Raw genomic sequence first — 287,245 nt, 5'->3', positions numbered from 1 at the left:
TTGAAGGAGATTCTATAACTCCCACATTTGTTCAACTCGTTTAATAAGCAGTCTATTAAGTCATGACCATTAGGGCAAAGGCTGTGAGTTGCTGGGGTATGGATTGGGCTAAGCTGAACTGATTTTCTTTAAATGAACAAGCAGAAAAGAACCTTTTGAAATTAATGGCTTATGATTCACTGCTGAAAATAAAACTATTAGCAAATATAGAACTACAATGATTTGAAACTGAGATGCTACCCAGACACGAATAGGTGCACAGGGAAGGGTTCATCCTTCCTCTCTGCTCCATTAGAAAGAAGCTACATGAGAGGTCTATACTATGGGAACTTGTTGTTAATAGTTACGGAGTATGATTTTTTAATCATCTTCTGAAGAGCAACATGGAAGTCCATGCTAGTGATCTACAGTCTACTTTTGGTTTTTATCACTTTTGAGAGAGACTTGGGCCAGATAATCATAGTTAATTATACTACTTTATTAAGTTGTGATCAATATTTGGGTGCAACTGTGCAGCCTGCAAGGCCTAGTGCTAATGAAGAAAATCTAATTAAATATTTCACATCTACTTTGTTATTTTTCTTTTGATTATCTTGTTTGAGTTGTTTCACATTTTTATTGCTCATTTAGGCATTTGCTTTGCAAACCAGTTTAAACTTGATTCTAGTGACATCACACTATTGGTTTGCAGGAAAAGGTTGGGACACCTAGTGAAAAGGGTGAAAAGACTGAGGCGAACAGAAGGCACAGTACACCAAAGGATAACATTTGCTTGTCTGAGCTCTTAGATCTGAAAATAAGATTATTCAGTGTGCAGCAGTCAGAGATTAATGATGCAAGCAAGGAGACACAACAGGGCAATAGTTCTTTGAATTATACTGGGATTGACCTTGACAATTTTTTTTGTAGACCAAAGTGTGATAATACTTCTTGTAAACAGCCTGCTACATCATACCCAGTTGAAAGTGAAATAGCTAAAACTGTTGCTACTCCTGATTATAGTTTGTTTCAGAGTGTTCAGTCCTTCCAACCAGCTGTCACCACATCTCAAAACAACAAAACTGATGATTTTTCCGGATGGGAGGCAGATTTTAGGTCTGCTGATTCTGGAACTCAGAGTGTTTCTAAGACATCTGGCCCTGTATTTGGTTCTACAGTTGATTCTGAAAGTCAAGTTGGGAATTCCAATTCATCTAATGCTTTTGTAAGTTCTGCAGTTGATCTTTCTGCAGAAATGGATTCCATCTTTGGAAGTAGCAAAGACTTGAGTGAAAGTAAAACGAGGGATGAGTCAGCAGCATTTGATGAAGTGAGTAATGGGAGTTTTGATGACTTGGGGAATAATGCAACTACTGAAGCTTTCGAGCAAAAAGGGACATTTGACCGAAAGGTTGAAGTGAATGATTCTCAACAACAAAATAGTGTGAACACTCCAATAATTGATGACTGGTTTCAAGATAACCAGTGGCCAACCAATGTTGTCAGTGCACCCAATCCCAATGCAACAAACATAGATGAAGATTCCTTTGATGACTGGAATGATTTTACCAGTTCAAGTACTGTCAAAGATCCCCTGGGTAAGGCAATCACACAAAATGATGTTTCTACAGACATGGATTCCATCTTTGGAAGTGGCAAAGACTTGAATGAAAGTAAAAAGGGGGATGAGTCAGTAGCATTTCATGAAGTGAGTAAGTGGAATAATGCAAATACTGAAGCTTTCGAGCAAAAAGGGTCATTTGACCCAATGGTTGGAGTGAATGATTCTCAACAACAAAATAATTTGAACGCTCCAATAACTGTTGACTGGTTTCAAGATAACCAGTGGCCAACCAATGTTGCCAGTGCACCTAATCCTGATGCAACAAACATAGATGAAGATTCCTTTGATGACTGGAATGATTTTACCAGCTCAAGTACTGTCAAAGATCCTCTGGGAAAGGGAATCACACAAAATGATAATCAGGCTGATGTTCCTTTTGACATTTTGGTATCTGATAATGCCACTGCACCTAATTATGATGCAATGAATGTGGGTGGGGGTATTTTTGATGATTGGAATGATTTTACGGCTTCAACAGCCATAAACGATTCTCAGGCAAAGGCAGGGACACAAAATGATAATCACGTTGTTGATGCTTTGGAGAACACTTCAGAATTAAACTTGTTTTGCCCTAGCAAGTTTGATGATATGGATTTTAGCAGCTTTTCACATTCAAATCTCTTTTCCAGTTCGCACCATACGGAAAGCATTTCTGAAGCAGGGGCTAAGACTATTTGGCAAGGTCACCCGTTGGACAGGTTCGTAGATGTTCTCAGATTAAATTTTTGAATCATCACTGATTTTGAAGTTGTGCATAAGTGCTCTTCATTTAAAATTTCTCACATGCTACTTACTAAAATAAAAGTTCCTGCCATGAGGTATAATTGCAATATTCAAACTTCTAGGTGGTAGAGTTTTTACCTTGATCAGTATTCATTTGGTCACTATCATAATATATTCATTCTATTCTTATCAAGTCATGAATTAGATTTCTTTTGGATGGTTCACGTCAAGAACTCATTTGTTTCTGATGTTTATACTTAAAGGTATTATCACATGTCTATGTTACGTCAATGGGTCTAACAGATCATGGAATTAACCTCACATTACCAAGTCTTATGATATTTTATGGTAATTTTGGTTAGATAAATCTCTTTGGTTATAACTTTTTGTGTTACTTTCCCTAAATTTATAACATTCGCTGTGTTCAATAGATCTTGGAATGACTTTTTCAGTTTCAAGCTTTACCTCTGAGAGCTGCATAGATATAGCTCTAAATGCATAAAGCCATAAGATATATATTAAATGAAAACATGTGTTCAGAAACTTAAAGGACCACTCTGTTAGGTTTGAATCATGAATACATGACAGGAGATGCAATGTTGAACATGCTTACTAAATCACAAAAAATATTGATCCATTGTTATGATGCTATGGAGATATTTAAAGAATGATTCATTTGTAACACTTCAAGAGTTTTGGGGTTTGGTATGAAGGGGAACATACTGATAATAAGCAGCATTCAAGTGCAACTCCTTGGTTCTTTTATCCTTTGAGGCTTAATGATAAAGGACATTCACTCATTTTATTCTACAGTGAGGCTTGGCGTCATTCTTTTTAGCTTTATGGATCACAATAATTAATCTGTTTGGAAAGCAGGAAAATGACTTCTAGACATTTTCCTTTCCCGTATTTGGTTGCATTCCAGAAAACTGTCTTGGTGTGTTTGGTTCATTTTTCTGGAAAATAAGCATAATTATTTTTAATTTTAAATATTTCAAATATACAATGGTGGTGGTGGGTGGTGGTGGCGGTGGCGGCGGCATCGGGTGATTGGCTGCTCCACTGCTGCAAATGGAAAATGACTTCCCCCCAAAAAAGGGGAAGTAATTTTCCGGAAAATCCCCTCTATTTTCCATTGACCACTCCCCTTTTTCCATTGACTTCCATTTTCCCCCTCTAGCCAAACACTGGAAACCAGGAAAATGATTTCCATAAATCATTTTCCGGGTTTCCAAACGCACCCTAAAAAGAAATGATGTTATTGGTTCATGAAATTGTTTAGAAAAACAATCAAATTCTTCAATATGTGCAATTGTGCACTCTGGATTGAATCGTTTTTGGCTTATGATGCTTCTCATGAAGCTCAGATCTGTGATCGTTCTTTATCTGCAATATATATTTCTGCGTGTGAATTAAAATTTTGCAGTTTGTGTTTTCATAGTGTAACTTTAAAAAAAATGCTCTTTGTAATTTCTTTGATCTGAGGTTCTAGACTGAGTTATGATTTTTTGGTTCTAATTTCTCTTGAAATATTCTATTAAACTTGAAAGATCCTCTCTGAGAGGCTACCACTGTTTGCTGTGATAAATGGCTGTAGTTGAGGATATTTCAATGATTGTCTGTTTCCTGTACCCTTAATGTTCGATCACCCTTCTTAATTCATCTCTTACTTCTTCAGCATAGCAGATGCTAAAAGCAATCTCAGTGACGGTGCTGGAAAAGCTGTAGTGGACGAAGACACTTTCAATACATCTGTGATGGGTGGAGTCACTTTCAATACACCAATCCAGTCAAACACTGATATAGAAAGTCTGTTCTCACGGATGCATGATCTCTCTTTCATGCTAGAGAGCAATCTCTCTATTCCCCCAAAATCAGATGTTCACAGATCTCCACAGGATTGAGTTCTTGATTCTGTGAGTCTGAATTTACTGCAATATGGATTCTCATTCAGTGTATTCCATCTAGCACTTAAACAGGGTTGTTTTGTTCTGTAGTTGTACCATAGTGGCTCCATTGGTTGCTTTATTTTGTATGCAGTCATGGAGAAACTCACATTTTACTTTTGTATGGAGAGACAGGCAGAAAGGGGGAGAGAAAGAGAGATCAAATGAGTTGTTTCGATGCGTTTTGGAAATCTTTATTGATTCGAGGATGTGGCATTTTAAATATCTTTTTAGTTTTTGATTATCAATTTTTTTTTTTTTTTTCATTATTAGTCCCATTGATTTTAAATATCTTTTTTGTTTTATTCATTCTGTCGAGTTTTCTGGCAAAACATTATTTGAAATTAGAATGTGCTCGATAATGAAAAGATGATTGATAGTTGAGAATTATACGTAGAAATGTCACCAAAGCTGAATAATTAGAAGTGAATAAAAATGTAAAATGATTTCTAGATTAATGCCTTGGCCTAATCTCATGATTGAAAATGGTTGTGTCCAATCTTAATATAGAGGATGGAGTATACAAAGGGAGAAATATAATTTTTAATTTAATTTTTTGTTTAAAAAGTAGATATAATACAAATGATAGGACTGACAAAGAACTAGAAATTATATAAAATCAGATCACGTGACTTTTACATATTCAGTTAAATGAGGCCGAGAGTACAGTGATGTGGTGGTTCAAAGAATTCATGAAACCCAAACTCTAAACTTTGACAGTTTGACCAAACAAAGCCATTCATTTCAGTCCACAGTTCTGTTTAATAGAACTTATTTTTATTTTTTTTTTTTTGAATGCAATAGAACTTATTATTTATTTTAGAGAAAATTATAATTTATACCCTTTTATAATATGTCAATTATCAATGTCATTTCTGAATTGTTAGGAGTGTAAATATTGCCTTTCAATTTTTAAACTGGTACATATATTATACTTCTCGTAGTGTAAATGATGTACTCAATTTTCCTCTCGTACAGTATAGAAGGGGCTATATATGTACCGTTTTAAAAATTGAGAGGCAACATTTATACCATTAATAATTTATGAGTGACATTAATAATTAATATATTATAAAATAACATAAATTATAATTGTTTCCTTTATTTTAAACTACAAATAAACAATAAACTCTATTTTTTTTTAAAAAATAATAATTTATTTTAAAACGCTATCTAATTAACGTTTCAAAATCATATTAATGATTCTAATATTTGATTCAAAGATACGGGGACATATTACATATACATATGGTCGCATGCCTAGACGAATACATATGTATAGATTTTAATAATCTATACATTATTCTTGACTCATCATCAGATTTCACTTTCCATTTTTCGTGCATTTCTTTTTCCAAGAAAAACAATTAAAGTCACCTTTAAAAAAAATGTTTAACGCTAACATTTTTGGCTGATTTTTGTTCGTGAGGATTTTCAAAATCTGAATTAATAAAATCTTAACGTTAATCGCCCATTAATGTTCATTAACGATTGAGAATTTTAATAAAAATGAGTCAATTTTATAATTATTGTAAAATTTTAAACTCACAATATTTATAAAATTGACCTTACATTTTTTTTCCATTTTTAACAACCATTAATTGTTATTTATCCAAACAAATGGATCATATAAGTTCTCACTTTTTACATGAGAGCATAGAATGAGGGAGAGAGAGGGGGTTTCAAATGAGAACATGATCTTCATACAAAAAGTAAAGACGGGTCACATCCTCAAATCAAGGTTCCTCAATGATTTAATGTTTTAGTAAAAAAAAAAAAATACGAGGTTAATCTTAAAATTATTGTAATTTTTTTTTTAATTTTGTAATATTTATAAAATTAACTACGCTCATTTTTTCTCTTATTTTTTAACAACCCTCAACTTTTGATATATTCAAATAAATGGATCAACTATAATGTTTTGTTGTGGATAACAACATTATATTAACAAGACACGTAATCAAGAATTTGAATTGAATTTAAAACTTTTGTTTTATTTAGTGTACGAGATTACTGCATGGATTACATTTGTTAATTCTAAACATAATTCGGTGAACATTTGTCCCATGAAAAGTCCCTACCAACCCCATCATATCCCTGCCCCCACTCCCATTAACCGTTCACTGAATGTCTGTATTATAAATATACTATTATTTTCATTTTCCAAGTCTCTTCTCTCTGTGTAAATATAAAGTAATCTTAGTTTGAGGCGTTGAGCTAGTTTCTTTTCATCGTAATTTTTTTTTTTTTTTCTCATTGAAAAACCTACGTCGAATTTAAATGGATAAGATCAATTTGCCAGAAACGCTTGATGTGGACCCCACAACATGGGGGTTACCACGGACAACTCTGACTCCCACTACCACCGTTGACCCATCTGAACCCTCACCGGAAGAATTAGTGCATTTGCTTCACTCCCCTTCTTACCGTGAATATGCTCTGTCACAACTTGCTAAGGTATTAACTATTTATTGTAATTTAAGCATTAACGCAGTCAGTAGTCTTATATATATAGAAAATTATTATATATACATATATAGTTCATAATCTTGATTTGAATTTTATATAAAAATTCAGATCAATGATTTATTTTATTTTATTTTTTTATATAAATTTAGAGAGGTTATATTATATATAAAAACACAAATCTACGAATACATATGCATATGTACAGATCGATTGATATAGTATTTTCTAATTGGTATAAACTTTAATTTTAACATAAATGGTCAAAATCTATACAACAAATTTTGACTTGTCACAAGGATCCATTTCCGCTTTACATAAATTTCTTTTTTTTTTTTCCCAATAAAAAACAAGTAAAATGACTTTTTTTTTTTGGTTGTTGTTGTTGTTGTTTTGAATGTTTAATTTTCCGTTCGTGAGGATTTTTAAAATCTTTATTAGTACCCTCCGAAATTAGTAGTGCATTGTTTTATTATCATTTATCATTTATTAAATAATAATATAATAAAACTGTTTTTGTTTTTGGACAATTTCATTAATTAGAAGCGCGAGACATGCGAGGATCTAGCTTTGTTGCTATGGAATTCATTCAACATAGTCTTTATACTTCTACAGGTATTGCCTCTATCACTTCTTGTTGATTTGTTTATATTTATATATATCTATTGGGATGGTTCACGTATGAAGGGTTTCTCAGGTTAAAAGGTGGAGTGAGATTTGAGCCGTTGATCTAATCTAGATCAATGGTTCAAAATGAAAGAAAATAAAATAAAAAAACGTGCTTCCTGGCAACATGAATGCGGATGATCTTAAGTGTCAAACTTATGGACCTTAAGCTCTAAACTGATGCACCTTAAGTCTTGAACTGATGCACCTTATTCTTCGAACTTATGCACCTTAAGTTGGAAAATAATGTACCTTAAACTTTAAATTTATGCACCTAGAGTATGGAAGTCTATATTCCTAAATAACCAAAGTTATGCACCTTAAGAGTTAAATTCATGCACCTTAAGCTGGAAACTGATGCACCTTAGAATCTGTAAGTCGTGCACCTTAAGAGTTAAATTGATACACCTTAAACTAGAAATTGATGCACCTTAATTAAGTTTTAAACATACGTACCTTAATATATAAACTTGCGCACCTTAAGCTATAAACTTAGGCACTAAGTTTTTAACTTAACCACCTTAAGCTTTAAACTTAGGCACCTAAAGCTATAAACTTACGCACCTTAAGTTTTGAACTTACGTAAAATTATAATAGTACCGCCATATTTAAAAAAAAAAAAATCCTTCATTCTGAGCTATTAATTTTGGCTAGATCCATGGCTGAGATTTCACACCATTTTTTATCTGAGAATTCCTTCGCATTTGATCTCGTGTGTGTGTGAGAGACTAGATGCAATGTTAACTTGTTAATTGTATTCTCTCTTGTACACATAATCCTTTTCAATTTTGCCCTTATTATTTTTTTTTTCCTCCTAAGTTGTTATTGCTTTTAAATATAACTAGTAATTCACCCGCGCGATGCACGGAAAAAATTATGTTATTATAAATATAAATAAAAAATAAAAAAACTAAAATATTTTAAATTATTTAATATAATAATATTTTTGAGCTTCCATTAGTCAAGTATTTATTATTTTTATAGAATACAAAATTACAATTAAAATTAAAATTATAATTATAATTATAATTTTGTATGGTTAATATAATCTCTAATTATGTGCATATTCAAATAAACTTATAGAGATAATTTACATAATTACATTGATTTATTCTTAATTGTATTTCATCTATATCATAATTTTCACAATACAAATAATAACTAAGATAATTACATTTGGAAAGCAAATTTTAAATTTTGTATGTGTAAATTTGAACTCTAATTGAACACATTTTTTATATGATTATATAATATATAGCTATTTTATTTTTCAAAAGTATATTTTTTATATGATCATATAATATATAGCTATTTTATTTTTCAAAAGTATATTTTTTATATGATTATATAATATATAGCTATTTTATTTTTTAAATGTTGTGTTTTTTTTTTTTTTTTTTTTTATAATAAAGGATGTTGTGGCATAATTGTAACATTAATTATTTCCCAAACCATATAGCTTTATTATATAAAGGATAAGTTGTGCTTCTCTCTTGTACACTTTCAATTTCTTTTCAATTTTATATATTTCTTATTTAAATGTAATACATAAATTATTTATATTGTCTTGAATAAATTTTCTCTTACAATAGTTATAAGATTATATAATGAAAAATTCTCAAAATGGTCCTCCGACGATGGTCGTTTCTCAAATTGGTCCTATGACTTTTAATTGAACCAAACTGTTCCTCCAACTATTAGATTTTAAGTCAAATTGATCCTCCGTTAGTTAGGCGTGAACTTGATCGTCAAATTAGAGGGTAAAACAAAAAATTTACATTGTATAATGTTTAGACTACCAACGCCTTTAATTTTTCTCCCAAATTAGCGAACGAATTGTTGAAGGCTGAAGAACCCTAATCCAATTGAAGCTAAGCAAAGGTAGCAAAATGACTTAGGGTTCTTGGGGCTTCAACAAAAACAATTCTCCCTTTGCCTGACACCATACTACACCTAGGAACCTGGATGTCCTACCTGCTGGGTCCTTCTAATTATAATGTGGGTGTGGTAATGTTTTAGGGAAAATATAATAACTCATAGAGTTATAGTGTCTGTATTACAAATATATTTGTATGAATTTTTTTAATTAAATTAAAATATTTTTCTTATATTTCATCCCAACATTTTTTAATGTTTTCATTCTCCTTGCCTGGTGTCTCATTCCCCATTTTTCATACTACCTAGGAAGTAATGTCAGTATACAGACAATTACCTCCTTCAGACAGAAGGGTAACTGCCAGGGAATCCACTCGTACTTGCAATGCCATTGCACTATTTCAGGTTCTTCTAATTTTCTCTACTTTTCTTTCTGGACAATCATTTTTATTATGATGAGTTTTTCAATATTTTCTATGAATTTTATTATGTATATATATATGCATTGTCTTCACTGATGATAATTGGTTGTGTGTTTGTTCTGATCCCTAGTGCATGGCTGCTCACCCACTGACAAGAATGGAGCTCATAAGAGGTATCTGCAAAAGAATCAAGAAAATGCAAAAAATATAAATATTTGATCATCATAGATTAAATTATTATTGTTTTGTAAATATTTTGTATCCAATTTTGAATATTGCAGCTAGGATAACATCTTACCTTCACCCGTTTCTGGGAATTACTACTACTACTATTACTGCAACTGATGACGATAAGCCTTTAGAGGCTCTGAGGCTTACCAGCTTGGGTGTAATTGCTGCGCTTCTCAAGGTGAATATTATTAATGTATTATGTATATACACTCTCTAACAACATGTTTGAATATCCAATCAATATTATTCAGGCCGTGATTGGTAAAATAGTTATTCTATCAGTCAATCTTGACTTATTTAACCACTATGAACTGTTTGACTTTGTTAGACAATCAATATAATTCCTCTTTGGTAAAAAAATTGGCCAATAAGCCAATTTTGACTTATTTGACCATTATTAATTGTTTGATTTAGTTAAAATATCAATATAAATGTTTGGTTAATTAACTTTTTGCAACTCCAAAATGCTAAAATTCAAAAAGCTACTCCAAACAACTTTTTTAATTAGCTTTTTGAGAAAAGAAATTATACCAAACAGCTATCAGCTAACTGCTAATTTACCAAACAATTTTCTACAATCCGCTAATGTTATCAACTATTTATATCCTCTAATTAACACAATCAGCTAACAGCTAACCGCTATCAGCTAACAGTCATTTTACCAATCATAGCCTAATGTTTGATTAATTAGTTTTTTTTAACAACTTATTGCACAAATACTGCACATATGTTTTAATTTGTTGCATTCTTATTTTATTTTTTGGGTTTGGTGCAGTCTGATAATCCAGATGGGCAAGAAATAGTCCATTATCTTCTTGAATCAGAGGTTTTCCCTCTGTTTCTCAGTTGCATGGATAACGGTGATGAACCCACGCAAACTGTAAGTTACAACTTATCTTCTGATCTGCTCAGATAATCAATTCAAACCATTTAGATATATATATATATATATATATATATATATATATATACATACATTGCAGGTATCGGCACTGATAATAGCGAAGATACTGTTGCAAGTAGAAGGGTTGAAATACTGCAGTGGCTATGGTGAACGCTTCTTCTCAGTGGTGTGGACTTTGGGAAGAGTGGTGGACAGACACCCTGAAAGGCCTAGTTTAGGGTTACTAAGATCTGTCATTGCTTGTTACCTTAGGCTTTCCGAAGTTCCAAGGTTAGTAATCTATAATATAATCCATAATTCTTAGCTTAATTAGCTTGTAAACTCTGTCTGTCTGTCTCTCTTGTAAGCCATGCATTCTTAACATCCAATTAATTCTTACTTGGAATATAATTGCAGGGCAAAAGATGCATTTAGAAACTGTATTCCTGCAAGAATGACCCAACACAACTTCATCGCCCTCATTCGTGTGAGTTCCACTGCCAGTGTGATAAAGTTTAATTTAATTGTGATTATGGTTTTTTAAGTATATGAACTTTGTGATGAAGGCTTCTTATATGTGTTTCCACTCCAAATATTGTGTTTGCAGGAAGATCCACACAGTGTAAGGATGTTACAACAACTATTTACCAACATTACAAGCCGCCACTGGACTTAGGAATTCTGGGTTTTAATTTCCTTATTCCATCTACAGTACAGTTTGTTAAAAATTACTGTTATAAATTTGGATTTATGGTATTTTTTCGTGCTTCAGTAGGTTGAGAAAAAGTAGTTATGAACAAATACTATATTGTAACAGAGTCAGTAATACTAAAAAAAAAATGAATTTATGACAAACGTGATGTTGAAGGTATATAGTTATAATGGATGGATTTATGGTATTTTTATATGATTTTAGTTATGGCCGGATTTATGATATGATGTTGTTGAATGTATATAGTTATTTTGGATGAATTTATGATATTTTTATCATATGGTTTTAGTTATGGCCTTGGTATGCTATTGTTGAATGTATATAGTTATTATGGATGGATTTATGGTATTTCATCATATGATTTTAGTTATGGTCGAACTTATGGTATGATGCTATTGAATTTAATTTTCTAGTAAAATAAGTACTTTGTTGCATTGGCAAATGTAGTTGGAGTTGAAGTTCTCCAAGACTTCAAGATAATACATACTAATGAACAAGTGGATGTATTAATGATGAGTATTTTTTACATACTTTTGATAATTGGATTTGATGTCATTTTTACCTATAATCTTCAACTAATATTATTTATTTCACTATTAGTCTATTGATTTTGAATTATTATCACTTTTAGTTCTTTCAATTTTTTGGGAAAACATTATCTGAAATTAGCATGTATGCACCAATTAGTTCTTGTAATATTATTTCAAAAAAACTCACTAGATGGATTAGATTTGGGGTTCTGGAAAAAAAACTCTCTTTTCTCATTCTATCGTCACTCTTCTTAAAATTTAAGAGTGTTTTTCATTTGTGTTAGTATATTTGAACGCTCGAATATACTATTGTATATGTTGCTACATGGACTATATATAATGAAATTTGCCGTTTACCATTAATAATGAAAAATTTTTAAACGGCACCGTTTTGATCATGATACACGAGAGCCACGGCTCACAGTAAAATTAGTCCCTTAAAAATAAATAATTTGAATATTAATTTAAATCATGATCCACAATACAATATGATCATTGGTCCATGATATAAGAATTGCGTTGAAGGAGGGAGGAAGAGGCTGGACAGGCAGACAGCCTGGTTTAGCCGTTTAGGAGCAAATTCTTGTGGGGGCCATGCAGTTTTCGGTGCAACAATGAAATTTTCAAAATTATCGCAGATTTTAACAATTGATAGATGACAAAATAATAAATAAATACAAAAACAATTAAAAATATCAAGAAAACTATAGTACTCTGTTGGGGATGACAAAATTACAGTAATAAGAAACGTAATCAAGAAATTGGATTGAATTGAATGAATTCAAATTTTTATCTTTATTTTTATAATGCGTGAGATTACATTATATAAATTACATTTTTCAACCATAAACAAAATTTGGCATATATCTGTCCCACGAAATCTTACTACCAATTGCCACCTAATTTTTTTGTTTTTTTTTTTTTTTCCATAGTGCAAAAAATTACATTGCATGAATTATTTTTGTCAATCATAGACAAAATTCAGCATACATCTGACTCGGCCCACTGGAACCCACACTGGAAGAATTGCAATAGTTATGCTGTGCAACCGAATGTACCATGCGCATGGTGCATACGGTTCAAAACGACGTCGTTTTGATTAAAAACGCGCGTCCCACTTAAAAAAAAAAATCAGGTTCGACTCTCAGCAATAGCATTATTGTGGATATATAGTTATGAAATTCTGGATATATAGTTATGAAATTGTGGTTATATAGTTATGAATTTATGGATATTTAGTTCATTCATTGTGGATATTTAGTTCAATCATATATTGTGGCTATTTAGTTCATTCATTGTGGATTTTTACTTCATTCATTCATTCATTGTGGATTTTTACTTCATTCATTCATTCATTGTGGATTTTTACTTCATTCATTCACTGTGGATATATAGTTATGAAATTGTGGATATATAGTTATGAAATTGTGGTTATATAGTTATGAATTTATGGATATTTAGTTCATTCATTGTGGATATTTAGTTCAATCATATATTGTGGATATTTAGTTCATTCATTGTGGATTTTTACTTCATTCATTCATTCATTGTGGATTTTTACTTCATTCATTCATTCATTCATTGTGGATTTTTACTTCATTCATTCACTGTGGATATATAGTTATGAAATTATGGATATATAGTTATGAAATTGTGGATATATAAAAATGCTATTGCCGGGAATCGAACCTGATTTCTTCTTTAAGTGGGACGCGCGTTTTTTTAACCAAAACGGCGCCGTTTTGCAACCGTATGCACCTTGCAAGGTGCATTCGGTTGCACAGCATAATTTGCGGGAAGAATTGATGCGTTGCTTCATGTCCCTTTTCTTCATGAAGATGCCTTATCACATATTAGTTATTTATAATTAAGCTTATTAAGGTATTAGCTATTTATAATTCAACTTGAATTTAAATAGTTAATATCCTAATAAACAGTAATAAGGTATTTTCATGATGAGAAGGGAAGTGAAGCATATGCATTAATTCTTTCAATGTGGGTTCCGGTAGATCAGATTAGTAGCGACAACAATAAAAGTATGTAGAAATTGTCAATTGGGGTACCCCTCTCTCAAAAGGGCTGACTATGAAATTTTAGTGCATTTTTTCAAAGAAAACTAGAGTACGTTTTGCCCGTTTCATATGTTGTCATATATTAATAATTTTGTTGAAATTTAATGAGCATTTAATAATAACATAGATATTATTGGAAATATATTATAAAGATAGCACAAATGTCTTTTTAGGCCATCAATTGTGCCACAAGGGTAAACTCAATCCCTTAATTATAAGAATGATCATATTTAGTCCTGAATTATTCATATAGTGACAATAATTTTTGTCTCTCACTTCAAGTATTTGTAAATGTAATGACAAATGCTTATTTTGGTGAAAATGTCTTTCAAGACTTTTACTTAAGACACATTTTTTGGATTCGTCTCCCACACTTAGTTATCTCTTCATAGGCTGTGTCAAATAGGCGACTTGACCCGTTATATGTATAGTTATTGTTTCAATTGGGCACTAGGCTAAGACGGTTAAATATGGATCAAGTTAATTAGGCCAAGACAAACAATAAAAAATATGAGCATGACTCGACCCACAACCTAAAAGCTAGATTAAAATATTTTCTTCAATTTCTTTAGTTTAGAGTTAATACATTTATCAATGTCCGATTAAATTTTGAGTAATTCTATATTATACCAAATAATAAAAACCTTGATCCGGCCCAGAATTCAAAAATTACTAAAAAAAAATTTCTTCAATTCCTTTAGTTCAAAGTTATTAAAATTTATCAATGTCTGATTATCAAAATTATTAAATTACTTGCAATCTAGCTATCACTCAAGAACTAACTGAGCTATCCGTACAACCATATCATGTTAACCTAGCTTGTTTAGTAAGGTGGTTTACTTATGTTATTCGAGACGCAAACATACGTTCAATTGATCCTATAACTAACATACATGTTTTTAAAAAGAAAATAACAAGTAATTAAGCATATAGAGCTATTGAATTTATTTAGTCTTAACTACTTGCATTACACAAATTAAAACTCATCCAGAGAGTCAATATTGGAGTTCTTTGCAGATTACATCTCAGGCTAATAGATAATTTTGTGTTCGAATTTATCGAAATTAATAATTTCACTAACAGATCAGATAATAGATGAATTAAGGAAAACACATAATTCCTAAATGTTGTGGCGGCTTGTAATATTCATAAATAATTGTTGTAGCATCCTCACACTTTGTGGGTCTTCCTGCAAAGCCATTTTGAGTGGAAACATATATAAGAAACATTACAATTGGTTTATCATAAAAACCCATACTTATAAACCATAATCAAAATTCAAATATATATATTTACAGAGTATAAACTTATCAATAGATTGTGACAGTGTCACAAGTAATGTGAAACTCACACGAAGGGAGGTGATGAAGTTCTGTTGGGTCATTCTGGCAGGAATACAGTTTTTGAATGCATCCATTGCCCTGCAATTCCAAGTAATTTTACTGAAAAGTGAAAAGGACTCATAATTAATTGGATGTTAAGAATGACTTACAAAAATATAAGCTAAGAATAGGGTAAATTTTACTGACCATGGTCGATGTAGCAGTGTGGACCATGATATGAATTCTATTTTAGTTTTAATTTTTTGGGCAAACTACTTTTATTATAGTAAAGATGAAATATTGTTTTATTTACATTTTATGTATCTGCTATCTGATTTCATTTTATATACACAATAAATACATTATAATAACAGCAAAATATCATTTTGATTCTATTACAAGTTGATTTGATAATATACATATTTGTGGGTATAATAATTGCTGAGAATGGATTGTAGGTTTGAGATTATTACTGACCTTGGAACTTCGGAAAGCCTAAGGTAACAACCAATGACAAACCTTAATAGGCGCAAACTTGGCCTTTCAGGCTGTCTGTCCACCACTCTTCCCAACGCTCGAACCAGTGTGAAGAAGCGTTCACCATTTGCACTGCAGTATTTCAACCCTTCTTCTTGCGACACTATCTTCACTATTATCAGTGCTGATACCTGCAATGTATATACATGTAAGTGGTGCGATTTGATTATATCAAATATATAGAAATGGGTGCTTTATTTGCGTACTTAAAGTGTGCAATTTTAAAACTTTAGGTGCGTGGTTTATGTTCTTAATGTGCTTTGTTTGTGTATTTAAGGTGCGTGGTTTGTGTACTTAAGTGCGCAATTTTCAAATTTTAGGTGCCTGATTTGTGATCTTAATGTGCTTTGTTTCTGTGTTTAATGTGCGTCATTTGTGTACTTAAGGTGTAACATTTGAATGCTTAAGGGGGTGTCTTTTTGAATTAACCACACCTGATTAGAAGTTATATCCGCACATGAATCCTTCCATATATATATATATATATATATATATATATATATATATATATATATATATATATTGATCGTGGAGCAGAAGGTAACTTGTAACTTACGATTTGTGTAGTTTCATCACCGTAATTCATGCACATGATGAACAGAGGGAAAATCTCTGATTGAAGAAGATAATGGACAATTTCTTGCCCATTTGGATCATCAAACTGCACCCAAAAAAAATAGCAAGAAAAATGGTAGGCAGGTTACTAAGTTCGTCAAACTATTGACTTATAACCACAAAATTATATGTTTAACTGAGTAATTCAATGCATAACTCTCGGATAGTGGTTACAAATTTTTATTTTCACTTACAAATGAATTATCAAATTTATGTGAATGTGTGCATGTGTATATGTATGTATATTTACCTTGGCTAGGGCACCAATTACACCCAAGCTGGTAAGCCGAAAAGACACTAAAGGCGTATCGTTAGTTGCAGTAATTTCCAGAAACGGGTGAAGATAATGTGTTATTTTAGCTGCACAAATGGATAGAAAAATCAATATTGGTGATCAAATATTTATATATATTTGCATTTTCTTGATTTTTTTTTTTTTTTTTTTTGGCTACCTCTGATGAGTTCCATCCTTGCCAGTGGGTGCACTTTGGAACAAAAACACAAGCAAGTATCATCAATGAAGACGATGCATATATATATATATATATATATATATATATATATATATATATATATATATATATATATATATATATATATATATATATTCTTTTTGTAAGATTTTCCCTAATAATATATATTATATATTATATATTAGGGCCTTAATTAAGTGGTGCAAGTTGACTAGGCTTATTAAGTGGTCTGGTTGGACTTAATAACTAGTAGTTGTTAGTCAACCAAACTCTGTGCCTAATATAACCTGGATTGATGGGATACAGGATTATGGATTAGATAGCACATTCAGTTACGGTACTCGGTCCGCTCAGTAGACACCAATACACCATCTAAGGTTCTGAGTCAGGTCTGAGGCAAAACATGGCTGACGGTCTACCGTTAAAAGGCAACACAACAGGAACATCAACTATGGCTGGAGATCTACATGGCTACGCTTCCGCTATCATACGAGGTCAGGTTTCTCGTATACTGTTATTCATTATAGTTAGACTATTGTATATCTAACATTTGGTTTCAGAGCCTTCATAATCTCTGTCTGGTTGATTGTATTGCCTAAAAAAAAAAAAAAAAAAAATCAACATTAATTCCATATACATTGAATTTTTGTATATGTTCTAATTCTTTAAAATATTCACGCAAAAAAATATATATCTATTCAGTTAGATATAATGATGTAATTTGACGTGTATGTTAGGTGAATTGGAGTGAATTAAATGGATTCATTACGGTTGTTGGTGGAGGAGCATGCTGCACTGCTTCTTTCTTCTTTAGTCGACAACTAGTAGGTTTCTTTGGCTGATTAGAGAAAAGATGATGGAGTATATTTGTTTGGGCCGGGTTAAGCCCATTCGTGGCAGATCTTGTCTTATTTAAACAAAAAAATTGGGGGCCTATTTTGGTTTGTTTGGGCCTGCTTGTTTTTTGCTCTCATCATCATCTCTTTATTTCATTTGAATATTTAGTTTATTTATCAAATGAATTTTTTTTTTTCTCTAACTCATCCATTATTAAATTATCATTCAATATGGGGCAAATATTAAGTTTTAATTTGCCATTTGAATTTTAATTTAATGTTAAAGATGCATATTAAATTGCTTCAAGTATTGCAATTTATTTAGTATATATGAATTAATAATATATTAATATGCAAATTCAAGCATGCTACGTATATTTATAAATTATTTTTATAATTATGCATTTAGAAAATCATGTTTTAAGAATGGATTTTGCATATTATTAACTCATATTATTTAAATTCATTATTAATTATCACTCAATTTTGGATCCTTAGGTCAATTTAGATATTATGACCTATTAAGGTAGCTTGTTTTGGTTTCCCTTTAATTTGAGCACATTTTAGTTTTATGTGTCTCTGGGACTTTAGAACCTATTTTGAACAAGCTATTCAGACCTATCTTCGGTCAATAAAGTATGGATCCCACTATTTTGATTGATATTTTAATAATAATTATAGCCCCTTATAACATGTTTATTAAGTTTTAATTATTACTAACTACCATATTTTGGTATTCATTGTTGGTAATAATATTAAATTTTGGGTCTATTTCAGTACTTAGACCAGTTTTTATTCATGTTATAATTCACTTGGGTCATTGAGGTTTATGAGCCCAATTTGAATGATTAAATGCTATAGTTATTGTCTCGGCATGTTTAGAGACATTAAGGATTTAAGGATTTAATTGTTATTTTGGCCATTAAGAACTATAACTATTGTTTAAGTTGGTTAAATTTTTAATCTATCAATAGTTTTTCAGGGCCTTAATAATAATAGCAAGTCTTTAATTTCATGGCAAAAGCAATATAGTTGGTATATTGTCTGTATAATGGTAATTTGGTTATTACCTTAACTTCAGTCTCCCTAATAGTCATGATTAATTATTATGTGGTAAATTGAGATTAGTATTTGGCATCCCTTAATTACAGTTTTGCCATTTATTAAGTTAAAATTCGGCATTATTAATTACTGTTATTAAGTTTAGGGACTAATCTCATTTTATTACTTTTCATAATAATTATCATTTCATGGTAATATGCTATATTTGGTACATTGGCATGATTACCACTTCATTTTACATGACTATTATATTAATGTTGGTAATTAAATCCTACCAATAAATTTTTAAATGTACCATTGGACGCTGCATCGAGGCTAGCGACACCGACAGTGAAGATGGGAGAATTCTGGATCGTTGTTAGCGCAATGGGCAGATGCGGTTTGCATCATTAAGGTTAGCCAGTAATTATCTTTTATGGTTATTATTGATAATTAGTGCTACAGTTATGGTTAACCGCTAATTTGGACTGGTCACATATTTTATCTTTAGAAAATGGAAACATTTAAAGGTGCATTACCATACTTTGATTTGTCATTATTATTAATGTTAATAGTGATTATAATGTTACGTTATTAATAATTAATTAATGATATCATTAATATTGTTATGGTATTTAGATATGCATCTTAAACTGTTTCCAAATAAATATATGTGACAATACTCCAGTTCAGAAAATAATTTTCTGGACATTAATATTTTTCGGACTTCAAATTTTATTAAGTTTTCAAAATTTTATCCGAAAACATTTATAAGTGTTAGTGGTTTTAACCGTTGTTTTTTCATATTTAGTCTCCTACATAATGTGATAATATTATTATGGCTATTTATTGCTATTTTGATTATTTGCAATTTTGCCATTCATAAAAATAATATTATTATCTGGGTTATGGAGAGTGATTTTGAATCAATTTAGTAATTTTGGAAAAACATGTTTGCTAGGCAATTGACTATTGCCCTTAATTTCATAATTCATTTAGTTTTTTTGAATTATGACTGCCCATATTTGGTTAAGTATGAATAAATGAATATTTTGTTTAAATTCATATTCTTTAGTTGGTTCATACTCTTTAGATTGTTTTATGCATTCGATCACATTAAGTGCATAATATTAAGTTTAATTATGCAATTAGGGTTTGTGAGATTTTGATTTACAAATTATAGCATATCCTTTTGGTTTGATGTTGTTTGAATTTGTAAATTCAGTTATTTCTCATAAATTTGATCTAACATATATATAAATATAATTCATCAAAAATATTGAAAAGAAATTTAAAATGTTTGTCCAGAAAGAAAAGAGGGAAATGGAAATTTATAAATAAAGAACCTGAAATAGTGCAATTGCATGGCAAGCACGAGTAGATTCTCTGGCAGTTATCTTTCTGTTTGAGGGAGGTAACTGCCTGTATACAGACATAACTTCCTATACATGGAGAGAAAATAATTGTATACATTAAACTTTTGTATAACTTTCTAAAAAATAAAGAGTAAAATCATTTGGTGTGTACATATACACAAGCATAATCTTTTTTTTTTTAAAGGAAAAAGCTTAATTAAATCATTGTGTAACAAATTCATAATGAAACTAGCTTAGAATGATTGACATGACAATCTTCGCAACCTGACATAGAAACGGCCTCTCCAATAATAGTGTATGTAGGTGACACAATTCGCATATAGCTTAGTAAAACAGAAGCAAATATTATCAAAAAGGCTAGTAGCTTACTGGCCCTATTACATTGTAATATAGGTTCATATACTTTCTCAACCTACTGAAACACAAAGAACCAATAACACCTCCACTGAGGCTTGAACTCATAACCTTCCAAATGAAAGTCCAACCCGGGCACCATTAGACCACATAGTCTTGGTAGCTTCCTTAATATTACTAATAATTAAATCAAATGGGAATTGAACTTTTAATTTGTTTTGGCAAATAATTAAATAAGAGTTTTAAATAATTTTAAATTTATAAATACTATTCCTATAAGGTTTTTTTTTTGTTTTTTTTTTTTTTTGTTTTTTCTTTTTTGAATCTCAAACTTCATTTTTTTCCCTTGCAAATAAAAGCTTTAAAAACCCCACAATTCCTTGTGTCTCTTTATTTTATTTTATTTTAATTATATATATCAATTTACTCACAGGTTAATTATTTTACTAAACAACTTGTATATAAACAAATCAACAAGTGATAGAGGTAATACCTGTAGAAGTATAAAGACTATGTTGAATGAATTCCATAGCAACAAAGCTAGATCCTCGCATGTCTCGCGCTTCTAATTAATGAAATTGACCAAAAACAAACAGAGTTTTATTATATTATTTAATAAATGATAATTAAATAATGCATTACTTTTTTGAAGATAAATAATGCATTACTAATTACCGAGGGCATCACAAACAGACAGAGAAATCATTCAAAACGTTATTGGAAAAAATAAATGTATGTAAAGGGGAAATTGAGTCTTGTGATGAATCATCAATCGTTGTATAGATTTTGTCTAACTATGTTAAAATTAAAATTCGTTCCATATTAAGGAATACTATATATTGATAGATCGACACATATACATGTATTCAACAAGGTATATGCTTATGTGTAACATGCCTTTTCAAATCCGAAATAAGAAATCGCGAATTCAAGTTTGATATAAAATTAAAATCGAGATTGTGAGGCGTGCGTATACTGTGCTACTATCTAATTTTAGGCTTTCTCAACGCCACTCGTAAGCGACTACGGTTTACCGGTCCACGTGTTAGTTGGAATCCACCGTACACGTGAGGGGGCGTGTGAGCATATATCCATTAATGTGTATCCAACTATCAGCTTAGGCTTTTAGTTCAATTGAGGCTAGGAAATGGGCTATGCCGGGGCGGGGGAGGGGAAAAGAAACGGCTCAAAAAAAAAAATTGGGGTTCCCAATGCTTCTCCACGCTCAACGAGATGCGGGGGTGGCGTATTTATAATCCGGTCAATCGGTCATTGAGTGAAAGGTGAAAGGGAGTGGGGGTTATTATGAGGTTTTCGTGGAACAAATGTACATGGGATTTTATTTATGATTGATAAATGCAATTCATGCAGTCTAATATAGTGCATGAGATTACACTGCAAAAAAGGTAAAATATTTAAATTTAGATCAATTCAATCCAATTTATTGATCGCGTGCTGTGTTCGTGTAGTATAATGTTGTCATACACATCTAGACTTAGAAATTTGTGTACTAATGGGGTGTTAGGTAGGCTGGAATTGTAATTCTACGGCACCAACCATGGAATTGCAATTTCTGTTGGAATTCCACAGTAAATTATTATTTAGTCATTATTATTATTATTATTATTATTATTATACAAGTGCATTTTTTAATCTTTATTCACTTATTCCCTTTCAAGTCCCAACAATTCTATTTCTGTTTATCAAAATATGAAATTATTAAGGATATTTGTGTCTTTTTTGAATTAAGATCACAATTTAAACATGAATAAAGAGATTTAAACCCTAATCGATCCCAAATCACAATTCTCTTCTTTAAATTAAGGTAGGATAATGAGGAGAACTGTGAATTGGGATCGATATTAGGGCTTAAATCCCTTAATTAATGCTCGACCGAATTGGGATCTTAAGTTGAAAAAGACAAAAATACCCTTGAAATTTTTAAATTTCGACATGTCTTAAACGGATGGGTTACCAGCGTGATGAATTTTGGCACTAAAATAATAGTCGTGGATGAAAATTGGTACTAAAATAATAGTCGTTGATGAAAATTGGTACTAAAATAATAGTTGTTGATGAAAATTGGTACTAAAATAATAGTCGTGGATGAAAATTGGTAGGAATTAAACATGTGAACAAAAACTGTCATTTTATTAATACTCGTGAGACTAAAATTGGTATTGCTCCTTAATTTAGAGGTTTTAACTATCTTATAATAACTTAAAAAATGCTTCAATGTGCTAATAATATATAAAATTACAATTTCACCATCGAAAAATGATGGCCAGCCAATCAATTTAGTAATTGATGTTTGAACCTGACAAATTTCCATACTAGATATGCATGACCGATTTTGAAATCAATAATAATTAAATATGATATTAAAAAAAAACTAATTAAATAGTCAGAGCTTATACTTATAAGGATATATATATCTTTATACTCGTTATTTCTTACAATTTAAAATTCAATCAAACAATTAAATCAATATTCTCAGTAATTTTTTTCATCAACCAAACAATGAAATTCTTCTTCCGTAAATGGAGTAATTAATTTTCCATGAAATTTCAATTTCATTTTCCTAAAATATTTTTCATAACCAAATAGACCCTTAGTGAAATTAATTTTTTTTAAATACTTATGATTCTATACAAATTAATCTACAAATATTTCAAACATTACATTGTTTTGGTGGAAAACTTAATTATAATTAATGTTCGATATGTTGACCATAATACAATATATGTAACGGTTCCAATAATTAATCTTTGTGATTTCACAAATCTTAGCATATTATAATAGTTTATATATATATATATATATATATATATATATATATATATATATATATACTTTTCTCATGGATTTTTTTAATCTCTGTTCTTCATTTTAATACGTGAAATTGATCTACAAATATTTGTAACTTTACATTGATTTGGTGGAAAACTTTATTATAATTAATATACGATATGTTGACTGTAATACAATATAACGGTTACACAATAACAAATCTTTGTGATTTCACAATAGTATATTATAATAGTTTTTCTTTCTTTTACTTTTCTCATGCATTTTTATTTTTATTTTCTTCTTTTTAATACGTGAGATTAATCTACAAATATTTATAACATTGTATTGATTTTGTGGAAAACTTAATTATAATTAACATACGATCGATATGTTGACTGTAATACAATATATGTAACGGTACGATTACACAATAATTAATCTTTGTAATTTCAAAAATCTTAGTATATTTAATAGTTTTTTTACTTTATTTTCTCATGTATTTTTCTTCATTTTAATACGTGAAATTAATCTACAAATATTTGTAACATTACACTGATTTGGTGAAAAACTTAATTATAATTAATGTACGATATGTTGACCTTAATATTATATATGTAACGGTTACATGCACAATAATCAATCTTTGTGATTTCGTAAATCTTAGCATATATATATATATATATATATATATATATATATATATATATATATATATATATATATATATATATATATATATATATATATATATATATATATATATATATATATACATGATGGGGTAAGGACCCCGGCCCAAGATATAGGGGCCCAAAGAAAATAGAAGTGGGCCAGCATCGAGAGAAGCCCAAAGAGTAGTCAGGTCGAGTCCAGGAGTCGGCCGAGGCCCAAGCCCAGGAAAGGACCCGACTCGAGGAGCCGTTGAGGGCATTAAAGAGGTTCCTTTAAAGAGAGCCGTTGCAGCATTGAAGGCAGGACCCGGTCGGGCCGTTACAGGCCTAGGAGAGCCGTTGGTTGGCCGAGTAATGGCGTCCAACGGCTCCATACCTTGATTAGCCTTGAAGTCGGCCATTAAGGGCCTTCAAGTCGACAGAGGAGGAGCCACTATATAAGGGCTCCTCCATTCCTGTAAAAGGTAGACATTTTCCGGACACCCGGAGAGGGAAATGGAAAGCACTATTGAGCACCATACTTCATTAAAAATCTAGACTTTTTGTGAAAGGTGTATCCTCCAGCTTAAGGTTGTGTTGGACCTCCTTGGGCCCGAAAACCCAAAAACCATCAATACACTAGTCTTTTCTATGCGCGATGCGCAAAACTAAGTGCCCAACATTAGTATTCAATGTTAAAAATTATGATTATAATTTTTTATAAAAAATTCATAAAATTTATAATTGTAGAGAATTCATATTATATATTAAAAAGTATATTAATAATTATGGTATGATTAATAATTTATTTATTACATATTTTAATATAATATCTACATATATTATTACAATTAAAACAATTAAAGAATGTCCTTTTCAAAAAAAAAATTAAAGAATGTAATAAAATATATGGTGAATGCAAGTGCATGGTAACAACAATGGAAATAGATAATAGAAGTTATAGCAGTAGGGGCATTATTGTCCAAAAAATTATATAGTACAACATTTATAGCTTAATGTATCAAAAAAGATAGGACATAAATGAAGGGTACCAACCTTCATTCACACTTATTAGATTCTTAGATATATATATATATATATATATATATATATATATATATATATATATATATATACTTTTCTTGCACATTTAAAAAAAAAACAATTCTTCATTTTAATACGTGTGTGATAGAGGTGGTCATAGAATAATTTAGAATAATAATAGTCTTAAATTGATTCGGTATTAAAAAAAAAAGTTTGGCATGCATGATATATATTTCTCTTGTTCTAATTCAATCGTTATACCATAGAGTATAGTTTACATTGTAAGGTGAATCGCTGACATATGTTTTCATTTTTTTTAAACCAATAACATAATTGTATTAAATCAAAAAAGCGTTCAAGAACGGAGAAGGTACATCACACAACTCCGAGAAGACAAATAAAGCCAGCACCCTCGGCCTTAGTCATTGCATGGGCAGCTTGGTTAACATCCCTACGAATAAACTTGACTTTGCATATATTCTCATTTTTAATATATTAAAAGTTCATCTTTATGTACTACATGTTTATTTTTAGTATACTATACGTTTATTTTTAGTGTACTACCAAAACATGAACATGTACTAAAAAAACATGTAGTAATAATCCACCTTACAATATGACCATGATGTACAATATAATTTGCCAATCATTATACCATGTACTATGGTTCACCTTACAAGGTGAACTAATTGCATAAGATTCATTTTTAGTATATTGCGTGCTCATTTTTAGTAGATTGAATGTTCATTTTTTGAAAGTTTATTTTTAGTACGTTGAAGGTTCATTTTTTGTATACTTAAAAGTGAACCTTCATTATACTAAAAATGAATATGCTTTCAAAAAAAAAAATATTGTAATATGGACCATGGTCCACATAGCATTGTGTGGATCATGGTCAAATACAGTTTTTTTTTTTTTTTTGGATCAATAGTATATCACGTTAAAAATATGTATATTGTCAAATGAAACTATATTAGAATTAAAATGATATTTTAATGTTGTTATAATTAAATTAGTGTGTGTGGAAAATTAATGAAACTAAAAAAGAGAGCTCATGCAATAACTTATAATGTCAAATGAACTTAAGTGTAATATAATTAAATGATATTTCAGGGTTACTACAACGAAACTAGTGTGTGTGGATGGAACTAAAAAACATAGCCAATACAATAACATATATTGTTAAATGAACATGAAGTATAAGAATAAATATCACTTTTGGTCCCTTGATTATCATAAGTGAAGCACTTTTGGTCCTTGACTATTGCATTTTTCAAATTAGGTGCATGACTTTCTAACTAGTATCATTTTTGGTTATCCGATCCAATTTTCCGGTCACATATTACCAGAATTCCAACAGAAAAAATATTGTGTTATAATTAGAAGGGTATTTTGATAATTTTAAATTTATTTCATTTTCCTCTTTTATTTGTTTTCTTCTTCCCACTTTCTTCCTCCGTTTCTTAGAATTTCTAATATATCAATCTGGTTCTTTACCTGTTGTCTGTAGTTTAGTATTTTGTTTCTTAGAATTTCTAATTATATTCTCAGAAAATAAAGGACTGCACTGAAGAGTAGTATAATCCCAATGACGGGAACTACAACGGAGAGCTGAGGAAGAAAGTATCAAAATATCTTTCCAAGTTTCTAATTACAACACAATATTTTTCTGGTTGAAATTTCAGTAATATGTAGCCAGAAAATTGGATCGGAAGATCAAAAGTGATACTAATTAAAAAGTCATGCACATAATTTGGAAAAAAAACAATAGTCAAGGACCAAAAATGCTTCAGCTATGATAGTCAAGGAATCAAAAGTGATATTTAAAGTATAATTAAAATGATACTTCAACGTTACTATAATGAAACTAGTATGCGTGGAAAATGAAAAAGCTAGAAAAAAAAAAAAACTGAGCTCATGTAATAATACATTTTGTCAAATGAACATGACATGGAATTAAAATAATCGTTCAACATTATTATAATGAAATTAGTGTTTATGAAAAATAAACTCATATAATATCATATATTGTCAAATAAAATTGAACTGAAATGATAAAATGTCATTTTTACTTCATGGTCCAAAGTAAAATTTGCCTATTATATAACGCACCACATCAACGGCAAATTATGCTGTGAAAACGTGCCCACCTTGCAATGTGGGCACAGTTCCACTTGAAAACGACGCTGTTCTATTTTTTTTAATTGTTTTTCACTTGCCTTTAATGGCATTTCTCTTTTCGCAATCGCACAGTTTAGAAATTATGAATCTACTGTATTTAAATTATGAATCTACAGTATAAAAATTATGAATCTACAATATTAGGTTTATGAACATGTGATAGAGCTATATGTTCAAAATTTTATAAATATATGTTCATAATTTTCGATGTTCATATTCCCAATTGTTGAACTCTGTATTCACAAATCACATAACTATATACTCATAATTTGATAACTATACAATTTAGAAATTATAAATCTATAGTACAGAAATTATGAATCTACAGTACAGATATTATGAATATGCAGTATAGAAATTATAAATCTACTCTATAGAAATTATGAATCTACTGTATTTAAATTATGAATCTACGATTTAGAAATTATGAATCTACAGTATAAAAATTATGAATTTACAGTATAAAAATTATGGAGGATAACGATGCCACTAACGGCACTGTTACTCAACCACATGAAAACGACGTCGTTTAGAATCGTGCATACCTTGCGGTTCCAACAACAACTCATTCAACAGTCGTTATATCGTGCACCGCAATGCATAATCGATTATGCACCGCGCGTCAAAACGGCGCCGTTTCTGCAGTTATAACGGAGTGACACTACAGTGTGTCTAAACCGACACTGTCTCACATATTATTTTTATATTATCAAATGAAACTGCAGTTATATCAAAATGATACTGTAGTTGTGGTGAAATGAAACTACAGTATATATAAAATGAAATTGAGTAACATTTCACATATTTGTGTGTATATAGTACAATGAAACCGTAATTATATTGAAATGATCATGTAGTTGTATTTTAATGAAACTATAATGTATATAAAATAAAATTAAATAACATGTTCACATATTTGAGTGTATAAATATTTCAGCCCACCCAAATATACCCTTTAGATGGCCCAAGCCCAATAAAAATCGAAAGGAATCGAAAAGGAGAATGCATACCAAAACGGTGCCGTATTTCGAGTAACGCAGTGTCACACTGTCACTGCCACAGTGCTATCATCACATCATGGTAAATTGAGAAAGAAAAAGAACGAAACTCGGCGTCGGCAGGGTGGGACCGGGGGGTATTATGTTTGAAGTGGGTGGGGTGTGGGGGGCCTTGGTTGGGGAATGGGGATGGAGAAGAGAAAGAAAAAAGAAAAAAGAAAAAGTAAATAAAAACCTGTATAAAACTCCCTGTAGAAGCCATGATTAGTACTTGTTCTAGATTCTTCGCCGGCATCAGAGCAGCTCCGACCATCTCGCTTGTACGGAAAGTCTCTCCTCTCCCCGTCTCCGGTTAACGCAATGGCTGACTCATCTGCTCCCTTCAAGAAAGTTCAGATTCAGAGAGACGACACTGTATGTATCCGTTACTCTCCCGTATTTTTTTTTAAATTTTTAATTCTTTTTAATAATCATTTCCATACCGGTTAAACGTGTTTTCCTGTTCTTCCATTGTAAATGCAGCGCGGTTGAATTCTTTCTGGTTGTATACTCCATTTTCTGTATTAAGAAATGCTTGAATCAACTAGAAAAATTATTGCGTTTTTTTTTTTCCCCAAACAGGAGAGATAAGAATCCGTTTGAAGTCGATAATCACACTATAAAGTTGTATAAGATTTTTCTAATTTTTAGGTGTATATTCCGTTTACCTTATGATGCCTTAAGAAAAATGTAAAAAGAATGCCCTGAAAATTTTCCATTATTAAAAACAAGGTAAATGGGAAAATCATAAGCATGTAATGAGATTCATCCTATCAAGATCTGGTGAGTTTAATAAGAGTGCGTAGTTGCTTATATAGTTATAGTACTAGTTGATCTTGGGTTCTTATTACTAGTTGTAGCTATTTATATTTTTGATCACCTAGTTCATAGTCAACTTCAATCGGATGAGTTCCTCTTGTTCTCTACCCACTTGAGCAGCAAATTTGTCAGTTTTCATTCAACTTAGGTTTGCAGTTGCTTAATATGAAACATTAGGTACTTAATTTGATACTTTGAGGATTTAAGTGCTTGTCTAGAGTCTAGCTGTCTAGAGTAACTTTGGGGTGTCCTACTTCAATAAACTTTGAGCTACTATTTGTAAGTGCTCTCCATTTGATTTCTTTCTATGGGAATCTGAGAAGATATTCTCTGTTCTCGTTACTTTATACTGAAAAATTGACTGTAATTCTCTGTGAACTTATTTTTTACATCTGCTTTTTCATTTGATGTTGCTTCACTTCATGGCAACTAAATCCCTATTCTCTTCATTTCTTCGGTCTAAAAATATCAAACAGACATTTGATGCATATGTAATTGGAAAAGAAGATGCTCCTGGAATTGTTGTGCTTCAGGAATGGTGGGGCGTGGACTTTGAGATTAAAAACCATGCTCAGAAGATCTCTCAATTTGACTCTGGCTACAAGGCACTTATTCCTGAGTAAGACCCCTAGTGCATTAGTTTAGTTCAATTGGTCACTTCTCTGAGAGAAATCAAAGAGTATAACTTGTTATTTTTCTTTTAATTTCAGTCTGTACCGTGGAAAGGTTGGGTTAGATGTTGCAGAAGCACAACATTTGATGGATGGTCTTGACTGGCAGGGAGCCGTCAAAGATATTCAGGCTTCAGTGAACTGGCTCAAGGCAAATGGATCAAAGAAGGTTGGTTCTTTTTGCTTTGTATTGTTGATCTAATGATCACAATTCTCAAATGAAACTTTTAAGTAAAATAACTTGTAATGTATCATGACGTAATATGATGAGAATTGCAATTATCTTTGGAGTTTGCATATTCTTTCTTCTTTTCCAAAACATTAAAAAGTAAAAAAGAAAAGAAAAGAAAAACAACTCTTTAATATGCTCCAAAGAAATGGTTCCAGAGTAGTAGATATTCAGCTTTCTTAAAATCTGCACATATGTACTATCACTCTGTCCACTGTTTAATGGAAATTTTAGTGTTTTTGATTATTGGGCCAGGAGATCTCCTTGGAGAAGTGCTTGATTTCTTAAATTTGCATACTTTTGCACGTTTTTTGTTTCCAGGCATAATTCTAAAATTTTTGAGAACCATATTTGTTTGAGTGCCACCTTCAGTACAGTCGTACACTAATTACACACTCATATAAACACCATTTTGATGTTTAAAAGTAGGTGAATCATTAATGGTAGTTATTTTGTCTACCTCTTGCAATGATTGATAAAATTTCCTGTACATGTCTTATTACTCCCAAAAATTGTGTAGTTGGTACTTCTCATGATTGAATGTCATCTATGAAATTATATAATCACCAAATTTTATGGCATAGGTTGGAGTTACTGGATATTGCATGGGTGGTGCTCTTTCCATTGCAAGTTCTGTTTTAGTTCCGGGTGTTGATGCTGTTGTAGCATTCTATGGAGTACCTCCTGCTGAGCTTGCAGACCCTGCCAAGGCTAAGGCACCTGTGCAGGCTCATTTTGGTGAGGAGGATGTGTTGGTCACAAAAGAGGTAAGATAAAAGTCTAGAGGGGGGTGAATAGACTTGTATACCGATTTTGCGAAATACAACAATTTCTAAGACAATAGAGAAACCAAAACTCTTAACCATATCTCACAACTCCGTGTGACAATCTTCTTCCTACACTCCCGTAGGGACTTCACTTGTTTGTAGAAAAACAAGTTTTTCTCTTGTTTTTGAATACTAGTAGACTTTAAAGACTATAAAAGTTTGAATTGAATACCTGTATACTTTTAAAGACTAAGTATGAATCGAAAACCAGTAGAGTTTTAAAGAGTTTAAAAGTCTGATCAAATACCACATTACCACCAAACTTTTAAAGTCGTTAAAAGTTTATAAAAGTCTTGATTGAATACACCCCCTAGGCTAAATTACTCACCAGGTTTACTTGTCTAACATGTCTTTTAAGGGGGCGTTTGTTTTAGGTAATCTTAGATTACCTAGGTAATACCTTGTTTGGTTCAAGTTATGAGATTTCCGCAAAAATGCCTACATTTTCCCCCGTCAACGGAAAATGTTTTCCGTTGATTGGATTTTCCTACTGCATCCAAACACTGAAAACTCAGAAAACATTTTCTAGAAGTCATTTTCCGGGTTTCCAAACGGACCCTTAAAAAAAAAAAAAAAAAAAAACGGACCCTTAATGAAATAAGAATACCTTCTGCCTCCTGGAACTGAGTTTTGAGTGTCCAATCAGAGTCCTGAAAACATATTGTAGCTTTCATAATTATCTACATCTTAGAGGGATGAATGTTTAAGGGGATAAAAAGAAAATGTTCACACCTTTTTTACATGCAATTAAAAGACGTGTAAAATGCTGATTATTGTCATTCTGTAACTGTTCTTTTCAGTGCATGGTTATTTTACTTTTAATCTGAACTGAAGTTTCATCTTTGTTCCTTGTTGCATATTGTTGAGTGGAATTAGTTTTCAAATATATATACAATCATTGATGCTGCATTTACTATGACACGGGTTGAACATTTTTGTTGTGCCTGAGAGAAATGTGTGTCTGAAACTTGTGATAAACCATAATGGAGTATGAAATATGTTTTCCAGTCTGGGCAAGCTTTGGAGGAGAAGCTGAAGGCATGTGGAGTTCCACATGAAGTGTACTTCTATCCAAAGGCTGGGCACACGTTTATGAACACCTCCCCTGATGGTGTGCAGAGGAGGAGAACCATGGGAGATTCTGATGTTGAAATTGCTACGGTGGAGCTGGCATGGTCACGTTTCCGGTCATGGATGAGCCGCTTCTTGTCTGCCTAAACAAAAGCTAGTTGCTGATCCTACTACCAATAAGGTATGTTTGTTCGTTCGCGGTCTGGCATTGTATATTACACTAAAGTACTGCACTTTGACATTTTATCACATCTTGTGTTTATTGGCAAATGGTGTATATTTGAGATTCAAATTAGCTCGTTCGTGTAATAGGCAAATGGTCAACCAATGAGTTTGTTCGTTCGTGGATCATGTTCAAATACGGTATCGTTTTGTTTTGTTTTGTTTTTTATTTTTTGTTTTTGCTATTACCATAAACCAATGGTGTATCACGTTACAAATATGTATATTGTCAAATGAAATTGTATTAGATTATTAAAATGATACTTTAATGTTGTTATAATTAACTAGTGTGTGGAAAATGAAACTAAAAAACGAAACCCATGCAATAACTTATATTATCAAATGAACTTAAGGGGGCGTTTGGTTCAGGTCATTTTTGATTACCTAGGTAATCTGAGTCTGGTAATATTATATTACCTTGTTTGGTTCAAGTTATGAGATTACCTGGTAATGTTATATTACCTGAAAGTTGATGTGGCGGTAATGTTTCAAGGTAATGTGATTACCCCCATTTTTTTTAGGTAATCTTAGATTATCTTGAATTATTTCAACTTTGCCCTTGTTAACTAATCCTTATCCTTATAATAATAATAATAATAATAATAATAATAATAATATTATTATTATTATTATTATTATTATTATTATTATTATTATACTATAAAATATACACGTGTATATTTATATATTTAGTTTTTTAATATTTGAACATTGATATACATTCATACACATGTTCAAACGCCCCCTAAGTGTAATATAATTAAAATGATAGTTCAGAGTTACTACAATAAAACTAGTGTGTATGGATGAAACTAAAAAACATAGTCCATACGATAATACGATAACATATATTGTCAAATGAATATGAAATATAATTAAAATGATACTTAAACATTCCTATAATGAAACTAGTATGTGTGGAAAATGAAAAAAAAAAAAAAAAAAAACAGAGCTCATGCAATACTACATTTTATCAAATGAATATGACGTGTAATTAAAATGATACTTCAACATTACTATAATAAAATTAGTATTTATGAAAAATAAAACTTATATAATAACGTATATTATCAAATAAAACGACAATTTATATCGTGCACCATGACGCACATAGCAATGTGCGCCTAGACACAAAACGCGCATGTTTCAATTGCTGACATCACTCCGCTCGTCCAAACAGTCCAAATCCTATTATGTGTATTCAGTTAAAAGTTTATGTGTATTGTGTTATGAGTTTCTGTGTATTTAGTTAAGAGTTTCTGTGTATTCAGTTAAGAGTTTATGTATATTCAGTTAACAGTTTCTGTGTATTCAATTAAGAGTTTCTGTGTATTCAATTAAGAGTTTTTGTGTATTTAGTTAAGAGTTTCTGTGTATTCAGTTAAGAGTTTCTGTATATTCAGTTAAGAGTTTCTATGTATTCAGTTAAGAGTTTCTGTGTATTATGTGTATTCAGTTATGAATTTATGTGTATTTGAAAAAGAGAATTTTTTTAATTTTTTAAATTTTTTTTTAACAATGCACCAAAACGACGTCGTTTTGGGTAGGGCTGGGCGCACAATATAGCACAATATATTGTGCGCCCTGGTGCACGATATAACGACTGAAATAAAACTGAACTGTAATTGAAATGATAGAATGCCATTTTTACTTCATGGTCCAAAGGGCTAATTATGTTGTGCATCCCGTATGCACCATGCATGGTGCATACGGATGCAAAAACGACGTCGTTTTATTAAAAACGCACCAAAACAACGTCGTTTTGGGTAGGGCTGGGCGCACAATATATTGTTCGCCCTGGTGCACGATATAATGAATGAAATAAAACTTAACTGTAATTGAAATGATAGAATGTCATTTTTACTTCATGGTCCAAAGGGCAAATTATGTTGTGCATCCGTATGCACCATGCATGGTGCATACGGATGCAAAAACGACACTGTTTTATTAAAAACGCGCGTCTCCCCTTAAAAAAAAAAATTCAGGTTCAATTCCCAACAACAACATATGAACTAAAATTCCAGAATCGATGAACTATAATTCCAGAATCGATTAACTATAATTCCATAATCTATGAACTAAAATTCCATAATCTAATCTATGAACTAAAAATTCCAGAATGAATGAACTAAAATTCCAGAATCTATGAACTAAAATTTCAGAATCGATGAACTACAATTCCAGAATCGATGATATATAATTCCAGAATCAATGAACTAAAATTCCATAATCTATGAACTAAAATTTCAGAATGAATGAACAACATAATGTTGTTGCTGGGAATCGGACCTGAATTTTTTTTAAGTGGAGACACGCGTTTTTAATAAAACGACGTCGTTTTTGCATCCGTATGCACCATGCAAGGTGCATACGGATGCACAGAATAACTACTCGGTCCAAAGTAAATTTTGTGTATTGTATAACGCACCACAATAACTCATTCAATGAGTAACATTATTTTTAGGCAATTTATATCTTACACCACGGCGTGCGTTGCACTGTGTCCCCGGATGCAAAACGACGTCGTTTTAATTTTTTTTTTTTTTAATTTTTCGCCCCAGTGAATGGCAGTAATTTTTTCTTTAAAAAAAAAAAACCCGCTGTTCAAAAATATACATAATGTTATACTAGAATACACATAATTGTATACATGAATGTACATAATTATATAACAAAATGTACATACTCTTTTTAAAAGATAATACACATAATCTAACATAATACATAATAAACATAAATTTTTAACATAATACACATCAACTCTTAACATAATACACACAAATTTTCTGATTCGAATGTACATAATTGTATAAAAAGAATGTACATAATTGTATAAAAAATGTACATAACTGTATGAACAAATACACATAATTGTGTAAATAAATACACATAATTGTGTGAACAAATACACATAATCACAGCAACTTCCTACCGCGCTTCCCAAAACGATCAAATACACATAATTGTGTGAACAAATACACATAATCATAGCAACTTCCTACCGCGCTTCTCAAAACGGGAGGTGCGCAGCGCATAGTGCTACGCGTGCCGTGGTGTCGGGTATAACGATTGTTATGTTATTTTTAACAAACCATTTTCTGCTCACCCAGTTTTACCCTTTAGATGGCCCAAGCCCAATAAAAATCGAAAGGAATCGAAAAGGAGAAGGTCATACCCAAAACGGCGCCGTATTGCGAGTAACGCAGTGTCACACTGTCACTGCAATAGTGCCATCACATCATGGTAAATTCAGAAAGAAAAAAAAAAAGGTAAACAAAAACCTACATAAAACTCCCTGTAGAAGCCATGATTAGTACTTGTTCTAGATTCTTCGCCGGCATCAGAGCAGCTCCGACCATCTCGCTTGTACGGAAAGTCTCTCCTCTCTCCGTCTCCGGTTATCGGCTTCAGGTTCGCGCCATGGCTGACTCATCTGCTCCCTTCAAGAAAGTTCAGATTCAGAGAGACGACACTGTATGTATCCGTTACTCTCCCGTATCTTTTTTTTTTTCTTTTTTTTTCTTTTTAAATATATTTTTTAAAAAATTGTTAAATTCTTTTTAAGAATCATTTCCATACCGGTTAAACGTGTTTTCATGTTCTTCCATTGTAAATGCAGCACAGTTGAATTCTTTCTGGTTGTATACTCCATTTTCTGTATTAAGAAATGCTCGAAACAACTAGCAAAATTAGTGCGTTTTTTTTTTTTTTTCAAACAGGAGAAATAAGAATCCGTTTGAAGTCGATAATCTCATAATCACACTATAAAGTTTTATAAGATTTTTCTAATTTTTAGCTGTATAGTCCATTTACCTTATGATGGCTTAAGAAAAATGTAAAAAGAAGCCCAGAAAATTTCCATTAGTAAAAACAAGGTGAATGGGAAAATCATAAGCATGTAATGAGATTCATCCGATCAAGATCTGGTTGAGTTTAATAAGAGTGCGCAGTTGCTTATATTTTTTTTGAACACTATTGCCTCTATTACAATGTAGTATTGTTCATAACTACTTTCTCAACCAAATGAAGCACAAAGAGCCAATATCGCCTCCACCGAGGCTCGAACCCACAACCTCCCCTATGGGGAGCAACTTGGTGTCATTGGACCGCAGTTGCTTACTTGCGTATATAGTTATATTACTAGTTGATCTTGGGTTCTTATTACTAGTTGTAGCTATTTATATTTTTAACCACCTAGTTCATAGTCAACTTCAACCACCTCGTTCGTAGTCAACTTCAATCGGATGAGTTCCTCTTGTTCTCTACCCACTTGAGCAGCAAATTTGTCAGTTTTCATGCAACTTAGGTTTGCAGTTTGCAGTTGCTTAATATGAAACATTAGGTACGTAATTTGAAACTTTGAGGATTTAAGTGCTTGTCTAGAGTCTAGCTGTCTAGAGTATCTTTGGGGTGTCCTACTTCAATATTTGATTAAAAAGATGAGAAAATTTTCTTTTTGTGCATTGGTTCACAAGAAGTGGAAGAAACTATTGAGTATCAATGTATTAGGGCACCCTAGGTATTCTCTTTTTATCTACAAAGTGTTGATTTTGATGATAATGTCATTTTTTTTTTTGAAATATTTTATATTTTTAATTCGTTTTTTTTTTTTTTTTTTTTTTTTTTTTTCAAATGAAATACAGAAAGAAATGAAATATTAGGTTTGAGCTACTATTTGTAAGTGCTCTCCATTTGATTTCTTTCTATGGGAATCTGAGAAGATATTCTCTGTTCTCGTTACTTTATACTGAAAAATTGACTGTAATTCTCTGTGAACTTATTTTTTACATCTGCTTTTTCATTTGATGTTGCTTCACTTCATGGCAACTAAATCCCTATTCTCTTCATTTCTTCGGTCTAAAAATATCAAACAGACATTTGATGCATATGTAATTGGAAAAGAAGATGCTCCTGGAATTGTTGTGCTTCAGGAATGGTGGGGCGTGGACTTTGAGATTAAAAACCATGCTCAGAAGATCTCTCAATTTGACTCTGGCTACAAGGCACTTATTCCTGAGTAAGACCCCTAGTGCATTAGTTTAGTTCAATTGGTCACTTCTCTGAGAGAAATCAAAGAGTATAACTTGTTATTTTTCTTTTAATTTCAGTCTGTACCGTGGAAAGGTTGGGTTAGATGTTGCAGAAGCACAACATTTGATGGATGGTCTTGACTGGCAGGGAGCCGTCAAAGATATTCAGGCTTCAGTGAACTGGCTCAAGGCAAATGGATCAAAGAAGGTTGGTTCTTTTTGCTTTGTATTGTTGATCTAATGATCACAATTCTCAAATGAAACTTTTAAGTAAAATAACTTGTAATGTATCATGACGTAATATGATGAGAATTGCAATTATCTTTGGAGTTTGCATATTCTTTCTTCTTTTCCAAAACATTAAAAAGTAAAAAAGAAAAGAAAAGAAAAACAACTCTTTAATATGCTCCAAAGAAATGGTTCCAGAGTAGTAGATATTCAGCTTTCTTAAAATCTGCACATATGTACTATCACTCTGTCCACTGTTTAATGGAAATTTTAGTGTTTTTGATTGTTGGGCCAGGAGATCTCCTTGGAGAAGTGCTTGATTTCTTAAATTTGCATACTTTTGCACGTTTTTTGTTTCCAGGCATAATTCTAAAATTTTTGAGAACCATATTTGTTTGAGTGCCACCTTCAGTACAGTCGTACACTAATTACACACTCATATAAACACCATTTTGATGTTTAAAAGTAGGTGAATCATTAATGGTAGTTATTTTGTCTACCTCTTGCAATGATTGATAAAATTTCCTGTACATGTCTTATTACTCCCAAAAATTGTGTAGTTGGTACTTCTCATGATTGAATGTCATCTATGAAATTATATAATCACCAAATTTTATGGCATAGGTTGGAGTTACTGGATATTGCATGGGTGGTGCTCTTTCCATTGCAAGTTCTGTTTTAGTTCCGGGTGTTGATGCTGTTGTAGCATTCTATGGAGTACCTTCTGCTGAGCTTGCAGACCCTGCCAAGGCTAAGGCACCTGTGCAGGCTCATTTTGGTGAGGAGGATGGTATTGTTGGATTTTCAGATATAAAGGTATACTGCCTTGTTCTTGGTTAATTTTATATAGATTATGCTTTATTTGCACCCTTCTATTAGTCTATAGCATCATCAGCTGATGAGGGGAATTATTCAAGAATATCCAAACATTGTTTTAAAAAGTGATTGTTTGGGTATGATTTGCTATTCCAAAAGAAATATTTCCTGAGCAGAACCTCAAAATGCATTTGTTTACAACAATTTATTGTATGCATTGTAGTTTGCTTTAATAGTCAATGGATGTGATTGTGTGGGTTTGATGTGCCTTTCAAATATATATATATATATATATATATATATATATATATATATATATATAATCATTGATGCTGCATTTACTATGGCACGGTTGAACATTTTTGTTGTGCCTGAGAGAAATGTGTGTCTGAAACTTGTGATAAACCATAATGGAGTATGAAATATGTTTTCCAGTCTGGGCAAGCTTTGGAGGAGAAGCTGAAGGCATCTGGAATTCCACATGAAGTGTACTTCTATCCAAAGGCTGGGCACGCGTTTATGAACACCTCCCCTGATGGTGTGCAGAGGAGGAGAACCATGGGAGAGTCCGATGTTGAAAATGCTACGGTAGAGCTGGCATGGTCACGTTTCCGGTCATGGATGAGCCGCTTCTTGTCTGCCTAAACAAAAGCTAGTTGGTGATCCTACTACCAATAAGGTATGTTTGTTCGTTCGCGGTCTGGCATTGTATATTACAATAAAGTTCTGCACTTTCTTGTGTTTATTGGCAAATGGACCTATAAATAGTATTCTGTTTTCCAGTCGACCTGAGTTTGCACATTTATGAAGCATTGTGTTTGAATGGGTAGTTACCACCATTTTTCTTCACTGACTCGTTACCACTTTCCTCTCTGCTAATCACTATTGTCACCACCATATTCACTTCATAATCACTGGATACATACTACACAAACCCAATCAGGTTCAACAAGGATTGGATAAACATTTTGGCCTGGCCATGATAGGAGTAGAAAAAGCAGCCACCAAGTTGCCAGCTTCATATCTCAACATGACTAAAATGTTTAATGTTATAAGCAACCTATGATTTACGTAGGAGTAGTTTGATTTTCGGTTCGATTAAGTGGGACTTGAGATTCCAACAAAACTTTAATTGAAGTTTGCCAATATTGCGAGACTACAACGGTAATTTCGGTGTATGTTTTTTTTTTTTTTTTAAATGTATATTAGCTTGGTCAAATATTAAATTAATTTTCAACATCCAACCACTTTAATTTTCAGCTAAATGGGTCAAACAGAGCCAAAAATAATAATCCTTGTCGAAAATCAAGCAAGTAACTGAAGCAAGGTTATAAAAATGAGGTCAAATATGATGTTTCGTTGACATCGAATCATTGGGTTTTCACACTAAGTAGACTGATTAATTGATTTTTTTTTAAACAGTATTATCAATAATTCACAAAGAAAAAATAATTTTAGGGATGAAAGACATAATATGGCCCAAAAAAAAAGAGTTTGAACTTATCCTATTAATAAAGAGAAAAATAAATAAATATTACTCTAAGTTCAAAAATAGTGACAGAGTAATTAAAACATGATTCTCGTATTTAATTGTTATGAGTTTTTTTTTTTTTTTTTTTGATAACTTAGTTTTTTTGACTTTGCAGTACTTAAATGTCCTGTCTTTCTCCCCATTTCCTTCGGAGACAGAGTTGTTTTCTGAGGATATTCTTCTCTCCCCTCCCACCATTTTTCTCCTCCCATTTTTTTTTTTCATTTAATCTCCACCATTGGAGATACTCCAAGTGAGACTTTTCATCGAGTTAATACCCAAAATAGTCCCTCGACTATGTCGTAATTACCAATTTGGTCCTCGACTATCATTCTTACCCAATTAAGTCCTCAACTATATAATTTTTACCCAATTTAGTCCTTTGTCAATTTGACTGTTTGTTGACTGTCAAAAGTGGAAATAAAGTTGTAATTTTACAAGTTTTCTCCTTCCTCTTCATTTAGCAGCGCCAAACCATGTAGCAATAAGCTCCGGTTGGGTTCTAAACCTGTCAGTATCGAAGTAGTGGTTATGCATCGGATAGCCCATGAATTTGATTTCCAACGATTTTTTGACGATCGAAATCTGATCGGAGTGTATTGCTGCATGGTTTGGCGCAGCTAAATGGAGAGGAAGGAGAAATCTTGTAAAATTATAATTTTATCCCGACTTTTGACAGTCAACAAACAGTCAAATTAATACAGAAGACTAAATTGGGTAAGAATTGTATAGTTGAGGACTAAATTGGGTAAGAATTGTATAGTTGAGGACTTAATTGAGTAAAAGTTACATAGTTGAGGACTTAATTGGGTAAGAATGGTAGTTGAGGACTAAATTGGTAATTATGGCATAGTCGATGGACCATTTTGGGTATTAACTCCTTTTCATCTATTAGACCAATGTCTACATCTTTTAGAAATACGAGTTTAGTTTTTGCCTACATCTTTTCCATCAAACTTGTTGCAAAAGGTCAGATCTTCTTAATATTGTTGAGTTTATCCGAACACATCCTCACTAACAAAATTATTATTAGTACCTCGGTACACCTCAATACTCAAAAGACTTAGTTAATACTAAAAGAAATTTAATACCATCTTTAATATGGGAAAAGAAATAATCAATAGAAGTGATTAAAATATGAAATGCTGAAAACGATGCATCAACTTGTTGGTGTGAAGCAGTGGAAATACACACGTTGATGCCACATTTAGAATACCCAAATAATTAATCAGAATCCGACAATTATGGATTCCCACCTTATCAAAAATTTATTGATACATATTTTATTTTGAAAAAAAAAATATTTTTTCACTACTGAAAATTCTGAAATTTCCGACCACTTGAAAGTGATCTTAAATCAAGTCGAAAGTCTTGTTCCGATCATTTTTGGTATCCGAAAAAATCCTTGTAGCTATTTCCGACCACTTTTTACTTTCAACTTGATTTAAGATCACTTTCAGGTGGTCGGAAATTCAATAATTTCCAGTAGTGTTTATATATAACACATCGTCATCATGTATCTTCATTACTAAAAGACTAATTTACTACCAATTTTACTCTTGACAAACCAGTTTGGTCTAATGAACTACCAATGTATCTTCATTATTGTACGATTAATTCAAATTTATTCGAGTCTACATATTAATAATTGTTCTTACCGACTTAAATATCATATCCCATCCTTGATTTATGGCGGTCTGCAACACTCTTCTTCTATACTGATTCATGAAGTCAACGTCTTTGGGACTTTTGTTAGTGTGTAATCTTATTTCTTGATTTTTGAATTGATTAATGCAGTCCACTTTGCATGAAAACAGTTCAATATACACCGTATCAAGTTGATCCTTTAGCAGTACATAGTCATTACCTTTCTGTCTAATGTAATTTTAGTGTGAATTAAGTTGAGAATAATTATAAAATAATAAATGTGTATTATTAAAAATAGTCTTTTTTTTTTGAATGCTACTAGCTCTATTACATTGTAGTATCTGTTCATATACTTTCTCAACCTACTGAAACACCTTGTGCTCAATTGGCACATCTTCATGGTGAAGTATTAACTCTTTGGGCTACAACTGATAGAGAAAGTATATTGAACAGATACTACATTGTAATAGAGTCGATAGTACTAAAAAAATAGTCTAGTTAAAGTGAAAATAAAATGTCTGATCTTTATATATCAATAACATGTCAGGTGTAAGAAATTTAATTCCGCTCAAATTAAGATGCCCAATCACATTGTAGGAAAAATCTCTAAACATATATTGACACTGTTTGGTAACATAATTAGCTTATCGATCAATTTTAACTTATTTGACTATTATTAGCTCTTTTAATTGGTTAAAAAATTATTATAAGTGTAATTAATTAGCCTTTTGTAACAACTTATTGTTTAAAAATGCTAAAATTAAAAATAAAAAAAAAAAAAAAAAAACTCAAAGTAGCTTGTATTTTCGATAAGCTTTTTGAGAAAGTCATTTTTGCATATAATCAACTATCAGCTAACAACTAATTTACCAAATATCTTTCTCCATTCAGCTAATGTTATCAACTAATTAGTCAAACTCACTAACACAATCAGCTAACAGTTAACTGCTATTTACCAAACACCCCATTAATTTAATTACTTGAATTGAAAAATAAAATGAAAACTGGAGAGAGATAACAAGGAGTGCAGTGAGGGGAAAGAAATGATATGATATGATGGTGGCCATGGATGAAAAAGGAAATAAGAAATGAAAATGTGATGAATTGTATACAGCTGGAAAATTATGAAAGACCTAATAATTATAGAGAAAAATGCAATGATGAATTAAAGAGAAAAGAAAAAAAAAAAAGAAAAGAAAAAAGAAGGAGAATTAAATGAATGTGGCTGCCGCCATTAATATAATGCTTTGGACCCAAGATTAATTAGGTAAAACATGCATCCATGTTACAATATAATATCATAGAATATTTACATGATTTTGACTTTGTCAAAAGCTTTTTACAATACTTCAAAAAGTTGGAATGAAAATTGAAGGGGACGGATCCCATTCAGAGGATCAAAGAATTTATGAAGGGATTGGTTTAATTATCGATCATGCATGCATCTTATAAACGAGGTAGTAATTTAATCATTAAATATTTTATATATATATATATATATATATATATATATTCTACAATACTGATTAAAAAACACTATAGATTAATTTGTGATTTTGTAAAGAGTACAATAGTTTATTTTCACTATTTATATTTAAAAAAATGTCACTATTAATTAGTAGTAAATTAATTACACATAGTGTGAGGTCGACATTGTTGAATTTTTCTTAATATATAATATTGTAAATGAGTTTATACTCAATTTACTCCCTAGCTCGACTATTAGGATTTTATCAATTTAGTTCATTGATTACCAAAGTTGTTTAATTTAGTCCTTAATTATGTAATTTTTATCTAAAACGGTCCCTCGACTAATCGGTTATTAGGATTTCACCACTTTAGTCCCCAACTACCAAAGTTGCTTAATTTAGTCATTAACTATGCAATTTTTACCAAAAATGACCCCTCGACTATTAGGATTTCACCACTTTAATTCTCGACTACCAAAATTGCTCAATTTAGTCTCTAACTATTATTATTACACCCTCATTTCTTACTCTCTTATCCCAATCTAATTTATGCAATTAGTAATTAATATTTGTTACTTTTTAAAATAATTACTGCTCATTACAAAACCAATTCAATCAAGTTTATTATGACGTTGAAAGGGAGAAACAAATAAACAAAAACGTGAATGCACTAACTTATAAAAAATTATTTAACAATTTATACTTCTAACTTTAGGCCTAATCTAATAATATAAAGTTTACATTAAAGATGATACATACCACATTTAGCATGTCTAAAGTTTGGAAAGTGTGATAATTAGAGAGGCGATGAGCAGAAATGGTCGAGTAGGTAGAACATGATTCTCGTACTTAATTAATGGTCATGAGTTTAATTTTTGTCAACATTCTTTTGATTGAGCCCACCGCACAGGGTCAATCTTCCTAGTATAATTTACTTTTCCTTTGTGATTTGTGAAATATTACACAAAAATATAATTTATCTAATACACATCTTTAAATAGTGTAGCATTAATTGAATCACGTTTTAGTGTCGTGTTTGTTTGATTTTGCAGTGTAAGCATAATATGAGTGCAATATCTGATCTTTGAAATTATATCTCACATTTTTGGGGGTCAAATCTTGGCCCTACATGTTGGGATTGGTTCCTTCTCCCTTTCCTCATTTGTCTAAAGCTCTTAATTTTTTTGTTGTTAAAATCATCCTCCCTTCAACAAACCATGACACTAGATGACAAAACACTAACACACAAATAAAATATATAATTAAACAAAAACAAAGAACATAAAATTTTATAAACAAAAATTAAAGTTCGGTGCATCCTCCGCCGATCGATCTAATGTTTTACACGATTGTAAATTAAAAAATAAAAATAAAAATAATTGGCCTAAAAGTGGACGAAAATCAAGATTTTGTTAATAGAAATACAATTTTTGTCCACCTTTAATCGACTTTGTGAATTTGTGAAATCGCAGGTCCCTAATGTGTGTCCACTCAAGAGATGGGTAGTAAAGTAGACCATAGACACTCATAAGCTTATTTAGATACATTCATTATTCATTTGTGATTTATTCATTGATAGTTCAAAATTTCTACGACTAGTGAACAAAAAACTTTAGAAAATAATAACTTAATTTTTATGTTTTCTTTCAATTTTTTTTTTTTTATTGTGATGTGACTTTCATTGATTAAAAAATTATGAATTGACTGATCTCACCATTATTTAAAATGAATTTAGTTACCAGTCAAATGATACCAGAAAGTTTGTTAGAAAATATTCTTAGAACATTTCCTCCTGAAATACAGCTAAAATAGGTGTCTATATTTTAGTGACATCCAATAATATATAACACGCCACCTGGCCCGGCCCCATACTCTTAAGCCAAAATTTTTTTCCATTTTCCACCTGAAATGCACAAAACATTTTGTTGTTTACTTTATATTATATTATGCATTGATGAAATGTCTTCTCCTAAAGAACAAAGTCTATGTCCAACTCTACAAGTCTAAGGAAGCCACTACCGATCGACATCTCTATCTGGACAAACTAAGTACGTGTGGAAAGTTTTGGAAGCTGCTTCAACTAACGTTAAGATCAGATGAATGAATGTGTTGAATTTATGAGAGGTCACATGATTCATGGTCTACGGATAAAACCGACTGCCACTGCATGCAAACAAATATATATATAGAAAATGATAGTTGGGAAAAACCCAATCAAGTTATTCAGGTTAGATAAGCACAAGATTCTAAGTTTCACATTTAATGAGAGGGCATATTTGTCTTTTTTTTTTATTTAAGTCAGTCGGCTATGAACAACCTAAACTGGTTTATCTTTTTGTGATTATCTGCTGACTGAGGTTACAAAGTGGATTTAATTTACTCATAAATTTTCAAACAGTGATTGTAAATTTTTCTTGTCACTAGAAAATGAATGGTAGCTAGCTAGCTAGCATGATTAAATCGATCAACTATGAACAACTTAAATTGATTTATCTCCTTATAAATTTTTTGTCGAATAAGATTACAAAACGAGATTTACTTTAAAATGCTTAAACAGTAATCGTAGATTTTTCTGGTCATTAAAAAAATGGTAGCGAGCATGATAACAATGCAAAGACAGCTACTCGATCCATCCATGATCCGTGTATTTATATGCCCTTTTTGACTGGTTTCTCCCTAATCAGTGCACGGATCCACACGGGAGATTGTTTTCTGCGTCACTGTTGACTCCAAAGAGAATTTGGCTGGTTCGTAGATGGTGAAGTCTATGCCAAGTTTAAAGAATTGTTTTACTTGCAACTCGGATCAATTGGATTACCATAATTCAATTCATTCACTTTAATCCAATCTAAAGATAATATAATTTAAAATTAGGATTTGATTGGAACACTTTGGGTTAGTTCACAAGTAACAACCAATGAAAAATAAAAATGTAATCCTAATAAATAAATTGAAAATGAATGTTATGTGTGGTTACGTTGAAAATGGTATAAGTCAGGATGCCATGAGATACGTTTCATTAATGGATGATCATAATAATTGTGTCTTGATAATGAACGGATGTGTGTCTTAATTAGTTGTGAACATGATGCGTGTTGAAGATGGTTTAAGTACGTAGACCAATATCACTATTCTTCTTATGATTAATTAATTAATTATCATTACAAATATTAAATATCTTATATATATGTTTTAGTTCGACCTCTAATTCAATTCATAATCAAATTGATAATGAAATCAAATATATAAAATCAAACTCTAAAACAGTACAACTAGAAACTAATTACAAATCAAATATTAAACTAGCTACCTTGTTTATATATGTTGTTAGCTTCAAAACCCTAATATGACATGAATTTGTCAATTTTTTTTTTTTTTTAGTATTGGTTATGATTAATATGCTTAATACCTCTATGTTTATTATTATAATTTGTATTATTTTTGTTTTGTTTCTCGCATTGTTTTAGGTGTTCTATTGACATTTGAAGATTTTAAGGTTACTTTATTTTAATTTATATATTTTTCATTCTTATATAAACTCAAAACAAATAAAAATGAAATAAAATCTAAGTTAGTTTGATTTGTTAAAGTAGGAAATTAAATCAAAGTGATTAGTTTGGCCTTCGGACCAAATCAAATGCCTCATATTCCTACCCATAACCACTACGTACTAAAAAGTTCGTTTTTTTTTTTTTTTTTTTTTTTTTTTAAATGGAGGAAATAATGCCTGCTCTATTTTGGCAGATTTCTACAAGGTTTTTTTTTTTTTTTTTTTTTTTTTTTTTTGTATTTATTATAGATTTAATTGCATGGAAAGTTATATTATACATAATAAGAATTAATTACTGAAATGATCCCTTGACTATAACGAAATTATCAATTTGGTCATTGATTTTTTTAACAAATTAAGTCCCTCAACTTTAAAAATCTTAACCAATTTGGTTCTCCGTTTGTTTTGCCGTTAGAGATCTGTTACTTAGGACCAAATTGATAATTTCGTTATAGAACGGACTATTTAATTAACTTTTTGAAGAAAATGATACATGGGATCAAGGTCAAACGTTTGAATCCCGTGTGGGTATTGACTCTTTGTACTTCAATACTACATTGTAATAGAATCAGTAATATTAAAAAATTAAAAATAATAATAATAATATAGGCACCCCACCAGTCACCCACCCTAGCAATTAGCACAGGCTTGTGAAATTAGTCTTCTCAGAATTCTCAAGTCTCACAACCTCCCATTATTATTGCCGAGTCCATTGCTCCGTTCTCCATTTCTCGATCTCTTTCCATTTTCTCTCTCCCTCCTATATCTACTATACTATTCACTTCCTTAACTAACTCTCTCATCTATCTTCTTCATTTCATTTATGGCCAAAGCTCGTGGTGGACTCCCCTTTCATCCAGATCCCATCTCTGCAGATAACCACCATTCTTTCCGTCAACCACACCCACTCCCCTCGCCAATGGACTCTCCGGTCAACAACTCGCCCCCCACTCTCCACTTCCCCGTCGACGTTCCCTGCACCGCCGATCATCACAATGATCATCGCAAGAGAACTCATGTATTGGGTGAAGTGGACTTCTTTGCTGACAAGGACGACGACCGAGCCTCCGGTGCCGCCGTGCCTACTGCCGCCGCCGCCGCCGACTTGGATTTTAATGTGAACGTAAGCCACCGGAATCTCCATTTTCCTGATTCAATTGTATAACAAAATTAACGTACGCGGACTTGCTCGTTCGTTATGAATTATAAACTCGTTTTTGGATGGACAGATTGGTTTGCATCTTCATACGACAAATGCTACCGGTGGCCGGTCAATAGTTGAGGATGGCCTATCACCTAACTCTCAAGACAATAGAGCTAAGAATGAGGTTAGTTTTTATTTTACACATTAAATTTTTTCAATTTAAAAAAAAAAAAAAATCACTAAATCTTTACATCCTCTCACCGGCCTGCTTTAATTTGTAATGTCTGGTTGAGGACTCAACATTTTGAGAAAAGAGTTTACTGTTAACTACAGTACTATGTAGTGTGATAATACCTCTATTACCCTAACATATATTATCCTATATATATAGAATCATAAGTGTTTTTAAAAAAATGAGACAGAATTTACTAATAAAAATATTTGTAATATGTTATGATATAATATTACAATTTATAAGATTTTAAGATTAATTATTTCAATGTTTCATGGTACTATTTGTATAGTATAAGGTGATATATATACTAAAGTGTGAGCCACAACAACTACTATTTGCTGGTTGTTTTTCAGGTAGGAGTTATTAAAGCTGAATTGGACAGAATGAACGCAGAAAATCAACATTTAAGGGACATGCTAAATCAAGTCACCAACAACTATAGTGCTCTCCAAACACATTTGACTTCTCTAATGCAACAACAAAAGCCTCTGAGGCCGTTTATGGGTCTCGGGGCCGAGGCGGCGGAGGATGCGTCGCAGTCGTCCTCTGAGGGGAGGAGCGGTGGCGGCGAACCGCCACGGTCTCCGGTGAATAATAATGTGGAAAGCATGTCGGGAGAGAATATATATAGCTTGGAAAAAGGGTCAAGTAGTAGTAATGTAAAGGTTGCTAAGACTACAGGTCAGGGTTCAAAAAGTAGTAGTGGTAATGTTGATCAAGCTACTGAGGCTACTATCAGAAAGGCTCGTGTCTCCGTCAGGGCTCGATCCGAGGCTGCAATGGTGTGCACGTACATATACAAATTAAATTAAATATTCAATTTATTTGTTTCTAATATTCTTCTGTTCAATTCGTTGCGAATTAATTAATTAATGACGTATGTATGTATGTAGTTTTGGTTTAATTTGATCCTCTTTTTCATTTTAGATCACAGATGGGTGTCAATGGCGGAAGTATGGGCAGAAAATGGCGAAGGGAAACCCGTGTCCCCGCGGCTACTACCGGTGCACCATGGTAGCTGGCTGCCCAGTTCGGAAGCAAGTACGTATATCATATATCTCCGGACATATATAAAATGAGACAAACAAAATTGAAATTAAAACAACCCCACCCAAGTTGGCCAGAAGGTTAACTTGTTGGTAATTACAAAGTTACAAGTTTTAATTCTTGAGGGAGCCTATTATTGGCCTTCTTGATTTGAAATGGACAATAATTGACAACTAAGACTAGTTTACTTCATTTCATTGTATTAAGTCGGTTGATTTTACGGCCACCGGATAGTCGGACGGCGGGTCAATACAATTGTAAAATAATAAGAAAAACTAAGAGAGAAAGTTGACAGAACTAGATCGAATTGAATTCAGAACGCTTTACAATGTGGCCCAATTGGTATTTATACAAGATTCATGAGCTTCGGACAGGAAAGAGGGAAGAAACTAACAAATTTGAACTTAGTAAAGCTTTAAAATCCTATGTTTCCTCCCTACTATTAAAAAAGGAAACCCCACACCAAATCCCTCCAACCGCCTCTGAGTGCTACACTCGGCCAAGAACCCCCACTGCTTGCCTGCCCTGGTCACCTAGCCAATTCAAGCCGGCCAAGTGGACCACACGAGTGAATCGGGGGCAGGCTACTGAGGCCCACCTGTCCTCCAAGAACATAGTTGAACTATGAATCTTGACTACCAAGGTGTTGTCTTGACTGCAGGGTACCCTACATTATAACTTCATTGCATTGTAGTACTATATGTCTTTTGTAGCTAGGATCACAAGACTCGATTTACTTATAGTGCAACCAATTTCCTAGTCACTCACAAGGCGAATTTCTCGGATATACACACTCGAATAATGGCTATAAATTTTCTGATCACTCACAATACAAAATTTACCTAATGTTTACTACTACTGATTTTTCTGGTCACTAAAAAAACACACACAAGAAAGAGTTTCTTTTTCTTACAGTTAGAATATTCTATTGATAGGTCCAAAGATGTGCAGAAGATAGGACTATTTTGATCACAACCTACGAAGGCAATCATAGCCACCCGCTGCCGCCGGCAGCTATGGCGATGGCGTCCACGACCTCCTCCGCCGCGAGAATGCTCCTTTCAGGGTCGATGCCAAGCGCTGACGGGGCATCCGTGGCGGCGCTAATGAACAACTCGAACTTCCTTGCCAGAGCCTTCCTCCCGGCGGGCATGGCTACAATCTCAGCCTCAGCACCTTTCCCTACCGTTACATTAGACCTAACCCAAACCCAAACCCAAACCCCCACCCCCAACCCCCTCCACTTTCCAAGAATACCCCCCAACCATTCCCACAATAATCAAGCTGCCTTGTTGCCTCTTTTTGGGCAGCCTTTGTCCAACCAAACCAAATTCTCCGGCCTTCATCTCTCACACGGCTTGGAAAATCAAGCAATGCATCAGCAGAACCCGGCCGAGTTGGCCGTCACCGTGAACGCCCTGACGTCGGATCCTAACTTTCCGGCAGCCCTTGCGGCGGCCATCGCTTCCATTCTCGGTGGTTCGGACAACACTGCTGCTAGCAACGCCGCCACCCTCGGGAACGACAATGCCGGCAGCGTTACCATGGAAACTACCAAGTAACCTGTTACGTTCCATGCATATTTCCAGTTTAATATATAGTCCCACTTCATTATATTTATTTATCTTTTATCAATTTTCATTTTTCGAACAATTTAAACAATACTTATTATACTTTTTTTTAAAAAATGTACTGTATGTTATTCATATGATTTTTTTGTTGGAGTGCTGTAATTTAAATCACGGTATGTAGTCAACATAGAAGAAGAGCTATAAATTAATGAAGTTTTTTTTTTATTTTTTTGAAAGTTACTGGCTCTATTACATTGTAGTATCTGTTCATATACTTTCCAATGGCTCTATTACATTGTAGTATCTGTTCATATACTTTCTCAACCTACTGAAACACAAAGAACCAATGGCTCTATTACATTGTAGTATCTGTTCATATACTTTCTCAACCTACTGAAACACAAAGAACCAATGGCTCTATTACATTGTAGTATCTGTTCATATACTTTCCAATGGCTCTATTACATTGTAGTATCTGTTCATATACTTTCTCAACCTACTGAAACACAAAGAACCAATAACGCCTCCACTGAGGCTCGAACTCATAATCTTCCAAATGGAAGTCCAACCCGGGTACCATTAGACCACATAGTCCTGGTAATGAAGTTAATTATATATATATTGCTTTGAACTCAATTCTATGGTGGTAGCTAGAGTACGTCTTGCTTATTGTCTTGCTTGATGTACCATCGCAACAAGGTGGTGGTTGAAGAGGAATTTTATGGTTTATTTTATTCATATGTTAGCTTGTAATGCATGGCGGCACTGAGGTTGGGTCGTGATAATATTATTTGCATCAGTCGTACACAATTTGCTTACACTATATTACCAATGATTTTGATGGTTAAATTTGAAATTGAGTGGTTAGATAATATGTTGTCTTAGAGATCACTGATTACTTTACTTCGTGTTTAAGAGTCATTTGGAAACTTAAAAATGTTGTATGGAAAATTATTTTCAGAAAGTGACTCATTTTTTTTAAACATTTTAATTTTTTAGTGGTTAACTGAAGGTTAGAGAGTTGGCTGGGAGTTATAAAGTTGTATTTTGCTGTTTTGATTCATTTTCATGAAAATTAATATATTATTTGGTGGCAATGGGGTGGTCGTGGTGTTAGTTGCGGTGGTATTGGTGGTGTGTTTTTTTTGTTTTTGTTTTTTTTTTTTTTTTTTTTTTTCAAATACAAAAGAAGGGTGGAACTCCGAAAACAAAACAAGCTAAGTCAGTCACCATGAACATAAAGAACACCTAAACGATCCTTGCGGATACATTCTGCGAGTTCGGCATATATTGGTGGTGTTGGTTGCGGTGATAGTGGTGGTGTTGGTGGCGATGGTGATTGTGTGGTGCATGTGTTGGTTGTAATAATAATAATAATAATAATAATCTATAAACTAGCTTGAAGAGAGATAAGAGAAAATAGAAACATAAAAATAAAGAATTCAGAAAATATTTTTTCACTAAAAATTAAGAAGATATTTTACACTAAATTGGACTTTTTTTTTTTGTTTTTTGTTTTTTGTTTTTTTTTTTTTTGTTTTTTGTTTTTTTTTGTTTTTTTTTTTTTTTTCAGTTGATCATAATGAATATTTTTCTTTTACTCTATTTTATTTGAAACATCCAAACACATAAAATTCAAAAAATTATTTTCAGAAGTTAATTTTTTTGAGTTTTCAATCAGACACTAACTTACCCAATTTGCTTATACTTGAATTAATATATTTTGACCCAGATGTTAACAATTTACATACTACAAACGCACAATGTTAACATATATTCCGAATGTAATTGATTACCTTGTTTTGTATTCACAAGTTCCTTTCAAATTTGATGACATTGTATTGTATTCATCAATTCCCTTCTACTGTACAACTGATATGTGTTTTGACTTAAAAACACAATTTATATTCTAGAAGTTCAAAATTGCAATACTAAAAATACATAATTTATACGTCGTTTAGGACCAATGTCTACCTTACAAAGTGGACCTTGGTCCATGGTATAACAACTCAGTGGTTAACTACACTTGAAATTATCTTCAAGTGGCAAGGTGCGTGAGTGTACGAATCCTAGTTAAAATATCTATTGATGAACTCCATCAATTTGATATGAGATTGAAATTAGTCTCATTATGCGTCTAAATACATATTTATAAAGTTTAAGATATAATTCAGCTGTCAATAATAAATTCACTCCATTAAATATTCAAATTAAATCAAACAAAGAATTCACTTGACAAAATCAATTTTTTTTTTATTTAAAATGTTAGTGAATCTATTACAATGTAGTACATAACAAAATTAACTTAAATTTAAGTAGTCCCAACATTTTTACCCAACAAGTGGGAATGATATTTAAGCATGATACTCCGTACTCCGTAGTAAGAGATTAAATCGACTACTCGCTAATAATTAAGGAAAAAATGCTTTTTACCTAAATTTTATAGTTTATCAGGATACCAATTTTTGCTTAGAGAAGCAAAAACGAACATTCTGTTAAACCGGGCTGTAAAAATAGTTTGTGAATTGTGAGTTTGGACATGATGCAATGGCAATATAAAGTTTTAGGGAGCACACTCCCGGGTCCCCGCGGCCACCCGTGCAAGGATTTTGCAGCAGCATTTTTCCGCAATAAACGCTACATGATACGGTAACAAAAATCCTTTATTTTGAGCATTTGAGATGAAAGTTATGTGGGATTCTGTCTTCGCAATCAAATTTAGGGTTCTGACAGTTCGATATGCTGGTTTCTTACGGTATTAAGGCTCTTGATTGACTTGAAAAATTGGTTTACTGAATCATTTATGTGCTGGTTGGCATTCTCTTTCAATGGGGAGTTGTTTCATTGATTTTGAGGTGTGGGGTTTTGTTTGAAGGGTTGTTTAAGGTTATACTTTTTGGGTTTTTCTATAGGTTAGGATCATAAATGCTTTGTACTTTAGGGTGTGTTTGGAATCCAGTAAAATGACTTCATAGAGAAGATTCTAATTTCATAAAAAAAAAATAATTCTTTTTAGTGTTCTGTTGAAATTATGTTTACTATTAAACATTGTTAGCATTCATATTTTGCACATTGGGTAAAGCTTATGTAATTAGACTATTGACATTATGTATTAAAAACTAGCTTTCTACATGTTCGGTTAAGTTAATGGATTGTGGGTTGTACCATATGTTTTTGATCTTTTTCTAAATTTCTCTATTTCTGTATTTCCTGTATGGTTGACTAGCATTTGTTGATCAAAGAATAATGTACTGCTTGTTTGGATGGTCGTTTTTACAGTTCTACTGAAGTTTCCATTTGCTGTAAGTTTGTTTCTAGTTGGTCATTCTTGATGCTTGTATTTCTAGTATTCAATTTGAAGTCTACAGATGATAACCATTTTATCTTCTTCTTCTTCTTCTTCTTTTATTTTTATTTTTTATTTTAATTGCAGTGATCAAACCTATTTCTTTATGGAATTTTTGAGTTCTAACTCTGGAAAAGAAGAAGAGTATCAGCCCAGAGATCTCTTATCTTGTGTCAGAACACAGAAAGTATACAGACAAGATGGTAGGCGTCAAAGCTGCTATAATGGAGATTCTAATAAAGGAAGTTTTGAAAAATCACTTCAGAATGAAAAGAAGGCTGATATACAGAACAATAAAATCCTAGATAGGATCACTGTATCACTCCATAAATCCTTATCCTTCATAGACCTTCTATCTTTATTAAGGTTGATCCAGGACTAGTATTCAATTGAAACTATTAAAAGTGGCTCTCGACTTATGTTGGTTACTGAGGATTTTCATATATAAGCAAGTATGCATGGGGTAAGAACGTCACAGAATTTTTTTCATTGACAATGCACTAGTGCTATACTGCTATGTAGTTGGCCATAGGTAAGAAGAAATAGCCCTCAGGCATATTGCAAGTTTGCAATTGTTTTCTTGAATCTGAAATCAGTAAGTGCCATTGTTATTTGGTGAGAAGGACCCAAAATATTTACCTAAGTTTGATGAATCCACAGTTTTCATTTTCATATGATAAATTGTGGATTGCTTTCTCCTTACAATCAGTGTTTGTAAGGAGAAAGCTAGTGTAAAGCTGAAATTTGGAAAATTGTGGGAGTCTCAAACCACTATGAATTGGGAGTTGCTGAGGAGTTTACATTTGAGCAGTTTTTTGTTTGACTATGATGTTGATGGATACTGTGGTTGTCAAATTCTTGAACGTATGGAACTGAATAGATGCTATTATTTTGATCAATTCCATATTACTTCTCCTAAAAGTAGGAAATTGAAATATAGTGATGGTTCATACAAATGGATTACAGATGCAATACCCCTGATGGAAATGCATTCTACAACATATCTTCAAGAATTGGAGGTTTTGGGGTATGGTCTTGCTTCTCTGCTGCCAATTCTTCTTGTTTAATCTATAGTCAGCTAGCTTTCTCCTTTCAATCAGTGTTTTGGGGTATTGAGAAGGTTACAGATGTCTCAGGAAATGCCTCAAAAAGGGTTTTTCAAAGAAGAAGCAATTGCAGTGTGATCTTTGAACTTGTAAAATATCTGCTTGAGAATGCGAGGGTTATGGGGTAACTGATTATGACATCAGACATTAGGGAGTGAAACATTATTCTGCTAACTTGTTTCAGTTCCTTCGGATGATCGCTGAGATTGGATTGCATTCCTTCGTAATTAAGTTAATGTTCTATGGTAATACAACTTATCTGATGTATATACCCCTCCAGTCCTTCAGAGCCAGGAATATGGAACTACGGAATCTTTTTAAATTAAACATTTTTTTTTTTTTTGTAACGGAAACAGTAAAATTTTGGTGTGTATTGTCAACGTGTAGTCTCTTTGTGGCGCGTGGCATTACCTTATTTGTTACGGAGTATTTTGACAAGTGGATTTATCACGCATAACATGCTTAGCAAATGTGAACGGATGAAATAAACCCATAGTCCGTTCACATTTGCAAAGCTTGTTATGTTTGATAAATCCACTTATCAAAATAATAATACGGATTACGGAGAGGAATTCTCGGGCTCTTCTTCTTCTCTGTTTACACCGACGAAATCGTTTCCCTTTCCTTCTGTACTTTGCATACATTCTCAGTTTCAAGCGTAAATATATACATCTGTCCACATGTGCGTCTTGCGAGTTGCGATAAGTAAGAGCTAAAAGAGGAATTAACTCAGTTTGGTAAGGCAAATTAACACATTCTGTTTTGATGCTGTTAACCATTGACTGTTTGAGATCATTAAATTTGAGATTTTTGTTTGAAGTTTGGAATTTAATTTTCGTAATTGCTTGATTTTGACTTTAGGAATTCATTTCTGTGATTTGTGGGCTTGATCTATTTTTGGTGGATTTTAAAAATTTGAGTACTGGGTGCTATCTATTTTACTATGCGTGTTCTAACATCATCGAGAGTACAATCTTTAGGAAAGTCTTGATCTTCATTTTGTAAATTAGGAAAGTCTTGATCTTGTTGCTAAAACTCTGAAATGAGTGTGCTGTGTACTAACTTGATGTTGACTTGATATACATTTTGCTACCTTTGTTGATATCTCTGTTTCTTTTAGTCAATCACATCTTGCTTCTCTTGGTCATATAGCATACCGATCTACTGAATTTTGCTTTTGCTTTACTTTCTTGTTTAGGATTGTGCTCCATGATTCAATTCATTATATCTGTACTTTATGTTTCTTCTTTTGATGTCAAATTTACATTTTCTATTCATAAATCATTTCTCCCTGTCATAACTTTGTGCTTAAATTTCTTAGGCATATTTGGTGTTCATTTTTGGTTTATCTTGGTGGATGGAATTTGCAAAGGAAAGGAAGGATAAGGGTTTTCTATATTGTGCATGCCTATAATAGTGGAAGCTTTTTATTATTCATCATCTGAGAGGTGTATAAAGATAGTTTCAAACTGCCTTAGGGGTTACAGAAACTGAGCTGTTCTTTTCTTGCTTGTTTACAAAATGAAGTAGAAAATTATGGGATGTTTTACTGGTAGATATTGAAGCATAAGGGTGAAAAGTTGATTCAAGGTATTGCTGAACAACCACTTCACATAAGGAAGGGCAATGTCAGAAAGTGAGAAAGATCGTGACCACATAAGTGGATTACCAGATGAACTTATTGTTCAGATACTCAGTCTTGTGCCCATCGAAGATGCTGTGAGAACAAGTGTTCTTTCAAGACGGTGGCAATATCTCTGGACTTCCCTCCATAATTTGGTTTTCTTGTTTAGTGATGAAAAATGGGACGGGAGGTTACAGCAATATGTTTGCTTCATTGATAACACACTGAGGAGAAATACTTGTTCCAAGATTAGTAAATTTTGGCTCCAGGGCAATTATTGTCATTTTCTTGGAATGAGAATATATGAGTGGCTCAGAGGTGCTGTGGAGAAGGAAGTGGAAGATCTCTACCTAAATCTGAGAATGCCAATGAGGTTGAATATATTCTGCTTGCCTCAATTTCTATGCACATGTCCTTCACTTGTTATATTGAAGCTGTTGAATTGTCGATTTGAGGCAAATTGCATTGTAAATTGGAAATCGCTAAAGAGTATATACATGGAAAATGTTGATTTTGATGATGAGTTAATGCAGAGAATAATATTAGGCTGTCCACTGGTTGAAACTATGGAGCTGCATGAATTTTGTAGTTTGAGTTGCCTCTGTATATCTTCTACCAAATTAAGGAAACTGAAACTGAGGAAAGCATACAATTGGCCTGGAGGTCAACTTAAGCCCATGGAAATATATGCCCCATACCTTGAGGAACTGGAAATTTCAGGACAAGGAGTGTATTATCGGTTAACCAATGTTTCTTCCTTGAGAAACACTAAACTTGCCTTTTACATTGACCGTGGAATGTGGAATTACAGTGAGCGCAAATGTCATTTTATGGTTAAAGAGCTCTTAACAAGTGTGCATCATGTGAACAGAGTGACACTCGGAGAATGGATGATTCGGGTTAGTTTCTTTCCTTTTTTTTTTTTTTGGGTTGTATCGTGTTTGTTTATTCATAATTTAATGAAATATCCATATAGCCTGCTTTGTTTGAATTGTGAAATTAAGGAACTTGAGTGAAACAGATGATTCTAAAGGCAATCAATGCTGCCATTAAATTATCATGGATTTTTTTTCAATATAAATTATTGAGTAGCTTTTAACATTTGTTATCAAATTTATGCAAATTTTAAATAAGTAAATAAATAAATAAAAATGAAAGCCTATTGCTGCTACAAAATATAGTTGTAAAAGTTCATAATTGAGTGAATAGATAGGCTGTTGCTGCTAGAAAGGATCTCCCTTGTAGCCATCTGGTATTCAAGTATAGCAATTTTATTGCATTACCCACCCCCTCCTTGATGACTTGGAATTATTGAAATAACTATTTGCATCCATTCTTTGCTAAAGATGCATTGCACACTACCAAAAAGTGAAAATCACTTGAAATTTGATGATGTCACCACTGTGAGGCTTTTATTCAGGTTCTGTCAATGCTTGAGCGGCAAAGCCAGTATACTCCTCGGTTACAATGCAAGCATCTAATACTGGAGTCTTGTGTTACAAAATATGATCTCCCTGGCATAGCAAGCATTTTAGAGAGCTCGACCAAACTGGAGACCTTTGTCATACGCATGGAACCTCTCGAGGTGTGTTTTTCTAAGAAATATTTTTTCTTTACTGTTTGATTTTCATCATCATTTTAAAGTATTTTCAGGAAAGGTTTTGGAGAAAAAATATTTGCCATTCTTATCATATGTAGTTATTTTTAACTTCCCTGTTGATTATGTTTTTTAATTGACTTGGTTCATCAAAATTATAACTCGACTGTCTCCTTCATTCATCAAGAACATCACAACTTAAATCTATTCCAATTCTAGGTTTATTCTGAGAATTTTGATCCAAGATCATTCAGGAGAACAGACGATTTCAGTGGAGACTTCAACCTGTGTTTTGAAAACAGGAATATCACATGTCTGTCCCAGAACCTCAAACTCGTGAAGGTTGTAGACTTCTCGAAGCCATGTCTCCATGTAAAATTATTGGGAAAGAACTATGAGTATGCTCTCGTTGAATACCTACTTAAGAATGCAAGGGTGCTCGGAACTGTTATAATCACATTTGGACAAAAGGAATGCAACATCTGTTGCACTAACTGCATTTCACAGTTTTTGCCCCTCTTGGCTGGAAGGTTGGTAGATGCTCCTAAAGCTTCTCCTGCTGCAACTGTCATGCTTTACCCTCCACCTGTGTAGGTAAATTTGGAAATAGCAGTTGTTTCCAAAAGCATTCTTTCCCTAGATTTGTGCTAGTGTGCTGTCATTTATTTTGAACTTCTTCATGACCTGTGTTCTGTATAACTTAATGCTCTGAATTTCCCTTCCTTGGGTACTGAATTGGCTGTGTTTTTTTACTTGAATTTCAACTAGCAGTGTTACTAAAAGCTGCTTTAAACTGAGTTGCACTGTGCTAAAATCTATGTTGCTTTGTACTCCGTTACTTTTTCTTTGTGCACATATGAAGGGAATTAGAATTTTGAGTTTAGTTTCGAGTCTTAAGAGCATCCACAGTGGTGAAGGATATTTCCTTTCCACATCATCACTTAATATCCATTTATCAATACACTATCACCACTAATTATTTATATTATTGATTTTTAACTTTTTCTTTGGCACCTCTGAAGGGAATGGGAGTTTTGTGTTTAGTTTCTCTTGATTTACTCTTAAGAACATTTTCAATGATGAAGTGATATTTTCTCTCTATATTTACAAAAAAGAAAGAAAGAAAAAAAATATGAAGAGTAAAGTTGTGTCCAGTAAGCACGTGCATAGCACGCACCCAGCCATCTAGTCACTAGGTGTAGAATACACGGCCTCTAGCTTGTTATTGTGTGAATTTGTTATTATTATAATATTATTATTATTTTTTGTGTGTGTGGATACATTAGGTTTCCCAGCCAAAAGAAAGATTAAAGTTTTGCATAATTAGCACATGTATAGCACTCACCCTGCCTACTAGCCACTAGGTGCAAAGTACATGGCCTCTACTCTCTAGCTTTCTATTTGTGTGAATTTGTTCATATTTCTTGTCAATAAAAGATTGAAACCTTCACATGTTGTAGTGAGCTAATAACTATTCTTTTTTTTTTTCTTTTTCTTTTTTATGGGAAAATGGAATTACAAAATCTTTCTAAAGTAAACATTTATTGCCTTTTAATACATGTTTGGTAATTGAACCAGTAAGATCTTAGGATGTATGTTATAATGTGTAGTATATTTTATGACGCATGACATTACTTTAGGAGTTTAGGTAAATAGATTCGTAAAATATGATATGCTTTGCAAATATGAATGGAGAGGATTTTACTAGCTCATCTTCTTTTTTGTTTACCCTTATAAATCATTTTTCCTTTCTTTCACATTACCACCAATAATTATTTATACTATATATTATATATTAAAAAAAATTAAATAGAGTAAAGTTGTGTCTAGTGGAACATGTACAACATGCACGCACGCAGCCCGCTACGTGCACCGAGTGCATTCCCTTAGCTTTCTCTTCGTGTGAAGTTTATTTCATATTTCTTGTTAACAAAGAATTGAAAAGTAAGGTTGAAATTAAATTCGAAACCTCCACATACTATAGTGAGCTAATAACTATTAGCATAACAATTCTTTTTTTATGGGATAGCTAATATAAGTATATAACTATTCTTTTTTAAAGTAAACATGATCTCCCTGCATAGCTAGCATTTTAGAGAGCTCGAACAAACTGGAGACCTTTGTCATACACTCATACACATGGAGCCTCTCGAGGTGTGCTTTTCAAGAAATATTTTTTCTTTACTTTACTGTTTGATTTTCATCATCATTTTACAGTATTTTCGGGAAAGGTTTTGGAGAAAAAATGTTTGCCATTCTTATCATATGTAGTTATTTTTAACTACCCGGTTGATTATGTTTTTTAATTGACTTGGTTCATCACAACTATAATTCAACTGTCTCGTTCATTCATCAAGAACATCACAACTTAAATCTATTCCAATTTCAGGTTTATTCTGAGGATTTTGATCAAAGATCATTCAGGAGAACACATGGTTTCAGTGGAGACTCAATCTGTGTTTCGAAAACAGGAATATCACATGTCTGTCCCAGAACCTCAAACTTGTGAAGGTTGTAGACTTCTCGAAGACATGTCTCCGTGCAGAATTACTGGGAAAGAACTATGAGTATGCTCTCGTTGAATACCTTCTTAAGAATGCAAGGGTGCTCGAAACTGTTATAATCACATTTGGACAAAAGGAGTGCAACATCTGTTGGGCTAACTGCATGTCACAGTTTTGCCCCTCTTGGCTGGAATGTAGGTAGATGCTCCTAAAGCTTCTCCTGCTGCAACTATCATGCTTTCCCCTCTACCTGTGTAGGTAAATTTGGAAATAGCAGTTGTTTCCAAAATCAGTCTTTCCCTAGATTTGTGTTACTGTACTGTGTTCTGAACTTCTTTTATTTCCAAAAAAAAAAATTAAAAAGAGTGAAGTTGTGCCTAGTGAGAACATGTACAACACGCACGCTCGCAGCCCGCTAGGTGCACAAAGTAAAATATTATCTCCCTGGCAAACTGGAGACTTTGTCATATATATGGAACCTCTCGAGGTGTGTTTTTCAAGAAATCTGTTTTCTATACTGTTTGATTTTATCATTTTAAATTATTTTCGCGAAATTTTTTGGAGAAACAGTCGAACTTTGGCTTGTATTGTCAACGTGTAGTCTGCTTTGTGGCACGTGGCATTACCTTATTTATTATTTTGACAAGTGGATTTATCACGCATAACATGCTTTGCAAATGTGAACGGACGAAATAAATCCATAGTCTGTTCACATTTGCAAAGCATGTTATGCATGATAAATCCACTTGTCAAAAGGAGAGGAATTCTCGGGCTCTTCTTCTTCTCTGTTTACACCGACGAAATCGTTTCCTTTTCCTTCTGTACTTTGCATACATTCTCAGTTTCAAGCGTAAATATATACATCTGTCCACATGTGCGTCTTGCGATAAGTAAGAGCTAAAAGAGGAATTAACTCAGTTTGGTAAGGCAAATTAACACATTCTGTTTTGATGCTGTTAACCATTGACTGTTTGAGATCGTTAAATTTGAGATTTTTGTTTGAAGTTTGGAATTTAATTTTCGTAATTGCTTGATTTTGACTTTAGGAATTCATTTCTGTGATTTGTGGGCTTGATATATTTTTGGTAGATTTTAAAAATTTGAGTACTGGGTGCTTCCCTAGATTTGTGTTACTGTACTGTGTTCTGAACTTCTTTTATTTCCAAAATCAGTCTTTCCCTAGATTTGTGTTACTGTACTGTGTTCTGAACTTCTTTTATTTCCAAAAAAAATAAATAAAAATTTAAAAGAGTGAAGTTGTGCCTAGTGAGAACATGTACAACACGCACGCTCGCAGCCCGCTAGGTGCACAAAGTAAAATATGATCTCCCTGGCATAGCTAGCATTTTAGAGAGCTCGACCAAACTGGAGACCTTTGTCATATACATGGACGAAATAAATCCATAGTCCGTTCACATTTGCAAAGCATGTTATGCATGATAAATCCACTTGTCAAAAGGAGAGGAATTCTCGGGCTCATCGTCTTCTCTGTTTACACCAACAAAATCTTTTCTCTTACCTTCTGTACTTTGCAGTTTATATACATTCTCAGTTCGAAGAGTAAATATATATATATGCCCACATGTGCGTCTTGCGATAAGAAAGAGCTCAAAGAGAAATTAACTCAGTTTTGGTAAGGCAATTAACACATTCTGTTTTGATGCTGTTAACCATTGACTGTTTGAGATCATTAAATTTGAGATTTTTGTTTGAAGTTTGGAATTTAATTTTCGTAATTGCTTGATTTTGTCTTTAGGAATTCTTTTCTGTGATTTGTGGGTGCATGACTATAATAGTGGAAGCTTTTTATTATTCATCATCTCAGAGGTGTATAAAGGTAGTTTCAAACTGCCTTAGGGGTTTCAGAAACTGAGCTGTTCTTTTCTTGCTTGTTTACAAAATGAAGTAGAAAATTATGGGATTTTTTACTTGTAGATATTGAAGCAGTGGGGTGAAAAGTTGATTCAAGGTATTGCTGAACAACCCCCTCACATAAGGAAGGGCAATGTCAGAAAGTGAGAAAGATCGTGAGCACATAAGTGGATTACCAGATGCACTTATTGTTCAGATACTCAGTCTTGTGCCCATCGAAGATGCTGTGAGAACAAGTTTTCTTTCAAGACGGTGGCAATATAGTGAGAACATGCTGCATGTCACAGTTTTTGCCCCTCTTGGCTGGAAGGTTGGCAAGACGGTGAAGTTTATTTCATATTTCTTGTTAACAAAGAATTGAAAAGTAAGGTTGAAATTAAATTCGAAACCTCCACATACTATAGTGAGCTAATAACTATTAGCGTAACAATTCTTTTTTTATGGGATAGCTAATATAAGTATATAACTATTCTTTTTTAAAGTAAACATGATCTCCCTGCATAGCTAGCATTTTAGAGAGCTCGAACAAACTGGAGACCTTTGTCATACACTCATACACATGGAGCCTCTCGAGGTGTGCTTTTCAAGAAATATTTTTTCTTTACTTTACGGTTTGATTTTCATCATCATTTTAAAGTATTTTCGGGAAAGGTTTTGGAGAAAAAATGTTTGCCATTCTTATCATATGTAGTTATTTTTAACTTCCCGGTTGATTATGTTTTTTAATTGACTTGGTTCATCACAACTATAATTCAACTGTCTCGTTCATTCATCAAGAACATCACAACTTAAATCTATTCCAATTTCAGGTTTATTCTGAGGATTTTGATCCAAGATCATTCAGGAGAACACACGATTTCAGTGGAGACTTCAACCTGTGTTTCGAAAACAGGAATATCACATGTCTGTCCCAAAACCTCAAACTTGTGAAGGTTGTAGACTTCTCGAAGACGTGTCTCCGTGCAGAATTACTGGGAAAGAACTATGAGTATGCTCTCGTTGAATACCTACTTAAGAATGCAAGGGTGCTCGAAACTGTTATAATCACATTTGGACAAAAGGAGTGCAACATCTGTTGGGCTAACTGCATGTCACAGTTTTTGCCCCTCTTGGCTGGAAGGTTGGTAGATGCTCCTAAAGCTTCTCCTGCTGCATCTATCATGCTTTCCCCTCTACCTGTGTAGGTAAATTTGGAAATAGCTGTTGTTTCCAAAGTCAGTCTTTCCCTAGATTTGTGTTCTGAACTTCTTTTATTTCCAAAAAAAAAATAAATTAAAAAGAGTGAAGTTGTGCCTAGTGAGAACATGTACAACACGCACGCTCGCAGCCCGCTATGTGCACAAAGTAAAATATGATCTCCCTGGCAAACTGGAGACCTTTGTCATATACATGGAACCTCTCGAGGTGTGTTTTTCAAGAAATGTGTTTTCTATACTGTTTGGTTTTATCATTTTTAAGTATTTTCGGGAAAATTTTTGGAGAAACAGTCGAACTTTGGCATGTATTGTCAACGTGTAGTCTGCTTTGTGGCACATGGCATTACCTTATTTATTATTTTGACAAGTGGATTTATTATCACGCATAACATGCTTTGCAAATGTGAACAGACTATAAATACGTAGTCCGTTCACATTTGCAAAGTATGTTATGCATGATAAATCCACTTGTCAAAAGGAGAGGAATTCTAGGGCTCATCTTCTCTGTTTACACTGACGAAATCTTTTCCCTTTCCTTCTGTACTTTGCATACATTCTCAGTTTGAAGCGTGAATATATACATCTGTCCACATGTGCGTCTTGCGATATGTAAGAGCTAAAAGAGGAATTAACTCAGTTTTGGTAAGGCAAATTAACACATTCTGTTTTGATGCTGTTAACCATTGATTGTTTGAGATCATTAAATTTGAGATTTTTGTTTGAGGTTTGGAATTTAATTTTCGTAATTGCTTGATTTTGTCTTTAGGAATTCTTTCTGTGATTTGTGGGTGCATGACTATAATAGTGGGAGCTTTGTATTATTCATCATCTCAGAGGTGTATAAAGATAGTTTCAAACTGCCTTAGGGGTTTCAGAAACTGAGCTGTTCTTTTCTTGCTTGTTTACAAAATGAAGTAGAAAATAATGGGATGTTTTACTTGTAGATATTGAAACAGTGGGGTGAAAAGTTGATTCAAGGTATTGCTGAACAACCACCTCACATAAGGAAGGGCAATGTCGGAAAGTGAGAAAGATCGTGACCACATAAATGGATTACCAGATGAACTTATTGTTCGGATACTCAGTCTCGTGACCACATAAGTGGATTACCAGATGAACTTATTGTTCGGATACCCCATCGGAGATGTTGTGAGAACAAGTGTTCTTTCAATACGGTGGCAATAATATCTCTGGACTTCTCTCCATAATTTGGTTTTCTTGTTTAGTGATGAAAAATGGAGAAGGAAGTGGAAGATCTCTACCTAAATCTAAGAATGCCAATGAGGTTGGTTATATTCTGCTAGCTTGCCTCAATTTCTATGCACATGAATGTCCTTCAATTCACTTGTTATATTGAAGCTGTTGAATTGTCGATTTGGGGCAAATTGCAGTGTAAATTGGAAATCGGTAAAGAGTTTATACATGGAAATTGTGGATTTTGATGATGATAGATGCAATGCAGAGAATACTATGAAGCTGCATGAATTTGGTAGTTTGAGTTGCCTCTGTATGTATATCTTCTACCAAATTAAGGAAACTGAAACTGAGGGAAGCATACAATTGGCCTGGAAATTTATGTCTCATACCTTGAGGAACTGGAAATTTTAGGACGTGGAGTGTATTATAGGTTAACCAATGATGAAGATATGTTTTCTCTCCACATGTCACTTAATATTCATATATCATCAATAATGATATCTATATTAAACTAAATATTTTACAAAAAAAAAAAAAAAAAAGTAAAATTGCGCTGTGAGCACGTGCATTGCACGCACCCTGCCCACTAGCTCATCTTCATTTTTCGTTTACTTCTATGATAAAATCTTTTTTCTTTTTCTTTCCCATTACCGCCAATAATTATTTATATTACATATTAGAAATAATGTTTTTTTTTTCTTAAAGAAGTGAAGTTGTGGTTAGTGGGCGCGTGCACCGCACGCACGCTGCCCACTAGGTGCAACATGCAATGCATTGACTGTATTAGCTTTAGTTTTTTTTTTTTTTTTTTTTTTTTTTTTTTAAGTTTAGATTTCTTGTCAATAAAAGATTGAAAAGTCAATCAGATTGATCCTCATGTATGACTTTTGGGGTTTTGCTTCCCATCATTCTATTCGTTGCCAATAAAAGTTTCGTTTTTTTATTAAAAAATATAGCGAACTAATGACTATTATTTTTTATAGGGAAAATGAAACTATAAAATTTCATTAAAGTAAATATTTATTGACTTTTAATACATATTTGGTAATTAAATCAGTAAAATCTTAACATGTATTGTCATGACGTGTAATTCATACTTTTAGATATTGTTTGACTATAATGAACAAGTTTTCTTTTCTCTTGAATTGATTTTTTTTTAATTATTTCTAGAAAGGTAAATTATTATTATTATTATTATAGCAAAATAATAGGGCGCCAAAAAAGATGCTGAATATTCCAAGCAATTAAATGAGTGCACATGCATTACGTGCACGCAGCCCACTAGGTACAATGCGCAATGCACGGAGTGCGCTTGCTTAGCCCCTCTCTCTCTCTCTCTCTCTTTCTTTGCAAGGAGAATAAAATCATTCACTTCAATTTGACTTCTCTAACAAAAAGATGGGCAGTGAAGTAATTTTATATCATCTATGGAATGGTCAAGTCAGATCAAAGGAAGAAACCTATATTAATTCTGAACACCAATATGGACTATGGAGTCCCTAGCATGATTGAGAGTTTGAGACTTTGCCTGGGCAGACTTATTTGACATATAAGAATTAATCCACTATCCACTATTGCATGCAGATTGGTTTGATAAATATTGTTAGCTGATTGAGTTGGTGAATTTAATTACTTGATAGAAAATTAACTGATTATAGAAGATGTTTGGTATATTAGTGGTTAGTTGATAAGTTTTTTTTTTTTTGAAAATATGATTAGTTGATAGTTGATTACATGTAAAATAATTTCTCAAAAAGCTTATCAAAAAAGCTGTTTTGAACAGCTTTTTTAATTTTAGCATTTTGGAGGAGTAAATTGTTACAAAAACCTAATTAATCAAACACTAATATTAGCTGTTTAACTAAGCCAAACTGCTAATTAATAATGGTCAAACAAGTCAAAATTTACTCATAAGTTAACTATGTTACCAAACATGACCAATAACATTTTTAGCCACGTACATGAGTATCTACTTGACTGGGGCGATTAGTACATAAGTACAAACATACAGGTTTTTAGGATACTAATTTTTACTTTTAGTACTGAATTGGCTATAGTAACATTTGAACATTTAATTCATTAAATATTAATACCGTAAAACATAACTCAAAGACTTAACTCTTCGATGTTAAAACTTGCTAGGTTTATGTGGTCAAACATTACCCACCAATTTGGTCCGTAATAGAAAAGTTACATAAGTTTTTTCCATTATTGAATAACATCGGTCCATTACATATTACAATAATCAAAGTTTTAATAGGAACTATATAAAGTCAACTAATAAAACACTGGGATTTGGTCTAATAGTGTTGAACGGTGGCGTTAAATTGAATAACAGCCAGGTGATTCTCGAAGTTGAAGTGGACCGTCTCGAAGGTGGCGTATCCTCGGGCGAACCGGAATATCCCGGTGCCGCCGACGACCGACACCTCCCTCACCTTCTCCAGCTGAGGACTAGCGCCTTGTATTTGCAAAGTGCTGCCGGAGTACTCGCCGCCGGTAAACACAACTGATATTACCACGTGCGCTATTTTGCCGTCCAGCGCTGACGTTACGTACAGGCCTTGGCCCCTGGCCACCTCGGCGGAGCCGCTGTCAAATTCCTCCGTTATCGGATCGTCCGTGACGAAGAGGGACCCGAACTCGAAGAATTTGAGGGCCCCGTCGTCGGAGACGCCGCCGCGGTTGACCTGCATGACGGTGGCGTTAGGGCCGCCGGAATAGTCTTGGAAATAGAGAGAAATGGTTGTTTCTTTGAGCTGGTCATGGGCGGCTGATGACGAGCACGTGACAGTGGCTAGAATGAATATTACTGTGAGCTTAAATGAATATGATGCCATGGAGAGATGGATATAGTGACTCAATATGCCACAAGAGATCGAAGAGGCTGAAGAGTAATGACTTTTCTTCATTTCGTGGAAACATATATATATAGAGGGTAATAGAGCTACAAATTTTTAAAAAATTTATTTTAACCATTTAATACATTATATTCGTATATCATTTACGCAACTTATATATATATAATATTAAGGCAAATTAAGAAGAAGAAAAAATCAGATCTGGCAAATTAAAATTCTATTTTTTGGACGGGCATTATAAAATTTATCATATATTAACATTTTTTTCTGTTATAGTTGTGTTATGAATTTGACTCTTTCATGTTATTTGTTATGAAAGTCAAAATATTTGGAAATGGACGTTTTATCCTAATTTTTGGATTATTTTTTATGAAAATCAAAATATTTTGAAATGGACGTTCTATTCTAATTTTTGGAAGAACAGGGTTGGGACAAAAATTTTGAAGTAAAATAAGATAAGAGTGCCAAACACTCCATATATAATTAATAGTCTTTTATTCATAATAACTAGATAAGACACATGGAAAAATATTTTATATATATACTCATTTTTTGTTTTTTTTTTTTTTTCTTAACTTAATTCCCCAAGATATGCTCATTTTTGAATTTTTGATAACATATAATTAAACCATTAAATTGAACGGAAAACAAAATTAAATAGACATTTTAATTCGGGTGAATCAACGATTTGTTTGGTCCCTCAGTTATTTGCGACTTGTCAATGTAGCCCATCAATTGCGTATTCATCGATTTGGTCCCCGAAAATAATTATTTTTCGTCAATTTAGTCCCTATGGCCGTATTCCGTCAAGACTTGGGCGAGAGCTCCGATTTGCCCTGGGTATTTTGGTCTTTTCATGTATTTAGTCTCTTAGTCTCTTAGCCTCTTCTTACCAGCATCAGGAACCACCGCCAACGCTCCGACTGCCGATGATTATGGTGCGCCTCAATCCATCGCCAACAAGCACGATGTTCTTCGTCTTCCTCCCAATCTCAAACCTTTTCCCAAAAAACGCCGCGCTTTATATGGATGACAAACCGTCCACTGCCACGCTGCTGTCTCATAGCAGCAGTAACAAGAACGGCCTTGACGGTCTTGAAGTCGCCGGAGCCGTCCCGAGCTACCACTAGGTTTGTCCTGACGGTGGAGCCATCCTGGAGCAATTTCCGGTCACTGGGCGAAACCCACGTCGGAAAACCATCCTCGTAGGTAGTTTCCCTGGGAGCAGAGGCGTTGTTAATGAGAGCCAAAGTGTTAGAAATCAAGTGCGTGTCATTATCGTCGGAAATGGCAGGGAAAACAGCACCATCTATTCATCTAACACGCCTAGCTCCGCGAACCCGGTTTGACAAGTCTTGAGGTTTGTCACGGCGGCGCTCAGGCAAGGTGGTCTCGAGGTGGAGTTCCGACAACTGTAAACGCAGTGGCTCCGGGAATGTCGTGAACTCTTTTTGCCCGAATTGCGTGGCGCTAGGTTATGTTGTGACTAACCGCCGATTTCTCGGAATGGGGAGCGCAAACGAGGACGTTGAAGTGATTAGTGAAGACGAGGACGCTAACTAGAGCTCTCAACCCAGGAGCATCCACTCCGTTGTCGTTGGTCACCATCACAGTCGGCAGATTTTGGGAGTAGTAAACGCCATTGTTCTCCATGGCAGCTGGGAAAACAATATGATCTTCAAAGTATTGTGGAATTCAGAGTGTAATATCAGTTCTTGGGTGGTTATGTCCTTCATAGGCGGCCACGTTTTTGGTTCATCAAGCGACGGCGCCGAATTGGTGGGCACGGTGGGTTGTGGTCGACGAAGTTGTGCGATCGTCGGAGTTGAACGCTCGCGCGGAGGATATACGGCAGTGAGCTCATTTCGACGAGCAGAGAAGAGATGGAGCTCCCTCTAGCAAGCTTGAGCTTCTCCGGCGAAGCTTGGTCAGAGTTAATGAAGAAGAAGACGTGAAAAAACCAAAATGCCCAAGGCAAATCGGAGCTCTCGCCTGAGTCTTGACGAAATACGGCCATATGAACTAAATTGACGAAAAAAAATTATTCTCGGGGACCAAATCGATAAATACGCGATTAAAGGGCTACATTGACAAATCACAAATAACTGAGGGACCAAATCGTTGATTCACCCATTTAATTCAAAAGAAAATTGCAACGAGCTCAAACCTTTAGTAAACGCAATCAAAGCTAATTTGTATGCTTATTTTCAAACTAAGAGACCCAGACCCTGCAAACCCGTAGCCGTACTTTGTGGAGTAGTTATGCTGTGCATCCGTATGCACCATGCATGGTGCATACGGATGCAAAAACGACGTCGTTTTATTAAAAATGCGCGTCTCTCCTTAAAAAAATTCAGGTTTGATTCCCAGCAACAGCATTATATTGTTCATTCATTCTGGAATTTTAGTTAATAGATTATGGAATTTTAGTTCATCGATTCTGGAATTATAGTTCATCGATTCTGGAATTGTAGTTCATCGATTCTGAAATTTTAGTTCATAGATTCTGGAATTTTAGTTCATTCATTCTGGAATTTTTAGTTCATAGATTAGATTATGGAATTATAGTTCATCGATTCTGAAATTTTAGTTCATATGTTGTTGCTGGGAATCGAACCTGAATTATTTTTTAAAGGAGAGACGCGCGTTTTTAATAAAACGACGTTGTTTTTGCATCCGTGTGCACCATGCATGGTGCATACAGATGCACAACATAATTTGCCTACTTTGTGGACTTGAACTCCCGTCAATTAATAACCAACAAATTTAACAGACTTTTGACAGGGTTCTATTTAAATATCTGAAAAACATTTTTCAAAACTAATTTTTAAAAACCGAGTCAAATTTTGAAAAATATTTTAATTTTTTAATGTTTAGTTAAAGGTTAGAAAACTATGTTTGCGATTTGGCTAAAGAGTTGAAAAAATTGCTTTTTTTTGTTCATTTTCTTGAATGTTAACACATTATTTGTCAAATAATAATAATAATAATAATTAGTGGTGATAGTGTATATAATAATAATAATAATAATAATAATAATAATAATAATAATAATTAGTGGTGATAGTGTATATAATAATAATAATAATAATAATAAGTGGTGATAGTGGTGTCAGTGTGGAGCTAGCTGGTGGTGGTGGCTACTACTACTAATAATAATTGGTGGTGATAGTAGTGTCGGAGTGGAGGACTGGAGGTGGTGGTGGTGGCAACAGTAGTAGTGAATAGTAGGGGTGGAAATAGGTCAGACCCCTTCGTAGGGGCTTAAGGCCCGACCTATTTAAGATCTACATAGGCCTGACTTGTTTAGTAAAAAGGTCAGACTTGGACCCATTTTGAAGCCTATTAAACTAAACAGGCCAAGCCTATTTATACCAAGCTCGGCCTTCAGGCCTACATGCCTAGCCTATGTACACACATATATATAATTTATTTGTGATATTAAGTTCCAAGTATATATAATTATCAAACCCTAACCGTCCACCTCCAAAATCGCATTCTAAATTCTGATTCAAATATAAACATTGTTGTAAATCTTATTATAAGTGTTCTTATTGTTTAATTGTTCTTACTATTAAATATTTAATTAAGTGTCACGGTTTAATTATGTAAGTTGATTGTTAACTATTTATGAGATTATATAGGATCACAATCAATAATACAATTGAATTCATTCCTAAACAAGTTAACAAGCATGTTGAAGTTGTGATTTGTTTTATTTTATTTTATATATGTTTTAATACTATTATGTGTTTGGTTGGTGGGTTTTGCCCATAGGAATGGGTATGAAAGTGATTGTTGTTGTTTGGTTGATAGGTTTTTAGAACACCACTATGGGTTTCGAATACCCCATCAATTGAAAAACCCATACCCAAATAGAATAAGGGTTTCATTCCCTTATTCATTTTCAAGCACTACTATTAGTAACCATTCTCATTCCACCATACTACCAAACATGTTAAATACTTTCACCAAAACCCATTACCATTACCAAGTATTTGATACCCATCCGATTCCGATTCCGATTCCGATTCCTATGTGCGAACCAAACACACCCTATGTTTGTATTGTGGCGATATACTTATGTAGTTATATATTACATTCGTATTAGCTAGGTATTAAAGTTAAAAAAAAAAAAAAAAAAAAAAAAAAAAAAAAAAAAAAAAAACTTAATAAGTAGGTTTTAAATAAGCTCAAAGCAAAACTTACTTTAAAACATTTTTAATGGTCTACATATTAAACAGGCTTTTAAAAAAGTTTCAGGCCAGCCCAGACTAATTGTAGGATCAAGCGAGCCTAACAAAAAGCCTACATACAGGCTCAGGCCCAAACCTTAGATTTTCGTAACTTGAAGAGATACAAGTCATTTTCCAAAACTCCAAAAGGCCCAAATATGTATTTGGATAGAAAAAGAAATGAACAAATTATTGACTGTATGTACAGGAATTGAATGCATAACAAATTTGATAAATAAAATTTTTTTGAGTTAATTATTGAAATGGTCCCTCAGACTATAGCGAAATTACTAATTTAGTTCTTGACTATTTTTTTTGACCAATTAAGTCCCTCAACTTTAAAAATCTTAACCAATTTGGTCCCGTTTGTTTGACCGTTAGTCAACCGTTAACTTGGGACCAAATTGGTAATTTGCTATAGTCAAGGGACTATTTTGGTAATTAACTTTAAGGGTGTGCAATTCGATTCAGTTTTCTCGAATCGAACCGTACCAAACTAGTTAGATTCGGTAATATAACGAACAACCGAACGGTAATAGGTTCTTGTATACCGAATGATTCGATAAAAACTCGAACCAAACTGAACCGAATAACGTTTGAACTTTGAATTGTTATTTTGATATATATTAGACTTTGAATATGAACTATGTAAACACTATAACACATAATATATAACTTTTGATAACAAACCATAAAGAAATCAAATAAAACATTTACGAGAGATACCCGTGAAAATATGAGCTGAATGGCAGAGCAAGCAATATGAGACTTTGATTATTTATTTATTTATTATTATTATTATTATATTTTTTCAAAAAAATCAAACGGTATTCGGTTCAGTTCAATTTTTTACCGAAAAATTCGGATCGATTTTTTATTAAACCGTTCGATATACAAGAATCCAATACCGTTCGGTTGTTCGATATATTACCGAACCAAATTAGTTCAGTTCAATTTGATACGGTTCAGTGAGAAAAAACTAAACTGAATTGCCCACCCCTAAAGATAATTACCAAAATAATCCCTTGACTATAACGAAATTACTAATTTGGTCCCAAGTTAACAGTTGACTAACAGTCAAACAAACAGAGGACCAAATTGGTTAAGATTTTTAAAGTTGAGGGACTTAATTGGTTAAAAAAAAATATTCAAGGACCAAATTAATAATTTCACTATAGTCAAAGGACCATTTCGGTAATTAACTCAAATTTTTTTAAAAAAAGTTATTTAGAGAAGTAACAAGTAAGATTTCATTTGAAAAATAAGAGTAGAGACAACAGGACAATTATATTTGTATCAAGATGAGTTAGGATTACTGATAGAAATGATATGCTTGAGACAGATGGCAAAAAAGATATGATATGCTCCAGATGTAAGGGAAAAACACATTTTACAACATTACATATGCATGCATGCTTCAAGTGACAAAAAGGAATTTCAAGTCTCCCTCCGTTAGCTTTCCAAGTGCGTCTAAGGATCCACCAACCGTCCTGCCAAACCAAAAAAACAACCTTATTATTCATCCCATTCATTCATTTAATAAACAGGCACCACATCTACTGTAAACAAAATTTCAACTCAACTCAACTTACCCTTCAAAAACTAATTCCTTCTTCTCTTGCAGCTTCAAGATTCTCTCTTCAATGGTGTTGTCAATCACAAATCTCACAATCCTAAAAATTACAAAACAAAGATTAAACCTGCCGCTTTTCTTTAAAACAACATAAAAAACACGTAACTACGTACCTTATAGGTTTATATTGTCCTATCCGATGGATTCTATCTTGTGCTTGCCTCTCCACCGCTGGATTCCACCAAGGATCCATCAAGAAAACCTGCCACCACCAAAATTACAAATATGCCCATCAAAGTTCAGATTTAAGTAGCAACTCAACTTTTAAACAACTTATTTGCAAGGATAGATAAAATCATTACATGCGATGCTACTGTCAGATTTAAAGCAACACCTCCAGCTTTCAAACTCATAAGAAATATTCTGCATTCTGGATCGTCGGTGAATTTAGTAATAGCAGATTCTCTAGCGGCCATACTCATTGATCCCATTAACATAACACAATTAACGCCCGACTGGAGAGGAGAAGACGCAAGAAATTAGCTTTACTAACACCAGAGAAGACTTAAGAGTCAAAGATGGAATGGTGCCAGGTACAAATCTAACCTTGATAAGAGAATAGTGTATCAAATCCAAAAATTCTGTGAATTGGCTGAAAACTATTCCTTTAGCAGAACCATCTCTTTCAACCATAAATCTAATTTCTTCCCTCTAGAACCAACAAGACAAATAGTGAACCTCGAGAAAAATTTAAAAACAAAAAAATCCCAGAGGAATAAGGAGACAGAAAAACATAGAATATAGCTAGAAAGAGTAAAAGAACGGTTTGTAACATACCAAGGCATCTATTTTAGTACTAGTCTGGAATTCAGCGAGCAGAATTCTGTTCAGTATACTCGAGGCCCTAAATCCTTTGATTGTTGTTCTGTTTTTTGAATCTCTATTACCACTACTATTTAATAGTTCTGCTGTGAGTGGCTTGGAGCACGTAGGGCATGAAACTTTTGGCATACTAGAAGAGAACTCCATCAAACAAGATTTGCAAAAGGTGTGTGCACATGATGTAACCTGTAACCACAGACAAACAAGTCCCTTGCTCATGTTAATTTATGGCAATGCCAACTAAAATTGCATGCTAAATCAACCATTGTCACAGGTTAATGTATGAAAGATCCAGTTCAAGTTAGCCCGGAACTTGGTAAAAGGAGGGGAGGGGAAAGAGAAAGAAAAACAAAATGAGAAATTACCACAGGTTCTTCTACTGAGCCATGACATATGCCACAAGGTTGTTCAACATTGCTAGCATCATTTTCACTTCTTGCCAAAGAGTATTCGACAAGGTAAGGGTGATCAACCGCCTGGACACATAACCGGTAATCCAAAAATCAGGAGAAACCATTTCTAGAACTAAAAAACATCACAAGGTAGAACCAGGCAACCAGCTTATCATAACATTCCATGCATTTTTAGCAGAGTAGATTGATGCTTTAACAGAAGAAAACTGAATGATGTGAGCTTTTCACAAAGTATAACTAGCTTATCTAAAATTCCATACATATATGGTAATGGCAAAAATCATGTTGGTTTATCATGTAGCCTCTGGTCATTACTACATTCAATTCCACTGTCAACATTAACATGTTAATGTGTTTTATGACTTAAAACTCCACCATGAATAAAGAAATCAATTCATAAAACTAACTATTAACTATCATTGTTTATTAAACTATGCTACATGCTATCCACAAACCTGTCGCAAGCGTGTGAGGAGATCAAAAATGTGGGCGTAGTTATTCGTCACAGTTCCTTCCCGAACATATCTGCAAATAATGAAGCATTACAACCTGAAGTTACTAGTCACTAATCCTCTTTATTTTAGTTGCTTAAGCTATACTAGTAATACCCCATCTCAGACATATACTTTAAAATTTTAATATCCAAGAAATGGATCTAAGCAAGCCCCAGTTTGTCAAGATCTTCCTCAAAACATTCAGTCTCCCCTTCTGTCATTATATTTGAATAATGGATTCAATAGTCATGCTATGAGATTTTCAGGTGTAGAGGATATTCAAAATCCAGAATCAAGAAGGTAAATTCTTTGCTGAGCTTGGAGGTTGGGACTATATCTAAGTCAGGAGAATAGTTGGTATTGGGTACACAACAAAGACCATTTTTTAAGTAACATTTAAGTATGGGTGAAGAATAAAATTTGGTAGGGGTCTGCTCCCTGCACATAAATGAAGTGCTTTTGGAAAGATATAACAAGAACCAAACTCCTTATTCAGGTTGATACAATAACAGTATCTAACAGGAAGAGTAAAATTAAATGACAACTATTTGTCAGCTCCTTGATTAGAAAAAAAAAAAAGTGCCATGCTTTTAAGAAAGATAGGACAAGAGATAACAATCCAAAATTCAGGGTGTCACACTAAAACTAACTAATCTCTGGTCTAATTGGATTGCAATGACACCAATAGCAGAAGTGATGTGACATAGGTCCATAGCTAGCAGATGTAATGTCCATAAAGGTAGACAAAGTGATAAAGATAGAGTGATAGACAGTCAGGTGCAAGATTTAATGAGTAGAAAAAATTCAAGATCAGGCAGTACCTTGAGAATGTTAAATGTTTCAGATAGTCAATTTAATTTTAAAACATTTACGTAAAAAAGAGCAATCAGAAGACATACGTATTAAATTGAGCTTGACTCTCATTATATAAAGATGTATAGTAATCTTCTTCTTTGACATCAAGAGAATCCCGTCTCAGTGTCACCTGAATCAGAATTTTTTGATACATGTAAACTTTATTTCAGAAAATTTAGAATGACTGCAGTAATCTGGCCTTCAACTTACAATCCTTGGGGGAAGTGCAAGATCAGCAGCCCTGCCCTTTTTAGTTCGTCTAAGCAGAATGCTTTTCAGAATTTTGTTCCTCAACAAAAGCATAGCATCTCTACCATTCCCATAATGTCCTTCAGCTTGTATTGGTGAAGCAATATACTTGAATAGAAGGTATAACCAACAAAGCATGCGTAAGAAATCTGCTCTTGAAAGAAAGAGAGCAACAAAGGAATTAATAATATATTAGTCCATGAACTTACACGATTCCACCAACAAAAGTGTCGCACAGATTTGTGAGGGCAATGTGGGCATTCAGTTGAGGAACTGCAACCAAATGACAATTGCAATAAATTAAAAGAAAAAAAAATTACATCATGAAAATTATTTTTTAAAAACAAAACAGGAAAAATTACAATATGTGTTGCACATTATTTAAACAAAAAATACAAAGAACAAAAGAGCCTCTGTTTGTGTGTGTGTCTATAATGAGGCTACTTATCAAAGAATGAAAAGAATAACAAAGAAATTAAAGGCCATACACACAAATATACTTACATTAAATTCTACAGAATAATCATACAAGCAAAAAGAGGGAGGGAGGGGGGAGGGGGGTTGCTTGCATGAAAGGACATTCTAAGGCTGATTTGAGGTGAATGTAGCTTGAACTTCTGAATGACACAGTATGTCCAGATAGTGAACTTCAGAAGATAACTAAAAGAAACATAGACCAGAAGCACATACTTCAAGCATTGTGATGCATAACGTACAGAAATATTCATGCACTAATGACTAACCAGAGTTAAGAACTAATGTAAAGCGCAAATTAGATCAAGACTTAAATATAACCATGACTGAAAGATATCCTTTTACTAAAGTTTTCCAATCCAAGGACCAGGGAAAAATAAAATTCAAAAGGAAGCCCAACATTACCAATAATCAAGAGCTCTACAATCACAATCTTTACAAAAGTAGTAAGAATAAGGAACAATTTGAAGGAACCGGACCTGCACAAAGGAAAACAGCCTGATTAGACTATCATTTTGGTGGCAATTATGCTAACTTGCAAAACAGACTTACAAGTGAGTACAACTCTCCAACACGATTCTGAAGGGGGGTGCCACTCAAGGCCCACTTGTAGGAAGACTCTAAAGCAAGAATAGCTTTTGTAGTGTTAGAGCGTCTTTCTTTTATATAATGGGCCTGCATTACGGAGACACAGTGAGATGACAATGCTGCACAAATAGTAATAACAAAATTATGTGTCAGTTGGCATAACATTACCCACAAGCTTCAATAGAAAGCAAATACTTGATATGACCAAAATAGCTGTACTATAATTATAATAGATGCTGAACCACGCACTAAACTTTGAATCAAATATATAAGCTGCCTTAACAAGGTAAGACACATTATCAAATCAATTCATGTATACAGCAACCGAAAATGAGTCAGCTAAGAATAACTAAAGCACATTGAACTAATACACAAGAAAAAGCCAATTGCCAAAGTTAAATTTCGGATAGCAACACAACAGACTGCAAAAAGGAAGCTCTTCATGGAACAAATTGACTCACCACATCTTTAAAAAACAAAAACAAAAGAAAACAAAACTCACCTCATCCAAAATTATGCGATCCCATTTCACAGAATGCAAAATTGATTTTCCTGAAATGACTTGCTCTTCATTTGCTATGTTCTCAAATGGACCATCATTGCTGCATTCATTGTCAATGGTGCAACTTTTAACGCCCTTTTTACGGCCTTTCTTCCTTGGATTACCCTCAGAACCATTGTTTTGCTGAGCCTTGCCTTTATTAGATTCTGTTTTCTCCATTGACAATTTTACACCATATTTTGGTTTCTTTTTCTGTTGCTTTGACTGTTTAGCAGTTTTATTAGCATCTGGCCCACAGAAGTATTTCTGGTGAAGAGCCAACTTTTTTTCATAGAAAGCTCTTCCACACCACTCGCATCTCTGCTTTGGAGGCATCACATATTTTCTATAATCAAACTCAACAATGGAATAAGTTGTTATAACAAAGTCATACTCAGAGAGTCTGTCAAGGTATTTTTCCCTATTTTTTCCATGATAAACCAGGACCTTATTGCTGTCCTTCAAGGTGAAACGGTCAATCTCATTAACCCACTGCCTCACAGCAACCACCGGGCATATTACAAGAGTGCCTTTCATTGCTGGAAGCCCCTGAGATGTACTGGGAGAAGATGATGGCAAACAATGTTCACCAATAGCCTTCTTGAATTCACGCTTAGCAAGCACAAGTGCTATTGCTTGCACAGTCTTGCCCATCCCCATTTCATCAGCAAGAATGCCCCCTTTCGAAGCAGACTCTTCTTGCTTCAACGCCCATGCCAACCACTCCTTTTGGTATCTTAGCAGTGGCATTATCAATTCTGAAGGTGCCTCAGCAGTTTCAGACATCACCTCATTTCGATTATCTATTTCACCATCTATTGTGAAGTTCTCAACCAGCCACTGGTCATTGTCATCATCCCACACTTCCCACATTAATATCGGTCTGTCCTTTCTCTTCTTTATCCTTTTTTTCTTCCTCTCGTTTATCCGGTTTATCAGTGCAATGAATTCAGGACTCGTCGTATGAGGCCCTCCTACACCAAATTTACTCCCATCCACCACCTCTTCATTCTGTGGTTTTTCTTCCTTAACGCCAGTATTCATTTCAATCCCCCTTCTTGTAGATCCAACCTTCCTCCTCCGCTTTGGCACCTTGTCCAAAACATCATCATCAGAAAACCCAACCTCATCATTTACAAGATGGTTGAAAGGAAAACCTCCATTTTCATTCTCTTCTGAAATATCAATAATGCCATCATCTGCAGTCATCAAAACAGGAACCAAAACCCCTCAAGTTAACCCATTAACAAAAATGCAGAGATTTTCATGCCATGAATTAATGCTTGGCGAGTGCAAGGCTCCAAACGTGCATTTTCCACATTTTCTCATTTCAATAACTTCATTACAGAAAATGCAAGTACTTTAATCAGATATAGCATGAACACCCCGCCCGCATAAAAATGCACAAATAAAAGAGGTAAAATTAAGCACCAATTAATGAATGTATGCTGACTATACCTTCACTGGTATGATAATCAGAATCGGAAGAAACCACGAGATGATTATCATCATCAGAGAACTCCACACGATGCGCACCCTTTTCTGCTGCTTTTTCACCGCACAAAGAAACACACACACCCAGAAATGTTAACAAAAGGAAAGTTTAACTTGATCTGAAAACTAAACTATGCTGGAATAAAGTAAACAGAGAAAATCAGACCAAGAAATTCAACAAAATCAACGCTCAGAATCAGAACAAGCAAAAGAGGAAGACGATTTTATTATTACTGAAATAAAGTCGAATTTGGAGACTTGCCTTTCTTCCGAGGCCGTGAACGCTGATATCGACGCTTCATTGAGCAAAATCGAAGAGATTAGGGTTTCCACACAGAGAAAAAACAAAGATGAGTGGGTTTTAGAGAGAGATAGAAGCCGGAACACTCAGTCGCGTCTGCCTGCCCTTCTGCCTTTCTTTTTCACACACATATAAATATATATAAATAAATGTAAGAGAGAGAGACACAGAAACGCACATATAGATATAGTAGGGGGGAAATAGTAGGAAGTTGCGCGGCGGGAAAGTCTGATAAGGTGGACAAGGATGACGTCAGATCATATTTTTCCTTTTTTGTCAATTTTATTTGGTACGATATTTTATGCGCGGTGTATCACTTAGCGATGCGGCGGCCCATAAATTTACTGCTTTTTTTTTTTTTTACCGGTGGGTATAATAAATCAACTCCCGACATGACAATCGTGCTTGGGACGCTTTGGATTTCATGTAATCGGTAACGTCTGGAGATTTTTAACCGTCCGATTAGGGATTCTCTCGTAGTAATATTGTTTTTATTATATTTTAAAATTGTAAACAATAATCTATAAAATGTTAAATTCATAATAGATCTTCCTTGTCATAAAAATTCCATTCACCACATCTTTAGCGTCCTTGCGAAGAGACTTCCTCTTGTTTGTTGTTGTTTTTTAATATATTTCAAATATTGGAGATAAATTATATTGTAATTTAAAAATATTAACCAATTTATTATGGATCAATGTCTATATCTAAAATGACGTCATTTTAATATAGCATTTGTAATAGTCACTCAGAAAAGAGTAACAATATTACAAAATGAGCCCCACGCTACAGTCATGATGCATATGTAACATATTGTTTTTGTACATTAAACTCTATTTTTATAAACATATAAATGAATATTATGAAAATATTACAAATTAAATGTAAATATATATGATGTAAATGTAGTTTAGTATTTATGTATATTAAGATTTATATTTATGGTCATATAAAACAAATATTAAGAGCATATTGTAATGTAGATGAATGTTATTAAGCATGGTGCATTGATTGACGCTATTAACATGTAACAACTCAAATAAAATGACACCGTTTTGGACTAAGATCCACCACAAAGTAAACATGGTCTATGATGAACCTCGGATCCATGATATAATTCGTGAGTATTAACATTTGTTTATAAAGTTTTGGACACAAATAATTTTTTTTCCAAACAAAATCTTTTTATGAATAACTATTTATAAGTGAGTATTTTATAATTAAGTAAAGAGTTGATGAGCGCACTTACAATATCATAATATAAAGTCATAAATCAATGCTAATACTCAACCATAGGTCTTAAAGTATTAAATATTAACTCAATTTAGTACTTCATCATCAATTAAGTTTTTATTTATTAGTATATACATACACTTTTGTACTTTGCGACATGTAATCAATTTGTATTAGGGAATGCCATGAGCCCACGATATTATTCTTGTTGTTATTTTATATAGTTTCAGAGCAATCACGAGTCGTCCCATCCGTCCTCAAATTTTACCCATGTTTGTATACTTAGAGCACAAGGAAACTTCCCGGGATTATTTTACACACTATCACACCATGTATATAGAATTGCCGAAACACCATCCATTGAGTTATCATGATTTACATCTTCGGGTTAGTGTGTGGGGGACCTTGGGGTTGGGGATTCAACATTTGGGACAAGGGGCTAGAATTGTCAAAACACGTTCTACTCTTCAAGGTAAATCCATTTAACTTATTTTTAATGCGAGTTAAGTTGTGATTTAGGGTCATTGCTAGAAATTTCTGAGTTTTTTACCACCAGGGACGGAGCCAGAAAATATGTTGAGGGGGGGCAAAGAAGTAGGGATGGATTCAATGGCGGATTCAGAAATTTTTTTCAGTGAGATAAAAAAATTAAAATAAAAGAGAAAGTTTAAAACAAATGAAATACATAAGAAGTATAACAATAAATATTGTTGGATATAGCGAAAAATAAAACATATTAAAACTTTATAAAAATATTTATAACAAAATATGAAACATAATTAATTTGATAAAACAATTGGAATATAAAACACATTATAAATTACACATTCCATTATTATTAATATAAAGAAAGTTATAATGGAAGTTATTTTTCCAAAATTTAATTGTGTTAATCACAAGAAGTGAAGATGACTATGACATTGTCAATGCTAAGACTCGAACCAAGCCATTCTCAAACTCATACACATTACCTACCACATTGTCTATTACAACTTTTGTTTACATAATCTGTTTTATAATACTTATATGATTAATGCACTATATATACATATTATATACAATATAGGGTAGGGGTGGGGTGGGGTGGGGTGAGGGGGGGCAGCTGACCCCCCTGCCCCCCCTCTGGCTCCGTCTCTGTTTACCACCATAAAGTGGTCAGAAATCAGCGATTTTTTTATCGAAACCCGCTATTCCGATCAGTTGGGGTATCCGCAAAATTGTTCTCGCTATTTTCAATCATCGCATGAAGTGGTCGAAAATAGTGTCCGCTATTACAAATTAAATATGTTTAAAAGCATACATACTTTGTAATGAGTAATACATTAAATAATTTATCAAGAATTTATTAAAAGTAAAAAATTATTGTTTTAAGAATGCTCAATTAATATTTAGTAGCAAATTAGAATCTTGCATAGATTTCCATTATCTATCAATATAAAACCATGCTCTAAAAAAAATTAATATAAAATTATAAAACCATTTCCCATAAAGCATGAAAACATAGCAGTTTGATGACACCACAATACAATCTCGTGATACAATAACTAATTTATATTATTTTTATATATAGTAATCTAGGCACACAAATTTTATTTTATATTATTGTAGTCGTGCAACTTGCAAGTAATGTCTGGTGACGATGTCTTCTCAAGGAATGGTGTATCCTGCAATAAGAAAAAATAAAACGTTGTGAATTAAATAAACCCAAAAAATAATATATTTTTTGAATGGTAAGAAAAACCTATAGTTATTATTGGATGGTGCTATAAAAGGTAAATCCCACCTTGTGGAATTAGCAACGCAAACAACCACAACAAGATAAATCAGTCTAAGTTACCTATAGTTGAATGGTTCAACCCAAGAAATTTAATAGGACAGTCCCCCTCAAGGACAATTCTATCATTTTATAGGCTACGAGCAAAATAAAATTAAAACAGTGGCCCTTAATGAGATAATTTTGAATTTTTGTAAACATATATATTTTTTGTTTAAAAAAAATTAGACTACCATTAGAGTAGTAGTGCCCATTTAAGCTTTGGGCACTTATATAAAGTTTAATTATAAATTAATTTAACATTTGCTAATATATATATATATATATATATATATATATATATATATATATATATATATATGGTTAGGTTCCTGTGAGAACATAGCTTCCCGTGCGGTTGATGCATTTTTTTTTTTTTTTTGATGTGTGGTGCTTTTGTGGCATTTCATTCTAGTGCATTTTGAACCAATATAATATAATATATATATATATATATATATATATATATATATATATATATATATATATATATATATATATATATAATTTTTATTTTTTTTGCATGGCGAGGGAGAAGATTAGAGGAAGCTTACGTCCACACTTCTTCCCTACTGGGCGATTCTTGATGATGCATCTCTTGGGAATGGTGACAGCGATTGCCGGGTTTACGCCGACTTTCATGGCCAACGGAGACAACAGTACGACGCAGAGGCACTTAGGGGCGGTCTTGAGCAGCGCTCCGACTTTGCCGCAGCATGTCGGCGGGACCTTAGCCCTTGCATCCTTAGCAGCCCCAAGGCAAGGTTCTAGGCTGGCCGCCGGTATGTTACCGCAGCCTCCCTGGCCGCAGCCGGCAGCGTTTGCCTTGTCAAAAAGCACTGCTTGAGAAGCTAGCAAGTACAGAACAAATGCCGCATAGCTAACTTTCATATTGAACAATGTCATTGTTTCTAGCAGTGTTTAAGGATTAAGTGTAGTGTATTGTAGTTAAAGTGTGTAAGTGGTCGTGGGAAAACTCATGTTAGAACTACCTATATATAGAGGTAATAGGTAGTATCTTCAAGATCAAGATTCCATAAAGGTATACCGTATATATGCTCAATTGCTTATTAATTACCCTCTATTCTAAGTAAGAGTGGTCTAAATATTTTATTTATTTGAGTTGATCAGTTATAGACAACTTATACTAATTTATCTCCTTGTAATCCTCTATCTGTTAAGATTATAAAATGAGATTTTTTAATGCACACATTTAAATAATGAGTGTCAATTTTTGTCGTCACAACAACAAATTAAGTATTGACAAAATCAAGGAAGGGGTTGAAGTGTGAAAGCAAGGGTGATTGTGGGGTTGTGGAGTGGTTGAATTTGAGGATTTCCATTAAACAATGATTTTGAAGTTAGGTTTGATGCGCGTGCATTTCTCCTTCCAAGCATTTCTTGGCAGGTGGAGCTTTGTCGATTTCCCCTTTGAAAAGGGGTGCGATTGGGGCATTATTACAAGGGAATTGTATGCCTAATATAGAGTCATGATTGACCTACATCTATATTGAGTTAAAAATGAAGTATGAGTAATGTTGATTTTATTAGCGGTCAGTTGAACATAAATCTAAAATCAAGTCGTCATACATTTTCTTTAGAATATAAGAATACAATTTTAAATCAAGAAATTAATATACCCTCAAATAATAAATATTCCAGACAAATTATTGTTTGATTATTATTTAATCTTTTTAACAGCTAAACAATATTTAAAGAAGTTGTCATATAAACGTTTCATTTAGTGTGAGCAACGCTTGTCTAGGGATGAGAATTGTGGTGGACCAACCACTACCACTTATACTCTCTAGTTTCTAATAACCACATCCTTCATGAGCATTTTGGATGGGAGAACTTGAGGATCCTTGTGTAAGAAAGGAGAAAGTGTAACCATTTAAAAAAAAATAAAAATAAAAATGTGTTTCCGCCTCTTAAAAAAATAGAAAAGAAAGAGAGTTCATTACATTTTTATCCTAGATTTATAGGTGACAGTTCACTTTTAAGTGTTTTTTTTTTTGTTTTTTTTTTTTTTGTTTTTTGTTATCATAACATCTACTTCTGGTCTAGTATTATTGTGGTATGGCCATTTTTTACTATTTATCTATAAAAAAAAATTTAAAAATCATTAAATACAATGGCATTTCTGTTTTCAATAATGATTTTTTTTTTTTAAAGATAAACATAAAAAATATATTGATTCAACCTACTTTGTATAAAAAAGATTGAAATGTCTTCGTATTTAACAACAGTTCAACGATTTTGTTGATGGAAGACTAAAAATAGCCATTCCATGTTAATACTAAAATTGAACGAGGATGTTCTAATAAAAAAAAATTAAAAGTAAACTATCACATTTTAAATCTAGAACCAAAAATGAAATTAACTCCAAAAGAAACTTATAATAGGGTGTTTGGTAAGATGGAATTGCAATTCCATTCCTACCAAACTCCATGAAATTGTGTAATTCCATGATTTAGTTGGAGAAAATTATAATTTCATGCTTTGTGGAATTGTGATTCCATGGTAAATTACAACTGTCACTGTGAAACGACGACTAATGATCTCTTCCTTCAACGACTTCTAACTGTTTCTTCGAACGACGTCGTTCCAGGCCGTTGACTTCTTCATTCCCCTTGTGCTTCTCTTCTTCTTGCAAACTCTCCCTTCATTAACATAGGAAGCATCCCGGGCTGTAACATATCCAATGGTTTTTTTTGGTATTTTATAAGGGGAGACAATGGTTTGCATATACACGCTGCACTTATGCATGTCAGGGTGATTGCATTTCAGATATTCAAATGTCTTCTCTCCTACGTTGTACCTCACCGTAAACCATCCATCAATCTCGATTATCAAATCCCCATTCCTCGCGACGCACAAAGGGGCTACATATTCACCGAACTCCAGACTGTCGCCGGTGGAGAACAATTTCTTCCACGACGTTCCGATACCATATTCCTCCATCTCCCAGAACTCAATGTTACAGTCAATGGCCGTAGGAGTGGACAGTAAACCCAGACGATCCTTTGAAACCCAAAGAACCTCGAAAGTTGAGTTCGGATCTCCCGTCGTAGGTTGAGGCAGCTCGCTGAATGTCTCCGCCGTTAAGTCGAAACGGAGTATCAGGCCGCCGCCGTTAACTCCTCGGTCGGCTAACCAGTGCAAGCCTCCGTGTAGTAAACTCCCTATCGGGCCATGGAAATAGCAGCCTTCCGTTTCGTGGACGACGGCGATGCTCTTGTCGGGGCCGTTAATCGTGCTCCAAGAATCGCGGTATATGCAGAAGACGTAGGCGGTTGTTTCGTTGGTTGATTTGGAGCGGACGACCTTAACGACCTTGTAGTCGTCTATGGCGGCGTCGTAACCGAAGCCGTAGAACGCGGCGGAGTTTGCGTGAGGAGGAGGCGGTGGGCCCGGCAACTCCCGGGCCAATCTTATACAAGGGTTCCAAAGAATGATCCTTTCCAGGCCGTCGTACTGGTATAACAGAGCAACCAGGCCGTGGCACGAGCCGATGACGTGGTGTTCTATGCACTGGTCCTCGGGGCCGAGAGGATCGTCGAGGTATACCAAGGTATCGGAGTCGTCTGGGGCGGATTCGAGGGCGGACGGCGACTCATAATCCAGTGACTCGTAGCTAAAATACGTGAGGATTCTGAGAGGGTTGTGGGGGGGATTGGACAGGGTTCGATCGAGATGTTTCTTCACAAAATTTCTACTGGAGATTAGATTGTGCCAGGATTTAGAAACGCATTTGCATCTTCCTAGTGGTTTGGGTGGCAACCTCGAGAGGATCTCTTCAATGGCGTCTTGCGGCAGCTTTCTCATATCCATTATCTATCTATCTTTTGTTGTTCGTTGCTGATATGATCTTATCCATTAAGAAGCTAAAGTTGAGATTTTAATGGCGAATTTGTTGACTTCTTTGCCTGCGCTTAGCTTACTCGAGAAGAAGCTTGCTTTGCACAAAATATTGAACAGTCAATGCTCTGGCCCCGACAGCGTTGATAAGGTCATTCATTAACCAACCAAGGTGTATGTGGGGCATTTTGTGTAAATTATAAGTTTGATTTTTTTTTTTTTTTTTAAAAACTCACATTATAAGTTTGATTCTTAGTCAAGTTAGTCGGACTATTAATAGACTTGGTAATTATAAGACTACAAATTCGTCTCCTAACCAGAGTAACATATTAGTCTTCTTAATTTTAATAAGCCAATTATGTCAATTATTGACAACTGATTTACCTCATTGTGGTCCTTTATCACACAACGGAGTGTATCCAATGCACAGGATAGTGATTACAAGTTTTGCCCACACAGTCTTAGCTCACTGGTTTAATAGGCAATATTTGAGTAAAGAGACCAAGGTTCGAACATCGATAGTGGCAGTGTGAGGATTATATCCAAAATTGATAAATTCCTTGTGCGCACCGTTATTTGGCCGTGCCTACTGCGCCAGTGAGTCAAGCCAGAATTGGGGGTGAACCTTTTAGAAGAAGTGCCAGAATTGGGGGTGAACCTTTTAGAAGAAGTGACCGTAAATTCCCCCCCCCCCCCCCCCCCCCCCAATACACACCCTCTTAAATAGTGGGTGCATGTTTTTCTTATCGAAAAGTTAACTTTGTAATCATGAAGTTCTAAATTCGATGGGAGGACAGGACTTCCCGCCCGGAATATTGTAATCATCCTACATCAGGGAAATATTAATCAAATTCTGCAATGCATGCAAAAAGAAAGATCTCACCAGAACAAAGAATGCAAATTACATGTATGAATAAAACCATCAAACACACTGATAAGAAACTGCAAGTAGTCTCAGAAAGGACTGCATTTACCTACAACAAACAGCATACATGCCAAAAACACAAAGGATCAAGCCCGTTTCCCTATACGGGTTGGTCTTGGTGCAGAGATTATGTCGACCCTTGGCACGTCTTCGCTTCAAAAGTGCTCTTCCACTCGTGGTGCGCATGCGCCTACGGAAGCCGTGTGTTCGGGCTAAAGACTTCCGAGACCTACTCCTCTTGGTTTGACAAAGAGCAGCTTTCCCTGCTCTAACCACCAGAACACGCCTTCTACCCGTGCTCACTCCCGTGTTAATATTGAAGCTCAACCCCAGTGATGAACCTGCAATGAGGTTAAAGTTATCAACTTTCGCTAAGTTTTCTACCTAACACAATTTTTCGGATAAAACAAGTTCAAACAAAAGCCAACCCAGTAGTCGTTTCTCTCAGACTCAAACTATTATTATAAAAACATTAGCTCAAACTATTCACCTGCATTAGAAAGTCTGAAATACAATGAAATTAGTCACTGACTTCAAAATTATCCAATTTCCATCTCAGACTTTTGCTACAATATCAAATTCCAAGATTAATTAACTGAAATTAGTTCAAACCAAAGATAAATTCGTAATTAATAATTCATCTTTTATTTAACTATTATTACTTCAATGTCTTCCACATTGTTAATCAATGAAGTTCACAAGTGGCTATCATTGCATCCATAGGAAGCTACCCAAAGAGCTCAAAGGAAATACCAATCAACTTCACCATTCTTCCATTATCAGTTGCCTTCCACATATTATGAAACATTAACCAAAGGTTGAATCTTTATAAGAAAACTTCAAAGATTTTCAGTAATTTTTCAAGACTAGTATTCTCCTGCTCCAAATTCTAGTTCAAAACATCATATCAACAAATCATTTCAAAGCACACCCAGTAAGCATCATCAGTATGAATTCCCCTAATTCAATGAAATTAGCCATATTAAATCACATCCAAACTCCTTAAGATCAATAAAAATAACCTTTTTATACATTAGCTATATTCAATGGAAATACACAAAACGACGTCGTCTAACGCTTGCTCCAACTGTCTTCAACTGCCACTGTGAAATGACGACGTATGATCTCTTCCTTCAACTACTTCTAACTGTTTCTTCGAACGTCGTCGTTCCAGTCCTTTGACTTCTTCACTGCCCTTGTGCTTCTCTTCTTCTTGCAAACTCTTCCTTCATTAACATATCCAATGGTTTTTTTTGGTATTTTATAAGGGGAGACCATGGTTTGCATATACACGCTGCACCTATGCATGTCGGGGTGATTGCATTTCAGATATTCAAATGTCTTCTCTCCTACGTTGTACCTCACCGTAAACCATCCATCAATCTCGATTATCAAATCCCCATTCCTCGCAACGCACAAAGGGGCAACATATTCACCGAACTCCAGGCTCTCGCCGGTGGAGAACAATTTCTTCCACGACGTGCCGATACCATATTCCTCCATCTCCCAGAACTCAATGTTACAGTCAATGGCCGTAGGAGTGGACAGTAAACCCAGACGATCCTTTAAAACCCAAAGAACCTCGAAAGTTGTGTTCGGATCTCCCGTCGTAGGTTGAGGCAGCTCGCTGAATGTTTCCGCCGTTAAGTCGAGACGGAGTATCAGGCCGCCGCCGTTAACTCCCCGGTCGGCTAACCAGTGCAAGCCTCCGTGTAGTGAACTCCCCATCTTGCCATGGAAATAGCAGCTTTCCGTTTCGTGGACGACGACGATGCTCTTGTCGGGGCCGTTAATTGTCCTCCAGGAATCGGCGCCGTATATGCAGAAGACGTAGGCGGTTGTTTCGTTGGTTGATTTGGAGCGGACGGCCTTAACGACCTTGTAATCGTCTATGGAGGCGTCGTAACCGAATCCGTAGAACGCGGCGGGGTTTGCGTGAGGAGGATTAGGCGGTGGGCCCGGCAACTCGCGGGCCGATCTTATACAAGGGTTCCAAAGAATGATCCTTTCCAGGCCGTCGTACTGGTACAACAGAGCAACCAGGCCGTGGCAGGAGCCGATGACGTGGCGATCTATGCACGGGTCCTCGGGGCCGAGAGGATCGTCGAGGTCCACCAAGACATCGTCGGAGTCTGAGGTGGATTGGAGAGCCGACGGCGACTCATAATCCAGTGACTCGTAGCACCAATAGGTGAGGATTCTGAAAGGGTTGTCGGTGGGATTGGATAGGGTTCGATCGAGATGTTTCTTCACAAAATTTCTACTGGAGATTAGATTGTGCCAGGATTTAGAAACGCATTTGCATCTTCCTAGTGGTTTGAGTGGCAACCTCGAGAGGATCTCTTCAATGGCGTCTTGCGGCAGCTTTCTCATATCCATTATCTATCTATCTTTTGTTGTTCGTTGCTGATATGATCTTATCCATTAAGAAGCTAAGGTTGAGATTTTAATGGCGAATTTGTTGACTTCTTTGCCTGCGCTAGCTTACTCGAGAAGAAGCTTGCTTTGTACAAATATTGAACAGTCAATGCTCTGCTCCGACAGCGTTGATTAGGTCAACATTGAAAATGAAAGGACAAGGGCAATACCAACCAAGGTAGTATGTGGGGCATTTTGTTGTAAATTATAAGTTTGATTCTTAGTCAAGTTAGTCGGACTATTGACTTGGTAATTATAAGATTATAAATTCAACTCCTAATAGGAGCAACATATTAGCCTTCTTAGTTTTATAATCAGTCAATTATTGACAACTGATTTATCTCATTGTGGTCCTTTATCAGTTTTAATCAGCCAATTATTGACAACTGATTTACCTCATTGTGGTCCTTTATCATACAATGGAATTTACCCAATAGTGACTACAAGTTTTGCCCCCGCAGTCTTAACTCACTGGTTTAATAGGCAATAGTTGAAAAAAGAGACCAAGGTTCGAACCTCGGTAGTGACAGTGTGAAGATTATATCCAAAGTGAGTAAATCCCTTGTGCACACCATTTGGCCCTGCCTACCGCGACAGTGAGTCACCGTGATTTACATTATCTTAAATGCTCTGTCGGGCTAGGGTTGGGGATTCAACTTTTTGGAAGAAGTGACTGCAAATTTCTCCCAATACACACCCTCTTAAACAGTGGGTGCATGTTTCTCTTATCGAAAAGTTAGCTTTGTAATTATAAAGTCCTAAATTCGATGGGAGGACAGGACTTCCCACCCGGAATATTGTAATCATCCTAGATCAGGGAAATATTAATCAAATTATGCAATGCATGCAAAAAGAAAGATCTCACCAGAACAAAGAATGCAAATTAGATGTGTGAATAAAACCATCAAACACACTGATAAGAAACTGCAAGTAGTCTCAGAAAGGACTGCATTTACCTACAACAAACAGCATACATGCCAAAAACACAAAGGATCAAGCCCGTTTCCCACTATACGGGTTGGTCTTGGTGCAGAGATTATGTCGACCCTTGGCCCGTCTTCGCTTCAAAAGTGCTCTTCCACTCGTGGTGCGCATGCGCCTACGGAAGCCATGTGTTCGGGCTAACGACTTCCTAGACCTACTCCTCTTGGTTTGACAAAGAGCAGCTTTCCCTGCTCTAACCACCAGAACACGCCTTCTACCCGTGCTCACTCCACTGTTAATATTGAAGCTCAACCCCAGTGATGAACCTGCAATGCTTCCACATTGTTAATCAATCAAGTTCACAAGTGGCTATCATTGCATCCATAGGAAGCTACCCAAAGAGCTCAAAGGAAATGCCAATCAACTTCACCATTCTTCCATTATCAGTTGCCTTCCACATATTATGAAACATTAACCAAATCTTGAATCTTTATAAGAAAATTTCAAAGATTTTCAGTAAATTTTCAGGACTAGTATTCTCCTGCTCCAAATTCTAGTTCAAAACATCATATCAACAAATCATTTCAAAGCACACCCAGGAAGCATCATCAGTATGAATTCCCCTAATTCAATGAAATTAGCCATATTAAATCACATCCAAACTCCTTAAGATCAATAAAAAGAACCTTTTTATACATTAGGTATATTCAATGAAAAAAAAAAACCCACATTGTGATTCAATGTGGAAAAAAAAAAAAAAAAAAAACAAAAACCCACCTTATGGGACAACCCCATCAAAGTTGTTTAGGAGGTAACAACAAGTTTCCGAGTTTTAGCAGTCTATTTGTCTTCTTGATTTGAGCAAACTATACACACTATAAAAAAATTAAAAAAAAAAAACCCTCACATTGGCCGAATTTTGCAGCTAACATGAACAGAAAATCTATACGTCTTCAGTTCACATCAAAATTTCTACGAAATTTACCCTATTATAGCTAAAGGCGGCATAATCTTTCAATCACAAAATAACTAAATAACCATAAAGATAAGAAAGCAAACAAAATTGACCTGAGAAGGAGGAACTAGAAATGCTAGAGAGCGGTGAAGAAGCAGAGACAAAGGAGCAGCGAAGGAAGCCAGGAGCTGTGGATTTGAGAGAGACCGAGGCGGGTGTAGTAGCTCTTGAAGCGGCGGCGAGCGACAGAGAAGCCGAGGTTGCCGGCCTTTGTCGGACGCCTGTGCAGAGCCACGTTCCTGTTGCAACAGCAGCCATTGTTTCACCTCTCTTCCTATCTACAAACCAAGTTTAAGGCTTTGGCTCTTTGCAGCCTTATCGGATAAGCTTATGAGCCATGGATGCGGGGCTGTTTGGGTATTCATATGAAAGTTATGGATTGGATTTTATTCATAGGCCCATATTTATACAGTTAGCCCAATAACTTTCGTTTTCCAATGAACTATGACCCCAATAGTATAATTTCCGGGTCAAAGCCCAATGTCACGGATGGTGCGCTGTCTTAGTCCATCACAAATAAAATAAGACGAAAGAAAATGTATTATTTGTATTATTACTCATAAATATATATTCCCGTTACGTGACTTGATAAGTATTCGAGAGACAGTAGGTTGAGAAAATAACTATGAACAAATATTACATTCTAACAGAGTCAGTAGTACTAGAAAAAAAAATAAAAAATCTTACAATAAAGAAGAAGAGTAAAATCAAGTTACCTGTAATAGAGTTCAAATTTTTATGGTCATAAGCGGGAGCAGGAGGGAATCTTCCTTGGGAGCTAGCTAGCCTCTATTGGTACATTAAATCAAGAAAGCACCATCTGAAATTTAATGAAAAAACAGACGTTTACGTAACTGTCCACCAACAAGTTTATCTCACCAAATTCATATCAGTAGTACCATATGATATGCCTAATTACATAATATATTATACACTTTGTTAACAATACTCAAAATAATTTAAATAAGAGTTAATACCCAAAATGGTCCCTCGACTATGCCATAATTACCAATTTGGTCCTCAACTATCATTCTTACCCAATTAAGTCCTCAACTATGTAACTTTTACTCAATTAAGTCCTCAACTATACAACTCTTACCCAATTTAGTCCTCAACTATACAATTCTTACCCAATTTAGTCCTCTGTATTAATTTGACTGTTTGTTGACTGTCAAAAGTCGGGATAAAATTATAATTTTACAAGATTTCTCCTTCCTCTCCATTTAGCAGCGCCAAACCATGCAGCAATACACTCCGATCAGATTTCGATCGTCAAAAAATCGTTGGAAATCAAATTCATGGGCTATCCGATGCATAACCACTACTTCGATACTGACAGGTTTAGAACCCAACCAGAGCTTATTGCTACATGGTTTGGCGCTGCTAAATGAGGAGGAAGGAGAAAACTTGTAAAATTACAACTTTATTTTCACTTTTGACAGTCAACAAACAGTCAAATTGACAAAGGACTAAATTGGGTAAAAATTGTATAGTTGAGGACTTAATTGGGTAAGAATGATAGTCGAGGACCAAATTGGTAATTACGACATAGTCGAGGGACTATTTTGGGTATTAACTCTTTAAATAATATACATAATTGTACATAATATATATAAAAAAAAAAAATTAATGTCGTTCAGTATTATAAAATTTTCTTATGAATTATTGATAATTCATAGATCATTATTAATGTGACACAATAATTTGTGGAAATCAAAATCAATCACCTCTAAACCAAAAATAATAATAATAAATAAAAATCTCAAGCATTATTGTGAACGTTTGTATTTATTTAACTAATTATAATTTCTTGTATTATTAATATACCAATGACCACGCAACAAAATAATAATTGAGTCATAATATCCTTAATAATACCAAAAGAGGCTAGAGTTAATTAAGTTATCACCCTCAACGTTGCTTTCAATTGAAATTGACTTAATTTTATTATTTTATATTGGAGGATTGTGAAGTTTTAAACGAGTTAGAAAATATATATATATATTGTCACTAATTAACAACGTACATCAACTTATATATAATTTTAAACAAGAAAATGTATGTTTTAATTTTTAGATGTACTAAAAAATGATTTTATTAGAACAGCTCCCGTCAAATTGATTAAATTGTTATTTAATAACCACATAATTATAGCTTGTATTCAATCCATGCATGCAAAAAAAATGTTGTCGCCACTGGCCATCGTAGAGTTGTCACTGTGGCACAAAACCAAGGATGAAATTGACAGTACTCGGTGGTGGTTTCTGTCGAACACCCCAAACTTATCTTTCAAGTTATGATGATATTATTGTTCAAGAAATAACTTAATTGATTAAATAACTCAAAATAAATTTACAAATTTAGATTTGTTAACAACTTAACATTTGCAAGGTGTAAGTCAGTTGATGTGTATCTCACGATCTACATGGCCTACATACCAATCTCCAGGATAGAATATATATAGGTCCTGTTTGGTAAAATGGCTGTTAGCTGATAGCTATTTGCTGTTAGCTGATTGTGTTAATTAGAGGGTATAAATACTTGATAACATTAGCTGATTGTAGAAAAGTGTTTGGTAAATTAGCTGTTAGCTGATAGCTGTTGGTATGATTTTTTTTTCTCAAAAAAACTAATTGAAAAAGTTGCTAGGAGTAACTTTTTTAATTTTAGCCTTTTGGAGTTGCAAAAAGCTAATTAACCAAATATTTATATTGATATTTTAACTAAATCAAACAATTAATAGTGGTCAAATAAGCCAAAATTGACCTATAGGCTAATTTTTTACCAAACAGGACCATAGTGAGCAACCACCCCTCAAGTTTGAAGTTCAAATTTAAGTTTCGATACTTCTATTATATTGTCATATTGGGTTTATGATATTATTGCATGCGTAGGCATTTCAGTTAGTTCTTGAGTAATAAATTGTGTCATTGTGGTAACTGGTAAAACATAGGATCGAGCTTTAGCAGAGTTGTAAGGTGGGAGTTACATGCAAATGTAGTGAGCTATTTGTGGGCACCAGACACTAATCCTCTCACTTAATGGGTCTTGAGTCACTGTGATTTAGTCATCCAGTATTCTATCGAGTCATAACGTGAGGGCTTTAGGAGCGATGGTTTTTTATTTATTATTATTATTTTTTTTTTGGTGAACAACTTAAGTTATGATATTATTTGAAGTTGATCGGAGTGTTACATCAGAGTTTCATCAGTATACGTATATACGTATAGTATTATTACTAATTTAATGTTGTCATTTATTGTACATATATAAATTGAAGATAATTATGAGTGGTAGTTTAATTTAATGCAAATTAAATAGAAGTTGAGTTATGTTTACGTTGCTGTGAATGGTGACATGATATGATTCTTTTACCAATTATAATCAATTACGTCTCTACTTGATAAGAGCAAAGCCACCAAATTGAATGCAATTCTAAGCAAAGTTCGTTAACACCAAATTAGCAAGGGATGAAGTAGGCCACACATCCCACTACTCACTTTTTGCTCACTCTCAACACAACCCAATTCCACCATCATCATATCATTCCAACTTATGGTTGGTCCACTCTTAACCACTCGCCTAAGTTATCTATTTGCATTGTATTGTGCCTCCAATCCATCATGCATGTCACTCTTAACCACATGGATACCAATACGTGTTCCAATTCTTTTTTTTTTTTTTTTCCTTACATGAACAACTCAATTGGTTACGGAATGAAGTTTGGGAACAATGACCTGAGATTGAGTCTCACCAGCGACAGTGTGGGAACAATCTTTCAAAGTGAGGGGCTCCTTGTAAGCAGTAAGCAAATGTCTAGCCTCGATGTTCAGCTGAGTTACATCATATAATCCCAAATGCTCCTAGGGCTCGTTTGGTTCGCGGAAAATATTTTAAGGGAAGTGGAATTGAAATTTCATGGAAAAACAATTACTAGGAAGATGAATTTCATTGTTTGGTTGGTGGGAAACGAATTACTGGGAATACTAATTCTATTGTTTGGTTAGATTTGGAATTATAAGGAATAACGAGTATAAAGACCTATATGCCCCTATAAATTAATAAAAGTAATATAATTAAAAAAATAAACAAAATTCTTGATCCAACCAAGGGTAAAATAGGCATTCCATCTCACTTTTTCTTCCCATCTTCCATGGAAAACAAAATTCTTGATCCAACCAAGGATTTTGTTTTCCTCAAATTTGAGGAATTCATTTTCCAATGGAAAATGGATTGGAAAATGAATTCCATGAACCAAACACAAGAAAACAACATTTTCCTCCACTCTAAGGAAAATGTCTTTTGGAAAACATTTTCCATGAACCAAACATCCCCTTATAGTTTCTAACGGAAAGTAGTAAATAGTTTTCGTCGCGAATCCAACGGAAACCAACAAATGAAGAAGATGGAGAACAGGAAAAAAGTTGCTTTGTGTTTTCCGGGAAATGATTTCCCCCAAGAAGGGGAAAGTTATTTTCCGAAAAAATGTGTTTGTTTTTCGTTTGACCAGAAATCAATTTTCGTTGACAATCATTTTTCCCTTGCCAAACATTAGAAATCCGGAAAATGATTCCCGAAAATTATTTGCCGAGTTTTCAAACACAGCCTAAGTATCAATAATTCAATTTAAAGATAACTAACTCATGTATTCTTAAATAATTCTTAATTAGTTTTTGACACATTATTATTTAGCTGTAACGATCAATCAGTGTGAACATTTGATGTTTTTTTTTTTTTTTTTTTTTTTTTTTGAAAACATGAACATTTGATGTTAATCATCATGTTATATGTCTGATCATGAATCCAATTATTCCAATGTATATCCACATCCAAAGAATGGGGGCGAAATAAATTTAAATTGGAAAGAAATTATGATGCACACGTTCCACTTCCATCATCATGTCGTCGTCTGCACTGTTTAATTGTCCATTTTTTTCATTAAATTCAACTTTTTATCTTTACCATATTTGTGTTGCAGGGTGGCAGCAGAAGAGAAAATGGAAAAGATTTACTTGACTTTGAAGTCATATATGCATGCTTAAAAACATACTGTATAAGGAAAATGGAAAATTCTCCCCGGAAAAGAAAGATAAGTATAGGTATTTGGATGCTAATTTAAGGCATATGAGCCGCTCTTTAGTTACTCAAAATTAGACATGTGAAGTCATTCAAGTTGGTCAGACTGTTGACTTGGTAAATATAAAATTACAAATTCGACTTGGTAACTTGAAAAATATATAATTTTGGATATATTTACCGAACACTTTTTTTGGTGATAAAGGAAATCCACAATCATTACTCAAAGATGTGCCCTGAATACTCTCCTCCTATGTATATTTACTCAACAATTCGGAAGTTAGTTTTTGGAACTTTTCTAGCTAGGCTAAACGTAAAAATATATTAAAGATAATGAAGCAAATATATGTATATGGTACTTTCTTGCTACATTAGTGTAAGGTCTCTTTAGTTGGAATGAATATGTAATAAAACATTACCGACAAAAGAAATTGTGGGGTCCAAGTGAAATTTATCCTTATACAATCATGTAAGAAAACAACAAATTTGATATGCACATAATTAAAAACTTTAATTAAAATACAAAATAATTTAAAAAGAAAAAACAAGTGTTGACTACCCTCCTACATACGTACATTTGTGAGTGAACTTGGCAGGCCAGTAGGCCACATATATGCATATAGAAAAATGTATAGATAAAATTGCATATATATAATAATAAAGTTGGACCACAAATTGAATTAATTAAGAAGATACATAGTTTTGGCTAGTGGAACATTATGATTGTATGGCATGAATAATATCATTTTGGTGTGCAGTGGTTCTGCAGCTAAAAGAGACCTCTGATCTCTAGCCATGGGAAGAAAAAGATGAAAGAGAAATGACCCAAAAATATTGCATTCATATTATCAATAATATATAACGACATAAAATTTCACTTGATGAAGCAGTAAACATTATTCAACATTGTAAACTATAAAAAGGAGATCTCAAGTTTGACCATTATTCAATTAGATGTGTTCAAAAATAAATTAACCACCAACAAAAAAAAAAAAGTGACTTTGGTTTTTAAAAGATCTTTTTTAATCATTTGATTATTTATCATCTTATCTTCATTAATTATTTTTCAAGTGATATGTATACATGAGTATCTTCAACGAGATGTCTAAAATGATGATTATATTATATATATTGTGAATGTAATCATGGAGTTGATAGCTTTTCAACATTGGCATATCATAAAGCTGAAAACGTCACCTTCAAATTGTTACAAAGTAATAATTACTATTAACAATAATTAATGGAATACCGTTATATATTGTCAACATATTGTTGATTAATTCTATAGTAATTCTTTTATTTCCAATCAAATAAACAAACAAATAAATAAAACAATGATGAATATGAAAGCTAAGGAGATCAACTTGCATGACTTTATCTTCTCTTTTTTATCTCTTCTAATTTGATGCACATCTCGCAATTTACCTCATCCACCAATCTATATATAGAGCTGAAACATTGAAAGACACTTAAGTTTGAATTGAAGTCAAACTTATATATCTTAAAAGATTATTAAGTAGATGTTTACGTAACATATCTTCACCTTGTACAATTATACTAATAAAATATCATTTATATCAAATTTTGCGCAATTTGATATAAGTCCATAGTCATTAGTTACTAGCTAGCCAGAGATGATCTCATGGTATAACTGTACGTATAGCATCAGCTTGTAACGTTAGATAAAAGATTACAAGTCTAACTCTAACACTTGTACATATGGACAAAAAATATGATATATATAGTCTTTATTTATTCGTAATCATATGAAATAATAAAATATTTTATATAAACATCATTATCACCCAATACACTATATCACATGTACATGACAACTGTATACTTAAACATATATAGGTATTTGGTCAGATGTTTTTATTCTCTACAAGGTTGCTTATAGAATTAGGAAATGATAAACCTAAACGACCCTTTGACTTTGAAGACGACTAGGAAATGAAAGATTTTTATTTGGGAAAGAAACAAAAGAAAAAATGGCACTGACATGCCCGTGACAAATAAACCGCACATGCCCACCGTGATGATAATGTTATTACCCGCCAGTTGGTAGGCTTATATTGTGTATTTAATTTAATTTAATTACAAAAATTATAATATAATACTCCGTAATATATATTAATTTATTCTTGACACCGTAAATATTCATTAATTTGTAATTTTTTTAAAAAATTTAGTTTGAGGGTGTATAAGTACAGTGGTGCAGAACTTGATCAAGAGAATATTAATAAAAATTAAGTTCGTAACTTTTAAGTACGAAAATTATATATACTTTACTCATTATTTATTTAGAGAAAATTCATCCCAAATCTTGATCACATACATCCAAAATTTCCCAACTCATGTCAGGCGCAAGACAGATCGTTCTTTCTACACTTCATGTGAACCCCTCCATCCCACCTATGAATTTCAAGATACCATTTTTAATTAATCTTTAATTTAAATTAGCAAAAAGAAAATTTTAATTTAAATTGACTGATAAATTAATTATTTTATCAAATAAGGTCAAAATATCAATTTTAATTACTTGTCAATTAGTCATAGTGTAATAACACATCTATTATCATTATTTCAAATAGATTATCACAGTATTAAACTCTGATTGTGAGGATTGATTTAGGGATGTAAATGAGTCCGAGCAGCTGGTGAGCTGCTCGATTAAAGCTCGGCTCGATCTCAGTCAATTTCAAATTTAAACCAATTCTTTTCATAACTGAATCGAGCTCGGACTTCAATTTTCAAGCTCAAACCCGAATCGATTCTTTTCATAACTGAATTGAGCTCGAACTTCAATTTTCAAACTCAAGCTTGAACTCGAGCTCTTACCTATTATTTATCGAGCTCGGCTCGTTTATACCCCTCCATTGATTTACTTTGATTTGATTGACTAACTAAACCACCCCGGGGCGAGGGTTATATTTTGTTGTGTATATAAATAGTAGTAAAATGAGAGGCAACTTTCTTGGTGCACTGTCGGCTTTATCTATCTTCAACTTTGTGCACCAAAACATAACCCACAGATGGGTTACCGAGGGCAAGTCATGTCAACTTCTGTGTTAATCATTTCAGCGGCGTTGCTGTTGTTGTTGTTGGGAGGCGCGACGGCGGAGGCACATAACGCCACCACCACCACCAATATGATTGCGCGCCGGAGAGCGGCGGCCGGCGGTGGGTGCAACCTGTTTCAGGGGAAATGGGTGGTGGATGTCTCATACCCTCTCTACCAATCCTCAAGCTGCCCTTTCATTGACCCTGAATTCGATTGCATTAAATATGGGCGCCCTGATAAACAGTTCCTCAGATACGCCTGGAAACCTGACTCTTGCAACTTGCCCAGGTGAATATTCATCCTCACCTCCCTTCTAATTTTATCCTTCCATTCTTGCCCAAACCCACCCCACCTCGGATTTAATTTCTTCAGCATATAACATAAATGTGCAGTCCAATTATCAGCTTAGACTTTTAGTTGAGATAAACTTTCAATTTGAATTGGTATCAGAGTTCATTCATCTGTTAGACTATATATTCTTTAGTCGAGACGGAACACATCATTCAACTGAATTATTGAACAACTACTGTAGTATAAATTTTATAGTGGCGAAGATAGATAACGAATATCGTACGAGCATAAGACATGACGATGTCGGTGTATCTAATAATTGAATAGTGAAAGTTTTATAAATGGTATATTTTAAGATTGGAGTTACGTTGCAGGTTAAGTGAGTTGTCATTTATATATATTTTGAATAAATATATATATATAATATTGTAGGTTTGATGGTGTGGATTTGTTGAGGAAATGGAGGGGGAAGAAGATTATGTATGTGGGTGACTCACTGAGTCTCAACATGTGGGAATCTATGGTTTGCATGATTCACCAATCGGTGCCCAATGCCAAGACCTCCTATTCCAGGACTGGAACACTTTCTTATGTAACCTTTCAGGTTGGTTTTTTTTCTTATTTAATGTATTTTTTTAAAAAAATATTTTGCCATATGAAAACTTTTTTTTTTTTTTTTGAATGTTGGGTATGGTTTACTGTTGGTTCGTCATTCTTGAAAGACGAGAGAATATTTTTAATATTTTTATTTAGTAATTGATAAGACAGAAAATAAAAAGAAAATATTGTTACCCCATGAGGGGAATCTCTTAAATAAAGAGAAAGTAAAAAAAATAATAATAATAATTTATTTTCAAAAAAAAAAAAATAATTTAATATTTAATTCATGTAATTAATCGTTTTCTTCCTCTGAAAACGTTTTATTTTGATGAGTACTTAAATTTTTAAATGATGTGATGTTTTGAGAATATACAACCACATCTCATTGGGTACATGACAATATAATGAGGAAGAAATTTAGCGTGGCAACATGTGTGACAGCCTTGATCCAACCAAAGATTAAAGGACATGAATAATTAGATAATATTATCTTGGTACAACCAATCATTAAAATATGAAGAACATAGATTTGGACATTCCAAAACCAATCAATGCGGTTTTCTTGGTCTACAAAAATTGACTTTTGCCTTAACCAAAAGCATATCATATTTGCAAGTCTCTATATGCTCTACATTTTCTTTTTCTTTTTTTAATTATTTGTAAAATTGAAAATCAATTATAGAATATAAAATATTTTAATTTAAAGTCACACTTGTGTGAGACTGTCTCACGGATCCTTATCCGTGAGACAAGTCATGTCAGATCGGGTCAATATGTAAATTTATGACTTATAATGAAAAATGTAATACTAATCAGGGATAATGTGTTTATTACTTGGAAAATGTAAACGTACTCTCTGCTTTTCTGTTTCTTTAAAAAAAAGAAAAGGAGAATTTCTTCAATTAATAGACATATTTTTTTTTTTTAAAAAAAGGAGAATTTCTTCAATTAATAGACATATTCTTACGGTCTCTACTCATACAATTGTTATCTGTATGTACATGTTGCAGGACTATGGAGTAAGTATATATCTTTACCATTCAACTTACTTGGTGGATATAGTAAAGGAAAATATAGGAAGGGTCTTGAAACTGGACTCCATACAACAAGGTAATGCATGGAAAGGAATGGATGTCCTCATCTTCAACACTTGGCACTGGTGGACTCACCAGGGAAAATCTCAACCGTCAGTTCCCTTTTTCCCCACTTTGCATTCATAAATCTTTTCTACATCTCACGTTTATGTTTACTTCTATTCTCTTTTAGTATACACACCCTTATTTGGTGTAATAAGTAGGGTTTTTGTTGCAACAACCAAATTGGTCAGGCTATTGGCTTGGTAACCACAAGGTTACAAGTTCGTGAGAACGGCCTATTAGCAAGAAGTTTGAACTGGTCAGCTATACGCAACCTACGCTAGTTTACCCTCATTGTAGTCATTTACCTATTAGAGTCACAAAACGAGGTTTAACCAATGCAGACCCTCAGGTAATGGCTGTGGGTTTCCTTCTATCACTCAAAAACTAGAGGTTTTGTTTGGCAGATGGGATTATGTACAAGATGGGTCTCAAGTAACCAAAGATATGGACCGTTTGGTGGCATTCTACAAAGGCTTAACAACTTGGGGAAGATGGGTTGATCTCAATGTTGATCCATCCAAGACCAAAGTCTTCTTCCAAGGAATTTCTCCCACTCATTACATGTAAACACTTATCCTCCAACAATCATTTCAAATAATCCAAGAGTTTCACTTGTCAATGGTTCCTCAAACGCAGGGGTAAGGAGTGGAGTTCATCAACCAAAAACTGCAACGGGGAGCAGCTGCCACTAGAAGGAACGACGTATCCTGCAGGAGCACCTGCAGCCGCAGTTGTCGTTAATAAAGTCTTGAGTAGGATCCAGAAACCAGTTTATCTGCTCGATATCACGTTTCTGTCACAGTTAAGGAAAGAAGCCCACCCATCAACTTACAGCGGGGATCATTCGGGTCTGGATTGCAGCCACTGGTGCCTTCCTGGACTCCCCGATACCTGGAACCATCTTTTGTATGCAGCTCTCTAGTTCTGTGAAGATAATCTTCTCCTCACCGTTAACTCCCTGGCCTCGATAAGCTTATATATGAGAATTAATTCTGTAAGAACAAACACTTGAAATCATAGTTTCTCGTTAGGTTCTGTTTCCACTCATAGGCATTGGTTGTAAAGTTATTGGACACTGGTTCTGCTGTAAACTCATTCATCATACACCTGTCTAAAATAAAACAATCACATGTTAATTTAAAACTCAAAGTTGATTTATTCTATGAAGTGCAAAGTAAACAGTTGAATATTTCCGAACACTGCAGTGGATTTAAAAAAAAAAAAAAAAAAAAAAACACTTTGGGGGATAAAAACTCAAAGAGTGCAATTTCTATTTCACCAGAAATGTAACACAAGACATGATCCAATTTATGTGTACAAGCATCCCGGTACTTTCACCCAGACTCCATACAAAAATTATTGCCACACACATATGAGATCCCTGCAAATTTCTCGGACAGAATAGCCCACCATCTTTTAACTGATCAGCATAACCAACTTAGGCCTGGGAAAATTAAAATATAAAACAGCACTTTAAAGATCTCTTTAAGTCTTAGTCGTCTGAGCACATTATCAACGTAGATATTAATATGAAGTGAAAGAAAAGGCTCGAATTCCTCTAACACAGTTAATAAATGAATCTCCTAGCAAGTTTCCAATATATATATATATAGGGTCAAGTTCCTGTGCGGACAGTGCTTCCCGTGCAGCCATGCGGTCACTCACCATTAGGTACGCACAAATGCACCACAAAGTGTTCGGAAATGCACCATTAGGTGTGGTGAGGCGGTGCATTGGTGCATTTCATTGTGGTGCATTTATGTATACTTGAGTGTGAATCCATACCGGCCGCACGGGATGCACTGTCCGCATTTCAACTAGTATATATATATATATATATATATATATATATATATATATATATATATATATATATATATATATATATATATATATATATATATATATATATATATAAGGAGCCAAGTGCAAAATACAATATAAAATTAGTTTATTTGTTCCACAAAAGAGAGTCCAAAGTTAACGAAAAACAAATTAATTTGATTGCATTCTCAACAAACAAGGTATTTGTGCTAATAACTTTTATGTAATATATTAAGGAAACAAACCACTAACATAAACTCAATATATGTAAGAAATATTGAAAAAGAAAAATAGAAATGAAAGTGTTGAATTTTATTTTATTTGAATAAGGCACAGTAAATTGGACAGAAGTATAGAACTTACCTTCAAAATGAAAATGATCAGTAACCAACATAAACAGCTGCATTTACTATATAACAGTCATCATTTTTATCTCCCATCTCTTCAACGTGTACACCACTTGAGCATATTAGTCCACCATCAGCAACTTCAATGTTCGTAATTTTTCCGCTTTGTCATCAAACATCATAAAAAGGAACATCAAACAAGTGTTACTTTGGAATTTTAAGAATTGATTATGTGAACAGATATGCCAACAACCACAACACAGATGAAATACTAGAGACAGAATCAACATTAGTATTGATTTTTCATTTGCTTTCCATCCATTACAAGGTTGTCTGTTTCTTATTTAAACGTTTCTTCAATTTTCCCAAGAATGATATTAGAAGGTAAGACTTATGGTAGTACCAGTAAGCATTATTTTTGGGAATTATAGTTGCTTATAAACACCTAGAAAAACGATTTCAGATGAATTAGATTTACTTACTATGGAAAGACAGACTTGATCTTCTCAATATCTAGCAAGTGTTGGAGAGACTGTGGAACTCCCAGTTTAATCTCAAGCTTCATCTGATCAAAGGTAACACCAGGTACTGATCCTGCTTCAACCACATTAAGTTATGCCCCATTCTTGAATAAAACCGAACTTTAAAGACAATAGTTTCATTCTACAAAGTGCATCAACCTTAATATGCATATCATTAGTCATATTCACTATTCCACCTTAGTCTGAATATACTATTTTGCTAGAAAATGCCACAATTAAACTACTGATAGTGAATCTTTTGAAGAATTCCTCAGTAGTTCTTAATTTGTTTGAGGTCAATGCAGAAATCATAATTCTGGTTACTATAAAAGGAAATAGTAAGTAAAGGTAAACGAAGAGCACCTCTCCTGAATGCAGGGATTGAATTAGAAGAAATTGCATCCCTACAAGCCCGCATTGCAGCTGATGTAATGTCTTGCCTGTTTCATCAATGATTTTAACTGGGCTCAATCCAAGATTGCATTTTGCATTCAAATTCTGCGCGTACACATAAAAATACAATAGATAGAGCGAGAGGAGAGATACCCATGTTGATCATAGCCAACACCCATTTCAACAAAAAGGAGCTTCATTGAAGAATTGGGCACGGAGGCAGCGGTGTTCACCTGGGAATGCTCGGCGGCCATTGCAGCAAGGTGGCGATGAATTCGAGGTGAAGAGGAAAGGGGATGGCTTTGGTTTGTACTAAACCTCAGCAGTGGAGGTGGAGCTGAGAGTTGGGGTTTGAGAAGAGAATGAAGAGTTGAGGAAGGTGAGCGGAGGAAGAAGTGCGGTAATTGGGGATTTTTGATCGAGCAAATAGACAACATCCTCACTTTTGGTACTGTCGTCGTGGGTCGTGGCCGCCGCCGGTGTCCAATTTCTAAGACCTACTTTTTTTTTTTTTTTTTTTTTATTGATACATTTATGTATTGTGGAGATATTTTGTGGTTTTTGAATAGTTTTTTATAAGTGTGATTAGGAAAGTAAAAAAATAAAATAAAATTGATTAAAAAAAAGGTCACTATTAGTGCGTGCACACTTGTAACACGTACGTAGTGCGCGCGCGGTTGGCATATTTTTTAAGAGCATCCCCAACAAAGGGATTTTGCACAAGAATTAAGGGTCCGTTTGGAAAGGAGTTTTTTGCATTTTTGGTCCCACGACTATAGTGGCACTAGCAGAATTGATCTACGACTTTTGAACCTTGTCATTTTAGTCCACGACTATTGATTTTTTTGCAAAAATGGTCCTTCCGACCACTTTTCCGTCAAAATTCCACCGAAAAAAAAATTATTCATTTTTAACAGGGCTAAAATTGACATTTTACTTATCTCAACAAAATATATATATATATATATATATATATATATATATATATATATATATATATATATATATATATATATATATATATATATATATATATATATATATATATATATATATATATATATATATGCGATTGCATTTGAGAATCTTCGCCGCTTCTCTCGCCGAAAATATATACAGCGAAGTTTTTCCGATATCTTCGAATGATTCGACAGGCGTGCTGGCTCCGCCTCCAATGCTGCTGCCGGATAACCCAACTAGCCCGGGGAACGCCACGGCCGCTCCGCCGCTTACTGACAGCCCTGCCTGCTCCAGGAACTCCACCGCCTGTGGCAGTAGTATGTAGCCCAGTAATATTGTATGTAGTCAAATGTCAATTTTTTTCTTTTATTTTTTGAGATAAGTAAAATGTCAATTTTAGCCCTGTTAAAAATGGAGATTTTTTTTTTCCGGTGGAATTTTTGCAAAAAAATCAATAGTCGTGGACTAAAATTGCAAGGTTCAAAAGTCGTGGATCAATTCTGCTAGTGCCACTATAATCGTGGGACCAAAAGTGCAAAAAACTCATTTGGAAAGCAGGAAAATAACTTCTGGAAAATGACTCATTTTCCAGAAAACATTTTCCTTTCCGATATTTGGCTGCACAACGGAAAACTGTCTTTGTATGTTTGGTTCATTTTCCAGAAAATGAATAGGAAAATGACTAGAATTATATATTTCAATTATTTTTATTCCTTCCATTATTTTTTACTTCTTATATTATTTCATAAGTTCATTTTATGTTTTGTTGTGTTCTTCTTCCCCAAAATTTTATGCTCTAATGTGTTCTTCTTCCCCAAAATTTTCTACTCTAATGTGTTCTTCTTCCCCAAAATTTTCTACTCTACTGTGTTCTTCTTCCTTGCTTGCAATTTAGAAAAATAATATTTCAGTCAAAACAAATAAACATATGAACCCAAAACAACCACCTCCATTTCTATGCAAATAAGAAGAATTGATTTCACAAATAAAAAAAAAATAGTGAGAAATACAAAAAAAACAAACAAACAAAAAAAAAAACAAAAAAAAAAACAAAACAAAAAACAAAAAAAAAAACAAAACAAAAAACAAAAAACAAAAAACAAAAAACAAAAAAAAAAACAAAAACAAATATCGCCCAATTCACTGGTTTCCGAATGCGGAAACCAGCGATCTGGTAAATCTGGTTTCCGCATCGGAAACCAGAGCCTTTGCTTCCGATGCGGAAATCAGTGATGAAGATGTCTCCGGTGAAACTTTTCTGGTGATGGAATTTTTGGTGGAGCCTGTTTTCATATTGATGGAGGTTGAAGCTTGCAGATGGAGGCGTGGAGATTGCAAGCCTTGGTGCGTTGAGGGTGCGTTGGTGAAGATGGAAAATGACTTCCCCCAAAAAAAAGGGGAAGTCATTTTCCGGAAAAGTTGATGAATTTTTCATTGACTTTGAGTTATTATTCTTTGACTTCCCTTTTCCTTGCCTAGCCAAACACCAGAAACTTGGAAAATGACTTCCAGAAATCATTTTTCGGGTTTCCAAACACACCCTAAGAAAAAAATGGGTATGTGAAAGACAGAGGAGAGAGGAGAGAGAGGATTGGGGTAGTCCGGCTAATTTGTGGGTTTTGTCAGAATTTTGAGGGTTTTGAGGATTTTGGAGGGTTTTGCAGGGATTTTGTCAATTTTTTATTTTTCCTTTACTTTTTTCCATTTTCATTCATTTCTCTTTCCAAATCACACCTTCAAAAACTCCTTAAAAACTACATCAAGATCCTCACTATAGATGATGCCCTGTGGAACCCACTTTTTTGTAATAAATTCCTCTCTTGCATATAAACTCACATCTCCTCTCTCCACCATTTCACCCATTACTGTTCTAAAAACCCTTCAATATTTGTTAATGGCGATTCTCTTAAGATCTTATAACCTCTTCCTTTTCAAAAAAAAAAAAAAAAAGTTGAATTTTTTATCCCTACTCGACAAAGCATTTGGGAGGATGTAAATCATGGTTACTCAGTTGAACACATAGGTTAGAACCAAAGGGAATGTTCTTGTTGGTTGGTGTTGAGAAGGAAATAATTGTTGAGCGGAGATCAGTAAAGAGCTATTGCATGATGTTTTTTGTCTAGTTTAAGCTTTTCTTTTTTACTTGCTAGGGCAGTAGGGTGGCAATTTATTTGAGTATGGAATACAATGACTAACATCACGCTAAATTGTAAGCTTTTAGCAAGCACCTCTAACAAATCTTTAGTAAGATTGAATTGTAATTCCACTCAACCACTTCATTGTTCCTTGTGGAAGCTAATATGAATGAATAATTGTTATTTTGCTTTTAAAAAAAATTAATTTATTAACTTTGTAAGCTAACTAGTAAACAGAGTAGTTAGCCCATTATTAGTTCACTGTTTATTGTGCATTACACAACAAAATTCGGTGACAGAAAGGTATTGTCACCAACTCCATGTGCCAATGATTAGAGTGGAATGGAATACTTAAAAAGGGAGATAGCAAAATTAGGCATATTACGTAAGCACCAGTTTTGCATGTCCATTGGAACCATGGCCCATTGGTCGGTCCATCCATTTTCAGTCTATTCATTAGATAGTAGCATGGGATAGTGGATAAACTTTTTTCACATAATATATAAATAATCAATAAATCAGAATTACAACTTAGAATGGGTATCTCTCTCTCTATCTTTACAATTACAACAAAATGGATCGCAGTTATCCAGCCTGGGTTTGCTAGAGTTTAGCAAGCTGTAGATCTGCAGAGAGTCCTCTGCTGCTGCTGCTGCTGCTGTTGGTGTTGGTTTTGGCACTGCTCGTGGCACGATCTCGCTTTGTCTCTCAGTTCTTGAAACGCCCTCATCGTTTCCACATCAAAACCACCCGCAAACTGATCATCAAAGCAACCGTGTAACATATTCAGTCGACTAATCGTCAATGCTGAAAAAATCGCTAGGCGCCTGGGGACCGCCTAGGGCGCCTAGGAGGCCGACCGCCTAGGCGCCGATTTGCGCGATTTTTGCAACACTGCTAATCGTGCAAGTTCATAAATGGAGTAGGTGTAACAGTTTTAAGGTTACAGAGGAAGAATGCTTTTTTTTTTTTTTATACCTGGTGTACTCTAAATGCAAATCTGACGCCTTGAACTATTAGCTCTTCTTCCTCAGGACCACCACCAACCATTTCAAGCTCTGCAGAAACCCTCTTCATGTACTTCATGGCTAATTTAACAGATGCCAGCTTGATCTGCAATAATGGACACAACCCCCCATTGTTCATTACAACAAGCACCTCTGTCATTTCTCAATCAGAACAGTATATATTATTGAAGTTATAAATGCCAGCATGTGGGGCCCTCGTCTCCCACCCCCACCCACCCTCCTACTGCATATTCCACAGGAAGACTGTAAAACCCCACCCACCCTACTGCATATTCCACAGGAAGACTGTAACATAGGACGCCTGTGAATCTTGCGAGGATACACATGGCAGTATGCTGAATGTGCACACATGTAAACAGGGTCAATCATCAAGGCTTCTAAAAACTCAGTTTACCGCTAATATCTCTCTCCTTACCTCCCAAATCCATGGCACATTTATTGTCTTCCATTCCCCAAGTCAATTAAAAAGATTTCCATGGGTCATACATCTTGAGATTTGGTAAAGATCCCGATTATTATTTAATAGAAAACAATGATAAATGTTACAGTTCATGGCAAAGTATATTTATGCAAAGAGGAAGCTTCTTTCTTCTACCAGTTCTTTACTTTGCCCCTTGTAAGGCAGGCAAACAATGAAGTTTCAGGTAATTATATCATTAAAATATACAAAAGCTATCTTAGTGTGACAATATTAAAATTTAAAAACACAATGTTTTATTAAAAGGTCAACCTGAAGAATCGGATTCTTCTTTTTCTCACTACTAGACGAAACATGAAAAGGAAAGCAGACAACCAAATTGGGTTTAGAGATTTGAGAGTTCACATGTGCGCATGCAGGATATGGGGTATAGTATAGTATAATCGGGCAACATATTTTCATACTTTTGTCATCTAGTTACCTCTAATCTTAGTTTAATATTTAGTGGACTCTGTCCACGCAGTTTCCATTGCTTTTGCAACACATGTAAAATACTTCACTCAATTAAATAACCATTGGGCATTAACTTTCTTTCAATCCTATGAGTAAAAGATGGTGTTCAACATTCACCTAACTATTTTTAGTAAATTTGATATCATTCTCCCTAATTGTATTTAGAACACACCATATATCCAAATCCATTTTCAGATCCGGTTATGAATTCCTAATTACAGGTAAACGCTTCAGATTAAGAATTTTCGTTTTCCCATCATCATTCCTGACTCCTTGGTAATTCAATTATACCTACCCCCTGTGCTAAACAGAAGGTTTTAAAAACAGTACTGCAGTGCTTGTAGAGAACTTTACGCCTTTACTTTGTTTACTTGGAAAAGCTCTCAGGAATGTGAAAAAAGTTAGGAAGCAGCAGCAATGTATTTACCTGACTAGCATAACCTGTATCCAGCATCCAATTCATAGGAATTTGAAACAATTTGTATCTCCCGGAAGCAGATTCCCTCATTCTTGACAGATTATAAACACCGTGCTCTAATCTGCCAAATTGACACCAATGAGAATATATTGTTAGAATATAAAGTGCTTCATAGTTTCTTTAGAGTAAAGATTCGTTCTTTGATAGTTTGCAAACAAACAATGGCAATGTGGATGATGACGCAATTGGGAAATCATACTTTTCAAACAAGGCCTGCATTTTCTTAAGAGCTGGACCACAAGGTTGTCTAGGATCATCACGGAACAAAGATGCCTCAGATTCAAGCTTCTTTAGATCACAATACCCAAATGCAGCTTCCCTCATAGCATCTGCCTTATGCTCAGGCCAGTCGAAGTGTTTTAACACTGCCCTTTCATCAACCTATATTTTAAAATTTAACCATTCAGACCGTAATACTAAAGAATCTATCTCCAAATAACCCAAAATGCAAAAGATAATTTTTTTCCTACCAGGTAAGAGAGCTCATCATCAAGCCATTTAACAAAAAGCACAACATCCTCAATGTCTGTGAATGCAGCACTCTCAACTTCTTTGATTAAGAATCTAATGAAATCCCCTTGTGTTTCTACATCTGTCTTGATCTGTAATTCAGAAGATAAAAAAACAGTGATCAAAAATTAATTGAATGTTCCATCCTATGACCCTAAGTTTCTAATGAATGCTAGTTGTGTCCTAAATAAATGTAACCAAAATGTTTGTGGTGATTGTCATCCTACTCAGCAGTACAGACATGTCCTACTACAATTTAAGCATTTGGATTTCGAATCTAGACACTGTCTTATCTTGTAAGACCACTACCAAAATTCCAAGAAAATGTGTAGTAGGGTAGCCAAAGATGACAGCAAGATGGGTGATGGGTCAGTTTTCATGGACAGAGTGTAAAAACTAAAAAGCCCAGTGATAAGTGCAGTAATTAAGCTAATAATAACAGTGGTGACTAGAGAGTGGCCAAAGGGAGCAGAAAACTTACTGCAAGTAAATGCGAAGACCGGTTCTCAATTTCCCCGATCATATCCTTGGCCGTTGCCGTCGTCGGGGCAGAGGCCTCACAATAGCCTCCGGACTCACGCCGGGAGTCCCTCCGCATAAGGGAATGATAGAATTCCACAACCTCTGGCACCCGTCTTACTTTTGCAGGCACGGGTTTCAAGCCCCTGGGCGGCGGAGGAGGTGGCGGCGGCGCCAGGGCTGCCACCTTAGCGGACGGAAGAGCCGGCGGCGGAGGCGGCGGCGGAGGTGCTGGGGGAGCAGCTGCTGCTTTTACCTGCGCCATGGGTGGAGGTGGAGGAGGAGGCGGAATGTGAGTAATCTCCGCCATTACACGGTTTGCAGAATCGGCTAGAGATCCATACGAAGGAGAAGAGCAAGAAGAACGCAGAGAAGACGATGAACAGGAAGACAACAAAGACGAAGACGGTCTCGGAGGAGGCTTAGGAACCCGCGGAACTCGGGATCTTAAGCTCATCAAACTCTCCGATGTATCTGTCATTTCCTCGGAGTTAGACCGAGAATGCCTTGGCTTTTCACTGATCTCCATCGCCATTTCCATGGATCCTTCCTCTTTCTTACTCTTCTCACTATCAGCCTTAACGTTGTCAATCATCGGTGAGAAACTCGGTTGAGTCGCGCATTTTCTCAAACACTTGGTGAGCACCGATTTGTGAGTCGTATTAGTCACATCTACAAGCCTCTGAGCTGATGCTAACTCGTCATTCGCCTTTTTCAGCTCCAAAATCTCAGCTTCCATGCGTTTTAACTTCTCTTCATAACGGCCGTTTTGCTTTACAAGCTCCATGTGTAAAACCTCAACTTCCTGTCTAAGCCTCTCGTTCTCCGCCTCCAAACACTCGATTTTTCTATGTGAGCGTTCCAGTTCCGAATCTCTAACAGAAATCTCGTTCTCCAGAACCGGGACTATCGCCACCGATTCTCTGAGGAGTTTCTGCTCGAGAAGCTCGGTCTTCAACCGGTACTCTCTATCTCGCAACTCTTCGACTAAGCGGAGCAGCTCGGTGACGTCCGGCGGGCGGGGCTGGACCTGGGCGGAGGAACGCGGAAAGTAAACGCCGAAGGAGCGCGAGAAGACTGCGCCCTTCTGCGGTTGCTTGGCGGAGCTCGGGGAAGGAGTATGCGGCTTCGGCGACGCATCCGGCTTCGGTGGTTTGGGGTTCGCCGGCGACTTCTGCAACCCCATTGCCACTTTAACTTTCCCAGCTACCATGCTTGCATGTAATACCAACACACCCAACTCAGGGTTTCACACTTCACTTCACCTCTCTCTCTCTCTCTCTAGAATGTTAGTCGCTGTCCTCTCAGACTGTAACAATGGAGGTCCTCTGTGAAGAAAAGTGTTTTGAGTTTTGAGTTTAGAGAGAGAAAGAGACACGACTCTGTGAGAGCACGGATGTCGAGGAACGGTCTTCTTTCTTGGATCCGGTCTGATAAAATTTACTCCCTTATTAAATTATATCGTATAAAAACCACTCTCCACTTTCCACTCTTTATTTCCCATTTTTATAAGATTTAGTGATTTACTATTGAGTAACAATTAAGACTAATAAATACAATAATCTTCTCTCATGAGATTGAATATTCAACCCCGACTTAAGTGATGTAAATCACAGTGATTTAATAAATCAGCAATCAGGGTCAAATAATGTCTATTGAACCATTAAGCTAAGCTGGTTCATGCTTAAATACTGTAATCTTACATATATATATAAAGTTACTAACCGAATGAACGAAACATAATTATTGTAATAAAATGTTACAAGTTTAATTCTTATCAACACCGTCTCTATCAAATTTGTCACTCATAAATTTTGTAATCTTGTTTACCTATCTTGTATAATTTACAAATTATTATTATACAATAACACTAGAATTTATCCAATAAATACTCTTAGATCGTAACAATATTATGTCTCTTTTGTAATAAAAAAAAAAAATTAGTGGTAATAGATAGCATTAGAAGAGAACAAATGATTTGTATCTCTAGGATTCGATCTTTTTTTTTTTTTTTTTTTCCGTTTAATTCAAGCGTGTTCCACTTAAGAATGCTTTTTACTGAAGGATCAGGCAAAAATGCACACCATTATTGTTTTGCTCTCTTTCATCAAAAGAAGGTCCTAAATAATATTACAATTACAATTATTAGTTTTAGAAAATCATTTGTGTAATCTTGAAACAACGTACGTTATGATTTAAATTTCAGAAATATATAGACACCAGATCCTATTGTATTTTATTTTGTTTGTTCTTTCCAATTAATTTTTATAATTTTAAATTATTACATGTACATCTAAGAGTTATAAAATTTTAAAATCATGCATTTTCGTTATAGATATTATCATTTGACGTGACTCTATAAAATAAGTGTTTTTATACATATTCCATGTATAAGAAGTCTTCTCAAATTATCAGGTTAATGACTTCGAGCCACACCGATGAACAATAAGTGATTAAATCAAATACAACTTTGTTATTAAAAGTATTTTTAAATGAGATTTCTTATTCACTCGATTAATGTAATGGGACGCACCATATCTTATTCCCTAATTAAAATAACTTGTTTATAAAAAAAAAATATTTAAAAAAAATGAAAGGAAAATGTCACCTAATTGTTTTGTTTATTTTGTAGGGAAATATGAAATGAGTTGGATACAGAGAACGTTACTAGCAATTTTATAAAGTGGAAAAGTACTTCTAACGGTCAGCTAACTGATCCGTGAGAAGGCATTTCGTCTCGTGATATTTTGGAAGTTTTCGTGGGGTGCTTGCGATAGAGGGCACTTGATTTGAATTTTGATTCCTTCACTTCATTTGTCCTCTTTTTTAAAAATAAAAATAGAAATTCTTTTGCACTTTTTATTTTTATTTTTTATTTTAATATTTTGGTTCAAAAAGAAAGTGGGGTACATTCTTGTTTCAATTTAAAGTAAAATAAATGTCAGTGAAAATTAAAGCAAAAAATCTTCCAATGAATTCAGAGAGGAAGTTCACTGAATCAATTTGAAATAAAACAACAAATTTGAAATAAAACAACAAAGAGTAGAGATGAAGCTAACAAAACCAAAGAAAGAAAAGAGGGTTCTTTTCCCTAAATTATAAGGTTACTGTTGCTTTTACTCATCCACAAAATATGTTGATCTCATATGTTAATCAAATAAATTTAAAAAATTGTAAGTTGAGATTTACTTTGTATATTGAGAACATTCATAAGAATGTTAATATGAGTGAGCATCTCCATTTGCAGTTTTTTTATGAGTTGGAGGTGAGAGATGATACTTGGAGGAGAGAGGAGATATGAAAGATAAGAAATTACGGAGTATATTTGTATGAGTAGTGATGTTTTTTGAGATCCAAGAGGTGAGATAAAATGGGAAAAGTTGTGCTTTAATTGCGCGTAACTACAATAAGCGTGCTCAGGGGGTGTGTAAATACCCTTTTTTAACATTTTTTTTCTAACAATTATGTTTTTTTTTTCCTTTTTTTGTCTTCTCTCATATATTCTCTTTCCTAATCACATGTGCAAAAATTTATCAAAAACTATAACTATTATGGATGCTCTAATTGACTTTCGAAAAATCATGGCAACCTCCCTTTAGCATTCCTAACAAGTAGTGGCGGATTCACTATAGGGATAGCTGCCCCCACTCTCCCACTCATCCATATATATAGTAGCCCTGTGTGTATATATGTATAGTACATCTTTATATATATATATATATATATATATATATATATATATATATATATATATATATATATATATATATAATAAGTAAACAAAATGTGAGTTAAGATGATAAGTTGTGTTCCTAACCTAAGAAATGTCAAGGAGTTGAATCTTAGTGTTTTCCCTACATTTTTAGCATTCTTTTAAATTAATAGTGGGATGTATAATTTATATTATTTTTTATTTCAATCATTTTATCAAATTAATAATGTTTTATACTTTGTTATGAATAACTTTTTATAAAATTTTGTTGTGTTTTAATTTGATTTTTCATTCATATTAACAAAATTGAGTTATTGTTTTCCTAACAGGCGCAATGGATGGTGCCAACTCTTTTATCTTTTTTCTCTTTTTGTTCCTATTATTTTTTCTTTTAATTTCACATGGCTCTTAAAAGTTAAATCTAACAACAAATTTAAAAATGAAAATAAGAAACAAGAAAAAATCACTTCATCAATGGCGATGCTCTTAGGCTTGCACATATTGGAGGTGGCATCGGATGACGTGAAATCACTCCTTTTTGTGAGTGTTGTTAAAACAATGTAGTCTCATTTTTTATAGCTACCTTGATTACTTTATTAGTTTTATCCCTCTTTATAGTGAAATTTATTATTTAAAAATTTAATCTATATTAATTCAACAATCGATATTAAGTTGAGGAATATGATTTAATATTTCAATTCATATTTTTTATTTTATGAAAGGATTTCAATTCATATGTTAATTGTCAAAATTTAAAGTTAGACACACACACACACACACACACACACACACACATATATATATATATATATATATATATATATATATATATATATATTATTGACTAAAATTATTACTTCTAATTTGTATTACATTTGCTAGTATAAGTATTATATTTCATCTTGATCCGATTTATTTCACGGATAATGATCCGTTAGACGATCTCACACAAGTTTTTGTCAAATTATAAATACCATTTTTGTCGTTTGTGTATATTAAAATATATGCACTTTTATTTATTTTTAAATAAACTATGGTTTTTTTTTTAAGTAGCTAATTTAGCATCTACTCTGAGACAACATATATACTAAAGAAAGCCAGTCAACAGATCAAGCGAAGTATGTGTATTATATTGATTATTAAGTTTGTCCTTGCACTTAATCACTCCAACTACAATACAAAAATCCTACATTAATTATTCGTGCACCTATTTAATATTAGTACATCACCACGTACACAATACTTTGGTTTGGAAATGATAGCCATATTATTTGTAAAACCACCCTGTATTAAAAAGGACATATATACCACTTGCAAAATACTCGAATTATTATTTTTATTTTAAAAAGAAGGTAAGTGTTCCCTATAAACTAACGTGACATATTTTGATTTTATTAATATAATTAAAAAAAAAAGTTCTTCGACTTCGGCCAATTCTTTGTATCCGACAGGGATGAAGGCAAGGAGGGTTGGTTTATTTTCTATTTTATTTTATTTAAAATAAATTAAAATTTAATTATTATTTTTTTAATAGGGTAACCGTTACCTCAATAATAACGAATAGTATAAGTAATTTTTAGTTTAATTGCATGATTTGAATTGTTGAATGACTCAATTATAACTTTTTGAATTAAAGGACCCAATTACACTTTCATGTGTAATTCATATTTTTGGTCATCAATTTTTTATTTTTTAATAATTCAGATTTTTTTAGTTTCCCTAGATTATATCATGAGACATGAGCTCCATGAACCCACCCCCAAACTAATGAATAACGGTCATCAATTTGTAATTCAACCACATCTGGTCTCTCAACTTTTTTAAATTAACCAAATTTAATCTGAAATTCCCTTGCGTTCACACAACTTTGCCCTCTTTATATGAGAGTATTTCAAATGTTTTATTTAAACTAAATTTGGTTTGTTTGAAAAGATGAAAAACTAATAATGATCAAAATGATAATTGAGCACTAAATGAAAATGTCATTATAGTCGATAAATTAAAAAAAGAAATTAAATTCATTATAAATCTTAGAGTTTATTCCATTTTTGTTATAAATTTATAGGAGACATGATCATTTTTAGTCTTAGAAATTAAATTCATTATAAGAACATTATCAGTTGGTTCTAGTATTATTGTGGCATGATCATTTTTAGTATTATGTCAAAAAAATCGTTGAAATGTCGTTAAATACAGAGACATTTTGATTTTTTTTTTAAATACAAAGTAGGTTGACCTACTATATATATATATATATATATATATATATATATATATATATATATATATATATATATATATATATATATATATATATATATATATATATTTGAAAAAATCAAATTGGAGATCGAATTTTTTTTTTATATTTAATGATATTTAAACTGTGTTGTTCATGAAGGACAAAAAATGTTCATGTCACAATAATACATTAATACTAAAACCAAAAGTGGATATTTTGATGAAAAAAGACTTAAAATAAATTTCACATATAAATCTAGGACCAAAAATAGAATTAACTCGAAATTTTACTTTTTTTTTTTTTTTTATAATCTTTGGTAGAGACTCTTCTTGTAATCATATTGAATTTCAATCACTCAAGGGTTAAACTATTATTAGATTACATATGAGGTGAATAATTTTACTACCACTTATTATTCAAAAAAACCCCTATTAATTCAATTTCTCACTTAAATACATTATAATAATTCTATTTTTTTTATATTACCAAAGGAAGGGGATACCCATACAAACTACGCCTACAACAAGGCTTGAAACCTAGACATCTCATATCTCATATAGAGGAACAATTCAATACCAGTGGACCACAAGCCACTTTTATAATAATTCTATTTACTAATCCATTATATTGGCAGGGCAGGTTTTAAAGTCCACAACTTTAACCGGTCTAAAAAAAATAAAACCAGTCCCGCTTTTTATACTGAACTTGATAAAGTTGCCTAACATACTTAGCTCGTTTTAACAGCTCTAAGTAGAAAATTTGTCCATGTATGACCCATGGATGTCTAAAAAATTGAAGTTGTAGATATAGTAAATCAAATATTCACAATGGGTATATGTATTATATTGAATCAAACCCTACATCAGATTAAAGCTCAAAAGAAATTAAAGTTACTGTTTTTGGGGATGACAACTCAAGCGATGATATAATGTAGGGGTTGTGAGACAAAATTGGAGGTAGTGTTGACATTCTTTTTGAGGTTCATAAAGTTTTTGCAAGAGGTGATGAGGCAGGTGAAAGAACATGCAAAGGAGTTATGAGATGATGATCCAAATTCCTATGGCCTCTCATACATCACTTTCAGAGTGAGCCTGGCAACTTGTGACCATTAACAAACTTAGCTTTCTTTCTCTCATCTCTGATCTGTTCTTTCTCCTCTGATTTCCTTTGTCTCATCCTATCATCATCATCATCATCATCATATAAAGTTTAATAATTGCCCCAATACAGTTCATCTAGCCAACTAATTCAAAAAAAAAAAAAAAAAGTTTTTGATGTAGTAAATACGGTGGTTCTTACAAATCCGTAGAGGACGGGGTCGGATCGTACTGTGATCCTGTGTCAGTCTGTTTGTTAGTTTAAAAGTCCTTGAGCTCGGGTTAGATGGCAGTGGGTCAGAGGTTACCGAGCTTAGAGTAAGGGTATAGCAATTGCCCAAAAGTCCCCCTCCTTGAATTTAATGCGATATTTATATGGAGTAAGGGGACAGCTACCGGTCTCTCGGCGTGTGTGGCAGGGTCGTATTTTAAGTTTTTGTGGCCCTGTTCTAGTAAATAAATGTGGCCCTACAAAATCACAATTTTGAAAACCAATACATGCAAGTTTCAAACCTTTGACCTCTAAAGTTAAAATATAATAAATACTTATTCTCACCATTTCTTCATGAAACCTTTTAAGTTTAATTGGAAATTTTTAATTCTTATTTCTAAACTAACTATGTAAAAATTAAATATTGGACCTCTAAAATTTGGGGCCCTTCTAAAATTGGAGGCCCTGTGCGGTAGCCCAGCTTGCACAGCCTAAAATCCGGCCCTGGTGTGTGGCACGTGGATCGCATGCACATAGAAAGGTCGGGGCCCTAGCTGGCCCGTCCATGTGTCCAAAGATTCCTGATTCCTACGGTTCGTTGCCATCGAGTTTGGCTAAGGGAACTAGGCTTTGGGCGCTAAGTACTATAGGTCGGGTGTTCAGTCCTGACCTGATGTGGTCAGGATGGAGCGATTGGTACTGCTCTTTGTTTGGCTAACATAATTGTTCTCAGTGTGGGATTTTAGGTCGGGCAGATGTGTAATAAGGTCGGTGATGCTCAGATCGGGCTCTGTCCTGGAGCTGCACTCGGTACCGACTAGGTGTATGCTATAAGTACGAATAGGGGTAATCCCTATCAGTTTTGTTTCGATGGTAGTTGAAGGGTTCGATTTTTACTAAGAAAGATATAAAAAAAAATGGTGAGACTCTCGAGATTATGGTGCAATTATTTACTAGACTGAGACTACACTTTCACCTCATTTACATGACTTTTAGGTTTTTTTTTTTTTTTTTTTTTTTTTTTTTTTGAGAAAACATGAGTTTTAGGTTAGAAATGTAGAATGGGTGAGACTTTCCAGATTGGGATGGGATGCAATCATTTTATCATATATGGTTTATTTACTATATTCACTTTGGGGTTGGGAGTCATAAATATTTACTGTACCTTGTTCCTTAACAGTAACTTGAAAGAGGTAAAAAAACAAAATAAACAACAAAAAGGAAAGGGCTGCATACAGTGGTGAAGTTGATGTGTGAATGATATGATCCCCATTTGTTCCTGTTCTGTTGATTGCCTTTTTGTCCCTCAATCAAAATTTATCAGTTTAATATATGCATTATTGAGTGACAATAATTAAAGACGTTGATTTATGGAAAAGTCTCCAATTCACTATTTGAAAATGCATTTTCAATGAAATCTACATTATGACTTTAATTTATAAAGGATTATCACAATAAAATAAATTAATTTAGGTTATCAATAATTGACAGGTTTATATTGAAAAATCAATTTATAACTTTCATAGAGAGTTAAAGAATAACTAAGTTGCTCTCTTTATCACATTATGTATTTTTACCTGAAATATGGTGCAAGTTGCAAAAGTTGAGGAAGCACAACAAAGTAAATAACTTCTTTTCATGTATAATGATAGACAATTTAAAAAAAAAATTAAAAAATTTGGTTAGTGGTTTCTTTCCAATCTCTATTTATACAATTTACAATATAATAAGATTATAAATTAATTGTTTATCTTTAAAAATAATGTGTATATATAGTTATATAATGTATAAGGTAAAATTCTAATTTGAGCCGACTTTCATTATATTAAAATACTATATTTTAATTAAGTATAATTGCGTACGTAAATGTTTGATTGTTTTAGGTTGAAATCTTATTTTTCCAAAAAAAAAAAAAAAAAAGTTGAAATCTTATTAGGAATGGTGTACCAGAAACATTTGTGTTGTGTTGGATTTTAGTGCAGAAATGTTATGTTAGGTGTACTTTAGCTAGACTTATTCATGAATTCATGCACCAAACGATAAGCTATCTATCAACCAATCTACGTACTTAATTTTTTTTTAATAGAATTAATATATTGCGCTATATATGTTTAATTTACATAAGAGTTAATTCTAAGAATGATTTATTGACATTTATCAACTTTTATCGATGACTTTTAATTGGACCATAAATGGTCTTAAACTATTGACATTTATTAATTTTGACCATCGACTTTCAATTCGACTATAAATGGTCCCTTAATTATTAATTTTGTTCTAAATTTTCTTCTCCGCTTCAATGGCGATCGGCGACTGTTCGCCGGTTGTTTTCTTGTCGGAAATAGCGTCTGAGTGTTGCTAGAACCCTAGTGATATGCTATCACAAATCACTAACTTTTTTTTTTTTTTTTTTTTTTTTTTAGCTTCATTGAACCAAAATACAATGTTTATGTGTTTAATTGCAACTTTAAAATGTTATGGGCCTAATTGACTTTTTAGGTGAAGTTTGAGGGCATATTTGACCATTTTTCATAATAATAATAATAATAATAATAATAATAATAATAATAATAATAATGTGGTACTGGTGTGGTAATTGGAAAATGAATTCTCCCCCAAAAGAAACAAAAAGGAACACATTTTTCAAAAAAATCATTTTTCTTTTGACCAAACAATCATTTTCTTTTGACTCACATTTTTCCCTCTTTATTAAACACTGAAAACACAGAAAATGATTTCTATAAATCATTCCAAACACACAATTAACTTGCAAGTTCTGAAGAGGATACTAATTAATGCTCATTTGAACCTAATCTCACACACATTGCCTCACATTATAACCTATTTACCAAAAAAAATAAAAAATATTAAGAACCAATTTCACATGTCCATGTGAAAAAATATAACGGATCTAAAGTAATTTGAAAAAAAAATGTAATAATATTTTGTTAATTTTCTCCAACTTTAAAAATTTACCACAACACTATATAGACTTACGGAGTACAATTTTTAACAGCACATAATACATTCTTAAATAAACCCTAAACTGTAAACCAAAATATTAAATTCTAAACATATACCCAAATCATAAATACTAAATTACAAACAATAAAAAGTAAACACCTAAACCAACCAAAAAAGTGAAACCTACACCAAACTAAAAAAAATTAATAAACTATAAACTCTCATAAAATTGTGTATATATATTATAATGTAATTGTTATAATTAAAATGTTCGGTTAACACGATGGATCAAAAGGAATTGCAAAGAAAAAGTAGATGAAAGTTAAAGAACAAGAAAATCTGAAAATGTTCATCTCTACTATTTCATTCCAAAACAAGATTATATATATATATATATATATATATATATATATATATATATATATATAGGTAATTAAAGAGTGAATTAATGATAACTAATTACATAACTATTACAAACATTACAAAATTAATTATAATGTCCACAATAAATCTAATATTTATAACAGTAATAATATAAAAATGGTTGAAGAGCAAACTTAAGTAGCGTTTATGTCAACATAAACAGAAGGAGACGTATGTAAATATGTAGGCATCTTCTTCCTATCAATTTCAAATCTTTGTTTTATTTCGTGGAGAGGACAACAAAAATGAAAATGATTACTTTCTCCTGTTTCATTCTTTGTTGTTATTATAATTTTTTTTTTTTTTTGTAATGTCATTGGCTTTATTACAATGTAGTATCTGTTCATATACTTTGTTAAGTTACTAAAGCACAAAGAACCAATAACGCCTCTACTATGGCTCGAACTCACAACTTTTCAAATGGAAGTCCAACTCGAGTACTATTAGACCACATAGTCTTGGTTAATTTTTCGAGTCTAAGAAACCTATTCGTATAAATTTTAGTGGAGTATGTCTTCTGATACTTCGAACTCTCAACTTTTCTTAATCTTAAAGGATAAGAGTGCACGACCACTCACACCAACTAAACTGGTTATGTCTTATGATATTATTGTGATTAGAAAAAAAATGTCTATCTTGCCCATCCACAACGATGCTTATTAAAACATGATACATGTATAATATTGAAATAGCTTTAATATTACCTTATTGAGAAATGATTTTTATTAGTATCAAGTACAATCAGTCAATCATATACTATTTAAAATCATTCAGATATTACACAAATATTACCGTATTTTAGTTGCCCAGTTTAATTTATTAGTTCAGTAGGCAGTATTTGGGAGAAAAGACCAAAGTTTGAACCTTGGCAGCGATATTTGGCCATGTTTGCTGAGTCATCGTTATTTTTATCCTCCCAAATATTATGTTGAGTCGAGATGTAGGAACCCTTGAGATTGGAGATTAACGGAGAAGAATTTGTAACTATTTGAAACAAAATTGCACTTCGGAGACAGCTTGGATTGCAACTAACGTTATAAAGATGAACGTGGTACGAGACGGGAGCATTCAATCCTTGAGGCAGGAAATTTGTGAAAATTTAACACCTTGTAGCGGTGTCTATGCACCTACTAAATACGAGACTCTACAACTACACAATTGAAGTTAACTCTATTTGATATTCGAATATTGATTTCTTTCATATTTAAAATAAAATCATAAATTTATGCGGACGGATCTAGACAAGAGTATTGGTGAAATTAAGAATGGGTATTGTGTTCATAATTATTATGTGTGTAACGTTATTATTGTTGTTAGTCCAGTTTGAACATTTATTCCTCTTCTGCAGTAAACATTTGTCTACATTCAGTATTTGTTTTTTTCTGCTTTTCAGTGTCATGTCATCAAGGGACCCCATATCACATGTTCAATATTATTCTAGATTTTTTATTTTCTTTAGATTTTGTATATTATCTTTTCCTAGACTTTATTATAGTGAGAGGAGGCACATTTACATTTGATTTTTTTAATACAAAATTGTTAAAATAGTAAAAACTCCAAGTTTTCCTCTAAAATGGTCCCTCAATTATTGCTCATTCTCAATTTTGCATTTTAACTTTCAATTGCACCAAATATGGTCCCTCGACTTTCAAAAACTCACTCAATTTAGTTCTCCGTTAAGTTTTTTGTCAACTCAGTGTCAAAATGGAGGACATTTTCGTCCGTATTACTATTGTACGCCTAATATACACTGAAAAATAGTCGAGGGACAATATTGGGAAAACTCGTTTTTTTTTTTTTTTTTTTTTTTTTTTTTTTTTTTTTTTTTTTTTTTTTTTTTTTTTATATAAATTTCATTGTGTATATTTTCATTTTGTAGACTCTATCAATCTAGAATTGTTATAGATTTTTTCACAAATATAAATAGTTAAAATCCCACAATCCAACCTTAAAATTTTTTTAACTTTCTCTATAGACTTTTTCCCTCAGTCTAAACATACAAATTTTTCCTCTATTCTTTATCAAGTTTTATAATAAGTTTCGTAAATTTCATAAATACGCATTGGGTGGGTTTTTGAAAGTCGAAAGACCAGATTTGGTGCAATTAAAAGTTGAAATATAAAATTGAGAATGAGCAATAGTCGAGGGATCATTTTGAGAAAAACCTATAAAATATAATCTATCCATTCATTTGTTGCCACTTGCCAGCTAGGCAGTTGCCTTTTTTTTTTTTTTTTTTTTTTTTTTTCAAATAATTTGAAAAAGTGATACTTTTTATTCTTCAATGGTATGAAAAATAATTATTTTCTTTGCTAAGTTTTGTTAGGGTTGGATTAAAAAAGTCATTTCATTGATGATGAGGGACAAAAATGATGGCTTCACAAAAATTTGATCAATGTGATTACTTAAAAAAAATAAATAAATTAAATAAGTCTCAGATCGATAATTTTTTTAAAAATTACATTATAAATTTACTAGTACTTCGTTGATATGGGATTTTTAGGACAGTTATGTTAGAAATCAATTTAAAGTAGAAAATTTAAATTGATACTTTGTATATAATAATGAAACTACATATTTAATATTTGATATGATATATTCTATTCTCGGATATGGGGTAACTTATATAAATTATGTTCATCAACCTTATCGCAGCAATAATTATGCAATCCAAACAGAAACAAAAACTTGAATAAACTAGTATAGAAAAAAAATCATTGATTAAAACAAAGACATAAATCGGGGACAAAAGAACATAGCTGTAAGACCGTACATTAGTGGTCTGTTTCTCCCTTTTTTGGTTCAAAAAGCTTGCTTTTCCAAATTTTATTTTTTCCTGCTTATACCCGGTAAATTCTTGTCACTTTTCTCTATTTTTTATTGGTTTATTTGTGACTCTGTGTGGTTGTGACTTTGTACTGCACCATATGATATTCAAATTTATCATAATTGTTTATCTGCTTTTGTTGTTGCCTCAGCTCCAACACCCCAACATCATCAATATATGTTTTAAATCTTAAAGAAATTGGTTATTATTTATAAACCAATGTTACTAAATCACAAGATCATAAATAGGGTCGGCGATCTGATTGGGGGGCATGGAGTTGAGACAAGTGAGGTACGTGGTGTGCTTAAATTGACAAATTCTCTCTCTTTTCATGGGTCCATTAAATTTGCTCGTGAGCCTTCTTTATGCCTCGCCTCTCTCTTGTCAATATCAACATTTTTTTTGAAAAGCAAAAGCTTACGCCACTTTTTTTTTTTTTCTTTTTTTTTTTACACGAAATAAGAAAAACAACAAAACTACTAAAATGTTATACAGATCTAGGTCAGATGACCCTTATTGCATATGTCACGACTAAAAACTCAACAACTTTTTAGCAATTTTCCATAAAAATTAGATCAAGAATGTGAGTATCGTGAAAAGAGGCAAATTATGCTGTGCATCCGTATGCACCAAGCATGGTGCATACGGATGCAAAAACGACGTCGTTTTTATAAAACGCGCGTCTCCCTTTAAAAAAAAAAATTAGGTTCGAAACTATAATTCCATAATCGATGAACTATAATTCCATAATCGATGAACTATAATTCCATAATTGATGAACTATAATTCCATAATCTAATCTATGAACTAAAATTTTCAGAATGAATGAACTAAAATTCCAGAATCTATGAACTAAAATTTCAGAATCGATGAACTATAATTCCAGAATCGATGAACTATAGTTCCATAATCGATGAACTATAATTCCATAATCCATGAACTAAAATTCCATAATGAATGAACAAAATAATGTTGTTACTAGGAATTGAACCTAATTTTTTTTTTTAAAGGGGAGACGCGCGTTTTTAATAAAACGACGTCGTTTTTGCATTTGTATGCACCATGTATGGTGCTTACAGATGCACAGCATAACTATTCGTGAAAAGAGACCAACAAATTTATACGATGACTAGTTGGGCTCATAGAATGGCCCAACATATTTCAAAAAATAAATAGTTGGGCAGGCCTCTCCCTATTGGTAGCAATTATACTGTGGACCATGGTTCAAAACGGCAGACACTATAGTGTATCTAAATTGACATTGTCTCACGTATTATTTTTATTATATTATCAAATGAAATTGTAATTGTGTTGAAATGGAACTGTAGTTAATTGTGTTGAAATAAAACTGCAGTGTATACAAAATGAAACTGAATAACAATTTCACATATTTGAGTGTATATTGTCCAACGAAACTGTAGTTATATCAAAATAATATTGTAGTTGTGTTGAAATGAAACTGCAATGCATATTTGATGCCTGAACCACAATGCATTATGGACCGCTGTCCACGGGATAATTTGCCCCCTATTGGTGTTTTTCATATGATTTGGGCAACTCATACTTCAACTTCATATATTATATAACTTTGAATCCTAAATTTGATAGACTATTACTGTTATTCCTGTTTTAAAAATTAGTGACTAGTTAGAAATATCATAAAATGTGTTTCAACTGGTCTATGATTTTTAGATTTTTTTACAAATTTATTTAGTGAGCATATTATGATTTGGATTAAAAGAATTGAAGAAGGAACAAGTTAATTATGGACGTATATATAGTACAACAGCAAGCTAAAGATGATATATATGATGTAGTTATTGATGCATGGTGGGAATTGAATGAAAAAGCTAATTAAGGGAGGAGAGAATTGAAAATGAAAGAAACTAAAAAGCATTAATGGGGGAGAAAGTGAGAGGCGGAGAAGTGAATTGGAAGGGGCCGGTGATCAATAAGGCCTTGGCAATGAGCCTATAAGCAGCTTCCGTCAAGTGAATCCCATCCCAGTTTGCAAACGCCGACGGGTTCCCACAAGCTTTTGATCCCACGTGTCCACACCTCGCCGAGTTGTTGAAGTTGTACGGCCCTCCGCCGCCGCAGCAGGCGGCTAAAACCCCATCGTAAAACCCTGCATATATATATATATATATATGCACCATCGTCCATCAACTTGGTCTTTAATTAATTAACTAATTTTAATTTATCCAGATATCTGGTAACCCTAAAAAGGAGAGTGATACGTACCGTAATGTTTGGGAGAATGAAAAAATCTCTTGGCAGCAGCATAATAGTCGGCGTAGATGATCTTAGCATGAGGGTACTCTTTCCTTAGCTTCCCCAATGCAAACCGGAGCTGAGAATTGTGATACTTGGAGAAATCATTGTATACTTTCAAACAACCATTTTGGTCGTACGCTGATTTGTTTGGAGTTCCAAAGAGAGTGAGGTACACCGCGGAACAACCAATCGGCAAATTCCCAGGCACAACTAATTCTACGGCTCCTTCCTTTATTAAACCCTATAGGTAGGTGCAGTACAAAAATATTAAATTAAGTTATAATATAATGTAGTGACATATATATGTATTTCACGAGATTAAATTAATTTATTGTAATATAAAAATATTTTTAAAAAATAGAAGGTGAAAGGACAGGATTGTCACGAGAAATATAGTGTGTAAAAATTAAAGCTCACTCTTGTTGCTTCAATAATGGCTCCAACTACAAACGGCACTGCTGCTTTAAGCTGTTCTAGGGTTGCACCGACAAAGAAAGGGTAGTTGTAGTCATTTCCTCCGATCTCACCCACCAGAAACAATGATTTCTTGAAATAATTTGCACAATCTGTTCCATAAATAATTAAATACATAAATTTGTAACATTTTTCTCGACTTCATCATAATTTTCACAATTTGTTGTTAAATATAGAAATTTATAACATTTTTTTCGACTTTATCATAAGGTCTAGCCTCTTTGGTTCATGTTCAGTTGAGTTACCATGATTTACATCTTCCCAAATATTCTGTCGGGTCAGGGTGCGGAGCCCTTAGGATTGGGGTTCAGCTTTTTGGAAGAATAAGAACTAAAAGGGAATTTGAATGTTGGATAGAAAAATAACGAGTTAATACCCAAAATCGTCCTCGACTATAGTGGTTTTTCTCAATTTCGTCCTAAACGACTTTGGTGACCTAATATCGTCCCAGACTTTTGTGTTTCGCTCAATTTAGTCCTCCATTTGTTATTTCGTCAAATTGGTGTTAAATAAAGGGACAGTTCAGTAATGTCAATTTTGATCTCTCTTTACTTTCAACTTGTGAAGTGCGAAATTCCTCTTTCTTGTACGAATTACACTCAGAATTACTCCCGGACCTGCAAATCAAATTTTATATTCGCAGTTTTAGGACTAATTCTGGGAGTAATTCGTAAAAAAAAAAAGGATTTCGCGGTTCACATGTCTATGAGTAAAGAGATGCCAATATTAAAATTAATGAATTGTCTATTTATTTAACACCAAATTGACAGAATAACAAATGAGGGACTAAATTGAGCAAAAACACAAAAGTCTGGGACTAAATTGAGCGAAACACAAAAGTCTGGGACGATATTAGGCCACCAAAGTCGTTTAGGACGAAATTGAGAAAAACCACTATAGTCGAGGACGATTTTGGGTATTAACTCGAAAAATAACATTGTTCTGAACTACCAAAAAGTTAAATATAAAAATTAATTACCTTTTTGAGTTTTACATATGGTAGACTTGACCTTTTGAAACCACCCGAGTTGAACGCTCAATGAAGTATTGGTCCATAAAATGCTTCCAAGACCTTGGTCATAAAAGAATTTGGCGTCCACTGCGGTGGCTCCGGCGACGGCGAAGTTTACTCCATGCTCAAATTTTGCTCCTTCTTTTTGTGCCAAGTACGGCGGCAGTAATGGCAGTCCATATGCCTCAGCTACATTACATATATTTTAGCTACCACGAACTATATTTTGCCACAAATGTAAAAAGAAATGCATATTCAATTCTCTAAATGAGGAAAGAAATTTACAGACTACTTGATAGTATCTCAAATTAAGAATACTAATAAGTCACCTCGACTTCCTTGAGAACAAAACTGATATAATTTTATATATAGTTACCAAATCAGCGACCAACTTGGTTGGAGTGTTGCACCAGAAATACATATACATACATATATATATATATATATATATATATATATATATATATATATATATATATATATATATATATTCTTGATCTTTTATATTATATAACAAAATGACACATTATTTAGTGAAGATTGAGAGTAGGTACCGATAAAGTCAACAATTAGGCGTCCATTAGAGCAGCGGCCAGTGGCATGCTTGAAGAACGTTTCGCCGTAGGGGAGTTTCCCGGTGACCGGGAAGGCGAGGGCGCCGGAGCGGATGAAGTTTCCGGTATCGGCGAGCGAGTCGCCGAAGCTGAAGATTGCATTATAAGGCAAAGGGTTTTTTGAAGCCGCCGCATCAGCACGAAGAAAACAAACAAAAGCTAAGAACAAGAAAACGATATTCATCGTTATGACTGTTGTCAGAGGATCTGAAACAACGAAAGCTTCAATTCCCTTTAAAAATGGCGTCTCAGTGTCTGTCTGGCCGGATTCTTAAACTGCACCGCTAGCTAGCTAGCTACCTGCCCGCCACTAATTAATACTTTTAGTTGTACTAACATATATAACTCATGACCGCCTGGCTCTTAATTAGCCTCATATATCATCACCGTCATATCCATGCAATTTAACGTTGATTTTATTGCCAACTAGATTTGCAGCTACATACAAGGGCCCCATAACACTATTCAATTCATATATAACTTTTCAAAACAGTAGTACATGCAAGAACAGTACACTTATTTTGCATGCCCTCTTTATAGTTAAACACTCATTAAGATTATGAAGTTGGTCAAACTGTTGATTTGGTAACTGTCATATTTCAAGTTCGATTTTTTCAACTGCGGAAGTTGTCTATTAGTCTTCTTTGTTTAAGTTTTTGTAGTCATTTGCCAGCTAGGATTATATATATTAGCGGAGTTATAAGACATGTTTCACCCAAAGCTACATTATCCTAAATGCTCTGTCGGACTAGACGGTAGGGACCCTGGTTGGGGATTCAACTTTTTTTGTAAAGACAAGCCTGTCATTATTGGGAGATAATGGAGTCCATATACATATAATTATTGTTGAGTTCACTTCTTGTACATTTTCAACCAATAGGTACTATATATAACGTACGAAACAGCACTTGCTAGCAAGTAAAGAAGAGCCTTTGACCAACACTATATATTAAAAATAAAATATAATCACTTCACAGCAGTGGCGTGGCGTGGTTGGTATACGTACGTGATTGCAACATCTTAACTTCATTTACTTTTCTTTGTTCATTTTAACTTTATAAGTTTTTACTGAAAACGTTAATTTATGCACCAATATATAACATATTGTTATATCATTAAAAAAAAAACACATCAATGCCTCCACACTTGATACACACATGTATTTTACATGTTACAATAATATTTGTAATCTCTAAAATCTATAGATCAGAGATTTCCAAATTTTCTAAATCCATGCACCAATATCATACATGATAGAGATACAATAAATTTTTACAGTTTTACTGACACATTGCCTACCAAACTTGGTTGCATATGGGCCAAACAATTTAAAGCCCAATAATTACAAAATGGGCTGCTCACAGCCTCAAACCCTGCAGATATTGGGCCGAAGCTAAGAGTCCGAAAGTTTGGTTTTTGGGCTCCTGAAAATGCATTCGCCATTGATTTGTGGAGTAGTATATGGGCCCTTTAGAAGCCCATCAGCTATCCATTTATAAGCGGCTTCGGTCAGGTGCGATCCATCCCAGCTAATATACGATGAGGGGTTATCGCAAACCGTTGATGATGCGGACCCACAATCTACAAGTCCGTCGTAATTGTATGGGCCCCCACCCCCACAACACGCTACCACTGTATTTTTAAATCCTGCCACATTATTTACACATCACAAGTTATATAACGACCGACCAATGGAAATTTTTTTAAAAAAATAAATTTGTGTGTAAAGGGAGTTAGAAAGTACCATATTTGCTTGGAGAGTTATATAGTCGCATTGCAGCGTTATAGTAGTCTGCATAAATAATTGTCGTGTCTGGATACTGTTCTCTAAGGCGGTCCAGTTCGTTTTGAAGTAATCTGTTGTGGTATTCAGAGAAATCGTTCAACCAGTTAAGACAACCAGTTTTGGGATCATATTCACTTGTATTAGCAGTCATGAAGTGCGTCAGATAAGATGCCGAACATCCAATTGGAAAGTTTCCTGGAACTATTATTGTTTGCGCCCCATGTTCAATTAGTTCCTAAAGTAGATTTTAAAAAAAAAAAAGAATAATGTTTCATCATAAAATTTGGACAAAAATAATTCAAGAATCTTGAATTAATCAATCTAGAGTTTTGGAATATGAGTTCTTACGTTGACAGCTGAAGCGATGATTGCAATAATTTTGGGAACAAAAGACACAATCTTTTCTTTAGGATAGCCTTGAAGGAATGCATAATTGTAATCGTTGCCACCAATCTCCCCCATTAGAACTATTGAGCTTCCTAAATATTGCTTGCATCCTGTTAATCATCATTAGTTCAATTCCATTAAAAACTATAATTATTATCATGAAATTTTTTAAGATGTCCATTATATCAAATATAATCAAATTCTTTTATTATACTACATACTATTATGTCAAATAATTAGTACTTTAATTTTATTACTGTACCCAATATAATATCTACATCAATTCGATTTCTTTCATTAAAAAATATTACTCCGTACTATTATTATAACATGCAATATCTTTTGGAAAAAAAAATATATTTATAAAAAAGAGGTTAATGGAGTAAATAGCAGTGTCGTGTCAGTCGGCAAATTACTTTGATAATTCGTTAATCATACTTAGCTTTTTGACCGGTGTTATTGCTATTATTTTATTTATTTATTTATAATAAATTGAATGCCCAATTGAATGATAAAAGGATCGGATAAGATCATAAGAGTGATGAGTGACAACCCAACAATAAGAAATAAAAAAATAATTTAGCTAAAAAATACTTTGAATTAAAAAATCTATATATGACAACGTCCTAATAATAATGTCTGTCACCTGGACCATTTTTGTGGTGCCAATTACTCTCTACCAATTCTTCTAACATTTTTTAAAAAATATTCAACTCTTTACTAAATATATGAAAGAATATTTTCTTCCCCAAATACTTCCTAGTGTACCAGTAAGCAAAGTCCGTGCAGATAATAAAAAAGTATTCTCAGATGAATTCCTTCATTATTAAAATAATTTTTTCAATAAAATAATATTTATTTTAATTACATAATATTATTATTAAAATATTTTGTTTGGTTAAATGTCAAGTTATATTTCAACGAAATAATTGTTTACATATGAATAGACGCTTATCCTTGACTTATGAAAAAAAAAATCTAAAATTGCTACCTAAATTCGTGCTAATAAAAACCCTTGTGATTTTAGTTTTTGATTTATGGAAAAATGTGAAGGCTCGCTTTGAATAAAGTTCACCTTATGACCCTAGTCGGTAAAAAATTACAAGATAAGTCAATTTGAGACTTGCAAATCAAGAAGACCAATAGAAAATTAATCTGAAAAATTAAATTTAAAATTTTGTAATTATCAAACTAACTGTGGACTAATTAATTGTGGGTGCCTGGAAAAGTATTTCAAACATTCTTATCAATTAGAGGTAGGAATATTACGTTATTAATTAACGACGTCGCTGTACTCACCAACCACAACGTCACTCTCATGCTTTCTCCTCAGCCTAGTTTTGGTAACCTTTCATTTCGTAGGAGATTAAGCTGTCTTTTTCTGTGTTTATTTTAATCTGTTTTATTTAGAAATACAAAGTATTTGAACCTAAAGCACAACAAACTTAATGCCGAATAAAACGACAATTCTAATATATTTGTTAGCTTTCAATAAATACCAGAAAAAAACTATTTAATAAATCACAGATCGAACATTAACCTAACCTATTTAATCTAAAAGTTATCGAAAGCAGTTAGAGCATTCTTTTTTAGTTAACATATTCATTATCTCTCATATAATTCTCCTTTAATTGATGACACAACACTTACAAATGTCTCAACTATGCTAAGCTTACTTTGTCTTTGCCTACAAAATATGAAAATGTACTTGTCTCCAAACCCCTTACATTCCGAACCGACAAAATAGTAAAAATGATAAATCACAGACTCAGTGACTTATTATGTGAGAGGATCAGTTTTTAATATCCAGATATAACTTTCACATTATAAATACTTGTTAATAACATAATTTATTACCTAAGAACCAATTGTGCGTTAAGCTTACCTGCCTAAATATATGATAGCAATTAGATTCCTTAGCCTGAATTATTGGTCCCACAGGGCTGTTTGGTTGGTTTCTTTTTGTTATGTTATTTTCAATATTGTTTTTTTGGCATATAGTTGTACGGGTGGGGTTGGTGGTGGATCCAAGTTGGCCGGTTGGTTGGCAAGAAAATGTTATAAGGAAATTAAAAGAAATTTCCGTGCAAGATACTGCACTGCTCCTCTCACAATATGACACAAAAGCTACTATTAACATTCAATTACCAACTATGATGATACAAGTACTTTCTATTTCATAAACGAAATTTCTTGGAAACTCCCTGGACCCGTTAAAAACTGAATAAAACAAAACTTTTCATAAAGATTTTGGACTGTTTCTTAAGAGCATTTCCAATAGTTTTTAATTTTTTTTTTTTTTTTTTTGTGATTTTTGAGGTGCCAATTAAGAAAAAAAGAGGAAGGCGAGAAAAAAAAAAAAGGACTGACAACAAATTTTAAAAAAATGAAAAAAGCAGTGAAATACGCGCCTAGTAGGCACGTGTATTAGCACGCGCCTCTTGCCAACCACAGGGTTTCAACTGTCTTTATTTTTTCTTTTCTCTGTTTTGGCAGGTCTCAAAAAAAAAAAAAACAAAACAAAAATTACAGGAGAAAAAATTAACAAAAAATCACTCTCCATATCTGTTAAAAACTTATCCACTAGTTTTTTTACTGTTTCAAAAATCATGAAAAAATCTCTTTTGGGGATGCTCTAAATAACTGATCTTGAAGTGACAATAGTAAGAACGGTTAATGGTTAATGATTTGAATTAAACTGTTATTATAGAGATATCTAATATTTTTAAATTTTAAATCTGTTTTGGCATTTATTTATTTCATATTCATGCCTTTTGTTTCAAGTAAAACCATCCAGCGTGTTTCTTGTACGTCTTCTTTCAATTAGTCCCCTCCATATTTTATCTCCTATATCTTTGATCTCTTTATCCATTTCCTTATCTACACCATCAAAAACTTGTCTGCCTATGCTTTTGTTAAATTCAAATATCTACACCCAATTTTTTATTTTTAAAGTCACAATCCACCATTTGAATTTGAAACAAATCAAGTTTGAAATTCGAATCAGAACTAAAGAACCCAAAAAAAGTCACTATATTCTAACTCTTTGCATCAACCCACTCGAAGCGTATATTTATTTTAAAGTTTATGTTTTTTAGGTTTATGCATGGTGACATATATACACCCTATTTGGATAAATAAAATAATTTTTTTTTTTTAAAAAAAACAGACAACTAAAATCTATTTTTCAACTTATTTTCATAAGCTTGTTGGAAGGGTAAAAGAACTAATTGTATGAATAAACATCAGGAAACAACTTCGAAATATAAAGTCAAAATTGCATCTAATACGGAGTACTATTTTTAATTTGTAAAAGATGACATTATTTATGATTTAATTCTTGTAATAAATATTGTACTAGACTAGATGGTGTGAACTATTATGAATGTTACTGTTGAGCATATATATAATATATAAACATAAATGTACACTATAACTATAAACTTATGTTTTTATTTGAGATGGAGCACATGTTTCAATTTGGTATAAGAATCTATAACTTTTAACATAGAGTTAACTCTAATACTAAATTGAATCATGTAGTCCATTCTAACTATAAAAAAAATAATTTGTAGTTGGACTGCACATTTATGTTTATATATATATATATATATATATATAGAATTATGTAATATTGTCAGGAATAAAATAGGTTAAGCGACGTGGGATGACGCTAAAATTTTGGTTCATTTTGTGAATTCCTAGATTTATTTAAGGATACAGAACGGAAATACGAGAGGATAGGAGGGAAGCTTACTTGACGGCGTGTCGCAAAAAGATGACATCATCTGCTTAAACCATTCCAACTCAGTTCCCAGAGACGCATTTGTGCAGCGGTTAGTGATTCCTCTCTCCGTAAAGAAAGAGATATCCATCGCCGTCGCCCCCGCCACCGCAAAATTCACTCCCTTCGCAAAACTCCGATCGCCGGTAGTCTTGCCGCCGAAATACGGTTCCACAAATGGAAGCCCCATACTCAGAGCTGCATGGCCGGCCGGCCGCCATAGACATATATTATTATGGAAGAATTATTATAGTTTTGGATAGGAATGAAAAAAAAAAAAAAGTTACCCATAAAATCGATGATAAGGCGGCCGTCGGAGTAGCGGCCGGTGGGATGATGGAAGAACGTTTCGCCGTAGGGAAGCACCGCCGACATGACATAGGCATTGGATGACTTGGACATGCGGATAAGGTTTCCGGTGTCGGTGAGCGAATCGCCGAAACTTACGATGGCTTTGTAGCAGCCGCCGGCGACATGTCCGGTCGATACAAACAATACCAAAAATATATAATAAGTAATTGCAGTTCCTTGAGAGAAAGCCATTATGATTTATACTTTTTTTTTTTCTTTTTGTATTATTTTTCTTCCAAGTTTTGGGAGATATATAAGAAAGAGAGAGTTGCGGCTATAGAGGCATTTAATTTAACTTCCTCTGATGAGTCCTTCAACTATGGAGTGGATTTATAGGGAATTTTCTTCACCAACCTACTCACTATGTCTATAGAAAATAATTCGTACAACATATCCTAATGTTATTAGAAGATAAAAATAATGAAATTAAAGAACTATATAAATAATAACAACGATAATTGTAATTTTTTTCTTTGTATTTATATATACCTAACAATTTTGTTTTCTCAATTATTTACGAGTATTATTGACTTTTTAATTCTTCATAATATGACAACTTTGGACCACTAAATTGTACTGTTAAAGTACATCATCTTTGCACTACACAAAGGGAAACATGTTACTCCGTAGTTTTAAACAATTAAAATCTCCGTTAATAAGTGAATTGAGACACATAAACTGTCAAAATTATCAATTCATAGAAAGAGGAATCAAAATTGTCACATCATGAAAATATTAATTGATCAATTGAGTGGATGAAATAACTACTTCATAGAAATACAATGACAACAAAAATGTTATGTTTTTGAACAGAAGTATCATCATCTTTTGTTATCTCGTCTATTACATACATGCATCTATCCACTATATCGTTTCTTTTATTCTTTAATTGAATTGGTAATTATATTAAATATATATGTAGAGATTATATATTAAAATAATAAATTTAAACAAATAAATAAGTGTTGATAATTTAATTTAATTTAATTATCATTTTAATTAGTTAGGATTTGTTAATTATTGCCTCATAAAATAAGTATTAAATTTATGAAAATTGTTTACATTATTATTACACAAAAGTATAAATATTTTTTCTCTCTACATTTTTAAAAATTGATAACAAAAATTTACCAATTTAATAAATTACAAAAATAAATTAAACTAAAAAAAAATTAAAATAATTTTAACATAATTATTACTATAACATTATACATGAACTTTGATTTACGATATGTGCACTGTGTGAATAAATAGCTCCATGAAGAGTTGAACTTGGATATAAATTTATATATATATATATATATATATATATATATATATATATATATATATATATATATATATATATATATATTGTGGAGTAGGGTATAGTAATTATATTAGTGAAAAGACGCAACAATATTGATATGATTGTTTATATGTATATGCATCTTTTATCTTGATTTGTTTTACTGGTTATGATAAAAATGATTTTAGAGCTTTCTTCTTCATGGTTGTCGTATATAGCTAGCCACTTGAAGGCCGGGGACGACATAGCGTACTCTTTCCCAGCTTGTCCTTTGTGTATAACCATTTTCGATTGGTGAAAGAATTGAAGTTTTGATTCCTTCCTTATCTTGTTGAATCTATGATATGATTCCGCTACCTAATTGGTGGCCTTAGCTTGTTTTCTCCTTTTTGTTTTATTTATTTGCTTTGTTTTTTGGGTTCTTTAATTTGTTGGGTTGGGAATCTCTCTTGCACAATGATATGATGGTAGTGACGATGCTGTAATAAAAATCATTTCAGCATTTTAACTTAGTTGAAATTAAAGTTGCAACACTAAACAAAATTGTTTGATAAATAGTTTATTTGCTAAGCTTTTTCATCCCAACAAGTTGAAATTTGCTAACCAAAATGGCCTTCAACTGTGAACGTTTATACTTCATTTCTCTATTCTCAACTTTTACTCTCATACTTAAAATTTGGATGTAGACATTTTTACAGGATCCACATGAAGAAAATAACCTATCAAAGTTCACCTCATCATGGAGTAAATTTGAGAGAGTAAGATTTGAAAGTACATGGAGTAGAACTCTTCTCCAATTTACAACGTTATTGACTTGAACAGGCAAAAACCAAGTGGAGTGGACAAATTGATGGGCAATTTTTTAAACTTGGATATTTTTAGGCAAAACTCCTTTGGGACTTGGGTTTGTCTGTCGTCAGAAACGCAAGTCTCGGTTTTCTTTAATTTCTTAAACTCATTTTTTTGGCGTGAAATATGAGAAACGAAAGTCATATTTACGTTTCTCGTATTTATACGACAAATACAAGTACGACTTGTGATTCTTGTATTTTACGCGTCATTTTTTCGAGGTAGGCGCCTAAATTTTCTAAAGAAAAAGCATTTCCATATTATGGTAAATGGTAATATGGTATATACACACTAAGCTAGTAGGTTAATTGCAGTCCAATAATGCATATGTGACGCGAGATATGGCAATATAATAGTAACCCCACACCATCTTACGCCCAGCGGACCCCACCCAATACTACAAACTAAATAAACGAAAGTTCGGTGATGGGTGGTAGCCTTTGCCTTATCAATTGGTCCTCTATCAACAAACATTTTAATCTTATCAATTGGTCCTAGTATTATTGAGTAATGACTATTTTTAGTCCTTCATCAACAAAACAGTTTAAAGTCGATAAATAAAAATGCATTTTAATCTTCAATTATAATTTTTTTCAAAAATATAAACATAATATTACAACGGGTCAACACAATTTGTATTCAAAAGATCAAAATGTTCTTATATTTAATGGTATTTCAACAATTTTGTTGATGAATGACAAAAAATGATCATGCTACAAAAATAGTAGCATCAATAGAAAATGTCCTGATAAAAAAAAGGACTAAAAGTGGACCGTCAACTATAAATTTAAGACAAAAAATTAAATTAACTCTAATATATTATTATATTAGTTAATTACACTTTTATGATAACCTCCAAATTTTCAATTAGAATTCATTTATTAGTATTATTATTTTTTGCATATCGGTCATAGTGATATTTTTATTTTTGATCAGCAACTATCAATACGATCTAACTTTGATAGATGATTTGAAAAAATATATGAATAAAAAAATGGTCTAATTGATGGTCAATATGTGAAAATATCACTACAATTGAGAAATTAAAATACTATTAATTCTTGTCATTTTTAAGTCATGATAATTAATATGATACCTAAAAATAGTGATAAAAAATTCTGTATCTTATATACTTATATCTACTAATATATAATATATAATAAATATAATATAATGAATAATTATATAATATAAGAAAAATCAATAATGTTAGGGCTTTATCATGAATAAATATTATGTTTGGTATAATAAATTGTATTAATGACTTATACAGTTATACCCAAGGTTGCAAATATCGCTAGGTGTCATCGGGCGCCTAGCGTCTATACGTCATTTTTTGTTACATTTTCTTAAGGCTTGATAATTATAAAGTATTTAATACCTTAGTAGTTAATACTAAAATATTAAATATTAACCTAAAAAAAAAAATCTAGAATTGTAAATTGTATAAAGATTTAAATAATCAAAACACAATTTCACAAAGTCACAACTCACAAAGTATCAATAATAGAGTAGTTTTTTATTTATTTTTTTGAGTTTATGACCGATTTGAACGATTTAGGGTTATTTCGCTCGAAATGACGTTGTTTTAACCAAAATAACCCATTAAAAAATGGAACAATAGCTAATCGGCCGCCTATCCTTCCCCCCCTAGAACACCGATTACGGTGAGATTCTAGGCGGTCAGCCGGCGCTAACTGTCTAGGCGCCGATTAATAAATATAAGGGAAAATTGCATTTTTGGTCCTCTAGTTATACCTGTGGTACAAACTTAATCTCTGAGTTATATACGTGACCATCTTTAACCCCTAAGTTATATAAAGAGTGACAATTTTAGTTCTTGAAGAACAAAATCAGCCACTTTATTAAGTGAAAAATTGGTAGTAGAAATAATCATTGATGGACTAAAATTGTCATTTTATGCATAACTTAGGGGTTAAAGATGGTCAAACATATAACTCAAGAACTAAGCTTATATTACATGTATAACTGAAGGACAAAATGCAATTTTTTGTAAATATAAAATACAATTTTACCTAAATATAAATATACGCCGTATTAATTATCAAGACTGCTGTGAATTGATACTAAATTAATCAATAATTATGTTTCTTTCGCCAATTGAAATGATTGTAGAAATGGTCAATTTCCGTATGTTATATTTTAGCAGAATTAAAAATAATGATTTAAAATAAATAAATAAATAGAATAAAATAAAAACACTTGTGTACGTGTCGAGTGTGTCGCTATTTCTCACCAAACACATTCTATTGTCAAATGTAAATGTTGCAAGACAACAATGAGTTTGGGGCCAATACCAACAAGATTAGATCGGACTGTGTTTCATTAATTATTAGCAAATTAAATGCAAATCATTTATTTGGTCGTTCAATGGCGTTGAACCACCCAAACATTACATCTTGTTTCGTGTTGCAGATAATGTATTTATGTAAGGAAATTATTTAATCTATAACACTTGTGTAAAAATTAATGAAGATGATAATATTTCAACATTAAATATTAAAAATGTAGTCCATATTAACTTATGAAAAGGTGTATCATGTTAATCATCAATAGTGAAATACGGACTAATAAAGTGTACAACGTCATTTGTGCAATATTGAAATGGTTTTTAATATTACTTGATTGTACTATAAGTTGGTTTAAGAATACTTAATACAATTTTGGATTGTAGTGGTACTATTATAATTCTTCCCCATTTTATATTTTCTTGTTGTCCTAATATTCTTTTTTGAGTAAATACCCAAAATGGTCCCTCGACTATAGCTAAATTCCCAAATTGGTCCTCAACTTTCAATTTTAACCAATTAAGTCCTTAAGTTTCAAAATTTGACCCAATTTCGTCCTATGTTAAATTCTCCGTTTAATTCCCGTCAAGTTGAAGGTCAGAGTGGTAATTGCACAGCATTCCCGCCTTTGCACAATATTCCCGCCTTTGCACTTCACCTATCCACCAAGTAAACAAGCAAAATCCCCAAATAATAAAATCTAATCTCTGCATCTCTGAATCTCTGCCTCTCCGAATCTCTGCATCGCTGCCTTTCTCTTCGTTAAAATCTCCAAATTAACAAAACCTAACCTGTGAATTTTATATCTTCGTTGAAATTGAAAGTCGAGGTGCTCATGGCGTGGCTAGGAGCGCAAGGTCGTACAAGCCATGGAAGCAGTGGACTAGGTATGTTTTTTCTTCGTTATTTTTAGTCGAAGTGTGTAAATGTTTGTCTGTAAAGTTTATATATGCTGAGCGTGAATAGTTGTTGGGGAATTTGGGGACCAGTGGGGGAGTAGTGGGTATTGGTTTTGATGTATGTTTGTCTGGTTTTAAAGTTTATATGTTGATTTTTGTTTATAAAATTGGCTTTAAGCAATGGGACCATGAATAGAGGTTGAGAACTGTGGGGACCAGTGGGTAATCCTTTTCAAACAAGCATGGGGACTATACACTTACTTTGTTAACATCTTAGATTATTAAAGTGTATTGTATTACTTGTAATTCCAATTGTGTTTGGCTTGTAGTGCATGATTAAAGTGCTTTAGTTTATTGTAAGTGCATTATTTAAGTGCTTTGTTTGACCCCATGTTTGGTTATTTTTATACTAGCAGTAAATGGGTACAAGTTTTTTCTGAAGTTAAGATATGAGGGCAGAATTGTTCAAAGTAACCCACCTAGATATCTGGAGGGGAGAGTTAAAACATTTGCAGAAATGGATTCAGATGAGTGGGGCATGATGACATTAAAGGAAAAGGTTTATGAAGTGGGATATAAGAAGGAAGACAACATTAGGTTGTTTAATTTGAGTGATAATGGTTTAGTAGAGTTGCTTACAGATGAGGATGCTTGTGTATTAGCAAACTATGTTGTTAGACCAAAGGTAGTAGAGATATGGGTTGTCTTAAGGGTGGTTGGAAATGATGAAACAAATGGTGGTGAAGCTGAAATCAGTGCAGATGAGAGTGAGGGTGGTTCTGATTGGCTGCAGGGGGATTCTGCAGGTGAGTATGAGAATGAGGAAACTGGAGTAGATGACTTAGAGTTTCTGAAGTATATTGATCCAAATGTTGAGTATGGAGGTGATGAGGATGGTGGTTGTGATAGAGTTGAAGAAAATACTGAAACATTGGATCCAAAGTATATCAATGCTGAGATCCATTTCTCTGGCAGTGAAGGGGAAGAAACTGAGGGAAATGTGAGGTCTGTGGGATATGTTAGGGAATCTGGTGAGGGAAATGGGAGGGAATGTGTACCTCCTAGGCCAGTTTTGCCATCTCCACTGTGGCTTGGGAAAACATTTCTTACCAAAGGAGATTTTAGAGAAGCTGTGAAAACATATGGGTTACAATTTGGTAAGGAGTTAAAATTTGTGAAGAATGACAAGGTTAGGTGTATTGCCAAGTGTGTGCAAGAGGGCTGTAATTGGAGGGTTAACTGTAGAAGAGATCCAGATGAACAATGTTGGAGAATTATTGTTTTAGTTGATGAGCACAATGATTGTGCATGGGTACATGAAAACAGATTGGTAACTGCCTCACTAATTGCAAAAAGATGGAGAAATCAGATTGATGGGAATAGTGAATGGAAAACTAGTGAATTTAGAAAGAAAGTATGCACTGAGGATCACCATGACTTAACTGTTAGGCAAGCATACAATGCAATGTGTTTGGCTAAGAAGGCAATCAAGGGTGAACTAGAAGACAACTTCAACAAAATTTGGAATTATGAGTTGGAGATAAAAAAAACAAATCCAAACACAAGGTTTCTTACCAAGTTATCTGATTTAAGATATGAGGGTGGCAAGCACAGATTGCTTAGAGTTTATATCTGCTGGGAGGCTTGTAGAGAGGGTTTTAAGCATTGTAGGCCACTAGTAGGTGTGGATGGATGTCACCTTCGAGGCAAAGCAGGAGGGATGATGCTTACTGCCATTGGTGTAGATGCTAATGATAGCATATTTCCAATTGCATATGCCATAGTAGAAGGGGAAAATAAAGACTCCTGGTGTTGGTTCTTGAAATTATTGAAAACAGATATTGGGCTAAATAACCTTAGGCAACAAAATTACACCTTCATGTCTGACAAACAAAAAGGCCTTATCCCAGCATTTGAAGAAGTTTTACCCCTAGTGAATCATAGATACTGTGTAAGACACTTGCATGGCAATATGCAAGTAGCTGGATTTGGGGGATTACCACTAAAAAATGCACTTTGGAAAGCAGCTAGGGCTACAACTATCAGCACATTTAAAGATGCAATGAGAGAGTTAAGGGATCTAGATAGCACAACATTTCAATGGTTGAATGATAAACACCCAAGTGAGTGGTCCAAATCTCATTTCAATACAACTGCCACATCTGATATGCTTGTCAACAACATTTGTGAGTCCTTCAATGCAATGATAAAAGATGCAAGGGACAGTCCACTCATCAATTGCTTGGAGATTGTGAGAAAACAAATAATGATAAGGCTGTTTGAATGTAGAAAGCAGGCTGCTCAATGGTCAGGGACAATCTGTCCAGGGATAGTAAAGAAGATCTCAGTATTTGAGGAGCAAGCTGGAGGTTATTGGGGGTTTCAGTCTGATGAATTCTTGTTTGAAATAAAAGGGTCATATGATCAACACCAAGTTGACCTTAGAGCAAAAACGTGTTCTTGTAGGAAATGGGATCTCACAGGATTACCATGTAGGCATGTTATTCGTGCTATTTGGTTGAAAAAAGGAAATGGGCCTATATATGAGTATGTCGATTCATGTTACACAGTTGATACGTATGTGAAAACTTATTCAGGATCAATTCACCCAATGGCTGGGCCTTCTGAGTGGCCCCAATCTGATATAGAACCTCCTTTACCCCCACTTGTCACAACTAAAGTTGGGAGACCAAAAAAATTGAGAATAAGATCAGCTGGAGAAGCAAATAAGGGGCAATCATCAACTAAGAGACAGGCAGCAGCTAAGGGGCAGTTAACAACTAAGGCATATTCTAGGAAGCATGTATCCCTTCACTGCAAAATCTGTAAACAAAAAGGCCATAACAGTAGGAGGTGCCCTGATAAATCAGCTTATGCAAATACAGTCCAGGTATAATTTGTGATTATGCTAACAACATATTTTATTATGCAAAATTAATTGTTGTTGTTTTGATTGCTTCCTGGCAGAACCAATTAGGTGCTCAAGTCACTCATCCAGCAGCTGCACATGTCACTCATCCACCAATTAGAGAACCATTTACCGCACAGGTCACTCATCCAGCAACTGCCACTTCTGTCCAGGTATAATTAATAGCTGTTAAGCATATTTTAATTGTTATTAGCTGTCTCATTTTGTGCACCACTAATAGTTGGCCTGGCAGAACTACTTAGGTGCTGATATCCCTCATCAAGAAGAGATACCAATTCAGACACAACCTGAATATGGTACTGATATAGACATCCAGATTGAGCATGATGACCCTGCCTATGTTTTTGAACTTCCTGTTGAATTAGTGCATCTATCAAGTAATGAAATTCCAGGTGGGATGTAAGTCTTATATATGTTGGTTTTAGATAATGATAGTCACTAATGGTTGTTACTTTGCAATTGTTTAGGTGAAAGCTTAAATGTTGGAAATCAAATGAGAGCTCAAGGACCACCACCAAAAAAAGATAAAGACCATAGACAATGTGGGAGGAAAACAAGTCATTACATCTACTGGCAAAGCTAAAGGAAAAAAGTGATTGGACATTTAACCTTGACTGATGAGACAATGTAGACATTTCTATTAGAGCTTTTGTTTTTTTTTTTTCTTTTTTTGTGTTTGATATGTGCCATGTAAACTCTAGTTACACAATTTTGGCACTCTCATTTGGCAGTATGTAAACTCTAGTTAGACAATTGGCTGTCTCATTTTGGTCTCTAGTTAGACAATTGGCTGTCTCATTTTGGTAAACATTGACTGTCTCATTTTGGTAAAATTTAGCTCTGTCATTTTGTTACTTTGGTTATGCAATGAAAAGGCTCTGTCATTTTGTTACTTTGGTTATGCAATGAAAAGGTCCACATTTGGTTACTTTGCTTATGCAGTGCAATTGTCATTTGATTACTTTGGTTATGCAATGCAATTGTCCATTTGGTTACTTTGGTTATGCAGTGCAATTGTCCAATTGGTTACTTTACTTATGCAGTGCAATTGTCTGGTGACTTTGGTTATGCAGTAACTTTGACATTACTGAGACCAAACTAAACTGAAAATTACCCAATTATATACACACATTAAATCACAAAACACTTCATTGATCATAAATTAGTGCAATTACAAATACAATTTCACTTCTAGTCTACAATGCCAAGGGACGCGTTTTAACTAATTTTCCACCACATACAGTTCTAGAATTGGAGTTACACAACACCATCACTAACACTGCTACTGCATCAATTGAAATCATCACCATCACCAGGAGATAAGAACACTTTGATTTTTACCATATATACAAATGATCTTCTGCAGTAGCTGTAGCTCTCAACCTTGATTTCAACTTTTGGATTTCCTCCTCATTTCGATTTATACGCCGTAACAGTCCAGGAATGTTGCCCTTGACCTTGCACACATAGGAGGATCATACCATCTTACGAATCCACACCCATCCACTCTCCTGCCCTATACCCAAAACCCAAAACCCAAAACCTATTACAATCTAAAATTAAACACTAAACAAATATAAATTGTCAGAAATTACTCACCATATTCAGTCCACAGTCCCAATACCTTCTCCCAGGATTGTCATTCGTCCATGAGGTGTGTAGCTTCAACGATTCACCACAATGACAACGCATATTCGACATTACTTCACCGTGTTGAAACAATGAGTGGTTTCTTGAGGAACCATAGCTGTCTTCATTGTAGTTCGAATGCATCTCGAAGAAGGCGGTGAAGGGAGAAACTGAATTTAGGGTATGAAGAGAATGAATGACAATTAGGGATTATTCTACATCTTATAACCGACGAGATGAAGGGAGAACGCACGCAGGAGGGGAAATTACCACTCTGACCTTCAACTTGACGGGAATTAAACGGAGAATTTAACATAGGACGAAATTGGGTCAAATTTTGAAACTTAAGGACTTAATTGGTTAAAATTGAAAGTTGAGGACCAATTTGGGAATTTAGCTATAGTCGAGGGACCATTTTGGGTATTTACTCTTCTTTTTTGTTCTTATTTTCATATATTTGTAGTTTTTATTGTCTTTTATTTAATTGTGATATTATTTAAGTTACCTTGAAATATTAGAAATGTTAAAAACTAATCCAATTTAAATGAATAATATTACATGACATACCTACTCACACTTTGGCTTCACAACAACTCCGTCCAATCCTGTTACAGTTTTTTTTTCTTCTTTTTAACACGTGTGTTTATGTGTATTATGTTAAGAGTTTATGTGTATTATGTTAGATTATGTGTATTATGTTAGGAGTTTATGTGTATTCTACTATACAATTCTGTACGTACAAAACATGGATTTTTTTAATTTTTTTTTATAGAAATTAACGGCAGAAACGGGAACGACGTCATTTTGGGCAATGCATTGTGCGCCCTGGTGCACGATATAATTTGCCTCAAAGCTATATGTGGGCCACGCAATTTAAAGCTCAATAATTTCAAATTGGGCTGCTGACAGCCCCAATCGCTAAGAGTCCGGAATTTTGGTTTTTGGGCGCGACAGAATACATTCGCCATTGATTTTTGGGCTTGTAAATGGGCCAATTAGAAGCCCATCAACTATCCATTGATAAGCGGCTTCTGTCAGGTGCATCCCGTCCCAGCTAATATACGATGAAGGGCTATCACAAACCGTTGATAGTTGGGACCCACAATACGCATGCGGATTAGAATTGTATGGGCCCCCACCTCCACAGCAAGCTTCCAAAGTATTCTCAAATCCTGATATCATTTACACATCAAAGTTAAATATAAACTTTTTTTTTTTTTTTTTTTTTGGGGCTAATTATCTATAGCAAATATGTATTTAAAGAAATTGTGAGACTTAGATTGTGAATATCATTGTTTTGTAAAAAAGAAAAATGGTTGTGCATGAAATTTAACTGTAGAGAGAGTTAGATATACCATAATTGTTTGGAGATCTATACAACCGCATTGCAGCGTTATAATAGTCTGCGTAAATTATTCTGGTATGAGGATGAAGTTCTCTGAGATGGTTCAACTCCTTTTGAAGTAGTTCGTTGTGGTACTCAGTAAAATCGTTTAACCAGTTAATGCAACCAGTCTGGGGATCATATTCGCTTGCATTGGAAGTCATGAAGTACGATAGATAGGATGGCGAACATCCAATTGGTAGGTTACCCGGAACTATTAGTATTTGCGCTCCATATTTAATTAGTTCCTAAAAACTCAAAACACAAAATAACGTCACATCATGAATTTGCAACAAGAATAATCTTTAACTCTTGAAATAAATAAATATAGAGTTTTGAAAAATGGATTCTTACGTTGATAGTTGAAGCGATGACTGTAATAACTTTGGGAACAAAAGACATAACTTCTTCTTTGGGATGGCCTTGAAGGAATGCATAATTGTAATCGTTGCCACCAATCTCCCCCATTAGAATTACTGAGCTTTCTAAATACTCCTTGCATCCTGTTTATCATAATTGGTACAAACGTTGTTGTTATTGATATCACGAGAGTTATGTTTTCTACAAAGGGGTTAATGGTAACGTCGTGTCGGTCAATAAATTACTTATGCAGTTTGGTCCAGCCAACTTGTGTGGCTGGTTTCTATTTGTTAAATTCTTTTCAATCTTTTTTGGCAGGTTGTGTTTTTGGGTGGGGTTGGTTTGGGCAAATTATTGTGTCGACCACGGTTCAAAATATCGTTGTGAATATTATAAGTAAAAATAATGTACATTATGTGTTAAAATAATGTATATTTTCATATTTAGAATAATGAAATATTTAGGGTAACAATGTACATTATGCTTTAGAATAATGTACATTTTGTTTTAAAATAATGTACATTATGAGTTATAAAAATGTATATTGCAGTTGAGCGCGCGAAAAAATAAAATTAAGTAAAATGATGTTATTTTTGAGCTGTGATCCATATAGATAACTATTGGTTGGTTCAATGGTTGTCTATCATACATTTATTTTTTTGAAGTACGATTTCTATCTTTATTTGTATGCATTCTGACATGTATACATCATATTTGGATAATTATTTTTTTTTTTAAAATGAACTGAAATAAAATATATATTTCAGAATATTTTCATAAGCTTGTGGAAAGGGTCAAATGGCTATTATAAATAAGGAAAATGCTTCTTTTTTTTTCTTTTTCTTTTTTTTTTTTTGAAAAAAAATTTATCATTGGTCTCTGAGTTATACTTGAGTCCCGATGCAATTTATCAATTATGATCCAGCAATTTTTTTTTTTTTTTTAAAAACATAGTATTGGAGGGGTAAAATGAGAAATTGATATATTATTCTTTTTTTTTTCACTTATTATATTGGAACTACTTTTGCAACCTTATTTTCTCTTCTCAACCTTCTATTTCAAGATTCTTCAACTTCAAAAGCATTTCTATGTAATAACTCTGGTTTGACTTGTTAGGAATCTAGATCTCATATAAAGAAATTGAGACTCAGTACAAATAAGGGAATACTTGATCATTGTCTTCATACGTTTGAAACACAAAAGTTTTCAATTTTCTTTACTAAGCAACAATGGTAATCAAACCATAACTTTTAAGATATAACAAGATGTTAAATTTCTCATATTGCTTTTATGAGAAAATTCACCAAATGAGTAACTTGAAATTTTTTGTATGTAAAAATTATTTCGTAAACTCTACCGTAGCTTAGTCAAGAATCATATATCCTAGCAACATATGAAAATTATATTATATATATATACCATCCGACATCATCTCCTATTTCTCATTCATTACTCTGATTTTTAAGAAGATAAATGAGGAGATGTTTAATGATGATGTATATATACAATAAAATTTTCATATATTGCCATGCTATATGATTCTCGACTAATTACCTGCGCTACTGCTGAGGTTACGAAAGAATTTTGAATACAAAAAATTTCAAGTTATTGTGATTTTTCATAAAAGTGAAAAAAAAACTTCAAAAAACATCTCTTAGGGTTTTTATGCCAATATATAATAAGGGTATATTGAAGATTTAAAAACTTTAATTGATAGAAAATGAAAGCAACAAAATCGCCTCTAGGCTCTGGAGATAGATAATAGGAGCTTAGAGAAGCTTACTTGACGGCGTCTGGCAAAAAGATGACAGCATCTGCTTAAACCAATCCAATTCATTCCCCAGAGATACATTTGTGCAGCTATTAATAATTCCTCTCTCCGTAAAGAATGACATGTCCATCGCCGTCGCCCCCGCCACCGCGAAGTTCACTCCTTCCGCAAAACTCCGATCACCGTTTCTTTCGCCGCCGAAATAAGGTTGCACCAGTGGAAGCCCCATGCTCTGAGCTGCATGCAATGGCCGCCAGTGTATATATACGTACATATTATTACCCAACAATTATATATACTTTTCGTTTTTCTATCTCTTAGCTTGGATTAAGTAAAAGTTACCGATAAAATCGATGATGAGGCGGCCGTCGGAGTAGCGGCCGGTGGGGTGGTGGAAGAACGTTTCGCCGTAGGGTGGCACCGACGACTTGACGAAGCCCTTGGATAATACTTTGGACTTGTGAATAAGGTTTCCGGTGTCGGTGACCGAATCGCCGAAACTTACGATGGCTTTGTAGCAGCCGCCGGCAACATGTCCGGTCGATTCAAACACTACCAAAACTATACAATAATAAGTAATTGCAGTTCCTAGAGAGAAACCCATAATTAACACTTTGTTTTTCTTTCTTTTAATTGTATTACTTTTCTTCTTTTAAATGACAACTTTTGGGAGATGAGAAAAAGACATCAACTTTAATTTGGCCCGCAAATGTTATGCCATGAATATATAATGGTGGTCCTTTTTACATTATGGAACTATTTAAATTACAATATATTACATTTAAATAATATAACATTATTAAATAAATTAAATGATATTAGATAATGGCTTTGTATCATTAGTTTATTAATTGTTAATCAAAATCAATTTTAAACATTAATAAATATCAATTTAACACAATTATCTATCTATGGAACGTAGATCCATTATTATAGATTATATCAGAATCTGTAATTTGTGTATGATTTAAATCATGTATAAATACGGAATAAAAGACAACTATTGTATTCATATATACTCGTAAGTTGTAATGGACAGACACTCCATGAATTTTCATTCGTTCATTCACTATCAAGAAAGTAAGTACATCCACCACATGACATGAAACAATGATCACCACATGTCCTAAAAAAAAATCATTGTACGTGTGGCTAAGCTTAACACACATAATGTGTGGTTTAAAAAAGATTATGACCCTGTTTAGTAAATCTCTAAATGACTGTTAGCTGATAGCTAGCTGTTGGTTGATTAGGTTAATTAGATGGTAAATTAGTTGATAAGATTAGCTGATTGTAAAAAGTATTTGGTAAATTAGTTGTTAGTTGATAGCTGTTTGATATACTTTCTTTTCTCAAAAAATTAATTGAAAAAATTACTTTGAACAGCATTTTGAATTTTAACATTTTGGAATTACAAAAAAGCTAATTAACCAAACACTTATATTAGTTTTTTAACCGAACAAACAAATAATAATAGTCAAATAAGCCAAAATTGACTGATAGACTAACTATTTTACCAAAGATGGGATAACACGTACTGCTTATGACAGTTATAAATTAATAACATACATAAATTGTACAAGATTTTGACGGTCTAAATCCTTCACTTGAAATTTTACTCCATAGATTCGAGCTACCAATATTCAAAAAGTGGCTCACTCAACAATTTTGAGTATATTAAAAAATTCATTTTGAAACTATAGGACACAAAATTAATTTTGTAAAAAAACATTTTCTTCTAAGAATAAGATTGAGTTTTAGTTTTTCCTCCTAAGGACTTGTTCTCATCTGATTCAATATATACACACTCGCACACAAAATTTTGGGTTAGTGTCAATTCAACAGTAAAAATCATTTAGCCCAAGCCGGTAAACCCAAAAAAACTTCCACGACTAGTACAATAGACATCCCAGTCACAAGTTCATGTAATGCACATATATCATTATATATACGGTACAAATATATCTTCTCTACCAATCTCTTTACATATCGTACAAAATTTGACACAACAATTTTTACTGATATATATATATATATATATATATATATATATATATATATATATATATATATATATATATATATATATAGAGAGAGAGAGAGAGAGAGAGAGAGAGAGAGAGAGAGAGTATGGTTCCAATGATAACACTTGCTTAGGTGAGAACAAATCGTGTGCATCCATCTGATATTTTCTAATGGTCTAGATTAAATTAAGTGTGTGCAAACTTGAATTATGTCGCGTTTGCACACATTTAATTCGCATTCGCACACACTTAATCTAATCTAGACCATTAAAAAATATTAGATGAATGCACACGATTTGTTCTCACGTTATCACCTAAGCAAATGTTCTCATATGATGATCCTACATATATATATATATATATATATATATATATATATATATATATATATATATATATATATATATATATATATATATATATATATATATATATATATATATATATATATATATATATATATATATATATATATATATATATAGAGAGAGAGAGATAGTTGATAGTTGATAGTTTAACAACTAGAACTAGATGAAGATGTGATTAGTAGGCACCACATGTCTATATGTCATTGTTCATGTGCCCTAAAAATTTTGATTGGAAAAATGTTTGTTTAAAATATATAAAGATTATATTAGAAAAATTTGTTACTAGCAAAAAAAAAAAATGTTGAGAGGCTCTTATATAATATTTTAAGAGTGATTTTGCCAGTGACGGTGTAATCAAAATCAATAGTATCACTTTTCAAAATAAAACAGCTATTCGTAGTTGTAATGGATAGACTCTCCGTGCAATTTCTTTCATTCATTTCACTATCAAGAAATGTTGACTTTTGTTTCATGTCATGTGGTGGATGTAGTGTACACTACATCTACCACGTGACATGAAACAATATAAATCGTCAACAAGTAAATGTCCAAAACAGACACAATATGTGGCTAAGGAAGCTTAATTAGCACACTTAATATGTGGTTTAATAAAGATTATAACACTGCTTATGACAATTTTACAAGATTTTGACAGTCTAAATCTTTCGCTTAGACTTTTAATCCATAGATTCGAGCTAGTAATATTCAAAAAGTGGTTCGCTCAATAATTTTGAGTATATTAAAAAATCATTTTGAAACTATAGGACAAAAGATCAATTTTGTAATTTTTTTTTTAAAGATTACATAAGAAAATTAAATGCTTTTGAACTTGTAATAAGCTTACTTATCAAATTTCCCAATATTTGCAAATTGATTTTGGTCGAGGAATTTTAACTAATAAATAATTTGTAAATTACATAAACTAAAATCTTAAAAGCAAAAAAGTGTTTTCAATAACTATATTTCAACAATGGATTCCATGAGTATAATAAAGTTCATTTATACTTTATAGTAGTTGCCTTTCTTCGGCAATTTATATCCTACACCACGGCGCGCGTTGCACTATGCGCCCAGATGCAAAACGACGTCGTTTTAATTATTTTTTTTTTTTTTTGAAATTTTCCGCCCCAGTGAATGGCAGTATTCTTTCTTTAAAAAAAAAAAACCCGCTGTTCAAGAATGTACATAATGTTATACTAGAATACACATAATGTTATACATGAATGTACATAATTATATAACAAAATATACATACTCTTTTTAAAAGATAATACACATAATCTAACATAATACATAATAAACATAAACTTTTAACATAATACACATCAACTCTTAACATAATACACACAAATTTTCTTATTCGGATGTACATAATTGTATAAAAAGAATGTACGTAATTGTATAAAAAATACACATAACTGTATGAACCAATACACATAACGTTGTGAACAAATACACATAATCTCAGCAACTTCTTACCGCGCCTCCCAACACTACCCCAAAACGACGTCGTTTTGGAAGGCGCGCGACGCACAATGCTATGTGCGCCGTGGTGTAGGATATAACGATTGCCTTTCTTCTCATTTCAAAATTCGAATTTGAAAAAGAAAACCCAAATAATGAAAATATACTTTCTTAAAGAATATTTTAATCCTTTGCAATAATATTTTATTCTCCTAGCAGCTATGGGCTTCATATTTGGACCAATTCTAAGTCCAGTCCATATCGTATTCTACTTCAATATTCTCCTTCACCCAACTCATCATTTCCCAAAATGTATTTGAAAAGAAGAGAAAAGTAATTTTAACTTGTAATATATATATATTTTTTAAATTGTTTGGAATTCAATTCCATATAAAAAAAGAGTGAGGGATGGAGGTGCGAAGTGAAGTCCATAAGGTAATTAGGCCCAGATGATATTTTAACCCGCATATACAAGATTTGCAGTCGTTGTATCGTGGACCATGGTCTAAAAACGGCATCATTTTTTTAAGTAAAGAAACGGCTGCCGTTATATTTTAATGGAGCCTGTATTTTTGGTGTGTTAATTACAAAATGAAACTACAATATATCTAAAATGGAATTGTCTCACATATTGTTTCTATATTATCAAATGCAACTGTAATTGAATTGAAATGAATATGTAGTTGTATTGAAATGAAACTGCATGTACATATGAAACTGAATAACAGTTTCACATATTTGAGTGCATATTGTCAATGAAACTGTAGTTATATGGAAATGATACTGTAGTTGTGTTGTAATGAAACTATAGTGCATATAAAATGAAATTGAATAATAGTTTCACATATTTGAATGTATAATGTCGAATGAAACTGTAGTTATATCGAAATGAAACTGTAGTTGTGTAGAAATGAAACTGCAGTGTATATAAAATAAAACTGAATAACAGTTTCACATATTTGAGTGTATATTATCCAATGAAACTATAGTTATATCGAAATGATACTGTAGTTGTGTTGTAATGAAACTATATTGTATATAAAATGAAACTAGATAACAGTTTCACATATTTGAGTATATAATGTCAAATGAAACTGTAGTTATATCGAAATGAAACTGCAATGTAAATAAAATGAACTGAATATGTTATACAAATAGAGCTACTTTATGCGGGACAGGTGCAGTTTCTTTTCAGAAACGGCACCGTTCTGGACCATGGTCCAAAATGTTTTGTGGACCATGATCCACGGTATGGTATAATTTTCCCAAGATTTGGGGGCCAAGGTAGAAAGAGAAGAGAGTTAGGGGTGTGAAGTGAGACATGGCGATGACTTTAGGGGGCTGGAGTGCAAAGGTTGGAGGAATGTGATCCAAATTGGGATAAAGCAAAATGTTTAAGGGGTTGGGATGTAAATATTGGTGGGAAAGGGTTAGAAGTGGGACATGGCAGAAAGTTTAGGGAAATATGATACAATAATATTGATACAAGTAGTAGGGGCTAAACTTTCGGCCATGTCCCACTTAGTGGTTACATAGTAGATTTGACATAGCACTTGTCAGACCTTTATCTTAACACATTGATTTTTATTTTTTTTATTTTTTTTATTTTTTTGGGTACTTATACTACATACTACTTATTAAAATGAACTTTTCCAATTTCTTTTATTTATTTTACCGCATCCATTACCCGAATTATAATCCAAAAGTCATGTTATAATAAAACCATCAAAGAGTGGTGGAATTTTGATTGGCCCAATTTTTAGGAAATCTTGAAATAAAAAATAAATTATTTTTAAGGCTAATAATTAAAACATAAGAACAACAGATCTTAACAGAACGAGACAAACCCAAGAACAACGACTTTTAGCTAATTTAGACAGTTTAATTAGTTTTGGGTCGTAGTCGGTTTTGTTGGAGCTCAACAATGTTGCTAGCTAAGGTGTTGAGCATCCAATTGGGAGGGAGCTCTCATGGCACAATGTGCATATTATGTTAGCATCTTTTTTTTTTTTTTTTTTTTTTTTTTAATAGTAATAATACTAATTAATGTTGAATAAGAAAACATTTTTGAAGTCTTGTCTATGTGTCGTACTGTCATACGAGTTTTCAATTGTCCTAAGTATGGGTGTAGTATTGTCCAGGCAGTCCAGCTACTACTCATGTTTAAATCTTTAATGGAGGAGAATCTCATCCTAAGAAAATAAAAAGTAAAACATTCAGATCCTGCACCACTAAGACAAATCACATGATTTACCTCTTTTACAATTTTCAGGACAGGAAATGAGAAGTCCTCATATTTAGGATTTAAATTCACTAAGTTTTCAAAATTCCATACAAAAGAGTTTGATGTTTCAGAATTGACAAAAAGCATTGTAATAATGGTCCGGTTAGATTACTTGAGAAGGCAATTAAGTTAGATATATTTTTTGAAAGTGTAAAGCAAGAAGGAAACTTGGAGTAGAAGGAAGGAAATTTTTGTGTAATATATTCCTTCCCAGCAGGTTAGAATTGTTATGTTAGGTTCTAAAGACAAAGTCTCAATCTAGGGTGACCCATTTAAAGATAACTCACAAATGTATACTTTAAATATATATATATATATATATATATATATATATATATATATATATATATATATATATATATATATATATAATTATAGAAGTCACTTAGTATTCAAGAAATTCATGTATATACAATAAATTAATAACACTTTTAAAATAGTAACTCCGACTAAAGCCAATCTGAGATTGATATGCTAGTAACCAGCGAATGACTTTCAAGCGTTAGATAAATAGGCCAAATGATCACTCCCGGTGATATGTAAGGTCAAGTCTAATAGAGCGTTAGTAATAGCTCTAACAACTTTTATAGTAAAACATATTTTTTTTATAAGATATGTATACAACCCATTCAACACTAACATATACTATAAAAAGTAAAACATTCAGATCCTGCACCACTAAGACAAATCCCATGATTTACCTCTTTTACAATTCTCAAAATTCACAAGTTTTCAAAATTCCATACAAAAGAGTTTGATGTTTCAGAATTGACAAAAAGCATTGTAATAATGGTACGGTTAGATTACTTGAGAAAGCAATTAAGTTAGATATATTTTTTGAAAGTGTAAAGCAAGAAGGAAACTTGGAGTAGAAGGAAGGAAATTTTTGTGTAATATATTCATTCCCAGTAGGTTAGCATTGTTAGGTTCTAAAGACAAGTCTCAATCTAGGGTGAAACATTTAAAGATGACTCACAAAGGTATAATTTTTATTTAAAAAAAAAAATCTAATTATAGATGTTACTTAATATTCAAGAAATTCATGTATATGCAATAAGTTAATAACACTTTTAAAATAGTAACTCCGACTAAAGCCAATCTGAGATTGATATGCTAGTAACCAGCGAATGACTTTCAAGCGTTAGATAAATAAGCCAAATGATCACTCTCAGTGATATGTAAGGTCAAGTCTAATAAAGCGTTAGTAATACCTCTAACAACTTTTATAGTAAAACATATTTTTTTTATAAGATATGTATACAACCCATTCAACACTAACATATACTATAATTTAATACGGAATAAATAAATAAAGTCTTTTCAAATTGCAATAAATGAATAATTGGTCCAAATTAAAGAATTGTTGCAGTTGCTTGTACGGATGACTATTGAGCTCAACTATGAATCCAATAAAATAGCATGAAGGATGATTTAGTCATAAATTATCAGTCTATATAAATAAGATCTAGCAAACCCAACGACTTAATACAGTTGGTAAGCAAATAATTCATGCTAAATAAAAACAATTGAATATTTTAAATACAACAACCGAAAACAACTCGTACTGAATGATAGGTGGTACTATATATTTCTCCCAAGTGTTGTGAGTTGTGACATATATTATACACCTAGCACCGTACATATTTGGTGCTTACATAATAGGCGGTGCCTCTATCTTGTACGCTTAAGCTACATAAAATTATTACTTATCAAAATAATTTAAGAAGTGGCTTTGAAGGAAGTAGAAATTATATTAAGGTTTTTGTTGGTATAGGCTCCGGTGAGTATACCATGGGCTAACCATTTATAGGCAGCTTCTGTTAAATGTATGCCATCCCAATTAGCATACAAATTTGGGTCAGCACAGGCTTTTGTTGGAGGGTACCCACATAAAAAAGATGCATTGAAATTGTATGCACCTCCTGCCCCACAGCATGCTACAACTGCCCCTTCTTTGAATCCTACAATCATATATATAATTATATATATATATATATATATATATATATATATATATATATATATATATATATATATAATAAAATTGATGATGTTTTAAACAAGTCATGAAATACCTAATGTGTCTGGGGTGAGGTAAAATTGCATTGCCGCGTTGTAATAATCAGCATAAATGATTGTAGCGTGGGGGTGAAGTTTCTGGAGGCGGTTAAGTTCGTTAATCAGAAGGCTGTTGTGGTACTTTGCGAAGTCGTTTAGCCAATTGAGGCAACCAGTTTCGGGGTCGTAGTCGGTCTGGTTTGAGCTGATGAATGTTGCTAGGTAAGCTGTTGAGCATCCCTTTGGGAGCTCTCCTGGCACAAGTAGTGTAACGGCTCCTAGGCCAATCAATTCCTACATTACAATTAAATTAAAGAGAAAAAAGCTAAGTTAGATTCTTAATTAAAGGAAAAGTATAAATTAGATTCTAAATCACAAAGGCACAGCCATTGGATTTGAATTTGACATCTCATTATAATATAAGGTTTTAGATTTATCACATGATTTATAACAAAGATATTGCGACATATATAATATACGTACATGCAAGTATTATAATTAAACGTCTAACATTTATTATTAAAAACAATTCTTACATGGACAACTGAGCCAATTTTGGAGACAACGTTTGGGACGTATGATTTAATAAAATTGGTTGATATTCCTCCAAGGAATGCATGGTTGTAATCATTTCCTCCGATTTCACCCACTACTACTAATGAGCTTTTTAGAAATTCCTTGCATTCTGCATGTCCAAATCAACAATATAATGGACTCAAATATATTACAAAATTTAACAAATGTTTAATATACATGTACAATAATCAAGGATAGATCGAACTTAAAAAGACTAATATCAAATTAATAATGTATTTCGTCTAAATTAAAAATTTAACTAGTGATAATATATATATATATATATATATGTATGTATGTATATGTATATATTGATAATCCTTTCAAAAAATATATAGATTGAGAACTATGTCCTAGGTGATAATCTATGCACAAATCCAAACTGTTGATCTAGTAAATCTAACGATTGAAAATAAAAAATGAACTTATTTTCATAAATACTACAAATTTCAAAAGTTTATAATATTGTAATATTTATAAAAATGATCCCACTCCTTTTTTTTTTTTTTTTTTTTTTAATTTCATATCCATTAGATCATGATGATTTGGATATGTTCATAAAATTTTACCTGAGGAGTAGTTTTGATATGAACCGGATAAATCTTTTTTCTAAAGCATTAATTGGCGTAAAATGGACGCGTTAAGCATTCCCTTTTCAAAAGATGGGATTTAAAGTAATTTGAGTGAGCAAAGGTGGTGGAATATATAACTTGCTTTTTGGTTTGGCAAGGAATTCGTATAAATTTTATCATTACCCTTTAATAAAATTGTTAAAAGTACCCGAGTGAAGAATATATGCAACATTTTAAATTTTCATTTTACGATATTTTATAAACACTAGTTATTTATTTTGTAGTTACTAAACTAATTATCAGATAAATTCCATCGAAGTTTACCAGACAAATATTTTTTCAATAGGTCTGTTGATTAAAAAAAATTATACTTTAACTAAAAATTATTACATGCTTCATTTGAGATGATTTTATAGAAGATTTATTCAATTTTTTTTAACTTATAACACGGTGTAATTAATTGATTAATAATATGTATTAGACGTACAATGACGATGAATCTTTACGGTTCCATGTGATCTTTAATTTCATATTTATTATGTGATCTTTCATATTCATTAATTACATATTAAAAATAAAATCAAATACAAAAAGTAAGAGAAAATTACCTGATGAGGACTGGCAAATGGTTGGTAACATTTCCTTGAACCAATTCAATTGGCAGTCCAATGAGATATTAGGGGTGAGATTAAAGAGTCCAATTTTCTTAAAAAATGCGTCGTCCAGAGCCGTAGCACCGCCGACGGCGAAATTCGCACCTTCACCGAAATTCCGGCGGCCACTTTCATTTCTCTCCTCCCCGACATACGGCGGAAGAAAGGGAAGCCCCAAACTATCGGCTGCGACAAACACAAATGCCGTTACGTACGTCATCAAATAATCTGTCATGCATCAACCGAGTAAAAGAAATCAAATACGCGTTTACGTACCGATGAAGTCGATGACGACACGGCCGTCGGAAAATCGGCCGGTGGGGGTGTGGAAGAAGGTTTCTCCGTAAGGTGGGAGGGCATAGTGGGGTGGCCGGTTGGTTTCCGGTGAGAGATGAAGGAGGTTTCCGGTGTCGGCTAACGAATCCCCGAAGCTAAAGAGGGATGTGTAGGGGGCGGCGGCGACATTTTCCGGTGATGATAGTAAGAAGAGAAATAAGAATGATAGTAACATGGTAACAACAAACCTAGAAGAAGCCATGACGGGGTTTAGTGAAGTAGTACATACTTTAGGTCCAACGACTATATATATAACGTGGTGCGGCGTCACAGTAATTTCCATTTTTTTTTTAATTACAAAAAAATTATTCTATTTTAATCAGAACAATAAAAGAATAATTAATACTAAAATAAATGAAAGAAGGTGCTACGAAATAAATCTATATATAAAAAAAGAAACAATTTAGACCAAATTCACATCTAACATGAATAATTTAACTCTAAAGTTATATAAATAGTGTATTATAACTCCATTCAAACACATTCTTTACCAATAATTACGGAACGTTTGGTTCAGGTCATCTTAGATTACCTAGGTAATCTGAGTTTGGTGATGTTATATTATCTTGTTTGGTTCAAGTTATGAGATTACATGCTAATGTTATATTACCTGAAAACTGATATTGCAGTAATGTTTCAAGGTAATGTGATTACCTCTGTTTTCTTTAAGTAATCTTAGATTACCTTGAATTATTTCAATTTTACCCTTCTTAACTAACTAATCCTTATCCTTATATAATAATAATAATAATAATAATAATAATAATAATAATAATAATAAATGTTTATATAATCAAATATACATGTGTTTATATTTATATATTTAATTTTTTTAATATTTAAGCATTAACACACACACACAAATATATATATATATATATATATATATATATATATATATATATTATTGAGGATATTATGGTAAATTGATCCATATAACCTAAAATATAACCCTTAACCAAACAAGGTAATATTATATTCCACAATTCAAACCAAACACATAAGGTAATCTTACATTCTCTAAATATCACATTACCTTCCTGCAGGTAATCCTATTACCTGGGGTAATATAAGATTCCGTGAACCAAACGCCCCGGGTAATCCTCCTTCCAAAACCATTGAAATCTCTGAAGGTCTGAAGACTTGATAATACTAATTGTCAGGATCAAACGTTTACCACTATGTTAAAAGTTAAAGTTAGTAGCGAAAACATAACTTTATTGACTTGTTAATACTAATTGTCAGGATCAAATGTTTATTACTATACCAAAAGTTACAGTTAGTAGCAAATATACACTATTACCACGGGAAAACTCAACATCTTCAATTCCATAACCTCACCATATTCAACGTACTACATATCCAAGAGATTGTTATAGATCTTTAAGAAAGAAAAAATGTTGCTATATTATGGTTTATGAAATAGCTAGCACGGAGGATGTTTTTGTTGCACGGTCTATTAATCAAAGAATGTACCTCTCAAAGTTTTGACATATATATACGATAGGGCGTGATTTTTATAAAATAAGAAGTCACTAATTGCGTGCAATTAAAGCAATCCAAATCTGCCAGGCGCCAATTAAGTTCAATGCCAAAAGTCTATGTGAAGTGATTTGTAACGCATTATTTGTTGACGTTCAATAATTAAGTGTTCGCTGTTCGGGTGACGCTGGCTTAGAAGGACGAATCTAATTTAACATCTTGTTATTGAAACATGATTTACTGCTATTCAACTACTCAAATATAATAAAAAAAAATAATAATAAAATTGTGTATTTGCTATTAATTCTTCTAAAAGGCTGAACCCCAACCTTAAGGGCGCCTCACACCCCGACCCGGCAGATCATTTGGGAGGATGTAAATCATGGTGACTCAACTGAACATGAACCACATCATGGTGACTCAACTGAACATGAACCACAGAGGTTAGACCGGTGCTCACTGCGCACAAGGAGTCCCCCTCACCTTGAGAGGTTGCTCCCACACTGCCGCTGGTGAGACGTGATCCCTGGTCATTCTTCTAAAACTTCACCCCTATGACCAATTGAGCTACCCATTCGGGCTATATTTACTATTAATTTGTTATAACTTTTGACGGATTACATCTTCACTACTAATAAATATAATTTTTGACATAATAGTGAGCGCTTGAAACTAACATTTACCTTTATGTGCTTTAATTTGTATTGTTGAAGAGGATCCAACTCAAAAAAAATAATAAAAAAAAATTCAAGATTATTAGATATCTACTTGCGTTAATTGCTTGGGGAGTTAGATGTCTATTCTGCCCCATGCACCCGACTGCAGGGGTGTTAGGGGACAATAGGGACAATATTTAATTTAAGCTTTTATCATCAAATACTCTTTTTGTCCATTTTATCTGTTATATTTACTATTTATTGGTCAAATTAATTCCATTTATTTATTTGTTTGCATTAGTATTTACTTATATATATATATATATATATATATATATATATATATATATATATATATATATATATATATATATATATATATATATATTGTGTTTAATAGTGCTTATAATGTAGTTTCTATTGTGGATGTCTCACATTGATCAAGTTTACTGTTATGTTTTAGCCATTCTATTCGTCTGTATTGTCTCCTTTTGAAATATGTGTTATTAATCTGTTTCTTGCTTTTAGTTATGCTGTAACTTTAGTATTTACTTGTTATACTCTTGTATAAATAGTGTTCATTATTTGTTAATAAACACAACATATTACTTCTCTATATGGTATCAGAGCATTTTTTTTCTCCATTGAGAGTGCACGACCCTTCTCTTCTTCCTTCACCCACCAGTTTCTCAAATGACCACCACAGTTTTCATTCCTGTTGTCATCCATTTGAATGCTCCTACTCATTTTCCCATCTGGTTAACTGAGTCAAAATTTTCAGTATGACAATGTCAAGTAAAATCAACACTCATTGGTCATGATCTTTGTGGATACATTAACAGAACAACAAATTACTTCTCTATAGTTTCTAAATATATAAATTTCACATATTAATTCTAAACTTAATATTATAAAAAATTAAATTGTAAATAACATCAGTCAAATCTCATTAATCGAACCTGACACATAAAATGAGTTGGAGAGAGTAATTCACTATGTCAATTGTCATGTCATTAATATTATTTTATAAATGATAAAAGAGTGATATGTTATTGGTAAAATAGCTTATGATTGGACAATAGATTGATCATGATAATTAATATTAGGGCAGATAAAGTCATTTACATATATAGTATTGTCTACTCTCTAAACACTCAATTCAAAGTCGTCATCTCCATATATAGTATTGTCCACTCTCCAAAGACTTAATTATTTTGCCTAATTCATATTTCATTTCATTGCTAAAAGGAAAAAAGGAATCTCTTCAAAGCAAGAGCTTCCCACTCTAGCCGGGCATCAACTAACATATTTATTGCTTTAGGGGTACGTTGAGTGTTACGTATAAGTACAAACCAAAACATAGAAGTGTACAAATGCACGCTCCAAATTTTACTAATCCCACATAAGATGACGACAACTTTCGTGCAGTTTAGCATTGTATTACGCAATGAAATGTTACATATGCAACTATGCTTTTGTATATATATATATATATATATATATATATATATATATATATATATATATATATATATATATATATATATATATATATATATACTAATTTTTTACGCTCATTGCGCGATTGAGATAATGCCCAATGTTTTTTTTTTTTTTTTTTAAATAAGTACTATAAAATATATCAAGGTAACTACTTTAGGTCATTTTACATGTTAATCTAAACAGTTAATTTTTTGAAATATCTTTTTACCAACCATTTATATAATTCGCTGGTCAAATCCGCTGATATAATCCGTTAACGCTAACCGCTAACTACTAATTGTCAAACAAGGACATTGCGAGGTAGTTCTCACTTCAATTTGTTGTGTGATTTTAATACTCTCTTTGTCAACAAATCCCTCAAGTAGTTAATATGATTGGCTTTATTAATTATATATTTTTTATATATATTTAAGTACTATAAAATATATCAATGCAAGATTATATTAGAATTGTTCATGCATAGATAATTAAATGTTGAATTTGCGTATTTAAATAGGTAATTCTAAGTTTACAAATGCAAGATAATATAGTCAAGATTAATTATAATTGGGAGAAGATTAGTTATAATAATTGTCAATAAAATAGTTGTATGCGTATGGTTGAAACCAAATACGGGAAATAAGGGAGAGCAAATAAAAATTAGAGCATAAAATATTAAATATATACTAATATTGAAGGGCTAACAGCTGATTGCTAAACAAGGACATTGCGAGATAGTTTCTCACCTCAATTTGTTGTGTGATTTGAATACTCTTTTTGTCAATAAATCCCCCAAGTAGTTAATATGATTGACTTAATTATACTTTTTTTTTTATTTTGTTATAACAATTATTATTATTATTATTATTATTATTATTATTATTATTATTATTATTATTATTATTATTATTATTATTATTATTATTATTATTATTATTATTATTATTATTATTTGAAAAAATTAGTCGTTTAGATTATCTTTTTACCAACCGTTAATATAATTCGCTGGTCAAATCCGCTAACATTAACCGCTAACTGCTGATTATCAAACAAGGACATTACGATGTAGTTCTCACTTCAATTTGTTGTGTGATTTGAATACTCTCTTTGTCAACTAATCTCTCAAGTAGTTAATATGACTGGCTTTATTAATTATGTTTTTTTTAATTTTTAATTTTTTCATGGTATTAATAAAATACTTGATAAATAAATATATAGCATTATTTGGTATTATAACTTTGATATTTAATTAAAAAATAGTGCACAACAAAGATAATAGACAATGTAGTGAATATAATTAATTGATTAATTTGAATGTAAAGAATTTTTACATTAGAAAAAATAAAGACAATATAACTAATGAAATTATTTCTCTTATTTAATTTATTGATAATGAATAATTATTTTTTTGAATAAAGACATAGTACACACATAATTCTAAATTAAAGAAATGCATATGTATTATTTTTTTATATAGCTACTAAATTATTAATTAATTTAATAAGAGTAAAATAGAGTACTAATTATGCCAACTTTAATTTGATTGGGATGGGGTTCGAACCTGAGACCTTTCTTATTAAAATCAATGAGTAAGTTAACGGTGAACTAACAAAAATTAATGGAAAAGTTAATGGATAATCATATTCATTAAGGATAAATTAGGAAATCTCAAAGAAAAATTAAAATCTGATCAATCTGAACCATTCATTTGATTAAAAAACTTGACAGCCATTTTTTCTACCCATTATAGGTCTAACTCTCTTGGGCTCTTATTAGTATAGTAGATATAGTAGATATATATATATATATATATATATATATATATATATATATATATATATATATATATATATATATGTATGTATATATTCTTGATTCTATAAATGGATATATTAAGTATCACTAAACATCGCGATTTGATATAAATTGTGATTTGTTCTTCTTAAAGTAAACAGAAAAGGGCGAAGCGTTAAAACATTTCTTTACGAAAATTGTTACATGAAAAGTAAACGTGTTTCTTCATGTATTGAGCAGTACAGTCTTGGTATATCTCATATTTTCTCTTAAAATCCTACTAGAGACTCACGCACTTTTCATTACATTCTATTTACTAAATTATGTTTTTTATCAATATAATGAAAATATGTTGATTATTCATCCTCCATTTAGTAAGCCCTATGAGGGATGCTAGGCGGTGAAAAATACAGGAAAAGAAACATTTTTCTTTCTTTTATCTGTGTTGGAAACACGATCCTTTTGCTGCATTCATCAAGCATTTTGCCTTTTTTAAATGTATGTTTGCAGCGCATTCCTGAGGGCCTTCACTGTTCCTACCATGGAAACTTGATAGAAGAAGTTAAACGTGAGATGTGTGTCATCAACTGATCATCACAGACTCAAATGATAAAGGCCCAATATCTTATTCAAGTTTCCATAGGCCCAATCACTTTGTCAACTTAACATCTCTCAAGAAGCCATGTATTTTTTTTGCTAGATGTACTCGAGGAATTGTTTATGAAGAGGCCATGCACTCAAGACCTAAGATGAACATATGTTCTCAATCTACACAATAATTACAAGTTTAAAGTGAAGAGGAAGATGCTCATTTTGATCAAGCCTAGCTTCAACCTAGCTATGGCCATGATTTTCTACATTCTTCAAGCTCTAGAATCAAGATGATGCTTTGCTTTTGGGACTTATTTTCATTAAGTTTTAATGCTTATTTTGGGCCTCTAGGTTGCACCATTCGAGAAGGTAGGCCTAGGTTATTAGTTTTAGTCTTTAGAGTTTAGAGGCCATAAAGGCCTAGCCAAGACTTATTAGTGACGTGACAATCCAATTATTGGGCTAAGTTTAGTCCTATTATATCCTTTGTATTCTTCATTATTGTTATTTAATATTACTTCCACTACACCATCACAACTCTTTAAAATAAGAATCCAATATATATATATATATATATATATATATATATATATATATATATATATATATATATATATATATATATATATATATAGTCTACAATTTATTTAATTATATTTTAATATTCATTTGAGTTCATGTTAAGCCATTATACATAAACCAGCACAATCCATCTAGCAGTTTACAATAAATAAAATTAAATTAAAATGTCATCTTCGTAATTTATGGTTAGTAAGAATAGCTCAGTTGATTTTTGAGTGGCAATTGTGAATAAAGACGTATGGTCAAACTCTAGCAGCTGCGATATGGGAATCACACCCAATATATATGGTGGGCTCATTTGTCAGCGCCAAACACCGTCCACTTTATGAGGCGCTGCCTCACCGTGATTTACCACCTCCACAAGTCTGGTCGGGTAAGGATATGAGAGCCTCTGAGGCAAATAATTTCGTTTTTCTTTTAGGCAAGAATGAGCACTGTAAGATTTTTGTGACGACAGACAATAATTAGTTGTGAGATTCATTGGTTAATTTATTAAAATACTACAATATGGGTGCATATAACAGACCTTCAAGCTTCAGCAGCCTCAATGATACGATGTTTATTTTTAGATAGTCAGGTTGTGCTTGCCAGTGAAACAAACCTTATTTTTTTACCAAAAGACATACCTTAATTAGTTTTCACCAAAGGACAACAACTTGATTTACTGCCGCAATTCCTGTACAGAAAATAAAAGCGGAAAAAAGTCAACGTTAAGTAGGTGAAGATGAGTCACGAGTGGGTCGGAGGTAGGTGTAACTTTCATTATGGTTTCGCACGTTTTTTTTAGAAAACCAACCAACCAATGATTGTATTAATGAATCAAAAATGCAATAGAGTCAGGAGAGATAGAATCCCAATATATAAACTGATCATGTGTAAAAGCTGAAGCTAAAGTATGAGCATGTGAATTAACCTGCCTAGTAACGTAACTTAACAAGCAATAATTAAACAAAACCATGATAATCCTACATTGGTCCACTACAACTCCAACATAGGATAGTATATTCTTTGTTTCTTGGCGTAGAACGTTCCGTAACTCCATGAAATCCGTGAGAAGGTCCACCGTTGTTATATCTTTCTCCAGTAACCATGATAGGGCGGCCTCTTTACAAGCTAGGACCTCCGCCATAAGTGGCAAAAAACAAGCCGGTAACCTTCCATTTCGTGCTGCCATAAACGAGTCGTCCGACGAGAGAAGGACTACGCCGAAGGTAGCCTCCCCGGTGGCGTGTCGGAACCCTGCATCCCCGAAACATCTCAGCCTATCGTGACCGACACTCGTTTCGCACGTTTTAATTCACGTGATTTTAATTTATTATTACTCTGTATTTTTTAAGATTTTGTTTTTTTCAATTTTTATGAAAAATTTATTTTCACAAGATTTGATTAAATGAAGATTTTTGTTGTATTAAATCATTAGCCTTTTAATTTAGTATTATCAAATATGTTTTGATTAATTGTTGGAAGAATAAAATTTATAAATGTGTTATATGGTTAGTGGTTACTGATTACTTATTTAATACTAAGAGTTTTTATTTTTTTATTATTTTTTATTTTTTATAAATTGTTTAAATGTGTAGAATAACATAAAAGGTTGACGACTTAAACAATTAACAATTGTTTATTTAAAACAAGATATATTAATATATAAAATTTACTTCTATTTTTATATTTCTAGATGACAATTAATTTCTCCTCATCTCTATTGGGATGAGGATACCCCATCTTGCCCAACTCCATCATGTCCCATTCTTGATATATTGTTTAAGTTTTTGCTTCTTAATTGATTTTTTTTATATGTTTAAATGTCAAATGTTTTAAATTTTTATTGATAGATGTCCTAATGAATTATTTAAATGATTTTAATTCAATTAGAGACACTTTTGAGTCACTCCAACGTAGGCATGTGCATTGCACTCACCAACTGAGCATGTAAATGTATCTTTTATTATTATTATCATTACTAGTATTTGCGCCCGTGCGATGCACGGAATGAATTTGTTGTAATATATTAAGAATATTTGGATCGATATATAATTATTTAAATTAGAACATCAAAGATTATATAGTGCAATTGAAAGTATGGTTTGGATCATTTATGTGTTTTTATGTTATTAATTGCTCAAATTAATAGCTAATATGTAAATGTACACATGCGGTGCTGTAACTTTGGAGATTTTATTTATCATTGTTCAATACTTTTATAAATTAATCAAATGTGCTCGTTCTCTAGCAACTCAGTTATAAAAATGAATTGATATCCTAATTTATTTGTATGGAAAATATATTTTTTGTCTAGATATATCCATTTAAAAAAACATAATATCACAGATTGTATTTACATACTATTGAAACCTCTTTGTAGACAACATTGATAGTAACAACACAATCTTGTCTATCTTCGTCTAGAGCTAACACCTTTAGTCCCAAAGGATGAGTGACTCGGGTAAAAATATATAATGGTAGAATTTCAGTCAATTAGTAATCCTTTTATATTTTCAGTCAATTAGTAATATCAAATTCATTTTCAGCCAATTATTCTTTTTTATTTTTAGTCAATTAGTCAATTAGAATATTAGATGTATTGATATTTTTACCTAATTTCTGTTCCAGTTTTAATTGATGATGTAGAATATTTTTATTGAAATATTTTCTTTGTATTTTTAATTTACTTTTACTATTGTTTAAAATATGCATTTACTATTGATGATGTAGAATATTATTATTGAAATATTTCCGTCCAATTTTTAATTTCTGTTTCATTTTTTAATTAAAATACAATGATCTGTCAATTTATTTTTTCATTTCAATTATGGATCATTTTTTATTTGTAGTCAATTATTAATATTCATTTCCTTTTATAATTTCAGTCAATTAGTAATATCAGATTCATTTTCAGGCAATTATTCTTTTTATTCTCAGTCAATTGGTCAATTAGAATATCAGATGCAGTGATATTTTTACCTATCCGAACCATTTTTAATTGATGATGTAGAATATTTTTATTGAAATATTTCCGTTCTATTTTTAGTTTACCTTTACTGTTGTTTAAAATATGTCTTTACTATTGATGGTGTAGAATATTATTATTGAAATATTTCCTTTTCATTTTTTATTTACTTTTACTTGATGATGTAGAATATTATTATTGAAATATTTTCGTTCCATTTTTAATTTCTGTTCCATTGCTTAAAATTGTGAAAGATTTATGATATAATTGTGTTTTGATTTATTCTACTATGTAATATTATTGTGAAAATTAAAATGCAATAATCTGACAATTTTCTTTTCAATTTTAGTCAATTATGGATCATTTTTAATTTTCAGTTAATTATTAATATTCATTTCTTTTCCACTTAACCTAATTTCTGTTTCTTTTTTTCATTTTTAATTTTCAGTCAATTATTAATATTCATTTATTTTCCAATTTACCTCATTTTTGTTCCATTTTTAATTGATGATGATGTAGAGAATTATTGTGAAATATTTCTGTTCGTTTTTTAATTTACCTTTACTATTTACTATTGTTTGAGCGGGAAATCAAGTAAATAGAATTTTGTTTTTAATTATATTATAGATTATAGATTTTCCAGCAATCCAAACACTATGGATAAAGAAAAGTCATTTCATTAAGAAAATTAAAACTAATTAAATTAAATCTAATCATGCTATATTTATTTATAACTGTATATTAATTTCATTTTGAAATCATTGGTTCACATATTTGAATTATTTATTTTTTCGTTAATTATTATAAACAAAAATGATACTATACTAATTAATTTATGATATTTATCAAATTGTATTTTTTAAAAAATATAAGATTTACACATGTTATGAGGGGTTAAAACATATTTTAAAATTATTTTTTATTAGTAAGTATTTTTATTTTTAAAATATTTTCCAGCGGCCCACACACTCCCTTAGTCTACCATAAAAAATTGATAAAGAAAAGTCATTTCGTTAAGAAAATTAAAACTAATTAAAGTACATCTAATAATGCTATATTTATTTGTAACTATATATTAATTTTATTTTGAAATCATTGGTTCACATATTTGAATTATTTATTTTTTCTTTAATTATTATAAACAGAAATGATATTGTACTAATTAATTTATGATATTTATCAAATTGTATTTTTAAAAATATAGTGTTTTACCGGCAATTTATATCATGCACCAGGGTGCGCATTGCATCGTGCGTCCTGATGCAATACATAACTGTATAAAAAAATACACATAATTGTATAAATAAATACACATAATGATATAAACAAATACACATAATAACGTCAACCCCCTTCCGCGCCTCCCAAAACAACGTCGTTTTGGGAGGCGCGGGACGCACAGTGCTGCGCGCGTCGTTGTGCAGGGTATAACGATTGTGTTTTACCCGTGCGTTGCACGGATTTTTTTTTTTTATGAATTTAAAATTAAAAATAGAAAACAATGAAAATATATTATAATGTACAATATAATAATATAGTTGGATTTTTATATATTTGGTCAAGTATCTATTTTCATAACATACAAAATTTAAATTATTTTGTATGGTTAATATAATCTCTAATCATGTACATATTTAGATAAATTTATTGAAAAATTCACATAATTAAGTTTATTTATTCCTAATTGTATTTCATATATATTATAATTCTAAAAATATGAATACTAACTAAGGGAATTGTACTTCGAAATCAATAAAAAAATGTAAATTCTAAATTTTGTATGAATAAATTTAAACTCTAATCGGACGCATTTCCTTATATGATTGTATAATACATTGTATATACACATAATATTTATTAATATGTATATAGAAAAATTCTATAATATAACTTCAATAATTATAATTTATATTGATAGATTTATAATTAAAAAATTACATTTAGAAAATTAAAATGTAGCATTTAAATATTGTATGATTATTATAGTGTATAATTGTATGTAAAATTATAAATATTCATGTTTTGTTAATTTTATACTTTCATTTCTTTAATTATATTTTATATTTTATTAATTATAACTTAATGAAATTGTCACAAATATTTTTAGGGAAGAAATATTATATTTTTTTTGTTTCAATAATTATATTAATTATAATTAATAAATATTGTGGCAATTACCAAAATAATTTCATTAATTATATTAATTCTAATATTTGTTCTCTTCCAATATTTAAACACATTACCATAAAATTATCATAATAATTACACGAAAGAAGGAAAGAAAATTATTAGAATAATTACCATTAATATTAAAAATTAATTATATATTAATGTAAGTATAATTTATTTTATGCCAATAATATTATACATTAAGTATATATATATATAATTATTGAAAAGAGGATATAATTTTAAAAAGTAAATTATTAATTAGATTACATAATATAACTGTCCTACTAATTGATTTCATACTACTATGTATAATTAATATATTTGAATTTTTTTAAAGCTAAATACCTATTAATTACCTTAATAATTAAGATAATTTTTAGTCAATCAATATTCAATAGTACTAAATGTATTACTTCAAATTTTTATAAATAAGATATAATATTATTAAATCGAAATAATTAAAAATAATGTGTCCATATTACAAAAGATTTTATAATAGTAATTTTTATTGCCTAATAGAATTTGTCAATTGTTAAACATTGTTTATGGTAATTATTGTATGACATTTAGTACTAAGATTATCAGGTATAATTTTTATAATTAAGGTATAATATTAATAAACCAAAATTATTAAAAATAATGTGTCCACAATATAAAATAAATTATATTTGTCTTAAATAATTATTTATTAATATAAATTTATAATTAAAAATTTGTATCCGAAAAAACATAGCAACTGAAATTTCTGGTTAAAAAAAAAAAAATCTCTCCATTTTTTTGTCACCAATTTATAGGTAGAGAATGTGAGAATTATAAATTAATAATATAAGTTTCGTTTTCCATTTCCTTTTCTATTCAGTCAATTAGGGATTTTTATAATTTTCAGTCCATTAATAATATACGTTTCCTTTTTCAATTTGCATAATTTCACTTTCGTTTTCCAAATCCGTGTTTCATCTGTTATTCCCATACATAATATTCACGTTACTATAAATTGATTAGCAATTAATACATTTACAATACCATAATTATGCAATATTACCAATTAATACATTTTAATTAATTTACATTAAACATATGCTTACCAAATAAGATTTATTAATTATTTGACTAAAAATATAAAATATTTAATTAATTTAGTACACGAGTTTGGACGTGAAAATGATGTAGGATGATTTTACTTTATATATATATATATATATATATATATATATATATATATATATATATATATATATATATATATATATATATATATACACACACACACGTTCATATGAAATAATATTACCATACATACTTGTTAATATTTTGATTTATTAAATTGGTTACAATTTATATTATGGTATGAATAATTCTTATGCAATATACAATTTGGCAACTCAATTAATATTAAGATTTAGCGCAATGAACATATTTCGTCTTGTGTACTCATTTGACCGGAAATATGAAGGTTGGTTCAATAAATCGTAAATATTACCAATTGTTTGGTTATAAAATAATCTTTATCAAATAAAAAGTAATTAAATTGATAAATTATACTTAAAAGGTAAATATTATGGGTAATTTCCTTATATATAAACCTTTATTGAATTATTTTATTATAAGGAGCGAAAAATTTTATACATAAATTGTTTTATAATTTATTTTGATCTTGAGGTCACACACACACACACATATATATACACACTGTAAATATTACAAAATACTTGGTTATAGAATAAGCTTTATTAAGTTATATATAAATTAAAAATGATTAAATTGTTAAATTATACAAACTGGAAAACTCTTAACAAAAAATTAGCAAAAATGTAACCACATCCGTAAATTTGATTCTATTTCGTAAATGATTTATAAAAATCTGTGTGATTTTATTTCGAAAATTTCAAAGAATAGTGCAGAGTAGTAGTAAATTAAGGTAAATATTACCCAAAATTCTCAAACCAAAAACATATTTGATCGTATTGAGAAGTGAGAAATGCCTATTACATAACAATAACAAAATATAAAATTATAAGTGAAGTTGAATGTTGGAATAACTATACAATCTTTAGAGCTATTAACATATCCATCATTATTTGAATCACATTCTTTCGAAGAATATGCATATGTAGAAAAGTACCATGAATTTGTAGTGTAAAAAAAAATGTTGTAAAACAACCATATGCATAAACTAAAAGTTTTGAAATACAAACTATTAAAATTACGATCATAGTACCAAAAAAAAAAAAAAAAAAAAAAAAAAAAAAAACCTCTTTATCATGGACTACACACTCTATAGAGTTTATTGTTTCAAAACCTCTTGCCTCTGGAAGATGAACAACACGGAGCACTCCAACATTGATTCTATTCCAAATGAGTGTAGGATGAAGTTGACTACCAACAATTTCGTTGTGACTTCCTGCTACAACAATTAGACAATTATATTATTTTTAAAATAAATATATAAAAAAATAAAAGAGAAATAATTTTAAAAAATAAATGTAGTGTCAACTATTATATAATAATAATGCATATTACATGTAAATTTATAAATTCGTTGTAATTGCCAATGCTTAACATCATTGTAGTTTATCCAGTTATTGTGCGTACCTTCTACAACGTGGGCACACGTGGTGTTGGAAGTCATCAACTCTCCTTAATGCATGTAAATAGTTGCTCAGAACCATTTCAATTGTCTCTATATTTGTATCCTGCAATATTTGCAAAAGATGCAGAAAAGAAATAAGAACATAAATTAAGAATTATGCCATTGGAAAATGAAAGACGCAATACATAACTCACCCCAGTACAAAAAGGAAGAGTTATAATTTTTCTAGTCACTAATCCATTGTATTTATAGGTAGAGATAGAGAATGTGAGAATTAATTTCTTTTTATATTTTCAATCAATTTGCCTAATTTCTGTTTCCTTTTTTCATTAGAATCCTTTTATATTTTCAATCAATTAATAATATCAGTTTCCTTTTTTCAATTTATATTGACTGGATTTCACAATGGTATATTGGTATTGCATAATATTACCAATTAATAGCTTTTATAACATTTCCATTTTACATTTGCTTACCAAATAAGTTTTATTAATTTGACCAATAAAATATTTCATTAATTTGACTATAAAAGTTTGAGCGGGAAAATTACATAGGAGGATTTTACTTATATATATATATATAGATATAGATTAGGAAAAATGATCAAATCACCTATAAACTTGACTCAAAAAGTCAATTAGACTCTTAAACTTTAAACATGTCATTTTATAACTTTTTACGTAAAGTTTGGGAATTTAATTAACCCTTTTCCCTTATTATTATTATTATTATTGCTTTTTTGTCCGAATTTTTACTTCCTTTTTCTTCTTCTCTCTGATCTTCCCGGCTTTTCTATCTCACCTGACATTGAAAACATCATTTAAAAATTTTAATTCTTAGAGATGCTCTTACAATTTTAATTGATTTCTGTTTCCACAATCAATCACCACACGATTTATTAGCCTCCTTTCAACATTTCCATACAACAGATTTTAATAACATACTTTCAAACAATACTACATACAACCAAATGTTACATAGAATCTTATGCACCTAAAAAAAAATGTTACATAGAATCCAAATTGAATAAAACTACCAAATACTATATCTTTTTTTCCCCGAGATGCTAATTTAATCTTTAAAATAAAACCACACTCGTTTCCACTAACCGAACGACATATATAGTGAATTAAGCATGGTTAAAGTTGGGCAACCTTAGCATTCACAGGGCATAACGTATTCATACGAGGATAGGTATATGAGCCGTCCAATAAACTATTGGTTATAAGTATATAAGCTGTCTCCGTTAAATGATACCCATCCCAGTTGACAAATGTAGATGGATCTAGGCAGCTAGTTGCCCCCACGTTTCCGCATTGAAGATCAGGATTGAAATTGTAGGGACCACCCCCACCACAACATGCTTTTAAGGCACCTCCCGAAAATCCTGTCAAATCAGTCACATATATATATGACACGAAATTCGTTACACCTTAATTGTATATATCAAATTCATAGCGTCATAATAAAAAAGAAAGTTACCCAATGTTTCTGGACCGTCGTAAATTTGCATGGCTGCATTGAAAATATCAGTATAAATAATATTAGCATAGGGATGTCGTTCTCGCAGAAGATTGAGCTCTTTCTGAAGCAATTGGTTGTGATATGAAGCCATATTGTTGACCCAAATGAGACACCCCAAATCGTCATAGTCTTCAATGTTGGGACTTGGGTAATATGTCAAATAAGAAGCCGCACATCCAAGTGGGAGCACGCTTGGGACCATTACAGTTCTAGCACCTAACTCTATTAATTTCTGCATTTATTGATCGAATTAGTTTCGTCTATCATTTTCATCACAACGTTAATTAATTGTACAAAAACAGAAAACACTTACATGTGCACCCTCAGCAATGGCACGGGCAACAATAGGGATAAATGGTTGGATGACACTAATATTTTTTCCAGATAAAAGTGAGTGAGTGTAGTCATTGCCACCAAATTCCCCTAACACAAATAAAGAGTTCTCCAACAAGTTCTTGCAATCTGTATTTTTAAAAAGATAAGAATAAATAATAACAATAACAATAATAATAATATAGGAGTTTAATTAGATAATTAAATATCTTTAAATTATAATTCCAAAAGTATTAAAAAAAAAGGTTGTATATAGGTTGCTACCTAGTTAATTGTATCATTTCTAAAAGCAATTATAATTATACAAGTCAACATTCGTACCTAGTATTACTTTAGAACTTTTGTATAACACAAAATATATACAAGTAGTAAAAAAAATTTTTATTAAATCTTGCATGTAGCTCTTTCATTATATAAAAGTCTTCAATTATTTTGTTGACAATAATTTTTTCGGTAATTAAATGATATTCATTTGATTAATTGAATATTTTAAAATTTAAGAGATTGATAATTAAGAATACATATATTAATTTTTATAAATGTCAAAACTAATCATTTAAACTGGTAAATATACATCTTAAAAATATAAATAAATAAATAATAAAAATACACAATAGATTATTATTTTTTAAAAAACAACAATAGATTACTATTAAAAGACGAATATAAAATAACATATTTTATTCTTATTATAGTAACGCAAATTATGCCGTGGAAACTATTATAGTAACGCAAATTATGCCGTGGAAACGTGTTCACCATGAATGGTGAACACGGTCCCAAATGGCGTTGTTTTTACGAGAAAAAAAATAGTTAATGTGCTATTAACGGCGTTTTGTATTCTATGTTCAGATTATAAATTTAGATTTATTAAACTATGAATTTTCTGTTATGAGATTATGAATTTACAGTTATGTAATTATGAATTTTCTATAAATTCATAATCTCATAACAGAAAAATATTTATTAAATTATGAATTTTCTGTTATGAGATTATGAATTTACAGTTATGTAACTTTGAATTTTCTGTAAATTCATAATCTCATAACAGAAAATTCATAATTTCATAATTGCACATTCATAAATTCATGTCTGCACATTCATAATTTATAAGTGTTGAAGAAGCTTGTGCGAAAAAGAAGTGAAACCACGAAATATAAAAATGAAGAAAAAAAGTCGCGCTGTTAAAAAAAAAAAAAAATAGAAAATAGCGATGTCACAAGCACCGTTACCGTTTGGGACCGTGTTCACAATGGATGGTGAACACGGTTCCACGGTTCCACGGTATAACGATTGATTATAGTACTACGTAATATATACGTACTAAATATTTTGGGATGGGGCAGACCCCGGCCCTACCCCAAATGTACCTCCGTCACATATATAAGAATAATAAATATTTGTATCAGCAATTATATTGGTTGAACTTATCCATCCAAAACGGAACATGTTGTCGGTCAAATTACAATGAGGTGTTTGGTAAATAGTTGTTAGCTAATTAGATTAGTGGGTTTGAATAGTTGATAGCATTAGTTAATTATAGAAAGATGTTTAGTAAATTAACCGTTAGCTAAGAACTATTTCATGCAAAATGACTTTCTCAATAATGTTATTGAAAAAGTTACTTTGAACATTTTTTAAAATTTTAGCATTTTGAAGTATTACAAAAAAACTAATTAATCAAACACTTATATATATTGAAAATTTAACAAAGTCAAACAGCTAATAGTGGTCAAATAAGTCAAATTTCACTAATAAATTATAAAATGTTGGTAGTTACCAACATGGCCAATATGTTCTTATCCAATACAAAACTGCAGGGCCCGGGGATTGTTAATTGCTTCACGACGCCATACTTAAGGACGATATATTTGATTATTTGTATGAATGACTGGGTCAAGACTTTTCCCATATTTTAAAACAAAAATGGGTTAATTAGTATTCAAAATTAAAGATATGATCTGAAGCAAATCTTTATATTATATACGTACGGCAACATGATCTTATGAAATGAATAAACTAATATTTCTGGCATGTGATGCCACCTGGCTCGATCTATTATCATGTTTGACTACTCCTGAAAGAGAAAAAAGAAGGGAAAAAACTAAGAACATAGGTTGTGAGGGTGAATCAAATTAAACATACCCGAAGGTGAGTTGCAGAGCGATGGAATCATATCTTGGAACGCATGCAATTGGTCATTCATGGAGACGTTGGTGACGGTATCATAAATGTCTAGCTTTTCGTAGAATTCTGCCGGCAGTGCACGCGATCCCACCACCGCGAAGTTAACCCCTTGCTGGATATTATCTCCGCCGGTTTGAGCTTTACGGCTGAGCGAAGGCGGCGGAATCGCTAGTCCATAATACTCAGCTGCAAGTTTCACAAAACATCATATCATATATATAATATATTCACCTAATAATGGAACTTTAATTTACATCCATAGTAATAATATATATATATATATATATATATATATATATATATATATATATATATATGTGTGTGTGTGTGTGTGTGTATGAGAGGAGGGTCAAGTAGACCATCGAACTTTAGCTTAAAAGTCCATTAGACTCCTAAATTTTTTAAAGGTGCAATTACACCCATCAATAATTCATTTAGGTGCAATGAAGCCCTAAAACAAGTTAATGACCTGCAAGGTTCAGGTCACTTTCCGGCAAAATTTCCAGAAAAAAAAAAAAAAAAAAAAAAGTGACCGGTGAAATTTCCAGCGGTGACCGTTCGTCGGTCGCCGGTCACTTTTCTTTTTGTCAGAAATTTCATCAGTCGGTCGCCGATCACATTTTTTATGGACAATTTCGCCGGAAGGTGGCCTGAACCCTAATGACATGTGATAGCAGGTCATTAACCTGTTTTTGGACTTCATTACACCTAAATGAATCGTTGATGGATGTAATTGTACATTTAAAGAGTTTAGGGACCTAATTGACTTTTAAGTTAAAAGTTCGATGGCCTATTTCATCCTTTTCCATATATATAGGGATATACATACCGATTAAATCGAGGATGACGCGGCCGTCGGAGCAGCGGCCGGTGGGATGGCCGAAAAAGGTTTCTCCATAAGGAGGGTAGTACATGTGGGGAACGGAGCCGTCAGTCTCGAGGTGAATGAGATTTCCGGCGTCGGTGAGGGAATCTCCGAAGCCGAAGATGGCGGTGTAGCATGCGGCGGTGCTGCCAATAATGCACGCTAACAATATTATAAGGAAGAAAGAAAGGGAAGAAGAAGAAGGAGCCATGAGAGAGGTAGTTGAAGAAGCTAAGTAATACATATAATACTTAAACCGGCGACTTCGTGTTATATAGATGTGGGATGGTCGGAGTCGTGTTTCCGGTCCCACCCAGATTCATATTTTCCAGTGGTCACCCTGATTCTACTTTCTATAAGCATGCAAATAAAATTTCACTTTTTCAACTAAAAAACAGTAATGGTGAAATACGATAAAGATTCATGCACCAAATCGAACACACTATTGAGTATTGAAGATGGAGTGGTTGAATATTGAAATTCCAATATACTTCTTTAATCTGCAAAAATTAAATGGTTATTAGTCACATGGACCGGTTCTTATCTAATTTGATATGATGATGAAAGCTCAACCTTCCCTCTTGAATTACCCTTTTTTGCTATATATATATATATATATATGAGTAAATTTCAATTTTAGTCATATTACTATAGGATTCTGTTAATTGCAGTTCACTGCTTTTAAAAGTGTTAATTTAATACCTTAACTATGTAATTTTTATCAATTTTGATCATCCGACTAAATTGTCGATCAAATTTCGCCGGAAAAATCGGGTTAAAAATTGACTTTGCTTAATTTAGACCATAGTTCAAACGAAGAATTTGCCTCTCAAATTAAACCCTAGTTAATGAATTAAGTTTTTCGGCGCAATATGATCAGAGTGACCAAAATTGATAAAATTACATAATCAATGTATTATATTAACATTTTTAAAAGCCGTGGACTGCAATTAACAGAACCTCTATAGTCACAGGAACAAAATTGAAATTTAATCCTATATATATTCTCTCTCTTTCAACACCCCGTAAAAGTTGTTTATTTATTAGTCATATTGAGTTATTGACCATTCTTCTTGTGATCTAAGATCTTTTGCCAGCAATAATCATAATATAATTTTACTTAGAATGTACATTAAGTCAATAGCTAGCTACGGGCTATCCCATTAGCCATATTTTAATTTATTATATTTTATAGATCAGATACAGACAATAATTTGTAAGCCCATGTGTCATACTTGCAATAATAGCGCCAAGCCTCTCACTATACGTACACTTGCTTATTAATTTCTTATCCAACATTGTTGTAAACATTACATTAGCTTTTGCAATAATTCATGGGCCGGGAATGGAGTTACAAATATTATATGTTATCCTTAGTATGACCTTCAATATATTGAGAGAATAATATATTACTATAAAAATATTATAGGCACCGTCTAGGCACTAAGCGTCCCTAAACCGTGATACTTTTTCGGTGTCCCCCTATCGCCTAACTCGGCCAACTCGGCCGCCTAGGCAACCGTCTAGCGCCTAACTCAGCCGAATTAACTTGTCCATTTCGGTCGAGATAGCCGAGTTAACCCAATCAACTCAACCTTGCTAATTTTTTTCATTATATATATAATAGGACATATATACACAATAATACGCTCACACACGTGCACTGTTTTTTCTTTTTCAGTAAGCCGCATAGGCGCTACTCTACCGCCCGACTAGCGCTTAATGCAACCGTGGTTATACTACTTGCTATATTTATCACAACCCATTGTGGCTCATTTTTAATTCATCTAATAGATTTGTATTACTTCATCACAGCCATGTTAATTTAATTCACCAAATTTTACATATATGCCAAAACACACTTGATTGTCAATGGTAAGATGTTTAATTATTTAATATATTTAAATATTTTATTATGTTTGAATTGCCTAATTTTATAATTAGTTCATGTATCCAAAAAATTATTTATAGCTTTAAGTAACAAATAAGGAAATAGTCTTTTCAAATACATTTTGACAAAATATACAAATAATTTAATCAATTGACATGAACATATTATATATGTTTAATTTCAAGCACGTATTATTATTTTTTAAATTATTATAAATTTCTTTTGCTACCAGTTTAAAAAGGCTTCTAAAATATGGCGCCGTTGTGCATACACAAATTCCAATCGTTATATCGTGTACCCGGGGCCCAAACCGATATGTTTTGTTAAGTTGAGTGAAGAGTTGACGCGATAGAATTTATGTGTATACTATTATACAATTATGTACATTCGAAATAGGAAATTTTTTTAAGAGTTAAGAGTTTATGTGTATTATGTATTATGTTAGATTATGCGTATTATCCTTTAAAAAAAAATTATGTATATTATCTTAGGAGTTTATGTACATTCTATTATACAATTATGTACATTTGAAACGTTAAATTTTTTTTTTAAAAGAAATTAACAGCAGACACAAGAAACAAAATTAAAAAAAAAAAAATGGCGTCACTTTGGGCCAAGGTGCATTATGCGTCCTGGTACACGATATAATTTGCTCACAAATTTTAACCAACGAAAGAGATTTATAAAAAATAAAATAAAATAAAATGTCATTGAATTTAATAATCGCCCATGTTCAGTTGAACTTATTAAAATATATATATCTAAAACTATATCCACGAGGGCTTGCAGGTCAGCACAACTAAGCATATCTTAGAGTATCAACTTTTTCATAATAATTAATGAAAATAATACTTTTAGTTATTCAATTATACTCGGATGTAAATTTATAATTTTTAAATATACTACATTTACATTTCCATCCTATAGATTACAAAATTCAGACTTTCATGCTTAAAAAAATTCCAAGAGTACAATACCATGCCATTTATGTTGGGTTGTCCACAGAAGAAGACAGAAAACACAAATCATACCCCTTGGTTTTGCTTACTTCATTGTACATCTGTAATGTTACTTGTCAAACCTTAAATAGCACCCACCTTGGCATTTTTTTAAAATATGAAAACAAAAATCAAGGCAATTGATGATAGGAAAATACTTAGTGTACTCTCATTTTAAATTCTCAACTTGTACTATATCTCACATGCTCTTGATGTAGACCTTTTTCTATGGACCCACCTGATGAAAATAATCAATCCTGATTTGCCACATCAGGGAGTATAAATGAGGGAGTAGAATTTTGGGAGTGTATATAGTAGAACTCTTGATGATAATATGATGACATCCAGAGCACCAATATTAACAAAAAAATCAAAACAAAAATCTAAAAGAACTAATCCTATATAGTGAAACGACGACGAAATGAGAATGGATAAGGCTAAATTAATGAAATAATATACATGAGTAAATTAGGTAATGATGAGTTCTTTTTAATTATATAAGAGTATCAAATTATATACATGTCCTTTCAAAAAAATGTGTTTTAAAAATTTATCAACCAAACATTGTGTATGACTTTCTATTTTTAGTGTTACTGACTCTATTACAATGAAACATTATGTATGACTTTCGGTCACATTCTTTGCGAACCCAGACTATGAATCAAATACACTCTAAATGTTTAAATTTTAGTGGGAAAAGGGTTAAATAGACCCTTAAACTTTAGCTTAAAAGTCAATTAGGCCCCTAAACTTTTTAAAGGTGCAATAACACCCATCAACAATTCATTTAGGTGCAATGAAACCCAAAATCAGGTTAATGACTTGCTATCACAGGTCATTAGGGTTCTGGCCACCTTCTGACGAATTTTTCGACAAAAAAAAAATGACATTCTCCGTGACCGTTTGTCGGTCGTTGGTCACTTTTTTTTGCCGGAAATTTCGTCGGTCGGTCGCCGGTCACTTTTTTTCTGCCGAAAAATTCGTCAGAAGGTGGCCTGAACCCTAATGACATGTGATAGCAGGTCGTTAACCTGATTTTGGGCTTCATTGCATCTAAATGAATTGTTGATGGGTATAATTGCACCTTTAAAAAGTTTAGGGGCCTAATTGACTTTTAAGTTAAAGTTTGATGGTAAATGGCTTAATGAATGACTTTTAAAGTATTCGTAGGCATTTTCAAATCATATTAGGTGAAAGAATAATTCAAAGATGACGAAAGTTAAGTTGGGACCAAAAACGAAGATTTGTATATTAGAAATTTAGAAGCCGATTTGACGAGTTAAAAATTAGTAGCTAATAAGAGCACGATGATGTATCAACTTGGTTTGAATTAGTATTGTAATTAAGAATCAATCATAGTTTAGTAGATGCTTAACAACCCATTTTCTAGATATTTCCTGAATTAAAAATATAATTAACTTGTTATGTACGTTATAATCAATCATAAGTTTTAATATTATTAGTCCCTTTTAACATTTTCCAACACTAACAAAGATTTTATAAATGTTGAACCATACAACCAAGAAACCATATTGAATAACGTAACACTTCAAAACATTTTTTATATTTCCCGGATTCTAAATTCATCCTGAAAATATAACATCAATCGTTTAATTTCTAATTAGAATGGCACCATCCTAAGTTAAAGTTGGGCAACCTGGGCATCGGTAGGGCATAAAGCATTCATACTTGGATAAGTATATGAGCCGTCTAATAAACTCTTAGTCATAAGTTTATAAGCCGCTTCCGTCAAATGATACCCGTCCCAGTTAACATAGGTAGAAGGATCCGGGCAACTAGTTGCTCCCTCGTCTCCACATTGCAGATCGGGATTGAAATTGTACTGACCACCCCCACCGCAACATGCTCTTAAAGCACCTCCCGAAAATCCTGTCGAGTCAGGGTGTGATTTAAAGACAAAGCTAGGTTAAATAGATAAAGGGAAGGGAAGGGAGAAATTATAAGTTACCCAAATTTGCTGGGCCGTCGTAAATTTGCATGGCGGCATTGAAAATATCAGTGTAAATAATATTGGCATAAGGGTGACGTTCTCGCAGGAGATTGAGCTCTTCTTGAAGGAGTTGATTGTGGTATGAAGCCATTTGGTTGACCCAAATGAGACATCCTAAGTCGTCGTAGTCTTCAACGTTGGGACTTGGGTAATATGTCAAATAAGAAGCCGCACATCCAAGTGGGAGCACGCTTGGAACCATTACTGTTCTTGCTCCTAGTTCTATTAGTTTCTGCATTTGTTTTTTCATCGGAACAATAAATAAAACTTAATTAAGGAATCTATGTCAGAGAATACAGCCCACCTACCTCTTATATATGCACAACCCAACTACCACTATTATTGCATTTCCAAAACGAAATCATTCTCTTTTTTTTTTTATAACAATTTTATTATGGTATTTTAATTCCATTATTATTATTTTAGATTACTTAAAAATTCTACAAAACACTTACATGGGCACCCTCAGCAATGGCATGGGCAACAATAGGGATAATTGGTCGGATATCAGTTATGTTTTTTCCCGAGAGAAGCGAGTGCGTGTAGTCATTGCCACCGAATTCCCCAAGGACAAATAAAGAGTTCTCCAACAAGTTCTTGCAATCTGTATTTAAAAAAAAAAAAAAAAAAAAAAAAAAGCATATGTAAAAATCTAATTCCATAAGTAGAAAGCTAGCTTTTCTTTAGGTTGTTACTATACATGTGCGTCTAGCTTGCTTATTTGCTAGCTAAGCTATCTGTTTCTATGTTTGGTTGCTCAGAGTGATTATCTACCTCTCCTCCTATCATTTGTAATGTTCTTATTTTTTATAGGAATTAAATTTACTTTTCTTTTAAAAAAATATCAACTAAAAGTTACAACTAATACGATGGACCTTGTGGTTCACTGATACCAAGTTGCTCCTTATGTGTGAGGTGTTGAGATTCAGCCTACGTGGAAGCAATAGTAAATTGTATATGTGGATATCACATTACTTTATAATAAAAAAGAGTTACAACTAATTGAATATTATATAATTATAATTATAATAAATGTTTGGACCGGTAAATGTTTTTTATAAAATATAATTTTATTATTATCCAATGGATAAAGAAGATACTAAAGATAGTGCAGGTAAAGTGGTATTACTGGGTCACCTTCCCCATATCCCAATTCCCAAGAAATAAAAAAATAAAGTTAAATAAATAAATTATTTTCTATTGAGCTAGCTCTACCAATATTTAGTTATAATAATAATAATTAATCTTATACGGAGTATTTTAAAATTAAAAATTTCCGTTTAAAATTACTTTTAATGAAAATTTAAAATATATAAATTTTGGAGGTGAAACATACCGGAAGGTGAGTTGCAGAGCGATGGAATCATATCTTTGAAGGCGTGCAATTGGTCATTCATGGAGACGTTGGTGACAGTATCATAAATTTCTAGCTTTTGGTAGAACTCCGCCGGCAGTGCGCGCGATCCCACCACCGCGAAGTTAACCCCTTGCCGGATATTATTTCCGCCGGTTTGAGCTTTACTGGAGAGCGAAGGCGGCGGAATCGCAAGTCCATAATGCTCAGCTGCAAGTTTCACCAACCATCATAAATCAAATTCAATAATAGATTATTATTATATATTTATATTCACCTAATTAATAATATGTAAAGCTACGGGGATGCGTATACCGATTATATCGAGGATGACGCGGCCGTCGGAGCAGCGGCCGGTGGGGTGGCCGAAAAAGGTTTCTCCATAAGGAGGGTAGTACATGTGGGGAACGGAGCCGTCAGTCTCGAGGTGAATGAGGTTTCCGGCGTCGGTTAGGGAGTCTCCGAAGCCGAAGATGGCGGTGTAGCATGCGGTGGCGCAGCCAATGCATGCTAACAATACTAGGAAGAAAGAAATGGAAGAAGACGGCGCCATGAGAGAGGTAGGTGAAGAAGAACCACGAGAGAAGTAGGTGAAGAAGAGGTAGTTTTCTGGGAAATTTTTCCCACGACAAAGCGTGTTATATAGACGATGTGGATGGTTGTGTACTTGTGAAGTGGATTATTATTGGTCAATTTGTCCGAAAAGTGTTTGTTTGTGGCACCCACCCAGATTCACTCCCATGGGGATATGATGGTCCCACCCTTTTCATAAGGTTTTTTTTTTTTTTTTTTTTTTTTTTTTTTTTTTTTTTTTGAAATTTTTCATAAAGAATCTTAACAAAATTCCAAATAACTTGTTCAGATTAGATTGTACAAGAAAGGGTTGAAATCTATGGTGTGTTTGGAAACCTGAAAAATAATTTCTGTAAATCATTTTCCGAGTTTTTAGTGTTTGGTTAGGCAAGGAAAATGGGAGTCAAATTAGAATAACTCAAAGTCAACGAAAAGTCACTCCACTTTTTCAAAAAATGACTTTCCTTTTTTTTTTTTTTGGGTACAGCACTTGCCATCTCCACGTCTCCATCAACACAATAACAAGCTCCACCAACAAATCCATCAGACCATCACCAGAAAAACTCCACCGGAAACTTCCTTATCACTGGTTTCTGCATCGGAACCAAAGGCTCCGATTTCCGATGTGAAAACCAGAGAGGTTTCCGATGACGGGTTTCTACATTGAAAACCAGCGAGACTGGTTTCTAACTGCGAAAACCAGAGACAGTTTTCCGTTGTGCAGCCAAACACAGGAAATGAAAATGTTTTCTGAAAAATGACCTCATTTTTAAAAAAATATTTTTCAAAAATCATTTTCCTTCTTTCCAAACGGACCCTTAATGTCAGCTGGAAAAAATCTAATGTATCAAAAAAAAAAAAAAAAAAAAAAAAAAACTTTAGATGTTGGGCTATTGTGAATGATGATGCATCATGTTAACGAATATTAAATCAAACTTTTCTTGTATTAGAGAAATTTTATAATCAGAATTTACATTAAATCTGAAATAAAGAATTGTACCATAGACATATAATAAAGGAAATGAAAATTGAATTTGTCAATTCATGGTCACCTAAAACATATAAAAAAGAATTGTAGACAGAAAGTAATAATGCAATATGATTCAGATTCATGTGCGCCACCGGGGATGCTATTGAGGATTGAATTGGAACGTGGAATGGTTGAATATAAAAATCGAAATATAGTTGTTCTCAACGGTTGGCCCACTTTGCTTTTATTAAGGTAGCCAACTATCCATGGTGTTCTAATCCGGTTTTTGCTTGATGTTGATTGGCCAGCCTTTTGCCCTTTGCTATTTTCTTTCATAGTATGAATTGCTGTAATATCAATGACTATATCGGTACAATAATTCGTCAAACCATAGATTATAATGAAGAATTCATTTTTATCTCATTTGTTTATTTTACATATCTATATCAATTAACGAACTTAACACAAATTAACTACAATATAATTTATCACAATAAACTAATAACTAGTCTAGTATTAATAGTATTTCGAGTTCTAAATTAATCAAAGATTTTGGGTTTGAGCAATTCGGAAGGTAGGTATATGCACCGTCATAAATGTGTATGGCTTGAAATTCAAGTGTGTGTATAATATTAGCATATAGGGTTAACGTTCACGCAAAAAAATGAAGGATAATATTAATTTAATTTCTGCATTTATTTTTTTAATTGCAGGAATGCGAATTTTAAGGAATGTGCTATATATAAGTTTTAAAATGCATTATATTACGGTCCAACTACCACTTCATGTTTCCCGCACAACTCAAAAGTCAAAAGTCAAAACCCAACTACCACTACATATTTCACTGAAGATTGGTTTGGTTTCCCTTGTTAGTTCGACAAGTTGGTCTAAATATAAGAAAGTGTATATTAACATTGTTTTCCGATTAAGGGATTGTGTTAGTGGTTTTGATTATTAAATTGTATTAACGATTTGTTGAAAAGTGTTTGGTGAAGTCAGATGTTAATTATTAGCGATTTTGATTATTAAATTGTATTACTGGTCGGTTGAAAAGTGTTTGGTGAAGTTAGATGCTTATTATTAGTAGTAAAGTTGCAAAAAGACCATAAATTACAATGGACAATATATATATATATATATATATATATATATATATATATATATATATATATATTATAATAATAATAATTTCTTAATTATATAATAAATTTTTATTATTAATGTTTACCAATTGAATGCAAACATGAGGGTATTTTGTACAATTGATTCCAGTTAATTGAGCGATTCACCTCAAAGTTGCCTAAGGCTGTCATTATCCCTGCAAATTTGAGATTGGCAAGCTTACATGACAAGAGAGAAACTTAAAAATAAAAAATAAAAAATAAAAATAAAGTGTTTTGCAAGAGAAGAGAGAATTGGCAAAATTAACAAATGGGGTGAGAATTGTCTAAGGCTATCCTTATCCCTACAAATCCATCCCACTTTCTAAAATGGATCTCACTTTCACATCATCAAATTTACAAATTCTCCATTATTTGTTCTACATCCCTGCAATACTCTCTCACTTTCAAAAGTGATCAACTTTTATATTATATTATAAATATAATAACAAAATAATATAATAAATAACTAATAAGATTTTTTTTTTAAAAGGTAAACAAGGCTGGCCAGTTTTAGCAAGTTTTCTTATTAAGAAAGCTTGCAAGTCACATGACATGTAAAATTAAACAAACAAAAAAAAATTAAAATGCCACTTAAATGACCACATCATCTTGCAAGTGTTAATATTTTTGGGATGAGGATAGCCTAAGCTGCAAAAGCATCTGACAAGAATGCCGCAACACACCTTTTGATTTATTTATTTCTTTTAATATTATTTATTATTATATTTATAATATAATATGAATGTGAAACATATTTTTAAATGTGAGAGATTTACAGGAATGTAGAATAAATAGTAGAAAATTTACAAATTTGATAATGTAAAAATGAGATCTATTTTAAAAAGTGAGAGATATTTACATGAATAAGGATAGCCTAGGAGCAAAGCCTTTGGCAGGCTTGAGGGGATGGAGGGGTAGTTGTCTACTATTTTGAGTTTTTTTTCAAAATATGTTTAAAAAATTAATAAAGGGAAGTCACAAGTAGGCACGTCAAGGTGTAAATTTCAAGTTTTTGTTTTATTATATACTCTATAAATGTGATCTGAATCAATTTAGTTTTGAGCATGGAATTCTGCACATAAGGAGCCTAAATCAAATCTAAATTTATAATATTCGTGGTAAAAATTAAACCTCCACTTTATCGCGGAAAGAAGTCTTAAATTGCTCATTCTAACATGAGGATATTTTTGTACAATTGCCCAAATTAAAATTGCTCTTTGGAAATTCAACCTTTTTCCAAAAAGAAGTCATAAATAAGTCTTCTCGATTATCAGTTAGAGCAATGGCATGGACTCATGGGACATTGTGTGTATTATTTATTCGCATTGATACTAGTAATAATAATCTTTATCATTATAAATTAACAAACAAAAAAAAAAATTAGGGAAAATAGCATTTCCCCAATTCCCCCCTGAATTAGCGCTGTCAATACGGGCTGGCGGGGCGGGGTGGGCCAAAGTCCGACGGGCTGTGGGCCTAAATGGGGCGGGCTAAAAAAGCCCGCTCCTAAACGGTCCTAGATTTGACAGGCCCGGACCGCCTCGCCAGTAACCCGCGTGCTAGGCGGGCCCCCGCCCAAACACCCTTTTAAAAAAAAAAAAAATTGTTCATCAAACATCAAACTAATTAAAATAAATTGATACATAAGTCATAACTTACATAAAACATAATAATCAAACATTAAATATTACATAAAGTTCAAAGTTCATAGTTTATCAAACATCAAACTAGTCACAACTTCAAAGTCCAAAAACATTACACATAACAATAATTTTAAAGTGCATATTTTATATAAAATAAAATAAAATAATGGCGGGCGGCGGGCCTAAGCGGGGTGGGCCAAAAAAGCCCGCTCCTAAACGGTCCTGTATTTTCGAAATCCGCCCCCTACCTAAGTAGGACCGGGCCGGCGGGTTAAGCCCATTTTGACGGCTCTACCCTGAATTATATACTTATAGGACTTTTTCTCCCTAAATTATTTAAGTGACTGTTTTTCCCCCTGAAATGTTAAAGAGACATATTTACCCTTAAAATAAATATCTCATTTATTTTCCTTCTCCAACAAATTATGACCACGATTTGGTTCAAACCAAACAGACACTATAGCATGCAACCAAACCGAAATATTCCAATTACAATTTAGAATTAAAACAAGATATTTAGAGTTTATTAAAATCACGAACCGGAACGGCCAGTTCATGTTCCGAATTGAAACAAATAAAATACACTTATTGTTGAATTTAGACTATTTTAAAAATAAAAAATAAAATTTTAAAATAAAGGCGGTTCAAAATCGTGAACCGAATCCAGAACCGTCGGTTCACGGTTCAAGATCCAGTTTTTTCAATTCATAATTTTAATAAACCGAAATCTAAATATTAGGTTATGGATCTGAATCATAGTCGTAAATTTTCAATTCGATTGTTATAGTGTCCGGTTCAGTTCGAACTGAAAAGTGGTCATTCCTAAGTATAAGCAATATTTTGTTGGAAAAGAAAAATAAATAAAATGTAGGGTAGAAATGTCAATTTAATATATCAGAAAAAAACCGCCACTTTTAAAATAATTGAGGGGACTAATGTGCTTACATGAATAATTTAGAAAGAAAATGTGCTATAAACATATAATTTAAGAGAAAAAAGTGCCATTTTTCCAAAAAATTATGAAACACAATCCCTCCGTTGCAATTACCAAAAAGTCAATCCCAAATTTCCTCAAAACCCAATGTTATTAATAAGTGTATTTTAAACAAAAGACTAATTTCTTTCAAAAAAAAAAAAATAACAAAAGACTAATTTCTTTCGGACCCTTTATTTTTCTTATTTTTTTAAAAAGAAAAAAGTCCATTATGTGTTTTTAATTGAATTGCCATGTTTTAGATTAATTTAAAAGTTTATAAAACACTTACTCCGTACTATACATAGACACTCTTGACAATTGCATAGGCAACAATATGGATAAATGGTTGAATGACAGCCATGTTTTTTTCTCAAGAAAAGCTAGTGCACATCCTGGGACTTAGCGTAGTGATTTGTTGCTTGACTTGATGTCACACTGAAAGCGATAATGTAAGGTTTGAATCCTATAGGCAAAGAGGAATTCTACTACATAGACGTTCAATTTCTTTTCTATCACTTTTATTATATGATGTGAAGTAGTATTTCTCTAAAGAAAATAAGCTTATCACAACACAATTTGTATATAAAAATTAAACTAAATAATGATTTGATGAATGCTATAGCTATACAGTCAATGATATTACATTGATATTAGAGGCAGATGGTAGCTGGCACGAGTCAGTGAAAAATGCTTCCCATATGAATCACATTTTCACCTATGAAATTGTGCTACCTGGTAAACAAAACAGTAAAATAATAACAACACAGTACAATATAATTAAAATATGATCTGATTAACAATTTTTTTTTTTTGAAAATGGAAACAAACCATCACTGTGCCATAGTATGTATTTGATAAATTTTGTCTTGTAACCTCAGTCGATAAAGAGTCTCAAAAGACCGGGGATGCTAAGTTTGGCTCATAACTAATGGATAAAGTGGGCGATGAGGACGAATGATGAGTTGGGGACTCTACGCTTGGTGAAGGAAGATGAGGTAATGGTGCCTCAGATTGGTTTGAGACAGAGGCAGTGGGTGGATTTATTTGGTTTTGGAACAAGTAAGGTAGAACTCCGGTTATGGATAACCATTGGCCGAGTATTGATGTAAGTACAAGAGTGGGGAGTATCACAATTCATATTTGAATAGGTTGAGACATGATGTGGTACTTGCACTCTCATTATCGAAAAACATAGCATGATGTAATAGATCAGATACACTCGTCCAGTACTCGAGTCTAAACATTTGTATGCAAACTGAGACGGTGAGTAACCTAAAAAAAGCACAAGGTTTGGAACAAGGTTGCAGCTTAATTAGTGTTTGTATATGGTCTTAACCAAGGATAAAATAGGCAACCAAATGGTAGTGACTTGCTCCTTAGAGATTTCAAGATCTTGATTATATTATTGATGCAAAAGTCATCAATATACGGTGCATGGTAGTGGCAACCCCTTAAGGAAAAATAACAACCATAGACTGAAACAAAATACACAGGAACATAAGGAATAAAGCTAACTAATGTTATTCCTTAATAAATGATACCTATTAGCTAGGGTTTATGCTGGCTGTAAAATCACAAAACGAGCATCACCTTGCGCTGGCGCAAACAATACATTAATAGACGGTGCAGTACAATAGAAGTGAATACACTGGACTATATTGCCTGGGGATGTTTAAATGTTGCAGTAGCCCTACATACATCCCTAAGTTGAGGAGAAGTAAACGGACCATCAAGCAAGCCAATGGAAATCAATCTATACGCCGCCTCGGTCAAGTGAGGGCCGTCCCAGTCAATGTACGTGGAGGGATCAGAACACGCAGTGGAAGGTGGTATGCCACATTCTGCCGAGGAGTTGTAGTTGTATGGCCCCCCACCTCCACAGCAGGCCCTTAGGCACTTGTAATGTCCAACAAATCCTGCAAAAATTAGTGATTATAGGCTGGCCAACGTTAGCGTGAACATAATTAGGTTAGGGTTTACTGCTGGAAATTATAGAATTTCCGACCAACTGAATGTGATCTTAAATCAAGTCGAAAGCAAAAAGTGGTCAGAAATAGCAACAACAAAAAATGGTCGAAACAAGGCTTTCGACTTGATTTAAGATCACTTTCAGGTGGTCGGAAATTTCATAATTATATTTCCAGTAGTGGTTTATGGTCCAGTTTGTTGTTACGTTACCATGTTTTTGTGGAGAGCGGTAGAGTGTCATGGCGGCGTTGTAGTAATCAGCGTAGATTATTAGGACATTGGGGTGTTGTTTCTGGATGTGGTCCAGCTGGGTTATAAGTAGCTGGTTGTGGAACTCTGCTAATTTATTCATCCAAATAAGACAACCAGTTTCTGGGTCGTAATCGTCCTTGCTAGAAGTGCTTAGGAACTGTGATAGCGTGACTGCTAAGCATCCGTCAGGCATCTCCCCAGGAACCATGATTGTCTTGGCTCCAACTTTAATCAATTCCTTCAATTTGTATCAAATTTAACAAGCTAAGGTGACATTAATCATAAACACGAAAATGTGTATACAACTATACAAGGACAACCCAAATTGGTCAAATTGTTAGTTTAATAATTATGTAGTTATTATTAATTGAAGCATGTGCTTCATCTCAATTAAAAGCCTAAGCTCATAGTTGGATTGCACGTTAATGGCTATATGCTCGTAGTCGCTAACCCATACCAAATTGAAGCATGTGTTTCATCTCAACTAAAAGCCTAAGCTCATAATTGGATTGCACATTAATGGCTATATGCTCAACACTATTGATTTCTTTTTTATTCAAGCTGGTTAACTATGGGCAAGTTAAGCTGATTTGTTGGTAGAGTCACAAGATAATTGTTGTTACTGATTTAGTATACGATAATTGTTGTTACTGATTTACGTACCTTAACGGCTGAAGCAATGGCGTTAACAACCTTGGGCGCAAATGACCAAACCTCTTCTTTGCTGCTTCCTTGGAAAAGTGCATGTCGATAATCGTTGCCTCCGAAAGGACCCAGAATAAAAAGTGAACCCTCCAATAGATCACCACAATCTGTCACAAATAATTTTATTTGCTTAGTGAAAAATTAATGAAATAAAATCTAGCTAGCTCTATGCTGATCATGTAGTTTGGCCGTCACCAAGTCACCAACAAACCAAATATCCACGCAGCCAAACGCTACACATTGTTACATTATTTGAATTGGCATTAAACAGATCTCGACGATAAAAATCATATATATAAATTCCTATACTTACTTGAACGTGAAGTGCACAGAGATGGCAGCATGTCTTTGAACCAATTCAACTGAACTCTCATGGACACATTCGTATAAATATTGCGAATCCCTCTTTCTTCATAGAATGAACTGTCCAGCGCCGCGGCTCCTACGATGGCGAAATTCACACCTCCCTTTGTATTAATGCCGCCCAAAAGTGTTCCACCCGCCGGTGGCAGTAATGGAAGCCCAAAGTGCTCAGCTGCCAACAAGAGTCCGGCCTCCGCTCCTTAGTAAATAAAAGAAGAAGAGCAAATAGCAATTTTGGTTGACAGTTTTAGTCCACATGTTTAATTACTATTAATTTTAAGCCAGGATTAATAATTTTGTGTCAAAACTGATCATGCCGGACGCAGTCATACCTCCAGCTAAAATATGTCAGATTGTGTGATTTGCAATGGCATTTTTGCCCAATAATGTAAAATATGTGAATTCTATTAAAGTGTGAATAAATAAAAATACCCTTACAAATTATATAATCCAGCATATTTTAGCTAGAGAGGTGACTGGCCTGATCCATTTTGACACGAAAATAACAATAGTGAATGAAAATTGATAATAATTAAATATGTAAATCAAAACTGTCATTTTACTAATACAGATGACCACCAGAATTGGTATTTGCTCATAACAGAATTATGTGGCAGTTAAGTCTTGTAATGAGCGTAATATATACTCACCGATGAAGTCTATAATTAGGCGGCCGTCGGAGCATCGGCCGGTGGGGTGGCCGAAGAAGGTTTCCCCGTAAGGCGGAAGTCCCATGTGCGGAATATCGTTCGAGGGAGAGAGGATAACGTGGTTTCCGGTATCGGTGACGGAATCTCCGAAGCCAAAAATTGCCGTATAGCATCCAACCGCCGGTGTAAGTAGAATGGAGAGAATGAAAAGGATATGCATCGCTTGTTCCATAGTCATGATATCAGCTAAACTACAAGGAAACAATTACAAAAGAGAGACAGAGATACAGGAACTGATCATGAGTGGTAGCTCTACTTTCCATTGCATTGGCATTATTAATAGGCATCCATCAGGCATTCAGGCCATCTCCTTGAGTGCATTTTGCACAGCTTTTGAGACTCAAGAAAGAGATCAAAATGAGTTTTACTACATGGACTCTCAAATCTTACATTCTAAATTTTATTCTCTTATTTGGCGGATTCTGATAATCAATGAATGCTGCAACGGTAGCTATTTTTTAAATTTCATCATTTTATGAATTTCTAATATTTATTTCAGCATTGTTGTAGTATAGACATTTTTTAATACATCAAGTGTGTCATGATGTTCTATTGCTCTACATTGACATTTTTAATAATTAGTTTTACATATTATTATCAACATAAAAGCATATCAGTTCTTTAGCTACTTTTGGTTCAATCATTATTTTTGAATGAGTTCTTGTAGATAGAGAAATTCCCAGTTCATTTAAGGAATAAGATTAGATAAGGTAGTAAAAATTTATACATTTTAAATCATAAATATTATTTACCTTTAAAGTGAACAACTCTGATGTAGTCCATAGATATTACGAGATAGCTTTCTCACTTTTCTGCTTCAATTTCTTGGATTATTTGAATATCTTCTTTATCAACAAATCCTCCCCAAATAGTTAATATGATTGGATTCAAACTATTTTTTTTTTTTTGCATGATATTAATAAAATACTTGGTAAATAAATATATAACATATTTTGTACTATAACGTTGATATTTAATTACAAGATAGTGTAAAAAGGAGACAATAGACAATGTAGTGAATATAATTAATTAATGAATTTGAAGGTAAGAAATCTTTGCATTGCAGAAAATAATGACAATATAACTAATATAATGAAATTATATCTCTTTTTAATTTTTTGACAACGTTTTTTTTTTATTTTTTATTTTTTATTAAAGGCATTGTAAACATCTAATTCTAAATTAAAAAAAATGCATATGTATTATTTTTTTGTTATAGCTACTAATTTATTTAATTTAATAAGAGTAAGAGGGTGGGGTACTTACTTTTCACAGTAGTTATACAGTGGACCATAGTCCATAGTGCTATGTGGACCATGGTTGTCAAATGAAACTGTAGTATAATTAAAATGATACTTTAGTGTTGTTAAAATGAAACGAGTGTGTGTGAAAAAAGAAACTAAAAAAATAGAGTTCATTCAACAATGTATTATCAAATGAAACTACAGTATAATTAAAATAATAGTTTAATATTGTTAAAATGAAACTAGTGTGTGTGGAAAATGAAACTAAAATTCAGAACCATACAATAACATATATTGTCAAATGAACGTGGAGTGTAATTAAAACAATACTTTAGCATTATTATAATTAAACTAGTGTGTGTGAAAAATGAAACAACAAAATAGAGCTCATACAAATGATATAATAAAATATATTGTTAAATAAAATTATAGTAGAATTAAAATGATACCTTGGTATTGCTATAATGAAAGTAGTGAGTGTAGAAAATGAAACTGAAAAACAGAATAATATTATCAAATAAAACTGAAGTGTAATTAGAATGATACTTATTTTATGAACTACATTACTACATGGACCATGGTCCATAGTAAAATTTGCCAATCCACAACAATGAAGTCATTGATTTTTTTTTTTTTTTTCATTCGTTGTTGAGATAAATTGTTTTGGAAGTTTGTCAATGACAATTGCTTCCATTGCTGTCAATAGAGGATGCTGATAAATAATTCAAAATACTCCGTATAAGATTACAATAGATATTGTTATAATGATATAGTAAAAATGAACTTACAAATTTATTTAAAAGTTTGCGTGTATTGATAAAACTAGTATTTTTTATGCGTGATGCACAAAAAATAGGTGCCCAATATTAATACATTATATTAAAATTTTATATTTATTTAGATTTTAGATATTTAAATTATTCTAAATAATAATAACAATAATGTAAATCATTTTTATAAATTTGATATTTATATTTATGTAATAATTAACATATAACTCAAATATTTAATGTGTATATATTATTATTAATGAAGAAGATAAGAAAATATATGGTAGATGCATGTGCATGGTAACAATAGTGGAAAAGATAACGACAGTTATAACGGTAGGGGTATGTTTGTCCAAAATATTTTAATGTACAACCTTTATAGCATAATGTACAAAAAACTTAACGAAAAAAACGGACATAAATCAGGGGTATAACTTTCATTCACACTTATTATGTTTTTAGATTATGAGAATGACGTGTTAACTTGTTTAATTGAAGTCAGTGGGATGTCAACATTGTCAATTCTTTGGACAATGATCCTACCGTTTAGAGTCCAGGTGTAGTTGTATTTCTTTACAACAACTTTGTAGTTAAGTTGCGCAAGTCTGACAATGATGTAAGAACAATTTTGTCCAGTAAAAAATAATTATACAATATTTGTAAAGTAATGTACAATTGTACAATTATAGAAATACATACAAAAAATATTAATATCATAATGACCTAAACTATTCCCAATAATGCAAAAACATAATTGAAATATTAAGTCTCATTCTAAATAATCAAAAGAAGATTAATTAAATAAAAAAAATAACTTAACCTAAATTTTTTATTTTTTTTAAATGCAAGGAAATGATTTTCAAGGATCCTTATTTATAATCTTTGATGCTCAACTTTGAATGCTATGTATTTAACCGGACTAATTATTTGAGCAAAGTTTATGTTAAATTTTATATTGTATTTTTTAATACACTCTAACATATTCGTAGTATATGTTTTACAATTATAACAACTCTGATTGGGATGAGATTCGAAGTTAAGACCTTTGTTATAGAAATTATTGAGTAAGTTAAAAATAATAAATAGTTAACAAAATATTTCGTTACTAAAGTTTATATTAAGGGAATGTGGGGTTAATTAAGAAGAGAAAATAATATAATAGAGTGTAAAGTATAAAAATAAAATTACAAAAAAAAAAAAAAACTAAAATCTAAACAATCTAAACTATTCATTTCATCAAATAATTGAACGAACATTTTTTAAATTCGTGTTGTCTAATTTTATTGGCTCTTATTAATTAATCAGGTAGTACATCTCGTAATTATTATGCATTGGAGAGTACAGCACGTTTAAGGGTTAAAGTACCTACGAAGTCCCTGTACTATAGTGTTTTGTTCAATCTAGTCCTTGTACCTTTATTCTGTTCCCTTTAGTCCCTCTACTCTTAAAAATGGTGAAGCTAAGGACAATTGTCCAAATCTCATTAGGAACATGGTTGTAATGATTTATTTTGGACATACTAATTTAATATATTAGTGGTAAAAATAATTAATTTTAAATATTTATAAAGTAATATATGAGTATGAATATAAATATCGTCAGCGCCAGTGCGCCACGTAACCTAAGTTAATGGTAATATTAACACCGTTAATTATTGTCCTTAATTACACTATCTTTGAAAGTACAGAGATTAAATTGAACAAAATAAAAATATAAGAATTAAATTGAATAAAATACTATAGTATAGGGGCCTTGTAGATACTTTTATCTAAGTTTAAGTTGAGGAGAAATAATTCTATCAGCCAATGGGCAATGCACTACAACCTGGGTCAACATCACGCACTCAAATCCTGCCAAAAACGTACTAATACAGTACATATTGATATTGATGTAACTCTGTAAGGAGTGGATTTCTATCCCTACTGGCTACTGCTTCTATTTCTCGTGTTCTCTATTCGGATGCTTATTAATGAAAAGTTTCATTGTTTGCTTTCCAAAAAAAAAAAAAAAAAGGTTCCCGTAAAAGTCACCTACCACAGCTTCACCTACCACGTTAGCTTGTGGAAGGGAACTTTGTTCACCTACTTGAGGAAACCAATTTGCACATCTCCCTTTTTTTTTTTTTGAAGGGGAAAGGAAGATGTATTAAGAATGGTCCGAAAACAAAACAGTACAAAGGAAGGAAGGGATGATTAACCCAATCTATACAATCAGATAAAGAAAGAGCCTCTCTAACTAACAAGTGAGCGGCCCTATTTGTTGATTGTTTAACAAATAAAATATACCCATCCTTGAACAGTCTGAAGTGAGTCGGACTCGATATGAATGTGAGTAAGAATGATTGTAGTGTCCTTTTCATTTACAGAAGACCATTAGGAGAAGTGTGTTTTGACTTTGAAGATCATGGAGGTGGGTGGGTGGTTTGAGAGTGACAAATCTTGTCATTCCTTGCTTTCCATAATGTCTTAATCCCAACAATTAACTCTCCCAACCACTTGGATTGGATTATAATAATTTAATTTAAACTTGATTGGATTTATTTATAATAATTTAATTTAAACTTGATTGGATTTATTTATAATTATCGGCTATTTGGGCCATATCATTTGATATATCAAACCGCAACACCAACCTTAGAAAATTGATAAGCAACATCCATCTAAAAAAAATCTTAAGAGTATAATCGAATCTACTTAAGACTAAGTTAAGTAATCAAATTTTAAAATTCATGTTTGATCAAATTTTAATTTTTTTGAGTTTGAAGTTTTGAACCAACTCAAGCTTATGTTATTTGAGTTCAATTTGACTGAACTCCAACTTTCTATTTGCACACAAAAATTATAATAATTATTTTACAACATAATATTATTAAATCAACTCAATATTACATTTCTATTATGTTTATTACATATAAAATAAATTAATAAATAACTCAATTAGGCTCATGAACTAGTCAAATTGAATATAAAAATATTTGAATTTAAGTCGGATTTTTTTTATTATTATTCAAAACTACCTTACCTCGATCTTAAATTGGGAATAACATTCATCAAAACTGGGTAAATTATGGTGGACACGGTTTCAAAACTGTTCATAATTTTGAATGTATAGTTCAAAAATTATGAACATATAGTTCTATAATTATGAATATAGAATTATGAACATATAGTTCTGTAATTATGAACATTGAGATTCAATAATTGTGAATATGAAGTTCAAAAATTATGAACATATAACTTTATAATTATGAACATAGAATTCTGTAATTGTGAATATAGAGTCCAATAATTATGAATATATAATTTTATAATTATGAATATATAGTTCAATAATTATGAAAATAAAATTGTGTCCACCTTGCAATGTGAACACAGTTCCACAGCATAACGACGAAACTGGGAAGCATGTGGGACTGTGGGTATGCAATTGTATGGACATATCGGAACACAATTTGGGCAATTTATATCCTACACCACGGCGCGCGTTGCACTATGCGCCCAGATGCAAAACGACGTCGTTTTAATTTTATTTTTTTTTTAAATTTCCCGCCCCAGTGAATGGCAGTAGTTTTTTCTTTTTAAAAAAAAAAACCCGCTGTTCAAGAATGTACATAATGTTATACTAGAATACACATAATGTTATACATGAATGTACATAATTATATAACAAAATATACATACTCTTTTTAAAAGATAATACACATAATCTAACATAATACATAATAAACATAAACTTTTAACATAATACACATCAACTCTTAACATAATACACACAAATTTTCTGATTCGGATGTACATAATTGTATAAAAAATACACATAACTGTATGAACCAATACACATAACGTTGTGAACAAATACACATAACGTTGTGAACAAATACACATAATCTCAGCAACTTTCTACCGCGCCTCCCAACACTATCCCAAAACGACGTCGTTTTAGGAGGCGCGCGGCCATGTGCGCCTTGGTGTAGGATATAACGATTGCACAATTTGCCCAAACTGAATTAAATAATGGATTGGTCAGTGATTGCAGAATAGTCCAACACAAAATATATAATCGGTCCAACCAAATTTAATTATTGGGCTTTGGATCAGAAAACGAATTCACCTTATTTAGCCTAGTCATACATGGCAAATTATTCTCTCCACCATGAATAATTGAATATCATATATATTTTTAATATATTAAAAATACATTATTTTTGTATTGATGGTATATTATATAAAATAATGTATTCTTAGTATATTAAAAATATACTTTTAAAAAATGTACCTTACGTACATAAATAATGTATCCTTGATATATTAAAAATGTACTTTTTATTTATGGTCCATGCAATAATGATTGCAATTTCATCAATTGTTATATCGTGCACCAGGGCACACAATGCTTTGTGCACTCTAAAAAATTATCTATTTCGTATATACAGAATTGTATACTAGAATACACATAAACTCATAACATAATACACATAATCTAACATAATACATATTACACATAAACTCTTAACATAATACACATAAATTTTTAACATAAAACACATAAACTCTTAACATAATACACATAAACTCTTAACATAAAACTCATAAACTCTTAACGTAATACACATAAACTCTTAACGTAATACACATAAACTCTTAACATAATACACAAAAAAAAAAAAAAAAAAAAAAAAACCTGTAACAGGATTGGACGGATGGAACGGTGTCTGTCGCGTCAACTCCCCACCAACTTATAAAAACGACGTCATTTTGGGCCAGGGTACACGATATAATTTTTCGAATTTCATCCATTGTTATACTATAGACCAGTATCCATCATGCATTGTAGACCATGTTCGAAAAGTTATGTGTTGACTGTTGACATATTCTGTACTTATAGCTAACAATTTATGTGTTTATAAATAAGTTGAATGCACATAACATATTAATTATTAATAAATTCTCCTAAGTGGCACATAAAAAAAACTACAAAAATTCCGAGACTAGTGTGGGCATCCCCATTAAGGAGATCTTTTGCGGGTTTTAAGATAAATTTACTTTGTTGGAAGAGAGAGAGAAGAGAGAGGGTGTTTAGGTTCTTCCTGCAGGAGACCAAAATTTTGCAGGAGAGATGGGTCCCACTGTGGGAAGGGAGAGTTGTATTCGCTCCCAACTTTTACACCACACACAAAATCTTGATGTAGACACTTGTATCGGACCCATATGAAAAAAATAATTTATCAGAGTCCGCCACATCATGGAGTAACATTTAGGAGTACATACATGTAGTAGAACTCATTTTTTAGTATTAGAAATAGTTAAATTTATAATTTTATATGATGACTATGTTTGGCAGAGTTTATTTAGGAGTTTATAGATAATAAAGCTATAAGCTCTGTTGTAATGTTTCAAAAATAAGCTGATAGCTTAAAATGAGAGCTTATTTTGAAACGATACTTTTGGTAGCATTTCAAAAATAAGCTAGTAGCATCCTAACGTTTTTCCAATCTTTATCCTTATTATTATTTTAAATAAATGACATCATTTATCCTCCCAATTAAAACTCGTTTGACATTTTCTCTTTTCATTATTTTTATTCATTGTTTTCTTTGTTTACAAATTCTATGTCCTCTTGTTTTTATTTTCTTGGCAATGAATGTTTAGTTGCAAATATTAAATAAAAAAAAAATCATATATCTCCAATTCTCCATCAAGTAGTAATATCTCCATCAAAGAAATTTTAAGTGAGACTTCTATTGAAATGAAGGGAGATCCGCAATAATATTGCTACTTTATTATGAGATGCTAGATCCTAATAGTTTCATTTCAAAATGTTAAATTTTAATAGGTAAACAAACCTATTTAAATTTTATAAAGACGTCATTTTTAGTCTTTTTACATTTATCAGCCTATCAAAAAATTAATTGTAGCAAAAACTTTTAACATAATCAGGTAGCTTAACAGCTCTTCAGTTTGCAAGCTAGGTTTGTCAAACATGGCGGAGCTCTAAGGCCTACGAAATCATCCAAAACATATATACAATCTTCATACATATGATAGCTCGAGTTTGGCTTAAATTCGAAAGAAATCATACCATATTAAAAACAATAAAATACAATATTGGATATTAATATGTGTTTCCCCCGTTCTGGTTTGCCTGCAAACACAAGGAATTAATATGAGGAGTGGTGAAAAGGCCATCCAGTAAACCCTTGGAAATCCAATGATATGCTGCCTCAGTGAAGTGTGCACCGTCCCAGTTGATATGATCCGAAGGGTCGACGCAGGCGTGGGTGGGTGGATAGCCACATCTTCTGCTGGAGTTATAATTGTATGGTCCTCCTCCTCCACAACAAGCCTCTAGTGGTTTGCTTTCAAATCCTTATCACCAACCAAAAAAAAGGATACATAATTAATGTATGTTATTCTGATGGTCCCATCTACTATATACTATATATAAAAGTGAGTGTCAACACAATTAGTACTCACCAAAATTTTCTGGGGAGTTGTAAAGTTGTAATCCCGCATTGTAATAGTCAGCGTATACAAGGAAGACATTAGGATGACGGTCTCGAATGCGAGACAGTGCCTTTTGAAGAAGGATGTTGTGATTTTCTGATTGTTTATTCAGCCAATCCAGACAACCTGTTTTTGGGTTGTAATCCCCATCATTTGAACCATAGAAGAATGATAACGTGGCGGCTAAACATCCGTCTGCCATCATTCCTGGGACCATCATGTTTACCACTCCTAACTCGATCAATTCCTGCGCATTTATATATATATATATATATATGCATTGGGGCAGGTGTTTGGTAAATAGTTATTAGCTGCAAATAACTGTTAGTAGATTGGATTAGCAGGTTTGACTAGTTGATAGAGTAAGCATTAGCAGGTTGTAGAAAGATATTTTATAAATTAGCAATGCAAAATTAAATGACCTTTTAAGGGCATAATTTATTTTTTTAAAAAAACTAATAGGAAAAGCTGTTTTTAGTAGTGATGGTTTTATTGACTACGGGGTAGTCAACTACCGTATGTATGATTAAGGAAAAATGGAGAAATGGAATCTATGAAAGAAGTTATGCCTTAATTGGTTTGGATTAGCTCATGAATGATGATCCATGATTGAAGGGTTAGCGCCATTAATTATATAGGTGTAGGACCTGACCCTTTCAGGAATATAATATTCTCCAAGGGACACTTGACCTTTCAGGAATATAAAATTCTACAAAGGACACTTTACCCTTCATGAATATAATATTTTTCAAGGGACACTTGACATTTCAGAGTATAATATTACATCAATAATTTACTTGTGGTTCCTACTAGTAGTCATTGTGCGTATTTACCTATCAATCAGCTTTTTGAATTTTAATTTTGAAGTAATAAACTGTTACAAAAAACGAAAATTGACTGATAAAATAAATATGTTGTCAAACATGGTCATTATTCATTATATTATACTCCGTATTCTTTAAAGGCAATTATTATTTTCTGGTGGGACTCAAATACCTTTGGAAGCTTTTGCCTAGACGAAATTTCGTCGAAGGTGACAAAAGAAACAATCTTCCAAAATAAAATTTTGGAGGTTATACGTACTACGTAGTTTTCACGACATTTCACGTTGGCGGTTCTAAATCCTAATTAGGTTGAAATTAATTACCTCAACCGCAGAAGCGACGGCGTCGATGATGAGAGGCTGAAATGACTGGGCATCCTCTACGCTCTTCTGAAAGATGGCGTTACCATAATCGTCGCCGCCGAACGGTCCAAATACGAATAACGATTTTTTAAACATTTCAGTGCAGCCTGCCGCCATTGTTAATCATGTTATTTGCTGTTAACTAAGCAATATATATTAGCGTGGAAGATGAGACTCGATCGTATTAATTACTTGAGTTTTTGCAGAGAGATGGGAGCAAATCTCTGAACCATTGGAGTTGAGTCCTCATGGATATGTTGTTATGCAGCTCAATACCTCTTTCCTGATAAAACTCAGCGTCCAGGGCCGTAACTCCGGCGACGGCGAAGTTCACGCCGCCTTCAAAATTGTCTTTCTGGCCGCCCAAGTATGGCTGCACGTGCGGAACCCCATAATGCTCCGCTGCAATCAAGTAGATCAAAAATTTTTATTATTAGCATTGGTTAAGAAGCTTGGTAATGATACTTAATTGAATACATAATGCATATATATATACCGATGAAATCTAGAACAAGACGGCCGTCGGAGCAGCGGCCGGTGGGGTGGTGGAAGAAGGTTTCTCCGTAGGGCGGGAGGCCGATGTAGGGGTATCGATCATCAGATTGAAGTCCCTTCAGGCACAAGGCAAGATAATTTCCAGTGTCAGTCAGTGAATCGCCGAATGCAAATATGGAAGTGTAGCATCCATGTGCAAACTGAGAAGAAGAAGAAGAAGAAAGCAGTAGAGTGAGAAGAAGAAGAAGAGTGAATCTGAGAATATCTGAAAAAAATGCCATTTTCTTTGGAATTGAATGCTGGCAGGAATATTATATATGCTACTCAGGGAATCATTCTCACATATATGTAAACTTTTTTTTTTTTTTTTTTTTTTAATAAGGATTCACAAGTTAAAATACTTCACATCAGTAAGTAAAAGTGAACGAATAGAAAATAAAAATTCATGTAATAGAACTCATAAGAATATATAAGAATCACAAACAAATATAAATATTTTTATATTTTGATGTAAAAAATATTACTCTGCACATTTTTCTTCAAAAATATTATATTTTCTGTTTATTAATATTACATTTTTCAGTATAAGTAATGCACATTTGATCTTGATGTGATTCTCCTCATAAATAAAGATTCATGAGAAGGTCTCACACATTTTTTGTCTTTAGTATTTTTTTTTTATTTATTTATGTGGTCAGTTTTCAATTATCGGTGCAGGTAGATATATGTTACTCTCAATAATGGTGGCACAGCATCTAATATTCGAATCTGTCCGTTAACAATGAGTACAATAGGTCCAAATATTATAAGCATTAACATTTTTTTTTTGAATGGTACTAGCTCTATTACAATGTAGTATCTGTTCATATACTTTCTCAACCTACTGAAACACAAAGAGCTAATAACGCCTCCACTGAGGCTCGAACTCACAATCTTCCAAATGGAAGTCCAACCCGGGTACCATTGGACCACATAGAGCTAATAACACCTCCACTGAGGCTTGAACTCACAACCTTCCTAATGGAAGTCCAACCCGGGTACCATTGGACCACATAGTCCTGGTTTATAAGCATTAACATAAACTATATATTGTTGTTTTTTAAAATAAATAAAAAACTATATATTATTGTTGTGACAAAGAGTACGGTTATCTTCCAACGCACCCTTTTGAGACTTTTAATAATAGTGACGAAAACAAATCTCTAATTATGTAAGTGAGAGGAATTGAATACATTACTAACATTCTGGGTCAATTTTATAATTATTATAAACTTTTAAATTTTTAAGTTCACAATATTTATAAAAATAAATATACCTTTTTTGTCCAAATTTTCTAGCAACTTTCAATTTTTGATTTATTTATAGGGATACATCATACCAGACATCACTTTTTACATGAGAGTTTGTTATTACTTAAATCTTTACACATACACGGATACACCCCACACACTAAATTATAAAAATGCACAACAGAAACTCTAAATGTGCAATATATAGTTAGTACTCAAAGAGTAATACAAATTAAACCTTCTAAAAATGTACAATATAATTATTATAAATACACAAGTTCACACGTTCGCATCTACGTGCAAATTCTCACTTGATCCATTATAAGTATATATATGTATATATATGTGTGTAGTGTGTGTGGGGGGAGGGGGTAGGGGGCAGGGGGTAGGTTTTAATCCCCAGTCCCTAATCCCTTGAACTAATTTTCTAACCACGATGTTCATAATATAGTTTGGTGGATTTTTCATTCTAAAACTTTAAATTATGGTGACTCTTTTAAATTATATAGAGTTTTAATTTTACAAATATTGCATACACCTATAAAGATTTAATCAAATTTGGTCCAACGGTTGGAATTTTTAAATGAACGGAAACAAAGAAAACAAACATTCCATGAACTCATTCCTTTTTATTTTAAAAAAAGTTGAAGGGGAAAAAAATAATAAACAAGAAAAAAGAAAGAAAAAGGCAAAAACTTATGAGTATGGGCTCATCTGATCAAATCTTATCATTCAATTACAAACAGTGACCCTGTTGGCCATAATGCAATAGTGACTCTATAGCTCGCCGTATGGCGCCTTGTTCCCAATTCCAATTAATGATTGTTGCAGTGCATTATTCTTCTGCCCGACTGGACATGGTAGTGAATATATAGATAAATTACACTGTAATTGCTAGGGCTCGATCATATGTTATTGTTCACAATCTGTCATCCACAAATCGATTGAGCTACCCGTATGAGTTGTAGTGTATTATTAATATTATTATTAGATATATCAATCATTCTCTCACCAACTAAAATTTGCTAGTAATTAGAGCGATTGAGATGATAAATTGATCAAATTTTAGTATTGTGAAATGAATATTTAAAGAATGGCCAAGGCTATATATTGTCGTTTAAGTAGAACGTTAAAAGTCTGAACACATATGTAAATAACAACCTTTTTAGGAGATTTTCACTTGAATGAGGATTCAATATGTTCAAGTGTTTGGCCCATTGCTTGTTAGGCATGCTAATATAAACTTGAACTCTTGAAGTCATTGATTGTTCATACATTAAACTAGCTAGTTTTATTGTAATAGAAGAAAAAAAAAATCAAAACACTCAAAAAGTCCCATGATCTTGGGAGCACAATTGCTAGTGCAGGAGAGATTGAAGAGTAATAATTTCAGCAAGAGCAACTATACATAAATTTTTATAATATTTGATATTTTAAATAGAGAAATGTTTACCAGTTCCCACAATTACAAAAGCCACACAATTTATAGTCACTATTTGATGCAACTATTTTTGTGTGATTTTTTTTTTTTAATTTTAAATTTTAGTTCATCGTAAAATGTCACATTAAGAAGTGAGTGGATATCTACAAATCTATCTACATCTACATCTACATCTACATCTACATACAAATACAAATCTAATAAGAGTGAATAATGTTAGGCCTTTAACTGGAACAAAAAAAATGTCGGTACTAATTGTTTCTTAAAATGAATAATTCATATTATTTTGATTTTAGTATCTTTTAATGGTTTTCCTTATTTACCCTCTATTATATTATTTTCTTCCCTTAAATAACCCTAAATTCCGTTAGTTTAAACTTTAGTAACGGAATATTCCGTTTACTATTTATTATGGTTAACATATTCTTAATTTATATAAGGTCTTAGGTTCGAACCTCATCCCAAGTATAGTTGGCATAATTGTTAAACATATATTATGAATATGTTAAAATGTATTAAAAAAAATATATATAATATAAAGTTTAACATAAACTTTGGTCAAATAATTAGCTCGACTAAATACATAGCATTCAAAGTTGAGTATCAGAGATTATAAATCAGGAACTACAACCAATAAAAAAAAGGACATGTAATGAAGATGAAAACAATAACAATGCTACCCAAAAATGAATTAAGAAGAATTAGAGAAATTTAAATAAAAAATAAAAAATAGTATTTATTTAGGCTATCGCTTTAAGACTAAGTATTTAGACTAACGTTATTACAAAGTTGCAAACGTTTATTTTAGTGACAATTATAATCAATCTCTCATATATTATCATGCATTTATATACTTTAAATTACCGATTTAAATAAACAAATTCAATATTTATTTACTTATGCATGAGTATCTCTTATATATTATTACATTGATATACTTTAAAATACTTATTTAAAAATAATTATTGGACATTATCCTATTCGTGCAAAGCGCGTACAAAAACTAGTGTACATATATATGTGATAAATGTAGGGGAGTATAGCAACTTTCTTTAAATCTTTTGTAGTCAAATCGGCCATCAAAATAATAAATAATGCTAATAAAATAAGACAGGGTGTTAGGTAAGAGAGTGTATTTTTAATTAAAACTACTTAAAAGTGGTTGAGAAGGTGAGGCGTCATGACTTTCATATTTTTTTTTTTTTGACGTCATGACTTTCATTATTCTAATTATATATTCCAATTTAAATTTTTTATTTATGAAAAAACTATCATTGTTAAATTTGGTAAGATAATGACATCTGTTTGAAAAATATTCGGACAAAGACGATCTTAACTTTAAACTAGTGAATAGGCTCCAAATGCTCGTAAAATTGCGTATCAGGTTACTACCAACAAAACAAAACTTATTAACTTATTTTGAATTAATTATTCTGTTTAGAAGAGTAGGTGATGAGAATAATAATTTTGAGAATTATCTTATTATTGATTAATTCATAATGTTTGAAGTGGTTGAAATACTATATGAAGATAAGTATTTATAGGAATTCATAATGTTTGAAGTAGTTGAAGTACTACATGAAAATAAATATTTATAAGAATACAAAGAGTCTATAGAAATGGTAAATGATAATATTATTAATAATACACAGAGATGGAGAAGGAATTATAGTGTGTCTAGAATATAGAGTCTTAATATGCCCCATCAAGCTTAAGGTTCTCTAGAGAGAACATTGAGCTATTACTTTAGATCATTTAACATTGCAGTGGTTAGTGGCTTGGTGGAGTTGTCTATTGTCTATCAGTTGATCAATTGTCACAGGTTCTTTGGTAATCAATGAAGAGATCACCCGTACTCAGGGAGTCCAATTAAAACCTTAGCTTTGACAAGATACTCAATCGTAGTGGAATCTCACTGGCGCAAATTAAAGCTGCAAAGAATGCAACCAACTATGGGGACTCAAATCTCATGCCCGAGAAAAAGACCCAAAGGCAACTTCAATAGTCTTCACAGGGCCTAGGACATGGCATGTCTCACTGCAACATACAAAACTTCATCAGAGAGAGAGGAGATGAGCATGGACAAAATAAAAGAGTCCCGACGGACCAAATTTTCAGCCGTAGCATCGGCTACAACAGTACACTCATTTGGAGTGCGGCTACAACGAAATACTCATCCGGAGCGCACCTACAACGGAACACTCATCTAGAGCGTAGCTACAACAGAACATTCATTCGGAACGCAAGTACAATAGAACACTCATCCGGAGCTTTAATAGATGAAGTCGGACATGGTAACGTGCCATCAACGTATCCACTGACAAGTTGAGTATTCCAGAATAGATAGTATGAGGAAATATGCATGTTTAATGGGGATAAAGTGATAGGTTGTTTGTAAGGTATTTATCAGGGATGTGGTTGGATAGACAATATCGAATATGGTGGGAGAATATGAGGTGATGTTACCAGCCGCCATCAACGGGGGTTATTGATCAATCCATGATGTTTGAAATACATGAAGGTAAGAATTTATAATAATACAAAGAGTCTCAATCATGATAGGAATGGTAAATGATAATATTTCTTCTCCCAAAAGGTTGAATCCCCAACTCTAAGGGCCCACATACCCCGACCCGACATAGTATTTGGAAGGATGTATATAACGATGACTCAATGGTTCAACTGTTGAGCATGTTGAGCATATAGCCATTAATGTGCAATCCAATTATCAGCTTAGGCTTTTAGTTGAGATTGTCCACCGCACATGTGGGGGGCGTGTTGAGCATGTTAAGCATATTGCCATTAATGTGCCCACAATACCGGTATTCTCTAGTGACTTAAGCTCATGCCCACAATACATACATATAATATTCTGCATGATTGGTGTAGGTGGTTTAGCCAGTGGGGGGCAGCAGCATTTGACTAATCATTCCTGCCCATTCGCGTACTGAAAAATGTACAATCGTGCGTATTGCTGCAATACTAGTCATTAAAGTTGATAGCACGCTTTAAACCAGATCATTGATAGGTTATAGGTGTGGGTAACATACTAACGTATATAAATCATGAGACTTTAGAATTAATAATGGAGCAAATTACACTTTTGGTCCTGTGACTATTAGGGGTGTGTTAATTTGGGTACGTGACTTTTAAAACTAACAATTTAGTCCTTTAACTATCATTTTTTTAGCAGATTTGGTCCTCCTGGCCAAATTGCCGGTGGAATTTGGCCGGAAAGACGTTCGAATTTTTAAATCAAATATTAGTGGGGGTAATTCGGTCTTTTTAATTGTAAAAAAAATAGCGTTTGATTTAAAAATTCGAACGTCTTTCCGGCCAAATTCCACCGGCAATTTGGCCTGGAGGACCAAATCTGCTAAAAAAATGATAGTTAAAGGACTAAATTGTTAGTTTTAAAAGTCACGTACTCAAATTAACACACCCCTAATAGTCACAGGACCAAAAGTATAATTTGCTCCTAATAATGATACTTGTTTTTTCATGGTACGCAATATATGTTACTGTATCGTAGATTTTACTGTTATTAGTGTTGTTCTCTAAAATTTACACAATTATGTTTTTATATTCGTATATGTGAATCATAGACACGAAGAACCCATCCAAAAGACATTCCGCAATGTTTTATGGAGTCCATGTAAGGGTGTGTTTGATTGGGGACTTTTGCGTCTTATTATAGGTTTCGATATCCGTTACCATGTTTGTTTGCCTACTTTTTTTTTTTTTTTTTTTAATTATACTATTGGATTCAAATCCTTTAATAATTCATGTTTTTACTCATCTACTTTTGAAGAATGAAATCTAAAATAAGGAAGAAAAAAATGAAAAAAAAAATAAACAGGTCATTATCAATGCATTAAATATGAAATTTTAATATATAGTTATATACACGTATATTCTTCCCAAAAAGTTGAATCTCCAACCCGTCTGGGAGGATGTAAATCATGGTAACTCAGTTGAACGCAGATGTTAGACGTTTGCTTACTGCGCCCAGATGTTGCTTCCACACTATCGTTGGTGAGACTCGATCCCTGGTCATTTTTCCCAAACTTCACCCCTATAATGAACTGAGCTGCCCATGCAAGCATATATACACATATACGTATGTATGTGTGTGTATTATATAGTTTTATGTATTTATTTATTTTTATTTTAATTAATTATTTATTTATTTATTTATTTATTATTTATTTATTTATTTTGATTCCAATTCCTATTAACTAGCAAACAAAGTGACTTCTCCTGCTTTAACTCATTACCATTATCAATTATTTGATTCCCATTATATTACCATTCTAATTCCAATGTTTAAACTAAACACACCTATTGAGTTCTCATAAAATGATATTCATACATAGGCCTTTTTTTCATATGGCAAATTACACAATGAGTTAATGCGTGGAATGGTAAAATGGCCATTGAGCACAGCCTTGGAGATCCATTTGTAAGCTGCCTCAGTTAAGTGAGCTCCATCCCAATTGATATAAGAGGAAGGATCAACACAGGCCTGCGAGGGAGAGTACCCACAGGGTACACTGGAGTTGTAATTGTATGGCCCTCCTCCTCCACAACAAGCTTTAAGTGGTCTCTTTATAAATCCTTTAAAAAAAACAAACTATATTTATATCCTCCACTATTTGAAATAGTAGTGATGTCAATCAAGTAGTGATACTTACCAAATTTTTCAGAAGAGCGATAAAGTTGTAAACTGGCATTATAATAATCCGCATACACAATTGAAACATGGGGATGTCTCTCTCGAATGCCTACTAATGCAGCCTGAAGAAGATTGTTGTGATTTTCATCAAACTTATTTAGCAAAGTGAGACAGCCAGTTTCTGGGTCGTAATCATGTGCATTATATGAAGTATAAAAGAATGATAAGGTGATTGCTAAGCATCCATCTGCAAGCATTCCTGGTACCATTAAATTTACCACTCCTAGTTCAATCAGTTCCTGCATTATATTGAACGTGATAGATATGTTAAATAATGTTTTCTAAAAAAAAAAAAGATATGTTAAATAATGTGACAATAAGAACTCAAGATCATAAGATCGATTCTCCAATAATATAATAAAAATTAGGAATAAGGTTCAAATTGACCATTAAACGTAACCTGAAAATGCAATAAGGCCACTGAACGAGAAAAAAAAAAGTGCAATTAGGCCACTGAACATGCACTCCAAATGTATGCAATTTCACCTGGTAGATGGTTACCATCAATAACAGGTTACCTGCTTACGTGGCAGTTGAGTTGATATTTTTAATAATTTTTAAATAATTTTAAATTAATTTTAATAATAATTTTTTAAAAAAAAAATTAAAAAATTATTTTTAAAAAAATGATGGCGGCCACCCCGTCGTTTTATTTAATTTTTATTTAATTTTATTTAATTTTTCAATTTTTTTTAAATTTATTAAAAATTATTTAAAAATTATTAAAAATTGACAACTCAGTTGCAAGTAAGCAAGTAACCTGCTAAAATTGATGGTAACCTGCTGGTGAAATTGCATGCAGTTGGAGTGTTCAGTGGGTTAATTGCACGTTTTTAGAGTGTTCAATGATCTAATTACAATTTTTTGTATTAAGTGACCTAATTATATTTTCAGGTTACAGTCAGTGGCCAATTTAAACCTTATTCCTAAAAATTACCTCAATTGCAGAAGTGATGGCGTCAACTATTAGAGGCTGGAGTGATTGGGCATCCTCTAAGCTCTCCTCTACGCTCTTCTGAAAGAAGACGTTACCATAGTCGTCACCGCCAAATGGTCCAAATACGACTAACGACCTTTCGAATATCTCCTTGCAGCCTGAAACCATTGTTAATCCTCTCACTCTAATAATTTCTATCCCTACATATTTAATTAAAGGTTTATATATATATACCTATATAAAACGTTCTTCTATAATTCTCCACCAGCAAAATTACATTATTTGTGTAATGAAAATAACAAATGTGCCATTACACTACATGGTAATTGACATCAATAATTCTCTTTAATGTTATTAAAATTAAATTATCCATTTGTTTAATTTATTTAATTGTATTTCAAAAAAGTTGATTTAATCTTGCATGCCTCTAACGAGAGAGTTTAAATTTACTCATACAAAATTTAAAATTTGCTTTCCAAATGTAATTATCTTAGGTATTATTTGTATTGTGAAAATTATAATATAGATGAAATACAATTAAAAATAAATCAATGTAATTATGTAAATTCTCTCTATAAGTTTATTTTAATATGCACATAATTAGAGATTATATTAACCATACAAAATTTTAATTTTAATTTTAATTGTAATTTTTTTCTATAAAAATAATAAATACTTAAACAATGAAATCTCGAAAACATTATTATATTAAACAATTTAAAATATTTTAGTTTTTCTATTTTTTATTTATATTTATAATATCATAATTTTTTCCCGTGCATCGCGTTATTCTAATATTATATGTATTACTTGAGTTTTTGCAGAGAGAAGGGAGCAAATCTGTGAACCATTTGAGTTGAGTCCTCATGGATATGTTGTTACGAAAATGGATTCCTCTTTCCTCATGGAAGTCAACATCCAGCGCCGGAACTCCGGCGACGGCGAAGTTCACGCCGGCTTCAAGGTTTAAGTTCTCGCCACCGAAGTACGGCTGCACATGCGGAAGCCCGTAATGCTCAGCTGCAATCAATTCAAGTAGATCAAACTAATCAATCAATAAGTAGCTAGTTAATTAACGATACTTGAATAAAGAAACATATATATATATATATATATATATATATATATATATATATATATATATATATATATGAATACCGATGAAATCTAGAACAAGACGTCCGTCGGAGTAGCGGCCGGTGGGATTGCCGAAGAAGGTTTCTCCGTAGGGTGGAAGACCGGCGTGGGGGAATCTCTCGTAGGTTTGGAGCCCCTTCAAGCACAGGCTAAGATAGTTTCCAGTATCGGTCAATGAATCGCCGAATGCAAAAATGGAAGTGTAGCATCCATCTGCAAACTGAGAAGAAGAAGAAGAAGAAGAAAGCGACAGGGAGAGAAGAAGAATGCAACTGAGAAACGCTGATAAAAACGCCATTATTTTGGGAGTAGAAAGGGTAGGTAGGAGGATATGATTGATTTTATAATAATTGGATATGTGCCTGTGGTAGTGAACCACTCTCATAAGATGTTTTCATATATAAAAAATCACGCCATCATGTTGGGAGTGGAAAGGTAGGTAGGACCGTATAGTAGGAGGATATGATCGATTTTATATTCATTGGGTATTTGGTAGTGGTGGTCCTGGTTGACAAAAAAAATAAAAAAAATTGTTTAATTGCATTTTAACCCAAATACTATGGTTTGGTTAATGATTAAAGGTTCTATAGAATTTCGGTTAAGATTAATTCGGTTCGAAATCATTGGTTAATTAAAATTATATATATAGGTTAAGTTTCAATGTAGTCAGGGCTTTTCGTAATGTCACACACTATTAGTTACACATAAACATACCACATAGTGTTCGGAAAAGCATCATTGGTGTAGTGAGGTATGATGCATTATGGTAATTGTAGTGGTTATTTATATCGGTCGCTTGTCAGTATACACCAACAGTGTTAACAAAAGACACCAATAGTGTTAGGAAAAAGCACCACAATGAAATGCATAAGTACACCAAAAAACACACAACACACCCAAAAAATACACCATATAACTCACCACCCAAATGGTGTATTCTGAACACTGTGTGATGCTTTTAGTCATACCTAGTGGTGCGTTCTGGTGATGCGTATCGAATTTGTGCACGTTTTTTTGGTGTGCATTTTCTAACACGGATGGTGTATATTTGTATAACTATTAGTGCGGTCGCACTGACCGCTCGGGAAGGCACCAACACGAATTCTCAAATACACCACAGTAAGGTTAATAATGCTCCAATGATGAACATAAAACACACAACACTATGATTTGATATATTATGGTGCCCAATGACGACTTTAACCTTGTAGTTCGCGTACTGTGAGAACGCGCGCGAAAATATCGGAAAAGCCTTGATGAATGTGATTCGTTGGATTTATCTAATCTAATGACCTACAATTAACCGCACCGCCGCACCTAAGTGCACTGCCGCACTTGAACCTTCCTATATATAATATATATATATATATATATATATATATATATATATATATATATATATATATATATATATATATATATATATATATATATATATATATATATATATATATATAGGGTCGGGTTCCTGTGAGAACAGGTCTTCCCGTGCGGTCAGTGCGGCATACACCATTAGATATGCATAAATGCACCACACAGTGTTTGAAAATACACCATTATGTGTGGTGTATTTTTTTTTTTTTTTTTTGTGGTGTATTTTTGATAATGGTGTATTTTTTTTTTTTGTGTATTTTTGGCATTTCATTATGGTGTATTCTCGAACACTATGGTGCATTTATGCATACTTAATGGTGTACGCCGCACTTACGTACCGCACGAAAAGACTTGTTGTCGCAGGAACCAAAATCAATATATATATATATATATATATATGTAGCTTCCCACCTTAACGTGCAGTCAGTGCGGCCGCTTAAAAAAGGCACTAATAGTGCTATCAAAGTCACCTGTAGTGTGGTGCAAAACATTGAAATGCATCCTAAGATTGTATCAGTTTGCTTATTTTTGAGAATGACATTATTCAACAACGGTATGTATATAGCATATATGAAATATATGTGTTGATACCTATTGAGTTTTCACAAAATAATATTCATACATAAGCCTTGTTTTCATATGGCAAATTACACAATGAGTTATTGCGAGGAATGGTAAAGTGGCCATTGAGCAAAGCCTTGGAGATCCATTTGTAAGCTGCCTCAGTTAAGTGAGCTCCATCCCAATTGATATAAGAGGAAGGATCAACACAGGCATGCGAGGGAGGGTAACCACAGGGTACGCTGGAGTTATAATTGTATGGCCCTCCTCCTCCACAACAAGCTTTAAGTGGTCTCTTTATAAATCCTTTAAAAAAAAAAAACTATACTTATATCCTCCACTATTTGAAATAGTAGTGATGTCAATCAAGTAGTGATACTTACCAAATTTTTCAGAAGAGTGATAAAGTTGTAAACTGGCATTATAATAATCCGCATACACAATTGAAACCTGGGGATGTCTCTCTCGAATGCCTACTAATGCAGTCTGAAGAAGATTGTTGTGATTTTCATCAAATTTATTTAGCCAAGTGAGACAGCCAGTGATTGGGTCGTAATCATGTGCATTATAGGAAGTATAGAAGAATGATAAGGTGATTGCTAAGCATCCATCTGCAAGCATTCCTGGTACCATCAAATTTACCACTCCTAGTTCAATCAGTTCCTGCATTGAACGTGATAGATATGTTAAATAATGTGACAAGAACTCAAGATCAGAAGATTGATTCTCAAATAAAAATGACCTCAATTGCAGAAGTGATGGCGTCAACTATTACAGGCTGGAGTGATTGGGCATCCTCTACGCTCTTCTGAAAGAAGACGTTAGCATAGTCGTCCCCACCAAATGGTCCAAATACGACTAATGACCTTTTAAATGTCTCCTTGCAGCCTGAAACCATTGTTAATAATTGATATCCCTAAATATTTAATTAGGGATTATTTATATATAAAACGTTCTTCTAATTCTTCTCCCAACAAAAGTACTTTATTAGTGTTAGGATTGTAATAGTTGTGTTAGACTAGGACTCTCACTCTGTATCTTTATATGATCATTGTTAGTCTTTGGTTAATGTTAAGTTAAAACATTCCAATCCTCACGACATAAAGCCCGTCTCGTGGTTAAGGGTTTCAATTAGGTTGCGGGATAGGATTTCTTTGAGACTTTCCGTCCGGTTGTTAAGTCGATGGTGGTGCATCTTTTTCTGTCTTTGGCTGTGTCTCGTGGTTGGATGATCCGCCAGTTGGACATTCACAATGCTTTTTTGAATGGTCATCTAACTGAAACTGTGTATATGCGTCAACCGCCCGGCTATGAGGACAAGGCGATGCCGGATCATGTTTCTTTGCTCCAGCGGTCGCTCTATGGCCTTAAGCAGGCTCCCCCGTGCTTGGTTTATGCGGCTACATAATTTTTTGGTTTCTGTTGGTTTTACTCCCTCTAAAACTGACGTATCTTTATTTATTTATTCTTGTGATAATGTTCAGCTCTACTTTCTGGTTAATGTTGATGACATTCTGGTCATGGGGTCTAATTCGGCTCGTGTAGTTGGCCTTGTTGCTAAGCTAGCGTTGGAGTTCAAGGTGTGTGACATGGGTGCGCCGTCGTTCTTTCTTGGGATTGAGACTGTGCCGCTGCCTGATGGGGTGCTCTTGTCTCAATAGCGGTATATGAAAGATATTCTCAAGCATGCTGGTATGGTTGATTGTAAGCCTGTTTCCACTCCAGTTTCACTTGTTAAGCCTGCTGATGCTCCTGAGGTTCCTTGTGCTAATCCTACACAGTATCGGAGTTTGGCGGGTGCTTTTCAGTATCTCTCGGTAACTCGTCCGGACTTATCTTATGTTGTTAACAGGTTGTGTCAACACATGCATGCACCCATCACGGCTGATTGAGGCATGTTGAAGCGTGTTTTGCAGGGGAGAAAGAAAAGATATGCAAAAAGACTAAAATGCCCTCATTATTTTAACTATTAAAAATTTTCAAGCGAAATTTGACCGGAGTGACCAATAATTATAAAAATTGCACAGTCAAGTACTAAATTAACACTTTTGAAAGTTGTGAACTGCAATTAAAAGGGCCCCTATAGTAATATATCAAAATTGAAATTTACTCTATGAAAATATTAATAGTCAAGTGAACAAAACTGAAAATTTTTGATTTACTAATTTAAAAACGTGCAATAATATATGTATTACTTGAGTTTTTGCAGAGAGAAGGGAGCAAATCTGTGAACCATTTGAGTTGAGTCCTCATGGATATGTTGTTACGAAAATCGATTCCCCTTTCCTGATGGAAGTCAACATCCAGCGCCGGAACTCCGGCGACTGCGAAGTTCACGCCCGCTTCAAGGTTTAACTTTTCGCCACCGAAGTACGGCTGCACATACGGAAGCCCGAAATGCTCAGCTGCAATCAAGTAGATCAAACTAATATAAGTAGCTAGCTAACGATACTTGAATAAAGAAACATGCATATATGAATGAATACCGATGAAATCTAGAACGAGACGTCCGTCGGAGCAGCGGCCGGTGGGACGGCCGAAGAAGGTTTCTCCGTAGGGTGGAAGACCGATGAAGGGGAATCTATCGTACGTTTGGAGCCCCTTCAAGCACAGGCTAAGATAGTTTCCAGTATCGGTCAATGAATCGCCGAATGCAAAAATGGAAGTGTAGCATCCATCTGCAAACTGAGAAGAAGAAGAAGAAGAAGAAAGCGACAGGGAGAGAAGAAGAATGCAACTGAGAAAAGCTGATAAAAACGCCATTATTTTGGGAGTGGAAAGGTTAGGTAGGAGGATATGATCGATTTTATATTAATTGGGTATTTGCCTATTTGGTAGTGCATCACTCTCAGATGTTTTGATATATAAAAAATCACGCCATCATGTTGGGGTGGAAACGTAGTTAGGACCGTGGGAGGATATGATCGATTTTATATTCATTGGGCCGGGTATTTGGTAGTGGTGGTGCTAGTTGACAAAATAATATAAAAAAATTTTGGTTAATTGCATTTTAACCGAAATACTATGGTTTGGTTAATGATTAAAAGTTTTATAAAATTTTGATTAAGATTAATTCGGGTCGAAATCATTGGTTAACTAAAATTATATATATAGGTTAAGTTTCAATGTAGTCAAGGCTTTTCGTGCGATCACGCATCATTACTTACGCATAAACGTACTACATAGTGTTCGGAAAAGCACTATTGGGTGTAGTGAGGTATGATGCAATTTTTTGATGTGTGGCACATTTTGTTGTGTATTTGTGCATTTTATTGTGGTGTATTTTTTAAAACTATTGGGGTGTTTTTGCATACCTCATAGTGCATTTGCACTGGAAGCTTTGACCGCATTTGAGCTTATATATATATATATATATATATATATATATATATATATATATATATATATATATATATATATATATATATATATATATATATATATATATATATATACTTGCACTCGGGTGCGAACGGCTCGCCTAGGCGCGAAATAGGAATGGATTCTGTTCGTCCACGTGTCCAGATCTAATGGATGAGAAACACTGATTTTTAAAAAAAACGCGGTGATATTTTCGTAAATAATTGAACATCGAAGTGCAAGTAAAATGTATTACAAGTGCATGTAAAATGTATTATAGGTGCAAGTAAAAATTTACACTGAGCATCAATGCTTAGTTACACTTATAGTTCTAAGTAGTTGCACCTATAGTTCTAAGTAGTTGCACACATAGGTATAAGTAGTTGCATCTAGGTGTATGAATGTTTGCGAGTGGTTTTCAGGTGTATTACTACCCGCTGAACTCAGATCAATGAATGTTAACAAGGCAAGATTACATGCACTTATAGGTGAAAGTAGGTGCACCTATAGTTATAAGTAGTTGCACCTATAGTTATAAATAGTTGCATATATAGTTATAAGCACACCCAGGTGCATGAATGGTTGCGGAAAGTGAATGCTAACAAGGCAAAATTACATGCACTTATAGGTGAAAATAGGTGCACTTATAAGAGATTTTACTTGCACTTTGATGTTCAATTATTTACGAAATGCCACCGCGTTTTTTTTAAGTTATTAGATCTGGACACGTGTCGCGCGCTGATTCGTTCGCATTTCCTTCCTGGGCACTTATTCGCACCTGAGTGCGTCCCTATATATATATATATATATATATATATATATATATATATATATATATATATATATATATATATATATATATATATAGTTTAGTTCAGGTGCGACCGTACCTTAACGTGCGGTCAGTGCAGCCGCTTAAAAAAAACACCAACAGTGTTAATAAAGTCACCAATAGTGTTAGAAAAATGCACAATAATGAAATGCATCAATACACCACAAAAATGAACCACACAGCAAAAAAATATACTATACCTTCACATACCTAATTTTATATTTCTGAATATTGTGTGGTACTTTTATGTATACCTGATGATAAATTCACACTAATTTCATGAAAAGACAAATAAAAAATACACCCGTAATGATTGATATTTGCATTTTTTGTATTGGGGCTCTGCCCTTCTTTTCTCCAAAAAGAAAATGAATAGAGAAGGTGAGGTGTCATATCATTTCAATTCAATATTCTAAATTTAAAATTGTTCGTCGCTGATTGATGGGGATTATTATTATATTCCGGAGTAAAGTAATAGATTTGGTCCCTTCAAAAAAAAAAGTAATAGATTTGGCAATTCGCATGAATATAATAAGCATGATCCACGATGGTCTTAAAAAAAAAAAAAAGCATGATCCACGATGAATATATTTTAAAAAATATCCAAAGAAACTCATCAACAACTTAACAATTAATAAATGATTTTTTTTTTTTTTTAAAATCAAAGCATCAACTAGATTTAATTGAGCATATGAAATAAAACGAGAGAATACAATTAGGAGGAGTGTGCTCCAAAGAGAGAGAATCAGACTGAGAGCCTGCTTCCCTAGATAATGTATAGACAATCAGGTTCGCTGCTCTCTTAATATATTGACAAGAAAAAAAAAATCAAAGCAAGCATAAAATTGTAACAATTATCAATGATAGTGTTGAAAAAATAGCATTAAAATGGCATTTTAAGTTAACCAACATGGTTGGTGTGGTGGTTCAACACCTCGTCCCTTAAACATGAAGTTGGGGGTTTAATCCCCACCTATGTGAATGAAGCAAACTATTTGGCCAGTCCCCTACCACTTAGGGGCCGTTTAGTTCATGAAATATTAGATTCCTGTGTTTGGTAAAAATTGAAATATATAATATAAACATGTTTGGTTGAAGTATTGTTATAATTATTATTTTACTTTAATACCCTCAATATATTTTCATGCATTTCAATATTCCAATGCATGTAACCATGCAAAATTCGAGATATATATATATATATATATATATATATATATATATATATATATATATATATATATATATATATATAAAATTTTCATTCCTTCATCCGAAAAGTTGACTTGTGACTTCATACATACAGATTCTTTAATTTCTACAAATTCAAATGTGGTTTCCACAAAGTAGATTTTTCATGTTAAACAAAGTGAACTTAGCTTGCTTGCTTTAACCGAAAGGTTAATTTTGATTTTATTTTTTTAAACTTTTCGGTAAAAAACAAAACAATGGGATGGAAAGTGAAGGGCAAAGTTTGTAAAATGCCAAGGGAATCCTTTAATACCTAAGAATTTCAAGGGAATCACATTCCCTTCAAAATAGGGAAAAATGTGATGTGGAGGGTAAATTTTATTCTATGGAAATGTTACATAGCTCCAACCAAACATAGGAATCTTATATAACCAACTAAATATAACCTTGATTATCTTAAATAACCCGAACCAAATGGCCCCTTAGTGTGCTGACAGTAGGGACGGGGGATTAGTCTTCTGGCTATCGGCTGGGGGATACCTTTGGGCAACAAAAAAAATGACATTTTAAGTACCTATTTTGTGGTACATTTATCAGTGGGGTCCACTTCCGATTTGGGTCGGGTCAAAGTGGATTCGGGTTTTTCGTAGTGATACGAAGAGATATTGACTCTCAAAACGGATAATGGGTAAATGAGATATTGATTCTCAAAGTAGACCCATTAAGTTGAAAAAATGAAGGGAAAAAGTGAAACTTTTGTCCCACATTGGTTTGGGAAGAGGATTTGCCCAACTATTTATACAAGAGCTCTTTTTAGGCTTATTGAATTGTATAGCATAAAGGCTCTCTCTCTTGCGCAGGGGAGGAGGCTTGAACCAAGCCTAAACTCGTGTACGTCGGCATACATTGTAGGTACGAACTGATTACTGTTTGAAAGTTATAAGTTGGAGCAACAGATTTGACATTTAATGCCTGCTCCGACTCTTGTCTTGCTGCTGTGTTCTGTTCATGCTCCATTCGTTTGGGTGCTTAAACGTTGAACCGTAGTACGTTTTATCCTAGGAAACCTAGGCCACAACGCTCCTAGCACTTTTGGGAGGTTCGCCGGGTTCATTCGTTTGGGTGCTCAAACGTTGAACCGTAGTACGTTTTATCCTAGGAAACCTAGGCCACAATGCTCCTAGCATTTTTGGGAGGTGACAAATAAGGTTTTAAGGAAAACGGGTGTTTCACTCGACTCGTACTTACCACTCTTCTTCATCTCCTTTCTTCTCCGGTTTCGAGATTATGCTTCTAAGCTAAAATCCTTGTACTACACTTTGTTTTCCTTTGGTTGGAATTATAATCTGGGGATTATAAATTCCATTTTGGTTGATATACATATATCTTTTTCGTAGATATAGATGTATATAACCGTGGGGGTCTAATTTATATATATATATATATATATATATATATATATATATATATATATATATATATATATATATTTCGGATATATATCGAATAATATTTTGTATACTTTCGTGTGTATATATAAATATTATTTTGCGATATTAAATCGACTTTGGCTCATTATTCTCAACAGATAGCGCCAGTGTAGGAACAATCCTTGAGCTTGCGAGACAAAGTCGAGATAGAATTAGCACAGTCAGATTCCAAAGAAATAGTTGTAAGGCCACGATTCTTGGTTCAGGAGAGAGCTTCCTTGCAATTCATAACTTAATCATTTGGCCATCAGTAGTGCACAAGTTCACATCCAAACACTCAATTAGAACAATAATAATAATACTTTGATTCAGCCCGCACGAATAGTTCAATTGGTTATAGGGGTGAAGTTTGGGAAGAATAAGTTGGATCGACTCTCATCAGCGGTAGTGTGAACACATCCTCCTAGATGCTATGTCTGGTTAGGGTCTCAACTTTTTGAGAAGAATAATCGAAAGATAACCTAACACAATATGGTACAACACTCCATAGCATATCCTCCAAGGCTACAAATCTCTATTAATTGTCATATCCATGCGTATTAGCACTAGTAGATTAGCCTTTTATGTATAAATCCTTCCACTTTATACTAAAAAATGGTTCCTAATTCATCAAAATACATAATGTACTTGGCTCCAATAATCTTGAGATATTATGACTTTTTCAATCTTTACTCAAATATACTTCTTAGTTTTGTATATAAGATGGTCTTGTTTGGTAATTAGTTGCTAGCAATTTGTAACTAATGGATTATGTTAAACAAATTTTGGAGCACGAGAGGGATCCGATCAAATAAATAACAATGGCACATCTGTTTAATCTTATTTCGAAAATTAAATTTTCATTAAAATTTTATTCAAATATAATAGACCACTAAAATAGTACTAAAAAAATGAGCGGATGTAGTATTACATTTTTCGGAAGCTGAACTTCCTGGTCAGGAAACAAGAGAACAGCACAACAACAATGGCAAAGGTAAAATTAACATTATTATTGTTATTATTTCTACGGTCCGAATGTGTGGATGGATCATCAACTCCAACTGTTTGGTCGGACTGTACATTTTCATCATCTTGGGGTTGCTATTGAGGATTAGGGGGGCGACTATTAGCAGAAGAAACGCGGGAACCCCATTCCAATAGCTCTTTGCTTGTGTCATCCTTGTGCACAATAACTTCAATGAAGCATAACGAGTCCTTGTGTGTACTCGTCGCGGTCGCAATTGCTTCTATTAATTCTTCCTCTGTTTTTACCTGTATATTATGATACCGTAATAATAAAATCATATATAGAGTAATAATATCAGGTTTCTTTCATGATTTCATCTTAGGTATAATGTCACCTATGATTGAAATATGACTTATCACATCTAATATCTACGCCCCGTCTCAATCTGACAATAAATATAAATTGAATCACGCTTACTTTTTTGGTCCAACATTTGCCCTGTCCATTGTGGACAGCGTTGACAAGACCGGTGTAGTCCCAATTCTTGATCACGTTATATGGACCGTCATGAATTTCCACTTCAATTGTGTAGCCTCCATTGTTGATGAGAAATATGATACTTCGTTGTCCACACCGCATCATGGTTGATATATCTTGAGCTGTCACCTACATGCATAAAAAGAATTTCATGCATAATATCAAATCCATTTTCTCTCATAAATTTATGTGGTAGTAGTTCGTAATGGTGAAGCCATGAAATACTAACCTGGAAACTTCCATCTCCAATGCAGGCAATAACGCGCTTCTGCTTTGCAGCCTGAGCATAGCCAAGAGTTGCACCCACAGACCATCCAATTGATCCAAACTGCATCTGGAATTCATACCTGCAAACTTCGCTGTTCATTACACCATCTAAAACCTATCTCTATTTAAACAATATATGCTTCAACTTTACCCGCAATTCTCAGGGAGACGGAGCTTTTGGCAGTTGAACCACGAGTCTCCCGTCTCTGCAATCACTGCAGTGTCTGAATTTAACATTTCCTGAAAATGCCAAAATCTCAGTTTAATGATTGAACACCCTCCATTTTCATTAACTGTAAAATTGAAGCATGTGCTATATCTTAATTAAATGTGCAGGCCCAAGCAACAGGTGGACTATCCTGGACTGATATTCAAATCCATGACCTTTGGCATGGTTCTGATACCAAATTGAAGCATGTGTTTCATCTTAACTAAAAGACCTAGCTGATAGTTAGATTGCACATTAATGATTATATACTCAACATGTGATTCTGTGAAGAAGTTTGTAGAAATGAAAACTCACCTGAATGTGCTTGAAGAGTATGTTAACTCTAAGAGGTTCGCCCTTCTCCCGCTTTAAAGGAATGCCAGGAGGAACATATATGCGACGATAATTCTCCATGGCCGTGCTGTTCTTCTTCAACTTCTTAGCCAGAGCATTCAAGAAATCAGCCATGAAAACCCACCCGAATGAAGGGCCATTACCCACAGTTACACGGTTGGGCTGGACTACCACCAACTTCTCTTGTTTGATCAGCAGAGAATACCCAACCGAGCTATAGTCATTGAAGATAGGGCCAATAAACACATAAGCATCCGCTGATTCCACTATCTCCCCGCAGTAGCTTGAGCTGACTGCTCCCCAGAAAGTCCCGATGAAGTTAGGATGCTGCTCCGGCACCAGTCCCTTCCCGGACGGCATAATTGCAATTGGATAGCCACACGCGTCGGCCAACTCCACAAACGCCTTCTGTGCCTTGGCCACTCTTAGCTTTGGACCGCCGATGATCACAGGCTTCACTGCCCTGTTCAAGAACTCTGCAGTTGCTTCAACTGCAGCTTCTAATCCCAGTTGGTTGCTCACCCTGTACAAAAATACAAAAGGATTGCACATTAATAGCTATATGTTCCCGTAGTTGCTTATGGGTGGCGCTGAAATTCGAACCCATACCAAATTAAAGCATGTGCTAAGCTGATAGTTGGATTGCACATTAATGACTATATGTTCAACAAGCCAAGTTGGTGGGTCTGTTAACTTAGTCCACAATATCAACAAACTATTGATTTTCTTGATTTGAGCTGATCAGCTATGTGCCAGTTTACCTATCCTTTGTTGATCAGTATCACAAGACAGGGTTTACAAGTACAAACTAAACTATGAGGTAGTGGCAAAAGTAACTTACTTTGGAGCAAGGAAAAATGGAACAGGGTCTCTTGCAAAAGTAGGGTAGTGAATTCCTGGCAAATTGCAGCTGATGCTAATGTAGACTGGCTTGCTTTCCTTCAAAGCGGTTGAGATCGCAGTGTCTATCAACTCATGAGCGTCTTCCAAGTTATTCACCACCGCCTGTGAAAGTCTGATAACTATGAGAATCTAAGATGTGACAGTGGAATTAACAAAGAAGAGTGTAGGGACGGACCTGAGAGCAAGTGACCGTCTGAAAACAGCGGAGCTCCTGGGAGAAATCCGGCAGGCCGATGGTGTGGTGCAAGATCCGGTTGGTGCCGTAGTCGTTGGAATTGGGGCCGCCGACGATGCAGATCACCGGCAGATTCTCACTGTAGGCGCCGGCGATGGCGTTGAGCACGCTCAGCCCGCCCACCGTGAAGGTGACCACACAGGCGCCCACCCCGTTGGCGCGAGCGTAGCCGTCCGCGGCGTAGCCGGCGTTGAGCTCGTTACAGCAGCCGATCAGGTTCAGCTCCGGCTCGGCGATCAGGTGATCCAGCAGCGTCAAGTTGAAGTCCCCGGGGACGGAGAACACATCCCTCACGCCAATCTGGACCAGCCGCTTAGCCAAGTGCCTCCCCAGCGTTCCGTTCGCGCAGCTCTGCTGGATTATTGAACCGTTTGATTTTTCCATATCTTAATTCCAATCAACAGAATTAATGAGTTTGATTATGCTTCCAAATCGGGGGGTTCTGCTCTTTTTATACTGTACTGGTTCCAGGTTTTGAAGACTGTGGGCAGTGGCGGATTGGCTGGCAACAAAGAACTAGAACTAGGTACCTGGAATACGACAACTCTGTGTCTGTGAATCTGTGATATAACCTTTGTTTTTTGGTTGACAATCTAAATTTTTCAGACTATATCTTAAATCCCATGAATTTGCTCCAAACTTATGATAAGGTTAATTCAGTCAATCAAATTGATGAAAATATTAGTCGAATTGTTGAGCATATAACCATTAATGTGTAATCCAACTAACAACTTAGACTTTTAGTTGAGATAGAGAACATGCTTCATCGCACACATGAAGAGGCCTGTTGAGCATATAGCCATTAATGTACAATCCAAATATCAACTTAGGTTTTTAGTTGACATGGAACATATGCTTCAGTTCGAATAAGCTTTAGCCTATTAATATTCTAAAATTGAAAGTGTGACCCATCCGATGGCTGCACTTGTAACAACTAGTCAATTTATCATTATTAAAAACGTTTAAGAATTGCTTTATATTGGACTCTTTTGATGAAACCAGATGTCAGTCTTGGTTTTGTATAGCAATGGTTTTGTACTTTTTGTGGATTAAAAACTTTGTTGCTTTCCATATAGGCAAACTTGGAACCGCCCCTAGGCCACAGGGGGTCAGGTTCGACCTCAAACTTCCACCTTATTGCCGAAAGCGAATTTAAGATGTAACTTTTTAATCACTAAACTATTATTTTAGAGATTATTTCATTTATTTGTATCATGTTTTAACATTAAAATTTTGTATTTTAACCTATTGCTGGGCTAAAATTGTCCATCACATGCCTTAAATAAAAAAAGAAAAAAAAAAGAAGCATTATTCACAATTAATTTAAAAATCTCAAATTTAGACACTGGAAAAACATAATGACTGTCAAGAAATTAAAAATAATAATAATAATAATAATAATAATAATAATAATAATAATAATAATAATAATAATGCAATAGTAGTTTCCCAGCCAAGGTTGACCCTGGGTGAGTTTTTTTTTTTTTTTTTTTAAAGGACCCTGGGTGAGTTAAACAGGGAATTATTGTTGGAAATAAATAAATAAATAAATAAAACCCAAAACTGGTGTTGTATTGTGACAATTTGATTTCTTCCAAGAGGTGACCCAAGCAATGACATCATTAGTGTTTTTTTTTTTTTCATCGGCTATTATATACTGAAGAATTTAAGATGTAATTTGACGCCTAAGGGTCTCCTCATCAGTCATCAGTGTTTTTTTTTTTTTTTTTTTTTGGTCTAAGTGAAAGAGTTTTAGGATGAGTTGGAGGGGAAACAAGAGATCAGAGGAGAGAGATTTTTATTTTGCAGTAAATATTGTTTTTTTTTTTTTTTTTTTTGTGGGTTCAACTAAAAAAAAAAAATTTATTGGTGCACGCTTCACACATCAACTGCTATAAAGTTCATGGTAGTTGGAGACCGTCTTAAAATGTTTATGTTACAAAATTTAAGAACTTTTTCAACTTGATATATTTTAAAAATTAATTTCTCATTCATTTATTATTCGTGTTGAATATATAATATATCAAGTTGAATTTTTCACTTAGAAGAGTGTGTAATATATCAAGTTAACCCTTTCATTTAAAAGAATTCAAATCCATGTTGACATTACTCAAATTGGAAGTGGATTGTACTCAAAATATTGCCTCAAAAAGATTACTGACTACTTCTTTCGCCCCATTTTTTGTTTGATTAACGGAACCTGACTGAAATAATTTTTAATTTAATTTTTCATAATGTTAAGTTTAATATTTGTGTATAAAATCTATTGAACACAACAAATCAAATTTAAAACTAATTAAAAATACTAAAGAAAGTAAGCAAATGAAGAAATATTTAGTTTGACCAATGAATAGTAAATATGACAAATAAAATGAGATAAGTGAAGTATTTTAAATGTCATTTTTAATTAATTTTTTTAATATAATCAAAGTCAAACACTTTGTGCTCGATGACACTTCTGACCTCTGTGACTCCTATTATAATAGAGTCAATAGTATTTGAAAAAAAAAAAAAAAAGAATTCATTCTTTCAAAAGGCTGAACCCCAACTCTAACAGAGCATTTGGGAGGATGTAAATCATGGTAACTCAACTGAACGTGAACCACATAGGCTAGACCTTTGAAAAAAAAAAAAAAAATTCATCAGAATACGGGAGGATTACTTTCAAGTTTCAAATTCTGCCCGGCAATTTGATAAACAAAATGTTTCTTGTAAGGAGCATGATTGGCGTTCATAATAGTTCAAGAGAACTCGTACACAAGATCTTTTAGTAAGGGAGAATTTCATCATCTCTAGAAAAAAAGGGGAAAAAGGGTTAAATTGACCCCCTAAGTCGACTGAATAGTGCAATTGAGTCCTCCAACTAAAAATGTTTCATTCAGATTCCTTAAACCGGTAAAATTGTTTAATTAAATTCAAAGTGACTTGTTTAGCAGGTGAAGACTTAAAATGCTAAACAAGTCATTTTGGACTTAATTGAATAATTTTACAAGTTTAAGAAATCTGAATAAAGCTTTTTTAGTTATAGAATCCAATTGTACTATTCAGTCTACTTAATATGCCAATTTGAATCTTTTTCCAAAAAATTAAATATATAATTTTTATTTTAGATTTTATTTACTCATTCCAATGGAACAGAGGAATTTCAATTACAGAACAAACGCCATCATATTCCTCAAAACGCTGCCATGCTGTCCCATGTGGCATGTGGTGAAGCCGTGAGGGTATTATATTAAAATTTAACTTTCCTTGATATTTATAAACATATATTTAATATTTTATATATTTTATCTTGACATTTTGTCATTTCCCAAGGGAATTAAGTTTTTGAAGAGTTTTGCAGGTGTGATTATAAAAGATAAAATAGAGAGAAGAGAAAAAGAAAAAAAAAATCTGACCCAAAAAAAAAAAACAGCAGCTATTATGCACCCAGGGGCGTCCACTAGCGTGCAAGGTACGCCTGTCCCGTGTTAAGGTGCGCCTCTCTCTCTCTCGATGCGGGCTTCACTTGTCAATCTAAAAACTCATTCAGTCAAGACTCAACTTATTCCCTCTCCTCACCTTCTCTCTTCCACTTCATCTTTGTTTTTTTCAAAAACTCCCACAAAAAATCATTAGTGGAGATGCTCTTATAAGGAAGGATAAAACCAAGAAATTAAATTAAAGCATGAAATTTAAAAACTACTCATATATAAATCAATGGGTATATTATTGTACATATGATATGGTAATTAGTGGGGGAAAAAATTACAACAGATAAAAATAAAATAAATTAAATATTGTAAGTTGGATAGATCCACAAGGAGAAGAAGAAATAAATAGGAAAAAAAGAGAATGAAATTAAATAAAATAAAGAAATGGATTTCGATCAACAAGGTATCTGCTGAGTGAACCACTTGATGACAGAAAATGGAGCTTTGATCAGTCCTAAAGCCATCTCCACTATCACCGTAACGCATATACAACACGGACATATGCAACTTAGCACTATCCTGCATATATATATATATATATATATATATATATATATACCCATCCAAACCAATATCATTATATATATCAAATAATCAAATCTTCTCCGATGAATTGAATCAAATTAAAACTACGTGCAGTAGTGTATAGTAAAAATAAGTAGTTATGGCCGGCCGGCGGCGGCTTAATTATATTACCCGACGATCCAGATGACGACGCCGACGAGGGAGAGGAGGAGGGAGACGAAGGCGAAGGGGAGCCCCAACAGAAACCCCAAAGGGTGACACTCGCAGTCGTCATCTCCACAGCAACCCATGATATATATGAATATGATGATTCTTTTTCTTCGATCTTCTTCTTCTTCTTCTTTTTCTTCTTGTTTCCTGGATGGGTATTGGGTAGAGAAGATTGAGAAGGCGTAGCGTAGGGGAATATGAATTTTGATACTGGAAGTCACCGCCGAGATTTATGTTTGTTTATTTTTTATTTTTATTATGTGACGGAGAACACGAGCTTCCTGGCTGCTTCCATGATTACGATACAAACAAGATATTATTGTATACATATACATATACAGATAAACACGGAACGTGTTCAACAATTGTAGCGGGACACTGATGTTGACCAAATTAACCCTAACCCCCGTCCCCCACCCTCCCTACTCAATAGTTATGCTGTGGAAACGTGTTCACCATGAACATGATAAACACATGATAAATCCATAATTTCTATGTTGTAGATCCATAATTTTTATGCTGTAAATTCATAACATCTATACTATAATTCATAATTTCTATACGTATTGTAGATCTATAATTTCTATGTTGTAAATCCATAATTTCTATAACATAGAAATTATGAATTTACCCCTATGTTTACCATGCGCATGATAAACATGTTTCCATAACATAATTTGCCTCCCTACTCCCTATCCATTTACATGAAAGTTCACCACACTCTCAATAAAACCTGTATTGTGATTATAATCAACAAAAACCCAAAAAAAAAATCAATATAAATTATCAATAATTAACTCATTCAAACCAAGAAACTTAATAAAAAATTCATGTAAGGAATCAAACTTAAAAATTTGTTGTTATAGTCAACTAAGTGTCCAACAACGGGAACTATAATCCTGAGAATAACTTGCACAACATCCACGGTCCACTGTCCACCATTGCATGATGATGATGATAATGATGATAATGATGAATGATAATGATGATGATGAATTCAGGGCCGTCCCGGGCCATGTTTGGCCAGGGCCAGTTTGGGGGCCCCAAATATTACATTACATACGTAAGTATATATGTGCATTGTGCCCCCAAATTTTGGGGGCACTTTTATTAAAAAAAAATTATTATTTTATATTTATATTTTATATATTAATGTATGTGTAATTTATGTATAAAAAAATCAAGACGGTCTAAAATTCTAAAAAATTTATATTCCTAATTCTTAAGGACTTGATTTACGTATAGAATTATAGTCCTATAACTTATAGGAACTGAGGCGGACCTATTTGATTATTGTAAAAATTATTATATATAAAGAGTAAAAAATTACTCTTATTCCTATTATAATGCATACACGCAAGATTTGTATTCACAATGCAAGAATTCGGTCTCAGTAATCATTAATTTGAAGTGCGTTGTTTGTGCATTTGGCATCCTCAATTTTTTTTGTTCTTCACGATAAAAGGATGAAGGTATGTAAATAATTAAATATTTTAATTCTTTAATTTTATTCAAAATTTTAAAATTATTAATTCAATGACTAACCCTGGCTAGATAGGAATTTTTTTGATTGGTGAATAACAATCTAATTTCTTGTATTTTGATACTACAATTGCAATATCAATTAGTCTTGACTATTTTCATTACTGTTGTTTATGCATAAAGAAGTTTTTTAAAGTTAAAGTTGTTGAAATCTTACTTATGATCAACGATATTGTAAAAAAGACTCAATGGATTGGTGAATAATTTTACATCTAATTATGACCGAAGAAGAAGAAGAATGTCACTTTTCAAGTGAAATTTTGAATAATAAATTTTTTATAGACTAATATATATTTTGGTACAATACAACATATCTTTTATATATTTACAATTATACAAAAAGGGGGCCAATGTTAATTTTCGTACAGGACCCCAATTTTCTTAGGAACGGCCATGATGATGATGCTCTGAGCAAGGTTACCTTTACACCATAAGAGAGGCTACTTGATATTTTATTGCATGATTTTAGTTGGTCCACAGAGTCAATTGCAAGTTCTTTTAAGGGAAAATGACACTTTTTCCCCTAAGTTATATATTTATAGTACTTTTTTCCTCTCAATTATATATGTAAGCACATTAGTCCCCTCAATTATTTTAAAAGTGGTGGTTTTTCCCCTAATATATTAAATTGACATTTCTACACTTAAAGTAAACATTTTATTTATTTTACTTCTCCAACAAATTATTGCGTATATGTAGCGATTACCATGGTTCGGTTCGAACTGAACCAGACACTATAGCAATCGAATTAAAAATTTTCGGTTATAATTCAGATCTAGAACCCAATATTTGGATTTCAATTTATTAAATTTAAGAATAAAAAAAAAAACTAGATAATGAACCGTGAACCGGCGGTTCCGGATCCGGTTCGCGATTTTGAACCGTTTTTATTTTAAAATTTTATTTTTTATTTTAAAATAGTATAAATTCAACAATAAATGTATTTTATTTTTTCAGTTCGGAACATGAATCGGCCATTCCGGTTTGCGATTTTAATAAACTCTAAATATCGCGTTTTGATTATAAATTGTAATTGGAATATTTTGGTTTGGTTGCTATAGTATCTGTTTGGTTTGAACCAAATTATAGTAATAATTTGTTGGAGAAGAAAAATAAATAAAATATTTATTTTAAATATTTATTTTAAGGGTAAATATGTCCATTTAACATTTCAGGGGGGAAAAGAGCCACTTAAATAATTCAGGGGAAAAAAGTGCTATAAGTATATAACTCAGAGGGGAAAAGTGTCATTTTCCCTTCTTTTAATTGAATTTAATGACATATTTGAACATTTTTCTTTTTATTTATGATAATAAATAAAACATTATATTATTTCATAGGAAAATGTTTATTTCCTTGCATATTTTTACCTCTTTAGAATTTATTATTGATTATTGATATTATTCAATTAAATGACTCACTAAATAAAAGAATGTTGAATTGTCAAAACATTTTTATTAGTTGAAAAAATATTTTGAAGTATTTGGTAAATGATTGATAGCTAATAGCTGAGTAAGTTAGATGATAGTTGGTAGTTGAATTGGTAGCTATAATTGATTGGGTTAGCTGATTTTATCAACTGACAATATTAGTTTGTTGTAAAAAGTGTTTGGTAAATTAGTTATTTACTTTTAGTTAATTAGATGTAAGCTAAACTTTTTCCAATTAAACAAAGAATAAGAGAAAAAAAGAGGAGGGATGCCTTATTTCATATTATAGCAATTTTCATTTAATTCCATGCACGTTTGGGCTTGAATAGTTGAATCCGTCGTGAGGTGTTTTTCCCAATCTGTTTCATTAGCCCAAGTGATCCGCCGATTTGAGGGATTTCCAGACTTGCTACTGTTAACTTGTTAAGGGCTACATTTGATATCTCAGAGTGATGTGAGTTAACCCAAAACCTCTACAAAATTAATGAAGCCAAAATATTTATGAAATAATTGTTCTTTAAAAAAAAATGAAAAACTAACTGTCATTAGCCAAAGATGCACATTGAGACAAATTTTATGGTCCAAAACGGTGTCATTTCTTTTATGGCCCGTTTGATTCACGGAATCAATTTAGATTGAATAGGAATGTTATTCTATAGAGAATGGAATATGTAAGGAATAAATATGAATTGTATTCGGTTGTTTGGTTCGCTGAAGCTGAAGCTGAATAGGCTTTAGGAATTGTATTTCAACGCTTGGTTGGTTAAGGAATAGAAATGAAATATATGTGTAAAATACATAAATGCCACTGTACAAAATATTATTATTATTATTATTATTATTATTATTATTATTATTATTATTATTATTATTATGTGTAAGTAATTTATTATTTTGAAAATGTTTTACGATGTATTTGAAAATTTGACGGTGTATTTTGGACAATCGTTATACCGTGCATCAGGACGCACCTATCAAAATGACGTCGTTTTGTTAATTTTAGGTATAAAATTTTTTGCATTCTATTATATAATTCTGTACATTCAAAACATGGGAATTTTCAAGTATAAAACCCTGTGTTTTAAGGTATAAAATTATGTGTTTTCAGGTATAAAATTCTGTACATTCTATTATATAATTCTGTACATTCGAAACATGATTTATTTTAAAGAGTTAAGTGTTTATGTGTATTATGTTAAGAGTTTATGTATATTATGTATTATGTTAGATTATGTGTATTATCCTTTTAAAAAAGATTATGTGTATTTAGTTATACAATTCTGTGTATTCTATTATACAATTTTGTATATTCAAAATATAATTTTTTTTTTATTTTAAGGAGTTAACAGCATACACACAAAAAATATACAAAACAACGTCGTTTTAGGTCAGGACCCACAATCCTTAGTGCACGGTATAATTTGCCTGTTTTTGAAGGCTTGACGATTGAATTTTTCAAAATGCTTGACAGTACCACGTGGAGGTCACTATTAAGATGTGATGTTTTTTTTTTTTTTTTTGTGAAGTTGTTATGTGGCACATTATTGACCACCAACTAACCAGGCCACCCATGCATCGCACCAGGCCGAGAAATTCCTATATATAAATTCGCCTAGACACATAAGTAGGTATAGTATTATCATACATTTACTTCTATTCCCAGATGGCGTTGAAATTCATTTCCACTATATTCCTCCTAATATTCATAATTCCAAGAAGCAAAACCTTAGCATGCTACACATCCATCTTTGCATTTGGTGACTCTCTTACAGATGCGGGCAATAGGATTTTCTTCTCCCATGACCTTTCCAACCTGAACGTGGCCAATCCTCCTTATGGAGAAACCTTCTTTCATTATCCCAACGGTCGCTTTTGCGATGGTCGTATCATAATTGATTTTATAGGTATTTACTTATATATATGTGTGGCTGTGGTCTGATTACATTATTGTTATTATTCAATATTCATAACAAAATTTTCAGATTCCAGTCTCATCCCAATCAGGATTGATATTAGGGTTGAACAGATAGTACTAACAGGTTTGTGATGTTGCAGCGGAGCATTATGGAGTGGCGTTTATGCCTCCATCAGCTAGTGTTGCCGGAAACGGGTCAAGTATTGAAGGAGGTGTGAATTTCGCGGTTGGCGGAGCTGCTGCGGTGGACTCGGCGTTCTATGAATCAAGAGGAATAATTAATCCCTTTACAAACGCCTCCCTCAACGTCCAAATGATATGGTTCAAAGATGTTTTGCCATTGTTCTGTGACACACCCTCAGGTATGCTGAATTGAAACAGGTGCTCTATCTTAACTAAAAGCCTAAGCTGATAGTTGGATTGCACGGTTATATGCTCAATATGCTCCTCATATGTGCGGTGAGTTCCAAGCAACAGGTGGATCTTTGGTGATACCAAATTGAAGCATGTGCTCCATCTCAACTAAAAAGCTAAGCTGATAGTTGGATTGCACATTAATAGCTATATGCTCAACATGCTGGAACTTATACACACAATACATTTCTTCCATTCTCAATATACATACAGTTTTTTTTTTTAATTTTTTTTTTACACCATAATTGTGTTTGTGTTGCAGAATGTAGGAAAAAATTTAAAAACTCCCTCTTTGTAGTGGGGCCTTTTGGAAGTAATGACTATCGCCATGCACTTACCTTTGAAAAAGACATCGAAGAGATAAGAACATACATTCCTATGGTTATTGATACCATCACAGCAGCAATAAATGTAAGACTTTATTTGATTCAAATTTTATTATGGAAAGCTATTTTAGTCCATTAATTATGTCTAAATTGTAGATTCGGTTCGTAAATTATTGTTATATACAACTTTTTTTCACTTTTTTTTTTTTGAATGCCAACTTTTTTTCACTTTAATTATGTTGAAAGTGATTGTTTTAATCCATTACTAATAAATTTTATTAGCATTAAAAATCTATTTTAATTTGCCAAATTATTAGAGGACAAATTGGTCATTTCATATAATTTTTCTAAAGTATATAAAAAAAGCTTTTCACATTGATGATTTCAAGTGAATGTTAAATTTGTTATAATGTTGATTACACGAGAATATGAGATAATTTTTCTTTATTATTAAATAATAAATTTAGTTTTTAACTGTTAATGCAGCCATAAATAAGTTTTGAATTTTTAATCATGTTCCGATTTTGATCTTCTCATAAAGAATAATTAAAAAGATTTTTTTTTGAAAACAATTTTTTTTTTTATTTGTCTATAATATAACGATTAAAATCGCAATGCGATAAAAAATTTGAGAACTATATTTCTGATAAACAATTTAACAGCTAATTTAGTTTACTTAAAAGAAATAATGATGAATTGAATTTAAATTTTATGAAAAAAAATTACTTGAATTATTGATTATATTATTTATGACTGAAAAATAAATTGTTGAAAATAATTAATATTAAGACTCAATTGCTCTTACATAATAAAGACATGAGAGTGTAATATAGAAATTCATATTATATATTTTCTCGATGTAGTGAAAAATAAAAATATATAAAGAGGCTAAGGAATTCGTTTTCTTGAAATTTGTTTTAAAAAGAAAAAAGAAAATTGGTTGTTTTACTCCATTAATAATGCCTAAATTATAGACTAAGATATTCTCATATAATCAATATTACAAAAAACCCAACATTCACTTGATATCATCAATATGAAAGCTTTTTTTTTTCTTTTCTTTTTTTTTTTTTTACTTGGAAAAATTATACAAAATGACAAATTTGTCCTCTAATAATTTGACAAATTAAAATAAAATTTTAATGTTAACAAAATTATTAAATAATGAATTGAAACAACCATTTTCAACATAATTAAAGGAAAAAAGTTGTATAGAATAATAATTTATGAATAGAGTTTACAATTTAGGGTTAACTAATAGACTATAACAGTCATTTTCCATTTTATTATAAGCATGTCTTTTATTTTTACTATCACAATCATATATTATTAATAAAAGTAACTATGGACAAATATTACATTGTAGCAGAATTAATCAGTAGTACTAAAAAAACAAAAATTCAGATATTTAGTAGCAAATTAATGCATATATTTTTTCGAATTAAATGCTACTAAATAACTTATTAATTTTCAACTTACACTTGGTATTACTATATTGAGCATTTAATTATTATTTGATGTTGGGATGCAACTATATTGTGTAATGATAAATAATACTCTAATAATTAAGCCATTTAATAAAAATGCAGGATTTGATTAAACTTGGTGCAACGACAATCATGGTACCTAGCTTATCTCCAGATGGTTGTCTTCCCGTCATTCTCACAGATTTTGGAAGTGCCAACACTTCAGATTATGATCCTGATACTGGTTGCCTTTCTTGGTTAAATGAATTGAACGAGTTCCACAATCAACGTCTTCAGAAACGACTCCACATCATCCGTCGTCTTAATCCTGACGTTGTCATTATCTATGCTGATTTTTACAATGCTGTCATGAAACTTTATCGTAATCCTGGGAAATATGGTACCATGATAAAATTTATATTTGTAAAAAACATATGATGGTTGGTCTTTTAGATACTAATAGGTTAATGTTTGTGCAGGATTCTTGCACTCCCTTGAGGCTTGTTGTGGAGCAGGAGGGGCGTATAGATACAATGACGACGTAAAATGTGGTAATATAAAATTAAAAAATAGTTGTCCTGATCCATGGCATTATATTGATTGGGACGGAAATCACATGACAGAAAAAGCAAATAGATTGGTTACCATGACTTTACTAGATGGAACTTATACGAGTCCGTCAATGAATACCTTATGTGCTTCTTCTCCCAAATTCACCTATTATGATTAAGAATATTTTGTAATTCATTGGTAACTCCGCCAAGCTCGTATATAGAGCTGGTCATCCTAATAAAATTTGAGGAATGTGGTCCCCCAAAAAAACTACAAAATCATTTTCTTAAATCTTATGTATGTTTTCATGAAATAAACAATTTTATGGTTTGGTCGGAAGAAATTATAATTCCTTCCAATCACGGATTGTAATTTTAATTTGAATTATTATTTTGCTATTATTATTATTATTATTATTATACAAGAGTATTATAGTATGTATTCACTTTTTCCCTTGCACAATTCTTAATCATTTTATTCATGCTTACCAAACAATGTAATTTGAATTCTCATTTTATTCTTTTTTTATGGGATTACAATTCATTTCTCTCATTATATTCAACCGAACACTCTGTAACATTTCCTCAAGGTGGTCCTTTAACTGGAATTTGGAGACCGAATGACTTGGACTTTTTTCAACTTTGGGTTAGTATTAATTATGTACAAAAAGATAGCATAACAGTAGAAAAATCTATAAAGATTAAGATGAATGGTAAAGTAACTATGAACCACATACAGATCTTAGAATGATATGATGATTAAATATTTCAAATAGGTAGACTGTATAAAAATGACATTAGTTATCTTGTGAACCAGGTCCAATGATATCTGTCTCATTTATTATGCAAGCCCAATGAGTTGTAGTCTCTATCCATTTGACTGTAAATCATAATCTCTTTGGTATCTTCTGTATAAATAAATTATATCATGTATCATGGTTCATATTGCATAATAATATATAGATCAAGTTCATTATAATAATAATAAGGAAAAAGGAAAAATTGTAATTTATGTCTTTTCATAATATGTCAATTATCAATGTCATTCTTGAATTATTAGTGGTGTAAATGATGCCCCTCAATTTTAAAAAAGGTACCTATAGTGTCCTCTCGTAGTGTAAATGTTGTCCCTCATTTTTCAAAACGGTACATATATTGCCCATCCCGTACGGTACGGGAGGGGCAATCATGTACCGTTTTGAAAATTGAGGGGCAATATTTACACCATTAATAATTCAGGAGTGACATTGATAATTGAGATATTATGAAGGGACATAAATTACAATTTTCCTAAGAAAAAATGGTGGTATTAGTCCATAAATTATACTTATATTGTAGACTCAGTTTATGAATTATTATCATATACATATTTTTCCTTTTAATTATGTGTAAAGTGACAATTTTAATCCGTTACTAACAAGGTCCATTAACATTAACATTGCACTTCAAATTTTCAAATTATTGAAAGACATATTAATCATTTCATATAGAGTTTTCTCAAATTCCCGGCCTCAACTGAATATTCATATATACCGATTCTCTTTATTCGTAATGAAGAATTGTTAATTTATAAACATATATCTACTTATATTTAGTTTTAAGGTTAAACGTCAATTTACTGGTAAAAATGAGTACATGTTTATTGCTGGCAGTATTTTTATATACTATTGTTGGTCCTTTTTTATTGTTCATATATATATATATATATATATATATATATATATAGGGTTGCAATGAGAACACTTGCTTAGGTGAGAACATGAGAATAAATTGATCGGTCCTAGTATAAGGAGATAAACTGAGTCTGTACAGCGTTAATTGATACCCACACCCAACTCTATACTTTGCACACAAGGATCTCAACCGAAACCCTAACCCAATTTAGAAGTCCTCAACTCCACACCTGTGACAACCGTTTGTTTGATAGTTAAAGGGTTGAAAAATATATTTCTATCCAATTTCTTTTATTATATTTTATATCATATCATTTGATGTAACGTTTATAATAAATATAAGGGAAAAGGGTCAAATAGACCCTCGAAATTTAACTTAAAAGTCAATTAGGCCCCTAAACTTTTTAAAGGTGCAATTACGCCCATCAACAATTCATTTAAGTGCAATGAAGCCCAAAAATAAATTAATGACCTGCTATCACAGGTCATTAGGATTCAGGTCACCTTTCGGCGAATTTCTCGGCAAAAAAAAAAAAAAAAAAAAAAAAAAGGTGACCGGCGAAATTTCCGGCAAAAAAAAGTGATCGGCGAAATTTTTGACAAATCTGGGTTAGTTGCTGGTTACTTTTTTTTTTTTTTTTGCCGAAAAAATCGCCGGAAGGTGGCCTGAACCCTAATGACCTGTGATAGCAGGTCATTAACTTGTTTGTGGGCTTCATTACACCTAAATGAATTATTGATGGGTGTAATTGCACTTTTAAAAAGTTTAAGGACCTAATTAATTTTTAAGCTAAAATTCGAGGGCCTTTTAACCATTTTCACTAAATATAATGTTTGGATTCGCATTCATGATTTTTGGATCGACTCAAAAAGATTGGTGCAACCGACTGATCGGAAAAGTATTTAAGATTACAACTACTCAAGTAGGTATAGTATGTGGTGTACTGTTGGAACACTATGTATATTAATTAAAACCAACAATATTTTTTATTCAATTTGATAAGTACACAAATCATTTTCTAATTTATTCCCCAGGCCAGTGGATGCATCATGTGCAAGTCCAATTTTTTCATCTTTCCACATCCAACTTCCGTCTTCAATTGCCCAACTTTTTAATTTTTTAATTTTTTATTTCTTTTTAATTTTTTTTTAATTTTAATTTTTTAATTTTTTTTTTTTTTGCGTATTAGATTTTATTGACATTAAGGAGTAAATGAGTAATTTATCTACCACATGTGTTAGCTGGAAAAAAATATATTCTAGAATATTGTTTAGTCAATGCACTAATATACTTTTATAAAATTGTTTAGACTATGCACTAATATTCTTAAGCAATGCACCAATAAAAATGATAACATTTTTTTGGACAGAGAGAGTAATTAAACACATACAACGGCTTTTTTTTTTTGGAGATAAACTTGGTTAGGAGGATTTTACTTTTAATTATATATAGATATAGATTGTGCGACGTTGGACGTGGCGGTCTGAATCTCACGATTTCAATCACGTTTCTCCTAATCGTGGCTTCCTCTCTAGGCCATACCTATGAGAGTATCTCCCTAGAGTTCTAGGGTATATATAGTTCTGATGGCTCTCTGTTTCTTGATTCACTCATATCTCATCGCAACTCTATCTCTGATCCACCCACACGCGATCACCATGGAAATTCATCGCATCGAGGATCAATGCGCTGCACTGTCGTTGGCTGAGGAAGACACCGGAGGGTTGGAGGCTCCGGAGATCCGATCAGCTTCCCATGCAGTGCCTCTGTTTTCGCTTGTTGGAAGATTTCTCACCGATCGGCCGATCCGCTTCGATCACATGCAGCATACCTTGGCCTCAATATGGAGACCGGTGATGGGCATGCATTCGACGGCTCTTGCAGACGATCTCTTCATGTTTCAATTCCCGCACCACAAGGATCTACAGCGGATTATGGACGATGGCCCCTGGTCATTCGAAAACAACATGTTCATATGCGCCCAAGTGCCACCCGACATCCGCCCAGAGGAAGTTCAGCTCTCGTCAGTCGACATCTAGATACAAATCCATGGGCTTCCGACGACATATGCTACCCATGATTTTATAACACGCATTGGTAACTACGTGGGTACTTTCATATCGCTGGATCCGATGAATTTCGGCGGTGCCTGGAGGAGTTACAGCCGTGTTCGGGTGAGGCTATCGATCGAGACTCCATTGAAACGCCGAATGAGACTAATCCGCAAAGACGGCACATCTCAGTGGATTAATTTCCGTTACGAGCGGTTGAGCACCTTCTGCTTTTGCTGCGGGGTCATCGGCCATTCTGAAAAGTACTGCAAGAAGGCTTACGAAGAGGGAATTTCGCCAGAGGTTTACCCCTACGGAAGCTGGTTGCGTGCAGGTCCGAGACGCCAGGTAAAACCAGTGGGAGCTAAATGGCTGTTATCCTCTACCACGCAATCCCCAGTGTCGACTGATTCCACCACGGACAATTTATCGCCACTAACACTGGTGTCGATGGAGGAGGCAGTAGGAATGCACGGCGATCTGAAGAGGCGAAGGGAAGATGAGAACTCACCAGGTTTGGGGAGTGGGGCGGACGTGTTGATGGCAGAAAACATAAAAACTTTGAGTTCGGCGGGTCTGGATGGCCAGGCTCGCCAGGCCAAATGAGTATCCTTAGCTGGAACTGCCGGGGATTGGGTGGCACCCGGTCAGTTCGAGAATTATTGGGCATGACGTCCAAATGGCGACCCACTTTCGTCTTCCTAATGGAAACAAAAGCACTTGTGAGTAAGGTGGAAGAAGTACGGTTGAAATTGGGGTTCGAGAGTGTTATTTGTGTGGAACGAGTAGGGATGGGGGGGGGGGGGGGGGGAGGGGGGGGGGACTTGCTTTGTTTTGGAGGGATGCGGATATGGCAACTCTATTAAGCTATTCAGATAACCACATCGACATGATGATCACACTACCAGACAAACCTCCCTCGAGGCTTACCGGTTTCTATGGGAACTTTGATAGATCGCAGCGGCACATCACGTGGGATCTGCTACGACTGCTTAGGGACAGATCGGCCCTCCCGTGGATCGTCGTCGGCGATTTTAATGACATCGCTTCCATGTCCGAGAAAAGGGGTGTTCATCCGCATCCGGAGTACCTCATTGAAGGCTTTAATGATGCACTCAGCGATTGCCATCTTCTTGATCTAGGGATGTCGGGTGGGAAGTTCACGTGGGAGAAGAGTCACGGAACAGAGGATTGGGTGGAAGAACGTCTAGATCGTGCGGTGGCAACTACAGAATGGATTGAGATGAACGAAGATGTCACGGTGCACCAGGTACAAGCCTTATCGTCTGATCACAGTGCCATCTTTATAGATGTGGAACCCAGAGCGGTGCGTGCAGCAAGACGGGCCTTTAAATTTGAATCGGCGTGGCTACTTGACGAGGGGTGTACAAGAGTTGTCGAGGAAGCTTGGCATCTTTCTACGGGTCTAAATTTTCAGGAGCGTATACATATTTGTGGTGTAAGACTTGGGAAGTGGGGTGGCGAACACGTCCGACGTTTCGGGAACCGAATCAAGTTCCTGCGCAAAAAGTTGGAGAGCTTAAAAGAGAACAGAACGCCTAATGCAGTAACACAGTGGTTTGAATTTGAAAAGGAGCTAGAACAACTATTGAGGCAAGAGGAAATTTTTTGGAAGCAACGGTCAAAGCAATTGTGGCTTCAGCACGGGGACGCCAATACGAAATACTTTCACAAATCAGCCTCGGCCAGACGTCGTCGCAATATGCTGCTGCGTGTGAAAAATCAAGCCGGGGACTGGACAGAAGGCTTGGCGATGCACACCGAGGTTCTGAGGTATTTTACTGAAATTTTTTGTTTTGAGAATACGCCGGCAAATATCTTTGGTCGAGTAAAAAAGATGGTGTCCGATGAAATGAACACCGCCTTTTCACAGCCTTTTACTGTACCTGAAGTAAAGGCAGCCTTGTTCTCAATGGCCCCGGAGAAAGCTCCGGGACCAGATGGTATGTCACCTGCGTTCTATCAGCATTTTTGGCCAATTCTGGGCCATGACCTGTCTATGTTTGTGATTCAATGCGTGAATGATAGACGATTCCCGCAAGGGATCAATGACGCAAATATTATTCTCATACCAAAGAAAAAAGCACCGGAAAAAGTGTCTGATCTCCGTCCTATAGCGCTTTGTAATGTTGTTTACAAAGTGCTAGCAAAAATGCTGGCAAACAGGTTGAAAGGTAGTCTGGAAACTATTGTGTCACAGCCTCAAAGTGCGTTTGTGCCTGAGAGACTTCTAACGGATAATATTATTGTTGCGGGAGAAATAGGGCATTTCTTGAGACGGAAAACCTGTGGGGCTGTGGGGTGGGCGGCGCTAAAGCTAGATATGGCTAAAGCGTACGACAGGATGGAGTGGGGTTTTTTAGAGGGCATGTTGGCAGCATTGGGTTTTTCTCGGGACTGGATAGAGTTATTGATGCTCTGTGTCTCGACTGTGCGGTACTCTATTCAATTGAACGGGGAGACCGTGGGTACAGTCTATCCTACGCGTGGTATACGCCAGGGGGATCCGTTGTCCCCCTATCTCTTTATTTTATGTGCCGAGGCCCTATCTGTGTTGCTACAACAGGCAGAAAATAGTGGAGCAATCCACGGGGTGCGAGTTGCACGGGGCGCCCCGTCCGTCTCCCACCTATTTTTTGCTGATGACAGCTTACTTTTCTTCAGGGCAAATCACTCCGAAGCTTTGGCCATCAGACAGTGTTTGGATTTGTATAGCGCAGCCTCGGGGCAGTTAATAAATTATGATAAATCCAGTGCCGTTTTCAGCTATAATACCACTACTACAACCCGCGCATTGGTGTCAGAATGTATTGGGGTCCGAGAAGCAAATGACCTGGGCAAATATCTGGGACTACCGTCGGCTCTAGGGAGGAATAAAACTGCAACTTTTCAATTCATTGAGCATAAAATCCGTGAACGAATTGGTTCCTGGCAGCACAGATTCTTATCCAAGGCTGGTAAGGAGATTTTGATTAAGAGCATAGCGCAAGCTTTACCCATATTTACCATGTCCACTTTTCTTCTGCTAGCCCGAGTTTGTGACACACTTGAAAAACTTTTCAACCGCTATTGGTGGGGTGGTGGTGGTACCGATCACATGGGTATTCATTGGTTCAGCTGGAACCGGTTATGTGTCCCAAAGAGTAAGGGTGGCCTGGGATTCAGAAAATTACATGAGTTCAACGTGGCGCTCCTCGCTAAGCAGGGCTGGAGATTGCTCATTTATCCGACTTCATTGGTGAGCCGAATTTTGAAAGCCAAGTATTTTCCTAGATGCGACTTTCTTGATGCACCTATGGGGAACAACCCAAGCTACCTTTGGCGCAGCATTATGGCAGGACAAGAGGTCTTAAGAATGGGTGTGGGACGACGCATAGGTGATGGCCGGGATACTCGTATATGGGGCTGGGGATGGCTCTCTGATCCAGCGAACCCAAATCTAAACACTCCCCCATGCGATCATCTGCATGATGCTACGGTGCATAGCCTCACCGACGGCCATGGCCATTGGGATATGGATATTCTGCGTGAGCTTTTTTATGATGAAGATGTACAGCGCATCATCCGAACTCCGTCCAGCCCGTTGTTCAAGGACACGTGGCGATGGTGTGGCGACATATCGGGTAAATACTCTGTTAAACATGGCTATCGCTTATTAACAGCTTCAAATTCCCATCTTCCTGATGATGGAAACTTCAAGTCTTGGAATGCTTTGTGGTCCTTACCAATTCCCCCCAAGGTTAAATCTTTCCTGTGGCGCTGCGCTCGCGGGATCTTACCGGTACGGGAGAATTTGAGGTCTAAGCGAGTCTGGATAGGCGGTGGTTGCCCTCTATGCGAAGCTCCCAGGGAAACTGTCGAGCATCTTCTGTGCGAATGCGTCTACGCACAAGGCATTGGGATTCCGAATCCTTCATTACAGGGTCAAACCATACAACAGATCATGGAGGCTACACTGCAATTGCCGAACCCAGAGGGAGCAGTGGCTCTTGCGGCGTCCTTTTGGGCAATTTGGCTTTCAAGGAATGATAAGGTGTGGCGGAATATTTCTCCTACTATGGAGTCTTTGCGTAATTTAATCTCGCGCCTGCGCAATGCCTGGAAAGAGGCGTTTCAAGTCGAGTGCTCGACGGGAGTCACGAGTGGAAGCTTCGAACAATGGCAGCCTCCACCTCTCAACTTCCTTAAATGCAACGTGGACGCTGCTGTTTTCACGAATGGTGCTGGTTATGGAGCTGTAGTACGAGATCATGAAGGGCGGTTTGTGGCAGCGAAGTGTGGACAGCTCGAGTGCAACCCAAATGCGTTATGGGCAGAGGTCTTGGCAGCCAAAGAAGCGCTAACGTGGCTAAAAGATCTGCGGCAGAATAACATCATTCTCGAGTCTGATTGTTTAGTTTTTTGCAATGCTTTCAATTCATGTTCTTTAGATTTATCTTATGTTGGTATTCTTGTGAAGCAATGTTGGTCGATTGCCTGTGACATAGGGTCCGTTAAGGTCCAGCATGTCAAGAGATCAGCGAACCGCGTGGCTCATGGCTTAGCTCGGGCGACCGGTTCTTTGTTTGTCTCGGGAGAGTGGGTTGAATACCCACCTGATTGTATTTCGAATCTTTTCAGTTATTAATGAAAGTCTTTGGTCTGGTTTTAAAAAAAAAAAAAAAAAAACACATACAACGGCTGTTAGGACATGTAATTAAGAATTAGAGTGGTGTTGAATTTTTTTTCAAAAATATTCGTAAAATAATAATTTCTCAAAATATCAGTTTCCCTTCTAAATTTAATTGATCATATTTAGTTGCATTACACATTTTACTTGTACACTTACACTAGTTACTTGCATTTTTAAAATATGTAACTCGCACTAAAGTTTGAGTTATTTATAAAAATGTCACTACATCGTTTTTTTTTTTTAATTACATATGATACGTTAGATCTGGAATGGTGGACGGCTGTGATTGGTTGTTATTCCTCTCTTGGACATCATATCCGTTCTCACATGAGTGCACTTATATATATATATATATATATATATATATATATATATATATATATATATATATATATATATATATATATATATATATATATATATATATATATGTTGGTCCCGATAGGGTGGTAAAAAGTCTAGAGGGGGGAGGGGGGGGGGTGAATAGATTTTTTAAACTTTTTCACAATTAATAACACTTTGGTAATTTCAACTTTAAATAACAAGATATGAAACTTAGATGCGCAGCGGAAAAATTAATCAATCAAGTGTTACGTAAAATCAAAGAGATATATCACATGCAATATGATGGATATGCTTGGTATGGCTCAAATAATAAGTTTGCAAATTTATGTTCACATGCATACGTGAAAACTACTAAACCCAGATGAATAATTCGAACAGTATAAGATGGGTCAGTCAAATATGCAAGACAATAAAATATTTAAAGAGATGGTTTACTCAATATGTATACAATATCACGTGTGAATCAATGAGATGAATCCAAAAGGAATTGTGTCTGCATGCACTTGTAAAGTCACATAACCCAATCAATAAGATAAATGAATAAGACAAATAGTAAATGGGTTAGTATGCATGCAATAATGAATAAAAGCAGTAAGTAAATGAGATAGGCAATTTATAGTGGTTCAGAGATAGTGTAATCCTCCTAGTCCACTCTTCTCCTTTCACTCCAAGGAGGAAATTCACTATCTCGTTCACCCAGATACAAATAGTGAATCAAGTGCACACATGCACTTCCCGAGTGTTTTGCACACAGCTACACTCAATCCCGAGTATCTCGCACAAAGCTATACTCCCGAGTATCTTGCATAAAGCTATACTCCTACACCAACTAAGTGTCTTGCACATAGCTACACTTAGCACCACCGAGCGTCTAGCACACAGCTACATTCAGCAACCACGAGTGTCTAGCACAAAGCTACACTCACGAGTGTCTCGCACAAAGCTACACTCAACCCTCTTTCTACACACAGTAGAGGTAAGATTTAGAGAAAACACATTTCTCTTCTAAGGACTTGAAGTATCTCTCGTGAAAGCTCAAAACTGGATATTTCAAATTTTTGCTTCTTTGTATTGCCTTGCCTTCTCTGCTTCATGTCTTCAAGTCATCTGGTATATATAGCTGAAGAAGCTATATTATCGTTGTAGCATAAGTTGATCTTGATCGTTCATCTTGATCAGCTACACATTATTGCCAACTTGCATTGCGGTGATTTAGTGCAAGAGATGGGCTTCTTACAGTGAGTTTGAAAATCCTCACTTGACAATTCTTCAAAAGTCATATATGTCGGCTCATCAGCTGAAACTTCTCCGAAAAATAATTTCCTTATCCTGACGGATTCAAAATGATGAAATCTTCCAAAAGATTTTCTGCTGATTCTTGCTTGAGTAAAAATTATATCTTCGTCCATTTCTTCTTCTGAAATGATTTGAGATACGTAGCAAGAGATTTAAATGAGAAAGAAGATGTGTAGAAGAATTCATGTGCATCTTCCTTATCATGTCAACAAGCTTCCAAACTTGTAGTCAACTTAGCCTTACATGTGTCCACATTGTAGCATGCACTCAACAAGTGTCATCTTTAAAAAATATGCTTCAATGTGATTTCAACACAATCCCAACATGATTTCTATTCCACGCCTTCACCACTATACCATATTAACTCATTGTTTCTAGATTTAATCTTTATTCCCAGAATGACTTTAGTAGCATTTTAGATTAATTCATAAATTAATCCGAGTCTGCTTCTTGGTCGTCCCCTTCTTTATCTCCTTTTCAAAAATGTAGCAATTGAGTCTCAAACTTGAACACGTGACCTCTGACTTTAACAACCTTATTCCTTATCCACTTCACCACTTCATCCTTTAATAGTTTCCAAGGTAAATAATTCTCAAATAGTAACATTCTGGATAAGTATATTTTGCTAAGAATTTCGTAGACTTTATAGCTTGACTTGGGACCAGGACTATGTGGTCTAATGGTACCCGGGTTGGACTTCCATTTGGAAGATTATGAGTTCGAGCCTCAGTGGAGGCGTTATTGGTTCTTTGTGTTTCAGTAGGTTGAGAAAGTATATGAACAGATACTACAATGTAATAGAACCAGTAACTTACAAAAAAAGACTCAAAAATAAAATAGGGGAGTTCTAAAAATACAAATTTGGCTCATTACACTTTATTCCTAACAATATATATATATATATATATATATATATATATATATATATATATATATATATATATATATATATATATATATATATATATATATATATATATATGAATAAGGTTCAAATTGGTCATTGAACATAACCTGAAAATGCAAGTAGACCACTGAACAAAAAAAAATACAATTAGGCCACTGAACACTCCAAATGTATGCAATTTCACCAGATATCAGGTTACCTGCTTACGTGACAGCTGAGTTGGTATTTTTAATAATTTTTAATAAATTTTAATAATAAATTAAAAAAACAATTAAATAAAAAAAATTAAATGCGGGGTGGCCGCCGGCCCTCCTGTCGTTTTTTTTTTAAATTAAAATTTATTATTAAAAACTATTAAAAATGTCAACTCAGCTGCCACGTAAGCAGGTAACCTGCTAAAATTGATGTAACCTGCTATCAGGTGAAATTGCATACATTTGGAGTGTTCAGTGGCCTAATTGCAATTTTTTTCGTTCAATAGCCTAATTGCATTTTTTTTTTTCGTTCAATGACTTAGATTGCACTAACTGTGAAACTGTGCACGTTAACAGTACAACTGTGCACTTTTCTTCAATTTGATAAGTACTAGCTAACTTTGAAATTTTTTTAATGAACTCTATCTAATAATTTAACGACCACGTAAGATGTGATATATATAGCAGTAAAGAGTTGTGGTGAGTCATGGCATAATGATAATATTGAGTGGGATGGATTTCACATGACAGAAAAGGCAAATAAATTAGTTTCTATGGCTCTACTGGACGGAACTTGTACCAATCCTCCCATCAATACCTTGTGTGCTTCTTCTCCAGTCAAAGTACCTATGAAGTTCCTGTACTATAGTGTTTTGTTCAATTTAGTCCTTGTACTTTTATTCTGTTCAATTTAGTCCCTCTACTTTAAAAAAGTGATAAAATTAAGGACAATTGTCTAAATCTCATTATAAACATGGTCGTAATTATTTATTTTGGACATACTAATTTAATATATTGGTGGTAAAATGATAGATTTTAAATATTTATAAAGTAATATATGAGTAGGAATATAAATATCATCAGTGCCACGTAACCTAAGTTAATGATAATATTAACATCGTTAACTATTGTCCTTAATTGCACTACTTTTGAAAGTACAGGGACTAAATTAAACAAAATAAAAGTATAAGAACTAAATTGAACAAAACGTTATAGTACAGGGACCTCGTAGGTACTTTAGTTCACCTATTACGGTTAAGAATATTTTTGTATTTTTTTTTTTTACCTACATATTGCACCTTCGCATTATTAAAGCAGGTGTTTAGCAATTTACGGATAGATTGATTATATTGGATTGTATTAGAAAAAACTAATAATGGATTATATTAATTATTTTATATTTCAAAATAATATTGAATTAATGTTTTAGCATGCATATTTGGGAAAAGAAGAAAAAGCTAACATATTTATAACTCCAAAGGGCTATAAATATCACATTGAGTTAATTCCATTTTTTTTTTCAAAACATCCCTTTCATCTTAGTATTATTGTGGTATTACCATTTTTTTTTGTCTTTGTCAACAAAAAAAGTTTAAATGACGTTAAATATTATTACATTTTGGTCTATTCAGTTTTAACTTTTAAGTGTTAAGTCATTTTTTCCTTTTTTGGTCCTAAATTTTTATGTGTTATTCAACTTTTAGTCTTTTTTTTTTTTTTCAAATCTTCCCGTTGGTCCTAATATTATTGTGGCATGATCATTTTTGTGCTCCTGTCAATAAATATATTTAAATGACAATAAAATGACATTATTAACTACTCAAAATTTTCTATTTTTCTTCTTGGTAATAAAATTGTTATCAATACATAAGTCTCCTGCAAGATTCAAAAAAGTGCAATTGAAAAATCACAAATTTACTTCAGGGCAAACCTTAATTAAGTGAGTTAAGTAGATCTAGTATTCTAGTGCATAAGTCTACTTTATAAAAACTCACAAGACTTGTGATTCTATTACCAAAAAGAAAAAAAGAAAAAAAAAAAGAAGAGGATTTTGAGTGGTTAATGACATCATTTTAAATGTTATTTAAACATATATGTTGATGTATACAAAAAATGGTCATATCACAAGACCCACAATAATGTTTGGATTAACAAGGATGTTTAAAAAAAAAAAAAAAAAAAAAAAAAAAGTGAAGTGATACATAGTTGGGTTGGTGGACTGACTGATAGTTGCTCCGTGGTGCTTGGTAGGTGGAACAATCTCATACTCTAGCTAGGTGTCAAGGTGGCCTGACATTATAATACTCCGTAAATGTCAAACGTATTATTATTATTATTATTATTATTATTATTATTATTATTATTATTACTTTGAAATACACATTTTTTTTTTTTGGGAATAAAATAGATTTTCATTCAAGCATAAACCGCCTCAAACTGTCCAAAATAATAGGAGGGGTTCAAGAAACCAACAAATACATTAAAATATAAAACAAGCAACCCTAACTAATCTTAATAAAAGAGAACTGTACTTAACATGAGATAGAGAACTCCCTACTTTTTAAGTTCATCTTCAACCCACATTAGACCCCCTCCAGTGAAGGCGGCAAATGCCAAATTGGTAGACAATTTGGCGCTGAATCTTCTCCAGTGAAGGCGTCAAATTATTCGCCATTTTGGCGTTTGTCTACGGTGCAGTGCCATATTTGGCGTGCACATGTAGCTTTATGCAAAAATGGTGTAAATCATTTTAATTTCAACTTTGCCCTTTGTCCTTTTTTTTTTAATTATTAATTCCTTTTGCATTCTTATTTTGTTTTTATGGATTACATATTTTATTAAATACATAAACATAACATTTGAATAATTAAAAATAAATTATACCATTTGAAAGATTTCATCAAAACGCTTAAACAAGCCTAATATTATATATAGATTAATTAAAAATTAATTAAATTACATAAAACATAATTTTCATAATATTAAACTGAATACATCCGAAATTAAACGAAACATACTTAGAATTAATAGTTTCCAAGGCCACCCCCATTTGCTCCCAAATCATCAAATATTGATTAAATTGACTACTTGATTCTACCCATCCTCGCTCATTAGCTCTCTTTACAACAATTTGTAGTTGTTCATTCCTAATAGACTCACGCACCATTGGATTTGTGATAAATTTTATTAAAAAATTTAAAGTTTTAATTTATGAGAAAACAAATTATTTAATGTAGAAATTGAATTTAGTGCAATGAATTGGAGATGAATAAATTTGGTGTAGGAATATGCTGAGAATATTCCTTTTGGTGTAATGGGTTGGAAATGGTCTTACACTAAAACACCAAATTTTATTCATCTCCAACCCGTTACACCAAATTTCTACACTAAAATAATTTGATTTTTTAATTATTACTTTGAATTTAATTAGTTTAATATAATTTAGATCGAACTTAATTAGTTTCATATAAAATATAACTAGTGAAGTAAATAGTAATTTTTATTAACATTAATTTTTTCATAACATTAATTATTTAAAAAATCGAGTTTAACAATATTTTTAAAATTTTAGTTTATTTCACAATAATAATACAACATAAAATATCTAGTACATTGAATTATCATAATTACTATATCGTTTTCACAAATGCTCAATCAATGCATTACAGAGTGCATAATGAGCTTCTAATATCAATATTATGTCGTATGTATTTTAATTTTTATTATGTTCTAGTTATGTTTGATGTATTTGAAATTTTAATTAATATATATTCAATATTAGTCTTGTTTCGATCGTCTCAATGAGATCTTTAAAATGGTATAATTTATATTTAATAATACAAACTTTAAATATAAGTATTTAACAAAATAAAAAAATACATATATAACACAAATAAATCTTACTCCCTAAATTTTACTCCTTGATGTGGCGCACTCTGATAAGCTACTCTCTTCATGTGGGTCCCAATACAAATGTCTACATCAAGATTTTGTGTGTGTGAGAGTATAAGTTGAGAGTAGAAAATTGAAGTACATATAGTATTTTTCCGTTTAGAATTATAAAAAGAGTTCTACAGAGTACTCTCAAATTTTACTCCCTCAATTTTACTCCTCGATGAGTCGATGTGACAAATTTTGATAAACTATTTTTTTCATGTGGATCCCAATATAACGGCTTACATCAAGGTTGGGTAGTTCATCTGCTTGATAAGAAATGACAACACAATAACTTTACAAATCATAAATAGATCATGGCCCCAAGAGTACTGCTTCAACACAATGACAATTCATAAACAAAATAGGAAAAAAGAAAACACAGACACACAATGCTAAGTGCACAGAGTTTTGCATACAGATCAGAGTTCTTCACATGCTTATTATATAAATTTATTTAATCAACTTGTGATGAAGTCCGTTAGTTCATGAGTGACTAATGTATATAAACACCGTGCACAAATAACATTTAGATCTTTTTTTGAATGCAAATAACATTTAGATCTAGTTTATCTAATATCATAGATATAATAATCGTGTGCAGTGGTAGCAAATGTCAACAGCCTTTGAGTGTCAAATCTTAACAACAACGGTAGTCATGGCTTCTTTTTCGTACTTGACGTTTTCCAAGTCCATTTAGAGGAAAATTAAAAGGCATTCTTCATCCTAGTCTAATGAAGAAGGTAACTTTGGCTTTGTTTAACATACATGACGTATCTCTACCCAAAAAAAAAAAAAAAAAAAAAAAAACATACATGACGTATAAGCTAATTCAAAATAAACTATTATTTTAAACACTCTATATTTTATCAAACAGAACTTTTAACTTATTTGTATCTTAAAATAAACTATAAACTCTATAATAAATTTTACCAAACATAATCTTTATCTTGTTTCTTTTTACTCAGTCATGACTAACTACTAAATAATTTTGAAAATAAAATCCCAACAATTTAGATCAATCTAATGATCTAATTGCATTTTTTTAGAAACTTCAAAAATTTATTTGACCCTCCTCAGTCCTCACTTTCGGATGATGAAGAAAACCTACAATCACTACCCGAGGATAAACATTAGGAAGATCTCGTGCGAAGGATTCAACCGAAAAGATATTAGCAAGAATCTAACTACAAGAATCATACTTCACCCATTTGATCACCTATCGGGTCCATCCTCACTTGTTTTTTTTTTTTTTTTTTTTTTTTTTTTTTTTTTTTTTTTGCAAAAAAGAACTTAATTCATTAAGTCAGAGAAAAGACAATCCACAAGAAACAGATGAGGGTTATCCAACCGTTCCCCACAACCTGACAAAGAAAGGGCCTTCCTAGCTACAACATGGGCAGACCGATTCGCAGATAGTTTCACAAAACAGAAGTTTACATCATGTACCAAGGATGCAACTTCTTTTACATCACCAATAATAAAACCAAATGAAGAATTAAAAGAGTCATAAAACAAAACATTAACAACTAATTGAGAATCTGTCTCTACATCAACTTCTCCCATACCAGTTCCTTTCAACCAACTTAGAGCTTCACGAACACACACTGCCTCAGTCACCATATAATGCCCACTCATGCAAACACCCTTAGCAGCCAAAAAACATCCACAATCATTTCTCAACACCCATTCTAACCCCATAATATTATGATTAACGTCAAAGTTTTTTTTTTAAAGTTTTTTAAAAGATTTTTCTTCAATTTGATAAGTATACAAATCATTTTCTAATTAATTTAGTCTAATATGTGGTGGATGCATCATCCAAATGAATGTATTCGTCTTTCCACATCCAACTTCCGTCTTCAACTTTCTAATTTAATTTTGATGTGTATTAGATTTTATTGTCTACAGATTAGCCACCGTTACGACATTGACTATCAGGGTAACAAATATAAACACGCAATAAACTTTGAAACTATTACGGAGTAATTTATCTACCACACGCGTTAGCTGAAAAAAAAAAAAAAATCTAGAATATTATTTTGTCAATGCACAAAATGATAATGGTAAAAATTTGTGTGAATATGTGCGTGAGACGGGTCGGGTCAATATGAAATGTAATACTTATATTGAAAAATCTAATACTAAATCAAGAATAAATGTTTATTACTTATATTGAAAACTTTAATACTAAATCAAGAAGAGTTAATACCAACTAAGGTCTCTCGAGTATAGTGATTCCGCCACCTATGGTCCTAAACTTTCAAATCAACCCTCTGTGATCCTTCAAGTTTAAAAAATGACCTGCCATAGTCCATCTGTTAGTGTTTTCCGTTTCAGCTGTGAAATATGAGGGCATAATCGACCTTTCACGAGGATGGGTTGTTTTGAGATCTTCTGCAATCGTCATTCTCTCGTCTCGCACCGTTCTATGGCTTCCAGAAACTTCTTCTACAAATCCTCTTACTTCTCGATCCCAGACGAGTAAGTCGTCGACGTTGACGCCGACAGTACAGAGGCTGCGGCGCCAAAGCCGCTGTGAGACCGCGTTCTGCACTATGTTGGTGTTGGGCTTTATCATCGCCGACCACTTTCTAAATGTTTGTATTTCAAGAATTTGTGAACAAAAAAACAATAGTAGATGTTAAAGCGCATCGTTCCAACACATCATGACAAGTTAAAAAATTTCATATGCTACCTTGATTACAGCTTTCTGAAATGCTCCAGAAAAGGCAAATAAAAAAAAAGGACAAAAATGGTGAAATTGAAAGAAAATCCCAGTAGAGAGATGGGATATGGAATCCTACCTTGAAACTTCATCCAGAGAGGGCATTTGAGGGTGGAATCACGAAATGCAAGGTCCATTTCAGAGCGAATCATGAGCAAAGTGAGCGTTTCTTCGTGCGACCACCGGTTTTGACTTGATCGGCGATCTCGATATCAGCATTGACTTGATCGCCACTTTTGACGCCGATGGATTTTCGATTCATCCAATGTCGTTCGCTTCAATTTGGGTCAACTGATCCAACATGAGGTCGAAACCCGACCCGAGTAGAAACTCTGACATACTCGCCGGCAACGGCCTCAATCCCGCCCCCGCCTCATCGTCATAGTACAACTCAAACCACCTTCCTCTTTCACCTCTTTCGCCGCCATCCGACGGCCCGTGGAGAACAATGATTGGATTAAACGGCGAACGGTCCCAAGTCCCGACCATTCCTTCTACTTCTTCAGGTGGCTACATTCACGCCGGCGAATGGTCTCAACCATTCCTTCTGCTTCTTTTGCCACCGGAGTTCTGGTTGTCGCACGCTTCATCCCCACTGACACAGACGCCTCCTCCGCATTGTGAGAAAAATGTGAAAAGTCAGTTTTGTCCTCGCATTTCACGGCTGAAACGGAAAATACTAACGGAAAGACTATGGCAGGTCATTTTTTAAACTTGGAGGATCACGGAGGGTTGATTTGAAAGTTTAGGACCATAGGTGGTGGAACCACTATACTCGAGGGACCTTGACTGGTATTAACTCAAATCAAGAATAAACGTTTATTACTTATATTGGAAAATATAATACTAAATCAAGAATAAATGTTTATTACTTATATTGGAAAATAATCAAAATTTAATACTAAATTAAGAATAAATGTTGGGAAAATGTAATACTTTTGAAAAAAATGTAATACTTTTACATTTTGATTTAAAAGTATTACATTTTTCTTCAAAAGTACGTATATATAACATTTGCCTTTATAAGTAACAAACACTAGTCAAGATTACTTAAGAGAGAAATTGTAATACTTTTGATGAAAAAGTAACACTTTTACACTTATATGTGTTCTCAAAAGTATTACGTTTTTTTCATACAAGTAAAAACAAATATTTTATTCGTAATTAGTATTACATTTGTTAGTATAAGTATTACATTTTCGTATTGACCTAACATGACCCGACCTAACTCATAGATAATGGTCTATGAGACGGCCTCACAAATAAGGATGTGTGAGATGGTCTCACATAAGTGTGACCTATGATAACATGTTTTGGATAGAGAGAGTAATTAAACACATACAAGCTAGGCTGTTAGGACATGCAATTAAGCATTAGAGTGCATGAGGTGATGTGGGAATTCTTCACAAAATATTCAAAAAAAAAAAAATCTCAAAATATCAGTCAGTAATTTCATGGTTAATTCAAGACATGATACACTCACACATTTCTTAAAATCGATTCGTTTGCTCCTGATGTTACTATGAGTGTTGAAATCTACCAACCACTCATAGTTGTTCAGATTTTATTGTTTGAAAAAGATTTTTTGGATTTAAATTTTATTTCATTATATTAGTACAAATGTCGTAGTTATAAAAAATTGTACAATTACTTGGTGAGCATTAATTTTTTTTTTTTTGAAAACCGGTGAGCATTAATCAACTTGTTAACTGTCCAAGCAGATTTGGGATTTGATTGGGTCCCGCCACCTTCAGGTTATGTTAAAGGCAATGTTGACGTTTCAATTCATGATCATGGTGCAGCATATGGGGTACGGTGGTCCTTCGAAATCACGACCGACGTTTCATGGCGGCATATGCCGGCGCGGGTGGCTACTAGGGGTGAGAGAGCCATACTTAGCGGAGGCATTGGCATTTAAGGAAGCACTTTCGTGGATCAAGACCTGTTCAGAGATCATGTTAGTGCTGAAGTCTGACTGTCTCAATTTATGCAGTAGTTTTAATTCGAATAAACAAGACTTTCCTATGTAGGTATGATAGTAAAGCAATGTCAGTTAATTGCTTATGACATTGGGACTATGTTGATTCGCCATGTCAAAAGGTCAGCGAACCAAATGGCTCATGTGCTTGCGTGGGTAACTGGTTCAGCTTCTGTCCTTAGTGTGTGTGAAACTATCCCGACTTTGTGTATCTCGGGTTTGATTTAATATATTAAGCCATTGATTTTCAAAAAAAAAAAAAAAACAATAGTGTTAACTGTTAAGCTTAGAAATTGTAAATCTATAATTATGAATTACATAAATTTAACTTTTTACAAGATATAGTCTCGCCACAGCAATTTATATCGTAGATCAGGATCCGATCCACATAACATTGTAGACCCTAGATCAAAACGACGTCGTTTGATGTTTAAGTTTTAACAGATTTCGTAATTTTTCGTTTCTCATGTTTCAACATAAAATTTTAATTTATTCTATGTATATAATCCTTACACATAATGTACAGAAATGAATAAAGTGATCCTTGTATTTAAGTGGCGTGAGAAGACAGTTTGAAAACAACATCAATTATTACAAGTTTTAATCTCTTTGGTACGTGATCTATTCTACTGCATCTCTACTGCTTTAATTTGGGATTTCTCATATCAGTGTTCAAGAGGATTCTACGAAGGGCTATATATATATATATATATAGAAACACACGATACTATGTTGTAATTTTTTTTTACAAAATTTAAAAATTTGGGTTAGGTCTTTTTTTTTTCTTTTTTCTTTTTTTAAATTACAATTGTTAGAAAATACAAACCTTTGAACCTGGGAAAAAAATGAATAAAATTGTAATTCGCTTTTAAATGAATTAAAAATTATTAGGTGATAAGAAGTGAAAAATAAGTAAAAAGTAAATGAGAACTAGACTTTTCGTCTGAATTACTACTTTGTGCAACTAGTAATATTTAATTGTGTAACTTGTAATAGTGATTGATTGTGCAACTGTAAAATACTAAAATTACTATAAAAACATATTGTAAAGTATCTACTTTGTGCAATTCTTAATGTTTGATTATACAGCTTCTAATGACTGATTGTGCACACGAAAATTATTACCAAAACACGTGACTTTTTTTTAATGTTTATTTGTGTTTGAGAAAAGGTCAAATAGACCCTTAAACTTTAACGCAAACTGTGAAAACGTGTTCACCATGCTTGGTGAACATGGTCCCAAACGACATCGTTTTTACTGGAAAAAAAAATTTAGTTAATGTGTTGTTAACGGCGTTTTGCATTCTATGTTCATATTATGAATTTACATTTATTAAATTATGAATGTTCTGTTATGAGATTATGAATTTATAGTTATGTAATTATGAATTTTCTGTACATTCATAACCTCATAACAGAAAGTTCATAATCTCATAAAAGAAAATTCATAATTTCATAACAGAAAATTCATAATCTCATAAAAGAAAATTCATAATTTCATAACAGAAAATTCATAATCTCATAAAAGAAAATTCATAATTTCATAATTGCACATTCATAGTTTATGAGTGTTGAAGAAACTTGCGCGAAGAGAAAGTAATCGAAACCGCAAAATGTGAATATGAAAAAGAAAAGTCGCGTTGTTAATTAAAAAAAAAAAAAAAAAAAAAAAAAAAAAAAAAAAAAAAAAAAAAAAAAAAAAGAAGAAGATTGGTGGAAGATAACGGTGCCTGGGCACCGTTACCGTTTGGGATCATGGTGAACACCGTTCCATGGCATAACGATTGAAACTTTACCCCAAAGGTCAATTAGGCCCGTAAATTTTAAAAAAGTTCAATTAAACACTTAAACATGTCACCGGTGACGAATTCCGGCCACCAGTGATAATTTCCGACCGTCCAGTCGTCTTCCACTAGAGAAGACGACCAGACGGCCGTCGGCTGTCTTCTCCAATGGAGAAGACAATCTAGATCTAATCTGGATCGTGTCTGGATCGTCTTCTCCACTGGAGAAGGCTGTCATCCGGTCGTCTTCTCCAGTGGAAGACGACCGGACGGCTGGAAATTGTGGCCGGTGGCCGTAATTTGTCACCGATGGCCGGAATCCGTCGTCAGAATTGAAATAACCTGTAATAACATGTCATTTACCGGTTTATAGGCTTCATTAATTGAATTTGATATGTTTGAGTTTTTAATTAAACTTTTTTAAAGTTTTAGAGGTGTATAACCCTTTTCTGTTTGATATGTTTGATATGTTTGAGTGTTTTTTTTTTTTTTTTTTTTTTTGGCGTGATTCCTACCACAATTCCTATATAAACGGTCAACATACTATGGTGTTGCCACACATTTCCCATATGGCGCAGGCATACCCAAATCGTGTCGTGAAATTCAACTCCGCCATTTCAACTTTATTCCTCTTCTTACTCTTACTCATAATTCCATGCCGCATAACCGCAGAATGCTACACATCCATCTTCGCATTGGGCGACTCACTTACAGACGTAGGAAACCGGGTTATTCTCTCAGACGATCCTGCTAATGACCTTCACATGGCCTATCCTTATGGAGAAACCTTCTTTCATCATCCCACCGGCCGTTGTTCCGATGGTCGTCTCATCATAGATTTTATAGGTAATTATATATACTTTATATATGCATTACACTATATTATATACATTTGTCCGCGATCTGTCACTTAAAAATCAACTGAAACAAAATGAATAACACGTGCTTGCTGCACTTTATATACTAATAGCTCTATATTCGGCTTATAGATGAAGCATGCTGCTAATGAGATGATAAAGCATGCTGAAAAAGAGTAAACCAATAGTCTAAGGACTTACTTGTATTTTCCTTTCTTTTTCTGTTATAACTGCTTCTGCCACCATACTTAAGGGGTGATATTTCCCTCCTGGTGAAGTTAGTTCTTTTGTATTCTTTCTCCCACTTTCAATAGACTTCTTCCATCAATCAGCACTCATGTTCTGTGTTCAAGCATTCTCTCTTCCATATCCTGAGATCATGCTCTAAGTTCTCCAACATGGTATCAGAGCTTCATCGAAGCTACGCAGCAGTGGTCACGATGAATACTGGAGCAGACGAAGGAAATTCTAGCAGACAAGACGCCATTCCTGTGAATCAGACTCCAACAAATCAGAATCTGAATCAAAGGAACGAAGAACTTGATGATCCTTACTACATACATGCTACAGAGAATCCAAATCTGGTTCTCGTATCTCCTCTTTTGTCCGAAGTTAACTACACTTCATGGAGCAGATCTATGAAGATAGCTCTTGAGATCAAAAACAAATTCGGCTTTGTTGATGGATCCTTGCCATGTCCAGGAACATTGGATCCAAAATATGGCGTGTGGATGAGGTGTAACAAGATAGTCTGTGCCTGGATCATGAAGTCGATCAATTCCACCATTGCAGAGAGTGTTCTTTACTTTGACATTGCATCAGACATCTGGAGTGCACTCAGCAAGAGGTATTCACAAGCAGATCCTCACAGAATTGCTGAAATCCAGAATCAGATTTTTACAAACGTGCAAGGTAACAAAAGTGTTAATGAATATTTTACAAAGTGTAATTCTCTTTGGGGACAAATGAGTGCTATGAGACCCCTGCCTGTCTGTGAATGTGTCCCTAAGTGTTCATGCACATTGATGAATAAAATTCTGAAGGAGAAACAAGATGATCAAGTCATAAGATTCTTAGAGGGACTTAATGATGAGTATGAATCTGTGAAGTCAGGGGTCCTTGTCATGGATCCAATCCCTAACATGGAAAAAGTTCTGAATATGACTTTGAAAATAGAGAGAAAACTCAATGGAACTATCAGCCAAAAAAGTATTGAACCAGCTCACTCAAATGCTGTTCAAACTGATCAGAATCAGTCCTTAGATGAACAAAGTGTTGCAGCCTTCTCAGGTCCAAACAACAGGAAAAGGTTCAACAACAATGGAGGCAAGAATGTGCCTAAGTGCACATATTGCAATATGATTGGTCATACAATTGAGAGATGTTATAAAAACATGGATATCCTGCAGGCTGGATTGCAGGTTACAAATCTAAGAACAAACAGAGTCAAGATGTCCCAAATTCCTCTGTGAATCAAGTGGGAGACATAGGAATGACTGTAGAACAATTTCAGAGACTTGTGACTCTTCTGCAGAACCAAGGCCAAGCAAACAAGTCATCTTCTAATGCTGCTGTTACTATGCACAATACTGGGGTGAGAACTGAATTCAAAAACAGTCTTGAAGGCTCTACTGAAGGCAAGTTTATTTCTAACCTTCATATTAACAATGCAGTAGATATTATATGGATACTTGATTCAGGTGCCACAGATCATATTGCTTGCTCTTTAGAATACTTTGACAGCCACTGCAAAGTAGATGGAATATCTGTTAAACTACCTAATGGAGAAAATGTGAATGTCACACATATAGGAAACATTAGACTCCATTCAGGCCTTGTGTTGAGCAATGTGTTACATATCCCTTCTTTCACCTTTAATATTGTGTCTGCTAGCAAGTTGACAAAACAAGGGACATGCAAAATTATTATGAACACTGATTCTTGCACCATTCAGGGTCCTCATGGGATAGTGGATGGTTTTGCTAAAGAGAAGAATGGACTGTACCTGATTTCTCAACCCCCTCCTAGAAGGAAGCATGCTGAAATTGATAGGACCATTGAATGTAATAGTCTATCTTTACAATTGTGGCATTATAGACTAGGTCACTACCCTGTGAACAGAATACATTCTCTGAATGGAATAAAAGATGCTCACTTCTACAAACTAGCTAATTTTGCCTGTGATGCTTGTCATTTTGCCAAACACAAGAGGTCTAGTTTTCCTATCAGTATTTCTAGAGCTGAAAATTGCTTTGACTTATTACATATGGATGTTTGGGGTCCTTTTGCTGTTGCATCTTTAAAAGGACAACACTATTTCTTAACAATTGTTGATGATCACAGTAGATTTACCTGGTTACACCTAATGCAAAGCAAATCAGAGGTAAAAACTCTATTTCAGAACTTCTATAGCTATGTTGATACTCAGTTTGACACAAAAATTAAAGCTATAAGGACTGATAATGGCACTGAGTTTATGATGAGTAGCTTCTGCAATGACAAAGGAATTTCACATCAAAAATCATGTGTGTACACCCCCCAGCAAAATGGCATTGCAGAAAGAAAACATCAACACATACTGAATGTAGCCAGGGCTCTTAGGTTCCAAGCTGGTTTACCAATTGAATACTGGGGTCATTGTGTTATGTATGCTTCCTATTTGATCAACAGATTGCCTACAGTCAAGAATGATCACAAAAATCCCTTTGAAATCTTATTTGGGAAGAATGTGGATTATAATCAGCTCAAAGTTTTTGGATGCTTGTGTTATGGATCCACAATTTCACAAAGAAGGAATAAGATGCAACCTAGAGCTAGGAAGTGCATTTTTTTGGGGATTCCTGCTAATGTGAAAGGTTATATTTTGTGTGATATTCTTGACAAGGAAGTGTTTATTTCCAGAGATGTCAAGTTCTATGAACACATATACCCTCTAAAAGAAAGCCATCCAACAAAAGGGTCAGATTCTCCTGAAGCTGAGACATTCAATCCTCCCTTACCTCTAGTACCCATCTCCACTGACATTGACATCACACCTCTAGTACAAAATGATGATCATATCTCTCTTCACAGTGAGGAGACTATGGAAGCTGATGATAACATAAGAAGTGATATACATTCTGGATTGCATGATGAATCTATTCCAGAAGAGAATGAAGGGCAAGAAGATTCTATCAACGAAGGGGAAGAAGTTTCTGTCCAAGCACAACCTAGAAGGTCAGAGAGAACAAGAAACATTCCTGCCAGATTACAGGATTACTTTTGCCACTCAAATAGCAAATCCAAGGTCAGAACTTCTCCACATCCTATCAGCAATGTAATTTCCTATGATTGTCTGCCCCCTAGTCATAGGGCATGTGCTGCATCTATTCTCTCCACACATGAACCCCAAACTTATAATGAAGCAGTAAAAGTTGAAGCTTGGAGGGAGGCTATGCAGTCTGAAATTAAAGCTCTAATTGAAAATAAGACATGGATTCTCACAGATTTGCCAGCAGGGAAAACTCCTATTGGATGCAAATGGGTTTATAAGGTGAAATATAAGGCTGATGGTTCCATAGAAAGACACAAAGCAAGGCTGGTTGCCAAGGGTTACACCCAACAGCTTGGGGTAGATTACATGGAAACATTTTCTCCTGTGGCTAGGATGACAACAATAAGAACTTTTCTGGCCATAGCTGTTGCAAAGGGGTGGGACATCCAACAACTTGACATTAACAATGCTTTTCTACATGGAGATCTAGAGGAGGAAGTATATATGGTTATGCCTCCTGGTTTCCAGAATGATAAGCCAAAACAGGTCTGCAAACTATTGAGATCCTTGTATGGTTTAAGACAAGCTAGCAGGCAATGGAATGCAAAGTTGACAATGGCTTTAAAAGACAATGGCTACAAGCAATCTTCATCAGATCCTTCTCTATTCACTAAAAGCTCAAATACTTCATTCATTGCCTTACTTATATATGTTGATGACATTCTAGTGGCAGGAAATGATCTCAACCAGATTGCTCAGTTGAAACAAAATCTGGACAAGGCTTTTAGAATAAAAGATCTAGGCCAATTGAACTACTTTCTTGGTATTGAAGCTTTTAGAACTCCTGATGGCCTCAACTTGTGCCAAAGAAAATATGCTATGGAGATTTTAAAAGAACATGGTTTTTTGGATGCTAAGCCTGCTCAAACACCCATAACAGCAGGTCAGAAACTCAACAATGAGGAAGGATATCTTCTTGACAAGCCTGAAGAGTATAGAAGGTTGGTTGGTAGACTTCTCTACTTAACAAATACCAGGCCAGAAATCTCCTATGCAGTTAAGCCAGTTTGTGGATAAGCCTAGAAGCACACACCTTATGGCTGCCCACAGAGTCTTAAGGTTTCTTAAAGGAGCCCCTGGAAAAGGTTTGTTCTTCCCAGCTCATTCTCAACTACAACTGCAAGGGTTCTCTGATTCAGACTGGGCAACATGTGCAGAAACAAGAAAATCTATCACTGGTTACTGCATCTACTTTGGGGAATCCCTAATTTCATGGAAGACAAAGAAACAAGCTACTGTGTCCAGGTCATCATCTGAGGCAGAATATAGGGCCCTAGCCTCAACAACATGTGAAATTCAATGGTTATTGTATCTTCTAGCAGACCTTGGACTGAAACATGGCCAGCCAGTTTCTTTATTCTGTGACAATCAATCAGCTATAGCTATTGGGGAAAATCATGTGTTTCATGAACGCACCAAACACATCGAAATAGATTGTCACATAGTCAAGCAAAAGGTATGTGAAAAGAAGATCAAGTTGATGCCCATACCTTCACAACAGCAGATTGCTGATGGATTCACCAAGGCCCTGCCTAAATTGAGCTTTGATATTTTCCATTCTAAGCTGGGGCTTCGAGACATCTACGCTCCAGCTTACGGGGGGTGATGAAGCATGCTGCTAATGAGATGATAAAGCATGCTGAAAAAGAGTAAACCAATAGTCTAAGGACTTACTTGTATTTTCCTTTCTTTTTCTGTTATAACTGCTTCTGCCACCATACTTAAGGGGTGATATTTCCCTCCTGGTGAAGTTAGTTCTTTTGTATTCTTTCTCCCACTTTCAATAGACTTCTTCCATCAATCAGCACTCATGTTCTGTGTTCAAGCATTCTCTCTTCCATATCCTGAGATCATGCTCTAAGTTCTCCAACATATATGTTGCATGGCATATACTTGCTCATAATCTGTTTTCCAAGAATCGACTGAGCTGCTACAACGACATACTGTTTACTCGGCTAATTTACAAAATGGAACTTTAACGTAAATCACATGTTGCAGCGGAGTACTACGGACTGCCATATATGCCTCCATCAGCTGGTGTTATGATGAACGGCGGCATAAACGGGTCGGATATTGAGGGAGGTGTGAATTTCGCGGTCGCCGGAGCTGCTACAGTCGACTCGGCGTTCTATGAAGAAAGAGGGATAAACAATCCCAATACGAATTGCTCCCTCAGAGTTCAGATGGGATGGCTCAAAGAACTGTTGCCATTTTTCTGTGGCTCACCATCAGGTATATACTTGTGCCTGGATATTATATTATGCACGCACACCTCATAATAAATAAGTTAACTGCCTAACTTTTTTCTATATTAGTGAAAAATTATAATAATTATTATTATTAACATGAGAATTGTATGTGTTTCAGAATGTCACGAGAGGCTAAAAAGCTCACTATTTGTGGTGGGACCATTTGGGAGTAATGACTATCGTAATGGACTTTTACAAGGAAAAGATATAGAAGAAATAAGATCATATGTCCCTATAGTTATCGGTGCAATTAGCGATGCCATCAATGTAAGAACTAAGAACATATTTGTGATGTTTTATTGTATGCATATATGTGTTTTATTTACCATCACACTACTCATCATAACAAAAATAAAAATAAAAAAAATTAAGTACCATTCACAAGTAAAAGAACAATAAATTAACAAAGTGGTGTAGATAGGCCTAGGAGACATTGTACAAGTTAATAATTTTGCTCTTTATACTCAAAATTATTTTTTATATCGTATATATATGTTATAAACACAAATTTTATTCTTTCAGTGATTTTTTTTTTACACTCTCATTCTCTAGTAATTTTATATTTATCCTAATTTTTTTACGCCCTCACTTGAATTATACTTTAATAATAAATTAAAAAATGTAGGATTTGATTGAACTTGGCGCAAAGACAATCATGGTGCCCAGCACGTCTCCAGATGGTTGTCTAGCCAGTGTCCTCACTGATTTTGAGAGTAGCAACAAGGAAGATTATGATGAAGATTGTTGGGTTGGGCTTCCCTCCTATGTGGTAAATAGCTCATGTTTGGACCAAGCCAATTTGTATCCACTATATTTTGTTGGACTTCCTCTCATATTGAGCCCTAATTATTATTATTATATTTATATAATATAATAATATTTAATTAGGAATTTTTGGATGAATTAGGTATTATGTTTGATGAGGCGGCAGCAGGAAAGGAAACAAATTTCCTTTTATTCATTCTCTAATCTTCAACATATATATATATATATATATATATATATATTTATATTTGTTCTTGGGAGATGATGCGGCACAGAGAGCAGTAAAGAAAAAGGTTTCTTTTTGTTTTATTCCCTTTTGTTTTTCGGCAGAATAGGTGAAGCAAAAGAAAGGGAATTTTTCGGTTTGTTCTCCGTCGGCAGCGAGAAGAGGAGATCGTTGCTGTGGGTTTGCCATATTCTTGGGTGGTTTATTCATCAAATATTTTGGAGGAAGTGGGATTTTCCCAACAAAGTGGTATCAGAGCCCAGGTTGTTGATTGGGTACATTTGACATGGAGACAAATATGAGTAATATGGTACGATTGAATGGTAGAAATTATCATATTTGGAAGGCCAAGATGAAGGATCTTCTATTTGTGAAGAAATTACATCTACCTGTGTTTGCAACTGCAAAGCCAGAAAGCATGTCAGACGAAGAGTGGGACTTTGAGCACCAACAAGTTTGTGGTTATATTCGCCAATGGGTTGAAGATAATGTTATGAATCACATTATCAACGACACACATGCCAGAAGCCTGTGGGATAAACTTGAGACCCTGTATGCTTCCAAGACAGGCAATAACAAATTGTTTTTGCTAAAACAATTGATGAATCTAAGATTCAGGGAAGGTACATTGATCAATGATCATGTCAATGATTTTCAGGGTGTTCTTGATCAGTTGTCTAGCATGGGCATCAAATTTGAGGATGAGGTACTTGGTCTCTGGTTGCTTAACACTCTACCTGATTCTTGGGAAACACTTCGGGTTTCTTTGACCAATTCTGCTCCCAACGGTGTTGTGACCATGGAGTATGTCAAGAGTGGTATCTTGAATGAAGAGTCAAGAAGAAGATCTCAAGACACCTCCACTTCTCAGTCAGATATTTTGGTTACAAATGATAGGGGGAGAAACAAACAAAGGGGTCAGAAGGGTAGAGATAAAAGCAGAAGTAAGTCAAGGTCATGGCACAAGGATGTTGAATGTTAACAGAAGCAAGACAAGAAAGATGATCACACAGAGAACCAGGTTGAAACAGTTAGAGCAGATTTGCTTCTTGCTTGTGATGAGAACGCCGTCAACGTTGCATGCCATGAGACAACTTGGATTGTAGATTCAGGCGCATCTTACCATGTTACACCAAGGAAGGAATTCTTTACTTCATATACTCCAGGTGACTTTGGAGAGCTAAGAATGGGTGATGATGGTCAGGTGAAGGTGATTGGTACCGGTACAGTTTGTCTTGAGACCAGCAATGGCACAAAGCTGGAACTTAAAAATGTAAAGCATGCACCGGGTATCAGACTAAATCTCATTTCTACAGGAAAACTCGATGATGATGGTTTCTGTTGTTTCTTTGGTGATGGACATTGGAAAATCACTAAAGGTTCGCTGGTTATTGCACGAGGTAACAAGTCTTCTAACTTGTACTCTTTACAAAGCTCTATTTCTGGTGATTCAGTGAATGTGGCAGCAAAAGAATGTGCATCAGAATTGTGGCATAAACGACTTGGCCACATGAGTGTGAAGGGGATTGATTACCTTGCCAAGAAGAAGAAGCTTTCAGGAGTAAAGGAAGCTAGATTGGACAGATGTGTTCATTGCCTGGCAGGGAAACAGAAAAGAGTTTCTTTTATGAGCAATTCTCCTTCGAAGAAGCCGGAGCCACTTGAGTTGATACATTCTGATGTGTGTGGACCAATGAAGGTTAGATCACTTGGAGGTGCATCTTACTTTGTGACCTTCATTGATGATTATTCTAGGAAACTCTGGGTTTACACTTTGAAGCACAAAAGTGATGTGTTTGGTGTGTTTAAAGAGTTTCATGCCCTTGTTGAGAGACAGACAGGGAAGAAATTGAAGTGCATCCGTACTGACAATGGCGGTGAGTATCGTGGCCCATTTGATGAGTATTGCAAAATGCACGGTATTAGACATCAGAAAACTCCTCATAAAACTCCTCAATTAAATGGCTTAGCAGAGAGGATGAATCGGACAATTATGGAGAGAGTCAAATGTATGCTTGATGATGCAAAGTTGCCTAGTTCATTTTGGGCTGAGGCAGTTTCCACAGCTGTTCATGTTATCAACTTATCTCCCGTTATTGCTTTGAATAATGAAGTTCCTGATAAGGTTTGGTGTGGAAAGGAAGTTTCTTATGATCACCTCAGAGTCTTCGGTTGCAAGGCGTTTGTGCATGTCCCAAGAGATGAGAGATCTAAATTGGACTCGAAGACTAGACAGTGCATTTTCATTGGTTATGGTCTTGATGAATTTGGCTACAAGCTGTATGATCCAGTTGAGAAGAAGCTTGTGAGAAGCCGTGATGTAGTGTTCTTTGAAGATCAAACCATTGAAGATGTTGACAAAGTGAGAAAGCCAGTATCTCAAGACAGCGGAAGTTTGGTTGACTGTGAGCCAGTTTCCAGCGAAGATACACATGATGTTGATGAGGTTCAAGAGAATGGCCAGAACGGTGATCTTGTACCAGACAATCAGGATGATACAGCTGATGTGGATGGTCATGTTGATGATGTTGTGCACCAGGAACAAGAAGTTTCTTCGCAGGTTCCAGTTGATCCTCCTAGAAGGTCTAACAGGGAACGGAGACCATCTACTCGATACTCTTCCAGTCAGTATGTGCTATTAACTGATGGGGGAGAACCTGAGTTCTATGAAGAAGCTATGAAGAGTGAGCAAAAGAGACAATGGCTTGAGGCTATGCAGGATGAGATGAATTCCCTATATGCAAATGATACCTTTGAGTTGGTAAGGGCACCAAAGAACAGGAAAGCTTTGAAGAACAGGTGGGTCTACAGATTGAAACATGAAGAGGGCACTTCAGTTCCACGATTCAAAGCTCGACTGGTGGTGAAAGGTTTTAGCCAGAAGAAAGGTATTGATTTTGATGAAATTTTCTCTCCTGTTGTGAAATTTTCATCCATTAGAGTTGTGTTGGGTCTAGCAGCTCGTTTGTATTTAGAAATTGAGCAGATGGATGTAAAGACAGCTTTTCTCCATGGTGATTTAGATGAGGAGATATATATGGAGCAACCTAAGGGATTCAAAGTCAAAGGGAAAGAAGATTATGTTTGCAGGTTAAAGAAGAGTTTGTATGGACTGAAGCAAGCTCCGAGGCAGTGGTATAAAAAGTTTACTTCTGTTATGAGTAAGCATGGGTACAAGAAGACTTCTTCAGACCACTATGCTTTTGTAAACAGATTCTCTGATGATGACTTTGTTATATTGTTGCTTTATGTTGATGATATGTTGATTGTTGGTCGCAATGTTTCAAGAATTCAACAGTTGAAACAAGAGTTGAGTAAGTCCTTTTCTATGAAGGACATGGGACCAGCAAAGCAAATTCTTGGGATGAAGATCATTCGTGACAGGCAGAACAAGAAGTTGTGGTTATCTCAAGAAAAGTATATAGAGAAAGTACTTGAGAGATTTAGTATGGATAAAGCTAAGCCAGTGAATACACCTCTTGGTATGCATTTCAAGTTAAGTAAGAAGCAATGTGCCTCTGGTGAGAAAAAGAATGAAGAAATGCAAAGGGTTCCTTATTCTTCAGCTGTTGGTAGTTTGATGTATGCCATGGTATGTACGAGACCAGATATTGCTCATGCAGTGGGTGTTGTTAGCAGATTTCTCTCAAATCCAGGGAGAGAACATTGGGATGCTGTGAAGTGGGTTTTTAGATATCTTCGGGGTACTTCAAGTCTGAGTTTGTGTTTTGGTACAGAGAAACCTATTCTTGCCGGATACACTGATCCAGATATGGCCGGGGACATCGACACCAGGAAATCTACTTCAGGTTATCTAATTACCTATGCAGGGGGAGCAGTTTCATGGCAATCAAGATTGCAAAAGTGTATTGCTTTGTCTACCACTGAAGCTGAGTTCATAGCATCTGTTGAGGCCAGTAAAGAAATGCTATGGATGAAGAAGTTTGTTCAGGAGCTCGGGTTTGTTCAAGACAAGTATGTGCTCTATTGTGATAGTCAGAGTGCAGTTCATCTTGCAAAGAACTCCACGTTCCATTACAGGTCAAAACATATTGACACGAGATATCATTGGATTAGAGATATCTTAGAGTGCAAGATGCTTGAACTTGAAAAGATTCATACCGATGATAATGGGTCTGACATGATGACTAAAGCATTGCCGAGAGGGAAGTTTGAGGATTGTTGCTCTATCGCCGGGATGGCGATATCTTCCACATAGTCGGGAGGGGGAGATTTGTTGGGTTGGGCTTCCCTCCTATGTGGTAAATAGCTCAGGTTTGGACCAAGCCAATTTGTATCCACTATATTTTGTTGGACTTCCTCTCATATTGAGCCCTAATTATTATTATTATATTTATATAATATAATAATATTTAATTAGGAATTTTTGGATGAATTAGGTATTATGTTTGATGAGGCGGCAGCATGAAAGGAAACAAATTTCCTTTTATTCATTCTCTAATCTTCAACATATATATATATATATATATATATATATATATATATATATATATATATATATATATATATATATATATATATATTTATATTTGTTCTTGGGAGATGATGCGGCACAGAGAGCAGTAAAGAAAAAGGTTTCTTTTTGTTTTATTCCCTTTTGTTTTTCGGCAGAATAGGTGAAGCAAAAGAAAGGGAATTTTTCGGTTTGTTCTCCGTCGGCAGCGAGAAGAGGAGATCGTTGCTGTGGGTTTGCCATATTCTTGGGTGGTTTATTCATCAAATATTTTGGAGGAAGTGGGATTTTCCCAACAAAGATACTGGTTGCCTTAATTGGATGAATGAATTGGACGATTACCACAATCAACATCTTCGACAACAACTTCACACCATTCGATATCGTAATCCTGATGTTGATATTATATACGCCGACTTTTACAATATTAGCATGGAACTTTATCGTTATCCTGAAAAATACGGTAATTATATTCGTGCTTTTTAAAATTTACGTGTGTTTTATTTTACTCCTAATTCATTAAATTATTGAAAGATTTTCGTACTATCACTCAAATAATATTAGTCTTTGCAAAGCGGGATTTACCAAGTACATACTATCTTACAGTGAGAGATAAATGTGTGTGCAGGATTTGTGAGATCCCTTGCGGCTTGTTGTGGCGTAGGAGGGAAATATAAATTCAACGACGACGTAAGATGTGGTGATATTGAAGTAAAGAGTTGTGGTGAGCCATGGCATCATATTGAGTGGGATGGATATCATATGACAGAGAGAGCAAACAAATTGGTTTCTATGGCTCTACTGGACGGAACTTGTACAAGTCCTCCCATCAATACCTTGTGTGCTTCTTCTCCAAAGTTCACCTATTACAGTCAAGAATAATTTTGTAATTTCTTTTACCTACATATTGCACATTCGCATTATTAAAGCGATGTTTAGCAATTGATGGATAGGTAATTCATAGATTATATCGGATTGTATTAATAACCAAAAGCTAATAATAAATAAATTATATTAATTATTTTATATTTTAAATAATATTTTAAATAGTGTTTTTACTAAAATAGTCCCTCGACTATTGTCTATTCTCAATTTTGTATTTCGACTTTCAATTGTACCCGTGGTCCCCACCACTCAATATAATGCCATGGGATTCTGGAAGAGAACATAGTACATGAGGCCAGCCCAAAATCCGAAAAGGAGAAACTACAGCGTCCAGCCCCATCCCCGAGCTCGAGCTCGCTCCTTTCCGATGAGGAGTCCTCTTCCAGAACAGGGTCCTGTGATCTGAGCTCGGACTGGTGAGTGAACTCCTGCGTATTTGGAGGCCCCATCCCCGAGCTCGAGCTCGCTCCTTTCCGATGAGGAGTACTCTTCCAGAACAGGGTCCTGTGATCTGAGCTCGGACTGGTGAGTGAACTCCTGTGTATTTGGAGGCAACCTTTCTGGGTAACTGTATGATTTTATTAGTGTTATTCAAGGTTCTAATTACAATTTTTTTTAGTTTGATGACCTAATTATATTTTTGGTGTGCGATGATTTATTTAAACCTTATTACTATATATATATATATATATATATATATATATATATATATATATATATATATATATATAAAGGTAATAAAGTTAATTATATTGAATTCGTGTTATTTAATCAAAAAAAAAAATGAATGTAATATCATATGCATCATAGATGAAAACATGTTTTAATTAAGATAAACAATTTTCAAAATAAAATATTGTGGACAATTATAGTCCATTAATTACAATAATTAAGCTAAGCATTTTTTATAATAAAATATGATAGACAATTATAGTCCATGTCATTACAACTTAATAAAGTTGTAGCTGCTTGATCAAATATATCATAACTTCTATCAAATAGAGTCCTGACATATAAAGGGACTAACTTTTAATCTTCTCATGAACTGAGTAAAATTTTGTAGAATAAGACTAGGAATGACATCCATAAATAAAAGTACGTGAGATATGTCTAAATTGTAGTACAGTTTTATGACATTTTCAAAATATTTCATCTGTATGTCGTGTGCATGGCTGAATGTGGTCGTGTGCCATAATTTGTATGTCGTGTGCATAGGTTTGTTAGTTAATAGAGCATAGATTCGAAACTTGATGTTTACATATATGCTAGTGTACCATCGTGTACTAAATTGTGTGCATGATACTAATTTGTCATGTGCCCATTATTTGTCCTCACAGTTCTCTATATATATATATAATCACACCAAACTGTCTTTATGTAACGTAAAGATGATTCTATCTTTACAGAGCATGTTAGGATTCTACATAAAACTTGGCTCGATCTCCATGTACATAGTCTCTCTAGCTCAAATAGGTGCACAAACTAGAGGTCAAGGACACTTGACGTTAAGAGAGTAGCTGCTGAATCTTCATCTTGCACTCGGCAAACATGTCAAATCCTGACATGTGTTTCCAAATGTGCTTAAGAGGAGACTTGTTTTGAAAAAAATCTCACTAGACATCTTATCGGAACTTACCGACTCAATAGAGTTTATCCTGAACATGCTACTAGACATACGAAACTAAATGCTTGATATTATGAGATTAGCTATATCATGTGTCATTTCGTATATGTCGATGAATGTGCTTGGATATGATTCTTATGGGTAAGGCTTTGGTGTCTAGAAGGTTATTGGTAATTACACAAGTACGTATTATAGCACTAATTCTTTGTGAAATGATAACTTTTCATCCCTAATCCTCAACCATTATTTTTGTAATGATCACCTCTCCAAAATGTGGTGGTGATATATAATTAAGAAAATAAATTTGTACTTTCATTATTAATTATAATATTTGGTATAGTGGTAAACGCTTGATTTCTAACAAAAATATTGTGAAAGCATCATGCACGTGGATTTAATTTTAAAAATATCTTTTACTTTTTATGTATTAGAATTTTCTCGTCTACCGATTGACTATCACTCCAACATTACCTATCACTATCAGGCTAACAAATAAGAACAAGCAATCTACTATAAAAATAAAAGAAAATTCTACTTAACACGCTTACACGTCATTCAAATTAAAACAATAAATTATTAAAACTCCGAAAAAATCCCTTTTAATTTGTGATCCTTTTCGACTCTTCATTTCATTGGCTAAGGACTTGTAAATTGAACTTTGAAATGAAAAAGTTTAGAGAAAAGTTTTTTTTTTTTTTTTTTTTTTTTTTTTTTTAAGAAAAATTACTGTTTAAGGATGTACAAAAACATGAATTGAGAGGTCAATAAGAGCAATCGTTATACCGTGTACCAGAGCGCACATAGTAATGTGCACCCTGCGCCTCCCAAAACGACGTCGTTTTGGATTCTGTTATAAAATTCTGTGTTTTTAAGTATAAAATTTTGTACATTCGAAACAGGGGATTTTTATCATTTTAAAAAAGATTATGTGTTTTCAGGTATAAAATTCTGTGTTTTCAAGTATAAAATTCTGTGTTTTCTATTATATAACTCCGTACATTCGAAACATGAGAATTTTCAGTTATAAAATTTTGTGTTTTCATGATAAAATTCTGTGTTTTCTATTATATAATTCTGTACATTCGAAACATGGAGATTTTCAGTTATAAAAATTATGTATTTTCAAGTATAAAATTCTGTGTTTTCAGGTATAAAATTCTGTGTTTTCTATTATACAATTTTGTACATTCGAAACATGATTTTTTTTAAGGGATTAACAACAGACACGCAAATAAGATACAAAACGACGTCATTTGGTCCAGGGCGCACAATGCATTATGCGCCATGGTGCATGGTATAATTTGCCCAATTTAAGAGCTCACCGCAGGTAGAACCTTTGTCTTGGGCCATGTTTGAATGGGACCCACCGTATGTATAATGAGTTGTACTACATAGACTCCCAAATTATATTTCCTCATTTCTACTCCTTGAGATGGCAAACTAGGATTGGTTATTTTCATCATGTGGGTTCACAAAAAAATGTTTACATCAACAACATGTGAGAGGGAATACAAGTTGAAAGTATAAAATGGGAGTACACAAAGTATTTTCCATAAGGAATATACATATATATTAGTGCAACCCTATTAGGAATTTTATATGATTTTTATATATTTAAAAAACTTAAGCATGGTTTTTTGACTAATGAGAAAAATGGTTTTTTTTTTTTTTTTTTTTGTTTTTTTGTTTTTTTGGAGTTTTTACTCATGTAAAATTGATTTTGTTAGTGTTTTAATTGCTCAAAAAAACCCAACATATAATTGGCAATATTATTATGGCAATCTAAGATAGGGTTAGCTTGGTGTCAGTTTGTGTTACAGAAGACTGATTGATCAGATACAGCAACAGACGTACTGACACTGAAGATCTGTTTTAGGAATATGTTTCCTTTTTACTGAACACGGTTTAAGAAGTCAGCTTTGGAAAGAATATCAGCAGATCTGTCTTGAAAAGGTATGGACCGAATCTTTAAGATTACATCCTTCTCATATCGTCCTACCATCTACAATCAGAGATGCTTATGGAAAGTGTTCTTGCTATAGAAGTATAAGTATCCTCATTCGGTCATGAATTAGGGTTACGCCTTTGAGAAGAAAGAAACACTTTGACACATATTAAGAGACCACATCTTTGATTATCATGCCTCTTCTCAAGACAATTTGTTCTTGTTGATTATGATGAAAAACTTGAGAAGAGATATCGTTGCTTAAACGAAAAGGACGCTAAGATCACACAGTTGTGGGAACAACTTTGGACTGCATCACTAAAGTGGATTGCATCAGAGTTAGCTTTCCAAGTGAAGGGATTTCATTGGACTTTCTGTATGCACGGCTCTCCAACTTCAACAATCCACTAAATCTGTGTAGACTGGGTACGTACCTTGTGTGGGGCACTTGGGTGAGATTATTGTTTCTCTACCTTTGTACATTAGATTATGAGTTAGTGGATTGGACGCCTCTGTGATCGTCCCCAAGATGTAGATACACACTGTATCGAACTGGGTAAACATCTTGTGTGTTGTTTTTGCTGTCTGCCTTAGTTTATTCTTTCTGCAAACAAATCAGCTATCTATCTAACTGACTGATATCATCGTTGATTCTGTCGGTCTAATCCATCGGTCATTTAGTCCTATTAATATCCTTAAATTGAGGAAATGCAAAATTACAGATTTTTTTTTGTGGGGCCCTATCATTTGAGAAGAAATGGGAAAAAAAAGTTCGCAATTTCACACACTTACGTTAGTTAGGGGTGACCACGATTCGATTCAAACCGGAAGTTCGAACCGTAACCGTCACTGTAGTAACTGGAACCGTCCGTACAATTCCGGTTCTGGTTCCTAACCGAAACCAATATGGTTCCAGTTAAGGTTCTTAAAATGTTGGAACCGAAACCAAACAGTTCCGGTTCCAAACCGTAAATAAAAAAAAATTAAATGTTGCTAGCTGCAGACTGCCGCTTTAGGCAGTGGGGTGGACGGGACAGCTCACAGCTGCCTTGTCCTTTCGCGCAAGTGGGGCAAAGACCAAGTGGCCAACTTGGCCACTTGGCCTTTGCGCCAAGAATGAGTTAATGAGACTCTTAAAGAGTCTCATTGACTCATTGTCTCAAGTCTGAAGAAAGCCGTTCAGGCTGAGAGTTACAAACTAAAAAAAAAAAAATTGGTTAGAACCGGTGGTTCCGCCCGTTCAAGAACCGAAACTGAAATCTTAATACCGGTTTGACTATTTGTGGAACTGGAACTGGCGGTTCCAAACCGAAACGGGAACTGCGGTCATCTCTAGCGTTAATAATTTTATTTTTTTTTTTTTTTACTTTTTGATTGTCTTTTTTTCACTGTTGCAAAAAGCGCGCCTAGGCGCCGATTAGGCGCTAGGCGCCCGGCCTCCTAGGCGGCCTAGGCGCTCTAGGCGCCCGCCTAGGCGCTCTAGGCGCCCTAGGCGGTCCCCAAGCGCCTAGAGGGCGCATAGCGATTTTTTCAACATTTTTTTTTTTTTTTTCCTCTCTCCTCCTCTTTCCTACATGGATATGACAAAAATCTAATAAAAATCTCAACTAATGAGGATGTTCATATTAAAAGATAAATTAGTTTAGTTGGTAAAGTACATAATTTTTGTTTTAGAGGTAAATACCTCATTCTTTTTTTTTTTTTGAACGCTACTAGCTCTATTACATTGTAGTATCTGTTCATATACTTTCTCAACCTACTGAAACACAAAGAGCTAATAACGCCTCCACTGAGGCTCGAACTTACAACCTTCCAAATGGAAGTCCAACCCGGGTACCATTGGACCACATAGTCCTGGTAAATACCTCATTCTAATTGTCTTTTGATTTGTAACTTTGTGATTTTTTTTTTTTGTGTATTTATAATTATAATGTAGATTGATTTGTGATTCATACCAAATTTTGAAATTTATTTCTATTTGTGTAACTTACTAATATTTTGATGTATTATTTTGTAAGCTTTATAATGAGTATTAGGCATGGTAAAAAATATTGAACTTGATTAATTAATTTATATTAATTATATTTTGTGGATCAGTTATAAAAATTATTTTAAAAGATAATTTATTTTATATGATTCATCTATTCCATATAGTTTAGAAGTTTCGACTGTGTGTCATCGTATTAAAGTAATCTAAAAAAAAAGGAAAATTAATCTAACTAAAAGAATAAAATATTTATAAATATCATATCAATAGAGAAGATGTGATTTATAATATGTTTTCTTTCCAAAATATTTTATTCAATTAATTATATTTTATGTTTTATTATGAATATTTTTTTCGTGTTTTGAACTGTTTTGATTTCTCGCACCAAGTCATAAAGATTTCCAACTCCGCTCTATTTGTAGGTTTTGTTTTATAAATTTTTATTAATAATTAATTTATTATGGATCACACTTGTGTGAGACTGTCTCAAATGGTAAGATTAGGTCAGGTCAATATGAAAATATAATATTTATATCAAAAATATAATACTAATTAGGAATAAAGTGTTTATTACTTATAAGGGAAATTGTAATACTTTTGATCACAAATATAATACTTTTACATTTTCTCTTATAAGTAATGTTGACAAATGTTTGTTACTTAACAGGGAAAAATATTACAAATGTTTGGTCCTACCATTATTGTGGCATGATCATTTTTGTTCTTTTGTCAACAAATATATTTAAATGACAATAAAATTACATTATTAACCACTCAAAATTCTCCATTTTTCTTCTTGGTAATAAAATTGTTATCAATACATAAGTCTACTGCAAGATTCAAAAAAATGCAATTGAAAAATCACAAGTTTACTTCAGGGCAAACCTTAATTGAGTTAAGTAGATCTAATGCATAAGTCTACTTCATAAAAACCCACAAGACTTGTGATTCTATTACCAAGAAAAAAAAAAAAGAATTTTGAGTGATTAATAATATCATTTTAAATGTCATTTAAACATATTTGTTGATGTATACTAAAAATGGTCATACCACAACACCTACAATAATGTTTGGATCAACAAAGATGTTAAAAAAAAAAAAGATGAACTAAAAATGAAATGATACATAGTTGGGGTGGTGGACTGACTGATAGTTGCTCCATGGTGCTTGGTAGGTGGAACAATCTGAAACTCTAGCTAGGTGTCTAGGTGGCCTGACATTATAATACTCCGTAGACGTCAAACATATGTTATTATTATTATTATTATTATTATTATTATTATTATTATTATTATTTTGAAATACACATGTTTTTTTTTTTTTTTTTTTGGGAATAAAATAGATTTGTATTCAAGCATAAGCCGCCTCAAATTGTCCAAAATGATAGGAGGGGTTCAAGAAACCAACAAATACATTAAAATATAAAACAAGCAACCCTAACTAATCTTAACAAAAGAGAATTGTAGTTAACATGAGATAGATAACTCTCTACTTTAAGTTCATCTTCAACCCACATTAGACCCCCTCCAGTGAAGGCGGCAAACGCCAAATTGGTGGACAATTTGGCGCTGAATCTTCTTCAATGAAGGCGTCAAATAATTGTCCGTCATTTTGATGTTTGTCTATGATGCAGTGCTATATTTGACGTTGCATTATAGCTGTAAACCATTTTAATCCCAACTTTACTCTTTGTCTTTTTTTTTTTTTTATTAATTTCTTTTGCATTTCTATTTTGTTTTTATGGATTATATATTTTATTAAATATATAAACATATTTGAATAATTAAAAATAAATTATACCATTTGAAAGATTTCATCGAAATGCTTAAACAAGCCTAATATTATATATAAATTAATTAAAAATTAAAGTACATAAAACATAATTTTCATAATAATAAACTGAATACATCCGAAATTAAACAAAACATACTTAGAATTAATAGTTTCCAAGACCACCCACATTTCCTCCCAAATTATCAAATATTGATTCAATTGACTACTTGATTCAACCCCTCCTCGCTCATTAGCTCTCTTTGCAACAATTTGTAGTTGCTCATTCCTAATAGACTCATGCACCATTGGATCTGTGATAAATTTTATATTAAAAAATTAAAGTTTTAATTTATGAGAAAACAAATTATTTAGTGTAGAAATTGAATTTGATGTAATGTGTTGGAGATGAATAAATTTGGTGTAAGAATATGCTGAGAATGTTCCTTTTGGTGTAGTGGGTTGGAGATGACCTTACACTAAAACACCAAATTTTATCCATCCCCAACCCGTTACACCAAATTTCTACACTAAAATAATTTGATTTCTTAATTAATAGTTTGAATTTAATTAATTTAATATAATTTAATTCGAACTTAATTAGTTTAATATAAAATATAACTTGTGATGTAAATAGTAATTTTTATTTACATTAATTTTTTTCATAACATTAATTATTTTAAAAATCGAGTTTAACAATATTTTTAAAATTTTAGTTTATTTCACAATAATAATACAACATAAAACATCTAGTACATTGAATTATCGGAATTACTATATCGTTTTTACAAATCTCAATCAATGCATTACGGAGTGCATAATGAGCTTCTAATATCAATATTATGTCGTATACTCGTATGTATTTTAATTTTTATTATGTTCTAGTTATGTTTGATGTATTTGAAATTTTAATTAATATATATTCAATATTAATCTTGTTTCGATTGTCTCAATGAGATCTTTAAAATGGTATAATTTATATTTAATAATACAAACTTTAAATATAAGTATTTAACAAAAAAAAAATACATATAACACAAATAAATGATTCATTTAGAATTATAAATAGAGTTCTACAAAGTACTCCCAAATTTTACTCTCTCAATTTTAGACGGACTTTGATAAACTATTTTTTTCATGTGGTTCTCAATACAAGTGTCGGTTGCGTAGTTCAGCTGCCCGCTAAGAAATAACAACACAATAATTAAGGCCGCTAAGAAATAACAACACAATAATTAATATTAGCAGCACAAATCATAAATAGATCATGGCCCCAAGACTGCTTCAACACAATGACAATTCATAAACAAAATAGGAAAAAAGAAAACACACACACACAATGCAAAGTGCACAGAGTTTTGCATACAGAGTTCTTCACATGCTTATTATATAAATTTATTTAATCAACTTGTGATGAAGTCCGTTTGTTCATGAGTGACTAATGTATATAAACACCGTGCACAAATAACATTTAGATCTAGTTTATCTAATATCATAGATATAATAATCGTGTGCAGTGGTAGCAAATGTCAACAGCTTTTTTTTCTTTTTTTTTGAAAATTATGGAATTTCCAACCACCTGAAAGTGATCTTAAATCAAGTCGAAAGTCTTATTCCGATCACTTTTGGTATTCGGAAAAACCTTTGTTGCTATTTCCGATCATTTTTTAGTTTCAATTTGATTTAAGATCACTTTCAGGTGGTCGAAAATTACATAATTTTCAGTAGTGTCTTAACAGCAACGGTAGTCATGGCTTCTTTTTCTTTCATTTACCTGACGTTTTCCAAGTCCATTTAGAGGAAAATTAAAAGGCATTCTTCATCCTAGTCTAATGAAGAAGGTAACTTTGGCTTTGTTTAACATACATGACGTATAAGTTAATTCAAAATAAACTATTATTTTAAACGTTCTATATTTTACCAAACAAAACTTTTAATTTATTTGTATCTTAAAATAAATTATGAACTCTATAATAAATTTTACAAAACATAATCTTTATCCTGTTTCTTTTTACTCAGTCATGACTAACTACTAAATAATTTTGAAAATAAAATCCTAAACAAGCAACAATTTAGATGAATCTAATGATCTAATTGCATTTTTCGAGAAACTTCAAAAACTTATTTGACTATTAATATTAAAGTAGTATTACACTCGTCCTCAGTCATCACTTTTGGGTGATGAAGAAAACCTACAACCACTACCCGAGGATAAGCATTAGGAAGATCTCGTGTGAAGGATAGCAAGAATCTAACTAATGACTTTCAGATACAAGAATCATACTTCACCCATTTGATCACCTATCGGGTCCATCCTCACTTTTTTCGTTACAAATGTATTAATTTATCTAGACTAAAAAAATTGACACAATTTTTTTAAAGTTTTTTCTTCAAATTGATAAGTATACAAATAATTTTCTAATTAATTTAGTCTAAGTATGTGGTGGATGCATCATCCAAGTGAATTTTTTCGTCATTCCACATCCAACTTCCGTCTTCAACTTTCTAATTTAATTTTGATACGTATTATATTTTATTGTCTACAGATTAGCCATCGTTACGACATTGACTATCAGGGTAACAAATATAAACACGCAATAAACCTTGAAACTATTACGGAGTAATTTTATTTACCACACGCGTTAGCTGAAAAAAGAAAATCTAGAATATTATTTAGTCAATGCTACATTATACATTTTAGAAGACAATCCAGATCTGATCTGGATCGTGTCTGGATCGTCTTCTTTCCAATTGAGAAGGCGGCCAGATCTGGTCGTCTTCTCCACTGGAGAAGGCGGTCGTCCGGTCGTCTTCTCCCGTGAAAGACGATCGGATGGCGGAAGATGTGGCCGGTGGCCAGAATTCGTTACCGGTGGTCAGAATTCGTTGTCAAAATTGAAATGACCTGTAATAATATGTCATTTATCAGTTTTGGGCTTCATTGACCTAATTTGATATATTTAAATGTTTAATTGAATTTTTTTAAAGTTTAAGTACCTAATTGATATTTGGGGTAAAGTTTAAAGGTCTGTGACCATTTTCTCTTTGTGTTTTTTTTTTTTTTTGGCGTGATTCCAAGAACAATTCCTATATAAACAGTCAACATACTAAGGTGTTGCCACACATTTCCCATATGGCGCAGGCATACCCAAATCGTGTCGTGAAATTCAACTCCGCCATTTCAACTTTATTCCTCCTCCTCTTACTCTTACTCATAATTCCAAGCCGCATAACCGCAGAATGCTACACATCCATCTTCGCATTTGGCGACTCACTTACAGACGTAGGAAACCGGGTTATTCTCTCCGACGATCCTACTAACCTTCACATGGCCTATCCTCCTTATGGAGAAACCTTCTTTCATCATCCCACTGGTCGTTGTTCCGATGGTCGTCTCATCATAGATTTTATAGGTAACTTTTATATATATATATATATATATATATATATATATATATATATATATATATATATATGTTACATTATATTATATATATTTGTTCACTGTCACTTAGAAATCAACTGAAACCAATTGAATAACACGTGCTCTATATTCGGCTTATATGTGTTGCACTGCATATACTTACCCATAATCTGTTTCCCAAGAATCAACTGAGCTATTCGCGCGGGCTACAATATACTGTTTACTCGGCTAATTTACAAAATGGAACTCTAACTAACGTAAATCACATGTTGCAGCGGAGTACTACGGACTGCCATATATGCCTCCATCAGCTGCTGTTATGATGAACGGCGGCATAAACCGGTCGGATATTGAGGGAGGTGTGAATTTCGCGGTCGCCGGAGCTGCTACAGTCGACTCGGCGTTCTATGAAGAAAGAGGGATAAACAATCCCAATACGAATTGCTCCCTCAGAGTTCAGATGGGATGGCTCAAAGAACTGTTGCCATTTTTCTGTGGCACACCATCAGGTATATACTTGTGCCTGGATATTATATTATGCACGCACACCTCATAAATAAGTTAACCCTAACTTTTTTCTATACTGTACTAGTGACAAAACTATAATAATAAAATAATAATACTAATAATTATTATTATTATTATTATTAACATGAGAATTGTATGTGTTTCAGAATGTCACGAGAGGCTAAAAAGTTCACTATTTGTGGTGGGACCATTTGGGAGTAATGACTATCGTAATGGGCTTTCACAAGAAAAAGATATAGATGAGATAAAATCATACGTCCCTATAGTTATCGGTGCAATCAACGATGCCATCAATGTGAGAACATATGTTTTATTATATGCATACATGTGTTTTATTTACCATCACACTCACTTGAACAACGATGAATTATACTTTAATAAGAAATAAAATATATAGGATTTGATTGAACTTGGCGCAAAGACAATCATGGTGCCCAGCACGTCTCCAGATGGTTGTCTAGCTTGTGTCCTCACTGATTTTGAGAGTAGCAACAAGGTAGATTATGATCAAGATACTGGTTGCCTTAATTGGATGAATGAATTGGACGACTACCACAATCAACATCTTCAACAACAACTTCACACCATTCGATATCGTAATCCTAATGTTGATATTATATACGCCGACTTTTACAATATTAGCATGGAACTTTATCGTTATCCTGAAAAATACGGTAATTATATTCCTTTTTTTTTTAAAATTTAGGTGTGCTTTATTTCTTGCTATCACACAAATAATATTGGTCCGGGATTTACCAAGTACATACCATCGAATAAATGTGTGTGCAGGATTCATAAGATCCCTTGCGGCTTGTTGTGGCGTAGGAGGGAAATATAAATTCAACGACGACGTAAGATGTGGTGATATTGAAGTAAAGAGTTGTGGTGAGCCATGGCATCATATTGAGTGGGATGGATTTCACATGACAGAGAGAGCAAACAAATTAGTTTCTATGGCTCTACTGGACGGAACTTGTACAACTCCTCCCATCAATACTTTGTGTGCTTCTTCTCCGAAATTCACCTATTACGATTAAGATTATTTTTGTAATTTTTTTTTTTTTTACCAACATATTGCACCGTCGCATTATTATTGCAGTGTTTAGCAATTGATGGATTGATAGATTTATCAGATTGTATATATTAATCAAAAGCTAATAATGAATCATATTAATTATTTTATATTTTTAAATAACATTAAAAATATTTTAATATTAGTCATCGTTGTCAATATTACAATATACATACATACATACATATATATATATATATATATATATATATATATATATATATATATATATATATATATATATATATATATTTAATTATTTAATTATTTATTTATTTATTTATAATCGCACCTAACTTCATGTCTTTATGTAACGTGAAGATGATTAGAGATATGTGACAAGTACTCATGAATTAATTTAGTTAATAAGATTAATAAAGTTTATTCTCAAAGGTAAGATGTGATTAGAAAAGGATCACATATTTATAACCCATCATATCACTAGCATATGGATTCTCACCCTAAGAACACTTAACATAAAGAGAATAGTCATTGAATCTTCATCTTGCACTCGGCAAATTAAACATTAAACATGTCGAATACCTAACATGTATTTCTAAATGTGCTTAAGAGGGCACTTGTTTTGAAAAAATCTCACTAAACATCATATCAGAGCTTACCGACCAAATAGAGTTTATCTTGGACATGCGACCCGACATATGAAACTAAATGCTTAGCTTGATATGATAATATTAGTTATATCATGTGTCATTTCGTTATTAAGTGTGTTGATTTGTGTTGATTTGCCCATCTATGTCCATGAATGTGCTTGGATATGATTCTTATGGGTTCAAGGGTTTGGTGTCTAGAAGAATATTGGTAATTGTACAAGTACGTGCTATAGCGTCAATTCCCTGAAACGATAACTTTTCACCTGTAATTCTCAACTATTATATTGTTTTTGCAATGATCATCTCTCCAAAATGTGATGGTGATATATAGTTAAGGAAATAAATTTGCGCTTTCACTGTTAACTATAATATTTAATTTGATGTAATTGTAAGTGTTCGATTCCTAACAAAAATACTGTGGAAGCATCATGCATGTGGATTTAATTTATTCATCATGTCCAGGCCCGGCCCTGGGCAAGGGCCCCATGCTTGGAAGGGGCCCACCACCCTATACCATTATCTGTTATATATACTATAAATTTATCAAATAATTATTCAGTATACATTTATGTTAATGATCTTTGAGTTGGTAAGTTTTATGGTTTTAGTCCGCATGGTCAAGGGCTTGAATCCCCTTATGTCTTTTTACATAAAAATTTCTCTCTCTACTATTTATTAAATAAATTTAAGAATTTTATTATGTTAAGATTTGAGTTAGTAGGATTTGTAGTTTGTATGCTCATTGTCAAGGGATCAAATCCCCTTATATATTTTTTCCTACAATTTATTTATTTTAATTTGTAGCTTTTAAAATTTAATTTGTAACTTTGTGATTTTTTTTTTACCTTTCTATAATTATAGTGAGATTTATAATATAGATTGATTTGTAATTCATATCAAATTTTGAATCTATTTCTATTCGAGTAATTTACTACTTATATTTAGAATATTTGCTATTTTGTGAACTTTAATTATAATGAGTTATGTATATGTAATATATTTTGTGATTTAGTTATGAAATATATTTTAAAAGATAATTTTTAATTTTTTTTAATTATATAGTCAATGTAGTTTAGAAGTTTTATTGTGCGTCATCGTATTCAAATTAATCTAAAAAAGCTTGAAAGTGATCTAACTAAAAAAAGTATTTATAAATATGATATCAATATATAAGATGCGTGATTTATTACGTGTTTTTTATTCAAACTATTTTATCCAATTAATTATGTTTCATATTTTATTATAAATATCTTTATCACGTTTGAGTGTTTTGATTTATTATTTCCAATAATTAAGATGTTATTCTATGCTCTTACTTATAAGTTTTGTTTTATAAATTTTTATTAATAATTACTTTATTATTCATTATAATAATAATGTCATTGTCTATAAGTTCATTTGGTTTTAAATTATTTATTCATTTTTATAAATATAATTCTTTATTTATGAAAACACTGATGCGGTGATTGATTATTTTGAATTTAGGAATGCATCTATAATTGTGTTCATGTGTATGTAAAGTTGTTAAAAACTTGTGAAGGTAATTTAAGTTATTTGACATTAGTATCGTTTCGTTATTTAATTTAAAATTTTATTATAAAAATATATATTAATTTCATATAGGCCCATTTTTGTTGTTATGTCCCGAGCCTAAAGAATGATAGGACCGGCCTGATCACGTCCAACTTCGATTGGCCACAATATCC

At 33.1% G+C, this 287,245-nt stretch overlaps 31 protein-coding genes and 2 long non-coding RNA genes across 50 annotated transcripts in view; 12 read left to right on the top strand and 21 right to left on the bottom strand.

Moving 5' to 3' along the window:
• LOC109159297 overlaps positions 1 to 4,510 on the top strand; it is a 5,569-nt gene extending 1,059 nt beyond the window's left edge. Inside the window, exons 2-4 of one of the 3 annotated variants that reach the window (XM_019307405.1) lie at positions 692 to 1,556; positions 1,917 to 2,301; positions 4,005 to 4,510. In XM_019307405.1, coding sequence (XP_019162950.1) covers positions 692 to 1,556; positions 1,917 to 2,301; positions 4,005 to 4,230 — 1,476 coding nt within the window. In that variant the 3' untranslated portion in view covers positions 4,231 to 4,510. Of the gene's footprint in view, positions 1 to 691; positions 2,302 to 4,004 lie in introns of all 3 variants that reach the window. The other 2 variants (XM_019307404.1, XM_019307403.1) reach the window with 2 other exon arrangements.
• Positions 4,511 to 7,312: 2,802 nt separating this feature from the next.
• LOC109158874 (cell differentiation protein RCD1 homolog) lies at positions 7,313 to 11,500 on the top strand. Its single transcript, XM_019306760.1, has 8 exons — positions 7,313 to 7,353; positions 9,589 to 9,684; positions 9,832 to 9,874; positions 9,983 to 10,110; positions 10,708 to 10,812; positions 10,916 to 11,106; positions 11,233 to 11,302; positions 11,423 to 11,500. The coding sequence occupies exons 2-8, from the start codon at positions 9,595 to 9,597 to the stop codon at positions 11,489 to 11,491; spliced, it is 696 nt and encodes a 231-aa protein (XP_019162305.1). The 5' UTR covers positions 7,313 to 7,353; positions 9,589 to 9,594; the 3' UTR covers positions 11,492 to 11,500.
• A 3,749-nt stretch (positions 11,501 to 15,249) lies between these two features.
• LOC109158724 (cell differentiation protein RCD1 homolog) lies at positions 15,250 to 17,071 on the bottom strand. The gene is made up of 6 exons (XM_019306622.1): positions 17,056 to 17,071; positions 16,854 to 16,963; positions 16,545 to 16,649; positions 15,929 to 16,119; positions 15,481 to 15,550; positions 15,250 to 15,318 (listed from the first exon to the last, which is right to left on the bottom strand). The coding sequence occupies exons 1-6, from the start codon at positions 17,069 to 17,071 to the stop codon at positions 15,250 to 15,252; spliced, it is 561 nt and encodes a 186-aa protein (XP_019162167.1).
• Positions 17,072 to 28,569: 11,498 nt separating this feature from the next.
• Positions 28,570 to 39,131, top strand: LOC109159240 (protein usf-like). 2 transcript variants are annotated; one of them, XM_019307333.1, is made up of 6 exons: positions 28,570 to 28,656; positions 35,581 to 35,698; positions 37,099 to 37,241; positions 37,333 to 37,462; positions 38,107 to 38,298; positions 38,734 to 39,131. In XM_019307333.1, exons 1-6 carry the CDS (start codon positions 28,607 to 28,609, stop codon positions 38,941 to 38,943), a joined length of 843 nt encoding a protein of 280 aa, XP_019162878.1. In that variant the 5' UTR covers positions 28,570 to 28,606; the 3' UTR covers positions 38,944 to 39,131. The 2 variants fall into 2 exon arrangements, with proteins under 2 accessions (XP_019162878.1, XP_019162877.1); XM_019307332.1 differs by lacking the exon at positions 28,570 to 28,656 and having other exon boundaries at positions 35,452 to 35,698.
• Positions 28,621 to 32,379, top strand: LOC109159241 (protein usf). The gene is made up of 5 exons (XM_019307334.1): positions 28,621 to 28,760; positions 29,681 to 29,823; positions 29,915 to 30,044; positions 30,689 to 30,871; positions 31,940 to 32,379. The coding sequence occupies exons 1-5, from the start codon at positions 28,707 to 28,709 to the stop codon at positions 32,147 to 32,149; spliced, it is 720 nt and encodes a 239-aa protein (XP_019162879.1). The 5' UTR covers positions 28,621 to 28,706; the 3' UTR covers positions 32,150 to 32,379.
• An 8,015-nt stretch (positions 39,132 to 47,146) lies between the features above and the next one.
• Positions 47,147 to 50,565, top strand: LOC109159239 (WRKY transcription factor 6-like). Its single transcript, XM_019307331.1, has 5 exons — positions 47,147 to 47,618; positions 47,725 to 47,823; positions 48,228 to 48,656; positions 48,802 to 48,915; positions 49,857 to 50,565. The coding sequence occupies exons 1-5, from the start codon at positions 47,319 to 47,321 to the stop codon at positions 50,481 to 50,483; spliced, it is 1,569 nt and encodes a 522-aa protein (XP_019162876.1). The 5' UTR covers positions 47,147 to 47,318; the 3' UTR covers positions 50,484 to 50,565.
• A 3,961-nt stretch (positions 50,566 to 54,526) lies between these two features.
• LOC109159309 (putative F-box protein At1g49610) lies at positions 54,527 to 65,309 on the top strand. 7 transcript variants are annotated; one of them, XM_019307433.1, is made up of 8 exons: positions 54,527 to 57,467; positions 57,989 to 58,153; positions 58,385 to 58,755; positions 60,555 to 60,927; positions 62,205 to 62,302; positions 64,504 to 64,573; positions 64,682 to 65,022; positions 65,129 to 65,309. In XM_019307433.1, exons 1-4 carry the CDS (start codon positions 56,571 to 56,573, stop codon positions 60,730 to 60,732), a joined length of 1,611 nt encoding a protein of 536 aa, XP_019162978.1. In that variant the 5' UTR covers positions 54,527 to 56,570; the 3' UTR covers positions 60,733 to 60,927; positions 62,205 to 62,302; positions 64,504 to 64,573; positions 64,682 to 65,022; positions 65,129 to 65,309. The 7 variants fall into 7 exon arrangements, with proteins under 7 accessions (XP_019162978.1, XP_019162977.1, XP_019162976.1 ...); XM_019307432.1 differs by lacking the exon at positions 64,504 to 64,573 and having other exon boundaries at positions 64,682 to 65,309; XM_019307431.1 differs by lacking the exons at positions 62,205 to 62,302; positions 64,504 to 64,573; positions 64,682 to 65,022; positions 65,129 to 65,309 and adding exons at positions 62,605 to 62,851; positions 63,351 to 63,415 and having other exon boundaries at positions 60,555 to 60,863.
• A 1,815-nt stretch (positions 65,310 to 67,124) lies between these two features.
• LOC109158857 (dirigent protein 22-like) lies at positions 67,125 to 67,840 on the bottom strand. The gene has a single exon (XM_019306748.1). It carries the CDS (start codon positions 67,772 to 67,774, stop codon positions 67,235 to 67,237), a length of 540 nt encoding a protein of 179 aa, XP_019162293.1. The 5' UTR covers positions 67,775 to 67,840; the 3' UTR covers positions 67,125 to 67,234.
• Positions 67,841 to 73,295: 5,455 nt separating this feature from the next.
• Positions 73,296 to 80,024, bottom strand: LOC109159198 (DNA repair protein RAD16). 2 transcript variants are annotated; one of them, XM_019307266.1, is made up of 16 exons: positions 79,856 to 80,024; positions 79,558 to 79,647; positions 78,061 to 79,298; positions 77,523 to 77,645; positions 77,376 to 77,449; positions 76,706 to 76,769; positions 76,458 to 76,604; positions 76,292 to 76,377; positions 75,354 to 75,423; positions 74,851 to 74,961; positions 74,441 to 74,671; positions 74,210 to 74,314; positions 73,966 to 74,118; positions 73,777 to 73,865; positions 73,623 to 73,703; positions 73,296 to 73,520 (listed from the first exon to the last, which is right to left on the bottom strand). In XM_019307266.1, the coding sequence occupies exons 1-16, from the start codon at positions 79,893 to 79,895 to the stop codon at positions 73,448 to 73,450; spliced, it is 2,775 nt and encodes a 924-aa protein (XP_019162811.1). In that variant the 5' UTR covers positions 79,896 to 80,024; the 3' UTR covers positions 73,296 to 73,447. The 2 variants fall into 2 exon arrangements, with proteins under 2 accessions (XP_019162811.1, XP_019162812.1); XM_019307267.1 differs by having other exon boundaries at positions 73,321 to 73,520; positions 79,558 to 79,644.
• A 2,628-nt stretch (positions 80,025 to 82,652) lies between these two features.
• On the bottom strand, positions 82,653 to 83,910 carry LOC109158846. The gene is made up of 2 exons (XM_019306737.1): positions 83,495 to 83,910; positions 82,653 to 82,791 (listed from the first exon to the last, which is right to left on the bottom strand). Exons 1-2 carry the CDS (start codon positions 83,844 to 83,846, stop codon positions 82,775 to 82,777), a joined length of 369 nt encoding a protein of 122 aa, XP_019162282.1. The 5' UTR covers positions 83,847 to 83,910; the 3' UTR covers positions 82,653 to 82,774.
• Positions 83,911 to 85,520: 1,610 nt separating this feature from the next.
• On the bottom strand, positions 85,521 to 86,797 carry LOC109158723 (F-box/kelch-repeat protein At3g23880-like). The gene has a single exon (XM_019306621.1). It carries the CDS (start codon positions 86,772 to 86,774, stop codon positions 85,521 to 85,523), a length of 1,254 nt encoding a protein of 417 aa, XP_019162166.1. The 5' UTR covers positions 86,775 to 86,797.
• A 906-nt stretch (positions 86,798 to 87,703) lies between these two features.
• On the bottom strand, positions 87,704 to 92,408 carry LOC109159037 (50S ribosomal protein L34, chloroplastic). 2 transcript variants are annotated; one of them, XM_019307026.1, is made up of 2 exons: positions 92,137 to 92,403; positions 87,704 to 88,067 (listed from the first exon to the last, which is right to left on the bottom strand). In XM_019307026.1, exons 1-2 carry the CDS (start codon positions 92,339 to 92,341, stop codon positions 87,772 to 87,774), a joined length of 501 nt encoding a protein of 166 aa, XP_019162571.1. In that variant the 5' UTR covers positions 92,342 to 92,403; the 3' UTR covers positions 87,704 to 87,771. The 2 variants fall into 2 exon arrangements, with proteins under 2 accessions (XP_019162571.1, XP_019162572.1); XM_019307027.1 differs by lacking the exon at positions 87,704 to 88,067 and adding an exon at positions 90,958 to 91,394 and having other exon boundaries at positions 92,137 to 92,408.
• LOC109159034 (F-box/kelch-repeat protein At3g23880-like) lies at positions 88,709 to 90,396 on the bottom strand. The gene has a single exon (XM_019307023.1). The coding sequence runs from the start codon at positions 90,103 to 90,105 to the stop codon at positions 88,870 to 88,872; it is 1,236 nt and encodes a 411-aa protein (XP_019162568.1). The 5' UTR covers positions 90,106 to 90,396; the 3' UTR covers positions 88,709 to 88,869.
• A 7,719-nt stretch (positions 92,409 to 100,127) lies between the features above and the next one.
• LOC109159035 (protein trichome birefringence-like 38) lies at positions 100,128 to 103,414 on the top strand. The gene is made up of 5 exons (XM_019307024.1): positions 100,128 to 100,511; positions 100,947 to 101,118; positions 102,125 to 102,300; positions 102,658 to 102,816; positions 102,890 to 103,414. Exons 1-5 carry the CDS (start codon positions 100,195 to 100,197, stop codon positions 103,173 to 103,175), a joined length of 1,110 nt encoding a protein of 369 aa, XP_019162569.1. The 5' UTR covers positions 100,128 to 100,194; the 3' UTR covers positions 103,176 to 103,414.
• A 77-nt stretch (positions 103,415 to 103,491) lies between these two features.
• Positions 103,492 to 105,833, bottom strand: LOC109159036. Its single transcript, XM_019307025.1, has 5 exons — positions 105,492 to 105,833; positions 105,309 to 105,385; positions 104,907 to 105,018; positions 104,441 to 104,587; positions 103,492 to 103,697 (listed from the first exon to the last, which is right to left on the bottom strand). Exons 1-4 carry the CDS (start codon positions 105,773 to 105,775, stop codon positions 104,458 to 104,460), a joined length of 603 nt encoding a protein of 200 aa, XP_019162570.1. The 5' UTR covers positions 105,776 to 105,833; the 3' UTR covers positions 103,492 to 103,697; positions 104,441 to 104,457.
• Positions 105,834 to 108,894: 3,061 nt separating this feature from the next.
• Positions 108,895 to 113,335, bottom strand: LOC109159259 (protein CHUP1, chloroplastic). Its single transcript, XM_019307352.1, has 6 exons — positions 111,862 to 113,335; positions 111,341 to 111,472; positions 111,070 to 111,251; positions 110,820 to 110,931; positions 109,412 to 109,546; positions 108,895 to 109,190 (listed from the first exon to the last, which is right to left on the bottom strand). The coding sequence occupies exons 1-6, from the start codon at positions 113,110 to 113,112 to the stop codon at positions 109,044 to 109,046; spliced, it is 1,959 nt and encodes a 652-aa protein (XP_019162897.1). The 5' UTR covers positions 113,113 to 113,335; the 3' UTR covers positions 108,895 to 109,043.
• Positions 113,336 to 127,157: 13,822 nt separating this feature from the next.
• Positions 127,158 to 130,087, bottom strand: LOC109158693 (GDSL esterase/lipase At5g45910-like). Its single transcript, XM_019306588.1, has 5 exons — positions 129,693 to 130,087; positions 129,106 to 129,327; positions 128,070 to 128,218; positions 127,620 to 127,893; positions 127,158 to 127,503 (listed from the first exon to the last, which is right to left on the bottom strand). The coding sequence occupies exons 1-5, from the start codon at positions 129,934 to 129,936 to the stop codon at positions 127,262 to 127,264; spliced, it is 1,131 nt and encodes a 376-aa protein (XP_019162133.1). The 5' UTR covers positions 129,937 to 130,087; the 3' UTR covers positions 127,158 to 127,261.
• Positions 130,088 to 130,874: 787 nt separating this feature from the next.
• Positions 130,875 to 136,382, bottom strand: LOC109159122 (GDSL esterase/lipase At1g28610-like). The gene is made up of 5 exons (XM_019307146.1): positions 135,997 to 136,382; positions 135,683 to 135,907; positions 131,887 to 132,035; positions 131,497 to 131,773; positions 130,875 to 131,399 (listed from the first exon to the last, which is right to left on the bottom strand). Exons 1-5 carry the CDS (start codon positions 136,250 to 136,252, stop codon positions 131,146 to 131,148), a joined length of 1,161 nt encoding a protein of 386 aa, XP_019162691.1. The 5' UTR covers positions 136,253 to 136,382; the 3' UTR covers positions 130,875 to 131,145.
• Positions 136,383 to 136,984: 602 nt separating this feature from the next.
• Positions 136,985 to 160,057, bottom strand: LOC109159123 (GDSL esterase/lipase At1g28600-like). Of its 2 annotated transcripts, XM_019307148.1 has the most exons (6): positions 159,754 to 160,057; positions 159,433 to 159,663; positions 158,213 to 158,361; positions 157,694 to 157,970; positions 157,338 to 157,579; positions 136,985 to 137,010 (listed from the first exon to the last, which is right to left on the bottom strand). In XM_019307148.1, exons 1-5 carry the CDS (start codon positions 160,013 to 160,015, stop codon positions 157,338 to 157,340), a joined length of 1,161 nt encoding a protein of 386 aa, XP_019162693.1. In that variant the 5' UTR covers positions 160,016 to 160,057; the 3' UTR covers positions 136,985 to 137,010. The 2 variants fall into 2 exon arrangements, with proteins under 2 accessions (XP_019162693.1, XP_019162692.1); XM_019307147.1 differs by lacking the exon at positions 136,985 to 137,010 and having other exon boundaries at positions 157,145 to 157,579.
• LOC109159120 lies at positions 141,929 to 144,558 on the top strand. The gene is made up of 3 exons (XM_019307144.1): positions 141,929 to 144,160; positions 144,197 to 144,295; positions 144,373 to 144,558. Exons 1-3 carry the CDS (start codon positions 141,944 to 141,946, stop codon positions 144,490 to 144,492), a joined length of 2,436 nt encoding a protein of 811 aa, XP_019162689.1. The 5' UTR covers positions 141,929 to 141,943; the 3' UTR covers positions 144,493 to 144,558.
• Positions 146,826 to 150,152, bottom strand: LOC109159121 (GDSL esterase/lipase At1g28590-like). The gene is made up of 5 exons (XM_019307145.1): positions 149,821 to 150,152; positions 149,491 to 149,715; positions 147,702 to 147,850; positions 147,319 to 147,595; positions 146,826 to 147,135 (listed from the first exon to the last, which is right to left on the bottom strand). The coding sequence occupies exons 1-5, from the start codon at positions 150,080 to 150,082 to the stop codon at positions 146,882 to 146,884; spliced, it is 1,167 nt and encodes a 388-aa protein (XP_019162690.1). The 5' UTR covers positions 150,083 to 150,152; the 3' UTR covers positions 146,826 to 146,881.
• Positions 160,058 to 175,169: 15,112 nt separating the features above from the next.
• LOC109159206 (GDSL esterase/lipase At1g28590-like) lies at positions 175,170 to 179,247 on the bottom strand. The gene is made up of 5 exons (XM_019307283.1): positions 178,986 to 179,247; positions 178,115 to 178,342; positions 175,950 to 176,098; positions 175,595 to 175,868; positions 175,170 to 175,499 (listed from the first exon to the last, which is right to left on the bottom strand). Exons 1-5 carry the CDS (start codon positions 179,230 to 179,232, stop codon positions 175,252 to 175,254), a joined length of 1,146 nt encoding a protein of 381 aa, XP_019162828.1. The 5' UTR covers positions 179,233 to 179,247; the 3' UTR covers positions 175,170 to 175,251.
• A 4,130-nt stretch (positions 179,248 to 183,377) lies between these two features.
• Positions 183,378 to 185,862, bottom strand: LOC109159207 (GDSL esterase/lipase At1g28590-like). Its single transcript, XM_019307284.1, has 5 exons — positions 185,591 to 185,862; positions 185,258 to 185,485; positions 184,377 to 184,525; positions 183,880 to 184,153; positions 183,378 to 183,800 (listed from the first exon to the last, which is right to left on the bottom strand). Exons 1-5 carry the CDS (start codon positions 185,826 to 185,828, stop codon positions 183,553 to 183,555), a joined length of 1,137 nt encoding a protein of 378 aa, XP_019162829.1. The 5' UTR covers positions 185,829 to 185,862; the 3' UTR covers positions 183,378 to 183,552.
• A 6,167-nt stretch (positions 185,863 to 192,029) lies between these two features.
• On the bottom strand, positions 192,030 to 194,941 carry LOC109159204 (GDSL esterase/lipase At1g28580-like). Of its 2 annotated transcripts, none has more exons than XM_019307280.1 (5): positions 194,539 to 194,941; positions 193,839 to 194,087; positions 193,484 to 193,632; positions 192,779 to 193,058; positions 192,030 to 192,516 (listed from the first exon to the last, which is right to left on the bottom strand). In XM_019307280.1, the coding sequence occupies exons 1-5, from the start codon at positions 194,774 to 194,776 to the stop codon at positions 192,254 to 192,256; spliced, it is 1,179 nt and encodes a 392-aa protein (XP_019162825.1). In that variant the 5' UTR covers positions 194,777 to 194,941; the 3' UTR covers positions 192,030 to 192,253. The 2 variants fall into 2 exon arrangements, with proteins under 2 accessions (XP_019162825.1, XP_019162826.1); XM_019307281.1 differs by having other exon boundaries at positions 192,033 to 192,516; positions 193,839 to 194,060.
• Positions 194,942 to 202,605: 7,664 nt separating this feature from the next.
• Positions 202,606 to 205,106, bottom strand: LOC109159205 (GDSL esterase/lipase At1g28610-like). The gene is made up of 5 exons (XM_019307282.1): positions 204,798 to 205,106; positions 204,494 to 204,703; positions 204,263 to 204,408; positions 203,086 to 203,362; positions 202,606 to 202,977 (listed from the first exon to the last, which is right to left on the bottom strand). The coding sequence occupies exons 1-5, from the start codon at positions 205,075 to 205,077 to the stop codon at positions 202,724 to 202,726; spliced, it is 1,167 nt and encodes a 388-aa protein (XP_019162827.1). The 5' UTR covers positions 205,078 to 205,106; the 3' UTR covers positions 202,606 to 202,723.
• Positions 205,107 to 211,816: 6,710 nt separating this feature from the next.
• LOC109158639 (GDSL esterase/lipase At1g28580-like) lies at positions 211,817 to 219,115 on the bottom strand. 3 transcript variants are annotated; one of them, XM_019306526.1, is made up of 5 exons: positions 218,757 to 219,115; positions 214,009 to 214,218; positions 213,199 to 213,356; positions 212,221 to 212,500; positions 211,817 to 212,143 (listed from the first exon to the last, which is right to left on the bottom strand). In XM_019306526.1, exons 1-5 carry the CDS (start codon positions 219,031 to 219,033, stop codon positions 211,893 to 211,895), a joined length of 1,176 nt encoding a protein of 391 aa, XP_019162071.1. In that variant the 5' UTR covers positions 219,034 to 219,115; the 3' UTR covers positions 211,817 to 211,892. The 3 variants fall into 3 exon arrangements, with proteins under 3 accessions (XP_019162071.1, XP_019162072.1, XP_019162073.1); XM_019306527.1 differs by lacking the exon at positions 218,757 to 219,115 and adding an exon at positions 214,357 to 214,682; XM_019306528.1 differs by lacking the exons at positions 211,817 to 212,143; positions 212,221 to 212,500; positions 213,199 to 213,356; positions 214,009 to 214,218 and adding exons at positions 216,279 to 216,576; positions 216,654 to 216,933; positions 217,013 to 217,158; positions 218,466 to 218,675 and having other exon boundaries at positions 218,757 to 219,112.
• A 2,074-nt stretch (positions 219,116 to 221,189) lies between these two features.
• Positions 221,190 to 227,079, bottom strand: LOC109159059 (pyruvate decarboxylase 1). 3 transcript variants are annotated; one of them, XM_019307060.1, is made up of 7 exons: positions 226,534 to 227,079; positions 226,297 to 226,460; positions 225,417 to 225,978; positions 225,045 to 225,133; positions 224,856 to 224,973; positions 224,567 to 224,755; positions 224,021 to 224,394 (listed from the first exon to the last, which is right to left on the bottom strand). In XM_019307060.1, the coding sequence occupies exons 1-7, from the start codon at positions 226,975 to 226,977 to the stop codon at positions 224,224 to 224,226; spliced, it is 1,737 nt and encodes a 578-aa protein (XP_019162605.1). In that variant the 5' UTR covers positions 226,978 to 227,079; the 3' UTR covers positions 224,021 to 224,223. The 3 variants fall into 3 exon arrangements, with proteins under 3 accessions (XP_019162607.1, XP_019162605.1, XP_019162606.1); XM_019307061.1 differs by lacking the exon at positions 224,021 to 224,394 and adding an exon at positions 224,465 to 224,490 and having other exon boundaries at positions 224,527 to 224,755; XM_019307062.1 differs by lacking the exons at positions 224,021 to 224,394; positions 224,567 to 224,755 and adding an exon at positions 221,190 to 221,218 and having other exon boundaries at positions 224,830 to 224,960.
• A 3,182-nt stretch (positions 227,080 to 230,261) lies between these two features.
• Positions 230,262 to 231,118, bottom strand: LOC109159064. Its single transcript, XR_002050487.1, has 2 exons — positions 230,763 to 231,118; positions 230,262 to 230,585 (listed from the first exon to the last, which is right to left on the bottom strand). It is a non-coding gene; the product is annotated as an uncharacterized LOC109159064 (long non-coding RNA).
• Positions 231,119 to 235,390: 4,272 nt separating this feature from the next.
• On the top strand, positions 235,391 to 238,716 carry LOC109159062 (GDSL esterase/lipase At1g28580-like). Its single transcript, XM_019307064.1, has 6 exons — positions 235,391 to 235,677; positions 235,829 to 236,050; positions 236,365 to 236,513; positions 238,018 to 238,294; positions 238,374 to 238,644; positions 238,675 to 238,716. Exons 1-5 carry the CDS (start codon positions 235,437 to 235,439, stop codon positions 238,622 to 238,624), a joined length of 1,140 nt encoding a protein of 379 aa, XP_019162609.1. The 5' UTR covers positions 235,391 to 235,436; the 3' UTR covers positions 238,625 to 238,644; positions 238,675 to 238,716.
• An 11,415-nt stretch (positions 238,717 to 250,131) lies between these two features.
• LOC109159065 lies at positions 250,132 to 250,722 on the top strand. Its single transcript, XR_002050488.1, has 2 exons — positions 250,132 to 250,228; positions 250,627 to 250,722. It is a non-coding gene; the product is annotated as an uncharacterized LOC109159065 (long non-coding RNA).
• A 4,827-nt stretch (positions 250,723 to 255,549) lies between these two features.
• LOC109159063 lies at positions 255,550 to 256,843 on the bottom strand. The gene is made up of 2 exons (XM_019307065.1): positions 256,127 to 256,843; positions 255,550 to 255,913 (listed from the first exon to the last, which is right to left on the bottom strand). Exons 1-2 carry the CDS (start codon positions 256,150 to 256,152, stop codon positions 255,583 to 255,585), a joined length of 357 nt encoding a protein of 118 aa, XP_019162610.1. The 5' UTR covers positions 256,153 to 256,843; the 3' UTR covers positions 255,550 to 255,582.
• A 3,535-nt stretch (positions 256,844 to 260,378) lies between these two features.
• LOC109158721 (GDSL esterase/lipase At1g28570-like) lies at positions 260,379 to 267,332 on the top strand. The gene is made up of 5 exons (XM_019306620.1): positions 260,379 to 260,655; positions 265,978 to 266,211; positions 266,347 to 266,495; positions 266,854 to 266,976; positions 267,324 to 267,332. Exons 1-5 carry the CDS (start codon positions 260,379 to 260,381, stop codon positions 267,330 to 267,332), a joined length of 792 nt encoding a protein of 263 aa, XP_019162165.1.
• Positions 267,333 to 283,006: 15,674 nt separating this feature from the next.
• LOC109159060 (GDSL esterase/lipase At1g31550-like) lies at positions 283,007 to 285,030 on the top strand. The gene is made up of 5 exons (XM_019307063.1): positions 283,007 to 283,317; positions 283,604 to 283,837; positions 284,003 to 284,151; positions 284,254 to 284,530; positions 284,646 to 285,030. The coding sequence occupies exons 1-5, from the start codon at positions 283,038 to 283,040 to the stop codon at positions 284,891 to 284,893; spliced, it is 1,188 nt and encodes a 395-aa protein (XP_019162608.1). The 5' UTR covers positions 283,007 to 283,037; the 3' UTR covers positions 284,894 to 285,030.
• The last annotated feature ends 2,215 nt before the right edge of the window (positions 285,031 to 287,245 follow it).

The sequence above is a fragment of the Ipomoea nil genome, unplaced genomic scaffold (genome assembly GCF_001879475.1).
Source record: "Ipomoea nil cultivar Tokyo-kokei standard unplaced genomic scaffold, Asagao_1.1 scaffold2826, whole genome shotgun sequence".
Classification (NCBI taxonomy): Eukaryota; Viridiplantae; Streptophyta; class Magnoliopsida; order Solanales; family Convolvulaceae; genus Ipomoea; species Ipomoea nil.
Note: the sequence above shows the minus strand (reverse complement) of the source record. Positions and strands in the feature narration are given on the sequence as shown.

Coding starts and splice junctions, on each gene's coding strand:
- LOC109159241 (XM_019307334.1), top strand. CDS start 28,707: ATGGCTGACTCATCTGCTCCCTTCAAGAAAGTTCAGATTCAGAGAGAC. Junction 29,824..29,914: donor TACAAGGCACTTATTCCTGA/GTAAGACCCCTA, acceptor TTTTAATTTCAG/TCTGTACCGTGGAAAGGTTG. Junction 30,872..31,939: donor ATGTGTTGGTCACAAAAGAG/GTAAGATAAAAG, acceptor TATGTTTTCCAG/TCTGGGCAAGCTTTGGAGGA.
- LOC109159206 (XM_019307283.1), bottom strand. CDS start 179,232: ATGGCTCCTTCTTCTTCTTCCCTTTCTTTCTTCCTTATAATATTGTTA. Junction 178,343..178,985: donor CGTCATCCTCGATTTAATCG/GTATGTATATCC, acceptor TGAAACTTGCAG/CTGAGTATTATGGACTAGCG. Junction 175,869..175,949: donor CCATTGCTGAGGGTGCACAT/GTAAGTGTTTTC, acceptor CAATAAATGCAG/AAATTAATAGAGTTAGGTGC.
- LOC109159034 (XM_019307023.1), bottom strand. CDS start 90,105: ATGGATATGAGAAAGCTGCCGCAAGACGCCATTGAAGAGATCCTCTCG.
- LOC109159035 (XM_019307024.1), top strand. CDS start 100,195: ATGGGTTACCGAGGGCAAGTCATGTCAACTTCTGTGTTAATCATTTCA. Junction 100,512..100,946: donor GACTCTTGCAACTTGCCCAG/GTGAATATTCAT, acceptor ATAATATTGTAG/GTTTGATGGTGTGGATTTGT. Junction 102,301..102,657: donor CACCAGGGAAAATCTCAACC/GTCAGTTCCCTT, acceptor TTTGTTTGGCAG/ATGGGATTATGTACAAGATG.
- LOC109158846 (XM_019306737.1), bottom strand. CDS start 83,846: ATGACATTGTTCAATATGAAAGTTAGCTATGCGGCATTTGTTCTGTAC.
- LOC109159120 (XM_019307144.1), top strand. CDS start 141,944: ATGATGACATTAAAGGAAAAGGTTTATGAAGTGGGATATAAGAAGGAA. Junction 144,161..144,196: donor AATCATCAACTAAGAGACAG/GCAGCAGCTAAG, acceptor ACTAAGGCATAT/TCTAGGAAGCATGTATCCCT. Junction 144,296..144,372: donor CTTATGCAAATACAGTCCAG/GTATAATTTGTG, acceptor GCTTCCTGGCAG/AACCAATTAGGTGCTCAAGT.
- LOC109159060 (XM_019307063.1), top strand. CDS start 283,038: ATGGCGCAGGCATACCCAAATCGTGTCGTGAAATTCAACTCCGCCATT. Junction 283,838..284,002: donor TTTCTGTGGCACACCATCAG/GTATATACTTGT, acceptor TATGTGTTTCAG/AATGTCACGAGAGGCTAAAA. Junction 284,152..284,253: donor CAATCAACGATGCCATCAAT/GTGAGAACATAT, acceptor TAAAATATATAG/GATTTGATTGAACTTGGCGC.
- LOC109159062 (XM_019307064.1), top strand. CDS start 235,437: ATGGCGTTGAAATTCATTTCCACTATATTCCTCCTAATATTCATAATT. Junction 235,678..235,828: donor TATCATAATTGATTTTATAG/GTATTTACTTAT, acceptor GTGATGTTGCAG/CGGAGCATTATGGAGTGGCG. Junction 236,514..238,017: donor CCATCACAGCAGCAATAAAT/GTAAGACTTTAT, acceptor ATAAAAATGCAG/GATTTGATTAAACTTGGTGC.
- LOC109158723 (XM_019306621.1), bottom strand. CDS start 86,774: ATGGATATGAGAAAGCTGCCGCAAGACGCCATTGAAGAGATCCTCTCG.
- LOC109158874 (XM_019306760.1), top strand. CDS start 9,595: ATGTCAGTATACAGACAATTACCTCCTTCAGACAGAAGGGTAACTGCC. Junction 11,107..11,232: donor AGGCTTTCCGAAGTTCCAAG/GTTAGTAATCTA, acceptor ATATAATTGCAG/GGCAAAAGATGCATTTAGAA. Junction 11,303..11,422: donor ACTTCATCGCCCTCATTCGT/GTGAGTTCCACT, acceptor TTGTGTTTGCAG/GAAGATCCACACAGTGTAAG.
- LOC109159198 (XM_019307266.1), bottom strand. CDS start 79,895: ATGAAGCGTCGATATCAGCGTTCACGGCCTCGGAAGAAAG. Junction 74,315..74,440: donor GTACTAAAATAGATGCCTTG/GTATGTTACAAA, acceptor TGTTGGTTCTAG/AGGGAAGAAATTAGATTTAT. Junction 73,521..73,622: donor AAGGAATTAGTTTTTGAAGG/GTAAGTTGAGTT, acceptor TTGGTTTGGCAG/GACGGTTGGTGGATCCTTAG.
- LOC109159259 (XM_019307352.1), bottom strand. CDS start 113,112: ATGGTAGCTGGGAAAGTTAAAGTGGCAATGGGGTTGCAGAAGTCGCCG. Junction 111,473..111,861: donor GGTCTTCGCATTTACTTGCA/GTAAGTTTTCTG, acceptor TCTGAATTACAG/ATCAAGACAGATGTAGAAAC. Junction 109,547..110,819: donor ATACAGGTTATGCTAGTCAG/GTAAATACATTG, acceptor CCATTATTGCAG/ATCAAGCTGGCATCTGTTAA.
- LOC109159063 (XM_019307065.1), bottom strand. CDS start 256,152: ATGCCCTCTCTGGATGAAGTTTCAAG. Junction 255,914..256,126: donor TCTCTGGATGAAGTTTCAAG/GTAGGATTCCAT, acceptor ACAAACATTTAG/AAAGTGGTCGGCGATGATAA.
- LOC109159240 (XM_019307333.1), top strand. CDS start 28,607: ATGATTAGTACTTGTTCTAGATTCTTCGCCGGCATCAGAGCAGCTCCG. Junction 28,657..35,580: donor GGCATCAGAGCAGCTCCGAC/CATCTCGCTTGT, acceptor AGCAGCTCCGAC/CATCTCGCTTGTACGGAAAG. Junction 38,299..38,733: donor TTGGATTTTCAGATATAAAG/GTATACTGCCTT, acceptor TATGTTTTCCAG/TCTGGGCAAGCTTTGGAGGA.
- LOC109158639 (XM_019306526.1), bottom strand. CDS start 219,033: ATGGCGTTTTTATCAGCTTTTCTCAGTTGCATTCTTCTTCTCTCCCTG. Junction 214,219..218,756: donor TCTCGTTCTAGATTTCATCG/GTATTCATTCAT, acceptor AATTGATTGCAG/CTGAGCATTACGGGCTTCCG. Junction 212,501..213,198: donor CCATCACTTCTGCAATTGAG/GTAATTTTTAGG, acceptor AATATAATGCAG/GAACTGATTGAACTAGGAGT.
- LOC109159059 (XM_019307060.1), bottom strand. CDS start 226,977: ATGGAAAAATCAAACGGTTCAATAATCCAGCAGAGCTGCGCGAACGGA. Junction 225,979..226,296: donor CCATTTTTCCTTGCTCCAAA/GTAAGTTACTTT, acceptor ATTTTTGTACAG/GGTGAGCAACCAACTGGGAT. Junction 224,395..224,566: donor GCAAATGTTGGACCAAAAAA/GTAAGCGTGATT, acceptor CATAATATACAG/GTAAAAACAGAGGAAGAATT.
- LOC109158857 (XM_019306748.1), bottom strand. CDS start 67,774: ATGGCATCATATTCATTTAAGCTCACAGTAATATTCATTCTAGCCACT.
- LOC109159122 (XM_019307146.1), bottom strand. CDS start 136,252: ATGGCTTTCTCTCAAGGAACTGCAATTACTTATTATATATTTTTGGTA. Junction 135,908..135,996: donor CCTTATCATCGATTTTATGG/GTAACTTTTTTT, acceptor CCGGCCATGCAG/CTCTGAGTATGGGGCTTCCA. Junction 131,400..131,496: donor TAACTCTCCAAGCAAATATG/GTACTTTCTAAC, acceptor ATAATGTGGCAG/GATTTAAAAATACAGTGGTA.
- LOC109159309 (XM_019307432.1), top strand. CDS start 56,571: ATGTCAGAAAGTGAGAAAGATCGTGACCACATAAGTGGATTACCAGAT. Junction 57,468..57,988: donor TCGGAGAATGGATGATTCGG/GTTAGTTTCTTT, acceptor GCTTTTATTCAG/GTTCTGTCAATGCTTGAGCG. Junction 58,756..60,554: donor ATGCTTTACCCTCCACCTGT/GTAGGTAAATTT, acceptor TTCCAATTTCAG/GTTTATTCTGAGGATTTTGA.
- LOC109159239 (XM_019307331.1), top strand. CDS start 47,319: ATGGCCAAAGCTCGTGGTGGACTCCCCTTTCATCCAGATCCCATCTCT. Junction 47,824..48,227: donor ACAATAGAGCTAAGAATGAG/GTTAGTTTTTAT, acceptor GTTGTTTTTCAG/GTAGGAGTTATTAAAGCTGA. Junction 48,657..48,801: donor CTCGATCCGAGGCTGCAATG/GTGTGCACGTAC, acceptor TTTTCATTTTAG/ATCACAGATGGGTGTCAATG.
- LOC109159204 (XM_019307280.1), bottom strand. CDS start 194,776: ATGACTATGGAACAAGCGATGCATATCCTTTTCATTCTCTCCATTCTA. Junction 193,633..193,838: donor TCTGTGCACTTCACGTTCAA/GTAAGTATAGGA, acceptor TATTTGTGACAG/ATTGTGGTGATCTATTGGAG. Junction 192,517..192,778: donor CCGCTCTCCACAAAAACATG/GTAACGTAACAA, acceptor TAATTTTTGCAG/GATTTGTTGGACATTACAAG.
- LOC109159121 (XM_019307145.1), bottom strand. CDS start 150,082: ATGGGTTTCTCTCTAGGAACTGCAATTACTTATTATTGTATAGTTTTG. Junction 147,596..147,701: donor TCATCGCTTCAACTATCAAC/GTAAGAATCCAT, acceptor TTGAGTTTTTAG/GAACTAATTAAATATGGAGC. Junction 147,136..147,318: donor TAGATCTCCAAACAATTATG/GTATATCTAACT, acceptor AAATGATATCAG/GATTTGAGAATACTTTGGAA.
- LOC109159207 (XM_019307284.1), bottom strand. CDS start 185,828: ATGGCGCCGTCTTCTTCCATTTCTTTCTTCCTAGTATTGTTAGCATGC. Junction 185,486..185,590: donor CGTCATCCTCGATATAATCG/GTATACGCATCC, acceptor TGAAACTTGCAG/CTGAGCATTATGGACTTGCG. Junction 184,526..185,257: donor GCTCTGCAACTCACCTTCCG/GTATGTTTCACC, acceptor TTTTAAATACAG/ATTGCAAGAACTTGTTGGAG.
- LOC109158721 (XM_019306620.1), top strand. CDS start 260,379: ATGGCGCAGGCATACCCAAATCGTGTCGTGAAATTCAACTCCGCCATT. Junction 260,656..265,977: donor TCTCATCATAGATTTTATAG/GTAATTATATAT, acceptor CACATGTTGCAG/CGGAGTACTACGGACTGCCA. Junction 266,212..266,346: donor TTTCTGTGGCTCACCATCAG/GTATATACTTGT, acceptor TATGTGTTTCAG/AATGTCACGAGAGGCTAAAA.
- LOC109158693 (XM_019306588.1), bottom strand. CDS start 129,936: ATGAATATCGTTTTCTTGTTCTTAGCTTTTGTTTGTTTTCTTCGTGCT. Junction 127,894..128,069: donor CCATTATTGAAGCAACAAGA/GTGAGCTTTAAT, acceptor ACCTACCTATAG/GGTTTAATAAAGGAAGGAGC. Junction 127,504..127,619: donor TCATTCTCCCAAACATTACG/GTACGTATCACT, acceptor ATATATATGCAG/GGTTTTACGATGGGGTTTTA.
- LOC109159037 (XM_019307026.1), bottom strand. CDS start 92,341: ATGGCTGCTGTTGCAACAGGAACGTGGCTCTGCACAGGCGTCCGACAA. Junction 88,068..92,136: donor TTCTAGTTCCTCCTTCTCAG/GTCAATTTTGTT, acceptor ACCTCATTGCAG/GTTCATCACTGGGGTTGAGC.
- LOC109159123 (XM_019307148.1), bottom strand. CDS start 160,015: ATGGCTTCTTCTAGGTTTGTTGTTACCATGTTACTATCATTCTTATTT. Junction 158,362..159,432: donor CATTTGCCAGTCCTCATCAG/GTAATTTTCTCT, acceptor TTGGACATGCAG/AATGCAAGGAATTTCTAAAA. Junction 157,580..157,693: donor CCTCACCCCAGACACATTAG/GTATTTCATGAC, acceptor ATATGATTGTAG/GATTCAAAGAAGGGGCAGTT.
- LOC109159036 (XM_019307025.1), bottom strand. CDS start 105,775: ATGTTGTCTATTTGCTCGATCAAAAATCCCCAATTACCGCACTTCTTC. Junction 105,386..105,491: donor GTTGGCTATGATCAACATGG/GTATCTCTCCTC, acceptor TTGATGAAACAG/GCAAGACATTACATCAGCTG. Junction 105,019..105,308: donor AATCCCTGCATTCAGGAGAG/GTGCTCTTCGTT, acceptor TGGTTGAAGCAG/GATCAGTACCTGGTGTTACC.
- LOC109159205 (XM_019307282.1), bottom strand. CDS start 205,077: ATGGCATTTTTTTCAGATATTCTCAGATTCACTCTTCTTCTTCTTCTC. Junction 204,704..204,797: donor TCTTGTTCTAGATTTCATCG/GTATATATATAT, acceptor ACTTGATTGCAG/CGGAGCATTATGGGGTTCCG. Junction 203,363..204,262: donor CCGTCGCTTCTGCGGTTGAG/GTAATTAATTTC, acceptor ATAAATGCGCAG/GAATTGATCGAGTTAGGAGT.
- LOC109158724 (XM_019306622.1), bottom strand. Junction 15,551..15,928: donor AGGCTTTCCGAAGTTCCAAG/GTCAGTAATAAT, acceptor TTGGAATTGCAG/GGCAATGGATGCATTCAAAA. Junction 15,319..15,480: donor ACTTCATCACCTCCCTTCGT/GTGAGTTTCACA, acceptor ATGGCTTTGCAG/GAAGACCCACAAAGTGTGAG.